The sequence below is a fragment of the Aedes aegypti genome, chromosome 3 (assembly GCF_002204515.2).
Source record: "Aedes aegypti strain LVP_AGWG chromosome 3, AaegL5.0 Primary Assembly, whole genome shotgun sequence".
Classification (NCBI taxonomy): domain Eukaryota; kingdom Metazoa; phylum Arthropoda; class Insecta; order Diptera; family Culicidae; genus Aedes; species Aedes aegypti.
In genome coordinates, this window is record NC_035109.1 from 260,861,395 (window position 1) to 261,105,187 (window position 243,793).

A 243,793-nucleotide genomic window follows, 5' to 3' on the forward strand; every position below is an offset into this window, starting at 1 on the left:
CGAAATTAGTCATTGGTGATCTGGTTTTGAAAATATTCCAATGTTCCTTGGGGAACCGACATTCTCCATACAAAATTTATTTGACGGCCATTTTGTTTTTGGTCAATTTATCAAAAAAATAAAATGTGGGCTATACATTTGCGGGTAAAAAGGAGCTACTCTGAAAAAATCATGCAAATCGGTTCAGTATTCTTGGAGAAATCTAAAAATTTTGATATGAGGTTTTTTGAAGTTTTCAAGATCTTTATTTGGCCAGTATGGTACCTGTAACATAAATGCTCATTACTCAAAGACGGCTGCACCAAATTGCTTCATTTTTTCACAAGATACTCGAATTAATGTGTTGTTCCGAAGAGTGAATATCCGAGTACGATAAAAATGGTGTAGCCTGAGATATATACATGGGTTATGGTTACACGTCGGTCCCCCAAGGAATTTCGGAATATCTCTGGATTCAGACTACCAATGATCAATGTTGACACAGATTCTTAAACTAGATGAGTTTAAGTAGATGAAAAAACCGAATTTAGTACTATACCATTTAATTCCACTAGAGTTTGTATCCTTTGACAGATACGCGTATTTCGACCTCAACTGTAAGGCCGTCTTCAGTGTCGTGTACTAGACTCGAGTCTAGTACACGACACTGAAGACGGCCTTACAGTTGAGGTCGAAATACGCGTATCTGTCAAAGGATACAAACTCTAGTGGAATTAAATGGTATAGTACTAAATTCGGATTTTTCATCTACTTATAGGTATTCTACTAAACAGCTCGAAGATTTATTATCATAGAAGAGTTTTTTGAGAACTTGTGAAAAAATGGTGCAAAAATACCAAGAAACAAAAAAGTTATAGTGATTTGAATTCTGTTATTGCGGTAAAAAAATGAAGCTGCCGGTAGAGGGGTTAAGAAGTTGGCAAAATGCGTTGCGTTGATATTCAATGCACGGAATCCTCAACTAGATTTGTTTGATGTTTCAGCGATGCTGTATTAAGAAAGAATAAACACATCTTAATGAGGAAAGACTTGTGATTTTTTTCACTATCGTTCTTTCTTGACCCAATCTCACCCCCATTTTTGATGTTTTAGACGCCGTACCGAAAAAAAATGCAATTTTTGTGGATAAATCAAATATATTCCGGAAAATACATGTGATGTGTATTGAAAAGATTTTGAACCTTCTACCAATACAATCTTAGCGGTTAAAGTACATGCGTGATAAGTTTCACTGGAGAAATTTAATGTTGTAAATTTTGTTTAGTTTCAACATATAAGTTTATTGATATATTAAACAAAAACTTCTATTTCTAAAAATGTATATTGTGATTAATTGTGTCTAATATGTTCCCTTACTTATGAATTATTAACTTTAGTAATATCAGCGTTATCAGCTGGAATATTTCATAAATCATATTTTTCCGTTCTGACCCAATCTCATCCCCTAGACCCATTGTCACCCTCATCAACGGTAGTTCACAAAATATGCGTTGCTACTTTATAGTAAATTTGAAGCGTCCTGGGACCCAAAAATGGTCATTTGTAGGATCAATGAAATCCACGAAACATGGTTATCCATTCAATCGTTTCTTAAAAGGTACACAGTGATGAGTATATATAAAATTTAAAAATTTTGGACCACCTTCAAATCACCACCTAGAAAGCTGAAAATTTAACAGAACACTATTTTTCTGGTAAGGATGGTAAGGAAGATATGGGAGATGTATTTACAATTTTTTTTTAAATTATGAAACGCCCTAGTGGCCACTTATAGCCGATTGCGGAAACTAACTGTGTCTAGAAATTTACCTTCCTGCAGAAGCACATAAGAACAGTACCCTTTTCACCCGACCTGACCAATTGACCCATCGGAAAAACTCCGGTCACGAGCAAATTCCCGAGTTCTCTGGCCACTTTTAAAAACTAGATATTAAATATTGAATGAGCGGTGTGAGTTTTAGTTTTGTTTTCTTCCACTCAGGCCTATACGAGTTAATATGTTTATTTTAATTATCTCAAGCGTGCTTCTTGTTTTATTTGATAGGAATTTGTTACAATAATGGCAAATATAAAAGAACGATTCTTTGCCTTTGATGAAAATGGAAAGGTTTTCAAATGCAAAGTTGATGGTTGTAAGGGAAAACTCAAGGACTGTATGAGCAGTTTGCGACGGCATGTGGCGCAAGTGCATCCCGAAATCGCATCCCAATTGGGCATTACAACATATAAACGAAAATCAGATCAGCCATGTGCTCAAAACGTTCCGGCCAAGCGATTGAAAGCTGTTACTGTGTACGTCGATCCCGTAGAGTTCCACTCTGCGCTTTTGGAAATGCCTGCAATAAAATCAATTCCCTTCAACTTCTTTAATTCAAAACCTTGTCGCTCGACGATCGGAATTTTAGCCAAAGCGCTTAATATTCCTTCATACGGCCAAGCAATCGCTTCTGATGTAGCAAAAATTGCCAAAATAATCCGAAACTTGGTTTCTGCTGAACTGCAAAACTTTTTCTGTTTGGAGTTTGACGGGGCCCAGCGACACAACAGAAAAATTTTTGGCATTAACGCTAGAATTTTGGTGAACGGGAAATTCAGGACACGAACTCTTTCTATGATGGAAATATCAACTCGGCAGACTGGTGAAAATTTGAAGACACGCATTGAAGAAGTGTTGGAACTTCACAACACTAATGTACTGCACGTTTACTCGTGTACAACCGACAACGGTAAAAACATGCTGAAATGCGTGTCTGAGCTAGATAAGTCTCAGCAGTTGGCACTTGAAACAGAGCTCACCAGTCGCGAGAGCGAACAGTCAGCGGAAACTGCACCAGAAGATTTTGATGATGACCCAGAGGAATGTAAGGAGGACGACGTTGCTAAGCTTGATAAGGAAGTGGATGAAATGTTGGAGGCAGTGGAGAACATTTTCCTCGAGGGGAATGAGTCGTGTATCGCAATGCTGAAATGTGCGGCACACACCATCAACCTGGTGGTAAAAGATGTTGTCAGCACGGAAGATGACATTCTAAAGAAAATCCGAAAAGTCGTCAAGGCATGTCGAAAAACAGAGTTTGCCCCATTTTTCGATCTGGCGAAGGCGCCACTTCCAAAAACAGATGTTGAAACTCGTTGGGGCTCCCTTTTCGACATGATCAACAGTTTTTTCAAACGTGAAGATTTTTACAAGGATTTGGGAGAAAAGTTTTCGGAGATACATCTCACAAATGAAGAATGGATCTACATTAAGGAGTTCGTGATGTCATTTGAGCCGTTAAACATTCTCACAAAAAATGTTCAAGCAGACAATCTTGTCTTGGGAGATGTTTACAAATTTTTGAAGATCTGCCAGTTGAAGCTAAAGCAAATTCCTCCAGAAAACCGATTTGCTAAAGCAATTGAAGAAGCTCTCAACACAAGGTCGAAACGCATGATGGACAACGATGCTTTTCGATCAGCTCTTCTGTTTGATCAACGCTGGTGCTTCATGGACTCACCCTATGTGACACCGGATGATAAACTGGCTGCTATTGTGAGTATATTTTCTGTATTTTTAGTTACCTGTGCAATTTCCAGTCCAAATAGAGTAACATTTATATTTTTGAGATTCTGCTTAGTTTCTTCAACATTGGATTTTATTTTTCTTCATTCAAAATTTATTTTTATATTATTAACTCACCCCAATATTTTTTTTTAAATATTTACTTAATCTTCTGAATTTGTTTTGTATTAATAAAGGAGCACATGCTGAAAGCTAGCAACATATCAAAATCGTTCAAACCGGCTCCCCTCGAAGAAATGAATCCCGATGCGACCCGCTTCAATCCATCTGTCTCCGCCGAAGACGATTTAGAGGCATTGCTGGAAGAAGAATGCAAATAAGCTTCGTCTTCCAAACTTGGACCAACGCAAGTGGACCTCAAGGTAAAGCTCCTTGAGCTTGCAAATGCAAAAAACCGTCTACCTGTGAACACGGATATTCTGAGATACTGGGAATCCCGCAGATTCGATGAGCCGCAGCTGTATGAGCTGGCCATGATAGCATTATCACCATCGGGATCCCAGGTCTCAGTAGAGAGATGTTTTTCTGGAATTAAGTTGTTATTGGATCAGCATCGGTTGCGAATGTCCGCAGATACATTGAATGATTTAATGACACTCCGCTTCAATCAAGATCTCATTCCAGCTGCCATGGAAAGTTTGCATCGAACCCTCAAGCCTGAACCATGAAATCTACATCCAATTTGTTGTTCATTTGTATTACTCTACTCTACATGCATATCGTTTTTAATTATTGAATTTGAATTGAAAGATTTAAAATAATGAAACATTTATTGAGGCATAGAGCAGACGAGAATCAAGTTCTCTAGCATTTATAAATAAAATCTGATTGCTGAAACTCAACTAAGCTTGTGTCTCTTATTGTCATCTTATCGAAAAATCAGCCTAGCATTGCTAAGGGAAGGTAATTCGGTCAAAACGAAAAAAAAAATGATTTATGAAATATTCAAGCGAAATTTAACTATTTTCGATGGTTTAAAATAATCACTGTTTCAGTACACCTTTGGGAAAACTGAATATTCTTTATGGCAATGAGGATAAGACTTTGAAGACAGTTTGGAGGAAAAAAGAAGAAAATTTATGTAAACTTGACAATAATTTACATACTTTTGGAACAAAAGTCTCGAATTTTCTGGTATAATCGTACTTTCAAGTGGGTTTATCATACTTCTGAAACATCTTAGATGTCTTTTCGTCTTGTTTGCATCGTATTTCATCAATATTTTTCAGCTGTCAATTCGCAATCATATTCTCAAAAATATGTTGTTTCATATGCATTGACCCAATGTCACTCCAACATCGGTCGCATTGTATAATCAGTACACGCGGCACGGATAATGTTCGCTGTAAATACACAGCACGAGTGTGGTGCTGCTGACGAAGGCTAAAAGTGCGCTGCTAAACCATCATCGTTTTCATCCTAATCCGCCACCATCTGTTTTGACTGCAGTGTGCACACACGAAAGCGAATGAGAAGCCATAGACAAGGTACAAAACGAAGTTTTGCGCTCAGGCTCAAGCCTGAGCTGTGAGCTTCAGCTGTGAGCTTGAGCCGCGCGCCGCGCGCGCTCGGGCTGCGCGCTTGAGCTGCCAGCCTGAGTTCATTCGCACCTCGTTCATGCTGTGTCTCCAAGTTTAGCTCTCTCGTCGAACATGGACATGAGAGACAGCTCGTGTTTAGGTTGAGCGCGCACTTCCCAAAATCGCACTCAAGCGCAGCGCCGCTCATGTTTTTGTGAAGACTGGCTGGAGGGAACGCTTTAAGGCTCACCCAAATCAAGGCGATATTTTACGGCGACAGCGACCAACAATCGCCGCGATTTCGCTATTGTATCGCTCCATGCACAGTTTTATGAGCGTGCCCAAACTACGGAGGCGTGATTATGCTGCTATTTTCGTCGCGTTGATCTAGATAGGTAGTATCATATAAGAGTGCTTGCAGCTGCACAACGACAGAATCACAGCGAATTGTCGTCGCTGTCGCTGAAAAAAAAATCACGTTGATTTGGGGGAGCCTTAATGATTGATGCCACCATGTTGAAGCCAATTACAGTAGCGTTTCGGTTTTATTACGCTTTGTTCGAAACATTTATCCGGATGTGTGGACATAGCATCTACGGGTGAACCAAATATCTTTTCATGTAGTTATAAGTCTTTGGCTTCGGCTCGCAGTATCGTAACTACAGAATCGATAGTGTTGCTCCTTCCAAATCTCCAGGAGCAGATAGAATTTATCCTGTTCTGCTCCAGAAGGGATTTGAGTTTATCAAACATATTTTGGAAAAGCTACTGAGCGGTTCCACAGAAAATGACGACTTTTTTTTCCCAATTTCATATTTATATTTTTTGATTTGGATGAAATTTTGCACATGCTTTCTTTATGCCCAAAAATTCCTTTTTGCATCATCGGCTCGCCATTTTGACTCTAGCCTTACTTTTGAGAAGCGCCTAAGAAAAAAATCCTTAATAATTTTCAAAAAATTATTACTTAGAAACGGTTTGTCCGATCAGTTTGGTGCCTTCCGCAAAGTTTTAAGTTATTGTTGGGACTATCTAGAAAAAAATATACACTGTAAAAAAAAAATGTTGTAATTTTTTTGTATATCGAAAATAAAGCTTAAAACTCAATTTTCTCAAAAATCGTATTTTTGATTTTTTTATTTTTTTATATGTTAAAGTAGACAAAACATGAAGTCTTTTGCACAGTAGGTCAAGATGGAGAAATCATGGACAAAAAAGTTATGATTTTTTGAAAAAAGGTGAATTTTTGAAAATGGTCATAATAAACTTTTTAAATATTTTAAAACTCAATTTTATGAAAGTACGCAAAATTACAACAAAAAAGGTATACGGAAAAATCAGGCCAAATTTTTTTTGTTATAAAGATACAGCGATTTTAATACAAAATTATGATATAATTTTCAATTTTCGGTCATTATAATATAACTTAGAAACGGTTTGTCCGATCAGTTTGGAGTCTTCCGCAAAGTTTTAGGTTATTGTTGGGACTATCTGGAAAAAAATATACACTGTAAAAAAATGTGTTGTAATTTTTTATATATCGAAAATGAAGCTTAAAAATCAATTTTCTCAAAAATCGTATTTTTGATTTATTTTTATTTTTTTTATGTTAAAATAGACAAAAAATGAAGTCTTTTGTACAGTAGGTCAAGATGGAGAAATCATGGACAAAAAAGACCTCGCAGGAGGTCTCAAATTTAGGGAAAACACATATAATTTGATCTTGAATCGAAAGAGGAAAGAAATTGTTTGGACCACCTTAATAAGCACCCTATTCGACCTGATGCAAAGTGCTCTTCAGATAGTCGACAGTTGGTGTCGCCAATATGGACTTTCGGTTAACCCGAATAAAACATATATTGTTCTTTTTATGGTAAGACGAAACCGTGATGGAATTCGACCTTTACGTCTTTTTGGCTCTGATATTAATGTGACTGATCAAGTAAAGTACCGTAAAATGGGGGGAAGTTGATCACTTTTGAGCGATTCTGCTCTGTAACTCTTAGTAGAATGCGTGTATTGTCATCCAAATATTTTTAAAACCTGTACTGGTTGGATGTTTATCGAATTATACATACAAAATTTTAACGAAATGTTCTCGTAATAACAAACAAATATTTAGAAATCAAAAATCGGAGTTTTTGATTCCGGGGTGAAGTTGATCAATAATTGTGATAGGTTTCCTTGAATATCGAAATATGCTTTTTACTAAATTTTGAGTCACTGAATATGAATCAAGTCTCAAAAATCTTCAAAAATCTTACGACTTGTTGATATATCGGTCAGTTTTAGATTAAAATGTTAAGAATTCCAGAATACACCACATTAAACGCCTAAAGGTATGCAATTTTCATTGAAATTAGTAACCCGCTCACAAAATATACAATTTTTTCTCGAAAAAAGATTATTTATTCACAATGCTAATTCAAAACTGGGTTCACAGAACATATCTGGAATGTAATAGATAGTTTATTTTAATGGTGTCTCCATATAGCCTTGACAATAATCGATTGTGTGGAGAAGAACCCTTCAACAGTTCATCAAACATTTCCTTAAAAATCAGTTTTTCCGTGGTATAATTATCTTCAATGTCAAATCGAATTTAGGAACATCAAGAGCAGCTGTCAGGTTATGCGATATCACAGAAAATGTGCTAATTGAAATCCAATTAAAGCTCTATTGATAGTTTATACATGTAGGTATGTGAATGATCAACTTCTCCCCACTGATCAACTACACCCCGAATTACGGTATATCGAAGTTCATTCTGAATTCCAAACTTTCATGGATACCTCACATTGATTGCAGAGTCTAAAAGTCTTCGGTCAATGCTGACGAAACTTTTTTTTTTTCAAACATACACCTACACGTTAATGCTTCCAGTGGACGATTTGCCCTTTGAAGGAAGCACCACACTAGACAACGGACTAGCATGCAACGCCCAGTGGCACAGTCGGATAACATTCCTCGCCGAAAGTTTTCCGGCCTGAAGCGGGAATCGAACCCACACTCCTTGACTCGATGCAGCTAAATGCTTGGTAACACTAACCGCACGGCCACGAAGCCCATAACCTTTGGTAAAACCTGGGGCTGCAAACCCAAGTATATCATTCTCTACGACACCCACGGCAGCGCTCGAGGCTCTTTTCGACGTTGTGCCACTACAGATACATCTTAAACAAGAAGCACTTTCTTGCTCTTACCGTTTATGGGTTCTGGATCTACTGGAGAAAAATCCGGTGAATCGTAGATCTACAAACACTTCGTTATTTCCACTTTTGGTGCATTGGGACAAAATTGTCCTTGCTCCAAGCGATCTTACAATTGCTTGTCACTTCTCGGGTAGAGGAGAATTGCAAAAGAATAACAAAACTTACCACTAAAATAGAATGTTTGAATAGCAAAATTTGTTCTTCGTTTGTTTGAAATAAGAGATAAAATAACAAAAACAATAACTAAGTTTATATGGCATACAAACTAAATAATATCATATTTGGCCACTGTAATAACAAAAAATAGCAAAAATATAGGCAACCGTAAATAACAGAATATGTTATTATTTAGATATTGATAACAAAATAATAACTAAATAAGATATTCACGAGTAGATCAAAATAATGGTAATTTTAGTTCTTTGACTTTAATATCTAAATTTAGTATGATTGAAAAATTAACTCTTTGCTGTCCTGCAAAAAACATTTGCTTTTAAATCTTCAATGAATATCATACGAATTTTAAAATGAGCTATTATGGCAAAATATGATGTTGATTTGTTCTCATGAATTATTTAAATAAAGTTTTCAAATATCAAAATAATGACATATGTTACTGTGATGGAGATGTTTGTTATTCTTTAGATATTTAATGTTTTTTAGTATTTTTGCACAAATAACCAATTTTACCATGATAGTATATTTTGTTATTGATTAGTTATTACATGACTTTCAAGTATAACATACCAATGACAAATTTTACTATGATTGTATGTTTTGCTATTGATGAGATATTTATGTCATATATTAATAACATAATAATGGTTAAACTAGATATGATTGCAAAATTTGTTCTTATTTTACCTGTACCCAATAAATTGCAACATTTTTGGCTCCGCGTAACTGTCGCATCGAGTCGGAATGTATTCCTATCAAGGAAGTGTACTCTTGGTTGCTTCCACCTATCAAGTTGTAGCCATATGCATGTGTACAGCGTAGTAAAGTGCGCCTCTAACATGTGACCAATAGTCGAGCGTCACTATCGTTCGATTCCGATCGCGATCACCCCAGACATACGGACGCTATATTGAGCTTCGACAGAGCCGAACCAAAACTTAACGGACACTGCCCGGCACTACGCTTGGTATCCTTCCTTCTTCTTTCTGGCGTTACGTCCCCACTGGGACAAAGCCTGCTTCTCAGCTTAGTGTTCTTATGAGCATTTCCACAGTTATTCACTGAGAGCTTACTATGCCAATGACCATTTTTGCATGCGTATATCGTGTGGCAGGTACGAAGATACTCTATGCCCTGGGAAGTCGAGAAAATTTCCAACCCGAAAAGATCCTCGACCGGTGGGATTCGAACCCACGACCCTCAGCTTGGTCATGCTGAATAGCTGCGCGTTTACCGCTACGGCTATCTGGTCCCCCGCTTGGTATCCCTTAGCATAAAATCACACGATGTAACACCGACCCTGACAGAAATTCCAACCTCAATTCAAAGGAAACCGACTGATTAAGTCAATCAACCGATGGGATCTTCGGGCATCGCAAGATGATACAACCACACACGTGCGTCTGCGTGTGTGATCTTGAATTGAACTATATTGTTCCAATTTGTCACTGCTGTTAATTGATATCGAGCTTCGTTCAATCGATTTCCCAGAATTACCTATTTGCATTTCATAACTTTTGCTGAACAGCACTCAGCTACGGGATGTCTTTTGAAGGAGAAATTCATTACAGCGCAATTTCATTTATCTACGGAGACAAATCTGTTAGATTAAATACGGTTTACATCCTAACCATCGAATTCAATTTAAATTTGAAAACTTGCTCAAACCAGCTTTTGATTTATAGAATCTGGATGGTCTCCATTAAACGGTACGAACTGGACATGTGGGGATTGGACCGGTATTTATTCTGGTGCAGTCCTATGCGGTATAATTTGGAAATGGCTATGCTGCATCGCGTTGGCTTATACTTAGTGGACCATTGGAACAAAATCATTCCCTTTTACGAATTCGAAATCATATTACGTGTTTGAAATCATTATCTATGCAACGAATGGCAAAATGATAATTATTATAGCATGAATTGGACATTTTTTCAATAAGCTTGCCGAGTTGGCGTAATAGGCATGACGAATGCTTACGTATTCAACAAATTATGCAGTGCAATGAATGAGATTTTTGGTTGTAAAATTATGGACACGTCACGGGGTAAAGAATTTACGCAAATTCTGACAAAAGCATCCTGTAGCGTTATGAATGATTAAACCTAGCGGACTTTGGGGCAAGTGTACCACCCCTACTATCTATAAAAACGCAAAATATATTTTCTTTTTTATTTTAACAATATGTTACCTTACTGTTCTCAATGCAATGATCAAAATATGAAGAAAATTGCTCTATTTTTTTCACGTTTTTTCATCGATTTTTGTTTAAACAATCAAATTTCAGTGGATTTTTATAAGATTTCGTTACCGTAAAACTAAGCATTACAAATACTTTGCAATGGGATTAAACGGACAAATTTATATGAAATTTGCGAAAAAGTTACACCTTTTCTCGGTGAGAATCGAACTCACGACTCTCTGTTCACTAGATAGGGCGCGTCACCTCTACACCACGAGCTGACTCATGGGCGCAGAAGTTATCCTGAGTTCGATTTCAACTCAATAATCACGGATTGATTTCTGAGTATCTGTACTTAAATTAACAGCTTCAGAACAACTTGAAAACTGCTATATTTAGCTATGATTATCATTTTTTTTTTTTATATTTGTAGACGTGCAGAATTAGAGTCCAAGTGATACTTTTGATTTTTTATCTGAAGTTTTCTCATAGATATGTAAAATTTATTCTAAGAATATAAACCAAAATTTTGTGCCATGCAATGAGAGTTTGAGCGAAAATCGTAATTTTCTCGTTTTAAAAACAACAAATAGCCATAACTTTTCCAAATTTCAATTGATTTCCTTGATATTTGTAGTTGGAGTCCCTTACTTGAATAGCTTTCGTACCACCATGGCATTTATAACATGCTTACGGGTTTCCTAAAATATTTAAGTCACAATTAATTAAAAAAAATATTGCCAAGAAGAATTATTTAAGGAAATTTTCAATAAATTTGAAAATAATAAAAAAATATGTAAAGAATTTACAATTAACGAATATTTTAACATTTTGTGGGATGCTTCCAATATATTTTGTTTGAATCAGTTCAGAAACTGTTGCAACCAGAGCCGTAGCGTTGCCTAATGGCGCCCTTGGCGAACCTTCATTTGAGCGCCCTCTAGTGAAAGTCAAAGCCAAAATATTTTTTTTTTTTTGTTCGTTGAAACAAATTTACGTCCATTCTTGAAAATTCCAAAAGGTTTCTTTTTGAAAATCGACAGCGGCTTCTATATGAACTCGTCACCAGAAACACTAAAGAAGTATTATGCTAAAGCTTAAGTGTTCACTTATATTAAAAACATACATTTAACTGTTGATTAGACTTAAACAAAAATTGACTGAGAGTCGTGTATAATAAGTTTGTTGATGAGATTACATGAAACTGGCATAAAACAAAATTGCAGAAACATCCGGTAGTTTTACATTAGGCTAACATTTTGGATTTGAATATTAGTGAAATGCGTTGAGCAAAAATAAAGAGTCCGTTGGAGGCTCAGCCAATTTTTTAGGTTTACTTACTTATACAGATTCTTTTCGGTATTGTAGAATTATTATTTTTATTTTTTTTTTTTGAAAATTCTTGATACATTTTTTAGCAGAAATCAACAGTTGATCTCTTTAATGGAATTCTCAGCAGCTTTAAACATTTCATTATATGTTCATAACAAATCTCAATATTATTAAATCTAATTTTTTGGATGGATTTTTCTTAGTTTGTCAAAATATTGGTGTAAATATTCTGTTTAGCATTCTGAAGATAAACCTGTAAGGACCCTGTAAGAGTTTTCCATAGGATTCCGTCAGGAGATTCTATGAAATTGTGCCCAGTACAATATGATTGTTGCAGTCAGGATTTTCACACAATTATACTCAGAAATTAGCTGAAAGTATTCTGGCTAGTATTCTTTCAAAATGACAACAACTGTTATGTTAAAATTCAGAGATATGTCCACAATTTTATATGATAAAAGGGATGGATAGTATTTTTAACAGCTTCATTCTTTTCGTAATGAGCGGTTTTTAAAACTGTCTGAGCTCGAAATTCGTATACAATTTCCTCGCATAAAAGTATGTCGGCTAAATGGCAGAATGTTTCACCTCCATGAACCTTCCATTACTAAGAGTAAAAATCTGCAGAAAATATACAGGTTCTCCTAGTTATCCTTTATAAGAGAGATTCGCGGAAGCTGACATTTCTGTCAAAGCGTGAGCCAAACGAACATGCGTTATGTTCATTTTGAACTTTGCTTGAGAAGTAATGTAATCCGCTTGAAATTATTTCGGTAAAAGTTGTTTTGCATACAGCAAAAAATCGGAAATATTTTCCTTTGGAAATTTAGCTCAATGATCTATAACGAATCAAAATACACTTTTAAGCAATGAGGAAGTCATGTCCGTGTTACAATATTATTCTCGACGCCGAGCAAACTCAGCACTGCTGGTCTGTTACCAAATCATTCTGTTTACTTCCGCTTATCTCTCATATGAAGGATCACTAGGTTCTCCTAAGACCCTAATCATGTTTGAATCCTGTCTTTAATTCTGTGATATCCTGCAGAGCGTCTTATAACGATCCTTGCCAATGTTTGCTTAAGATTGAATAACAACAATACCCTATTTAAAAATATTTTATCGCAGAGTTTTCTTCCAGAATTTTAATAGTTGTGTTTGACGAACTTTGCTGAAGAGCAGCAGTTTATTATAAATATAGTTTTTCCTGTTAAACGGCTTAAAAGGCGTGTGAGAGAAAGATGTGATGCTAATATTTTTCTTATTTATAGAAAAAAAATCTGGTTTGTTCTCATTTAGAATCCCAAACCGAATCGCAATTTAAATAAATGCATAAAATTATAAAATACCGTAAAATGGGGTGTTAAGGGATGTTCTACCTAAATTTCTAGCAACTTCTAGTATGTCAATAATTCAACAAAATACAGTCCTACCATTCTCCCGGCGTGTATATTAAAAGCCAATTACAATGAAGAAGATCCTATGCCAGATTTCTGAGATAATCATAAAAATGTGTGATATTTGACGAAAATGCAAAATGGGGTGTTAAGGAATTCGAGCTTTGTAAATAAAACTATATTTTGCCAACAGCAAAAAAACAAAATATTTTGGTCAATATCGATAATGTATTCCATCTAAAGATGATATTACTTCAACATAATTCAAGTTGGAACTCCTACAAACGTTAACCGTTTTATTTTACCTGCTAAATCTCTCATACATAATGATTCTATTTTCAACCAAGCTATTATAGCTTATAATAAGTGCATCGTACAATTGTCTTGAAAGGATACAAACTTATATGCAGTATTCGTATCCTAGAATAGTGCAGAGCAACCTTGTCATGACTTGTCAAAAGAAGGATAATTTCAACAAGCTTTCAGTTTGAATAGAGTAAGTGTCCGATTTGCCTTTTAAATAAAGCACCACACCAAATAACGAATTTGCATGTAACACCCAATGGCGTAATCGGAAAAAAAATCCTAACGAAAAGTTTCCAATATAAAGCGGAAATCGCACACACTATACTACAATGTACTCAATACTCGACAACACTTAACACATGACCACGAAGCCTTAAAAGTTTTCCAAAAAAAGATCGGAAATAACCTTATATTATTTTTGTTTATCTAGGACGTAGGTAGTGCTTAAAAGAATCAATAGCTCCAAAACCATCTCATATAAGATAACCATTCCTATTTCCAAATTTTTCACCAATGCGATGGAACAGTTTTTGAAAATACTATCATAAAAACCCCATATTCACATTAATCAGTTTTTATCTTTTAGGTTATGGCCTTCAGTCTTTTATGCTCAAAACGGATTTTAAGTTTTCATCCGACGTTTCGGACGTGAAAACTTAAAATTTGTTTTTAAACATAATAGACTGAAAGCCCTAACCTAGAACATATTCATCACAGTCGTATTCCCAATTCAGTTTTAATCTACATTTTCCTAACAATTTTATCAAATTTTGAGATAAGTCTGTTCTGGTGATATTCAGTGACTTACGAAATAGATCCCCTAACTTTCCATGCAGGTTAACTTCACGGAACCACCCAAAGCTATATTGAAATACATAACGGCATAAATCAAATGAGTTTAGTAACTTAGAAAAGTTAGAATAGATAATCCTTTAACACCCCACTTATTTTCAAAACGAGACTTTTTTCATAAAAGTTTCTAAAAATCGAAACCCAGATATAATTTTAAGAAGTTTTTGTCTGCACTATGATCTCAATTAAATTTACTTTTCTTCTACGTTACTCGCGAATTTTTCTAAAATATATTTCATGGTTTTGTAGATGAATGTATTTAGCCCAAAAAATTCGAACAAAAATGTTTTGAAAAGTTTTCAATATCTAGCAACCACAGTACTTCATATTAATAGATAGCTCCTATTACATAATGTAGCTCACAATCCTCCGAACAAATCGAGCATTTCAGATGACTTATATATCGACTATCCACGTTTCTGTGATTTGTCGAACTTGGTTGAGAAGTTCAATCCCTTAAAACCCCACGAGTCCTTAACACCATTTTACGGTAGTTTATTATAACAGAAAAAAAGTAGTTACATTCTGGCTGTAAAACATACTCGTATGCTAAATTTAAAAGAATAGAAAATAAATTTCAAAAAACATCGAGGAAATTTCAGAACAAATTCAAGGAATTTATATTGATAATTTCATGAACTTCTCTAAAGAATTTTTAAGTTATGAACACTTAAATCTTTTGAGATGCTTTCAACACATATTGTTAAAATATCGGGAATGTCATCAATTTTCCACCTTGAATTTGGTACTCATTGGATATGTCTTTTCCAAAATTTTGGCATTTTGGCGCCCCTTGAGAGCTGGCGCCCTTGGCGGGTGCCAACCTGGCCAATAGCACGCTACGGCACTGGTTATTTATTTATTTATTTATTTATTTATTTTTACTAAAATTTTGAAAGAGGGAAAAACCCCTTTGAGTGATTTTCATTGAAAATCTTTCTCAAAGAGGCACAAAACCTCTTTATCTTTTCAGTAAACATTATAAATCAAACTTAAAACTAAAGGCTCACACGGTAGTAAACCATAACAGAGCCATAATCTTGAAGAATAACAATCAGCATTAAGTTAGGAGTGTCATCGAAAGCCAGTGAGGGAGAGAATCAAAATGGAATCCAACGTGACATCAGTGAGGGAAAGAACCAGAATCGAATGCAATATGACATCTGAAAATAAAAGTAAAAAAAAACACAAAGAGTATCAAACCAAATATGAGATCTCATTTATAAACTGAAACAAAAGTTTCATTATAGGATACCATTTTGTACCAAGTATATCACGTACAGATACAGGAATAGGTTGACCCAAATTTACTATATTGTTGAAAAATTTATTTCTTTGAGAAATGAATTTGTGACACTGAAATACAATATGATCGATGTCTTCATAAAAATCCCCACAATCACATAAATTGGAATCTTTTATGTTGATGCGATACAAATGACTATTACAAATATAATGATTTGACATTAATCTCGAAAAAGAACAAATAAAATTTCTACTTGCTGGCATATTTTTGAACCACGGAAAATAATTGACTTTAGGACAAATAGAATGACACCATCGTCCTTTATCGCTTGAATTCCAACACGTTTGCCAATCCAAAAGAGATTTTGCTTTCAATTTTGGATAAAATTCAGATGGAAATATGTTACGATTATAAATAATTCCATGATGAACACCAAATTTAGCTAACGTATCTGCCTGTTCATTCCCATAAATTTTACAATGAGCAGGAATCCAAACAAATTTAATGATAAATCCTCGAGATTTAAGTGCAAATAATAATCTTTTCATCATTAATATAATATGATGAGTTTTAAAATTGAAATTAATTGTACTCAAAGCCTTGAGACAACTCAAACTATCAGAACAAACAATATAAATATTTGGAGTACAATCTTTAATCAAGTTACACGCAAAATAAAGAGCAATCAATTCTGCTGAGAAAACAGAACAAGGAGATTGCAATTTAAAAAAATGACCAGAATAAAAATTGTGAACGCCAAAACCTGCAATATCTTCAATCAAAGAACCATCAGTATAATAAAATTGTGCGGGAGTAATTCCATTGAATTTACGCTCGAATAAAATATTAGCAAAGTGAGAATGGTGATATTTTGGAATTTGTTTTAATTCATAAAATAGAGACAAGTCAATTAATGGTTCGTATGAATGAGTGGAAATTTTTGAATTATAAAAAGCATTCGTAGGAATTGGTTCAATATTTTCTGTAGAGCAATGAACAAAGGAATCTAACATTCGGCTCGTAGGATTTATATCAAATAAAGATTTCAAAATATCAATGAGAGGATGATTGTTTGAAAAACAATTCATCACAAATTTGCAATTTAATTCTTGAAAACGAATCTTCAGTGGTATTATACCAGCAAGAACTTCTATTGATTGAGTATGTGTTGAATTCATAAGTTTCAAACAAATTCTCAAGCAACGAAACTGTATTTTTTCAAGTTTGACAAAATATGTATGTGCAGCGCTCCCAAATGTAAAACAACCATATTCCATTACTGAACGAATAGTAGTTTTGTAAAGTGTAATTAAATCAGACGGATTTGCGCCCCACCAAGTACCTGTAATTGTACGAAGAAAGTTTATTCTTTTTGAACAAATTTTTTGAATATATTTAATATGAGCATTCCATTTCAGTTTAAAATCAAACCAAATACCAAGATATTTATATTCATCAACTTGTTCAATTTCAATATCATTTAGATATAAATGAATTATAGAAGTCGTATATTTTCTCGAAAATATTATATATTTTGTTTTTTGAACAGAAAAAGAAAAACCGTTTTCTTGAGCCCACATATCAATATTGTTTAGGGCACATTGCATGAAATGTCTAATAATCTCTCTATTTTTACCACTGATAAAAATTACATTATCATCAGCAAATTGTAATAAATAACATCCATTAGGAATAATCGAAGCAATGTCACTTGTGAATAAATTATACAAGAAAGGACTTAAACAAGATCCCTGTGGTAGACCGAAATAACTATAACGAGTTATTTTGGATTTTCCATTATGATAAAAATTCATGATTTTGAAAGAAAATAAATTACATATAAAATTAGATATTAAATTTGGAACTTTCAAATTATGCATTTTATTGTATAATAAATCAATTAAAACAGAATCATAAGCTCCAGAAACATCCAGGAATGTTGACATAACATCCTGCTTTTTATTGAATGAAAGCTGGATTTGTGAAGCCAAAAGTGCAATACAATCACGAGTACTTCGACCTTTTCTAAATCCAAATTGAGAAGATGAAAAAATTTCATTGTCCTCAGCCCATAATTCAAGGCGATTTAAAATCATACGTTCTAATAATTTTCGCATACATGACAATAAACTGATAGGTCTTCTACTATCAGCGAATGCAGGATTTCTACCAGGTTTGACAATATTAATAACTTTAATGAATCGCCATTCAAAAGGAATAATATTTTGACTGAAGAATGCATTATATATCGAAAGTAAATGAAGTTTTCCTTCATATGGTAAATTATTAAGTACAATAAATTTAATGTTGTCAATACCTGGAGCAGTATTTTTGGTTATTGATAAAGCCATGTCAAATTCAGCTAATGAAAATGGACTACAAAGGTCAGGAAAGTAATTGATTGAATTAGTTTTGTAATTAATGAACGGAGGAACAAAATCAGGACAAATTTTTGAAGAAAAATCATCCATCCATTGTTCTGAATATTCTAAAATAGTAGGTGGAGAAGCATTATAATTTCTTAAATTACGAGCTACAGACCATAAAGTTGACAACGAAGTCTCTTTGTTCAAATTTTCGACAAAATTTTTCCAATAATTTCTCTTTTTAAATTTAGTAAGTCTGGTAAACTGTGCTTCAGCTTTGCAATATAAAAAGTAATCGTTTCTGGAGCCTGATCTGCGAAATAGTTTGAAGGCTTTCGATTTGTTTCTTAAAGAAATGGAACACTCATTATCCCACCAAAACGAAGGACGATTTTTTTAAAAGTATTTAAAGAAAGTTTATTATATTGTGATTTTTGCAAACAATCAATTAACAATTTTGAAAAATTATTGTAATTATCAATTGGAGTATCTAAATTGACAATATTAATTAATGAAATGGAAACAAGATCAGAAAATTTAATCCAATTAATATTTTTACAAAGATCGGGAGTGAAAGCTTCATAAAATATATCAGTGTCATCAGAAGTTTGCATTTTAATTAAAATTGGTAAATGATCACTACCGTTTGGATCATCAATAGTTTTCCAAGATGATTGCAATGATAAATTGTTTGAACACAAAGACAAATCAACACAGGAATGATTATTAGGCGGCACAGCAATCCTAGTAATCGATCCATCATTAAGAATGTTCAAATTTAAGTCATCAATCAACTCCATGATTAATGAACCTCTACCATCAGTTTTTTCACTACCCCAGGCAAAATTGTGCGCATTAAAATCTCCTAATATATAAAATGGAGGTGGAATTTCATTCAAGATACCTTTAATTTCTGACAAACTGAAACTTGCATTTGGAGGGATATAAAAACATATAATGGAAAAATCATGTTTTTCCTTTCTAATCGTAACAGCAACATATTCTATTTGCGTTTGAAAGGATACATTTAAACATTTAAATTGAATATTGTCGCGAACTCCAATTAAAACTCCGCCAAATGATGTATCTCTATCTTTTCGAATAATATTATAATTAGGGATACGAAAAAATCTAGCTGAACTTAGCCACGTTTCATTTAAACAAAACACATCTACATCGAAATTAGTCAGTAAAACTTTTAATCTATCAATTTTAGGAACAACACTTCGACAATTCCATTGTAAAATATGCAATTTCTTGGAATTGTCTGAAGCCATTAAGACGTGAATAGAGAGGAAAAGAGGGGTACAAACGAATTTAATTTATCTAAAAGGGTAGCCAAAAATGGTAAAACAAATTGAATGATTTTTTTCCAAAAATCACTTAATCCCAAAAAATCCACAATTTCCTCCAAAATTTTCAAAATAGAATTATGAGAGCTTTCAGTTTTTTTCTCACTAGAAAAATTGTTCGATTTTTGATCATTTCTGTTGAATGTATGTTCAGAGTCAATTCTTTGAAAGCCGGGAATATTATTAGAAGGAACTGATGCACTGAGGGGAGGGAAATTCGTATTATAAGATGTTGATGGTTGAGGTTCATTATTATGGGCATTGAAAGATTTATTTGAAATTCGTTTTCTTTTGTTAGGAGGTTTATAAGCATAATTATTCAAGTTTTCTGATGATTCAATATCATCATCATTTGGTAAAATCTCAAATGTATTGGAAGTTGAAAAATTATCAGAGGTTTTCATTATTTCAGCATAGGATAAATGATTTTTATGTTTAATTTTTTGATTAAATTTTGATTGATGATCAATATAAACAGTACATTCTTTCAATGAATTGTGCTTTTGTTTACAATAAACACACAAATCTGAATTTTTGTTGCAATCAGAAGATAAATGAGCTTCCCCACATTTTGAACACTTCTGTTTGTTCGAGCAAAAACTAGAAGTGTGTCCAAAAAGAAGACATTTGTCACAATGCATGAGCTTTGGATAATAAAGTCTCACGCGAAATTTTACATTATCAACCATTACGTAATCTGGAAGCACGGAACCAGAGAACGTAATTTTGATACAGTTTGAATGAACATATTTTGAGTCATTCCCAACAAATAATAACTTTGATAAGCGAACACAATCCAAAACCTTAACAGGGGAAATGGACTTGTTCTTAAAAATTCCTGAACCATGTGTTCTGATATCTTCGCAGTCTAAAGATTCGTCGTAAATGATTCCATTGATTTCGCATGCATCATAAGGAGCATAAACGCGATAGGAATTGAAAAACAATTTGGATTCCAGAAGAGCGTTAGCCTCTTCTCTTGATCCAAAAATGATTCTTAACTTATCTAGTGAAATTTTTTTGATTTCTTTCACTGATTTGTATAATTTATAAATCTCAGATGAGATCAAAAGAACATTTATGGGTTTTTCTTTTTTGCGGAAAAATACCACAAATGGTCCAGGAAAACTTGACGGATAAACCTTTACTCGAAAAGGTTTGGTCAATGAAGAGGATTCATGATTCTGAACATTTTCTTTGGATCCCCCCTCTCCCTCATCAGTTTCCATAATGGAAACTCAAAAATGGAAAAAGGTCAATACTCTTATTTGGAATAAGATTGAGATAAAAAGAAATAAATAAAAATGATACTTAACAATCTTCAAATTAACGGAACCGCAACGCAAATAACAGCGAACTTGAATGAACGATGAAACTCTATGGAATATTGAACGAACCACAATTCTTGAATGAAACAATCCTAGTGAACAGCAACTCTTGAAACAAGCAATCCAAGTAAACAGCAACTCTTGAATTGAATCTCCAACGAAAATCCAACAATCAAAGCCTCGGTTGTAATTAGAATCTGAAAAAGACGAAAAAAATTGACAAGCGAAGAAAAAACCGTTTCACCTGGTCAAGGCCTACTTACCGAGTATGAACGGCACTGGTTGCAACTGGCCATTTTTTTGTCAAATGTTGTTTTTCGTATGATCTATGAATAAATCGTACGTTAAATGTAAATGTTATTCTTATGGCACTAAGTTCGAAATTAGCCTTCCTTAGTCCTCAACAAAAAGTTACAAATTGTGACTAAGGCAGCGTCCATTTATAACGTAACGCTAAATTGGAAATTTTTGTAACGCTTTTTGTATGAAAATTTTTAAATTTTTGTATGAGTTTTAACGCTTGAGCCTACTACCCCCTCCACTTACAGCGTTGCGTAATTTGTGGATGGCGCCTTAGGTTAGTTTTCGACTCGAAAATTCAAACTGCTCTCAAAAATCAGTGTTTTGACCGAATTCAGTTCTGTTGGGCTTAAATGAGCTTAAACTCGCAACTCGCTTTGTAACTAAACAAGTAATTTGAAGTAGTCCTCAAATTATTGAATAGGTATTGACGTGGACTGTGAATAGAGATTCTCAAATCATTTAGTTATTCGTACCCGGTTTCGGAAACCCGGAACATCCGAAAAGTAAGTTTCCATCCCAGTTTTGTATATATAATTAACATCGGTACTATTCGGTTGATGGATATTTTGGCATGAAATTTCTCTGTAATAAGGAACCAATCACTGGCGCACATCCCCTGATGTCCAGTATGGTCCATGTGGAACCGGTTCCTGGAGTCCCGGAAGGTGGCCAATCTGGACAATTCGATAAAATGACTCGAATTTATGCCACAAAACCAAATGAATGGTGTCCAATTCTTAACGATTTTTTTATGTTTGGATGTATTTTGCCAAAAGGATGAATGGTTGGATATTCTGGTCCTTTTGGAGCACTGGAATGGCCACCGGGAAACCCGTAATATGGAACTGCTAAGTTTTAGCATCAAAACTCGGCTCAATCTTCATGATTTTGAATCCATGTGACTTTTATAGTTCAACTGTAGATGAATGACCACTTTGATTCTTCTGGACTATCGAAATAATCCAGGAATGGCCACCGGAGATACCCGTATTGTGCGATATTTAAGTTTTTGTACCAAAACTAGGCATGCGACGGCTCATTCTTAATGATTTTGAATACCTGTGATTCTTCTAGTTCAATTATAGATGAAAGACCATTTTGGTTCTTCTGGACCATCGAAATAACCCAGGAACGACCACCGGAGATATTCGTATTGAGCGATATTTGAGCTCTTGTATCAACGCTAGGCATATTCTTCTTTTTATTGGCATTACGTCCTCACTGGAACAGAGCCTGCTTATAAGCTTAGTGTTCAATGAGCACTTCTACAGTTATTAACTGAGAGCTTTTTTTTTGCCAAAGTTGCCATTTTTTGCATTCGTATATTGTGTGTCAGGTACGATGATACTCTATGCCCAGGGAAGTCAACGAAATTTCCATTACGAAAAGATCCAGGATCGACCGGGAATCAAACCAAGACACCTTCAACATGGCTGTGCTTTGTAGCCGCGGACTCTAACCACTCGGCTAAGGAAGGCCCCCTTAATAACCAAAACTTGGCATGCGACGACTCAATCTTCATGATTTTAAATCCCTGTTACTTTTCTAGTTCAATTGTAGATGAATGACTACTTTGGTTTTTCTGGACCATCGAAATAGCCCAGGAATGACCAGCGGAGATACCCGTATAGTGCGATATTTACGTTTTTATACCAAAACTTGGCATGCGACCAATCATTTTTCATGATTTTGAATACCTGTGACTCTTTTAACTCAATTATAGATGAATGACCACTCTGGCTCATTTTAACCACCGATATAACCCAGAAATTACCACCAGGGAAAACTATATTGTGGGACATTTCAGTTTCTGTACCAAAACTAGATAGGTAACGGCTTAATTTATACTGGTTTTCTGATCACGTGACTCACCTCCCACAATAATGAATGGATGGCCAGTCTGGTCTTTTGCTGTCACTGAAATAACCCTGGAATGGCCACCAAATAAACTGGTATCGGGGAAAATTATATGTTGTACCTAATCTAGGCATTCGACGGATCAATCTTCCTGATTTCTTGAGAATGTGACCCATGCTACATAGTAATTGAACGATCACTCTGGTTCATATTAGAGTTACCGTGGTGAATCAAAATCCGGACGGTACCGATATCCGGACACTCTAATTAAATTGATTAATTAGAATTGAAATTAAGTTGTTATATGTTTGGTTTTTATTGTATCCCTTTATTTTTGACTATGCTGATAATTTTACATTCATTTTTAATCTAGTAGCCACTGTAAAATAATTAATAAAAATAAAAACAAATAATTCGTTCATGCTGGACGTCATTTCGTCGCGGTCCAACCCAAACTCAAGTTCAACGATCGATGAACGCGCGAACAATTTTTGGTTGAAGAAAAAGTTTGTGAACTATTTTCCTCTTGAAAGTTTTATCCATAAGTGTTTAGGAAGATATATTTGAAGGTTCCGTAACTCCAATGTTGTTTTATATGTTTGAAATGTGATTTCATTGGTGCGTAAAGAGGCTGTCCGGGATTACGAGCCAGTGTTTTAAGATCCGGACATCGTTGAAAAGATCCACGTTTGACTAGTGTAAAAAAGCTTCGAGGAGGAAAAAACATGAGAAAACTTAAAAATAAAAATGTAAAGTGTAGTGAATTATCAGAATTCAAAAGAGTGTTAAATAAATTGAGTATACCTTCCGTAATGACAGATCGAGCCGCATCAACTGCAATTCAAATCACATGAACTTCAGCTCAGGTAATCAAATCACTTATATTGCAAACCTGCTATTATTTTTGATATTGTATGGTGAACCCAGACATCATATTTATTAAAGAGTGATATTTAATTGTGTGTTGATATGATTTTCATTAAAATTAAACAAAAAAATACATGCTTTTGAACAGTTGTCCGGATTGCGATCCAAAAGTGTCCGGATTTAAAGACATCACTTGCATCAGGTGTCCGGATTTATAGGCAAGACATGCTTTAATATTTGAATGATTTTCTAGTTAAAATCATGGTTTTTACCAAAAATTTCATCACTCTCGAAAAGATCTGGGTTCAAACAATGTTCAAAACACTATAACGTTAAGGATTTTCTGAAACAACACATTCGTATTGGAATTGGAACATTTGTGTCGACTTAAGCGTCCGGGTATTGATGCACCACGGTACATATTTCTCAGGAGCACATAAATGTACTGACGAGCCTCCAACCAAACCATCTCTCAGCTCATCGGAATCGTAGGGTGCTGCGCTAGCCGGAGGGTCACGAAAATTCTAAAAGCGCGGCTCACCAACGGTACCCAAGTTGTGAAACAACTGCTTAGTAACGAAAAGCCTCTACAACTATTTTCGCCTCATTATGCAGGTGTGATATGGCCGAAGACTCGCGACCCGAGAGTTACAATTTCGATTCTCGTTGAAAAAAATTGTCATCATTTCAATTATTGCGCTGAATTTTAAACAGCACATGTAACGGAGCGCATGAGACCGCATTGAGAAATCCGTATCTCCGGGAGGGTTTCTGAAACTAGACATATGTGCCTTTCATTTATGCCTAACACATCTGAATTCGGTCAACACACTGATTTTTGCAAGCTATTTAAATTTTCGGGTCGAAAACGACCCTAAGTCTCAATTTGTAACTTTTTTTTATGGAAGCTCCCCTAGGGGTCATTCAAAACTTTTGTCAGAAAATTTCAAATTGCTAGGTTATTCCAATCAAAGCTTACATTGATTTGAATTTTGAAATGGGTCGATAAAGACCCAAGTCCTTATTAAGGTTAATATTAGTAGGGGAAGTGGTGGTAAAATGAACAGGGGTGGTAAAATGAACACCGTGCCTTTTACCGAGAAAAAACACATTTCTATGATTTTTTATCACGCACGGACGAATTAGACCATAAATCGGAGTGTTCGGTTTGATACGGAGGTCAATTTAAATGAAAATATTAACGAAAACTAAGATTTTTGAAAATTAGAACTGACGTAACTTTTCGTTCGGAGGTCTTGAGGTTTTTCAGTGAGGTGAATGTCTTTATGATATGATGTCAAATCTGATACCTTTAAATTTCTTTTTGAATGGGTTACAATCCTTAATGGATATATTTTTCGGAAATGCAATGACAATTTTCAAAAATATTTGTTTTGCTCACGTTTTTCGCATGATATTCAGTTTACCACCAACAGCTGTTCATTTTACCAACATAGTGCAGGTAAAATGAACATTTGCATCGTTTTTTGCTAGCGATAAAAATATATGAAAATTTAGCTACTTTAGTCTGAATTCGTGTCGCAGCTTTATATAACATCCCTACTTTTGATGTTGTGCGATAGAACTATTGAAATTCCTCGGTATTCTATTGGAAACAAGATGATATCCTTAAGGTGTTCATTTTTCCACCCCTTCCCCTACTTTATATGTATTCTTGAAAAGCGATGACTTTCAAGATGACTTTAATACTGATTCGTTCCTTCACACAAAATCCTTTGCGAAATTATTGCCATTGCTTCTTTTTTTTTTGCCTCAAATAAACATTTCGTCATCACGGGGCTTTTCAGAACACCCGGAAAGACATTGCTTATTTCCATTAGTCAAAACATCAATAGCCGCTATGCTCAGCAAAACAAAATATAGCTAGCCAAACCACAATTCGAAATGAGCAATTATGCGTAATAAATTAAACAACTAGCAATGCAAGTGTCGTCTGGTGCTCCTCGGTAATGGGTTGCTCATCACCGGAGTTTATCGCCGCAGACCGAACGTGAGCATAAAAATCTATTGCATCAGTAAAAACGGTCTTTCGCTGAACCACGTGCGGTGGGCTTGCACTTCTGTAAAACGACTTTTGCACCAAATTACTGCTGTTTTTATGAGCAGACGATGAAAAGAGCCGCTTTGGAAAATAACTCTTTGGAAGTTGAGCTGAACTGGTGTAAATTTGCATTTTTGAAGAACATTTCTCAGTATTGCCACATAAAAAAATCATGTTGTCGTAAGGCATCATCATTCTATTCATGGTTTCCAGCTATGTTTATTACAATCGCAAATAATCACTCGAAAAAAAAAATCATGTTGATATGGGTAATATAAATCAGCGAACAAAAGTCACTTTCACACGGTATGTATCGAACGGTGGTGGGCGACAATAAACATTCCGATGATATAATTCAATTTAGCGCATTGAGCACCGTCCACAGATTCTTAGAATTTCACTAACCGTTCCAACATTTATGTCAAGTTCTCTCCAACTGCTTGTGTCATAATAATTCAGAACCGTAATTGTTGATTTCTGAGTAGCCTCAACCTGAATTACCTTGAAGTGAAGATATCAAATGCATGTTTACAACACTGATTTTATTTATGCTTTTGGAACTACAGTACCCGTTTCATTCCTATGGTATCATATTTACCATGACCCCACAGTTATGGATCAAATAGTGTGGAGTCCAACCTATAAAATTCAATAAAACGATATGGGAAACGTAAAATTGTAATTTAAAAGCACGAATTGAATCTAATTGAATCGAGCTACGAAAAACTGTAGCTTTTCCATCGCAAAACAACCCAATTCTGATTTTTCCGATCCTATTTTGAACCATATGTTTTCATCAAATAGATAAGATCCTTTATTACAGCAAATAATGCAAATATTTTGTTATTCCAAATGCTTGGGGTACGTTTCGTGGAATAATAAAAACATGCATGGTTTTTCTTTGACCAAATATCAATAAGAGTCAAGAAATATTCCGAATAAACTTTTTCCTCTGATAAAATCATGGTTTTGAAATATAGTCAATTCTCATTTGCAAAATCAAATGAACGAATTTCTGCTCTTTAAGCAATTCAACTTTCACCAAATAAGAAGGATTTTATAGCGACTATCATAAATATTTCATGATGGAGGTATCGACTTATAGAGAACATGATGTATGGTCTTCTTCTTTTTCTTCTTGGCATAACGTCCTCACTGAGACAGAGCCTGCACAGCTAAAAATATGTTGTAAAATTATGTTTATTTTCATGCACATATTTGGAGCATCAAAATAAACCTAAATTTCAACAACCAATCCATTATTTTTCAACCGAATTCACTTTAAATTTACACGATCATGTAATATTCAAGCATTTTTAGTTGAAAATCGAATGTATACTAATTTAAGTTTACATGATGCTGTAACAACACACGAATTTGAATTATTTTTACAGTAAACTTCAGTTTACACTACATTGAAGTTAAAATATTTTTTTCTGTGTGCTTCTCAGCTTAGTGTTCAATGAGCACTTCCTTAGTTATTAACTAAGGCGGCATCCACAAATTACGTAACGCTCTAGGGGGAGGGGGGAAGTAGGCTCAAGCGTTACGGCTCACACAAAAATTTGAAAATTTTCATACAAAAAGCGTTACTGAGAGGGGGGGAGGGGGTCAAAGATTTCCAATTTTAGCGTTACGTAATAAATTGACGCTGCCTAAGAGCTTTCTTTGCCAAAGTTGCCATTTTCGCATTCGTATATCGTGTGGCAGGTACGGTGATACTCAGCATGGCTTTGCTTTGTAGCCGCGGACTCTTACCACTCGGTTAAGGAAGGTCCCTAAACATGATATTGATAAAGGAATTAAAAACTTTTTCGCTTATAAGCAGGTGAAATCAACTCACCTGTAAAAAATCTGAACTGCTACGGCAAATGAAATGTAATATGTTGTTAACAAAATGTTAATAAAATCCTAAATTTATTTTATCAAATTAGGATGATAGTGTTGTCTAATAACACAGAACACCTAGATATAAGAAATGAATGTAATGTTTGGAATGATACTAATAAAGAAATTAAAAAAAGGAAGTAAAAACAAAATGAAAAAAATGCTTGTGTTTTCGACGGTACCGTAAAACGAGGTAACTTTGATAGTTTTTTCGAAGAAAACTTGTATATTTATGCATGTTGTTTGAAAGAATTATAATTTGTATTTTTAAAACAAGTACTGGCATCCTAACTATCGATTGCAGTTGACAGATTTCCAAAAGATTTTGAATGAATATATAATGTTTCATATAATCGAAAGTCGGCTTTCCGTGTTGGGGTTACTTTAATAGTGGACCATAAATCGAACAAAATTTAATGAATTACGTAACATTTATAGGCCATTGCATAGCGGTATAGGCGTTTAACGTAATATGAAAATTTCTGACTTAGATTACAAAAAAGGTCCCAGCTTGTGAAAATGTTTTTCGCTAAGCGATTTGAGACCATTTTCAAGTATTGTGATAACAAGGCTGTCAATGATAGTGATTGTAGAACAGATTGTTTGTAAGCGTTTCGGAAATGCTAAAATCGTTTCAATTTCTAAATTTACTATATAAAGCCTCAAATGTTCTCGATTCAAATGAAAACAGCTCTTACATGAAGTGTCGTACTAATATATTTTTTTTATTTGTATTCGTTTTGCTCAACCGATTAACAGAAATTATGATATTTCGTTCAGTATGTGCTAGGTAACGCACTATCAAAGTTACCCGCATTATCAAAGATACCCCGTTTTACGGTACCGTTGTTTATGAAAGATTATATGCAAAACAAGATAGGAGATCTACCAAGGGACCGTTTTTATTAATTGAATATGTTAATCATGTATCTTATGAATTTCATGTAGCAGATACAGTTTCAATGTACACGATTGTCCTCTTTCTTAAGTATTGGTAGTATTTGAGATTTGTTTCAATTATAAACAAATTCTCACACAATTCCGGCGTATATCCAAGCTACGTGAGTGAACTTCCTTCAAATTCATCTGGGACAATTGGTGGCTCAGACGCCGCTGGAGAAAAGCAATCTTCTGGCTCAACACTTCAAAAGCGTATTCAACGATTACTTTGCAACTCAGGCTCATGCTGAGGAGGCTACAAGAGCAACTCCCACTGATGCATTCAACTTTACAGTCTTTGACGTTTCTCCTGCTCTTGTTGTATCTGCTATCAAAAAGCTGAAAAGTTCTAATGCTTCTGGTCCTGACGGTGTTCCATCCTGTATAGTGAAAAAGTGTTCAACAGAGTTAGCCGAACCTTTATCGATGTTGTTCAACCTCTCCCTACGGCATGGCGAATTTCCGCGACAATGGAAGACATCCTTCATGTTCCCAGTATACAAAAAAGGCGATAAGCAAAACGTAGAAAATTACCGAGGCATCACATCACTTAGCGCCTGCTCAAAAGTGTTTGAAATCATCGTTAACGATGCTCTCTTTGCTAGTTGCAAGAATAACATATCCAGTGATCAACATGGATTTTTCCCAAAACGCTCGGTATCTACGAATCTTGCTCCGTTTATTTCGTTATGTGTGAGGAGTATGGACGCTGGAACTCAAGTTGATGTTGTTTATACAGATCTTAAGGCGGCGTTTGACCGCGTTGATCATGTGATACTGCTGGCAAAGTTAGAAAAACTAGGCGTGTCCTCACAGTTGGTTCGATGGTTCAAATCATACCTAACTGATCGTGTTCTCTGTGTGAAACTTGGTTCTGCTCAGTCGGACACATTTACTAATCAGTCAGGGGTGCCTCAGGGCAGTAACCTAGGACCATTGCTGTTTAGCATTTTTATTAACGAAGTCGGAATTATTCTTCCACGAGGGTGTCGCTCTTTCTATGCTGACGATGTCAAACTATATTTAGTAGTTCGATGCGCCGAAGACTGCCTTCGGTTGCAAAATATGATAAACTGCTTTGAGCAATGGTGCTCTTGTAACTTCGTTACATTGAGTACATCAAAATGCAATGTTATCACCTTTCATCGCAAGCTGAAGCCGATTCTACATGAATACAAGATTGGCAGTCAACTATTACAACGAGTTGATAACGTTCGTGATTTAGGACTCCATCTCGATACAGCTTTGACTTTCAACATTCACTACTCGGACATCATCGCTAAAGCAAATAGGCAGCTGGGATTCATCTTCAAAATTGCTAGCGAATTTCGTGATCCATTGTGTTTGAAAGCTCTATATTGCTCCCTCGTCCGGTCGATATTAGAATTTAGTGATGTAGTTTGGTGTCCATATCAAATAACCTGGATTACTCGAATTGAGGCTATCCAGAGAAGATTCATTCGCTATGCTCTACGATCGCTACCCTGGGACGATCCTGTTAATTTGCCACCTTATGAAGACCGATGTCAGCTTTTGGGCCTTGAAACTTTACAGAAGAGAAGAGCTGTCAACCAAGCAGTATTTGCAGCTAAATCCTTGTTAGGAGAATTAGATGCTCCCGCATTATTGGACGAATTCGAGATATACGCTCCAACCAGGAATCTCCGCTCCAGAGCCTTTCTTAACCTTGGACACCGATCCGCCAACTATAGCTTGCACGATCCAATACGGTTTATGTCAGCCAGATTCAACGAGTACAACGAGCATTTTGACTTCAACCGATCAGCTCTCGCCTTTCGACATAGCTTACAACGTAATACGGTACCGTAGGGCATGATCTCTTGATACAGTTGTTTGGCGATTGGCATTATGTTTAATTGATTTTAATATGTTTTTTTTGTGTGCTTAATTGTTATTGTTAGATATAAGTTGTAATTCTTGTGTAATGTTTTGTGAAGAAAAGATATGGGGTTTTTATGCTTTTTTGAGTAAGGTTTATATGTCAACCAACTCAAGGGGGCTTTTCCTCATCATATATTTCATTAAGACTGAGAGTCAGATGAAATTAAATAAATAAATAAATAAATAAATAAATAAATAAATAAATAAATAAATAAATAAATAAATAAACTTTCTTCAACATACTATTTTGAATTGAAGTGCTATCAGAGAGTATTTTGCCCCTCTTCAGCAACGCATGCATTGCATATGCTTAACGCACATTTAGCAAATCATTTACAAAGCGAGGGCAAAATAAAGTCTAGTACCGAACACACTCAATTTTATGTCTAAAATATGTACTGATAGAAGACATTAAAAATTGTGCTGGGAATTTAATGATTTTTTGCATAAAAATGTAATTTAATCCGTTGTATTTATGTGCAATGCATAAATTGTGCATCTGAATGATGTAAACGTTTTATGAAGTGCCCTGGATCAGCTTTACTTTTTTGGACATGCATGACTTTCTGTCGATCTAATACGATATCGGATGATGATGACAAGTTTCGCCTATTGTCCAAAGTACAATTTTAACATTTTATGGCTCGCACGTGTTATGTATACCTAGAAATATTTTTCGCAGATCTCTCAACATAAAATCAATCTGTGTGAGCGAGGCACTTCTGTGACCTTTGAGTCATACGCTGTTTACGATTCATGCCGCCCGTTCGTTGATACGGGGAGCAATCTGAACTCAATTTGTCCCAAAGAAATATTCCCATATGTTCATGTGTAGCGTCACACCCAAAGATGCGCAATAAAATAAATTATCAATAAATAGTTTGTTATCAGCCAGGAGGCGCGGAGCTGTGTTCTTCCGATGGCAAGAAAAATAATTGACCAATTGGACACAAGCTTTTGCGTATCAGTCTGAAAACCGTTTACCTACTGAGTATAGTACAAATTGAGTTTACACGAGCTGTTTTCATAGACATCCTTGTTCAATTATTGTTCCATAATGTCAATGAGCTTGTCCTTCCTTTTGAAATAATCTTCATAGAATGATAGAAATACAATATAGTCGTAAATTTACGACTGTGTCAACGGTCATGTGACTCGACATTGGGTTTAAGAATCCCATTGATATTTTACTAAATGTATGTTGACGCATTTGCTGGGAGGCTGTAAGTGTTATTCATCAACAGCAGAAACGATCAAAAAACAAATCAAACAACGCATAAAGAAAATCGCAGCTTGTTTGCGCCTTCCTACACAATACGAGCCCTCAGGGGTAAAAACGCAAACGAGGTGACGTTAACTATAATTGGTTGTCGTTGGACGAGCCCCCAGCTCAGGAACCGGTTCGGATGGGTAAACAGCTTCTACTATGTGCCCATTATTTTACAACGGTTATCATGAATGGTTGTTTACAATCGGTGCATATGAGCGACGGAATCGAGGTGCAGATTGTGACATTGAACGAAGACGCAGTATTTCATTAATTTCGAAACATTTTATTGTAGAATTCCTAATCTTATTAATACCAACACTAATCACGTAAGTTTTGATAGCTTTAATAGAATGCTTAGCCCGAGTACATGCAAAGAGCTGAACAAGATCATAATTTGTTGTCCTTAAGATCATAACCAGCTATTGCCTCATTAATCTCTCAAATTTGGACTTTTTTTATTCTTTATTAGTATTATTCAAAAGATAACATTCATATCTTATATCTAGGTGTTCTGTGTTAAGCAACACTATCAAAGTCTTTCATACCTGGAGTTCTGAAAATTAACCTTAAGTGTACGAATTGACAAATAACTGAATTATTCTAACAATGTTTGTTGGAAATCTTTTTTTTACGGTCAAGCCTTCATGCCAAACACTGTCGAATGCCTTTTCTATGTCTAGAAAAGCAGGACCAGTAGAAAAGCCTTCGGAATTTTTGGAACGGATCAAATTTATTACACGTAAAAGTTGATGAGTGGTCGAATGTCCATGGCGGAATCCGAACTGTTCATTAGCAAAAATTGAATTTTCGTCGATGTGAACCATTATTCTGTTCAAAATGACCTTTTCAAAAAGTTTACAGATGGAAGAAAGCAAACTGATTGGACGATAGCTAGAAGCTTCTGCAGGATTTTTGTCTAGTTTTTAAATCGGTACAACTTTAGCATTTTTTCATTTGTCAGGAAAATAGGTCAACTGAAAACATTCGTTAAATATATCAACTAAGAATGATAAGCTACTTTCTGGAAGTTTCTTGATGAGGATGTAGACAATTCCATCATGGCCAGAGGCTTTCATATTTTTGAATTTTTAAATAAAAGTTTTACTCTTCCCAATCAGTCACTTGATTGAGAAGGTTTTCGAAGTCCTGAGTAACTTGATTTACTATTGAACTAGTAAGTCCTTAATTAAAATTGTGCGCGCTTTCAAACTGCATGGCAAGTTTTAGAGCTATTTCGCAATTAGTTAGTAATAATTTGTTTTCCTCTTTCAATGTCGGTATTGGCTTCTGAGGTTTTTTTTTTCAAAATTTTAGATAATTTCCAAAAGGGCTTAGAGCCAGGGTCCAATTGATAAAAAAAATGTTTTTTCAATTGTGAAACTCGTTATTTGATTTCTTTCTGCAAATCCTGCCATATAATTTTCAAAGCAGGATCACGAGTGCGTTGAAACTGCCTTCTCCTCACGTTTTTAAGACGGATCAAAAGTTTAAGATTATCGTCTATAATCACGGATTCAAATTTTGCTTTACATTTAGGTATTACAATGCCCCTTGCTTCAACAATGGAATTTGTTAAAGTTTCAAGAGCATTGTCAATATCAAGTTTTGTTTGCAAAGAAATGTAAAAATCAAGATTACTATCGATATATGTGTCAAATGTTTTCCAGTCGGCTCGAAAATAATTGAAAGTGGAGCTGATAGGATTGAGAATCGTTTCATGGGGCATTTAAAATGTAACAGGGACATGATCAGAATAAAAATCAGCATGAGTAACCAGTTGGCTACAAAGGTGACTAGAGTCGGTTAAGACCAAATCAATCGTAGGAGGGGTTTCTAGAAGAGGAAAAAGAAGTAGGGCTATCAGGGTATTGAATTGAGAAATATACTGAAGAGCACTCAGAATGGGTACTCATAGTCTGAATAGGGGAGGAGTTCAAATTACCTGCTACGATATCGGTTTTTCCTTGGGTAGATACATTCGCAATTAAAAGATTCGAACGGCTACCCGACGGATTAAAATTAGTTCATGAATGAGCATGATTATGATTTTACTGATGGGTATGATTCCTAATCAAGCAATCGTTAACTGAAAAATGAGCGTTGTTCGAAACTATACCAGGGAAATTTCGGAAACGACCGTTATCGTAACGGATAGAATCTTTCATCTGCCTGGCACGAGCCTCGACGACTCGCCTACGCGAAGGGCAAGCCCAAAAATTTGACTTATTATTGCCTCCGCATTTGGCGCATATGAACTTATCGGTATCTTCATTCACTGAACATACATCCTTAGTAGACTGGCCCACCTCAGTATGGAAGAAAAATAAAGTTGTATAATTCCACGGGGCACCCCTCAGGGTTATTCTTTAGGGCTAGAGGAAGACTTGGCTGGCGCAATTGAATTGAAGTTAATATGGGATATTCAGCTCAAACATATGGGAAACAGTACATCATATCCAGTTTGGGTCAGAAAAATTGTTGATCGCTTTCAATTGAACCCGGAATGTCAAAAACACTACTTGATACCATAGCGAACAATATTGTAGAAGGTTGTATCATGATTAAAATTGATAAAGTTTGTGTTTTACCTATCTAAAGTAGATCTGCAATACTGCTCTGTGTTTTTTCAACATAGCATTATGGTTACCACTAGGCGCATCATAGCCACCTATGACGCTAGGCGAGCTGCTGCACAAAACGCATGCATATATGCGATTGTACGGGAGTGCTGATCTAAGCCTAACTTTCAACAACTGAAAGGGTAATGAAAATGAGCTTAAAACCAGATACAACCTTCTGCAACTATGTTCATTAGGGTATCAACTAATGAATTTGTCATTCTGAGTTTAATTGAACGCGATTAACTAGTGTACGGAACGAAACAGTGACATAGGGTCAATTTTCAATATATTTGAAACGAATATCCCATACAAACTTCAACTTGAATGCGCCAGCTGGGGGAGCAACCAAATGAGTTGAAATTTTGAGAGAGCTTTTTTCTTACACTAAGGCATATATATAGGGGGTGCCCCGTTGAGTTTTCCAACTTTTTTGTTTAAGGGCCAGTCTAATCCTTAGCGTGAGAACAACCTCCGCAATCTTGCATTTAGCATCCATGCGGCATATTTTTTGTATAATGACCCCACTGTTGGCACCGATGGCACTAAGTGGGGCTCTGGTAATTTCATCCAGGTTTCTGGAAATGTTTCCATGTCACACGGACATAATATAATTTCATTTCTGATCTCTTCAGTTCAAAATCTGCTGCCTAAATCACCTAAATTCGGAACAACTGACCACTACAGGCGGCACTCTTTGCTTGCTCACATGAATCAAAGAGCCTGGGCTAGAGACTGCTTCGATTTGGTGTGCGGAAAATTTGTCTAGAGCATCGAACTGATTGCTCATATCGATGCAATTATCAACATTAACCATGGTAATAAATCTTCGAGCTGTGTAGTACCAAATTCGGTTTTTCATTTACTTAGCATTAACCATTTTACCTTTGGAAGACAGCGCGTCCTTTCTTCCATTCCTGCCACGTTTTGGTACAGTTTTAAATCCCTCTTTTTTGGAAGGAAGTTGTGAATTCAGAGATTCACCCTTCCTTTTGTTTATAGTTGCAACCATGTTTAGTGAATAAACGAAAGAAGAAGTGACCTTCTAAGAGTTTTTTTTTTCCCAAGACGGTGTCTAAGAAGGATTACCACCGCTAGCTTTAACACGGGTCCAACGAAAAATCGAAGGCACGGGTCCAAACAAGGATCGTAAAGAGATCAATAGTAGACAAAATAGTACTGAAAAGTTACTGTTTTCGTCTAAAGTACCACTGAAAAGTAGCGGTTTTTATTTTAGCACTGAAAATTACTGTTTTTGTAGCACTGAGAAGTACTGTTTTATTGCTTTAGGTAGTTTTTAAAAAACTTCCAAGAGCAGGGAGAATCCGTGTACGCACAGCAGGAAGGTACGATGCGCACTGGGCCAGGGCTGTTGAATATCATGATCGACTTGCAACGCTGATGAATCGAGTCTTCTCACTGTCACTAGACGGAGCAATATTTCTTGTGCTCACTTCGTCATGTTGCAGTGACGGAGCTTTTCTTTGCTATCTCATGTTGTAGAATTTTGGAAAGTAAATGTGTTTGAAAACTTAATAAGCGATAGTTATTTATATCATTATCGTATCAGGTAATGATCTAAAATTTATCATGTTTAGTTTAGCGACAGGCTCCAATTCTGTAATTTACCTAAATACTGGTGAAAACCATAGTCTAAAAACTCAATAAAATTGTACCGTCATCGTTAATCTAAATTAGCTGTGAAGTTTGTTTAAAAATAAAATAAACGTAACGATACCACGATAAAAATATGCATTATAATAAGCATGAAACGAGCTCACCAGTTAACCATCTTCGACTAAACAGTCAAAACATGGACATAGACAAGGCTGGAACGCAGTACAACTTCGATGCCGTTCCGAAAAACAATCCCGGTAGCTTGGGCCTATGATATATCATATAATTGTGTTATTCCGTTTTGTAAGTTGTACGCCCGGCATTTTCAAAGATACGCCGTTTTACGGTATATACAATATTTCAAATTGTATTTACAGCATTACAGGTCATTGATATATAATACGAAAAGATTTGAGTTGCCCCCGGCTAATAGATAAACAGTTATTTTGGATGATTGCTCAAAAATGTAAGAACAAGACATGGATATGTTATGATATGAAGTTATGATGTAATTTTACCCCATATCACCACACACTAATCACTAATCAGAGGTTGGTCGCGTACGGTTGTGTTTCTTCCACGCTCCGAAGTCCAATCAAGTTTTTGATTAATTTCGGTCGAGTTCGGTCGTGAAAAGTGCGTGAATTGTGAAAGTGCGTGCGGAAATACCGCAATTAATTGCCGGGTGGTTCGGAATCGCGGATTTGAGCCGGAAAAAGTGAATGTGAAAGTCACCCATTGTTTGCGATTCCCGCAGTGAGTGAAAAAAGCAGGAGGAAAAAAGATTGCCGGGGAGTGTATCCGGGACGTGGCCGGGGCCACCCCGGACCTTGCCTTTCCTTGCCTGAGGGTGGGGAAGGCCAAAAGTGCCCCACGGGGCCAGTGAAAACGGCGGAAAAGTGAAAAAGAGTGAAAGAAAACTAAGGGCAGTGTAAACCTACAAAAGTGCGGTTAGCGTGGGTACTCCGCAAGTGGGCCCACGAAGAAGAAAAATCTTCCGGACGATTCCGGAAGATTGTTTAGTGCTGTGGAAAGGGGCCCAAGCCCACAGATTATTTACCCTTTGGAGAGATTAGTGTGCGGCCAGTGAAGAGGCCATCCTCGGGGCCCTGTAAAGTGACCCTACCCGGGAGCCTCAGCTCTCACCCCCCCCTCCCCCCACAAACACCAACCCACCACCCCTTCCACCCCCTCACCCCCTCACCACCCCTCAACCCCCACATTACATCCAGGTAAAATCGTTCTTTATTATTATTTATTCACCTATTACCATTTGAAACTAAATACGTGCCAGGGTCGAAAATTCAATTTTCGATTCGGGAAGTGTAAAAACATTTCATATATCCATTTGATATCTGGGTGTTTTTATGCGGGGCTTACTGTATATGAAAATGACCTCAGAATGTGTGTGTATTTACTGCCATTCTTGAAATGGGTCGTTGGAATTTCAGTAGAGCTATCACCTTTCATCTCCCGGGCTAAAATTGTCTGCAGATATAAAGATATCGAAGGGTATCAAAAATACATGCATACAATTTTCTTCCATAAAAGCACTGCCGGTCAGTGGGAGGTGGATTGTATACACACACACACACACACACATATTACCACACACTAATCTTCCCTTTGTCAGAAAACCAGGTGAACATCTAAATCAATATTAAAATACCTTTCTTCAACTCACTGCGATGCGGGAGAGACTCAGTAGTTTTTCACCCCAGACATGCATTTCGTCACACTGCGCGTTGCAGTTCTAACGGTCACATGTTCCTAGAAAAGAGAGCAAAAATCTGATGTAATGCCAGGTAAGATTTGAATCATCGCCGCCTTGCCCATGAAAATCTAAGCCAGAAATAACTTCCTCGGTATATCGGGATTTTTCATGTTAAATCGTGTTCCTCTCTCAATTTTCGTCGACTTCTTCGAAGTCTGTGAATGAATTTGGCAGTTACAAATCGTTTTGTTTCTATTCATGTCTTCCCGCTCTTTTCACGGTGAAAGGTGGAGTATAATGTAAAAAATGAACTGTTCAATCACCAATTCTAGAATGACATCGGTTCGTTGCAGGATGTTCATGCATTGCGCCAAATTTTTGTCAGGTCAATGAAATTAGTGCTTGTTTGTTATCAGGAAAATTTCCCATTTTGATGAAAGAACATTACCTCTTTTGTTCTTCGAGTTTCTCTTCATATAACAAATATGTATGTACTTAACACATAATTACATGAGAAAGAGTTGATTGTCTTTCCAAATAAGTATAACTATCGTAATTGTGATGCACATTTTAGTGTCGCAACTCAGTCCCATTCTGATGACTGAAAAATAAATAGCAATTGCGCCTATGTATGTAGGTATGTAGGGGGTATGTAGGTGATATTTTGCATGCTCAGTATAAACATGTATCGGTCAGAGGAATTTGTAGAATTAAAAATAAAGTAGCGTGTCTGCGATCGCCGCCAAAACATTCAAAAATACGCGATCTCGTGCTTTAATTCGTCACCCAGCTAGCTCTATTCTTACGTTTTACTACATGTCCGATTCATTGTGTGGGGTAGCCATTACCTGAACACGCTGCCATCATGCCCATTGATTTGTTCGACTTTGGCGCGCATTCCGATGCACCCTAATTCCAAGTAAAAGATGTTCCCTATCTGTTCCACAAGTACCTAGAACACGTGGAGCGATTTCAAAGAACATGGAAAGAATGCACAGAGCAGTGAGAAGGTTATGCTTTCCAATCATCATTAAATTCATCTTTCCACTTTAGGTCCCCTTTGCTCATCGGGCTGGGCTTTTCCGTCAGCCATCGGCAAAAGAAGTTTTTAATGGTTTTTAGTTCCAAATGTACATTTGTGTTGTGTCCAATGTGCCGGTCATAATATTTTTTAGTACCCGGGATCTTTGAAAAAGCCGCACTGCACATTTTTTTCCGAGTATTATATTCATTCATCATTCTTTGGTGCAAAAATGCATGAAAGTTATGGTTAACAAGTAAAACACCGACTAATTTCCAAGAATTTTGATGTCTCCAGTTTGGTTTGTGACAGAGAACTTATGGAAGGCCACACGCAAGCGGATGTAGGTATGTGATAATTTGGGATACATAACCTTAAAGCATTAGGAGAAATCTTTCATTTGTGCAAGAATGGAGACAAACATCCAAACCTTCTTGCAATCTTGCTACACAAACAAAAAATGTAAGGTAAGGTAAACTAGTTGTGAAAAAAAAATTTTACAATATTGGTCCCATTTGCTTCCTTGTGGAACATCAGTTCTGGCAGGAAAGCTGCCAGACTTGGAGTTTTGGTAAATTACCTGAAGTGTACGATTTGCCAGATAACTTTCAATCATTCTAACAAAATATTCTGGAACCATAGTTTTTTTACTATTGAACACTTGTACTTAAGAATTGTACTTCAATGTACATAAGAAGTTTGTTGTTAATAATCAAACACGTAAAATATGAATGATTGAATGTCCATGTCAAAATCCGAACTGTTCATTGGCAAACAAATTTTCGTAGATGTGAACTATCAACATATAGGGTAGGTGAACCAATTATGGATGCAATAGGTCAACAGTATGGATACAAATCAGATTTTAGCCGCGTTTCTAAAACGTAAGCATGACTCGTTGATGTTAGTTACTAGTTTGAAGCTTTGCAAAACAGTTGAATTAAACAGTTTTAGTAATCTAAAAATTTTATTTAAAAAGCGTTGTCTTTGTGCCAATTATGGCAATACTGTTCCTAGCATTCGACATAAAAGTACCAATTATGGACTATCGAATATTTGCACGAATTGGACTCAAATTCCATCCAGAGTGAATGATAACGCTAATAAGTAATGAAGTGATTGCTCATAAAATGATACAGTAGTTTTGTGTTACATAGACATTTAATCAATTTATCGCAATTAAGGTTTAGTTATCATCAAAAACACATAGGTTTATCATTCTTGGATCTTGGCCGTTACATTATAGTGAAACAATAATAAAATCTCCTTTTGTTTCCACTATTGCCATAATTGGTACTATAGACATAATGAGTACCCTAAGTAAGATTTTAATCGACCACTATATTTATTTTCAAGCAAAAACCAACGCACAATTTACGGTTCACATCACTTCGATGTTGATTTGTCGTTTTTCGTAATCTAATAGTTGTTTGGTCTTTTTGGCGATATACTTTTCTGAAACAGATTATATGCTGTACAAAACAAAGGATTTTATGATGGATCTTTTCCATGAATTGAGTAGGCTTTCATGGATGTAACCATCACCATTTTCAACACAAGACTCTATTTGATTTTTATTCTAGTGCTCCCAAGGCTTTTCTCAATGTGGTATATATTATTTGAACTTCGTACGATTTGCCAAGAATAAGTTTCAGATGGACTCCACATAACTTTCTATGCTTCAATAGCGTTCAAAATTACGCCAACAGATTTTTTTTGGGAAACGTGAATAAATTACTCACAAAAAGTGAAATAATCATACAAACTTACTGATATAACATAAATAAGCATGGAACACAAATAGTTTAAAAAAGACAATTCCATGAAATTTGCTTTGTTTTTACTTTTATTTTTAATTTTCCGGGATCCCGGATTTTACCGGGAAATGGCAATTTTATTTCCCGTTTCCCGGGAGAATTAAAAACTCTAGTGATTAGGTAACATTTTTGGCGTTCGATTGAGGTAAGCTTTTGCTACACCATTTAGCAAATATACTTAACACGTTTAGATGGGTTTCCTTCAATTCATACTACCTATTTGTTGCCGATATGTTAAATATGATTCAATCCAGTTGAGGAGTTTCATTGCAATTCCCATTTCATTATGCTGAAAATCAGCAAAATCTGTCAAATGTCTTACTAAAGTCGGTGTACTGTGTTTTGGCGTGGTTACCTTTGTCCATTACATATGAAGTATAATTTAAAAATGACAAAAGATTTGCTGTGCTAGAACGACCTTTGAAGAAACGATGTTGTACATTCCTTATTCTATATTGAATTTGTCTAAACACATTTTTATTTATGATCGATTCGGATAGTTTTTGAACGGATGAAATAACAGTAATACTACGATAATTTCAAAATTCAGATTTTTTACCAGACTAGTAAATTGATACAAGAAATGATCTTTTTCCATTCTTTGGAAATATACTCTTTTCAAGAGACATGTGGAATTACCAAAATAATGGAGCTTTTAAGTTTTCCCTTAAAACAAGTTGGATTGCATCCGGCCCTAATACTTTGCTGTAAACTAAAGTTATCAGTCCTGTTAAAATGTTCTGTACCAGTATTTGAGTAACATTGACATCGCTTGCAAAATCAGGAAACTTAAAAAATGTTCAATATATTGATTACTATCCAAAACATTTGTAAGTCTGATACCATCTGGTTATTCTGCTGCTGAATTATCGTATGTCATGTTAGTGGAAAATTGTTAGACTTCATTCAACTTTTGGCATAATTGAAGAAATTTCTAGGGCAAGATTATAAGTCATTTTCTATTTTTGTGTAATACTCTACAAATGCAGAAGATATGAATAGATCAAGTTGGTTGACAACATACAAATAATTTCCTGAACTTTCTTGAGTTTTGTGTAGCTTGTAAAGCTTATAAGCCTTTCGTTTATGATTATTATTCCAAACAGGGGTTTTTGACCTATTTCTACGACGTCTCCGCAAGAGAGAACTTCCATCAAATGATTACCGACAATATTTAATAAAATGCTTCACTGCACATTCAACAATTCAATTTTTAAAACGGATTGCCGAACTTTTCTATTAAATTTTTGTTTGATTCCTTTGAAAAAATACTTAAAGTCATTATGTCAGAATTGTGATTCTTATAAACAAAAATTGAGAACATAATAGCTGTGTGAAATACTTCATTTTTCCATAGTGGAGAAATTCATTCACTCAGAAATCTCTCAAGTAACTCCAAGCATCATTACGTTGCACGTAGGGGAAGTGGTGGTAAAATGAACAGTGGTGGTAAAATGAACACCGTGCCTTTTACCGGGAAAAAACAAATTTCGATGAATATTCATCACGCACGAACGATTTATAGGATAAATTGGAGTGTTCAAGTTGATACGTAAGTCAATTAAAGTGAAAACATCAACGAAAACTAATATTTTAGAAAACCACGTGAGAAAATTAGAACTGACGTAACTTTTAGCTCGGACGACTTGATGTTTTTCAGTGAAGTGAATATCGTTGTCATATGATGTCAAATCTGATACTTTTAGAAATCTTTTTGAATGGGTTACAATCGTTAATGGATATATTTTCGGTAAGGCAATACAAATTTTCAGAAATATTTATTTTGCTCACGATTTTTGCATGATGTTCATTTTACCACCAACAGCTGTTCATTTTACCCACATAGTGCAGGTAAAATGAACATTTACATCGTTTTTTGCTAGCGCCAAAAATAAGTGAAAATTCAGCTATTTTACTCTGAATTCATGTCGCTGCTATAGATAACATCACTATTTTGGATGTTGTGGGATAGAACTATACAAATTCCTCGTTTCTCTATTGGAAACACGATGATTTCCTTAAGGTGTTCATTTTACCACCTCTTCCCCTTTTCTACTGCATATCAACAATACTGATACGACATTGCTTTTATTCGACAAATTACAAGAGCTGTCAAGCAGAAGAGCAGTAACGCTACATTACACATATATCAATGGACTAATATTACTTTATGAATTGCTTGGTTGCTTTATAAAAATTCTTGCATTAGTTCGACTATATCAGGGCCTTTTTCCACTTATAAACTACTTTATTTATTGGCAGGCTTACGACAATGTAGCTGCTTTGTTTAAGCAATGGTATAATGCTCCATGGTTACTTGGGCTTCCATTGTGTTTGAGTATAGAAATTCAAATAAAACCGCTATAGATATGCACTTTGAATTATGGAGATAACTGTGACACATTTTTTGAGCAGTTTGAAACAAAATTTCATATGATACTATGTCTGATACTACGCTTAAGAGGCTTTTTCAAAACATTAGATAATGGCTTGAAGCCAGAGTCCAATTGTCAGATTTAAATTTAAAATTTTCATTTCTCAATCAAGAACTGTTGTTCAAGTGTTTTTTCTTATATTTTTGCAGACTTACCAATTACCTATCATAGCAGGAACGTGAGTACGTTGACATTATCCTCTCCTTCCTTTTCTCTAAAACGGATCATTAAAACAAATAACAAGCAAAGCATTTTATATTGATGATGTTTAACTATGGCATAATCTCTTAACCTTTAATGTATGGATATTCTTGGTCCTCCAAGGACTTCATGGAATATTGTCGAAATGTACCCTATGATAATTTTCAAATATTCACAGTTCGTTAATCATTTATGTAAGTAATCGGAGTATTGTATTGCTTTGTAAGATGTTCTTGACCTTCCAAGGGCTCTATGATATATAGGCCGTATGATCTACGAGCATCAGCAATTGTATATTGATGGTTGTAGAAATACCCTTCATATATTTAAACGGAGGGTCGTTCCCAAGCTGAGGGTCGTAGGTTCGAATCCCAACGGTCGAGGATCTTTTCGGGTTGAAAATTTTCTCGACATCCCTGGGCATAGAGTATCTTCGTACCTGCCACACGATATACAGATGCAAAAATGGTCAATTGGTATAGAAAGCTCTCAGTTAACAACTGTGGAAGTGCTCATAAGAAAACTGAGAAGCAGGCTTTGTCCCAGTTGGGATGTAACGCCAGAATGAAGAAGATATTTAAACCAAGTATTGTACTGATTTGTATTGATCTTCTCAATCGAATATAACCTCTTCAAACGTAACCAATAGTGTACCGATAGTTTTAAATTATTGAAAAGCTCCCTAACCTTTCAGATAAGTAAACGGAGCATGGTAAAGATTATCTACCGATGTTCTTAGTTCTCCAACGATTTAATGAAATATACTTCCTTGCTATGAGCATGTATTGAATCATTTAAAATGTCACTTATTACACACGTAGATCGAAAGACCTATATTCAAAAAGGGGAATACTTGAGTTGACTGGCTGACGCTGCCGAAAGCATTGTCGGATACGTGAAACGTAGTTCAAGAAACGATTGGTTCCATGAGGAGTGCCACGAGGTTTCGAAGGAGAAGAATGTAGCGCGCACTGCAATAATGCAGTATGGTACGCGGCAAAAAGTGGAACGATACAGATTGAAGCGGAAAAAGCAAACCTGCCTATTCCAGGATAAAAAGCATCGCCTGGAAGAAGTGGAATGCCAAGAGATGGAGTTGCTGTACCGTTCTCTAGAAACGCGAAAATTCTATCTGTGGTAGGCGGAACCGGACTGCTAAACGCATCCCGCAAAGGCTTCGAGCAGCGAGCAGAAATGTGCAGGGATAAGGATATGAGCATCATGACGAGAGGACGCCAGGTGATCGAAAGGTGGCAGCAGCACTACGATGAACACATGAATGGCGCAGGCATTGAAGGCCAGGACAGCGAAAGTGATGGCTACGTCAGCACAGTGGACAGATGAAACCGCGATGTGGGAAGTTAAGTCAACAGCTCAAGAACAACAGGACCGCTGTCAAGGATGGTATAGGAGCCGAACTCATCAAGACGGGCTCGGAAAGGTTGACCGCTTGTCTGCATCAGCTGATAAACAAAGTCTGGGGTGTGTGAGCAAGGCGTTATATACCCCATCTACAAAATGGGCTACAAACTGGAGTGTGAAGATTATGGCGCAATTGCTATTCTAAACACCGCCTACAGAGTGCTATCCCAGATTATCTTCCTTTGTCTATCACAAGCAAACGAGTTCGTGGGAAATTATCAAGCAGGTTTCATCGACGGCCACTCTACAACGCACCAGATCTTTTCCATGTGGCAAATCCTCCAGAAATGCAGGTCCCTACGCACCACCTGTTCGTCGAATTCAAAGCGGCATACGACAGTATTGACATGGGCGGGAACAGCTTTCCCGGGAAACTCATAAGATTGGTTAAAGCAACAATGAACGGTATGCAAAACTGCGTGAAGATTCGGGCGAACACTCCAGTTCGTTCGATTCCCGCCGGGGACAACGACAAGGTAATTCAATTTCGTGCCTGTTCTTCCACATTACTCTTGAAAATGTCTTGCGGAGAGCCGGACTTAACATTCAAGGCACGATTTTCATGAGAACCGGACAATTTGTCTACTTCGCGGACAACATGGATATTATTTGGAGAAAAATTGAAACGGTGAATGTTCACCTGCTTGAAAAGCGAAACAACAACAGACTGATGGTGAATGCATCGAAAACAAAGTACATGCTGATAGACGAATCTGAGCGCGACAGGGCCCACCTAGGAAGCAGTGTCACGAAAGAATCCGAGATGGTTGACGACTTTGTCTATCTCGGATCCTTGCTGACGGTCGAAAACAATGTTAGTCGTGGAATATGAAAGTGCATCATCTGTGGAAGTCGTGCCTACTATGGGCTCTAGAAGAAACTGGGGTCAAGAAAGATTCGCCCCTGCACCAATTGCACGATGTAGTCCTCTACGGGCATGAAACGTGGACTATGCTCGAGAAGGATTTGCAAGCTATTTGGGTTTTCGTTCGCCGGGTGCTAAGGACGATCTTCGGCGGCGGGCAGGAGAATGGTGTGTAGCGGCGGAGAATTAACCATGATTTCGTTGTAAACATATTTTCAAACGAAAAATTCATTATTGGGCTACTGGGTGTTCCGTGTTGTCCGTTTCCTAATGTCAGTGATCGTTCTGTCTACGCAGACCTTAGCTCAAGACGATGTAAAATGATTTATTTTAATTCTTCAATAGCTATGCTATGCTCATAGATTTTGAGGCATATATCTCAGGGTGACCTCACGAACATTTGTTTCGATAAAATTATATTTAAATTACATAAAGTTCATTCCATTGAGTTACTATAAATATGCAGCAATCTACCAATACATCGCTTATACGTGTGTAGATCTAAATAACTATATTCCAGGAAGTTCTTGGATGCCTCAGAATATCTTCTAAGTATGTCACAGTAATACAAAAAACAAAATGTCGCCCTGTTATACTTCACATGTGCTACAATTTTCTAAGGTTTAGAGATCATCCGTGTAGAACTCAGTACTATATCCCAGAGTATTATGGAACTCAGGGAAGCTGTGACTAAGAATACATGTTACTATTTTATAGGTTAAACTTGTCTGATATAAGGAATAAGTTGAAACAATAGGGTCCTAAAGCCCTGTCCCAATTTTAGTGCCAAACGCTGAAGTTTTGGTCGAAAATACATGTTTACTAAATTTTCTAATGTTTTCCATTGGTTTAAGTCCAAAAAACATTTTAGAAGCAGGCTCTGTCCCAGTGGGGACGTAACGCCAGAAAGAAGAAGGCTATTATACGACTAATACAGGTCATGTCAGCTGTATTATACTAGCATGGAGGTGAAATTGAAGTGCTGTTTGATTGGCTGGGTCTATTATACTACCACATTCTTAAGTAAACATTGATTGCCTTCTTTTTTTTTTTGAGTGACCCTCCGCTCTCCCCCACACCAAAAGGCTCAAGATTGAGCCCCCTGGTAGTGGACACTCAATTCTCAGCAATGGCAACACAACAATCAAATTGAACACATTAATTTAGTAATAATTGCTGAGAATAATATAAATTAACTTTAATCAAATGTGAGATTGAAACTACAAAGAAAACAAAAAGGTGCTTCTAGTGGATGGAGTATCCTTTTAAAGAAGCACAATTAATCATTGAATACCAAATATATTTTACGTAATATTAAGAAATATTATTTAATAATTTAGTACATAATTTAAGTAGTTTGTTGGCGGTTAGCATACATATTGAATAATAAAAAGCAAAATACAATTAAATAAGTAATTCAGAAATTTGAGATTTAAGGAAACGTTTAATGCAAAATTTAAATGATAATCGATTGGTTATTGATTGGATATCTCTTGGTAGATTATTGAATTTGGTTGGACCTATGAAAGTGAACCTTTTCTGCCCAAAGTTTGTATTTACACGAGATCGCGAGAGATTATGCCTTTGCCTTGTGTTGTGCAGCCGTGGTGGAACATAAATATTTAAGTTATTCATACTGGATGGGTTGTGCAGAACATTATGAATTAAAAGTAGAGTTTGTTCATCACACATTCCTTGTATTGGCAATATCCTGTGTGGGAAATGAGTGTACAGCTGAAGTGATGAAAACCGAAATGGAAGATTATAAATTATTTTTAAGCATCTATTTTGTATTGTTTGCAATTTTTTAAGCTTTGATTTGCAAGCTCTACCCCAAGCTACAATTAAATAATTTAAGTGGGAATGAATGTGAGCAAAGTAAAACATGAGCAGAACTTTTCGAGGGAGAAACTGGCTAACTCGTTTTAAGATTCCACACATAGATGAAACTTTTCCAAATGAATGTATCCAAAAAATGAAGGAACATTTCTCAAACGAAAAGCTATTAGATTCGGTGCAAACGTCATTTCCACACCATTCTTATTTCGTTCAGTTATGTTCTTCCTTGGCCAAGTGGTTAGAGTCCGCAGCTACAAAGCTAAGCCATGCTGAAGGTGTCCGGGTTCGATTCCCGCTCGGTCCAGGATCTATCCAGGTTGGAAATTTCCTTGACTTCGCTGGGCTGGGTACCTGCCACACAATATGCGAATGCGAATATGGCAGCTTCGACAAAGAAAGCTCTCAGTTAATAACTGTGGAAGTGCTCATTGAACACCAAGCTGAGAAGCAGGCTCTATCCCAGTGAGGACGTAATGCCAAGAAGAAGATGTTCTGGAGGCAGGTTTTTATGCGATCTTGGCTTAAATATTTCCTCACTGACTATAGTTTATCTTCGTGACAAAAAAAAAGTTTGTGTTTGGGCCAATGAAGAGAGGAAAATTTTATTTAATGAGCAGGATGATTGGAAGGTATAGAAATTATTTTTAAAGCGCCAGTCTTCCACACACCAAAAAATACGTTACAAATAGCACGTACTCATCGATATGGGTTTACGAATCTCGCCTGTAAATAAAACAATATACAGAATTTATTGGTTTCGGTTTCGATCGTTTAAAGGAAAGATTAGCAAGCTTTTTTTAATGTAGGTACAAAATGATGCTTGTGAGAACTGAATTGAATATTCCGGAATCGCCGGAAACTTCTACTCTGGCACAAGATTGATTTGGATGAAAATATAAATACGCATCGTAGCTTACGTGCAATTTGTAACGTATTTGGTGAGTTGGAAGCTAACCTAATGCTCGTGAAACTAAAGAAGCATGAACTGCTTGTATATGGCATATGCACTGTAATGCATCAAATAAATTTGTTTCGTCAAAATTAATAAATAAATATTGATTTTGCTGTTTAAAATTCTTCAATTCAGGTTTGCCTAGTTCATTTAGTGAACTAGTAGCAATCATAAAAAATTATGCTTCTAATTCCAATTTATTAAGGGATAAAAAATCATTCATCTTTAAGGTGAGTATATAACGAAGCCAAACTTGGAATTTTCAAGTGCACAAGACTGGAGAATCTGACAACAGTTCGCCAACCAATGGGATAAATTTTCAACCCGGAGCGCTGCTTGGTTCTCAAGTCTAGTGCTCTTGAAAATTTGAGGTGTGGCTTTGTTCTATAATCACCTTAAAGAATTTTTCATTAGTCCTCACTGGGACAGAGCATGCTTCTCAGCTCAGTGTTCTTATGAGCACTTCCACAGTTATTAACTGAGAGCTTTTTTTTGCCAAAGTTGCCATTTTCGCATTCGTATATCGTGTGACAGGTACGACGATACTCTATACACAGGGAAGTCGAAGAAATTTCCATTACGAAAAGATCCTGAACCAATCGGGAATCGGCTTTCAGGGCGAGATTATAAGTTATGCAAACAAATTTCAATGTTTAAGTCCCTTGCATCTAAAAGTTGGGAAAATATAAATTCTTATCTTTGAAATCGTCACTATTTGTTTTCATGATCGGAATTCCAGACAAAAAGCTAATTATTGATGGAACTATTAAATTAATAAACTGAAATAAATATATACTAAATTAATAACTTATAGAACAAATATGTCTACATCACTAATAATATATTAATAACATTTACGAAAGCTCCTTAGCTCCTTGGTTCTTTGAGGGACATCCGTTACGTTAGACAATTTTGACGTAACATATTGACTATTACTAACGTTTGTCCTACCCCCGGTTTTGGATATGGTCGTGCATCTGCATTACCGTAACAGGTCAAAATATTAATAACATACAATTCTTATCATCATGATTTAACAATGTTGCGCAATAACATTTAAATACTACAGATCGTTGTTCTAACGGTCACGAAATGAAATAAATCACTATCAAAAATACTAGGATTCATTATTTTTATGGCCTATGTTTCCCTCTCTTGTTCTAGTTCTCTCTATTTAAATATAAGTGGAAACAATTCTCTCGTCGAAACACGTGCTTTCTAGCACGTGATATTTCATGAGTCCTTTCACTGTATAAACCCAACGAAATGCCATTTTCAACGTTACGCAGTTGCTTGTGTTGAGACCGGCCGGCATTCCAAGCTATACAATATCGAATATACGGATATTGCTCACAGTAATTTTCTCCATAACTTCAAAGGGGATAGTCAAACGGCAAAGCGTCATTTATTTAGCTGAGCTGCTCTAGCCAAATGTGTACAAGAGAGTCATCCCCACTACATGGACGAAATCGAAACAGTGAACTCAAATGTAATATTCCGTTTCTCTGGGATTCTCTCTGTTCTCCCAGGGTTGTGGGTTGCTCATATAATGTACGGCATCGAAAACAAGAAATTCATTCACAAGTTACCCGCGGTGCTGATCAGAGGTCGACATTCTACGCATAGATTATTCCTAGGAGAAGATTTGTGAAACTGTTGTGGTGGCAATCTGTTATCGAGTGCCAGTCTTCAGCTAGTGCTTGCCGAGACTTAGTGTCTACGAAGATTATCGTGCAATTACACTTTTAGGTGTAGAACCATTATTTGAGATAGGACAATAGACAACAATACGGAATAGCTGAAATAAGCCAAGTGTATAGAAAACTTAACTAAAATGGTTCGTGTAATACAATTGTGCAGTATTGCCTTGTTTGCTCTTTTACTGCTAAGTAGCAGTCAGGTGTCGGAACAGGCAGCTACGTTTATACAGGTATGGACTAATTAATTTAATTAGTGTGAAGTGATTTACATCGTCCAATATGGAGTTTGATTTCTGTGAAACCATCTGTTGTATAGATCCCATCAGTGACAAAAGGGAACATTTTCTTTTGACTCAATCTACTCGCGAGATAGCTGATTGTGATAGTAGTGCGTGGCGGTACACACGAGTCCATAACATAAAACGCTCAGTAAATTAGAGCAATCGACTCTCTGCACCGATGAAAACAAAAACATCTCCCTGACCTTCAAAACGTCCTAAAATGCGGACGATATAAAAAAGGTCCAGTCAAAACAAATCCACCAAGAACATATTAAAATAATACATTTGGAAACAATTATCAATTTAGGCTTAACCGAGTGGTGATCAGAATAGTTCGTTTCCTGCACGCGCGAGGTTTCCTAACACAATCATGCTAAGGAGAACAGCGTGCCTGAAATTGTTCAGTTATGACCATTTTGGCAATAAACACACTCCAAACTTGTAGGCCATATATATTATTGTTGTGAGTGCAATGATGCAACTCCTGCTGAACATTGCAATCTACGATTTCTATGAAACAAAGGTGGCAGCCATTTCGGTGATAACTCTGACATTGATTGGAAAGTTGTTCACTTGGATCGACGTTTCCCATATCTCGGTGCACTTTTGTTGTTTTCATATTGAAATTGTTGAGATCAATAGAAATAGATTCTATTGTGTCACATAAGTGGAGTTCTATTTATTGTAGGTGCACTTTGTTTCCCTGAGACAAAGGTTCTGAAATCCAGCCTTTAAATGGTCGGCGTTAAATCAGAATGGACCAAGTAGCTTTTTTTTTTAGAAATGTGGGCTTAAATTCTAATACTTTACCATTTTTAAACTTGTTAAAATGTTGGCTCAATTTTTCTACACATGTTTATATTACTTTCGAACAATATAATGTGATTTTTTGTTGCACTTTTAGTCCACTCAGACTGAACCAAAGAACAGTGATTTGGTTTACGCTGACTGATCTATTTCTTGGAAAATAACAATCTAATAATGTTTGCATGGAAATATCTCTGATAAACAGATTACCAACAACCTTCGACATCAGTTTCGTAAATTTTTCAGGAATCCATATTTTAATTCCAAAATCAGCTTGTTGGGTCAGAGCATTGAAATCCAGAAATATTCATATATGTGTTCAATCAGAGTGGACAAAGTGAAAATCACGAGTACCGATCAAATATACTGGTTCAAAGGTTCTAGGATATTCCATACAGACACCATATAACTACCAAAAACTTCTATCGGACTCAGGAATCGACTTAAGATGAGACGTTGAATGAAGTAGTATATTTAAATACAAAAAGTAGTCAACAGTAATCAGATATCAAACTGGAAAAATAACACTAAATAAAATAAACATAATCAACTTATGGAAAACCAGATGATTCAAACTATTCAATTTTTAGAACTATTTTGGTAAATCTTTTGTATAGTTAAAATGCGAATAATCAGACTAAAAAAATCAATCCAAAGATTACTATGGGTACTTTCTTTTGAAATTCATCATTTTTTACCATACACAAAATTTATATCGCCATAACCTTCTTGTTTTAAGATATTTTTGCTCCATTTTCCCACAACTTTTCAAGTCATCTGGTTAAGATAACATTCCAAAATTTCTTAGGGACCGACGCGTAGCCATAACCTACGTTAATATCGCTAGCAAAAATATCGCGATTCTAATATGAAAAAATGCTGCCGATAGATTGGTTAATGAACAAATAACAAAACTATAATTCAATGTTCCATGTCGTCATTGCGTAAAATTGGGCCCAAACAACCATAGTCGTAAATTTTCAGCTATTCGACAAAACAATCCTGAAGATAGTGATTAAAATCCCGTTAGTTCAAAATATTTGTGGATTGGCATTTTTGAGTATTTTTGGAAATGCCACATGATGCTTAAAAGCGAAAATGGGTCAACTAGTATAAAAAGCTTTACCCGGTTGTCAGAAAGAAAAAACAAAATCGCGTAAAACTAAATATAGATATGGTAAACCATCTACGAGGCGATATTTTATTTCATGATAACGACTCATTCTGCCGTACTGTGATGATCCCCTCAAACAGGTTTCCGAAGGAGGTCTATTCCATCATTCATAGGTTCCCAATATTTTCGGATGCGCGATCCACTCCAAGAAGTTAGATTTTTCTTGTGACCCAGCTGAGAAAAACAGTGAGATAGAATATTTTAGAAGAACAAGGTAATTGTTCAATACTTAACCATCACTTCTCATACTTTATCAACTGTTCTTCGATGTATCGTTTTGAGATTATTTTATTATGTCTTGAAATACATTTGCAATTGAGTTGCAATTTTAAAATCGCTGGAATTTTTTAATTTTTTTTGGTTTACCGTTAGTTCTGGACACTTTAAAAAAAATATTGGCCTCCAAAAAAATAATATTATTTTTTAAAATATTTTTCATCGCTGAATACAAATTGCCAAATAATTCAGCCAACTAAAACTCGATGATTTTTCAAGTTTTTTGTTTTTTTTTTTTAACTATTTGGATAACATTTCCATTTTTTACATGATTCAAATGACTTTAAAAGTCTTCAAGTAACAGGAATTGCAGAAAACTTGAGATTGGTTGAAAATCTATTAGTAAAATAAAATGCTTGAAATCCATTGAAACTTATATCAATTGATTTGATTTTACCGTAGAATATTTCAATCCACTATGAATTCGTTGTTAATCATCGAGTATTGTTTCGTATATCAGTGAAAACTAATGGCTTGCTCGTCTTCAGAGAAGCTACAGTTTCCCATCCGTACCATCGAGATTCAAATAACTGAGTTTGTAATACTCAATGCAAGAATATTCTTAAAAAAGATTATGATTGGATTTTTAGGGTTCACAATGTAATGAATCAGTATTTCACAATGTAATAAATCAGTATTTTCTTATCGCAAAGGTCGTTTACAAGCCTTGATCTCTTGAAGCTGGAAGCTTTTGAGCGTGTGACGCACGTTTTTCCGGTTTCAAAGTTCGTCCTCTGTATTTGCGTAATTTCTTTTCAACTTGGAATTATACATTAGGATTCTCAGTTCTATACATCAAATGAGAATGAGGAAGTATTTTGTTTTGGCTTGAATATCTTACGCAAACCAAACTGCCGTGAATCGCAAGTCAGTCTCATCTGTAAAAAGTAGGCATTGAGAAAATGCGCTGTGAAGTTTTCACACTCGTTTTTCATACGACTATTCAAAAAATTCAGGGGATTGTAACATGTTCCAATCTTAATGAAACTTTCCCAACTTGCTTTTCACAACGATATCTTTCCGAGAAAATTATAAAGATGATCAAAACAAGTTACATTGTTGTGTTTCACGGTGCGAAAGTCTGTAGTGGGACTGATCTGCGGTTACTTTTAATTATGGGACATTTTGACTTCCTGTTTTTTTCCTAATTTTTCCAAACAAATCATATTATTTCATTAGTGCAGCTGATAGAGCATTGGAAGAGATGTTGAAAACTGAACTCAACTCAATTTAGACAAAAATGCAGATGGGACTGATCTGCGGTTCACGGCAGCAAAGGTCTCGCTTAGATCATTCGTTAAAAGCATAGCTGTTGAATAAGTAGGTCGGTACAAAATTTAAAAAAGTTTGAAAATCATACTTATCATCCTTATGATGAAACATGATGTATTGAGAAATCAGAGGTAATTTTAAGGTGGCCCAAGGACGATGTAGGATTGTTTGGATTTACTGTGAAGAAATTTGAAAAATGGTTCTAAACACTCAAGTGTTACAAGTTTAGTACAAACTTATCATCTCGAAGTAAAAACTCATTAAAACCATAATAAAGGAAGTTGCTGAAGAGAGCAATTCAATCCGACGGATGGGAGTAGGGATATTCATGAACATAATTGCTATTATTATGATAAATGTGAGATTGTAGTCTGGTAAATTTCTGCAAAAAACACAAACAAAATTAACTCAAAATGGAATTAAAAATCTTCAGCAATTTTTTTTTATCATAAAAGAGTTTTCACTATGAGATGATAAATTTGCCCTCACATTACAATACTAACATGTGTGGAACATTTTTCCATTTTTTTCCAACGTAATTTCCATATAAATCTACAACACCGTTGGATCACTGGTGATGATTTGCACCAAAGAAGCGGACAATTTCACAGCAATCTATATTTATCGTAAAGATGGTAAAGAGGATATGGAAGAACCGCTCAAGCGAGCAGTACCCAAGTAACGAAATAACACTTTAGTTCGCCCTGTGTGCTAATATAGCGCTATTATACAGCTGACTTGCTCTTTATTAGCTGTATGGTCATTAACATATAAGCCCAAAAAGGCAAATTAGCGGGCTAGTGGTTACTTGGGTACGAAGTATAACAGCTTTTCATAGATATCTATATAGTTGCTCATCAAATTCTACTTAGTTCGAAAAACATCCGATATGTATGCGAGTTTAGGTGCCTGCAAAATAAGCGTTTATGGGTATTATTTCAAGACAATTTAGCGACCATATTAAATTTTTAAAAAGGGAAAATAAACTGATTGTTTCTATAAAAAGGTAATTGTAACTTAAAAATTGTGTCGGATCGGAAGTTTTTTTTTTTTTTGAAGTTTTGTTGTATTTTTACGCAACCCGTCATCAGTTGTATACAGTAATTAAAATTACTTGAAAATAAAAAGGGTGGTCAACCGACAAATTTTATGGCTGCAGAATGTAATTTGAATAAAAGCGACTGTTTTTTCAAGCAAGGATTGTGGTACTTATTAAACCCTTATTTCCTTATTAAAGCGAAGGCACATGACCTTAAATTGAAAGATTAAAAAAAAAAACAAAGTGTTTTGTCCAAATCTCTGGGATTACACGCCTAATTGAAACTCTCTATGATTCATTTGAAAAACAATCAGTTAATCTTATGGTATTTCAACAAAGAGAAATAAATATCAATTTCTCTTGACTAATACTTGAAGTTGTTAAATTTTTCGAACATCCAGCTTAAACACTAAAATTCTGTAAAAACTTATACCAAATATATAGGGTGAGATGATCCAGTACCGACACCTAATTCGCTAAATTCATAAATAAAAAAATATTGGTTTCATGTGATTCTGTTACCCATTTATAATAAATATTATCATTTTTGTAGCGTACAAAAATAAGTTTGAAAATATAAATATGAATTTTGACATTACATTTTGATGATGAATTCTAGTACCGAATTGGCCAATCATAAAAGGTGGCTCCCAATACCGGACACAATATGAAAATGGCTTGATTTCTGGAAAGAAGCCAATGCCCCGGGCTCCCAAGGAACCAACATTAAGCGCAAAAACATTTAGAAATATTTTCAATATTTTCTCACTAAAGTCAACATTCGAATATTTAAGTAGATTTTTTACTTCTCCAAATATCTGAATCTCACATCAATCTATGGCCAATTGTTCGCCTGCAATACATTAAAAAACGTCATGAATATTAAGAAACAAATTTCAAAATTTTTCTTGTTTTTTTAATAATTTATGATTTATGAATTTATGATTTTCTTGTTAGAACTCTAAAACTTAAACATATTAGCAGTGCTATCACAAATCGTTAGTGTAAGGAATATTATTTTGTTATGCGATAGTTAGTAGTTTTAACTCTTTTTTTTTGTATGCCGTAGTTGATGAAGTTTTGTTTAAATCCTTAGAATATAATTACTCATGTTTTTATCTAAATAATGCGGCATCCTGAGAAAAACTGGAAACTTGTACTTAGTATAGACAATTGATTATAAAAACATCATTCTTTGATTTATCATTGGATTCATATAACGAGCCAATATTGCAGGGAAAGAATTAAAACTAAAAGAAATGTGAACTTTGCTTAATCGGACCTAAAACATTGATGCTAATAATGCCGAGGGCGAAATAACTTGATAGTACTCTCTAGAAATAAAAATAAACATAATGGATAATCGGTTCGTTGATTGTCGTGATAGTAAAGAATGCTAAAAACTTTCCTTAATTTGAGGTATCCGGTGAAGGAAAGGTCGTGTTTTTGAAAGGGCAATCAGGGAAAAGCAGTATTACCCTGTCTGAGGCAAATTTGTTGAATTCTTCATACAACTTGATTTGAAATTTCTATGAAAATAACATAATTTTACAATTAAAAAAAACTGTTCGTTCCTTATGTATTAATGCCTTTGTTGTTTTTTTGCCGAATGGAAACCAAATAGAAGAGTGAAAGGCTGTAATTTTCTATATGAGGGGGAAAAGCTATTTTGGAGAATACGCCTTCGAAGTTTTTCAGCAATTTTTGACTTCTTAACAATTTATATAGAAACCATAAAAACGATCCATTCTTAACGAAATATGATATTTTTCCCATTGGACGAAAAAATACTTAAAATACAAATGAAAAGCTTGAAAACGGTCGAATTTTTCAATGTATGTGAATTATGTACATTTAAAAATGCGACCGTTTTCAAGTTTTTCAATTACATTTAAGATCCTTTACACCCCTGTGATTTTGGGCCCCTTGCATCTTTGGACTGAACATCTCATTCAAAAATCAAATTCCTTTTGTCAATTTGTGGAATCCTAAAACGTCCTGAATTATATATTAAGGGGCCCCTTTAGGAGATCTGATTCGGGCCATCCGAAGCTCAAATCCGTACTGCGAGTGAGGAAGCAAAGAATGTCGCTTATCGTGATCAGTTGTTCCGAATTTGGGGGATTTAGGCAAAAGATCTTGAACTCCATTAGGGGTCATGCACAAATTTTGTCACGCTCCGAGGGGGGGAGGGGGTCGAGCCAAACGTGACAAGCCTTACAAAATTTTCGAAGGACTCGTATAAAAAATGTGACAAAGAGAGGGGGAGGGGGTCGAAAAAAAATGAAATTTCGCGTGACATAATTGGTGTACCATCCCTTAGGGGAATCAAGGTTTCTTTCCAAATCGCAAAGAAAGCAGACTATCGCGTTTTGCCGGAAACTCTTAAAGATCGCGAACTTCTGCTCAAACATCTTGAAGAGAAGAAGCACAATTTTATTTACTTATCAAGATAACACTGAACTTTTTTTTCAAATTCATCTTGAAATGTCTCTCAATTAACCTGAAGATTAAAAAGTAGAATAAATGATTTACTCGGATTTTCTCCAGTCCAAGCAATCATTATGAATAGAGAACCCAATCTGGTATTCTTTGGAATGGGCTTTCTCAAGAATATTATTTAGTTCATTTCAACAAAAGAGATCTAAATAATAGTAAAGTTTTAGAAAAAGCTAAACTTACGTTCAATGTCCGTGTGACATGGGAACATTTCCAGAAACCTGGAGGAAACCAGAACCCTACTCAGTGCCATCGGTGCCAGAAGTAGGGTCATAACAAAAAATGGATGCAAAATACATGATTTGCGGAGATTCTTCCCACGCTAATGACGTCCGTTCTGTAAAGGAAGATACCAAAAAGTTTGCATGCGCAAATTGTGAAGACTCAACTAAGTTTGGGATTGCCCTTCGCGTTAGCGAATTGTCAAGGCCCGTGCCAGGCAAATGAATGGTAACATTTTACGTTCCTCATTTTTCAGTTAACGATCGATTGCTTAAGAATTATACCCATCATTATAATCATGCTAATCTTCTTCCGTCCGGTAGCCGTTTGAATCTTCTAATTCCGAATGGGTTTACCCAAAAAAAACTTGTATGCCGATATGGTAGGCAGTCTCAACTTCTTCCCTACAAATTGTCTTCCTACGAATAACCGTTCTAATTGTTTCAAATCATATAGAAAAAAAAAACCTGCCGTTGCCTGCAAATCCTATTGTTTATTAACGGATAATCCCAACAAAAAAAAATTCCTTCATTCTTCATCATCATCTTCATACTTCTTGTGAAATGTCAGCTTCTGATTTTAAATTTTTTAACTAAACAATTGAATCAAATGATTGACGTAATGTTCAAAATCACAACAATGGCAGAAGCAGTCCAAGTTGGTGTAAAATTAATAATAAAATTGTTATCGCATTACAGCATTAAAGTATATTTCGGATTTGAGTATATTTTTACGCAATAAACACTACGCGAAAAAATGACATGATGTTACAATTCATATTTGCTGTGTAACTCTAGAAATACATGGTGGTTCTTTTTATTTTGCTTAGTGCAGGTCGTCAGAAAGAGCTGAATTTTGCGTAACTTTATCTGGAGAGTTATGAATTTTTCGAAAGTTTTGAAAGTCTTACATAATACATGGAAATGTGATTTGCAATTTTCGTTCATATTGATTTTATGGGCTCATTCCGAAGATGATAACATTTTAGCAACCATTGCAATTTTTTTTACACATGAAGGGCAGGAGCTGTTTATCCGAGTATTATTGATTAACATATAGTTTTGATAAAAATATAGAAGAATCTATTTTTCATTAAACATAAAACAATATTTTTTTAAACAAAATAAAGGAATGATTTTGAACGTTTTAACACCAATAGAATGCTTTTGATCCGTTTTTAAAGGAAAAATATAAAAGTTGAGTGCTACCATAGGCATATGTGTTCGTACAGTGTCACAAGCGATATTTAATGCAAAAATGTTTTTTTTCTCGTGGTTTTCGTATTTTTTCCACAAACCAAGATAAAAAGCTTTTTTACATCATAAATAATGTCGCTGACTTTATTTTTCGATCTTATACAATAGGGTGACTGATCCAGTATTAGTGTGTGTACCAATAACAGTGGTAGTGCGGTATCAAACGTGCTGTAGGCAATTTTTATTTTTATATGTATTTTTCTAACATGCACATTGTTAAAATGATATGAATGTGTAAAGAAAATCTGGGAAATTAGTAAGGAAACAGTAGAAAACAATTAAAAACCTTAAATTTGTTGCTCCTTTGCATCAGTAATAGTGGGACGTTCCTATAATAGTGAGTCTCAATGGAAAATCAATGTAAACCACTATTATAGGAACATAAGTTAGTAAATACCACTATCACTGGAACATGTTCCAGTAAGGGAGAAAATGCTCTTTTTGGAAGATTCAATGATTTTATCATTCTAAGATTATTTTTACCTAAAATAAAAAAGAGAAGCATTCGAATCACGTATTCAGATATAAAATTTCCGTTATTTTTTGGCAATTTTTTATGCCTCAACCCGTTACTATTGCCTCTATCAGTGGTACAGACGCCCTATTTTTTCATAGCTGTACGGCTATTGGTACACCGACCCTACTATTATTGGTTTATTAAACACAAAATACTATCGATTCAAATTTTATAAGACCAACTTTGAGTTTTGTAGGTAAAAAAAAAAATAAAAAAAAATTACAATGCTTATTTATGCATTATCATTAAACTTCGAAAACTTTATCCTGCGGTGGGTCATGTGAACATTTTTTCAACGTAACACAGTGATATTGTTGATGAACGATCTAGACTTAGCTCCACATCTCCCTCTATTTCTATGTAATCACACTTTATTGTGGCGGGAAAATTTTGTGTACGTGATTTTCTGTAAGCTGCCAATGAGTGACAATATTTGAATGCACCTAAATCAAATTTCTTCTAGTTCAACATCCTAAAACAACAGAAGACATTTTCATGGTGTTTGCTATTGGCTGAAACGCTTTACGATCACACAAGGTACGCATTCCAATTAGATGCGAGCGATCAAAACAACTCCACTAGTTTGAAAGGTTTGATTCACCCGGATGCTTCCCGGTCAAGCAATCAGATTATAGTTGCCGTGCCTGCCAACGAAGCACACTCACGCATGAGGAATCTTCGATGGAAAATTCTACTCAAGCTTATGAATGAACGCGAAGCATGAATGGGCGTAGGCGCTCACTCCCTTCAGCGTACGAGTAGTAAAAATTATCTTTCCCGCTTCACAATCTCGCAGTTATTATTGTTGATTTGTTTTGAACCACTTCTTTGGTTTGTTTGCTGTCTTTAAGAGACGTGACTAACTTCCGATAAGGCTGCTAGCACGTTCACCAGGGTCAGTTTCAAACACCTTGCACAGTGGTTCAACTGGGAAACTCAAGAAAACAACAACGAAGACTGCTGATTAGCTACTAAACCCATTTTCAAGCCAGGGTTTTTAGTAAATAAGTTCTAATTGAACAATCCAATATACTACTCCATGACTTGCTGAAAAGCAAAACATAAATCAATATATAAAAAGCAAACACTCGAATTCAGAAAAACAAAAAAGGAATGTGTGATGATAAGACCACAATAACATCTACATTTTTTATCAGTTCGGTATACAATACAAAGAGAATGTTGAAATTAATCACTTTCGAATGACGTCAGAATTAGATTCTGGAATATGGATTAAAGCTTATTCGGTATTGGTTAAAGCTTAGTAGAAAAAACAATTCCAACGAAAAAATTAAACGCTTTGTAGGGAATATTCAGTTTTTGTTTTTATTAAATCATCAAACATAAAAGCATAATATTTGAATTACTCGAAACATTTAACACAACATTTTAATAACTCGAAGTTATTCCCAAATCATAGGTTATAAATCTTTTATGCTTCTTTGCCCCTGATGATTTCGTTAATTTCTTCCTGCATATAGCTACTTAAAATATTATTTTTATTTTATTTTCCGGTTGTTTCATATTTCCTTCTATTTTTCTTCTTTCCAGCCGTTGGTTCGACTTACACGCGCAGTGGACGCTGAACAAGAGGAAAAGTGTACGGACAATACTGCTTGCGGATGGGCAGTATATAAACCATTCACTCGATCTATTGAAAACTACATGAGAAACACGTAAGTACCGCCAGTAAGTTTATCATCAACTCAATTTTAAACGGCAAATTTTATCACAGGTGTTCCTGCCCAGAACCAACAAAATGCATTCGTACCGATGATGATCTGTCCATTAGTGCGTTTGTGTATCGATGCCGGAAAACGGATAGCGAAACCACATCCTAATTCAGAATGACTGGCGGTTCTTCGTCTGAAATCTAGTTTTATCATGACACATTAGCTATTCGCTACCCAGTAACCAGATCTTTATTTAAATTTTCCTCCTCAATTATTTAATTTATATCTTATTGACATCTTACTTTCTCTATTTTCCATCATCCAGCAATTATTTAAAATCAGTTGACTTTAATTTCATACATGATAGTTCTATCAATCTGTAGATTTATACTTTCTGAAAGACATGTTTGATTTTCATGTCCCAAATAAAAAAACGAGCATCAGCTTGGAAAGAGAACAACAGATAATCTATTATATATAAGTAAGATGCGTCATACAGTTCCTTTATTATGTGGATTAGCACTCAATGTTAATTAGCATTTTTACAACATACTCACAAAAGGTCCAAATAGGACATTAAAATTTCTTTTAAAAAGAGGTAATTTGGCAACATAGTCAAAACACAATCGCAGAGAACAAAAAAACATTTGCCTTCCGTGGCACAAAAAAGACAGGAACGTAGCGTTTACAAGTCACCGTGGCGTATCCCATCGATTAATCTTTTTATTCTTATCTAATAATTAGATCCAATTCGAACTGATATCATCTGGCGACTGTTTTGAATGATACTTAAGAACTATGCTACAACACAGTCTAAGACTATTTTCATCGGGTTAGTACAAACAATGACTAGTTTTCACAAATAAACCATTAGGTTTCCACTCTGACAAATTGGAAGCAACGACGTTTCAGAACATGAACGCCTGAACCAGTGAATGCTGGAATGGGCGGTAAGAATAAAACCGATATTATAATGTTAGAAACGTACTTAAAATTGGATCCATGAGCTTTTATCGTTGCCTTTCACACATCACCTAAAGTGCGCCAATTAACATTGATGCTAATGAAAATTTCCCGGGTAATGTTATTTCTGGTGTAGAGCAGTATTCAACGCAAACATTTTTTTTTCTTCATTCAGAATATCGAACATTGCAAAATTGTAACACAGCCACACTCCCACCCCAATAGCCGTATGATATATCACTTACCGAACCGAGAACAAACACTCACGAAACAAAAATCAGTATTTAATACGAAGGCAAGGAATAAAACGCACAACATGCTACTAAAGTAAAGAGAAATAGTTTTGATGAAAACGTAAGGCCTAGGAATAAGTTTGATATCTGTATGGAATTACAATATCGATTTTTTTTATTAAGGTGAATAAATTTTAAAATATAAACGAATTTTTTTATGCTTAGTGTATTATTTAACAAAATATCACAGGTTTCCTAACTCCCTAAGTTGTCTATTAGTCTATTATCTTAACTCATGAAGGGGTACCATTTAAGATTGAAATTGTATTTGATTACTCTAAAACTGTCAATTTTTTTGTTGAGGTACACCAGGGCAAGCTGAAACGGTTGGGCTAAGATAAAATTACAGATCAGAGTAAAATTGTAAGCTGAGGAGTAACTGTGAAAACATTAAGTTAATAAATAATGGAAACTTTTAGGGGACAAAAAACTGCTAACATTTAATAACATGTTAATACTATTGCATTGCAACTTGCCCAGGTGTACTTTACATCACACATATATGGATATGTGAACACTGAATCAAAATTTTCACGCTACAATAGGTACCTACTCGTTTCATGGCTGCATCTCTCCATCCTTGATGGTGCCTTGGTATCAGCATCCTAGATGATCCTTGTCGTGTTCGGTTCTGCCTACCAGCTGTTCTTTGCCTTCAACACATTTACCACCAATCTGTTAATTAAATGTTATGCGATTTTTGGTTGTCTCGGGTGCCAGCCAGTGCTGGATTTGGGCCTCGGGGGGGCCGGGTCATATATCTTGACGGGGGCCATTGGTGCAAAATGAGCTGGAAATGCTAAGCATACACGCAAACAAATTTTGTTGTATAATCTACCAAATTCATGGTAGAATTAAGAACTGCACCAACGATTTTCAACCGACTACAAAAATCTGTTAAGTTTACTATAATCTGGTGAAAACCACTGAGCGGTGCAGTAAATTTGACTATGTCCATAGTAGCATCACTACAAAGCATTGTATTTCAATCCGTGACACCCACTGTACAACACAGTTTGGTCGAAAGTATGATGCTAAACTTCTCAAATCAAGAATGTTTCTAGTCAAAAATACTACAACTCTGGTTAAATCAACAGAAGAAATTTTCTTGTGTAGTGATGTTGACTATGTTTTGGTAGAGTTAACAGATATATTAATCGGTTGAAAATCGTTGGTGCAGTTCTTAATTTTACCCTGGATTCAGTAGTTTCTACAATACAATTCATTTCAGTGTAGGAACGTTTAGTGTTAGGTATAAAATACAATATCCGAAAACTAAGGAAATAAATAATACTACTCGAATTTGACTAAACTCACATAATTTGGCGAATACTGCGTAAAATATACCATCTGGATAAAATACATGAAAAGTCGTTCATAATAGCTGATGTGATTGAATTTTGACTGAATCGATCTAAACAAGTCCAAAATTAAAAATGTTCCAGATGAACTCAAGACTACATCATGATACTCTATGCCCAGGAAAGCCAAGGACATTTCCATTACGAAAAGATCCTGGACCGACCGGGAGTCGGTTCAACCTTCAGCATGGTATCAGGATCAGCATGGTTCAGCATTTGCTTTGTAGCCGCGGACTCTAACCACTCGGCTAAGGAAGGCCCCCAAAGTCTGCAGATATTTTTATTTAATGAACTTGAACGACACTCGATATTGAAGAAATAAGCAAATTGATTAACTATTGTTATTATTGTGAAGAAATTTTCCCTTATTATTAGAAAACATGATAAGGAGCAATTGCTTTCAGAAAAGCACATAAGTATCACTCTCGATCAACAACCTCCAGAATTAGATATGTATATAAGCCTTCCCTTAGGCAGCATCCATTTATTAAGTAACGCTAGAATTGGAAATTTTTGACCAAACCTCCCCCCCCCCCCTTCGTAACGCTTTTTGTATGAAAAAATTCAAATTTTTGTATGAGCCGTAACGCTTGAGCCTACTCCTCCCCTCCCCCTAGAGCGTTACGTAATTTATGGATGCCGCCTTTGACTCATGTCTTAGTCCCTTGTTTATATTCTTAATGTTCTAGATATTGACAACAGTCTGGAAAAACCATGCGCGCTTAGATAACTTTCAGATGATGTTATTCTTCTCTCTGGCATTACGTCCCCACTGAAACAGAACCTGCTTCTCAGCTTAGTGTTCTTGTGAGCACTTCCACAGTTACTAACTACTATTACTATTCGCATGTGTATATTGTATGGCACTCTATGCCCTAGGAAGTCGAGGAAATTCCCAGTGGAATTCGAACCCACGACCCTAAGCTTTGTCTTGCTGAATAGCTGCGCGTTTACCGCTATGGCTATCTGGGCCCCGTGCAATGATGGCAAATGATGCTATAGTCTCTGTAAAATGCCCTCGAATGGAATCTTGCAAAGACCATAGCAAAATTACCTTGGCAATCTATCCATTTGGCCTAGTAATTTAGGGATCGGGAAAAATAAAATTGAATTTAAATTCTATAGATTTGGGTCAATATTATGATAAATTCTTAGCTCTTAATAAACATTACGATAATTATGTGCATAAGGGTAAAAATTATAGTAAATTCCAAGTTATTTGTAACAATTGCATATTGCGACATTATAAAAAAATCATGAAAATTTTAACACAAAATGATGTAAATCCTACAAAAGTGGAAAAGAGTTCAGTAGAATATGAAAATATAGATTTTCCGGTAGATTTTCATATTTTCAGTATCCTGATTCCGTAACGTGCGGTTGACCAGGTTGGCACTCACCAAGGGCGCCGATTATCAAAAGGGTGTCAAAACGCCTGCTGCACTAGATATTTTTGTTTTAAACTGGCATATTTCACAAGAGCACCACAAAAGTTACTGTTTCGAATAACATAATAATGAAAACTGAATACCTGAGTGGCGTATAACAAATTATACTGAAAAGTTTTCAAGAGATGTTAAGGGCCAATTAAATTTCAAAGAAAAAGTTAAGCATCAAAGTTAGAGTTAAGCAGTAAAATTAAAAACATTTTCCTTGGTTTCAATGATCGTTGAAACTGTTTTTATTTGAGATTCCTGATTTCATTGAACTAAGATATTAATTTTCTAAATAATTTGAATGATTTTTTTTGTAAACCGCTGATTAAAATCGAACACGCACAAGAATCATTCTTGTAAAATCTTACCCAGGATTTTAAAATAAGGTTAATCACGGCTCATGCAATTTTTAAGAATGGCTACAAAGCATGAATAAAAAGGAAGAATTATTTCTAATGTTACTGATATTTTTATACTGATTGACAATCGCTTGATTTTACACAATTATTGCAGTTCATATGAATGATTGTGCAAACCCACCAGCAAGTTTCGGTCCACTCTTGAATAATGTTTCTAAGAATTGAACCGCGATTTGAAAAGGTTGTAGTTTTCTTGTGATTTGAAATCCGAATTTCCAAGAATTACCTGTTCAGACCAGGTAGAGGTCGGCGGCTTCGGGGAAGACCACGAATACGCTGGCTGTACGCAGTGGAAGAGGACCTGGCGACCCTAAACGTTCGGGGCAACTGGAGAAGTTTCGCCCAAGACCGACGAAGATGGAGCTCTACAATACTCCCGGCAATGGCGTGATGCTACGCTGTAGTCATCAAGGTATCAAGGCAGGTACCTGATCAGATACATTTCATACGAAGGTTGTATAATAAGATACCGGCCCGTTAGTTCCTTCCCTTGGAAGGAAGCACCACACTAGGCAACGGACTAGTACGTAATATGAACCAAAATGAAATCTTCTTAAATTTGTCTTATAATATTGATACAAATATTTAGCCCAATAATATTGAAAAACATTCGTTTCTTCTTTTTTCTCCATTTTACATCACGTTGATGGGGCTGCCATCTTAGGTGTAGCTGACGTGATACAGCATTTTATACTCAGCCGCTGGATGCCAGAACAGACGCTGTTTGAGCCGCACCTCTTGGTGTCCAGACGCTCGGAACGTACCTCCTCAATCTAGCTGATGTCAGAAGGACATCAGTGCCCAGTCTGCACTACCAGCTAAATACGCAATTGCCATCAGTAGGCCCGTGGAAGCGTGAGGTAGGAAGACCAGAGCTGTTGGTCGCTCTTTACGCACGGTGCCCCGATAGACCGTTATTATGAAAGAAAATTGTCCATCAAATCTGAGGGCTCGTTTTTTGAGGTCATTCTGCACCTCTGGGAGGAATCTTGAGAAATCTCGATTTGATTTTTTTTTTACCTAAAAATTCAATATAATCCTGGCACCTGACGGCGTCGTATGAATCACGAATTGTACCAAGTGTATAAAGAGGTGGATTGTCAAGCGCATAAAACACGGTAGGCTGCGTTGGGCGGGTTACGTTGCCCGTATGCCGAAAGAACGACAAGCAAAAATAATATTCAACAGAGAACCCGGACAAGGCCGCAGACTTCGAGGTAGGCCACACTCACGATGGCTTTTTGTAGGTGATGTTGTAAGGTGATTATAGAACGAAGCCACACCTCAAATTTTCAAGAGCACAAGACAAGAGAACCAAACAGCGCTCCGCGTTGAAAATTTATCCCATTAGTCACCACCAGCAAGCAAGTGATTTGATTGATTTTCAACGCGAACTGTTGTCAAATTCTCCAGTCTTGTGCACTTGAAAATTCAAAGTTTGGCTTCGTTTTATAATCACCTTAACGTTCAGGGCGACTGGAAGCGATTGGCCCAAAACCGAGCCCAGTGGAGAAGACTCAGTAAGCATTAAAAAAAAAACATCCGAAAACCAACAAATTACCCTACCTTGTATTTCTAGAACTCATCAGTACGCAGGTTTCTTTTTAAAGGTTTTTCTTAACGCTAGAAAGGATCTCCTAACAAACGCTTTATTTTTTTAAATATAGCATTTAAAAACACTATTGCTATCAAATTTTCGGGGATACCATACCATACCAATACCTACCACAATGGTAAATTAGTGTGTAAAATGGGGTTTGTCTCTTTGGGGCTCTCGTTCGCTGCTTTTATTTATCAAGTTTGTTACAACTTGCGAAATATTGTCAGTCACAGATTGATACAGATGTGATGTTTTTCTTCACTTGCTTTGATCGAAATCAAATGAGAAGGAATTCTGAAAAGCTTGATAGTTAATAGATTCTAAGTTTAAAGGAAACATAGACCTTCATTACGACTGAATAACTACTGATGAACTCGTCAACTACAGGTGATAAACGATGAAATATCATCTGGGGTAATACTTTGCGGCAATTAGAATGGTGATCAGTCGGAAGTTCCAACACTCAATCTTATCATCTTTCATTTCTGGCATATGCTCCCTACCACTAAGTTCTCCAGTAGCTGTTCTGTTTCCATGGTTCTAACTATTAACGAGAGATTACAAATGGCCAGCTTGCCCAAGCACATCTTGATGAATTCAGCTCCGTTACCATCATTACCAGTTTTATTGTTATTGAGCTCTTGAATGGTATTGTCCTGGGAGGGAGGCACAGATACTACACACAAAATTTGAAACATTTTTTTCCAAACTGCAAGATAACTCCAGTTTGCCAACGACAATCAAGGCAGGCTTGGGGAAAATCGCTAGTGACAGCAAAATCACAGTGACAGTTCGTGACAGCAAAATCACGGCTCAATGTGACGTAGAGAAGTTTTGTATTGGTTTCTCCCTCCCAGGTATTGTCTAGTTGTTTTTCAGCGTCATCAACAGCTGCCGTTATCATGGCTTTCAGTGTCTGTGCTTACAACGCAATTCAGATTTCAGATGTTCAGCAAATTGCTACATCTACCTTTCTATCACCTCATGTGCGTTCATCAGGTTAGAGTAAAGTGGGGCAAAAGTTCGAGTGGGGCAAGAGTTTCTTTTTAAGATTTCTAGCTCATATCAAATCAAAACTTAGATATGTCATGGTAGTTCGAATGCTATTCAAGTAAGAGACTTTCACTCCAAATATCATAAAAATCGATTGAGATTTGGAAAAGTTATGGCTATTTGTTGTTTTTCGACGTAAATATTGTAATATTTGGTCAAACTTTCGATGCATGGAACCAAATGAAGATAAAATATTTTTTGCAATTTCTCATCGTAATAGGCTGATTTTCATCACGCCAATCTGTCATGAAACGGCCTACTTTCCTGCACTGAAGTATTCAGTGTGGGAATATCATTACCTAACTGAAACCAGTGCTGTAATGATTCATTACGCAACGCTTTTTTCATTACGCAACTATTTTGAGTTGCGTAATGAATCATAACACAACCATTTTTCAGAAATCGTAAAATAATGGTGAATGCATTCCTTTATAATTTCTGATACCTTCAAGTGGTCTTCTACGAAATTGCAAAAAATGTTGTACGTAACTCGTTGCAGAACTCGATTTTTACAGCACTCGTCGTACTTATCCTACTCGGCAAGCCTCGTACGATAATTTTACGACTCGTGCTGTAAAAATCATCATTCTGCAACTTGTTCCGTAAACTACTATTTCAATATTTTATGTAAGGGCGTTTCTAGGTCTATCATAAGGTTGCTTTGACGTGTAGAGTAAAGTGGGGCAAAAGTTCGAGTGGGGTAAGGGTTTCTTTTTAAGATTTCTAGTTCAATTCAAAACAAATCTTATAAATGTCATGGTGGTTCGAATGCTATTCAAGTAAGAGACTTTCAATCCAAATATCATAAAAATCGATTGAGATTTGGAAAAGTTATAGCTATTTGTTGTTTTTCGACTTGAATATTGTAATTTTTGGTCAAACTTTCGTTGCATGGAACCAATTGAAGATAAAATCTTTTTCAATATTTTATGTAAGGGCGTTTCTAGGCCTATCATAAGGTTGCTTTGAGGTGTATTAGTTTTTGCATAAATGCTTGAAAACAATTTTTGGCCCATAGTGGGGCAAAAGTTTGAATCAGCGGGGCAAAAGTTCGACCCATGTATAAAATCACGGAAAAATTTGCAAATTGCCTAAAATCCACATATTATCTTCAAATTTAGTTATATTTGTCTGATCGTGTGAAAACTGTCACTAAAATTTTACATTTCCACTTAGTTTTGCGAAAAACTGCTATTTTTGGGTATATTACAAATAACCCAGTTTTGGGCAATTTTTTGATGAAAATTTAGTGTGTATTTTTCGGCAAACATAAGTTTACGGCTGGTATAAAGTATGCCTGGCATAAAAGTATTGATATTTTATGTTTTAGCCAACGAACTTTTGCCCCACACTAGATTCGAACTTTTGCCCCACCGGTGGGGCAAAAGTTCGTTTAAGACAATCAATTTTGAAACTGTTATAACTAAAAATAGGTAAATATTTTGACACAAGTTTGTTCAGCAAAGTTATAGCCAATATGTTGAAGGTTCGCTGTATGGTATTTGTATTGTTTCATCTGCTATTATTTTCATGGAAACTTTGATTATACCACTAAGGTCGAACTTTTGCCCCACCTTACTCTACTCCTATTCTTATTTCTACACATCATGGTTCGCGGCGTGAAACGATTGCGGCATACGTTGAGCTAGGGACGTTCCGATATAGTAAAGTATCGATATTTGATTCTAAACGATTATCGAATCAAAATATCGATACCACCGATATATTGATTCAAAATATCGATATATCGGAATATCATATGATATATTTAAATGGAGAAAAATTCAAGATTATTGCTTTTTTGGTCGACATTAAAATAAATGTCTTCTGTTTAGATACTTTTTAGTAAAATTTGAACGGAAAATGCTTCTTTAAATACAAAACTAATAAATATAGAGAGATAACCGTACAATTGTTTTCCACTTATGAGATGATGTAACAAGGGGCGATCCATTAATTTCGTAAGACAATTTTCGGGGTTTTTCAACCCCCCCCACCCCCCATTGTAAGATTTTTTGTATGAAAATTAAAAATAAATTGTATGGCGCGTAAGAAAACTCTAACCAGTGCTGTAAAACGGTGAACAGAGTCTGTTCATGCACACCAGAAAAATGCTACCGCATCGGTGGTTCATTTTGTGCGATTGCGTTCTTGCTTTCTTTGCTCATGATCGCTCGAACACATATACTGTAAAGGGCATCGCATCGTTTTATTATGACATGCAATCACGCGTCCGATTCCCTGTGATATTTCTACAATAACACAACATATCGGTCAATTTTCTCAATACAGTCGTACATTAGTTTGTAATCTATCTATTATAATCGTAATCCATCCAATTATTCACAAAATTAGCTATTAACGGAAAAAAGAACGGCTGTGAGCAGACTCTGCTCATCCAGCAATCACGCTCTTTTTTACATTTGTTTTGTTCTGGTTCTCCGATGCAAGAATCTGTGACCAAATCGGTCGATGTTGGTTCGTGAGCGTGTGAGCGTGGATCCTGCTTAATATTAGTTCATTTTGCGTAAACGGCATGATTATTTCCACCACTGACTCTAACCCCCCCTCCCCCCATAAACCCTTACATAATTATTGGACCGCCCCCAATCAGGCGATTTGTTGGTAGGTGTAAATAAGTGTTCAGTCAATTATTATTTCCTATCCCTTAGCTTTCGCAAGGCTGTGGGCACGACAATTTTCGACTGCCAGAAGATGCGTCAATTTCGTCTAAGAGGCAGATTTGTCCCAAATCTTTGTCTATGGTAACGGACGGGAACCCTCATACAGCTGTCTAGGACTGTACCACAATTGTTTTCCATATAAACTTAGTGACATAAATTAGTAATCAAATACTATTTTTCCATAGCAAAGTTTGGAGATCTGTATCTCAGCTTTTGGTAGTCCGAATTGGATAAAATTTGGATGACGAACTGCAAATAACATCAAATTTTGTACATACTGAGATCATTCAATTTCAGACTTTTTCCAAAGAGTTTCAGAGGGTTGTTCAAACATAAAAGTAACCAAGAGATTTTTCGATTTTATCGAAAAGCGTTAAGTTGTAATTGGTTGGTGTAGTATTGTGTAAGTTTATGTAACTTTTGAAACTAAACAACTTTGCCGAACAATCTAACCAACTTACCATTTTTGAATTAAATCGAGAAATCTCTTGGATACTTACTTTTTACTTTGAACAACCCTCTGAAACTCTTTGGGAAATGTCTAAAATTTAATAAGATCAATATACTCAAAACTTGAGGTTATTTGTAGTTCGCCATCCAAATTTTACCCAATTTGGACTACCAGAAGCTGAGATACAGATACAGATAACCAAACTTGGGCATTTTGTATGGAAAATCAGCCTTCAGTTACTAACTTTTGTCACTGACTGTACTAATGTACGATATATTGGAAGGAAATATCGATATTACCGATATATCGAATAGAAAATATCGATACCAAAATATCGAATATCGAAAGCAAAATATCGATATTCCGATATATCGGAAGTATCGGAAAGTTCCTACGTTGAGCTGCTGATATTTTATGCTGTTGAAGGTGATTCTATGGGCTTTATTAGAGGGAGACAGGGGAAGATATTTTTCGGAAAACCTTCTTTGAGGTACAGTGGGGGACCGAAATCCGTACAGGCTCAAAATCCGCACACTTCATACAAATAGTAGTTGTACGGATTTTGATCCCGCACGGCAGGTACTTTCACGAGTTTCCTAAGGATTCCAGTCTTTAAAAATAGTTTTAGGAAATATTTATCCAATGATACTCCCTAGTATTGTTTTTTTTTTCGAAGACCCTCAATAAAGTCTTGTTAGAGTGCATCCATTAATTTCATCAAAAAAATTAATAGGAATATTTCTAAAGTCTCCCAAAAAAATCAACTAAACTATTTGAAAGATTTTTAAACACACAAGGAATGTTTTCATGAATAGTTCTAGATTTTAAAAATAAACATCGCATTTTTTCTCAAGATATCAGAAGTTGCTCTCAACAATCTTGTTACCGAAGTCAAGATTCAGATGTTGCTCTTGTGGTATATTATATAGTTCTGATATCTATTCCAATCAGGTCGTATGCTGATTTATGAGGTTAATTAATCACATAAATAAGTTTTTATGTGCTAAATAATACAAATCGACGATGTAATGCTTTTTACCTACCTTTTTAATCTTTCGATTATTGTATCCGGTTAATCACGTAGATTTTTTAATGGGCAACTTCATACTCAGAAGTTTGGATGAATCGATATTGAATCGTACAATTTAAATCATTTTTTTAACAAAAGTTTAAGCTCTATTTTCCATGCTCTGTGGCTCGCATTACCAAAAAGATTAATAAATCGTAGTAATTTACATAATTATTATAGCGTTTTACTCCTTCTCTAGCTATTCATATCAAACCACATTAAATGTCATTTATACATCAATAAAACCAATATTTTATACTATGTTGACGATCTGTAGCAAAAAATTGTGCCTACCACCAATAAATTTACGCAGACGCAGTATGGAATTTTTTGAAAAACTCTTTGAGATTTGTAAAAAAAAAACAATCTTGAGCTATTTTTAGAACAAATTTTGAATAAATTTACGCTAGAAAATGTTTGGAGGAACAAATCAACGCTAAAAATGCTGCATTTCGTCAAGTGGGTACCAGATGGTGGTAGGGGAAAAGCACTAACCCACAAGAGTCCTCTAGTGTGCAAACATCAAATGCGAATAAAAACGTTGCGAGAGCTGTGAATGCCCGAATTTCACCGTTGTAAAGATGAAAGCCGGAAAAATTTGGTTTTGCAAATTAGCAGTTAGCAATATTTCTATGTACTCAATGTTGAATTTAAAGATTCGACATCGATGGATATTAAAGCTTAAAGACTAAATTGATAAGGAATAGTTATTTATGCAAAAAATTGCAAAATGAAGATTGTTTTAGTACGAGTCGTACATTTAAATAAAATACTATAAATAAATACAGTCAAAATTGGTTTTCATGGCTACCTCGATGGTTCCTTGGATCTCATTTGCACTAGTTTTGTGTTTTGTAACTCGAAACCTCCCCAACTCGATGGTCCCTTCAATATCGAGTTATGGAGAGTTGTCTGTACGACGAATGTTGAGAAGTCGAGATTTACAATGAGTTGCATATACATTTTTTTGCTATTGCGAAAATTGTTATTATAGTTGGATTATTTCTAGGAGCATCCATTCTATTGTAACTCAGAATCTCTTATTTAAATCGTATTCCGATCGTCAAATAGAATCAGAAGCAAGTTGATTAAATCATTGTGAAATCTAGAGTAATTCGATCGAGGAACTCAAATATAAGTTTACTAACTCCCAAACCATTATGAGAAGTAGCATATCGAATTACTTTTAATAAAAAAAATAACAATATAACAGGACTACTTTTAGCAGTACCACTTTTCCGTACTTTTTTATTGGTGTGAATTGGTATTTGTAACTCGATGTATCATTTTTAACTTTGTATATTAGCAGCGAACTGGGCTCAATACGGAGATCATCAGATTGATCACCAATTTTGAAATAAAACAGCAAAATGGACTATATACTGCCATAGTCTGACGTAAATGCGTAATAAATTAATGTTGCCTAAGGAACAAGTTTTCATTGAAGTACAAAGAAAGGCATTTTTGACATTCTTCCGTTGAATATTTGTGACAAACATACCAATTCGAATCAATCAAAGCCCCGAAAGCAAATATTATAAGGTAATATTCGAGCGTCACAAAGCCCTCAAAAAAATCGAAAGCATCGGGTTCCGCCTAGTTTGAAACCAAATAAATACTTTTGAAATTTCAATCACGTGAGATTGGTTTGGATGCCATGATGTGCACTGACTGTTTGATTAATCTATCTTCATGTAGTATGACGCATTTGGGTCGCACTATTTCCAAGCCGCTGATAACGAAAAACTACAACACGCCACAGCCATAAAGCGGGATTTACGTCTTCATTGATCATAAATTTAAGGCGTGGTTTGTCTTCGAATCTGTGTAAGTTTACATACGTTCCGCCCAGGCTGTGCTTCCTGATAAATTGTTATAAAGCCAAAGTTCAAATCGTAGCGTCCATCGCGAACGGAACAAACGTTCTTCGATCGAGATTAATAACTTCAGCAATGCTAAAAAATATTCATTCATATTGGACGTTCAATGGCTTTCTATCAAAGCCAGTTTTTGCTCACGTCAGTTAATTCTGCCACCGTAAATAAACGTTTTGTTGTTTGCGCCTCGGAAAAGTACAAACACCTCATTAAAAACAAACACGATCAGGTCAGTGGCTGATAATTTGGCTACGACACGGGAACTTTTACAATGGTATGACTATCGCACTGGCTTAGGGGATGTTTCGATTCCATGAAATGATCCGAGATGCAGAGCAGGATGTTTTGATACATATATGTAATAATATGTCAAGGGAATAAAATCTGGAAGTCATCATAGCATGCAAATTAAGATGTTTATGGTACATGCGTATTTGGAGTAATCTTGAGAAACAGCTTTGATGGAACGCAAATTTTGTATCGTAGTAGCTTTTATCATCAAAGGTTTTTTATGGAGTTGCTCAAATCAAATCATATCTGGGATCGTCTATAAACCTCGCGGTCTTTTTTTTTTTGTTTAATTTTCGAACCCGCACCCCTTCCCCCTTGAAAGAGAAAACAATATATTGCGCTTCTTGAGAGATATGTTAGTTTCTCACTTTTCTGTGACTGTCAATCAGTTATGCGCCAGGGTAAATAGCGCGCTTATTTTCCCTGATAATAGCAAATCTGCCGTTAACGGTAGCATACAGTCTACACAACACTGGGCGCAACTAATCGTACTACAGAAACATTAAGAACAGAGACGAACCAGCTCAGGGCTGAAAATCTCTATAATAAAGAAAAAAAACATTAAGAAAAGTTATTGTAACACAGTCAATTAATATTTAAACGGACCAAAATTGGTTCCCGTACCTCGCATCATGCAGAAACGGCAAAAACAATTCACAATGGTTAGCTGGTAGACCAGTTTTGACAATAGGGTCCTTAAGCCCTGTCCCAATTTTAGTGTCAAACGCTTAAGTTTAGGCCACAAACACATGTTTACTCAATTTTTTAATGTTTTCTGTCTGTTTAAATCCACAAAACATTTTTTATATTTTTTATTAGATTTTGTCACACCCCTTGGCTTAAACTCAAATGCTGGGTGTATTTTGTTTTCCGTGTCCCTTCCAAAATGTCATATAGGAACAACCCCAGTGAAAAAACTATAACCCCTGTGATGTTTTTATCGACTAAGCGAACGTCAAACATGATCAAAAGTGTCAAGGTTCATTTATGGACCCAATTTTTAAATTAAAGTTTAAATATGATATAGCCGTTATTTGAGCGGGAAAACTTGTTAAAGTAGTTACAGTAACATGCCCTTTCGTGTTATTAAATAAAAACAAGATTTTATTCAACATTTTAGGACCCTATTGTCCTCGTTTTCATTGACCACACACTAGGAAACCGGGCTGCGCGAAAATCCTGGCACGTAACTGAGTGGCGCACAACTAGCTCAACGAAAGTAAAATTTTAGGACAGATTCGCAATCACTTCAAATGCAAAGCTCATCAAAAAAATTTAGCGTTTTATGCAATGAATTTGTTGTGGAACTAGAAATCGGTTGAAAATCGTCAACTGTGGATTAAAACTAATATGAAGGTAGCATTAAAAGCGTAAGTACGAAAAACGTCGTCAATTTGCCTAAATTTTTTTGTGACCTTTCACTGCGATTTCCTGAGAGTGTACTCTATTTTTCGAGGTCCTGCGAAAAATAGCGGTACAATTTTCGTATAACGTCAAAGTGAAGATGAATCGAAGCCAAATTTCAAATTTTCAAGAGCACAAATCTGGAGAACCGAACATTTGTTTTAACTGAAAATTTGATCGATTGATCACCAATAGTGAGTGATCAAATAAATGCCCGGTTCAAAATAAGCAAACGCCTTAGGATGTACTTTATGTTGAGACAAAATTCAGATTCTCGCTTCAGTACACTTTTTGGATTGAATTTAGTTGCCATAATTTTCGGCTCGATCGGTGAAACTATATTTTGATGCCAGCAATTCAAATTTTGTATGGGATTCACTATGAGAAAACTTACTTTTGCAAAGAAAAATCGGCAGAGGTCGCCTATTGACATCTATAAAAATGCTGAAAACAGACCTTAGTAATTTAAAGCAAAAATTTATATTTTTCATATAACCGTGTCCCAGCCTAGTATCCATAATGTCCCGTGTCCCCCTAATGTAAAGTGACCAGATGTATTTTGGTCCAAAGCGGGACAAAATTTCACATTTTCGAATGCCACAAGAAATGCCAATATTTTCTATAAAGATACGAGCTCACAGTCAACCTTATAATTGGGGTCGAAACAAGCAAGCTCATGGATCTATTATTACAAAAATTTGGTTTTCCTTTATACGTGCGAAAAAAGTTTCATGTGTTTCCTCTTTTCGTATCTGTTATCAGCATAGCAATCCGCAGTAGGTGTAGCGGTCCTGCCGACCGAAGGAAGCATTCCCCTCCCCGTATTGAATAATTCGAAAGAAGATTTGATAGAATATGAAATTTAATTTGTTTTTGGCTGACAGAGATGGTTCAATTGTGTTCATTTGCTTTGGATTTTTGGTTTGTCACATAATTTGCCGAAGGCATAAGGCTAATCAAGAGTGTCCATTGATATTTGAGATATTTAACTAATATTGCATATGTTAAATCTATTAAGAAAAAAGGCAAAAAAAAACATTTTCGAAAAAAAAACAAATATTCGATAAAAAAAAATAAGAAATGTTCGAAAACAAAACATTCGAAAAAAAAGTATTTCGAAAATAAAAATAAGAAATGTTCGAAAAAAAACATTCGAAAAACAAGTAATTAAACGCCATTTTCAAAAATAAAAATAAAAAAATGTAGTTTGTATTTAATCCATATTTTTACTCTTAGGAAAAAAAACTATACTTTATAAAGGAAAAAAAAACATTTATTTTACTATTTATTTGACTAATTAACTTAATTGATATAGGAGACGGAATTTGAATTTTTCGTAGGGACAGAATAGGGTCAGGAGGATCATGAAGCGGTAGTCTGTGATGCTAGTCATGCCGACAAGGACGAACCGTTGGGGGTTGCCCGATCAAGACGAACAAGGTTTACACGTTTGAAGGTGTTGGTTTGGCGCCGATGGAGAAATGCTAGGCTGTTGCTGCTTAAATTGCCATGTTAGACCGCAGTCCTAGTCTTTGTTTTCGGTAGTGAGATATGCATTAGGAATGGGAAGAATATTCTGAGCTGTGCCAAGAGAGTAGTCATTAGGCATCTGGAATGCCTCGCAAGAGTACTAGGGTAGTGATGTCAAGGAGCTGATGAATACCTACGATGTCCACATTGAGCTGTCTCATTAGGATCAGAAGCTGGACATCATCAAGGCCACTGGTGCCAGAGCGAACATCGAAGAAGCAAAGATTGCAATTGCCAAGAGAATCGAAGAGCTCGAGGCTGATCGCAAGAGTACTATATGACATGTGCCAGCTGAATCCGACAAACTTCACGAAGTTGAACGGTGACATGGAAGAGGGACACTCGACGAATCTCTGAGAGTGGTTCGATGGAATCGGAATGGTGATTGGTGGCTAAGGTTACTCAACACATGGAAACGACTTTGTTCAGATAGAAGGTTACGTGCAATGGAAGGATGTTAGTTACTATTTGGAAGATACTCCGGTTTTTGGTCTTGCCGGTTGATTGGGAGATTTCGTTCAATGGACAACCCTACAAATAACTCGATCGGGGCTCGAAATCCAGTTTCGTTCGAGGGAATTTCTATTGGAACACAAACACGAAGCGGCATTCTGACAGACTCAAGCGGCAAGGAGGTAGGTGAATCATCTTAGAGCAGGGAAAGAAGTAAGGAATAGATTAGTACGCATTTGCAAAGGAAAAAAAATCTTAATTATATTTTTGTCTTAGAATGTAGAATAGTCCTAGGGATACTCTTTACGCTAGCTAAATGCCTACTGCAAGTTTTTCTTTGCTTCACAAATAAAAACTTAATTTAAGGGGGGGCGGATGTAGCGGTCCTGCCGACCGAAGGAAGCATTCCCCTCCCCGTATTGAATAATTCGAAAGATCAATGATCACCATTGATCTAAGAAAGAACCCTTTTATTTTTCGATGATGTTCCACGCAAGTTAGTGGATTTCATCAGATGTGGGTTTTCAATAGGTTAACTAGAAACAAGCGATGTGAGCAGAAGACAAGAACCTTACTGCTTGTTGCTCGTTAACGTGCTCCAATGCCGGAGAATATTTTTGTTTTAATTTTGTTTGTGTGTCACCCGACAGCGCTGACTGAACGCCCCAACAAGGTCTCGGTCACATGGCTGCACTAACCGAGCCAGAGCGACGCTCATTTTGGCTTTTCTCTTTTCTCTCTTTATTTTCAGATTGGGCGATTGAGTTCCCCGCGGGAGCGCGATAAAACGCCCCGATCGCTGGCGGTGAGGCCCCCAGTTCTGACGGCCCGTTCCAGGAGGTGTGGCGTTCGGGTTAAACCTACTTTTCGTTTTCGACATTTTCGTTCAAAGTTCAGTGGGCATTTTCTGCCAAATTGACGAGCAGGTCATTCCGAGTCGAGAGTGTTTGATAGTGATATAAGGTAGATAAAGTATATTTCGGGAAATTGGTGGAACCACCCACATACGCGATCAGAATCGAGGGAATAGTGAAAGTGTCTCCATCGATTCCTTAAGAACGATTCTAAGGGCGGAAAGCTAGTGAATTGTGACGACTTTTAGTGTGAACATTTATAAAACTTTCCTCATTAACGACCCCCCCCCCCCAACGGTGGAGCTTAGCCTAATAATAAATAAAATTGTGCAGGAGAAGAAATTGATTGTTCAATGATCCGAAAAACCAGTGCCGCGAGTGCCTCGGACCGCTACATAGGTACTGCTTTTTCCAATTTAAAGTAAAAAATTCAGTTTGATGACTTTAAACTGTTGTTATGATTAAATTGCTTTCGTACAGAATTCGAAGAAGGCCTCATAAATCAATCACAATATAGCTCAGACTTTCAATATTTTTAAACAACAAGATTCTGATGGAATCCCAGGTCTAATCTCACAGAATCTTAAGCAAAATTATCACAGACTATTATAAAAGATACATGTAATATAAGAAATTTAATCGTTCAAATTTTTCTAGAAGGTTTTATTTTTCTCTGATTAAAAACCATTTGATATTTTTGGTTTTAGTTGTTTCAAGAATGGCACAAAAATCCTGAATCACCCGACAAAATTTCACAGTTTTCGTCAATAATACTGTTGTTAAATAAGTACCGTAAAACGGGGTAACTTTGATAGTGCGAGACCCACGACATACTTAACAAAATGACAAAGTTTCTGTTAATCAGTTGAGCAAAACGAATGCAAAAGTTAAGAGTCATAGTATAACACTTCTTTCAAAGCTATTTTCGTTGGAATCAAGTACATTTGAGGATTTATATGCAATTATTAATTTTTATTAAGATTTTAGCATTTTTTAAACGCTCACAGACAATCTGTTGTACGATTACTAATTGATGGAATCATAATGAGTTCGTCGCTTATCCTTGACAGCCTAGTTATAGTAGAACATAAATATGGTCTCAAATCTCTGAGCGAAGACCATTTTTACAAACTGGGACCACTTTTGTAATCTGAGTCAGAAATTTCCATATGGCGTTAAACGCCTAGAGGTATAAATGTTCCGTAACTGAATCAATTTTGTTCGATTTATACTCCATTATCAAAGTTATCCCGAAACAGAAAACCGACTTTCGATTATATGAAAAATTATATATCCATTCAGAATAAATCTTTTGGCAATCTATCAACTGCAACCGATAGTTAGGATACCAGTACTTGTTTTAAAAATATAAATTATAATTCTTTGAAACTGCATGCCTAAATATTCAAATTTTCTTCGAAAAAACTATCAAAGTTACCCCGTTTTACGGTACGTATTTTTGTGTAGTCAAAAAAAGCTTGCGACATATTAAAAAATCTTTCATCGGCAAAAATTTGAACACACTTAGATCAAATTACCGAATTCGGTAATCTCATTACTGAAATCTCAACAGCTGAATGATCGGTAATCAAGTCGGTAAACGAATAGATTACTGACCAATCGGTAATTTGCGCTCAAGACCTCAGCTGTCAAAACTACCGAGTGTTCGGTAACCGTTCACCGAAGATCTGTAGTTTCGGTGCACTGGATTTTTCCTCCGAAATAACATATTTTTGTTAGGAAAAAAAACAATGTTAATCTATATTTCACAATGGTTCACTTTTATTTTGTCTTGGATTACTATAAAAAGGATTACAAGCTAGGATCTAGCAGCATAAATCAAACCATGGGGAAATGTTACGGAAACTCGTGCGGTGAAGTAGTGGTCGTTGCATTCCTGTCGCAAATAATTATGTTAGTTCATATATGAATGATTTGTTGAGCTATCTTTCTCTCACCTCTATCGTTTTTCAATGTCGAGTAAATCCTTAGATTCTTAAAACACATGTTCTATCGAAATAACTGCATGCACTCCACCAACAAACTACGACGACAGAGAAAAAAACATAAATAATTTGACGCTGTCACTCAAGCAAATTACTGATTACGGTAATTCGACCTGTAGTTTACCGAAGCTTCAGTTATTTTTTTTTACCGTTTTCGGCAATGCTGTAAATTCACAGAAGGTACGGTGATTTTTTTGACAGCTCAATAAGAAATCACCGGAGACCGGTAATTTCATTTCTGGTGTGCTGTCAAAAACTCATAGACTACCGAAACTTCGGTAATTCTGTGAATTACAGATCTGTTTCGGTAAATTTATTTACCGAACTCTCACAATCTGTTTGAGTGTGCTTTTTCTAACTTTAAGTGGACAAAACCTTTAAACATTTTTGCTTCATTACATTATTTAAGACAGTAAGAAAAATACGACAAAAATTGTTCTAAATAGCGAAGATATGTCAGCATATACAACAGTAATCAGAATTTACATTCACTCACAAAAACAATGAAAATAACGCTTGTGGTTGCTAAATTCACGTTCAAACAATTTTCGCATTTTTTTATGGGCCATACTGTAGTAAATCTGAAATGAATTATTTTTATTTATATTAGAAATTACTGAAAAGTAATAATATCGTGATGATCGTAAAAACTTGCGTTTTTTTAATTCTTTTATTTTGTCCAATGTTTTCTAGCAAAACCAATCAAATTTTCAACAAAAATAATTGTGAAACATCTTAGATACAATGTATTAGAGGCCTTCCTTAGCCAAGTGGTTAGAATCCGTGACAACAAAGCACATACTGAAGTTTCTGGGTCCAATTCCCGGTCGGTCCAGCATTTTTACGTAATGGAAATTTCCTTGACTTCCCTGGGCATAGATTATACTCTGCCACACGATACGATGAGAAGCAGGCATTGTCCCAGTGAGAACGTAATATCAAGAAGAAAAAGACAATGTACTTGAACTCACCACATTGACGGATTTTGATAAAAACATTCATTACAAGTTAATTACCAACACTACACAAAAGTAAGCTCTGTGCTGGCTAGAAAAGAATTGATCATTTCAAATCAAAAATTTTATTGTAAAAGGTTATTTTATCAAACTAAATTTTCAAAGGCAGCATTTAAAATGCCCCAAAAAAATACAAAAATATAAAAACATTTGATTTTTTGAAAAAAAAAATTGGATTGTTTGAAAAAATATTCAAATGTTGTCAAAGTCGTGTCCATACTTTCTGGAACACCTTATAGACAATAGCGCTATGCGTTACCGTGTGATAAGTAGCATATCCGGCTTTGTATCTTATTAATTTTACAAACTTAGATTGATCCAATTGTATTCAGAGAATAAATATGTTACAGGCCAGCATATCGTTGAAAATAAAGCAAATGCAAAAATTTTTGAGGAAAGAAAACATTCATCGTTCTAAAGTTAAGGGTCAATCCTTGGTATGATGTAAGCACAGACAAACAGACATAACACTGACGAAATTTCCAAAGATCACTCATTTCAAATTTGTTATGTTACAATCTTCACAACAGAGGCGCGCGTATCGTATTTCTCCGTGTTTGACGATACTTGGACTTCGAGGAAAACCGAGGAAGCCGAAGACACTGATTGGATTTGATGCAATCGCGCACCTTTATTAGCACTTCCGCACTTGTAAAAACTTCTGCGATAATCCAGTGGTGAAAAAAATGCGCAATGTACATAAAAATATAAATTTATATTTTACGTATACGTTTCAACTAACATTTAGAATTAGAATTAGAAAAAAATAAAATTAGAAAAAAAAACAATATTCTAAACGAAAGTGTACCTTAATATATTTTTCCTATTGGAACGTGCGCCCAGTTTGATGTATTTTTCAACACCACTTCAGTTAGACTCTTCGGACGCAGCCAAACGTGGCGAACCAGGCGAACCAGGCAAAAGGAATAATTTGAAGCTGTCATCTTTTTTCTTCTTTGTGCTCTCTGTGTTGTGATATAGTCGTCATCGCTTCGAATAAAATTTGAAAATCTAATGTAACTTTTGATAACCCGTGATAAAAATCGACTTTTTCAACAAATTTCGTTGAAATTAGGTTTAGAAAGCATTTTGGGGTATAGTACTGTATCTGCTGATTAAGCATGGGTAATACAGATACGAAGCTGAATTTTCGCAAGGCAATCGTGCAGCTTACTAGCAAAAGCCAGGTCGGTATTAGATTTCAGTGAGAAAAAAAATAAAATATATTTTTGTTCTAATAGTTACAATTAGGAAAAATTCATATAATTATTGTTGCAAGACTTAAAACTAAACGATATCAACAATTTCCAAACAGTTTTGGTATAGTTTTCGACATATGTGGCATGCATTCACCATATGTTTATCTACTCTCGTTGTAGCCGATCGATGCAGGTGATGACGTATTTTGGGAGCAGTTTTGGATCGAACATAGTACTTCAGTGCAGGATGTTTTTGCATTGATTCCCTCGAATGAGATACGTAAAGTCAGAGATGTAATGCCAGCTAATTTAGCAACCCTATGCTATAAAGCCACTGAGAGGCTAGTTCGAGCCGTGGATAATAGCTGCCGAACTCAGGGCGAACAGCAAACCGTACTGAACTGTGTACGCCTTCTGAATCGAATATTGCCGTACATTTTTGAAGATCCTCAGTGGAAAGATTTTTTCTGGTCATCTCTCCCATCTGGAAATGAAAAAGAAGATAATGCAACTCCATTGGCGCAAAGTTTACTGAATGCTATCTGTGATCTGCTATTTTGTCCGGATTTTACCGTCGTTGGTTTGAGGAAGTCGGGACCGGAGAAAGCGGAGGAGTTAAACTCGATTGATAGTTGCGAATACATATGGGAAGCTGGAGTGGGTTTTGCACAATCTCCTCCTCGAAATGGCAACATGGACTCTCGTCGAACGGAGCTTCTTAAACTTTTGTTGACCTGTTTCAGTGAAACTATGTATCGCGTTCCAACGATGAGCGACGAACCCAACAAGTGGATAGTTCACTTTACTAGCGCTGAAAATCGACATGCATTGCCATTGTTCACGTCACTTCTCAACACAGTTTGCGCTTATGATCCAGTGGGAATGGGAGTCCCATACAATCATCTACTGTTCACAGATACCTTAGAACCACTGGTCGAAGTTTGTTTGCAGATTTTAATCGTTACGCTGGACCATGATATAACAAGCAACTCGCCGACACAATCGGCTTCATATTCCCACGATGACACAACTATTGCTGACAACCTTTTTATCAACTACTTATCGCGCATTCACAGAGATGATGACTTTCAGTTCATTTTGAAAGGCGTAACCCGTTTGCTGAATAATCCTTTGGTACAAAGCTATCTACCCAACTCGACAAAGAGACTGCACTGTCACCAAGAATTGTTGGTGTTCTTTTGGAAGATTTGCGACTATAATAAGGTCAGTATTTAGAATTTTCTGCTATAGTAATATGTAAAAGTAGAGACAATGGAAATTTGGTCTCCTACGCGTAATAGTTCCGTGAAATGCCATGAAATTAGTCAAATTTGGAGAATTTATATAGGGTAAGTGTACCAGTTATGGACATAGTGGTTCCCTATTTCGCCATACGTGATAACTTCAATGTCTTAAAATTTTGAAAACTTTTGTGTGTTGTAGTAAATAGATTTAAGATATATCTTGATGGATTGTACCCCGTTTGGCATAAAGCCGTTTGGCATAAAGTCGTTTGGCATAATGGTCATTTGGCATAATGGCCGTTTGGCATAATGGCCATTTGGCATAATGGCCGTTTGGCATAATTATTGACTTAAAATAAATATCGGTATTTTTGAAGGTTTTACCGAGATCAACACAACCGAGCTCAAAGCAAAAAATTTTGGTTGGTTCTAAACAAGCGTGGTGTTTGTTCAGAGATTATCCATGCTAAGAATTTAAAAAATTGTTGAATTTTTGTTTTTGCAAAATATCAAAAGCTCAAATCCAAAGATCTATCAATTCGACTCAATGCTAACTAGCCTATATACGAGAGCAGAATATTTTTCGTTTAAAATGTTTAAGGCTCTAACGCAAAAAAATCTTTTCTCAGTATAGGTCAGAAAATATTTGTGGCAAAACTTTTCATCGGTTCAATATAAAATCTAATTTTGGAAGTGTTAATCAAAAACACCGTCTATTATCGAAAGAAGGGGAAAATTGTGAATGAAATATTATTTTTTCCAGCATATCTCGGAAGGAGATCACGCGTTTCCCCCAAACATGTATATGTTGAATATTGGCAGGTTCTAAAATAATTATCATTCTAACAACACATCTGGCAAAAATTGATAAAACAGCAAAATATAAAAATGGCTCAGCTTTACTGAATAATAAAATTTTCAAACAGTGTAAATATAAAGAACAGCCTTTTTTCAAAAGAAGGCAAAATTAACAATTAAACCAATAGAAGAAGGAAGCCAAAAATTATTGCGGCAATTACTGGTTCCCCCGAAAAGTAATGACGAGAAAGAACGATAAACAGTCAAAAGAAGGAAGTATTCTGTCATTCTCGGCTATACACATGTTGGCAAAAATGCTGAGGACGGTAAAACTCGAAAGAACCGCCAATTTAATAAAGAAGGGTGCATATTAGATGGTCAGTTCGTTCACGACTCTGAAAAGTATGAAGTTACGACAATTATGAGTGCTAAAAACTTTTCGGGGAAGTGGGCTAGTCGGGAAACGGGATATTCGGGGAACTGGCGTTCGGAGAAATGACATTCGGGGACCGACATTCCGAGAAAAGTTGCACAACCCACCGAAGTAATTGCAGTAATAGATTTATCTCTTCGCTGATGTTTTGAGCAGATCAATGTTATCGATTGTCAGTTGGACCCAAACAAAAAATACTTTAAAAATATAGCTCCAAAGAACAGCCTATGCATAAAAGAAGGAAGAATTTTTTGAAATTTTAAATCAACGGTTTCCATACCTCTAATTATGGTTGCATCATATTGAGAAAAAAAAGAACAATGAAAAGAACGGTAAATTTGAGCCAAATATATAAAAATCTACTGTGCAAAAATTTGTTCCAATAGTGAAACTCAAAAGAAGAACTAATATTTGAAAGAAGGGTAGTTTATGGATAAATAATAAAATACTATTGGCAATAACTTTCCTAATATGCTTAAATTTATTCAAGAGCTAATGATTGTTGAATAGTGTGAAATTTTGTATAATTGAATCCAAATCAAGCCTGGTGTCATCAGAAAGATTTAATAGAAACGTAAAAACGAAAAATTGAGAAATTCTTGATTTCAGACTCATTATGCCAAACGACTTTTATGCCAAACGACCATTATGCCAAACGACCATTATGCCAAACGACCATTATGCCAAACGACTTTATGTCAAATGACCATTATGCCAAACGACTTTATGCCAAACGGCTTTATGCCAAACGACTTTATGCCAAATGACCTACCACCATCTTGATGTTAAAACATTTAAAATATTTAAAATGTTATAGTTATCAAAATTTTACATATGGCCAAATAGGTAACCACTATGGCCATAACTGGTACACTTTCCCTAGATACGAATTTCAGATTTCTTTTTATGAAAATAGTTTTTTTTTTTCATTTTTGAGTCGAGGTTCCATAAAATATATGTATAATCATTCAGTTTCAAGATTGACATCTTTCTTTTCTTGTTTTGATTTGAATTTCTGGCTTTCTTGTTTTCATTTAAATTTTTTGTTTAAAGCCCAGTATATTAGAAATTAAATATACTTATACAAAGGGACAATGGAAATTCGCGGTAAAATTCTTGAAATTTCGCTTGGGCGTATTTCTTTATATGTTTAAATTTACGGAATTTCATTCATTTTTTTTATTTTACAAATTGATATCCAGGTTTTTAAAAGCGATAATGGCTGCCGCAAACAGGCTCGTTTTTTGGTAGGGACATGTCGAATTGACGTTTGGCTTGGGTCATTTTCTATTGAACGGACCCAAGCTAAACGTCAAATCGGAATGTCCTTACCAGAAAGCGAGCCTGTTTGCGGCAGCCATTAGCGCTCTTAAAAAGCTGGATACTGACCCGATTTTTCCCTTTTTGCTAAGAACTATTTATTGTAATGATTCCAAATTCAAATTCCCTAAAAATTGTTTACAATCTTGTAGAAGTTGCTATGAAAATGCATAACAGAGAGTTAAGGTGAAGATAAATCGAAGCCAAACTTCAAATTTTCAAGAGCACAAATCTGGAGAACCGAACACCCGTTTGAGCTGAAAACTTAATCGATTGGTCACCACCAGCGAGTGACCAATCGATAAAGTTTTCAGCTCAAACGGGTGTTCGGTTCTCCAGATTTGTGCTCTTGAAAATTTGAGGTTTGGCTTCGATTCATCTTCACCTTAAAAGCTTCATAAATTATCAAAATTTTGAAGGGATGCTGAAACATATTTTGACTCTCTTGTTATGCATTTTCATAGCAACTTCTACAAGATTGTAAACAATTTTTAGAGAATTTGAATTTGGAATCATTACAATAAATAGTTCTTAGCAAAAAGGGAAAAATCGGGTCAGTATATCAATTTGTAAAATAAAAAAAATGAATGAAATTCCGTAAATTTAAACATATGAAGAAATACGCCCAAGCGAAATTTCAAGAATTTTACCGCGAATTCCCATTATCCCTTTGTATAAGTATATTTAATCTCTATTATACTAGGCTTTAAACAAAAATAGGTTCTAAAACTTAACGGAACACCTCTTGATCTGTACCTCAGAGCAAAAAAATACCATCTTGGTGCATTTGCCAGATAGTTTGTGTAAGATACTCGATACTGTGTAATATATTGGAGACCAGCCTATATTTTGACATTGCAAAAATAATCAAAAATGTTTATAAACCGTTTTGTTTAACGCTGATGGTTGATCAATAGATAAGATATAATATAGGACCGAACAACGCAAATATTTTATAATCATTAATAATTAAGATTTGCCTAACACTAATCATAATACAAACACTTGGTTTAACTTAACTTTACTTAATACAAATTGAAAAAAGTTGAAACAGGATCACAGATTTTATTTGAAAGCAAGGCGTAGCATCACTTCCGAATAATGGCCATATCCACTTGGATCTCGTACAACACCTAACCCAGTAGGTGGTTATGATGCATATATTTTTCTCACTCATTTATTTTCTCCAAAGATTTTATCATAGAATTTCCCCAGCATTTCATCCAGCAGTTACTCTAGTAAACTTTTCCAACGATTTCTCGCTCATTTTCTCAGATAAATTTTTCATGGAAAGTTCATTTTGACTTTCCGTCAAGAAGTCCTACAGCAATTATTCTAATGATTCGTATGATCATTTCTAAGCACATTTCTTCAGGAGCTCCAACTGTAAGGATTCAAGGATTTCTCTCGATTTTTCCAATAATTATTCTGTCAATACATTAAAAGAACCCTCCATGGCATCATCAAGGTTTTAAAAGTTCCTCCTGAGCTCCTTGTAGGAGCTAATTAGGTATTCCTGAACGAGTTTTAACCATGATGTTTTTCTTTAGAAATACCTTCTAAATTGTACTTTATTTAGGTCATTCCAGAAGACCTAAATAAAGTACAATTTGGAAGGTTTTTCTAAAGAATATTTTTATGCAATATTTTTCAAAACAGGAGTATAAGAATTCTTGAATAATTTGTTACAGGATTTTTTTTTGGAAACAGTTTTAAGAATCTCCTATTGAAATTTAGAAGGAAGCTCAGGAAGAATCTCTTAAGTAATTCCTGTGAATATCCGCAAATCCTGAATAAAAATATTTGAGGATTTTTTTAGGGCAATATAAGTTATTTAATGAATTCCTGAACAATGATGTTGAAGGAAATCCTATAGGATAGAGTAATTAATAAAAAAAATACAAGTGAATCAATCACTAACTTAAGAAATTTGTTGATGAATATTTAAAGTAATTTTCGAGGTGTCTTTAGAAAAAAATATTGGTTGAATTCTTGAAGGTGTCCTGAACGAAAATCTAAGATAAGTTGTTAAGAGAACACGCGAAGGAATCGCTGGATGAATTCCTGTAACAAACTTAGAAGTAATGTATTGAAAAAGCTTCAGACAAACGATTTTTTTTCTGATAAAATTCTTGAAGAAATTAAAAAAAAAAATCTAACGTGATCTTATGAGGATTCACCAAAGAAGCTATTAAAAGTGTTTTCATAGAAATGTCTAGTCGGAGTTATTCTTGACTTGTGTTGGAATTGACATATAGAGTTATGCTCAAAGTTTCGCTAACTCTTACTGAAATGCCTCCTTAAATACCCAAAATAAATCACTCACCAATAGTTTCCTAAAATATTTTATGGATTAGTTAATTAAAGTTCACAAGATAATGTCAAACTAACAATTTCAGTGCTCTTTGATCTTAGATGTTGTTTATTGAGGTTTTAAATCCAAACAAATTTAATAAAGCATTGGAAAGAGCTAAACGGTCTTTTCAGTAAAAAAAGACTTTCAAATGTTTTGTAGATATCTACAGTATACTTCCAAAATATTAAAACAAGCACAGTGAGAAGGAGATAAAGTGGGTCGCCATTTGATTAGGACCGTACGTAGAACACCCACTTATTTGCCGGTCAAATTTGTTGATAATAAATTGTATTTTTAAAGAGTTGTGTAGTGTATATTAAAGCATACACTCAAAACCTCATCTTGCTTGTCTTACAAAGACAACGATAAAACTTCTAAGACTGCACAAATTCCAGTTAAAGTGTTCTTAAATCTTAACTATCTGATGCATGTTATTGGAATGCAGTCTGCATGTGCTTACCAATATGATTATGTCGATAATGATAATCATGTGGAGAATAATAAGTTAATCAGAACACGAAAATACAAATGGGAAATATTCCACTCGTAGAATTATCCGACTACAGCGTGTACCATATTGTTCTTATGCCATCCCAAAAAGTACCAGCAAGATTTAACTGGATGGAATCCATTTTTATTGTCACCGTTTCGGGTTACAATATGTGTGGAAAATTGCAATTTATGATTGAGAGTAGCCTGAAATCATTTTGAAAATGGAATGGAAAAAAATATTAGATAGGCAATTATGATGTTGTAGTGGTGTCTGGTTGTAAATCGAAAAAAATGTGTCATTCTACCAGTAAATTTGCTTTGGCATAAATTTCACGTAATTGTAAGCGAATTTACTTCTACGCCAAAAATGTTTTGATTTAATATTAACAGTTGGACAGTATCATAGTTTCAATATTATAAAACCTGGCTTAATCCACCGATGGTAAGACTGAACCCTTTTTACATTTCCATACAGGTTTGAGATCATTATTATTATTCATCATTCATTTGGAACCTTGTACCAGTATGACTAAACTTCAGAATGTTGTGACCAGGGATTGAATCCTGAGAAAATTGAGAGAATCTCTCACGTATCGCTCTCTGTAACTATCATAACATGCTGCACATTATGAGAGACTGTTTATCGTATACTGCTGTTCAAATGTTTCAAAGGTATTCCTTCAAAGTTCTTCTGTCAGAGTTTATGGAAATTTAATGTGTAAGCAAAATTTGAACATTTACTCTCTTTCAATAATAAATGTATATAATAAATATATAATTTAGTATACACAGATAAACATATTTAAATTTCAATGTAGCATAAACATAAGAGTAAAGTAAAAGTAAATAAAATTCATCTATTATTACAGCATCACGTTTATCTTTCAGCTAAAGATGCTTGAATGTTGCATGATCATGTAAATTTAAAGTTCATTCAATTGAAAAATAAGCGATTTGTCATTGAAATTTAAGTTTATTTTGATGCTCCAATAAAGTGCATGAAAATAAACTGAAATTTACAACATATTTTTAGCTGTGTACAATAGAACTTTACTATAACGACATTTTTATAGCGACAAAATTTCTGTACAGTAACGTGTATTAGTTCCTTGAAATACATTACTTTTTAACATAAATTAAAAAAAAAACATATATGTTTTTAATCCAGACTTAGGCACCGAACGGCAACACCTTACTGATGTTTGCCTGAATCAGAAGTGATGCTTTGGAAACATTGGAAACTTTATAAGCAATTCTGAAAAAAGGCCATAAGACGCATTTACCCCGTTTTGCGGGGTAAGTAGGGTGAATCCAATTTGATAATCCTCCTCTAAATATCGTTAGTGTTTAACAAATTATCAATCATAGAATATCAATTCTAAATTACGTAACGCTTTAAGAAAAAAAAAAGTTCATTGGATGCAATGCCGCATCGTACTTAATGTTAGCTGAAAATTCTTAACGAAAAGCGTTATGAGAAGTATGAGATGATCAAAACTTCTATCTTAAAATCGGGGTGGGACATTTCGCATAAGGACAATCTCTAGTGATATTGCTTTGACACTTTTCGACTCTTAAATGAATATCGTGATCTTGAGTAGCTGTTTAAAACTCATGATGATGATACTTAACTTGTTTAATTCAATTATCTTGAAAATTTTATTATTTTTTTTTAATTATAGAAATTCTTGTACTTCGTACTGAAAAGCAGCGATGTGTTGGATATTCTAGTACCTATATTATACCATCTAAACGACTCTCGAGCTGATCAGTGTAAGTAATTCTGTTTAAATATTCTATCCATAATCAACGATAAAAATTATCCAACTCGAAATTTTCTCTACAGCACGTGTCGGTTTGATGCACATTGGTGTATTCATACTGTTACTCTTGTCCGGGGAACGCAATTTTGGAGTTCGGCTCAACAAACCGTACACTGCAACGGTTCCAATGGATATTCCCGTCTTCACGGGAACGCACGCAGATTTGCTGATCACGGTGTTTCACAAAATCATTGCTACCGGTCATCAACGGTTGCAGCCATTGTTCGATTGTCTACTTACGATATTGGTGAACGTTTCGCCATACTTGAAGACCCTCTCGATGGTAGCCAGCATCAAATTGCTCCATTTGTTGGAAGCTTTCAGTACTCCTTGGTTTTTGTACTCGGCGCCGTCCAATCACCATTTGGTGTTCTTCTTGCTTGAAATATTCAATAATATTATCCAATATCAATTTGATGGGAATTCTAATTTGGTATACACCATCATACGAAAGCGGCAAGTATTCCACGCATTGGCAAACCTGCCAACGGATGCCGCAGGCATAGCAAGATGCATGAGTAACAGAAAAGGTGGAAAACTTAACAATTCTAGTCATGGATCCCGTGATGGAGTCCGAAATCCACATAATAATGAGGTTCTGCCATCTACGGCTAACGCGGGCAATGAAAGCGAAGAAGAAATTACTGTTAGAACCAGTCAATTAGCTCTGGATGACAGACACCCATCGGATGAGGAAGACAGTCGCAGTGAGATTGTTGAAGAGTCCATGGAAGGTTCACATCCTGCTCAACCTGCAGAACCAGGAACATTGAAAGCAACGCTGCTTGATACTCCAGATATCACACAAATGACTGAGCGTGAATCAGCTCACCCATCTGGAGAAGCCACCACTCCATCTCCTGTTGAACCTAATGCAAAGACTCCGGTTGGCGATACCGATCGGGCTCCGAAAGGTTCCCCTAGTAAGGAACCATCATCCCCTATGAAAAGATCTGTTGCTCAGGTAAATTCAACTTCAAAACTGTCTGATCTACATTTCTAAAACTGTTATTTATCTTACAGCGCGGAAGCATTCGTGTTACACCGGGAACTGGTCAACGTTCCCAGGCTAAAGTATGGCAACCATCTCCCGAATGGGTCCAGTCATGGCGGTCAAAGCTACCGCTCCAAACTATCATGAGATTGTTGCAGGTGCTTGTACCGCAAGTCGAAAAAATTTGCATCGATAAGGGGCTGACCGATGAGTCCGAAATACTGAAATTTCTTCAGCATGGCACACTGGTTGGTCTGCTCCCGGTGCCGCATCCGATCTTGATACGCAAGTATCAGGCTAACAGTGGCACCACCGCTTGGTTCCGTACTTACATGTGGGGCGTTATTTATCTAAGGTAAAACAATGATTACTTAGAAAACTCGCAATTTTTTAACAATGTTTTTCATTCACAGAAATGTTGATCCAGCGATTTGGTATGACACTGAAGTAAAACTATTTGAAATTCAACGTGTTTAAGTAATAGTTCATACACAATCAAACAATAGTAACATTTTTATGATCATATAGCTTTGTACACCCATATCCAAGTGATAAACATTGACAAAACCAGATAAATATTCATATGATACATTCCTTCAGAACTTCACAGATATTGAAAAGAAAACTATTTAATCTTTCCTTCTCTCGATTTAAACATATACATTCCTTTCCCAATTTTCAACACTGCTATCACGGCCATAATCTGCCTTCGAAAAGGATAATAAATGCTACACAAAACCTCCGTATTCATATTTTTTACTACTTCTAGTTTCCTCACAGTGCAATTCTTATGTAAATTTACCCAACAAAATCAAACATAGTATAGTTGTGCAAAACCTACAAGTATACATTACCGTGCTAATTGTGCTTAAGGATGTTCGTAAAATATAATGCAAAATAAAATATGACATGATAAAATACAGATTATTTATTCACAAGTTTCGAGTTTTATTTATGTTTGACTCGTTTGACAGCTCAGCATTGTCAAATCCAAGTTATAAATACGTGGATTTAAGAATCTTGTTAAGATGGGGTGAATTCACGTTCTCTTCAATATCGAACGAAAAATCAATGCTTAATTCTGTTTTCTGAAAATCTCTACCTAGTAAATACTTATGGAAAATGATCGACGAGATGTTGGAAATTGATGTCCACTGATTTCAAATTACTTTCAGAAACTGGAAGTTATATATACGTCTAAAATAACGTTGGATCTGTTTGCTTTATTTGTTTGTTCATTTTATAAATACCAATAGTTTAAATTAAACCCTTTAAATTTCATTCATGGGACTTCAAAACGACGTAGGACATCGATGACTGTATATTGACATCCCGGACAAAATAATTTTTCTTGGAACTGATGGCTACTCGAGCAGAAGAAAATTGCTACAGAATACCAAATCAAGGTGTTCCACACTTTTCAATTTATGCCACATGAATAAGGTATGAAAGAGCCCTGTATAAGTAATAATAATAAAAGAATAGCTCATGCATATTTTATATACAACAAACTATTAAATTGATCTGGTATGGCGAATACTTTAAAACATGATGAATTTTTATCATGAAGCGAAATTTGTCATTAGTTGTTCAATACCTTCGATACCTCATCAACACCTCAGTGAGGTATTTTTGATTATTTTAAACAATATTCTCAATACCGCAATAATACAAAATTGAGGTGTGAACAATACCTGAACGATTTAGTAATACCTAATTAAGGTATAAAACCAGAAACTATCATCATGTAAACTTCCATGCAAAAGTTTGGGATCACCCCCTAAAACATATACAAGTGTTTAGTCAATATATCTGCGAACACACTATGATTCATTCGAAAAGCAATAAGTTAATTTTACCTAATTGTATTTTAACAAAAAAAAAAAGAATTATGGTGATTATTTTTTTACTTAAAGTGAACATAAATCGAAGTTAAACTTCAAATTTTCAAGAGCACGAATCTAGAGAACCAAACATCCGTTTTTGCTGAAAACTTAATCGATCGGTCACTACCTGGTGGTGACCAATCGATTAAGTTTTCAGCTCAAACGGATGTTCGGTTCTCCAGATTTGTACTCTTGAAAATTTGATGCTTGGCTTGGCAAACCAATCTGAAAAATATTTAAAATCAATGAACTAGTGTTTCAAGACATTGTGCAAAAGTTTGAGTTCATCCTTTAGTACGGTGTACATATCGTGCAAAAGTTTGGGCTCTCATGCGAAGCATGAAAATTATGTTTGCCAATAACTCATTTTCGACCAATATCTATAGTGTACAACATATATGAACATAAATTATGGTGCGTACATAATTGTATTGTTTATTTTTATTTATTTGGTGTTACATCCATACATTTGATAAAACCTCGTTAACGATGCAATGCCAAATTACTCGATCCATCATTATGTCCCTCCAACTTCGATTTTGGTACACGCTCTCCAGATCCTGTTGCACCTGGTCAATCCACCTTGCTCGCTGTGCTCCACGTCTTCTTATACCAACCGGATTCAACGCGAACATCATCTTTGCAGGGTTATTGTCCGGTAGTCTTGCAACATGCCCTGCCCAACGCACCCTTCAGGTTTTCGCCACCTTCTGGAAACAGTATTCGCCGTAGAGCCTAGAGAGCTCGTGGTTAATTTTCCTGCACATCGCCAAAGATAGTCCTAAGCACCCGTCTTTCTAACATTCCAAGTGCTTGCAGGTTCTCTTTTAGCATGGTTCATGCTTCATGTCCTTAGAGGACCACCGGTCTTATTAGCGTTTTGTACATGGTACATTTAGTGCGGGGGTGAATCTTTCTCGATCGCAGCTTCTTCTGGAGCCCATAGTAGGCGTGACTTCCACAGATGATGCGTCTCCGTATTTCACGACTAACGTTGTTATCAGTAATTAACAAGGATCCGAGGTAGACGAATTCATCAACCACCTCGAATGTATCCACATCTATCGTAACACTGCTTCTTATGCGGGCTCTGTCGCGCTCGTTTCCGCCTATCTGCACATACTTTGTTTTTGATTCATTCAACACCAAGCCGACTTTTGTCGCTTCACGTTTCAAGCGGGTTTTCAGGTCTGCCACCGTCCCAAATGTTCTGCCGACAATATCCATATCATCTGCGAAGCAAACCAATTGGCTGAATCTTGCGAAAATCGTACCTCGGGTGTTAAAACCTGCTCTCCGCATGACAACTTCTAGCGCGATGTTGAACAGCAGGCACGAAAGTCCATCACCCTGTCGAAGTCTGCGGTGGGATTCGAACGAACTAGTATGTTCGCCCGAAACTTCACGCTATTCTGCACACCGTCCATCGTTGCTCTTATTAGTTTTATGAGCTTCCCGGTAAAGCTCTACTCATTCATGAGCCGCTTTGAAATCGATGAACAGTTGATGCGTAGGAAATTGGTAATCACGATATTTCTAAGGATTTACCGTACAACGAAGGGTTTGTCCATCGTCGAGCGGCCTTTGAAGAATCCAGCTTGATAACTTCCCACAAACTCATTTGTTATTAGTGATAGACGACGGAAGATGATCTAGTATAGCATTTTGTAGGCTGCATTCAGGATAGTGATCGCACGATAGTTTTCACATTCCAATTTGTCACCCTTCTTCTAGATGGGGCATATAACCCCTTGCTTCCACTCCTCCGGTAGCTGTTCCGTTTCCCAGATTATGACAATCAACCGGGGCAGACAGGCGGCCAACCACTCCGGGCCCATTTTGATGAGTTTGGTTCCAATACCATCCTTCCTTACCAGCCGCCTTGTTTTAGAGCTGGTTGATGGCATCCTTAACTTTCCTCAATGTGGGAACAGGTCGGTTAACTTCATCCACTGCACTGACATAGAGTAATTCGCCAATTGTTGAACGGCTAAAATGCTCGCTAATTGTTGAACTCGCCATAATAAATACACGGATTGTTTAACAATAGGCGAGGTTTTTAGCCGTTAAACATTAGGCAAATTGCCCTAGTCGTTTCCTTCTTTGTCGTGACCCTCTGCGCTTGTGTTCTTCGTGCCATTCAGGTGTTCATCGTAGTGCTGCTTCCACCTTTAGATCACCTCATGTCTGTCCGTCAAGATACTTCCATCCTTATCCCTATACATTTCGGCTCGCGGCACAACGCATTTTCGGGATGCGTTAAGCTTCTCGTAGAACTTTTGCGATTCTTGTGAACGATGCAGCTGCTCCATTTCCTCACATTCCGCTTCTTCCTAGCGGCGCCTTTTGCCTCGGAATAGGCGGGTTTGCTGCTTTCGTTTTCTTCTATAATGCTCCACGTTTTTTCGCGTTCCTTCCTGCAGCATTGCAGACCGCGCTACAATCTTCTCCACCAACCTGTATGTATTATTTGTCAAATCAATCGTCACATGTCCTCCTTTCCACGTACCCGACGATGCTATTGGCTGCGTTGTTGATGGTTGCTTGTATGGTACTCCAGCAGTCCCCAAGAGGAGGCATCGAAATCTATCAGTCGTAGGCCGTTCTCATTCGTCAGTCAGTGGGCGCTGGGCTTTCCAATCATCGGGCTGAACTCCTCCTCCTGGCCTACCTGAGCGTTTAAATCTCCTGCCGTCGTGGCTTGGGAAGCGTTCGACCTGTGCGTAAAATGCGTCCTTGTCATCATCAGTGCTTCCTGAGTGAGGGCTATGCACTTTTATGATGCTAAAGTTGAATAATCGGCTTTTGATCCTCAACTTGTACATTCTTTCGGCCACCACCCGATTACGTGCCTCTGCATATCACCCATCACTATAAAAGCTGTTCCCAGCTCACGTGTTTTGCCGCAGCTCTGGCATCGATCCTGTCCAGCAAACCTCCTGCAGCGCTACGATGCCGAACCTGCAGAACGTCAGTACATCGGAGTAAATTAATGTGCTCCCAATGAAGTTGAGAGATCTGCAGTTCCACGTCCCGAGTTACCATCGCAAGTCCTTTTACATCACGGTGGTCTTCATTGATTGTTCTGGTCCGTATTTAACCCCTGTACCGGCAGCTTCATTTTTTACCACTTAAAAAATATTCAAATGTCGTTACCTTTTTTGTTTGTCGATATTTTTGCACCATTTTTCCATAATCTCTCAAAAAACTCTTCTAGTTTAAGAATATGTGTCGATATTGATAATTGGTTATCTGGATCCGCAGATATTCCAAAATTCCTTGGGGGACCGACGCGTAGCCATAACCCACGTAAATATCTCAGGCTACAGAATTTTTATCGTATACGGATATTCACTTCTTGAAATGATACATTATTGGGAGTATGTTGTGAAAAAAATGAAGCAATTTGGTGCAGCCATCTTTGAGTAATGGTCATTTATGTTTCTGGTAGCACACTGGACAAATAAAGATATTGAAAACTCTAAAAACCTCATATCATAATTTTCACATTTCTCAAAGCATACTGAACCGACGTGTATGATTTTTTCAGAGTAACACCTTATTACTTGGCATTGTATAGTACACATGGGCTGTCTTGGTAGTGTCATTCTAAAAACACACCAAGCCATTCCCATAGGGGACGTAAGCGACAAGGAAGGACGTTTAAAGTAATACTGTTTCATATGGTATGCCCTCTTCAACATCTAATCCAATTTCTCTCGCCGTTCCCTTACGGTACATATCCATCCAGTATGCATTGCTTTCTTCTCCATGCTCCCTCTTACTTCGAGCAAAATAGACCGATATGCCGGTAAACAAATTAAAAAAAGTACACATTTTATTTTTTTGATAAATTGACCATGAAAAAAAATGGTCGCCAAATACATTTTATATGGAGAATGTCGGTTCCCCAAGGAACATCGGAATATTTTCTAAACTTGATCACCAATGATTAATATCGACTCGGATTCTTAAGCCAGAAGAGTTTTTTGAGGTCTTGTTGAAAAATGGTGCAAAAACATCAAGAAACAATAAAGTTGAATATTTCTTTAGCGGAAAAAAAATGAAGCTGCCGGTAGAGGGGTTAATCGTTGTCGTTCCTGTGCGTTTATTTTTTACGGCTGGCTTGCAAAGACACCAACTCTCTAGATTCCCGGAGGACCATGTTGCACAGTAAAGCTTAGAGTCCTTCTCTGGCTCTCGGGCAATGATCAGCCGCCCCTGACATGAGAAACAGACGCTGTTGTGAGCCGCTCCTAATATGGAGTACAGACGCCTCAGGTTTGCAGAAAGAAACCCCCCTTCTCTGTCAGCATACGACCAAAGTTCCCACCGTGGTTACCTGATCCTTAAATTTGCTCGTTTCCCGGCCAGTACCGCGAGGAAGTAGCGATAGGAGTTGCTGGGCAGGAGGCTAAGGACCTGCAGGTATGCGAGGCCTTCCCCAGCCTTCACTGTGCCGATGGGTGCCAAAACTTGTTTTAAACAAAACTTGCAACATTTACATTTTCAAATGACATTTTTAATTAAAATCCAAAAACTGATCATTGTTACCCCGGATTACGGTACATGGAGTTTAAATATATCAATATCAATGCGGTATTTATTATCAAGAATAAACATTCTGTCCAACCTAAGGACCCTACCAAATCTGTTCTTTTTTTTGTTTAATTAACTACAGTTAATTCTATACATTTTAATTAAAAAAAAACTTTCAATCAAATAAAGAATGTGGTTACATCTTGTAACGGTACATGGAAGCTACAGTATTCGGAGGTTACGCTATATCGTCGCTGGTCTGTAGTTGAGTTAACTATCTTCCTTTAGATATAGATAGATAGAAGATTAATATCGATAGAAATCACTTAATGTCTTTCGATTCCAATCCTTCATCGTGTCATGTTCATTAAGCTAGTTAGCGAACGAAGTCTAATGAGACCAATTTTCAAATTTACACCTCCACATTCCATCGTTTAACAGAAGTCAAACCGTTCGTCGGAGGACAGTTGGTAGATTTTAGTCAGAGATCAATGCAAAACAGTGCGATGGCGGTCCAGAGATAGCCGTGATTGATTGACACTCTTGATTTGCTCGCGCTTTGCTGCGCATGTGCATTTGGTTTTAATTCAACCAATGAATAATCAAGAAGGAAACTTCGTTAAGACAGAAGGGTGGTAGGTACTCTAATGAAGTCTTTTGGATGTTCCAACAACTACAACTTGACTGGTTGAAGATATGCTTTCACGCCACGGTGCATAACAGCACTGCCTATACCATACCTACATGTGATTGAGCTTATTTGCACTTGCTCAACGTGCACCATTCGAACGACGATTCCAGAGTGTCGCCAAGTAAGGGTACCTGGCGTAATATGCACTATCAGGGAAGAACGAACCTTGTCGATTTCACTCCAATTTTATTATCTTGTAAACGAGAATAATCTGAAATTTGTGGTTTTTTTTCGAAAAAAAAGTAACTTTAAAACACGATAGTGAATCTTACTGCATTGTTGTGGTGCACAATGCCCATTTATTTAGATGAGTCTTACCTCAATGTTGTGATCCGTTTCACCCCACATAAATACCTCCAGTGCTTTCTGTCCCACATAAACAATTATGCACAAGTTTAGAAAAATAATTATTTCATAAAAATCCTCTATAATTATGATAAAATCGCACTCAACACCATAGAGTAGACACAAAGTTACAAAATTCGTGTATTGAAACACTACATACACGTTGCTTGGTCTTCGGTACCGTACATATTTCTTAACTGGTGCATTTTATCCCAAGTTCCCCTATGTGAGCATGGCTGACCACTTAGCTTCCCATTTTACACCCAATCAGTGGTTGACAGCGTAATCAAGTATCATACCTCCGGGTGTTTTTATTTTCAGTGTGAACCAACTATCTGTTTGTTTTTTTCTTGTTTGGTAAATCTCACTGAAGAGGTTTGCGTGAAAAAATCAAACAATTTCTGGAATGCGTATACGTAGCACAGCGGCATGATTCGGCAATGCAGTATTTTGACTGCACTTTTGGTTTTGGTTGTTTTGAATTGAACGTGTTAGCTGATATTCAAATTGCTAACTGATGAATTGTTAATTCTAACTGCATGAAATATAAAAAAATGTTCTCACAACTCCGATAAACGTGCAAGTGATAACTATCTTCAAAATCAGTAATAATTTGAAAGTATCCCCTTCCTTGCAATAATGCACAAACACCTGATTTTTACACGTAGGAGATACCAAGCGGCGGAGATATCAAGCATTTGGTTACTAATACCAAAATTTGTTTTGTAGTTTTGTGTTTGGATGGGCATCTAATTCTTCAAAAAGAGGTGGACTTTGGGGCGGTCCATTAATTACGTAAGACAAATTTCGGGGTTTTTCAACCCCCCCTCCCCCCATGGTAAGATTTTTTGTATGAAAATCAAAAATAATTTGTATTGCGCGTAAGAATTCTTATACCCCCCCTCCCCCCATAAACCCTTACGTAATTAATGGACAGCCCCTTTGCGAAAAAGAACCACGTGATTATTGAGCTGAAATCGAATCCAGGTTAACTTCTGCGTCCATGAGTCCTCTCGTGGCGTAGGGGTAACGCGCCCTAACTAGAGATCAGGGAGTCGTGAGTTCGATTCTCACCGAGAAGACGTGTGACTTTTTAGCAAAACTTTACACCAATTTGTCCATTTAATCCAATTCCAAAGTATATGTGGTCGGGGTTCTGCTAGAACGCACCAAGTGCCATTTTTTCCCAAATTGAGTTTTTTACACAGAAGGATTAAAATAATCATAACCTTTCTATCATAAAAATAAACTATAATTTTGTTCAGCCAGAGGGAACCATAAACCAACGCACATCATCAGAGGGAATTCATTTTTCTGATATAAAGCAAGATTTTTTTCAATTTCCTCCTATATCCTTACAAATTATCGATTCCAAGCAACTCATAGAAACAAAGGCCAGTGAAATACGACAGCAATTGACTAATTAAAATTAAATATTGTTTCGGTGGCGTTGATCTATTTTCTTAGAATTTTCATCCAACCACACCGCACTAAGTACTGTTTATCTGAAAATCACATTTGGACATGAAGTAAAGACATTGTCATGCAATAAATACTTACATTAGCATGTTACATAACATGTTAATTAATACACACAGGAGCCGTAATGAAATAACAAATCAATTTAATCAGAAATTGTGTGAATGACTGAGGTGGACTTCATCTGTTCAGAAAAAAAGCGTTATCGCCATCAAACCCCCGATAGACAGAGTGCACATGACTTGTTCCAAGTATACCACCCTTCATTCAAGAAGTGAAGATGATCTAGTGTTTCCATTCTAGATTACCACTCAGGAGGCACGAGTTCGAATCCCGATGGGACTTTTTTTCTGTTGTTCTATCAGAGGGTAATGGAAATCAATCATCTCTTTAAATTCTGTGGTTATTTTTATATTGCAGTAAAACATCAGCCGGTTAAGGTGACACGGGACACTACATATATAGAATTATAGTGATACATTTTCGCATCGATATATGGAGTGGTTCTTGGGATTTGCTTCTTGAAATGGATAGGGTGATTATGATGACGTCCCGTGCGGCCTTAATGTTCAACTGAAATGATAGTCATTCGTGGTGTACAGTTCACGCATTGAACTGTGAGCTTGTTCAGCAAAAGTGCACCAAATGGGAGCAACTTGGTGCGCTTTGGCAGAACAAATTCATGGTTTTCTTCGATCATTACGATTTTTAAACACATCACTACTGTTGTCTCATTAGAATCTATGTATGAACGCGTGAGGACCTCGATTCAATACATATTTATATGTTCTGTAAAAAATAATTCGCTTAATCAAAGATATATTGAAAGCGTAGGTGAGCCGTTGCATTATTGTCCACATAAATCCACAACACAACAACATGTCAGGACCTTTGAATAACAACGATCCCTTCCCAATCACAGTACATAATCATTTGTGACATGGATTCCAATTAGCGTTGGGCAAATTTGCCCAGAACATCGATGTTACTGAATCGATTCACATTTGAACTGCCGAATCGATTCACCGATTTAATCGAATCATTTACATCGATGTTTTTGAATCGATTCGAATCGGATGCAAATTGAAATTTATGAAGTTTGAATTGAGACCAAATGCATTTGCATTGAATTTCAACATCTTTGAATCAAATCAGTTGGAAAATAAATTGAGCAGATTTACTACTTCAAGGCTTATTCAAAATTTGCTTTTTTTTCAACGACTCATTAAGAAATATTTATCAATTTCAACAAAATGAATCGAATTAAAAATCGAATGAAGATAATCGATTCACCTGATTTTGGGTACTTCAAACATCGATTCAAAAAATCGATTAATCGGAATGAAAACATCGATTTTTGGAACATCGATTCAAAATCGCCCAATGCAAATTCCAATATGCGTGGGGATGATAAACTTCATTTGTCTCCAATTTTTCTTGTGTTGTTGAACACTACGAAACACATCCAACCAAACCGAACCAAGAATCACATTTTTCGATTTTTGTGCAGCCAGTGTGAACTGAGTGCTTCAAATTTTTTAATATAATCCATTTACATCGATAATTTATGATGTTTTTTTTGTATATTTAATCTCGGATTAGTTAGTGGACACTGTTAATCGTCCGCGATCAACTAGTACAAGATAAGACTTCAAAGTCAAATAACTAGAAATAAAGTTTTTGGCACTTGGTACGGTTTAGCAGATTCCCGACCATGTAATGTTTAGTTTTTCGGTAGTTATCAAACTTCCACTCAGCTGGTTAGCGGTAAACCACGTATCATAATTAATTAAAAACAAGTAATACCAGTTAAGTAAGCAATATTATGAACATGAGCATTAGCCTGAAACACAATGATATGAAGAATATACATTCTCGCTCCAGTTCACTTTTTGGATGCCATTTGGGTCCCATAACAACTGTGTAAACTGTATGACCTCGGTGAAACTATAAATTCGCGCCAGCCGTTTAAAGTTTGTATGGGATTCACTGAGGGAATACTCACTTTTGCAAAAAAAAAATCGATTGAGATCGATGAAGAACATACGACGCTTGTGAAAACAGTTTTTAACCCGAATCTGCCCACCAAATGTAAAAAAAAGTTCTAATTGATGCCATTTGGGCAATTCTTTACGGGTTGTCCTCGTTTTAGTTCGAATGGAATCGCCTGGATGTCTTGTTTTTCAATCATTATTTGATTTTTTTTAAAGTGTCCACCGGTTTGGTGTTATTACGGTGGGTCACTGGGTCAAATCGGGTAAAAATTACTCCTACTTCTTTTTCAATCAACTTTTACCCAACTTATTAGTATAAATCTGATTCTAAATCAACTTGTTTTTCAGTGTCGACTATGGACGTCATGTAAAAACTAAATTAGTCACTGAGACCAGTTTTGGCCTTGGGTATTTTTTCGTATGGGCTGAAAATAAAACCGGCTGAAGATAGGTTAATTTTGTTTTTCTTCTTAATCGTTGAAATTTTGGTGTTAAACTTCTCATTTCCAAAGGCTAACTCAGACATAGTCGTGGGAAACCATTTGGACGTTTCAAAAATGCTTTTAACAATTCTGTCGATGGCGGATTGAGCAGCGCACAAATGTAAACAGACAAACACGTAATTTGTCAGCTGACGTCCGAGAATATTGCAAAAGAAGCGCGGCAAGTGGGAAAAAAAGGTAACAAACCGACGAAGAATTCTGTATTTTCTGAACGCAACAAGTAATCAACAAGTATATTATGTAAAAATGGGGCCCAGATAGCCGTAGCGGTAAACGCGCAGCTATTCAGCAAGACCAAGCTGTGAGGGTCCTGGGTTCGAATCCCACCGGTCGAGGATCTTTTCGGGTTGGAAATTTTCTCGACTTCCCAGGGCATAAAGTATCATCGTACCTGCCACACGATATACACATGCAAAAATGGTCAATTGGCATAGAAAGCTCTCAGTTAATAACTGTGGAAGTGCTCATAAGAACACTAAGCTGAGAAGCAGGCTTTGTCCCAGTTGGGACGTAACGCCAGAAAGAAGAAGAAGATTATGTAAAAATGTCTGAGAAATTGAATGAAAGTTGTTCTGATGGCTGCATGGATCGTTATAATGCCCGTTTTATCCAAATTCCCCATTTCTATTAGGTTTTTATTAGAATTTCTCACATTATATGCAGAGAAACTGTGTATGGCCTAATAAAAACGAATTTTAGGCGATAGGAATATGAAAATGTGAGTACAGGAGCTGTACCTGACCGCACGGATCGTTATCATGCCCTTTTTACTTAAATTCTCCATTTTATCAGCTTTTTCATATGATTTATCATGTTATACGCAGATAAACCGTTTATTAGCTATTGATATAAAGTTTTCTAACCGCTAATAGCCTAGAGAAGAGAGTGCAGGAATTAAAACTGACCACACGGATCGGTGCCAAGCTCATTTTATCCGAATTCCCCTATTTATCAGGTTTTCAATAGGATTTCTCATATGATAAGTAGAGAAACTTTTTATGAGCTATTGAAATAATATTTAATAATAACAGTCTGAGTATATAAGAGCAGGTGTTGAAACTGACCGCAAGAATCGTTACCGTGCCCATTTCACCCTAATTCACCATTTTTATAAGGTTTTTCATAAGATTTATCATATTAAATGCAAGGAAACCGTTTATTAGCTCTTGGCATAACGTTTACTTAGCGCTAATAGTCTAGAGAAGGCAGTGCACGAAATTAAACTGATTGCTCGGGTAGGTATTAGGGTATTTTTTTTTTTCATAGGATCTCTCATATTATATGCATGGAAACTGTTTATGAGCTGTTCAAATTACGTTTGTTAGACGATAGGAATATAAAGATGTGAGTACAGGACCTGACCGCACGAATAATTATCATGTCCATTTCATACAACTTCATCATTATATCAGGTTTTATTATATTATATGCAAGAAAATGTTAATTAGCATATAATGTTTTTCAAGCGATTACAGTCTAGAGGAAGGAGTGCATGAATCTAAACTGACCACACGGATCGGTAGCATGCTCATTTTACCCAAATTCCCTAAATGATCAGACTTTCATTACGATTTCTGATATTATATGCATGGCAACTGTATATGAACTATTGGAAAAACGATTACTGAGCTATAAAAGTCAGTGGAAGGGAATGCAATACTAACAATTGATCAAAAGTATCGTTATTATCTAGTTTTATCCAAAATCCACATTTGATAGTCTCATGGCTTCTCATGTTATGTTAAGGAAAACTGATAATGGACTTTGCAATAACGTTTTCTAAACGATAGCAGTCTAAAGAAGTGAATTTAGGAAATAAAGCTAATCGCACCTATTGGTATCACGCTCTATTTATTTAAATTCCACATTTTATCATGTTCTGGTAAGATTTCGAATATTGTGGTAAGATTTCGCATATAATTTATTGTGAACGTTATATAGGCAATTATAGTCGAAGAAAACGAGTGCTGGAATTTAAAGTTATCACAAGCGTTGTGATCATGCTCATTTCACCCAAATTCTCCAAAGTCATCTGATAATTGATTGAACATCTTTTAATAGATGTAAAAAAATCTCTAATGGCTTATTTAGGTAACGTTATCTAAGCATCAACAATAAAAAAATGAGTGCATTAATTTAAACTGAGCGAACGGATTGCTGAATTATAACCAATCACTTACTTGCTTAGACTATTGTCGCCTAGATAACTTGATTTCAAAAGCTCAAATTACAACAGCAATGTCTTATTTTATGTCAATGGATAATAAACCAATCAATTTTACTTCTAGCAGTCATTTCCTTAAACTTAGAAAATGTCATTTAAACTATTTATAAAGATTAACTGTTTATATAAGAGTGAACTTTAGCAATCCTGGCTCCTTACAGAAGCCTGAGCATATGGGAAATTTGGGTAAAATGAGCATGATAACCATCCGTGCGGTCAGTTTAACTTCCTGCACTCACTTTCTTAGACTGTTGTCACGTAGAAAACGTTATTTCATTAGCTTATTTTCAGCTTTCCTACATGTAATAACAGAACTCCTTAAAATAAGGGAATTTGGGTAAAATGAGTATGGCAACGATCCGTGCGGTCAGTTCTAAAACCAGCACTCATTTGCTTAGGCTTAGGCTGTTATCACATAGGAATCAGTATTTCAATAGCTCATAATAAGTTTTCTCCGACATAGCACGAGAAACACTTTACAATTGTGATTAAAATATAAAATTTGGGTAAAACGAGCATTTCAACAACCCGTTTGCGCATTTTATTTGCATATAATAAAAGAAGTCCAATTAAGGATCAGATAAATAAGGAGAATTTGGGTGGAATGAGCATGATCACAACCCCAACTTCGGAATTGGTGTATTCGATTCGCTTCCGCAAGCGATACTTACCTTCCCATACTTCCGAAGTATGGTATCTTGCATGGATACCGAGAAATATCCATTTTCGACGAGCTGCATTTTCTAACGATTGACGGAACATACAATAATTCCGGCACTCATTTCCTTCGACTATAATTGCCTATTAAACGTTCTTAATATTTTTTTTGCTCATGATATGAGAAATCTTACCAAAGCCTGATAGAATGGGGAATTTGGATATAAAGAGCATGATATCAATCCGTGAAATCAGTTTTAATTCCTAAATTCACTTCTTTGGACTGTTATCGTTTAGAAAACGTTATTGCATGGTTCATTATCAGCTTCAAGTCAAGAGACTGACAAATGGGGATGTGGTAAAAATAAGAATGATAACAATCTGTTTGATCAATTTTTATTATCGCATTCCCTTCCGCTGAATATTTTCATAGTTCATGAACAATTGCCATGCATATAATATCAGAAGTCCTAACGAGAGTCTCATCATTCAGGGACTTTGGGTAAAATGAGCATTAGAGTGATGCAAATTTCGAAATTTTTGCTCCCCTATGCTTAAACCATTTAACTTATGGTAAAAAACATCCTCCCAAAATTTGAAATGATTTGGAAGAAATTTGACTGTGCACACGCCATTTGAAGTTTATATGGAGATTACTATGGAAAACGCCAACCTTTTGTGTTCAGCCCTATATCTCTTCGTCATAATATTTTATGGAAAAGTGAACACATTCTTCTCATGTGAATTTTTTCCAGCAACAACTTTGCCGAAGACCACATTTTGATTGGACGTTAGGAAAAATTGTTATTCAGCTTAGCTTAGCTTAGCTTAGACTGACTACACATATCAATGGTTGCTATTCCGTGATTGACCGAAGTCAGTGAAAATGCACAAAGAATCAACTAGAAGTTCAGCTGGGATTGGCCATAATCTTCTTCAGTGTGCATAATTCAGTGCCTCTATTTATACAAGGTCAATAACGGCGCCGGCCACGTCCTTGCAGTCAGGTGGGATTGAGGGAAGGAATGTTAGTGTGTAACCTTTGCTATTTGGAGACCGTGTTTGCCTCTGCATCTCCACAAAGGTTACTGGGAGGGATGTTTGTTAATGGGGAGGATCGTTGGGTCAAAGGATTCACTTTGATAAGCGATTAGACCATGATAAGCAATGATTTGTGAGATATATACATGCTTATTAGAGTGGTTCAAAAAATCGTTTTTGCTCCACACCGCTCATTCGATTCTAGATCAAATTCTGAATGTCCTCCCAAAATTTGAGCTCATTTGGATGAAAACTGAGACTGCACAAGCCCTTTGAAGTTTATATGGGAATTACTATGGGAAAAGCAAGCAATTCGTTCAATCGGCCATAGTGTTTGCCCATGTGCTCTTGGGGATTGGAACTATGTTGATACTGTGAGATACAATAATCAGTTACAACTTTGCCGAAGACCGTTTTTAAATCGGACGCCCCAGTAATTAGTTATTGATTTTCGAATGAGTTGTAAAACTATGACTATAATTATTGGGCTGTTCTGCAGGCATCACTGGGTATATGCAGTAAAACATAGTAGCCATGATTTGTGCGTGCTATCTTTCGCGCCAGGTGCAGCAATGTTGCCTGTTCAGAAGTTAAATGAGCACTGCTGAAGAATTTGTGACTGGATATAAATCAATAACTAATTACTGAGGCGTTCGATTTGAAAACGGTCTTCGGCAAAGTTGTAGCTGATAAATGTATCTCACAGTATCAACGTAGCTCTAATCCCCAAGATCTCATGGGCAAACACTATGACCGATTGAATGAATTGGTTGCTTTTCCCATAGTAATTCCCATATAAACTTCAAAGGGCTTGTGCAGTCTCAGTTTTCATCCGAATGAGCTCAAATTTTGGGAGGACACTCAGAATTTGATCTAGAATCGAATGAGCGGTGTGGAGCAAAAACGATTTTTTGAACCACTCTAATGCTTATACGTAAATATAATATTTTCATTTGATATGAACAACATCTATGTAGAGAAAAAATATGCCGACACTTGATGTGACGAACGTTTCAAAGTTTGTTGAATAAAGTGAACCTTTTGGAAGTCTACACTTGAAGTGTCGAACCATTCAAAGTTTTTTTAATTACAAAAATAAAAGTAAAAAGAAGAAAGTGTTTTGAATAACAAAAATTTAGACATAAATAATTTATGAATCAGAGTTTATGTCGACACTCACAGTAACGAACCATTCATATTTTTTTGAAAAATCATATTTACGTCTCACCGTTGTAACGATTAAGGGTGCAATCATACATATTTTATAGATTAGAAACAGTAGCATAAAACGAGCTCACCAATTGATCCGTCATCCTTGAGCAGCAACAATCCTCTTTGAACTTCACTCGTTTAATAGGCTATATAAAAGCACTCAGAGAAAATAGGCGTGCAACCCGTGAGGGAAAACAACTTACGACTGCTCGGGCTTTCTTGACGCACTGCCCAGGAGCAAGCGTCAACGTCGGAAGATCAAAAAGAACTAATCGAAAGCGGCACTTTTTCACTTTACTCGATCGACGCGCGACATGTTTGATCCTGCCCTCATCGCCGGCCCCCGCAGGAGCAAGCGTCAAGGTCGGAAGATCAAACACAACTCCATGCCATGATCGTTAGGAAAAATTGTTATTCATCATCATAAAGTGGGTTTGCCTTCAGCAAGCTTTACCAACTATTCGGCAGGCAACAGTGGTACTCCTGGCGGGAAGAATAGATCAAAGCAATCCAGGCTACTATGTTCTACAGCAAAAAAGCAGTGTTGCTCTGAAAGTAATTGAATGATCATTTCAGCATGGTTTAGACTTTGGAATCAAGAATAACAAATTATCCTTTCGTCCCAACAAAATATGGTCTTCGGCAAAGTTGTAGCTGGGAAGATTTTACATGGGAAGAGTGTGCTCGCTTTTTCATATATTATTATGACGAACGGATAGAGGACTGAACACAAAAGCTTTTGCTTTTCCATAGTAATTTCTATATAAACTTCAAATGGCGTGTGCACAATCAAATTTCTTCCAAATCATTTCAAATTTTGGGAGAATGATTTTCATCATAATTGACATCGTTTAAGCATAGGGGAGCAAAAACTTCATAATTTGCTTCAGTCTAATGAGCATGCTACCGATCCGTGTGGTTAGATTTAATTCATGCACTTCCTCCTCTAGACTGTTATCGCTTAGAAAACATTATATCAATAGATAATAAATAGTTTTCCTGTATATAATATGATCGAACATATTAAAAACCTGATATAATGGGGAATTTGGGTGAAATGGGTATGATAATTACTCGTGCGGTCAGGTCCAACTCCTATACTCACATCTTTATATTCCTATCGTCCAACAAACGTAATTTGAACAGCTCATAAACAGTTTTCATGCATATAATATGAGAAATCCTATTAAAAACCTGATAAATTGGAGAATTTGAGTAAAACAAGCTTAATACCTACTTGAGCGATCAGTTTAATTTTGTGCACTCCCTTCGTTATGCCAAGAGTTAATAAACGGTTTCCCTGCATATAATATGATAAATCTTATGGAAAACCTTATAAAAATGGGGAATTTGGGTGAAATGGGCATGTTAACGAACCGTGCGGTCAGTTTCAACACATGCTCTTATATACTCAGACTAATATCGCTTAGAAAATATTATTTCAATAGCTCATAAACAGTCTCTCTGCTTATAATATAGAAAATCCTATCAAAAACCTGATAAATTGGTGAATTCGGGTAAAATGAGCTTGATACTGATCCGTGCGGTCAGTTTTAATTCATGCTCTCGCTTCTCTAGGCTATTATCGTTTAGAAAACGTTATGCCAAGAGCTAAGAAATGGTTTTTCTGCGTATAATATGATAAATCACATGGAAAAATCTGATAAAATGGGGAATTTGGGTGGAATGAGCATGATAACGATCCATGCGGTCAGTTTAAACTCATGCGCTCATCCACTTAGATTGTTATTGCTTAAAAAATTTCATTTTAATAGCTCATAAACAGTTTTCCTGCATATAATATGAGAAATCCTTTTGAAAATGTGATAAATAGGGGAATTCGGGTAAAATGAGCTTGACACCGATCCGTGCGGTCAGATTTAATTCCTGCACTCTCTTCTCTAGGATATTAGCGGTTAGAAAACTTTATATCAATAGCTAATAAACGGTTAACCTGCGTATAATATGATAAATCATATGAAAAAGCTGATAAAAATTGGGAATTTGGGTGAAATGGGCATGATATTTATCCGTACGGTCAGGTACTGCTCCTGCACTCACATTTTCATGTTTATATAATCTAAAAATCATTTTTTTAATAGCTCATACACAGTTTCCCTGCATATAATGTGAGAAATCCTATCAAAAACCTAATAGAAATGGGGAATTTGGATAAAACGAGCATTATAACGATCCATGCTGCCATCAGAACCACTTTCATTCAATTCCTTAGACATTTTTACATAAGATACAGGTATTCTAAGGGATTACTCGTTGCGTTCAGAAAATATAGAATTTTTCGTCGGATTGTTATCTTTTTTCCCACTGTGCAACGGATGAAAGAAGATATATTCATGTATTTTCTGGCTATTATTATGCTCCGCATGGGATTATAGCCCTGCAAACTTGTGTAAAATCCCAAAGAAAATTAGCTCAAGAAGGAAGTGATTCTTAGCAACTTCCTTAATTAAGGTTTGAAGAATAAGTTTTTACTAGGAGATTATAAGTTTGCACTTACATTACAGCACTAACGTGATTGGAACATATTTCAAAATTTCTCCATTAAAATTTTCAAACAAACATACATTGTTTTTGTTCCACCTTTAAATCATCTCCGAATAAGATAAAAATTTCACAGAACACTATTTTTATCATAAGGATGGAAAGGAAAGTATGGGGAATGGAATTTTCAAAACTTTTATAGAATTTTGAATCGCTCTACGCCCTATCCCTTCTTTGATAACACAGCGTTACAAAAATAACATTTTTTCGTGTCTCAATCATCACAATATGTCTCTAGTAATTTTGGAGATGATTAATCTGATGCCGCTTTCAGAAATGTTCCAATACAAATCAGGTTTTTTTATGTGGAAATTGCAGGCTTGTTAAAAAAAACTATTTGTTCGAAATTTGATCGTGCTATTTTAACCACACTATATCTCCACTAGAGTTCATGTTCTGATCTGTATGCTTGCTGGATTTGATCAGTGAAAAGTTTTACAATTCATAATACAAGTTTCATGTGAATATTTTATACAGCTTTTGTGACCTGTAGCTTGTAGCGTAGATAGTTTTTTGATCTCTATTGATAAGTATATTCTTTTACACATAAAGTTTGAATTCTGTGATAAATTAGGCAAATAAATCTCCATACATGCTAATGAACTTGCATGGAAGTTGACTAGATTTGTTAAATAGAGCATTTTCAGCAACAAATATCTCGAAAACTAGACGTGTATGATAACAACCTTATATTAGGTAAATTGCGGTATTTTGGTGCTTGAGACCAAAACATGTTTCACAATATAAACAGCTCTCGACTGTTGGGGAATGCACCAATCTTAAACCTATACCACCTACGAATCTGAGTAAGTTGCTCAATTATGACCCAACTAAAAAACTAGCATCTTTCCAAACATTACATTAATTTCTTATATTTAAATATTCTTTGCTAAGCAACACTATCATCCTAATTAAGTAATACTTAATTAAGCTTTATTGTTTTGTTAGTAGCACATAACATTTCATTTGCCGTAGCAATTCAAAATGTTTGAGGTGAATCGAATCGAAGTTTTTCATCATATAATTTTAAAATACACCGACATACTGAAATACAAATAATAGTTTATTTTTGCAAATTTGACTACAATTTTTATATTTAAATATTATGTTATAATAATCTTCGATAAATGAACTGCTTGGAAATTTGTTTTTTATTTTTAACAAAAACTGTACGACAATCTCAACTAATTTGCAAACTAATTGGCTATGACAGTGTTTGTTCCGTTTTTATCCTCTATTTTTCGAAAATGTAATTGAAGCGAAAAAAGTAGAAATCATATGTAGGTGCGGCAATAATTTAAATCGCACCCTAAATTCTAAAAAAATGTCTATACTCAACTGAAGCATTTGCGCCTGCATGCAGAAATGAACATAAACTGTAACCAACGATTACTATGTTGCTGTGACATCTTCTTATTGGCAGTCAATCACTAAGTACCTTCGGTCACACTGCATCATCTTGTCAACGGGTCGTAATATTTTCCCACCGACAAGCGCGCAAGCCGCAAGGATGAAACAAGATAAAGTATAAACCATGGAAAATTAAATTCGGACTGTTTGACTGGGAATCGGCACATACTCGGTCCGGCCGAAAAACCGTACCGTGCTGCAGATGCGCCCGAGGTGGTACCGACTCCAATATCTCAAGATGTGTCTTTTATTCGCTCTTCGGATGCGCTACGGTACGGACGGTTTGTCGGAAAAGCTGTGGATGGTGCGCACGTTTGGACTATCGGTTGTTCCTACGCGGTGTTCAACATACAGCGTTAAATCTGTATTTTGGCGGTTTTAATTGGATAACAATTTTCAGATCCGCAATAAATTAGTGAAAGTTCGGTGAAAAATATTTTTTTGGAACGCGAGTATATATGAAAATGAAAATTCAGTGGAGAAGAACACTGTGAAATGATAAGATTTGAATGAAACTAGTGAAGATGAAATTTATCAAATTGTGGATTTTTTTATAAAATACAAAAGAAAAAATATTAAAAATAAATCGTATGTGAAAGTGACACAAAGAAACAATTGGATACCAAATAAAATAGAAAAAGGTAAAAAATATGTAGTGTCAAGTCAAATACGTACATTATAAAATAGAGCAGAAAAAAATCTTATTCGTTTTATTTTTCAACTCAAGTTTTGATATATATTCAGATATAAAGCAAATTTCAGGATGCCATGCATATTTCTGGCACAAGAGATTACAAATGATATGCATTTAAAGCAGTTATAGTTTTCATTTTCATGTTCATATATAAGTATCATATCAAACATTTCACTCGTATCTTATATCTAGATGTTCTATGTTAGGTAACACTATCATCCTTATTTGGTAAAACAAAATCATGCTTTTATTAACATTTTGTTAACAACATATTTTATTTCATTGGCCGTAGCAGTTTTGATTGTTTTACATGTAAATTGAATTCTACTAGTTATAAAATAAAAAAAAACGCACTTCAATAGAATTAACCTAACGTCGCCTAAATACATACAGCGATTATCGTGACATTAGAAGATTACAACAATTGTTCTCAAGATTGATTAATAATTTTATTCGACATTGTTCCAATGTTTCAATCATGTGTGCTCTATGTAACACATTACTATAACAGGATGGGGCTTTCAGAATAGTTTCCAATATTTCATTTTAAATCCTCTACAGAGCTTTCTTCCTGGTATTGCAACAGCTAGTCCATATTGGTAAACATACAACATTTCTTTGGAGATCAAAAACGTGTTCTTAAGATTAAGTTTCGATTTCCTATAAATAAGTGAATAAAGACATTTCACATATTTGTTACATTTGGCTTGAATGTCCTCATTGTGTTTTTTGGAAGTCAATTTCTCAACTAGCATGAGTCCCGAATACTTAATTTCATCTGACCGATTTTTCAGAACTCCTCTCATTATAACAACATGTCTATTTGGTGGTTTCAAATAAAGGGCTTTTGGTTTATGTGAGAATATTAAAACTTGAGTTTTTGAAGCATTGGAGGGAATTTCTATGTTTGCAAGAAAAATATATCCATACTGTTTTGCATTCCAGCTTTCAAAGGGGTCGTCCATAAATGACGTAGCATTTTGGGGGGAGGGGGGTCTTCACGAATTTGTGACGATGAGTGACGGTGAGGAGGGAGGGGTTCCAACTTGTGGACGTAGCATTTTGAATAATTCAAGTAAAACGAATAGCGCTGAAAAAAATGACAAACAGTATTTTTTTTAACAAACTTCTTTGTCTGAATTATTGAACTTCAGTTATAAAAGTATGATCCAGCTGCAAATTATTAATATGACAGAATTTATAATTTTCTATTTTTTCTGACAATCAAGCAGATTTTATGAAGCTTTAAATAGTTATGTGAATATAATATTGCCTTAGTTTCCAAACTATTTTATTTATAAATAAACAAATCAAAAGTTTAATAAGATAAGGAAATATCTATGCTCTATCGACTTGTAAAGTTTTGCTTTTTCATTTGTTAACAAGACAAAGAATCAACCGATTTTGTTTAATTCATATTTTCTGTTGGAGCTTTGTTCCGCAAAAGAATATAATATTCTCATTTAGGCAAATATTAACGTTAGTATAATAAAACAAGATATTTATTCAGTGCGTTTAATGTTGCAGGAGATCTCCATTCAGCCAACTCAACGATTTGTTTTGATATATCAATGCTCTTGATGGAACAGCCTGTATAATAATCATGACAACAAATTCGAGTGTTATCCGTAATTTGTTAATTGTCCTATCATTAAGTTGTCTAAATCACTCGATAATTCAGAAAAAGAGCATTTTTATTAAATCATTGTTTCATTATGAGTTGTGTAAGAATATTTCAGTATGGGTGGCGATAACAAAATTTAGTTGAAATATTGAAATTGAAAATCGCTGATTTTTGAAACATTCCTAATAATACAATGATAAATCTAGAGAATAATGACTGTAGATCCTTTCTAAATAAAGGTATTTTGTTGATCATATTCACTGAAACCTGTTTCTTAACCACGAATAATTTATAAATTCCTCTAATATAACAAAAATTTTGATTAATATATTATAAAATATTCTGAACCCTTACTCATAGCTGTTAGTTTTATTATTCCGAATCTATTTTTTTTCTTACATTTTCAGCTGTAAACTTGTTTTAGGTTGTATCAAAAGCGAAAGTACTACAAATAAAATGTAACCTAAATTTAACCAAATTAAAAAAAACTGAGAACCACAATTATGTAACTTAAACAGGAAATAAGTTAGCTTAAACTGTTTTTCTATTGATTCTATCGAACTATCATTCGTCAGACTTTGTTTTGAATTTCAGGATTCTAATGTTTCGTTTAAGCTGAGGAAAATAAATAAAAAAAACAATGGGGGGCTTTATATGCTACGTATTTTCCAAGGGGGGTATCAGCATTTGTGACTAAATGCTACGAGGGGGAGGGGGGTGTAAAAAATCAGCGAAAAAATGCTACGTCATTTATGGACGGCCCCAAAGAAGCATAAAAAGTCAAAAGTCAGACATGAAGAAAATTTTATGATTTATTTATTTTTTGTTATATTAACATGCCCGATTGAAAACACATGAACATATCGTGGGTCGAAGCCCACAAAAACGATTCCATTATTTTTCATAATTTTGTATCTAAATAAGCCCAAAATGGCTCTTGTGTCTATGAACTTTATGTGTGTCTATTTATCAATCGGCGGGTAAGCCGTCATAATTGTCATTTCACCCATGATTGTGTACATGAAATAAGTATTTTTTACAGACTTCTTCATTTTACACTTCATTGAAATTTAGCTTTTTTTCTGTGCAGTACAACTTGTGATACAAAACATACTTATTTGTTTGTTAGTTATGATACTTGTAAATACGTTTGTACTTATCTAATCATGTTTACCTTTTCAAAAAACACAGTATCTTTTTACTAAAACATTCGGATATCTTATATTCGCTTGAAAATTTAATTCGATGATTCAAAATCATCTTACAGCTTCAAATTTTGGACAAATTTTGTTCTACGAAAAGGGTATTTGAAAATTTTGACCCTTCAGCCATACTACCTGCTATAATGGGTGAACCCAAACCTTTACACGATGACATGAATGCCTATTTAATGTCAAATAATTTTCAGATTTAACCGTCAAAAGTTCGCTAATGCTTTTATGAAATATGAGACTACGGTTCTAATGACGCATTAATTTAAAATTTTGGTCGATCCAATGCTGAGAAAATAAGCCATGTTTAGCTGTGTATGTTTTGAAAAAATGTCACAACTTTGAGTAAAAATTTAGTAAACAAAATTCAAAAAATGTTTTTGTTATAATACATAAGAAGTAACATTAACTCATTGCCTTTTGGATGCGCCAAGGAGAAAGGACGTTTCTCCGGAATGCGCGTTTTTTCCAAGTGTGAAATGGATAATGTTGAAAATTGCATCGAAATGAGCAATCAGTTCGAGGCATTAGACAAATTTTCCGGACACCAAATCGAAGCAGTCTCTAGCACAGGCTCTTTGATTCAAATGAGGAAACAAAAAGTACCGCCAAGTACTCTCAAATCCACGACTATTATATGGTAGACGAGTGCTTTACCAACTAAGCTATCAAGTCACTTAATAGTTGATAGTTATAGCGAATATTATTAGGCGTGTAGAGTAGTGATCCGTACTTCAGTGGGCTGGTCACTTAAGGTGATTATAAAACGAAGCCAAACTTTGAATTTTCAAATGCACAAGACGAGAGTATCTCACAACAGTTCGCGTTGAAAACCAATCAACTTGCTTGTTTGCTGGTGGTGACCAATGGGATAGATTTTTAATGCGGAGGGCTGTTTGGTTCTCAAGTCTTGTGCACTTGAAAATTTGAGGTGTGGCTTCGTTCTATAAACACCTTAATGCAAACGTCGGAAGAAAATATTGCGAAAATAATATTCAGCAGGGAACCAAGTGGAGGTCAGCGATTTGATTTCCTGGAACATCAAGAATACGCTTGACTGTACGCAGTAGACCTGGTGACCTTAAACGTTCGGGGCAACTGGAGAAATATCTCCCAAGACCGACGAAGATGGAGATCTTCGCCTGGCAACGACGTGACGCTACGCTGTACATCGATAACATCAAGTTTATTTTCAATAAAGCATTTATTTAGTAAATTAGGACATTCTAAGAATATCCCTAAAACATAACATGAAATTTGATTTTGTCTATGAAGCCACTCACTGTGAGTCGGGGTTTCCTTCCCCCATCACGGTTGGGTATGTGTGAATGAGTGGAGCCCCCAGAAAAGTGGTTTGTCGATGGCCAGATTGACTTGCTTGTGCTGTCTCCCTTCTTTCTGGACCACATCATTATTTTTTGTTGAGGAGACAAACAAGCATCCAGCTCTGGCAACATCTTGTAGAAGCAGAAGCAAGCAGCAGAAAAAAAACCACTCACCTGGGGGTGATAAGTGTATGTACCGCTCTATGGATGTGTGTAAGCGAGTGTGGTTTGCGGTAAAAATGGAAAATAAAACATCAAGAGCCTTGGCAGACTCAAGGTTGACACAATTTAATCAGTTGCAGTGGTCCTACGAACAACGACAACAACTTACGACAGCATGACATTCCGATCAGGAACCACACCTTTGCCAAGAAACGTTGCGCTGCTGCTTTGATGGGGTTTCGTGCAGTTGAGATACCTACTGTTGTGACATTGATTGGCTTGAGATCTATTTACCTGCAGATTGAATCGAACACAAATTGATACAGCTGGCTAGAGGAGCCATCCATAAACCACGCTATCTCCGGGCCCGGTAGTAGGTACGGTGAAAACTATCATTTTTTATTGATTGACTACAGGGTATGAAAATTATACGTAAATAATTAAAAAAAAACAGTAAAATTTTGTTGCCCCTGAACGTCACTTTAGGAATATTTGTTCTTATTATTCATAATGCTTTAACATATCATTCTGATATGGTATGGCACACAAATTGCGTATCGTTAAAAATGTATAACGTTTCACCGAACACCCTACCCTCTTATAACGTAACGCTCATTCAAGACATCCACCTCCCATTTACCACCCTATTTCAAGATATTATTAGAAAAAGCAAACTGCACTTCGACAATGTTTTTCTTTGTTTTTTTGTCTCAAATGAAAAAACCTCTTTTCTTCGTCTAGGACACGCACTTTGTATACCGGGACGTTTGATTTTTGCAATCGCAAAAAAAAAAATGTTTCGTAACGGTTTTCAGTACCCTCAATTGTAACAATAAGCTTAAACTCAATCCCCCATTTCATGCGCTACGTACGTAATTTGTACGATGCCTATTGGAACTTAACAGCATGCCCGAACAACACACCTTTGCAAAATAAATCAAGATTTGTTTGAAGTACCACCAATTTGAAAGCATTTGACTTTAAAACAGATTGACCTATACCGGCGATAGATTTTCTCTTATAGTACTTATTTGGGGCTTAGTTCATAAGTTGATTCTTCTTGCTAAAACCCTTTGATTGGAAATACATGCTTAAGATTGGAAGAGAAATATAAAGTAACAACCTTTTACAGTTCATTTGATTCAATGTTGCCACACTAATTGATCTATTGCCTCCATGACCTCAATATTGTTTTCAGAATCGTCCCCTAATACACCTAGCAAAATCAAAATAGCACCACCTTAAAACAATTAACTATATAAATGAACACACTTTAATTTAAAATATACTAGAGCATTATTCGATTGATTTTTCGACTAAACATTTCAGCATAGATTCCAGAAACTTCAATTTCAGTTTAAATTATGTTATATAACTTTAGCTGAGCATTATTTTTGTTTACTTTAATAATATATTCAGGCTAAGACTTTGAAAACATATTTAGGCTAAATGAAAATGTGTTTTTTTATTAACATTTCATCTTGTGCCAATGAAATCATATTTTAGGTGATTTGGCCCCTCCGGAATCATCCAGCGGACCCCCCCCCCCAGAATTTTTGATAGTAAAAATAAATACAGTTAACTCTCCCTTACTCGATATTCCGTATCTCGATATCGAGTTAGAGAACCATAGTAAAAGTTGGTTTTCATGGCTACCTCGATGGTCCCTTGGATCGCAGTTTCACTGGTTTTGTGTTCTGCAACTCGATACCTCCCTAACTCGATGGTCCTTTCAATATCGAGGAAGGGAGAGTTAACTGTATAAAAAAACTACTGTGTAGCATGAAGCAAAATCTTCTGCATCAATGTAGATGACTCTTGTTATTGACAAAAATCTTTTCAGTAGTCGCATTATTTAATGCTCCCTAAAATGTTCGATAAATAATTCAAAGATTAGACAAAATTACTAAACAAATTTCTCAGACAATAAATATCGGGTATTTTTGTCGAAAATAAGGTTTACCTTTCAAAGAATTTCGGCATGGCCAAGTTTGAGTGAAAAAATGTTACAAAATCGACCATAGTGTTTTATTCCAGTAATAAATTCTCTCTTTGATTTTGACTATGCAAGTATGATCAAATTCCTCAAATAATATTGAAGGGTGGTTTTAAAACTTTTGCCTTCTTCTTCTTCCTGGCATTACGTCCCTACTGGGACAGAGCCTGCTTCTCAGCTTAGTGTTCTTATGAGCACTTCCACAGTTATTAACTGAGAGCTTACTGTGCCAATGACCATTTTTGCATGCGTATATCGTGTGGCAGGAACGAAGATACTCTATGCCCTGGGAAGTCGAGAAAATTTCCAACCCGAAAAGATCCTCGACCGGTGGGATTCGAACCCACGACCCTCAGCTTGGTCTTGCTGAATAGCTGCGCGTTTACTGCTACGGCTATCTGGGCCTTTTGCCTATCATTTGGAAATTAGTCAAATAATATCGTGAGACTCGTTCATGATTTCCAAGCGAAATTCTCCTGGTGGATATTCATTCCTAGTCTACTTTTAACTGGCAAATTGATTCCGGAGAATGTTCCTGGATTTATCTAAAAAATGTTACTTAATCTTTCAAAAGTTCAGTTTTCCCTCGCAATTTCCTAAAAAAAATGACATTTAGGGCTTTTTGCAGCACAAAACTTCAATATCTTTTGAACTAAAATAAATATCATCAATATTTTTGCATGAATTTTAGTTTTTTAAGTTCTAAAGATCATTCATAGACGACTTTGACGAGAAATCTAAAATAAAAAGATAGTGCTGTAAAACTGTTTCGAAGATTTTCATCGTATGATTTTTTTAATTATTTTGCATTTTGAGCATGAAAATGAAACTTTAGACAAAAATGATCTTGTACAAAATTGTTTATAAAAATTTAAGCTTTCCTACTGTGTTCTTTAAAACTAGGGTGGTCCACAATATCACATAAATAATATAATCAACTTTTTTATTTGCAAAAACATGGTATATACTCTTGCGCAAAGTAATAGAACTTCAATTTTGATCAACTTTGCCAAAACAAGATTTTCAGTAGCTCAAAATTTGACCAATCTAGAGTATTTTTCCCCAATTAATGTAGGGTGGTCCGACAAAAATAACTTTTTCAGCTCTAGTGTTTTTAATATTAACTTCTCGTCAAAGCCGTCAATGAACGATTTTTAGAAATCAACAGAACGCAAATTTACATGCAAAAAGATTGATGATATCTATTTTAGTTCAAAAGTTTTTGGAGTTTTTGTAATAAAAATCATTTGTTTTTCTGAAGAACTTTTTCAAGGCATTTTATAAAAGTTACAAAAATAACACATCTGTAATTTTTGATATAATTTACAGTTCTATTTTGTCTTTTGAATGCCGTCAAAAGATATTTTTTCCTTCTTATACGGGGGAACTTGGACTAACAGTCATGTAGTGCTTTAGGAAAAACTTCAAAAGCAAAGCAAAAGCACTGTTGGCGAACTTGCAGAAGAATTCGTGGAATGAATCTTTGCTTGGTGATCTTGAAGGCAATTTTGGTGAGACTCCTAGAATTTTTTGTACTATTTTTCTGGAGAAATCCTCAGTAATTCCTGAACAGTTGGAATTTAAATGTAATAAATACGTAGAGGCCCTTTCAGGAGAAATGATTGAAATAGTTTCCAATGCATTCTCTGGCGGAATTCTTCAAGAGATATTCAAGCAATTCAATAAAGAGTCTTCGAGAAATTTTCTGGTGAGATCAGAAAATCTGGGAATGATTTTTCATGAGAATACTGGTAATGGAGTTCTTAAAGAAAGAACTGAAAAGTACAAAAATAATTCATGAGAAAATTCCCCTAGGAATTCACAGAAGAATCTCTTCAAAACACATGGCTGAATACCTTAAAAGTTTCTGGAAGAATAACAATTGTTTGTTTTTTTGCTAGAATTCTTGAAGGATTATTACCTGGATTACACAAAAATAATGAATGTTTTTCGTAGCGACAAAATTACAAATAATTAAAATCAATACAAAATTGTCAAAACTGTGAAATTTGTGAAATTCGTGATTATTGCGACCGATATTACATTTGTAAAACAAGTATTTGCTAGGCCCGCCTTAAACCCCCTCCAGAAAAAAAAATCCTGGCTACGCCAATGTAAAACTATGTAAAAAAACACAGTAAACAATCAAACATATAGTGTTTTACCGATTTCGGAAATAAGGCGTGAATTTTATGTTGCCAAATCTGGAATGTTGCCAAATATGGGATTGTCTGGGAGGCTTTTTCGGTTCAACTTCAAACCTGAGAGCAAGTACATCATGTAATTCAAACACCAACTTAAAAGCACACTTTTTGTGTACAATACAAGCGTGGCATTACTTTCAGAAACCATTTTTGAATGTACAGCACGCTGCTTCAAATCAAGTGTTTCTTCGAAGTATGTATGCAGTTAGGGATCGTTTGGGGTGGGAAAATTTTCCAACTGTTCTGAACGCAGAATACAATTTTGGTTATCATTATCACATTATGGAAAAAATAAGGATGGAAGGTCTTAATTGAAAAAGTGTTTACATAAATAACTATGCCTAAATCAGCTTTAACAAAAGTGATGTAAATAATATTAAAGCTTTACAAAGAGCAAGACTTATGTTCGATGTCACACAAACATTGGAGCATATCCAGAAACCTGGAGGAATTTTTCAGTGCCCCACTCAGTGCCGTCGGTGCCAAAAGTGAGGTCTTGGTACAAGATTTTATCACATGGATGCTAAATGTATGATTTGCGGAGGTTCTTCTCACGCTAAGAACGTCTGTCCTGTGAAGGAAGATACCAAAAAGTGTGTATGCGCTAATCGCGAATAGAAATATCAAAGATAGTTCTTATGCCAATGTTTTCGCAGATAATTTCAGTTCCTAACCTCCAAATATAAAAAATAGCACTTCCAAAACGCTTAAATACAATCGATTCTATGAGCACTATTATGTGAAGTCTCAAAGACTGTCACTTATTCTTGATAGCCTAGTTATGGTAGAACTGGGGCCATTTTTGTAATTAAAGCCATTAATTTCCACATAACGTTTAACGCCTAGACATGTGGAACGCCCTATATACTTCGAATCGATAAGTATCTATTCTGAAGTATAATTTTTAAAAAAATCTTATACACTTTTATTGTTTTGTAGGTATTTTTTTCTAATAATATTGTGCTTTCAATGCATTAAATCCACATTCTCCATTATCATTCTGCAATCCAGTTCCAACTGCAATGATGTCAAACAGTATTTTATTTGTTGATTTCCATGTGTTTACAAATCCACTATCAAAGTCATTTCTAAACCGAATATCGTCTTTTGATTGTATGAGAAATTTTGAGTTTCTCTCAAAATGCAATCAAGAACAAAGATACAACTACTTGCTTTAAACATTTAAAATAAAAATTTATAAAACAAAATGCAGAAATATTACGATTTTCTTCCAAAAACTATCAAAGCTATCCTGTTTTACAATAATCGAAAGTCTTTTTAAAATTTCATCAAATAATGATCATAGAACAGATTGCTACAATCTCATCGATTTTTAATAATCGAAAATAAAGCTTCAATTGTTATCGCTTTCAACGAAAATAGTTCTGACCTGACATGAAGTGTCATACAAATACTCTTAACTTTTCCATTCGTTTCGCTTAAGTGATTATCAGAAATTTTGTTACAGGTATGATCCGTTTTATCACGTTCCGATTTTGTCAACAACATTCCGTTTGTATCAATTTTTTTTAACTTCTTAGAATATAAACTTAAAACTTATTTTGAAGCAATTGAAATGTTTTTCAATATCCTCACAGTTAATTTTTCGACATTATGTTAGTATTGAGCGATACATGGTAGGTGTCATGTCTGATTCGATTCAATAAGGTTTGACTCCTTCCTATCCGCTTATCAATGATGTACCTTTTATAATGCATCTATATGTTAACACAAAAAACAACATTAAAAAATTTCGAAATGATTGCTTGTTACTGAGATAGGCGAATTTAAATTTTTCGGAGACGTTTTTCCCGAGGGCCGCTAGTTATACTGGAAATGTGTTATCCCTAAAACCTAAAAGAGATGAATCCAAATGTCTTATTATTGTTTGAAGTAATCTACAGGTTAGTGACTTCAAGTTAGACTGAAAATAGAAAATTGTATGGTTCAAATCCAGTGAGTTCTATGGACATTTCGCTTCCGTCATAAAGCTCGAAAAACAGCTCCCTTTAAGATACCTCAATACATTTGGTTTGTTTTTGCAATTATTTGAAGTCGGAAATGTGTCATACTTATTTCTTAAGAATAGAATAAGCCAATGTTTAAAACCATGCAAGAATATTTAATTTATTATGCTTGATTGTATAGAGCCATGGCTTCAAAGTTTGTACGGATAATTTGCGAACACCCTGTAGAAATCTCAATATAAATGTAATAGACATATATATTTAGCTCTTTGGTATAAGGGATGCACCTGGGAATAAATTCAAGAATGTTTGGGAAGCGGCAAGGTACATGATCAAGTTTATTTTATTTTTATTAAGATGACGGGGTCTACCGTCATATTTTGGACATAATCTTTCACCTCTCATACTCGATAGCATTGTACAGATTATAGCAAACAACCATTGATTAGGTCCTGATCCAAGGGGTAGGAGAAGAGGCCCAGTAAAATTTAGCAATATACTAAAAAAAGATTGGAATCTTCATACAATAAGTTTGCATTGGAGAAGAGGGAAGAAGGCTGAAATAGCTGTCAATTTGAAAAATTGTTGATACTGAACGTTCCCATCCCAAATTTGCAGGAATCTTGATCTTTGGGCCGACACGCACCCCTTCCCACATTCAGACCAAAAGGTTAATTAGGCGGCATCCACAACTTACGTAACGCTCTAGGGGGAGGGGGGGGAGTAGGCTCAAGCGTTACGGCTCATACAAAAATTTGAAATTTTTCATACAAAAAGCGTTACGGAGGGGGGAGAGGGGGTCAAAAATGTCCAATTTTAGCGTTACATAATAAATGGACGCTGCCTTAAGAGTTGTATACCAACTGCAATACGCTTATTCATTAAACTTAACAAACAAGTTTCTAATCAAAAGGTTCCAATTTATTAATGCTTTTCTTGGAGTTTGTACCCATTTGTGATTTTGATAAATTTATTTGGAATTACTAAACAAAACACTAGAACTTAAGTTTAGCTTAGTGTCAGTCTATTCGTGATCTAAAGCAAAGCTAAATGGTGAACACGGCGCTGTTCTAGAATGGTGATTAGTGAAATCCCAGTCGATGTTGGTATTGATAACTTTAGAAGCAAACCACACAATTATTTTACTCATAAGATTTTGGCAATTCGATGCACAGTAAATATTAATTTGAGTTTGCAAAACTTTCGCAACATAACCCCACATTCAATCGCCAATTGGGTTTGGCCAAAAATGCAAAAAATACCTTGGCAAAAAAGCTCCCAGTTATCTTTGAAAATGTTTATATGAACAAGCAGAGAAGAAGGCTCTTTCTAAGATGGAATGTATAGCCTTAAAAAAGCAGAAGAATGAGGATAAAGAGAAAAAAGTTGTATCTTGTTAAATTTTTCTTGAAAAAAAAAACAATAATCAGCTTGACCCACTACCATGCAGTTATTTTTACAAATACCACCCATCTCATGTTGCAAAGCACATTTAGCATAATTCTCTTCATAATGAATTTATGAAAGCTTTGTAAAGTACCAAATTTGTCTTATATCAAAACTAGCGTTAGTTAAAGGTAGTTTTCTCCAAAATTTTCCTCCTTTTACGTAAAAAAAATACTGTGTATACCACAAATTTTATTATGAAATTCGTTTGACTTAGTTGTTGACAAACCAAACACATAATGTTTTAATGGAAAAAAATCTTAGAATTATTTTTGCTTTTGCCGGGAATTATATGTTTACTCTTTTAGATGCTTTACTGAAGTTTTATAGAGCATCTTGTTATAACTACGAGTTAAGAAATACAAATATTTTTTTAAAAAATTCAAAAACATTTTCTTTTAAAATTTATGGAAAATAACTTCTAAAACTTTTTTGAAGGTAAAACAAATGAGAAAAACCAGTTTCAGCTTAAGTTTTAACGTTTAACTGATACGAATTTGAAAAATATGATATTTTATATTAAAAATTCATGTTTTTTGTACAGTTTTTTTTTTTTTGAAAAAAAAACTAAATTAAAACTATTTTTTAAATTATTTTGTTGCTCCCACAATTAAAAAAATAGTAAATTTGCTTCAAAAACATTTGAAAAGATTTGAAATCGATGAAGTATTCAAGAACGTTATGGTCAAACAAAAATGTTTTTTTTTTAGTAAAAAGTGGAAAAATTTGGAGAATACTACTTAATATATTATATCAACTAAGACTAGTTTTGATTCTAGACATATTTGAAATTCCACAACCTTTTCATAAATTAGATTAAGCCTAAAAATTGGTTGGAAAATAACAAAGCCATATTTCATAACTTGAAAATTACCCTTCAAGTCGCTTGCGCCTCCTTAAAATCTTAATATTTTTGGATTTTTGGAAAATCTGAGGTTTCCCATTTTATGAGATTTGAATTCAGAAGAGTACTCGAATTTTTGGTTTTGAGAACTTTCGAAAAATAAGCGGCACCCTCGACTAGTGCGTTCTGAATTAAAGTTATGCGCGCTTTCAAACTGCATAGCAAGTTTTTGAATTTTTCACCATCAGTAATCATTTGTTTTCCTCTTTCAATTCCGGAATTGGTTGCCAAGTTTTTTTTTCGAAATTTAAGATAATATCTTAAAGCCAGGGTTCATTTGAGAAATTTTATCATCAAAATTTTTATTTCCTCATTGAGTGAAACGTTGTTTAATTTTTTTTCTACAGATCCTGACATATAATTTTCATAGCAGAATCGCGAGTGCGGTGAAATTGCCTTGTCCTCACGTTTTCAAGATGGATCAAGAGTTTAAGATCATCGTCTATAATCATGGATTCGAATTAGTTAATGTTTCGAGAGCATTGTCAATATCAAGTTGCGTTCGCAAAGAAATGTGAATATCAAGATAACTATCGATGTATGTCCATATGTATTCCAGTTCGCTCGTCAATAATTGAAAGTGGAGCTGATAGAATTGAGAATCGCTTCATTGGATATTTGAAATGTAACAAGAACATGATCAGAATCAAAATCAGCCCGAGTGACCAGATGGCTACAAAGATGACTGGAGTCGGTTAAGACCAAAACAATCGTGGAAAGGTTTGCAGAAGTGGAAAAACAAGTAGGGCTATCAGGGTATTGCATTGAGAAATATCTTGAAGAGCACTCGTCAAATAAAATTCTGCCATTGGAATTGCTTTGCAAAGTATTCCATGAGCGATGTTTTGCATTAAAGTCTCCAATGACAATTTTTTTTTTTTGACTTATTGCGAGTCAATTTCCGCAAGTCAGTTTGAAGCAAATTAACTTGCTGTCCAATGCATTGATAAGGCTTGATGTTTTATACGCTACTCCACCGCATGCTCCAACCAGTCGATAATTACGATAAACAAAAAAGTTTGGATCTCTTTTGAGTTTGAATCCAGATTTTAAATAAGTTTCAGTAGTAACTGCTGTATGTGTGTAATTAGCTGATATAATATTAAACCGCTCTTTACCAATAAGTTATAACATTTAATGAATGATTATCGTAATCCTCCGCCAAACTGGAGATCCACAGACGACTGAAGAAAATGAAACACTTTGTGAATTTCACATATTTAAGCACACATTCATAAACGTCTTCAAACTCGCAAAACAAACATTGGATTAATCTATAGTAATTACCATTTAAACTTACATCGTCTTCGGGCCACCATCTTCTTCTTCTTTGCAATACATCCTCACTGGGACATAGCCTGCTTCTCAGCCTTGGTGTTCAAAGAACACTTCCACATTTATTAACTGAAAGCTGTCTTTGCCAAAGTTGCTATTTTCGCATTCGTATATCGTGTGGTAAAAACGATGATACTATATGCCCAGAGAATTAAAGGATATTTCCATTACGAAAAGATCTTACACTGATCGGGATTCGAACCCAGACACCTTCAGCATGGCTTTGCTTTGTAGCCGCGGACTCTAACCACTTGGCTAAGGAATACCGTAAGAAAGATATGGGATTTTAAAACTTTTCTATAATTTGAATCGAATTGAAAAACGCAAAATCATGACGATTGTTTTTTGACGTAGAAGTACGTCTCTCTTCTCTATACAGGAGTGAAATTTCAAAACCAAGAGCGTTACGTTGGCATGAAATATTTTAAACGTTTATAACTTTTCGCTGGCTTAACGAAATTTCTTGATTAGCATCTCAATCGAAAGATAAGACATCAAAGCTTCATGTCGTTTACTTACTGAATCCCATATACTTGTCCAAATAGTTTAATAACTGTTTTAAAAGAGAACGTTGATTTCAAGCAAATCTATAAATAGGAGTGGCAAGAGAAAATTTGACGTCATTTGCTTTTCACTCTCCGATTGGCTCGCATCTCAGCAGGCGACAGATCGGCTTGTTCTGACAAGGCGTGCTTCTCAGGCACAGACATCGACAGCGAAGGACGCCCCCGTTTGTCTTGCTTCGCTCAAATCAAACTGTCGAGCGAGCGAGAGAAGATGCCGTCCGAAGCTAAAGCCATCACCGCTGCCGCCGCCTAGAAGAAGAAGAGGAAGCAGTCCACAGGAGAAATTGCGGTCGAACTGTGAACACGGTCGGGCGAGTTATTCTTGCTTTGTGGTTCACCGCTTGTTTGCGTTCACCCAGCCATCGTCATCGCCGCCGCAAATTTCATCGGCCGAGGAACTGTTGACCCGCGCTTAAAAATTTCGACTCGTGATGAAATCATCATTGGTGGTCAAGAAGCAATCCCGTTAGAGCAAATACCAGAAGCCCCCTGAGTTTTGCTGGTCCGAGCAGTGTTATTTATCCGTAACAACATCCAAGCTAACAAAGCCATCGGTTCTTTTCAGAGCCATACAATTTGTGGAAAAGAGTTAAAAGAGAAATATTTCCGACTTTATTTATAACTTCTAGTATTCTTAAATCAATTTCACGGGCTCATACAAAATTTCATTTGTCGTGAATAATTTATGACTCAACCATTTGAGATTGTACTCGCGGACGCTGCTGCAGTGCCGTCGGGGTGAGTGCTCAACATTTCACAACGATTGCAAAATGGAGTGGCTTTTCCAACAGCGCCTTTTATGTTCCATATTTTATGGGAACACTTTGATTAGGAAAATTATCCCATGTGACAAAATTGCGACATATTTAGAATGCTTTTGAAAAGACATTCTCATTGAACAATTGTAATAATTTTGGCACCCATGGATCAGAAATTTACCGTCATAATAAAGAAAACTATTGATTATCAATAGCTCGTATTGAATATTTAGGGAATGCCAATCATTCCAACAATTCATGTTCGACCAATTTCTCACGTATTAGTATTCTCCGCAATTTTCAAGTAATTCCAAGCAAAACACATTATTGGCACATACCCATTTCCCAGAATGGTCGATCAGAGAGCGAAGAGCACAAAAGGGAGGAGCATCATCTGCTATTCCAAGGTTATAAAACATGCTGCCTTCGTTGGTTCAGTTTCATTCTAATTCCGCTTTCGAGCTGGTTAGAGCTCCTCCGAACTTGCTTAGCGAGAAGTACCTCGCTGCTAGAAGCCTGCTGAGCTGTTAATCCAGAATCTGGTTTGTGAAATCGCTCAAGATTTCAAGATTGAGCTACGTTTCCAGATTTCAACTAAATCCCTGTGTACGCTACTCTGTTGCTGTTGTGTACCCATGAAATATTAAGCTTGTTTGTCGAATAAACAGAGAACTTAGTCACATCTTCTTCTTTTTCTTCTTCTTGGCATTAACGTCCTCACTAGGACAGAGCCTGCTTCTCAGCTTAGTGTTCTTATGACACTTCCACAGTTATTAACTGAGAGCTTTCTTTGCCAAAGTTTCCATTTTTGCATTCGTATATCGTGTGGCAGGTACGATTATACTCTATGCCCAGGGAAGTCAAGAAAATTTCCATTACGAAAAGATCCTGGACCAACCGGGAATCGAACCCAGACACCTTCAGTATGGCTTTGCTTTGTAGCCGCGGACTCTAACCACTCGGCTAAGGAAGGCCCCAACTTATTCGCATGCATTTGCAACTTTTTCGATTTTCCATACAAAATGACCAACTTTAGTAAGTTAGATCTCAGTTATTTATGGAAATATTTTCGAATGAAACTTTCACAGAACATCAGATGTAACTTGAATTTTAACAAATATTTTGGAATAATTTTTCAAATCACAAGTTTATAAGTAATAAAGGTTTGGCTAAACTGTAATTTTCGACGAAAAATTCAAAACTTTTTATCTTAAAATTTGATAGCCTTACACAAAAACTGTCTTCAGCAAACTTATTCATCTCGTCAAAATCTACAACTTTTCTGAAGATACCATGAAGCTATTCCTTCAATATGTTTAGTTATGTCAATCATAAAAAATCGTCAAAAAATTCACTTTAGTCAAACCGTTACTGCTTTTCAACGTGTGATTGGAAATATCACTCAAAAATATATGTTGAAATTTAAGTTATGTCTGATATTCTGTGAAAATTTCATTCAAATCGGTCCATAAATAACTGAGATATAGTTTATCAAAGTTGGTCATTTTGCATGAAAAATCAAAAGAGTTGCAGTTTTTTTTCTCAGCGAAGAATCACACCATCAACGAAAATAGCGCGAAAGCAATAACCAATCGCGTGCGAGTAGCGAACGGAGTGACGAAACGACCAAGCGAGAACCCCACCACTCGCCATCGGTGAACGGAGCTCGAGCAAATAAAACCACTGGTTGTTCTGCTCCCAGCTCATTCACAATTCGAACGGCATAACGAACGGATCAAGCAGCGGAGCAGTAAAGAAGAGCGCGTGAAAGCCACAGCAGTGTGCGAGTAGCGAACGGAACCAGAGAGCGAAAGCAACAACTTAAAATCATTCAGTGGACGGATTAGTAGTCAGCGCCAACCGGCGACCTGTTGGAAAGTAACGCCAGCAAATATACACCATCTGCCTCTCCTTACCATTCATATTCTTGTACTTGATGAATTCAATGAAATGGTTTGGTTTGGCGATGGAGCAAAGAGTTACTAAGGATGATTTTACTTAAGAAAGAGTTGTTGATAAATATTCCAATCAATAAGAGTTGTTTTGAAAAAGTTCACTTTTTTCAGAAATTTCCTCGGAAAATTTCTGCTTTACCAAAGAGTTGTTAATGAAATTCCTGCAGCAAAGGGTCGAGTTTCTCCCCACGAATATTTCCAGCCAAGACCAGTCATGGAGGACAATCCATCCCGAGCATCACGGCCCCCGCTTCCAAAATTCTCGAGTACGGAAATTGGAAAATTAACACATAATGCTCATCTTGTACATCCCTTGCCAAGACATCAATTCCATATAGCCTATTTCTCAGATTAACGCAATAGACTAACAAGTAGAAAAATTTCAGATCAATAGTTGCTTATTACAATAGGTTAGGAAACAGTTTATTGAACAGTATTTAAAATTTGTTGCAATTTTAATACATTTTCCAATTTCCATACTCGAGAATTTAGGAAGTGTTCCCCCATTATATGATAAATCAACGATTCTGTTAGAAATACCATACAATGCTGAGTAGCATGATGTTATTATGGTCCGACGACGCTGCAGTGGGAAGGGCCGATTGAGCTTGGATGCTGTGACCACGAGTTTACCACAAGGCGAAATCTAGAAGCGCGGATCGGTCAACTTAGAAATCTTGAGCGATTTTACAGACCAGATGCTGGATTGGCAGCTTGAAGATTAACAGCTCAGCAGATTTCTAGCAGCGAGGTACTTCTCGCTGAGCAAGTTCGGAGGAGCTCTTAGCAGCTCGAAAGCGGAATTAGAATGAAACTGAATCCGACGAAGGAAGCATGTTTTATAACCTCAGAATAGCAGATGAGGCTCCTCCCTTTTGTGCTCTTCGCTTTCTGATCGACTAATCTGGGAAATGGGTATGTGCCAATAATGTGTTGGGCTTAGAATTACTTGAAAATTGCGGAGAATGCTAATGCGTGAGAAATTGGTCGAACATGAATTGCTGAAAGGGTTGACATTAACTAAATATTCAATACGAGATATTGATAATCAATAGTTTTCTTTATTATGACGGTAAATTTCTGATTCATGGGTGCCAAAATTATTACAATTGTTCAATGAGAATGTCTTTTCAAAAGCATTCTAAATATGTCGCAATTTTGTTACATGTGATAATTTTGCTAATCAAAGTGTTCCCACAAAATATGGAACATCAAAGACGCTGTTGGAAATGCCACTCTATTTTACAATTGTTGTGTTGTGGAAGGTTGAGGTCGTGTACGACTATGACAAAAGCCAGGATTAACAATTGGTATATGTTGGTTTGTCGCGGGTTACTTCACTGTAAGGACTATTTTTGACAAACTCTACCAATTCTTCCCAGTTTCATCACGCCAAAGGCAGCAATTCCAAGGGTTGACTTGAGGAATGAGCTGCAGCGCTTAAGCAATCATCGATTAGTGACGCTTTGAGACGTGAAATGCTGGATCATAGCGGCCCAGCCTGCATATTGATGAGTATCAATGTACAGAGCCTAAATGCTCATGCAATGGATATTGCTACAGACCAAAGCACTGGACCGATTCAATCGATTATCACGATCGAAGCACCCGAGCTATCAAACATCTAATTTACTGGAGGAGTTTGGCGAACTACAGCTGGAGCCAGAAACCGATCACCCAACCAAGCAACACAAGGAAGCAACGACCAAACAAACAAATTCAATCATCTGGCATTATTTCTGGAACACCATACACTGGTTCTCGAAACCACAGAACGACAAATGGTTCTTTTCAGGACTACCAAAATAAGTCCAAAAAGAGTTAACTTCTGAAAACTTCATCCGATCAATAACAACACAAAACTAGTACACTTACAAATTCATACACATGACAAATAAAATTATTAATCATCGTAGTTCTACGTCAACCCCGCGGTAATGTAATAGACATTACCCACCCCAATTTTTTTTTTTCCTAGTTCTCCTTAAAGTATTTCACATTTTTACGTGTGAAAAGAAGCTAAGGGCATTCAGTGTTTTGAACAATTTACAGCAGATAAATTCAGTTAAATCTCACATCATATGTTATCCGAGAATACAAATTAAGTTAAGGTGAAGATGAATCGAAGCCAATATTCAAATTTTCAAGAGCACGGATCTGGAGAACCAAACATCCGTTTAAGCTAAAAACTTAATCGATTGGTTACTAGCTGGTGGTGACCAATCGATTAGGTTTTCAGCTCATACAGATGTTTGGTTCTCCAGATCCGTGCTCTTGAAAATTTGAACTTTGGCTTCGATTCACATTCACCTTAAATAACCTAAAGATAAACTCATGAACGTGGATATATTAATAGCCTCTTATTTGCTTTGAATATATGGCATAAAAAATAATACCAATAAAATATAATAAATTTTTATAATTACATCGCCTACGACACGGCCAATTTCAAATAAGCTCTCTGCAGAGAAATTAAATAAAGATTATATTAATGTGTTTTTATCGTGGTGTTGTTTCATAAACCGATACGGTGCAAATACATCTCAATTAGAAGTCCACACGAGCATACAAATCTTGAATGCCAATCTGCCTACTACAGCCAACAGTACAACCTGAGAAAATGGACACACCCCCTTCGGTTACACTCCAACCATTAAGTAGCTATTAATAGCTATTTCTCTACAGCGTACAATCCAAACCGTGAGTCCACTTGAGCACATACAACTATTACTGTTACCGCGCAAGGCCGAATCGTACGATACTGAATGCTCGCGAAACAAACATATCTGACGATGATTGAATAGATAGGCTGGACGGTCGTCATTCATTGATCAAAACAAGTGGTGATCCCCAAGCGCTACAGGTACGGGAAATTTCCCAATTCCAAGCCGATGAATAATCACTGCGGATGTAAACAACGCCACCTTCGTTCATCAGGGTAGTAGGTGTACGCTCATGAGGCGATACGAATGACGAAGTTTTATTTCTCTAGAATAAGTTCAACCCACCCATTCGCACTTATTCATGTGATCAGACGAATTTGGCGCAAACAGCCTTCAGGTACAGGTGTTGCTGTGCTTGGCTCGTCATCGTCATGATCATCCGATATTTGTGCAATGTGAGATCCTTGGTTATTGAACACCACCCCAAAGCCCGGAGGTCGCCTACACGTTGGCGAAAATATGAGCAATGCACAGCACTTTTTTTTCTCGCAGCGAGAAATATTCATTTGACAGCTCCAGTCATAGCTATACATAGGCGTGCGTTGATTTCGGGGGAGTTTTGGGGCAAGTAATTCACTTCAGTATTTGAGAAATTCATTTTCCGATTTTTAATATGGTGTTTTTAGCTTAGCTTAGCTTAGCTTAGACTGACTGCACATATCAATGGTTGCTATTCCGTGATTGACCGAAGTCAGTGAAAATGCACAAAGAATCAACTAGAAGTTCGGCTGGGATTGGCCATAATCTTCTTCAGTGTGCATAATTCAGTGCCTCTATTTATACATGGTCAATAACGGCGCCGGCCACGTCCTTACAGTCAGGTGGGATTGGGAGAAGGACTGTTAGTGTGTAATCTTTGCAATTTGGAGACCGTGTTTGCCTGTGCATCTCCATAAAGGCTACTGGGAGGGATGTTTGTTAATGGGAAGGATCGTTGGGTCACAGGATTCACTTTGATAAGCGATTAGACCATGATAAATAATTATTTGTGAGATATAAACATGCTTATATGTAAATATAATATTTTCATTTGATATGAACAATATCTATGTAGAGAAAAAATATGCCGACACTTGAGGTGACGAACCTTTCAAAGTTTGTTGAATAAAGTAAACCTTTTGGAAGTCTACACTTGAAGTGTCGAACCATTCAAAGTTTTTTTTTTTCAATTACAAAAATAAAAGTAAAAAGAAGAAGGTGTTTTTAATAAAAAAAAATTTGGGCCGAAATAATTTGTGATTCAGAGTTTATGTCGACACTCACAGTGACGAACCATTCATATTTTTTGAAAAATCATATTTACGTCTCACCGTTTTAACGATTAAAGGTGCAGTCATACATATTTTATAGATTAGAAACAATAGCATGAAACGAGCTCACCAATTGATCCGTCATCCTTGAGCAGCAACAATCCTCTTTCAGCTTCACTCGTTTGCTCAGCTATATAAAAGCACTCAGAGAAAATTGGCGCGCAACCCGTGAGGGAAAACAACTGACGACTGCTGGGGCTTTCTTGACGCACTCCCCAGGAGCAAGCGTCAACGTCGGAAGATCAAAAAGAACTAATCGAAAGCGGCACTTTTTCACTTTACTCGATCGACGCGCGACATGTTTGATCCTGTCCTCATCGCCGGCCACGGCAGGAGCAAGCGTCAAGGTCGAAGGATGAAACACAACTAACGAATCACGCCACTTTTTCACTCTCACTCGACTGACGCGCGATCCTGCCCTCATCGCCGGCCCCCGCAGGAGCAAGCGTCAAGGTCGGAAGATCAAAAACAACTCTTCATTTTCCGATTTTTAATATGGTGTTTTTGTTCCATAAACTAAATCTATGAACACCGGAAAAAACACCAGCTCTCTAATTCACTAGTTTTGATCTATAAGGCTTTTATACGGGGTTGGTGAAGGATGGGTATGGCGCACCATTGGTACAATGCTTACCTGAAAGAATGAAATAGACCCCTTTGTGTGGTCATTAGCCACACCATTGCCCAGCAACTCCTATTCCTACCCTACCATCTCGTGGTACTGACCGGGGTACGAGCAATTTAAGGGAAGATCGGGTAACCAACCTCGGTGGGAACTTTGGTCAAGTGCTGACAGGGAAGGGATTTGTTCCCGCAAACCTGAAGCGTTTGTTAAGATGTTAGGAGCGGCTCACAACAGGGTCTGTTCCGCATGTCAGAGGCGGCTAAACATCGTCCGAGTGCCAGAGAAGGATTCTATGATAAACTGTGCACTATGGCCCTTCAAACATTTAGGGAGAATGGTCCTTCGCAAATCTGGATGGTTGATGTCAGGCCCTGCAAGCCAGCCGTTAAAAAAACAAGCAACAAACAATCAATGAGAGAATACGAACCGAGACAATCGGCCAAGACCACTGCGAAGTAGGTAATGGAACTGGCGATTGGAAGCTCGGTACGTGAAATTGTACATCTCTTAACTCCATCGGATGAACACGTATACTCGCCAAAGTGCTGAAGGACCGCACAGCCTTCCATACCGATACATCTGAAGTTCACCGAAGCATCTACCACGTTCTGATAGATGGACGGCACTTAATCGACTCTGACCACTATCTAGTGATGTATGGACTGTCCCCAAAACTCTCCGTCGTTAACAACGACGACCACCCCGATATTACCTAGAGCTGCTAGGGCAACCGGATGTGGCGGCTGCATAAGCGCAGCACCTCGAGGCTACATTACCGGAAGAGTGTGAGCTGGATGAAGCCCCTCTTGAGGGCTGCTGGAGTACAGTGGAGCACAACAAAAACATCGCTTGGGGTGCAAGGAGATGGAACAGCTCTGCCGGTCTCAAGAAACGCGGAAGTTTTATTACAAGCTCAATGTATCCAGCAATGGCTTCGTGCCGCGAGCCAAGATGTACAGGGTATGATTATCTTGAAAGACGAACGTGAGGTGATCGAAAGGTGGAAGCACTTCGACGAACACTGGAATGGCGCTGAGAGGGCATGCAATGGAGTCGAGATCTGTAGTGAACAAGTTCGCGGGAAGTTGTCAAGCCGGCTTCATTGACGGCCGATCGACAACGGACCAGATCTTTACTGTATGGCAAAGCCTCTAAAAATGTCGTGAATACCAGATCCCAACACATCACCTTTTCATTAAAAAATCATGGACGAGATCAAAACTAATAAGAGCAACGATGTGTGAAGCAAAATTGTCTAAAGTTTTCAGGCCAATTTTGTTTCACAAAATTAAAGCCATTTTAAGCCGTTTTAAGCTATATTAAACCATTTTAAGCTGTTTTAATCCATTTTAAGCCGTTTCAAGCCGTTTTAAGCATTTTTAAAGCCGTTGGGAGCAATTTTAAGCTATTCTTAGCCGTTTGAAGCCGTTTAAAGCCACTTTAATCCGTTCAAGCCGTTTTGAGCCTTAAGAAGAAACACCGACACGTTAATGCTTCCAGTGGGCGATTTGCCCTTTGAAGGAAGCACCACACTAGACAACGGACTAGCATGCAACGCCCAGTAGCAGAGTTGGAAAACATTCCTGACGAAAAATTTTCCAGGCTAAAGCGGGAACCCACACTCCTTGGATCGATGCGGCTAAATGCTTGGTAACACTAACAGCACGGCCACGAAGCCCACCTGCTCCAATCACCAGCCTTTAAAGCCATTTTTAGTTATCTCAAGTCGTTTAAGCCATTTTTAACCGTTTTAAGCCATTTTAAGCCGTTTTGAGTCGCCTAAGCCCTAAGTCTTTATAAGCTATTTCAAGCCATTTTAAGCTGGTTCAAGATGTTTTTAGCTTTTTTAGCCATGTTAAACCATTTTATCCTTTTTCTTATTTGTTTTAATCCGTCTATTAAACTGTTTAAGTCGTTTTAAGCTTTTTAAAGCCGTTTAAGGCCTTTTAAATTTCAAGCCGTTTCAACCATTTTAAACCATTTTTAGTAATTTCAAGCCATTTTAAGCCATTTTAGGACATTTTTACCCGTTTTAAGCCATTTTAAGCCGTTGTATCAGTCTTAAGCCTTTTTTATGCCGTTTTATTCCGTTTTCAGTCAGTTCGTTTGAATCCAGTCGGGGACAACGACAAGATGATGGGCTCTCATGCTTATTGTTCAATATCGCGTTAGAACATAGTTTCCCAAACTGTGGGTCGCGATACCGAGGGAGGTCGTGAGCAGATCTTTAATAGGTCGAGAAACAAAATCTTAGTTTGCATTTATTTTCCACGTTTGGCTACTGACAATAAACTGTTCTGATACACAATTTTAAAGAATCAGTCATCAAGGATTGGGCCACTTTTGGTTTTAATGTTTATTATTCAGGAGTTGATTATTTAAAAATTGCTTGAGATTAAAAGCGGAAACATCTTAATAACAATTTTCAGAAATAATTCCCATAAAAATAATCAACAATGGAACAAAGTCATTTATCCGACACAAACTTCATTTATTCAAATATGGAGAACTGAGTGCTTCGAGGAAGCCCGAGCTGTCGTGTTTGTTTTTTTCTGGTGTTTTCGGCGGTGCGGTTCCCAGTTCCCCTGTTTGCGCGCGATTTGCTGGGCAGTACTTCGGGGAAGCCCAAGCATTCGTGTTTGTTGCAGTAGGGTAGTGTGTATCTCTTTCACGTTGTGCGAGTGCGAAAAGATATTCGCGTTCAGTCGAGGATGGATTCCAAAATCGTGAGCTCGTTTCATGTTTATGATTGCACATTTGTATCAAGTTAACGTAACATTTAAGTTTTTTTTTTCAAACAAACTATGGCTGGTTCGTTACACTGACTCAGTGTCAAGTGTCTGTATAAACCCTCATTCTAAAAAAAAAGACATATACCTATTTAACTTATTCATTACTAAAAATAACCTTTAAATAGTTCGACATTATGAATATCGACATTATACAGCATTTCGTTTTCTTAGGGATAATTTAAAGGTTAATTTTTGTTGAATGTTCAAACTTCTGAACATGCAAATACAAATATAAAAACATCTATAATTATCATTTTTGTATTTTCAAACAAACAATGGATAGTTCGTCACTTCAAGTGTCAGCATAAACCCTTATTATTATTGAATATAATTTCATTATAGATAGCATTCTTGCCATTACTTAACATAGCTTTTGAATGGTTCGATATTTTGAATGTCGACGTATTTTCTAAATCTTCTATATTAAAATATCTTTTCCTCGCGAGACAAATTCCAAAAATAGTTTTCAGTAAAAATCGTATTTTCCTCCTTATCGATGGATCGCATCACCGACCAAAGGTGACTCCCAGATCCGTTTCCCTCCTCATTAATAAACACCCTTCTCGTGGTGATTGTGGAGATGCAGAGGTATTCGCGGCCTCTAGAAGCAACAATCATTACACCCTAACAATCCTTCCCCATCCCAACTGACTGTAAGGACTTGGCCAGCGCCGTTATTGATCAATAATATGAGATCTGCTAAAATTGCACTTCGAGAGTAAGCGGAAACTCTGATCCTTATTCATTTGAATCTAAGTGCAATTCTTGCCAGTTCCGATCAATCACGGAGTAGCAACCATTGACATGTACAGTCAGTCTATGCAATGCTATGCTAATCTTTGCGCAAATATGGTGAATAGGGCGGTTCAAAATTTAAAAATGTCTGAGAATCCAATCTTCCATATGTTACTTACCATCCTTACCATAAAAATTGTGTTCTGTGAAATTTTCAGCTTTCTAGGTGGTGATTTAAAGGTGGCCCAAAGGCAATGTAAGTTTATATTGAAATTACTATGGAGAAATTTTGAGATTTGTTCCAAACACGCTAGTACTGTAATGTAAGTACAAACTTGTTATCCCAAAGTAAAAACTCATTCATCAAACCATGATAAAGAAATTTGCTGAAGAGAGAAATTTAATCCGACGGATAGCAGAAGAGATATTCACGAATTAGTTTACTATTATTTAGCTTAATATGGGATTATAGCCCTGCAAACATCCACAAATATCCAAAACAAAATTAGCTCAAAAGGGATTTGTTTCTTCAGCAACATCCTTCATTAAGGTTTGAAGAATGAGTTTTCAATATGGGATGATAAGTTTCTACTTACATTACAGTACTAACGTGTTTGGAACATTTCTCCAAATTTCTCCATAGTAATTTCCATATAAACCTACATTGTCTTTGGGCCATCTTTAAATCACCACCTAGAAAGCTGAAAATTTCACAAAACACTATTTTTATGGTAAGGATGGTAAGAAGCATATGGGAGATTGGATTTTCAAACATTTTTAAAATTTGAATCGCCCTAATGGTGAACTATTGCATATGAACATAACTAAACGTGTATTTTTTATTTGTGAAAACATGCACCCTAAATTTTTGTGACAAATTTAAGGAAAGACGTGAAATAACAAAAAAAAATACCTTAACATTGCTGATAACAACAGAAGTTTAGCGTGTTTAGTTCTTACAAAAGTGGGGACCAACGCAACAGTTTTTATTTTTCAGTCTAGAAAACTATATATTTTAATCATTACGGTAACTTGAGTTCAAAGCTAGGAAGCTTGCTAAATTCAATCGCGAAAATGCTCTGCAAAGAGTCTATTTAGCTTAATAGATTTAATTATCTTGGTAAGTCTGTCTTGATTTTAGGTGGGGCTTATACCCCATTAGTTACGCTAATTTTTTCGTAATGTATGATTATTAGCTCCAAAACTAAACTCGTGATGTTTCTTCAAGATTCATTCATCCTCAATGAGGATCCCTTATTTCAAAAATGTCTCTTTCTTATGGTCTATGATCAACTTTCTCGTTATTAACGTTGCATTGTATGAAAATGTTAGACTTTTGAATCGCCTCAAAATTTCCATATGCATCACATTACTTTACTGTTTTTCTTTGATGGGTCGCAAAGAATCTGCCTGCTTATGGTTTTATACCTATCAAAACATACATTTTTCTGTCTATTGCACCAAATATGAAGTTTTATTAGAATTTTTATATGGGGAAAGTGTACCAGTTATGGCCATAGTGGTTCCATATTTGGCCATAAGAGAAATTTCAAAAATATTCACATTTAGAATATTTTTGAATGGTTTAACGTGAAGACATAATTGATATCTTACTACTAAAATACATAAAATAATCAAAAATTTGAGCACTTTAAAATTAACACGTATGGCGAAATAGGGAACCATTATGTCCATAACTGGTACACTTACCCTATGTAATTGATAAAAAAAACTGGTCATAACCATATATGCTTCTGTCTATTGCACGGAATATCATGTTTCGTTAGATTATTCATATAATTGAAAAAAAAGCTCGTAGTTTAATCCCGACCAACCAGTCTTCATAATTCTTTATAGATCTTTGACCAACGATGGCGATCGCTAACGGTTCAAAACGAATCTATATCGATCGCTATCGAAAATCACTGACTGGTTGACCGGGATGAGTTACCCCGTATATTACAAGTATTATAATGTTGATGCTTTGTATTAACATTATAACTGGACTTGATATGTTTTTGGCATACTATTGCCTCCACAAGAAGCTGAGTTAAAAAATATTAACCGCCGCACCAAATGTACCATGTTCAAGACGCTTATAAGACCGGTAGTCCTCTACGGGCATTACCGTGGACGATACTCGAGTCACCCAATCTACGTCGAACCCAGTATCTAAAAGATGGCCAACGCTGGCAGGATACGATGGGTTTGGGTATGTTGCAAGAATGCCGGGCAGCAAACCTGCAAAGATGGTGTTAGCTTCGAATCCGGTTGGTACCTAGGACAGGACGGAGCAGTTCAACCAAGACTGCCCCATTGTTTTTCAGTCGATAACCTTGACGATACCAAAGCCAGTGCTTTTTTAAGCAAATCTTGTGAACAAATTCAAACATCAAAGCTCATAATGTGGTTGTTTCTTGTAGGCTTCATTCATTTAGTGCAATAAAGCTGGCTAGCTTTTGAAAATCAGGTTAATACTCAAAACCGACGATATTTTTAGAGACACAATTTCCATTATAGTGCTCTTAATAAAGTTTTCTTTTTAACATTATAAGAGCACATGCGGCTACCTAACATCGAATATAGATTGGTTTGTGACAAAAAGATTTCATAAAAAACTTTCCAAACTTTTGATAAAAACTCTAATTTATGAACTAGTAACACGGCCGGGCGCCGTCCACAAATTACGAAACGCTCTAGGGGGATGGCGGAGTAGGCTAAAGCGTTACGGCTCATACAAAAATTAAAAAAATCATACAAGAACCGTTACGGACGAAGGAGGGGGTCAAACATTTTCCAATTTTAGCATTACGTAATAAATGGACGCTGCCCTAGCAACAAGTACCTGTTGCAATTCAACGCAACGATGCCTTTGTCAAAACGACCAATGCGAAGTGGTCTTTTTTGACAGGCAATTGGTTTCGTTTTTGTACTTCGACCTGACACGTCTTGTCTTGGGGCAGAACCGAGGATGGAGTGCTGAGGACACGTACCGAGTATTGAAATTGTTGATTCAGTGGATCCAACGAATGGTACATGAGATAGTTTAACCATTCTCAATGTGTAGAGATCGAAAGCTAAAAACTTAGAAGGCAATAACTGTGCCGGCCACGTCCTTACAGGCATCGGAGAGGGTAGGAATGTTAGTGTCTATCTTTGTTACTAAAAACCTGCATCTCTTAAAGATAAGGATAGAATCTGGGTGCCACCTTTAATTGATGATGCGATCCATGATACATTCACGTCTGATCTGATACGCGATATTCCTCGATCAACTCATTGCTCGCCGCACAGGTGGTATCTTAATTCCATCGCTCGAGTATCTAGGTGTTTCGAAAATCTGATTTTTCTTTTGGGTTCCCCGTTAGATATATACTTGTGACCGACTTGTGTCAAAATTTTCTCAATACTCTCAATAGTAAATTCAAAGAAAGATCCCTCTCTTTCTTCAAGCACGCCTATGTTTGAGCGGTCAGCGAGTAGGTATGAATGAAAAGTGCAAATAGTCTGGTGGATACCACGGGCCTCGCTGACCATCGTCGTCGCCAACGGTCAACCACGTCATCGTTTTACATCACCCATCGTATGATCGACCGCGTAGCGCAGTCGCCGGTCGAAGAGAACGGAGGAAAACAGAGAAGTTTTGTTGATGAACAACTCGATCATTATCCGCACCAGCAGCGGCGAAAACAGCACAAGACTCTGTGAGAGGAAAACACCCAGGTGAGCGTCGTCTACGCAAACAAGCCCTCAAGGTAAATACCACTAATTGGTGGGTCTACCGATGAAGTACCAGCGCAGATCTTGTGACATGCAACAAACGCTGACTTGACTTACTCTGACTGGGGAGGTTTTCCGAAGTAGGTGTTAATTGGGAGTTAGGATTCGTTTCCAAATCGGTTGATGTTTGTTCCTCGGGTGGTAATTGTCATTGGAAGAGGGATTTTTTTAGGCGTGAAGAGGGAAACCTTGCAGTGTCATGCGACACCCTGTGACAATCGCCGTCATAACGTGGATGATTAGTCGCAGGTAAACAAGCTCATGAAATTATCTTTGCGGTGACGATAAGAGTCAGGTTCTTGCGAAAATCAAGCGCCACGTAATTATATCAGTCTAGTTCTAGCCGATATGAGCAGGTGAAACATATAATTACCCCATGATACCTCTCTGATAGGAGTATCGTACGATTTCCACTACAGGTCCATTACACTCACACAACGATCACCGGTGGTTCCGATTGGACACGTTGGACGATCAGTTGGTGATGCGACGCCCGAAAGGGGGATGTACCCTATTCCCGACACTTCTGAATCACTTCGGCAGAGGGGTTTTTATGAAAGTTACTGATCTCGGAGTTGGCCACAATATGCAGAATGCATAAGTGCAGCTCATTGCCTAGTATCATAGAAGTTGGCCGATAAAAACAACCCAAATCAAAGTGAGAATTGGGGAGGTGTCCAAGTAGTTCTTCACCCTACATACCTTGGGGCACCTCGTGAGAGCGAGCGATCGCACGTCATCAGTCTTTTATACTCAAAATGTATCCTATCAGCAAGCCTGAACTCAAGTGAGGTGAGCATCAGAGCGAAGGCCCGATCGCTGCCATTCGCGAATTTCCTTTCGTTGCGTTCGCTACAGAAAATCTATATAAAACTGTTGCGCTGCGTGCGGGAAAGAGTTATACGTAGTTTTGCCGCACGCCGAACAAGTAGGGCAGCCGTTGGACGTTTTTCGTAGCGAATCATCCTCGTAAACGGAAGGAAGTGCGCGAGTTTTTCGGTTGCATTTTTGGAGCGAACTGCATTTATATATTTGCTGTAGCGTTCCTACGTTATCGTTAAACCAGCTTTCGAAGTAAACACAAACACGTTAAGAACGTTTTCCAATTAGATTTGTAACGGTTTTTTATTTTCTCTGTGTGATTTTTGCAGATAAGCGTGGAAAACAAGTGCAATTTGCCAGGTGTAACAAAAAAAAAAACGGAGAGAGTGTTCATATCAATGATTGTGCTGAAAGTGAGAGTTAAGAATATGCTAAACATGAAGATTGAAATCAGAAATCTGTTTCTGCTAACGATTGTGACGGCCCTGCTGAATTTGGCCGCGGCAACGAGTTCGGCGTCGTCCAATAACTTCATTAGCCTGGATGAGTTTAATAGTTCTCCTACGCGTCACAACCATCGGCACCACCCGTCAACTCATCAGCAGCAACAGCAGCCCCAGAAGGACAACTTCATCCTGATAGACTATCTGAGCGATGGTGAACGGGAACGACGCATAAGTTGGAATGGGATAACTGGCAAAGAAACCAGCATCGGTGATGTGAGGTGAGTCGAGTGTGTTTTCATCGAACTACATTCGTTTCCTGCGTGTGGATAAATGTACCGGGCGACATTGAAATTGGAAAATCGTTGGGGTTTTAGAGTGGTCAATAGCCGGCCCAATGCTGTTGGAATGCACACGTCAGGATGTAGGAGGGCGGGTCAGGCTTAATTGTTCAATGACGTTCTGCTCTAATGGGCGAGATGAAATTTGAATTCTTTACCGGTGGGAAAAGACGATAAGTGCTTTCTAGTATTGTCTCCCCGGGTGATGCTAATCGTTGAAAGTTGGGCAATGATGCCCCGATAAGTGCTTGTGTTTGGACATGAGGCGAGGACTTTTAATAATGACGATAAATTTGCTTTGAGATGCTTAATTGTTGTTCCGGTTTAGAGAAAATCATTTCCGAGTGAGTTTTCCGAACTGAACTTGTCGGCCTGGAAGATGCGAAAAGAGTGCTGTGGAAAGTTTGTTAAGCCTATGCACCATTTGCTAATTGCTGGCGGTCTACATAAGAAGTGGAGAAAGCCAAGGTTGACCCATGAGTTGACCCAAAATTGTGTGGTTGAAGATCTTTCGTGTAGTTAGCGCGTACATGGTAATTCGAACAGTAGCGCATTCGTTTAAAATCAAGTCGAGCGGTGCGGTGTAGAACATGCTAGATGCTACCCACGAAGTTGCGCAACAAGAAATTCAATGCTCCGTTGGTGTGTCAATCAATGCAACGGAAAGTATCAATTTACAATTTAAATGTTCGTTATAGTATATCATTTGCCGTTGATTGAAAACTTTTATCCGCTTCGTTTTGAATACTCTTTCACGTTTCCGATTTAATAAATCTTTGACAGTTCAAGGGCGTTATTTACAGAACGGCTTGTTGGATTGTCTTCAGAAATGTCTTTCAAGCATTCAACACATTGAACCACATTCAAAAGCATAATATTTAGTGTAACTCCTGCATATGAATTGCTCGAGAAACTGCAGGTATCGTGCGCTAAAATATTTGAACTTTTTCTATTTTTGGCGAATGGACAAGCTAGTACATTGTTGATGTGCTAAACAACATTTAGTCGAAACATTGCAAAGCAAATATTTTTAACAAACTGATTCAACAACCAGACTCGAGCATCGCCTTAGTGTTCGTGATCGTCCGATAAAATGTTGATCTTGCGCATTTATTCCCAAACAAATAAACAGACGCCCAGCACGAATCAATTGACCGTCGGATGATAGTCGATCAAATTCCAAATTGATCGCCTCAGACGAAAACGGTGATCCTCTGTGGTGATGAATGAAATCGCTCGCGACTAGAAGCAGTGTGTGCTAGTTGGCGAGGTTTGAAACTGCCATAAAATAAGTGTTCAATCATGCAAGTGCAGTTGCAATGTAGAGCTTGAGGCCCATAATCATTTGAGACGGCAATTACCGTCGTGGAAGTTATGCAACCACCGTTTAGTCGACCGTTGACCGCAGGAAGGAGTCAAATTTTTGAAACCGGAGCGCTTATTTCCTTTCGTCATTCATCGAAAAGGCGCTGCACTTATGCCTAATCAGCACACACGCTCACATTAGAAACAGAAAAGCCAAAACAAACAGTGGATTTTGGTGACGAATATTTGCGTATTTCATTTCGTAGCGCCGCTTAAGCGCTAAGTTTGAAGGTTAGCTTTGCGACGACTTGAAGCGTTGCGACGTGTATTATGTGCTTTTACAATGAAATGCGGTGTCGGTCCTACTTGAACGAAATGACACGACGAAAATAGAATCACGCTACTGCTGAGTTAAAAATAAGGCACCAGTTCGGAGTTTTATTCTATATACACTCTGCACTCGCGGCGACTCGGATATTTCGCGAAAGTGACATAACGCTAATGAGATATCACGCCATACGGATTATACACTGCGCGATATCTACTTGCAGTTCTCGGATTGCCGGCTGCCCCATATATCTCAGATGATTGGCCCTACCCTTGAAAACAAGCCCGGCCGATCGTACGATACTACAGGTGATGTTTTATTATGACGAACGCAAACATGAGCCGTAGTCATACGATATGGCGACATTTGTCGGGCGGCTTCATTGCCGTCGTTGAGGACGGGAAATACCTTACCCCTACCCCACGATTGCAGCGATAAGATGTTACACGCTTCGGCAATCAATTGAATTGCATCACTTGCTAGATTGATGTGCAACACGCGTCGTTGCTGCAACCAATTGAATAGGACAGTATATGTTCGATCACCTGTTTGTCTATCAATTTTACCGGGCCGACTGGTAGAGGTGCCAAGATGTGTTTGTTATCTCGACGAAAATTTACGAATTCGACAAATTTGGTCTATTTATTAACACCTACGAAGGGTGCCCTTAAAGTTTGGAAACATATTTTCACATTGTGTCAGGTGCCACGCAACACTCAAACTACTCAAGGGATTTTCAAGTATCGGACCTATTTGTATGGTCATAGCGAAGAAACATATATTCCCACTTCAAAAAGTTGCAAGTAATAGCTTCAGCCCCCGGGGAAAATCACACCTTAACGACAAACCGCAAAGCAACCGTAGCGTGACGGTGCGATACCAATGATATTTGCATAACAAATCTAAGCATATTCAGCACCCCAAACGATGCGCTTATTACACTCACATATCACCGGTGTTATTGAAACAAGTAATCAGAGATTCGATATCCTTCAGTGCTCACTCGTGCAAGCATGCGAACAATTTGGAACAATTCGGTCATCTGGTGGACATGATAACGCGACACTTCAAGAGATTGCCCGTATCTTATTCGTGCATTGTATTTCGCACATATCGGCCATAAAGTGCTCGTGGGACTTTGTTTTCCTGAAGTACCTGGTGCTTTAGATTTGTGGTTTCATTGATTGATTTTTGCTCAATTTCAGGGTTAATGATAACAGTTATTGTGGTGCATGTACTTCTATGAGAATTACAGTCTACAATGTATAATTTGATTCAATGGTTGCAATCAAAGCTGTCAATGTTGATTTTAAGCTTAAAAATAAGAGAATATGGTATGCATAAATGTCAAACTATCACTAAAAGAAAAGCTAAATTTGGAATCAGCTAGATATACTACATTGTTTAAATTTGTTTCAAATATAAGTCTGACAATTTCTTCGACACATTAACAAAAAAAAAGTCAAATAATGTGAAAAACGTTGGATAGGCTTGGACTGACTCATCGATTATTGACCATGTGTGCAATTCTAATTTTTGATTCTGAATCGTTCAGATTTAGTCGTATCAGTTTCATCAGCTTGGCTCGTATCAGGCAGATGAACGGCAACGCTTTGGTAGCCGGAATTCCCCAGGCAGAATGTACAACAATTTTCATTTTTTCAGTTAATGATCGCTTGCTTAACAATCATATCCATCAGGTAAATTATAATCATGCTCATTCACAAACTTATTTTCTTCCGTCGGGTAACCGTTTGAATATTTTCAATTTGAAGGGAAATACCCGTGATACCCGTGACTCCTATGCAAATTTTGTAGCAGGTATCCTCAGTGCCTTCCCTTTTCTTCCTACGGATAACCGTTCGAATTGTTTCAAATCGAATTGAAATACCCCTGATTATGCCGCCTCAGGTAACTTTTGTTCTGAATCTTCATCAAACGAAAAACCCAACGGAAAATCATCAGAAAATGTACAAAATTCTAGTAATACGTCTTCTTCTGATTTTGATTTTCTAACTGAACAAATGAATCAAATGATTGATGTAATATTCAAAACCACCACTATGGCTGAAGCAGTCCAAGTTGGTGTAAATGTTACTAATAAAATTGTTAATGGATTACGTTTCTCTAATAAATTCAAATATTTTTTGAATGTTTTGAATTGCAATACTCGTTCTATGAATGGGAAAGAAGACAAGTTGTAGAATATTCTAACAGCTAATAACATACATATATCGATTATTATTGAAACTTATTTCAAACCTGTATCCAAACTTCAAGAGATCCAAACTATTTTGTAATGATTCATAGGCGTATAAAATTTCAACTTGTTTCGTCATTTGAAACCAAAAGTTTTGAAATGTTGGGTGTTTCTGTTGAAACACAGCTTGGTAAATATACTTTCATAGCTGCCTATTTGCTTTTTCAATGCACTGGGCATCAAGTTAAATTTCTTCAAACTGACTTATGGAAAATGACTCGCAATAACTCGATTTTAATGCAGAACATCGCTCATGGAATAATTTGCAAAGCAATTCCAATGGCAGAATTGTTTTTTATGAGTGCTCTTCATGATATTTCTCAATTCACTACCTTTATAGCCCTACTTATTTTTCATCTTCTAGAAATCCTTCTACGATTAATTAGGTCTTAATCGACTCTAGCCACCTCTGTAGCCAACTGGTTACTCATGCTGATTTTGATTCTGATCATGTCCCTGTTACATTTCAAATATCCCATGAAGCGATTCCCAATCCATTGGCACGGAAAGTGGGTAGAACAGGTAGGCCATGTACTACGCACGAAAACACCTTGGTAGGAGAGTCAAAGGATTGTCCTACTAGGGCGATTCAAATTTTACATACCTTACAGTGTTTGGAACATTTTTCAAAATTTCTCCATAGTAATTTCCATATAAACCTACATCGTCTTTGGGCCGTCTTCAAATCACCACCTAGAAAGCTGAACATTTCACAGAACACTATTTTTATGTTAGGATAGTAAGAAAGATATGGAAGATTGGATTTTCAAACATTTTGAATTTTTAAACAACCCTATATTCAACAAATCAAAAATATTGGATTAGCAGAAACTCGATCCAAACACAAACCAGTCTTTCAAGAATTATGATATTTTTTAGTTGAGCGGTAAAGTTGCCTGAAAATATGTTGGAACGCTTGGAAATAGTAGAATTTCCTCAACTCAACTCAAAACGACCAAAATGGCCCTTTCACCGCTTGTTATTTGAGCCCCTCAAATATAGTAAGTTTCAATTTCTAAGCCAGGGTAAAATTTTTCTTAGCTTCACTGTGCACATGTTAGTCCTACCCATGGTTTCGAACGCGGGCGCACCACTCTTTCCACTTTCAATTATTTTCGAGCCGACTGGAATACAAATAAAACATATATCGATAGTAATCTAGATGTTAACATTTCTTTGCAAACAAAACTTGATATTGACAATTCGAATCCGCGATTATAGACGATGATCTTAAACTTTTGATCCGTCTTAAAAAACGTGAGAAGAAGACAATTTCAACGCACTAGCGATCCTACTATGGAAATAATATGTCAGGATTTGCAACAAAAAAATAAAAAGCTGTTTTTTTAATTAAGAAACAAAAATATTGGAAATAAAATTTCTCAATTTGACCCTGGCTCTAACCCCTTTTGGAAATTATCTAAAATTCTGAAATAAACATTAGAAGCCAATTTCGGCGTTGAAAAACATTGTACAGACACCCACGATTGGTACAGTCGTTAATGCTATACTATGCAAAATTTCCAGAAAACAATCCCGGAATTGAAAACGGAAAAAAAAAACAAATTATAACAAACTAATTACGAAAAAGTTGCTATGCAGTTTGAAAGCGCGCATAATTTTGATTGAGGACTCACGAGTCCATTTGAAAATCTATTTTTTGAAAGTATTCTGAATCAAGAGAACGTTTTCGAAAATTCCTGGGAGACTTTTTAAAGATGTAAGAATCGTTATAAAAAAAAAAACAATCTAAAATATGAAAGCCCCTGGCGATGATTGAATGTTTTAGATCCTCATTAAGAAACTTCTAGAGAGTAGCTTAACATTTCTATTTGAAATATTTAACAAATGTTTTCAGCTGACATATTTTCCTGACAAATGGAATAATTCCAAAGTTGTACCAATCTTCAAACCAGACAAAAATCCTACAGAAGCTATCGTCCATTCAGTTTGCTTTCCTCCATCAGTAAACTTTTTGAAAACGTCATTTTGAACAGACAGATGGTCCACATAAACGAAAATTCAATTTTTGCCAATGAACAGTTCGAATTCCACCACTCACCAACTTTTACATGTAACAAATTGGATTTGTCCCAACAAATCTCAAGTCTATTCTACTGGTTTTGCTCTTCTAGTCATATAAAAAGCATTCGACAGTGTTTGGCATGAAGGCTTGATCATTAAATTAAAAAACTTTAATTTTCCAACATACATTGTTAGAATAATCCAAAGTTATCGGTCAAAACAACAGAACTCCTAGATAAATGGAAAATTAACATTGGAATGATGGTAATGATGCTAATGAAGGAATGAAAATCCGTGGATATTCTTAAGATGCTTGGATATCGATTAGATTCTCCTTGTACTCCTGGCCATATCCGATTTTGGAAGTTTTCCAAAAAATTCAACCAGTTTTCAACTCGATCAATATATTTTTTTACAAAATATTGTATCTTGTTAAAAAAAAACTTATTGTGACCCGCAAGTTTTTTTTTTGTACATTCAAACCTCCTGATGTAGCATGTAAAAAAAGATACAACGGAGATACTAGTTTGTTATCGCACAGTATATATGTTTTATCTTTAAAAGCGCTAGGCCTCGGAAATTGCGCCAATGCATCCTGTACCGTCAAGTGAACAAATTGATTCATTTGCCACTCCATGACGAGTCAATTAATTCCTATCAGGCATCATCAGTTTGTTTGTTTACGTACTACCGGTTTCGACTATCTATCGGAAGACGGTTTATTGAACGTTCGCGTACTTGCACAAACCCATTGAAAGTTGCGTGTGCTTCTTATCTAGGTTTGCAGATGTCGCGAAACAGCACGTTGCGTCTACTCCATCAATCGTCATCACGCGTTTTTAGATACTGTCGGCACTCATAAAAGCATAACTGTCCCATGTAGATTTTCGGAAGTGTACTTCTAAAACCTTTAGGAAGAACTATGTTTGCTGCAAATACTTTAAAAATTTCAATATAAATATCAGAACCAAGTACAAATCATTACTTCGCATCTAATTTTTTATCTAAATTAACTGGCTATCAACACTCATTTCTAATGGGAGTGGCCAAATTGATAGCGCTCTTGAAAATTACTTTTGAATAAATTTTGAGAATTTAAGGAATAAAGCTCTATCATGTGAATGTGCACTCGGAAAAAATGTGACACACAAAAATGATCACCAAAAACTCATTTTAAACAGGATGCTTCTCAAATTTTCAGTGATTAAATAACTATATATTAGCTATGTTTTGCTATTGCTATATTTATTTATTGAATTTCCTCTACCAAATTGAATGCTCGTACATTTCTCTTAACACTACTCATGAGATCTTTGGCAAGGCTTTGTCCATCTTTCTTACACAATTTCTCCCTTTTTTTCTTCAAAGCTTCATCGGTTTTGAATGTTTTCCGCTTTTCTTCAACTTCTTCATTATCGCCCAAAACTTTTCGATCGGACGAAGGTATATTTGGCGGGTTCGCCTCCCTCGGCAGCACATTAACGCCCTTCGCTTCGTACCAATCCATTACAGGCTTGGCGTAATGGCACGAAACGAGATCCAGCCCGAACAGCATGGGACCACTGTGACACGCTTCTGAAAGTATTCCTCTCGAAAAATCTGGCCGTAAATGGTGCCAGTTGTAACGAACGGCTTGCTGTACCATCCGTACTCGCAGATCACCTGCCACAACAGGAACTTCTTCGTAAATTTGTTCATCTCTCTCCTCCGGAACTTTTCCGGAACCTTCATGCGGGACGTACCGACATAAAACTCGAGACTGGAGATTTGTTTGGTGTCCGCCATAATGTATGTCTCGACGTCCATGATGAGGCAGCCTGGCTTGATCAGCCACTCACGGTACAGCTTCCGCGCACGCAATTTGGCAAACCAATTTCGACGAATTGACCTTTTTGACTACGTCTCGGGTGGAAAGGTACGGGTTATACTTAAAGTACTGTCTCATCTTCCGCACCTTTTCTGGGTATTCCGTTTTCGGTTTTCGGCCACTTCCAGTGAGCTTCTGGAATACCTTCACAAAGCGGGACACGTTGGAATAGTGGATTTCAAGCCTTTTGCTGATCCATCTGTGTGACTGACCAGGATTATCGACCACCACGTTCAAGATTTGCTGGCGTAGCTCTTCTTGTTTCAAATGCATCTTGAAAACTACTTGACAGATCGCAATTTGCACGCATAAACATAACACTCTAAACTAGTATAACCCAAAATATTGTTAATTTTAACCCACACGAAAAAATTACACCCAAAACAAAGTGACGCATTTTTCCCGAGTCCAATCTTTTTTTAAGTTTCTTCCCTAAATACTATTCTCTTACGGTCACAATTGAAACTATGGGCAAAACCACTGATCCAGAACGCAAATAAAAAATGATTATTTTGTTTGAAAATTTGTAGAGAAGAGAAGGAAAGCCGCGCTATCCCTCATTGAAAAACTAAGCTGAAGCTTAAATATCAAAACTTAATATACATAGCTGAAGCTGTCAAATCAGCCGTTCAAATTTGTTTTTATATTGATAAATGTACCAAACATTTAATGAACCATGAAGATAGTTCAGATAAACATACGAACTGATTCGAAATTATTCGAAATCAAAAGACATAATCATTCGCACTTAAGCATCCGAACGTACAACAATCAGCAAACAGCACATATTATTCGCTCGCTTTAAAGTGACAACCCCATATTCGCAGCGGGGGCAAGAACGGTGTGAGGGTGGACGGGAAAGTCAAAAACGTCACCAGCTTCTTTTCGCTTTTGTGTTGACAAGAACATCAAGTGGAAAGGCAAACTCTTTTCAACATTTATGACCCACCCGTTTCGTGTCCACATGGTGTCGTTCTCTCGGCGTCGCTTCTTCTGATTTTTTACCCGATGATGATGCTGGTTGGTCTTTGGTACATGTACGGTGGTGTTTAACAAGTGGCAGAGAATTCTGTATTGCGTACCTAGGTAGGTAGAAGTACTTGGAAGTGGATTCCTATTTCCTCTTTCGTCACATCTTCATCAGTGCTAAAAAAGAGCTGGGGGAATTGTTTGGCTCAGGTGACAGATACAAGTGGACCTGGTACTTGAACTTGAAATTTATGAACTCAGGTGATGCCCGGAGAGGCTAATAAGGTTGTTTATTGTGTGCTTGGTGAGCAATGCTGTTTTGAATTGGTTTGTGTTTGTTCTGACTACAGGAATGTGAATTTTCAAGTGACACAAAACACTTGGCTAGAAAAATATCGTACTAAAAATTGTTGCTTTGAATTATATCCAGGATCCTGTAATCCTGTATTAAAAATTATTTTGTTTAGGATGTGTAGCACAATTTACTTGGTTGGTTTATGTATTTGATAACAAGAAAGATTCAAATAAAACCAAGCACTAATCGCTAGTTTTCAAATGGTTACAAATATGAGCCTACGACGAAATACGGAGCAATTACCCTACCTACAGTATTTCCTCCGTATAGACAGCTGATTCTCAAAAAAAAATAGTTCTATCATAAGATTTAAAGATATGGAATTTTTTGCTGGCTGCTTGGGCACGTCAGGAGTTAATCATCAATATTAACCTCCTTTTCCCGAGCAGCCTAGATAGCCGCGTAGTGTCGGTAGCGGTTGTTTCAACTGGCTAAGAATTAACACTACGGACTGCCTGTTCCGGTGGTAAAAGTCCACCTCACAGGTGACCCCTAATTCATGGTGTGATGCGTACCGTGCCTAGGAATGAATGGTTAGGGGGGTCTAAATAAAACCTAACCGCTAACGGAGCCTGTGGGGTACCAGGGCGCCCTCCACAGAATTGAGTCCTTCCTGTGCTACCCGGAGCAATGGTGCAGGTGACCTTGTGTTTCTCCGAGATAATCGGCTGCCCTTCTTCAGTCTCTATCCTGAGGCTTAATAAGGGTGGGATTATGAATATGTTGACATTTAATTTAAATTATCACCTATATGGATTCGCATTATGCGTTTTACACAGTGTATTTTGTGCTCTTTCGTCTTTGGCGACTTTAAATAGATACCGATCTGGTTTTTTCGTTGCTGGTCTTTTTCGTGCTGAGATTGCAAAAAGCTTAATCCTGCCTAGTTTGGGTAGTGGCTACGGTTAGGTTAGCTCAGATCAATCTTCAGCATAAAAGAACAGCAACGATCAATCTTTGCAGACTCATGCAAAATGGTGCAGCCCAAGTGGCGCTAGTTCAAGAACCCTACTTTCGTAGAGGGAACTTCTATCTAGGTAACCTTGTGGACCCAGTTTTTGCTACTTTTAGCAAGCTTGAAATGGCAAACTCGCGCTCCATGCCCCGCGCATGCGTGCTCGTAAATAAAGCAATCGTTGCTACACTCATTTCTGAGTTGACGACCAGAGATGTATGTGCTGTCACAATTGATGTTTCTGTTGGTGACCTCAACAGGAAATACGTCTATTGTTCGGTATATTTACCACATGATGAACCATCCCCAACGGATGACTTCAAACGAGTTGTCGTACACTGCGTAACAAAAAGCCTTCCGCTGATTGTGGGCAGTGATGCCAATGCTCATCACATCATCTGGGGCAGCTCGGATATCAATTTGAGAGGCTCCAGTCTGATGGAATACTTAAGTAGTACAGACCTTGGATTACTTAACATAGGCAATCGCCCAACCTTCATGGTTTCTAATAGAGAAGAAGTGTTAGACATAACGCTCTGCTCGAATAGAATCAGTCACGAGTTGACGAATTGGCATGTATCAGATGAGGAATCATTATCTGATCATCGCTACATCTTCTTTGAACATTCAAATGGAACTGCGCAGACTTTGCGTTTTAGGAATCCCCGGTCAACAAACTGGGAACTCTACATTGAATTGGTTGCGACCAAATTTCATGGATATTCTCCGTCCATTGAAAATCCAAGTGATCTGGATGATGCCGTTGATACTACAACATCCTACATTATGGAAGCTTTTGAAGAAGCATGTCCTCTGCGGTCTGTAAAGACTACAAAAGGCATCCCATGGTGGAATTCCGATCTGACTAGACTCAGGAAACAATGTAGAAGGAGTTGGAACAGACGCCGTTCAGCTGGATCAGAGTCGTTCAAGTCAGCTCGCAAGGCTTACAAGAAGGCTCTTCGTTCTGCTGAACGATCCGGCTGGAAAAACCTTTGTACAAATGTTTCCAGTTTGAGTGAAGTCAGTCGGTTGAACAAAATTCTTGCAAAATCTAAGGATTTCCAAGTGAACGAAATTCGCTTACCTAATGGTGACTTTACTTCTTCCGATGAAGAAGTTTTAGAATGTTTATTCAATACACACTTCCCCGGATGTGTGGACATAGCATCTACGGATGAACCAAATGTCTTTTCATGTAGTTATGAGTCTCTGGCCTCGGCTCGCAGTATCGTAACTACTGAATCAATTCAATGGGCACTTAATAGTTTTGCTCCTTTCAAATCTCCAGGAGCGGATGGGATTTATCCTGTTCTGCTCCAAAAGGGATTTGAGTCTATCAAACATGTTTTGAAAAAGCTACTTGTAAGCAGTTTTGCTACCGGGTACATTCCCAAATCCTGGCGTGATATTACTGTAAAGTTTATCCCAAAAGGAGGACGTGCGTCGTATGAGGAAGCGAAGAGTTTTAGACCAATCAGTCTGACCTCTTTTCTTCTAAAATGTCTGGAACGCATTATCGATCATCACATCCGTGATGTTTATTTGGCAAACATGCCTCTTCATGTGAATCAACATGCTTACCAATCTGGAAAGTCCACTGTGACTCTTTTACACAAAGTTGTATACGATATCGAGAAAGCATTCGCTCAGAAGCAATCGTGCTTGGGTGTTTTCTTGGATATTGAGGGTGCCTTTGATAACGTATCTTTCGATGCCATATTGGAAGCCGCACGAAACCATGGGCTACCTACAATGATTACCAATTGGATTCATCAAATGCTCAAAAACCGACATCTCTTCTCGACATTGCGTCAAGCAGCGATTCGAAAATTGAGTGTTTGCGGATGCCCCCAAGGGGGAGTCTTATCACCACTTTTGTGGAATCTCGTAGCAGATACGCTGAGGCAACTCAATAATAGCGGTTTTCCAACTTATGGATTTGCCGATGACTATCTAGCTCTGATAGTTGGTATGTGCATAAGCACCCTATTCGACCTGATGCAAAGTGCTCTTCAGGTAGTCGAGAGTTGGTGTCGCCAATATGGCCTTTCGGTTAACCCGAATAAAACATCTATTGTTCTTTTTACGGAAAGACGAAACCGCGATGGAATTCGACCTCTACGTTTTTTTGGCACTGAGATTAATGTGACTGATCAAGTAAAGTATGTCGGAGTCATTCTAGATTCCAAACTTTTATGGACACCTCACATTGATTTCAGTGTCAAAAAAGCTTGTATGGCCTTCGGTCAATGCCGGCGAACCTTTGGTAAAACTTGGGGCCTCAAACCCAAATATATCAAATGGATTTACACAACAGTTGTTCGTCCAATATTGGCATATGGATGTCTTGTGTGGTGGCAAAAGGGCGAAGTGAGAACAATCCAATCAAAATTGGGCCATCTCCAAAGGATGTGCTTGATGGCGATGTCTGGTGCGTTCTCTACAACTCCCACAGCAGCGCTCGAGGCCCTTTTCGACGTTGCGCCACTACACATATATCTTAAACAAGAAGCACTTTCTTGCTCTTACCGTTTATGGGTACTGGATCTACTGGAGAAAAATCCAGTGAATCGTAGATCTACACACACTTCGTTGTTTCCACTTTTGGTGAATTGGGACAAAATTGTCCTTGCTCCAAGTGATCTCACAATTGCTTGTAACTTTCCTTACAGGACATTTACCACACAATTCCCTTCACGGGAAGAGTGGACGTCTGGATATTTGGAAAGAAGTATATCAAACAATATAGTATGTTACACTGATGGCTCCCTTCTTGAAGGTAGAGCTGGTGCAGGAGTATATTCTCGTGAGCTAAGGCTGAATCAGTTTTACTCACTTGGTAGAAACTGCACCGTTTTTCAGGCGGAAATATTTGCTCTTATGTGTGGAGTGCAATCAGCACTTCAACAGCGCGTAATGGGTAAAGTCATATACTTCTGTTCAGATAGTCAGGCTGCTATAAAAGCTCTCGCTTCGGCCAACTCAAGGTCGAAGCTTGTTATCGCATGTCGAACTCAAATTGAGGAACTGAATTCAGTCAACTCTGTAAACCTTGTATGGGTACCTGGCCATTCTTCCATCGCTGGAAATGAATTGGCTGATGAGCTAGCTCGCGATGGAGCATCGTATGACTTCATTGGCCCTGAGCCGGCTATTCCAATTTCGAAGTGCTGTGTGAAGCTTCAGATAAACTCTTGGGCGGCAACTCAGCACAAGCAATATTGGAATAGTTTGGAGTCGTGTCGTCAAACAAAATTGTATATTACTGAGCCATCTCCAAAGGTGGCGAAGTATTTAACAAATCTGTCAAAGCAGAGTTGCAGTCTCTTGGTCAGAGCGTTGACAGGCCACTGCCGACTCAACTATCACATGGCAAATATTCAGCGTACTGACTCATTTGTGTGTGATAGTTGCGACTCCGATTATGGAACTTCGTATCACCTGATATGTAACTGTCCAGTTTTTGCGCAAATGCGATTCCAATTACTTGGTAAACACTTATTAAGTGAAACTGAATACAGAAGCCTGAATCTTCAGGACATCCTGTTATTCTTAACCCGCTGTGGTAATGAGCTATAGGCTCTCTTTACGCTCATGCGTTTTGCAGTGCCCTTTTTAGGGCGCTGTTCGAACCCATTGTGGTATGGAGCTACATGCTCTCATTTCGCTTATGCGATCTTCCCTCTTCAAGGGACCCCACTCCTATTTCCTCCCATCTTTCCCTTCCCTTTCCTCTCCCATCGGGTAGATGATGAAATAGGCTCAAATATGGCGATGGCACAAATCTCCCAACTGGTGGGGAACGTGCCTTTGAAGCCGGCCTTCTGATACCTGATACCTGGTTGGTTTATGTATTTGATAACAAGAAAGATTCAAATAAAACCAAGCACTAATCGCTAGTTTTCAAATGGTTACAAATATGAGCCTACGACGAAATACGGAGCAATTACCCTACCTACAGTATTTCCTCCGTATAGACAGCTGATTCTCAAAAAAAATAGTTCTATCATAAGATTTAAAGATATGGAATTTTAGCAATGCATTAGAATACAGTATTTTATGACATCAGCTTCTAAACATTTTCGTATGGTTGCTCCATAAGGTTCAACAATATGAAAACAATGGAGACACATTGTTCCTCGTAACATTACGAACCAATCAGTTCAAATCAGAAGACATAATCATCTGAAGATTAACTGATCGTCATATTCATCTTAATCATTGTCCATAAACACAAATTTGGGGAAGTATTGCAATGCATCAAATACAAAACAAAGGTCTCGACGTCGAATCCCTCGTCCGAATGTTATTATTATTATTATCTTTATTAACGAGACTTTCAGCCTGAGGCTGGTTCATCTCGGAATGCTCGTCCGAATGTCTATGACGGTGGTGGTCGCGTTTCAGCTCATTTTCGAAAACAGTATAGAGCTACAATTGTTGTTCCCTTGCAGTACACGCCGAGGTACTTGAAAAGCGGGGCAAAAATCACTTCTGACAAACGTACCGGAATGGGAACATTAGAAGCATAATAATAATTTGTTGAAAGCGATTCCTACACCCACCGCCCGCTCGCAGCCACCACCATGCTTCTGTTCGAAGCAGGAGCGGAATATTTATGTCGTGTCTATGATAGCAATTTTCATCTGGCGACTTTGTATGTCTACATTTTGCCTGATTTCGGATGAGGGTGAAATAACTTCCCTTCGCAGTTTTGCACTCGGTTCAGAATCTTCTCCAGAGCTCTTTTGTTTGCAATTTGATATGTGATATGGCTAGGAATCGCTTCACCATAAAAGTGCCCCATCTCGCATTTGCTTGCCAGCACAAGGCGCAGATTAGACCTATTTACACTTTATTTGATTTGAAATAATTAAACTGACATGATGGGAACGCACGGAATAGCAGATGAGGGAATTCGCCTGATCGCTTGCATTATTCCGGAGGGTGCAGAATGTTTTCTGACCTAGGACAAATGTTGTAACGACTGCATCTGTAAAAACTTGCTTTGATGTGATCAATTGAATCACGATTAGCCACTTGGATGTTTATTTGTGGAGAGTGGTACGCAGTTTTATGGCGTGCTTGAATCAATAACAAGTGATCATCCTATATCTGGGACTATGCGCTATTCGAATGCATTCTCAAGTCCAATAAACAAACACATACCATAATCCGAGAAACTCGTGCGGCAACCAAAGGGCCATTTGTAGAACGTGGAGAATCGTTAGAGAATCTTGTTTATTATTTCATCAACTTAATCGGAACTTCGCCAGAGAAGCAGAGGGAAAGCAAAACAATTGGTGGTGTCGTTTGCCTACAACTTACCCAAGAGGATCGGTGCTCGCCAGATGACGCAGCTTGTCTTAGTCAATTAATTAAATCATCGATCGAATGGGAATGAGAGAGGGGAGATGCACCCAAAAGAGTGCGAGCATTTCTGAAGAATGAAGTTGTTTGAATAACTGCCGACAGCCTCGGCTCAGCTCTACTCCAACCACCAGACGAAAAGATCAAAAGTAGATCGAGCACGTTGCTTGTGAATTTGAAGAAAAGTAAGAAATTTCTGGCTGCGATCTTCCCCTACCGAGATACGGCTTCCCAATTGGAGATCATTATGTAAATGAAGTGATGCTTTCTGGTGCAGCTTGAGAGCACGTACTTTTCCCAAACATCGATAAATTATCTGGTCTCAGAAGTGCGGATAGGGGCCCAGATAGCCGTAGCGGTAAACGCGTAGCTATTCAGCAAGACCGAGCTGAGGGTCGTGGGTTCGAATCCCACCGGTCGAGGATCTTTTCGGGTTGGAAATTTTCTCGAATTCCCATGGCATAGAGTATCTTCGTAACTGCCACACGATATACGCATGCAAAAATGGTCATTGGCATAGTAAGCTCTCAGTTAATAACTGTGGAAGTGCTCTTAAGAACACTAAGCTGAGAAGCAGGCTCTGTCCCAGTGGGGACGTAACGCCAGAAAGAAGAAGAAGTGCGGACTAGTGGATCGAATCTAAATTGCGAAATTTTCCGTGAACTAAAGGTATCCAACAATTATGGTTGAAGTGTAATTACGTACCTGAATCATGAGATTGAAAGGAACAAAATTAGCTTAATCTCATAATTTTTATCACCCATAATCATCTGAAATTTATTGAATTAAAAAAGTTCCGTCAATTTGTTACCGCTGTGAATCGGCCCTTTATGCTACCATAAACGAAAGATTAAGAAATTTCAGAGTTCATTATCAATCACCGTTTACGCCCACTTCATCCTCTGTCGATCAACGTTAGAAAAGATTAGTTCTTCTGATGGAGAAAAGAGTGCAGTTATCCAATAAAAGCGATCGTTATCTTCGACGGAAGAATGCGCAGCCTTCCAGATCGGATCGTTTTAATCTGCTTCTTTTGACGATTTATTATCGATAAGAAACCACCATCACAATGTCCACGTCGGGTCAGCTCGTCTTCAGAGTTTGTTGATGAAATACTGGCCTGGAGTATGATAAATTGACGATAAACGGGGAGCTGACCCAGCTTTCCGTTAGGATGCACTTGCTCAAGCTCACCGCGATCGGTGCTCGTAAATCTACCCAAAAGCAGATGATCTTCTTCCAGTTTCCGATCGATGCCTCTCCCAACTCGTTGCATAGTTGTGTCAACCATTTAATTGTCGCTTCGTGTTGCCCTTTTTGTCCGTGGGACCCTATAAACTAGCGTAATTTATGACTCCACGAAAGCCGCAACATGGCTAAACTTTTGGATATTCAAATCCACCCGTCAAACGGTGCAGTGGTGTGCACACTGCAGTGGTTGACGGACGCTGGTGGGTTGCAAACCAACAAGTTAGATATAGACAGTACAAGAACTGTGAAGGGATGTTTGTTTTTTAGGAAATAGTATCGTTTAGTTTGCAAACAATGTTTTTCAAAAAATCCTGAAAGAATTCCTCCGCCTATTCATGTAGATTCCTTCAAGAAATCATCCACGCTTCCTTCCAGAAATTCAAAATTCCTTAAAGGGTTCTTCGGACAAATTCTCGCGAAACATTACTAAAGGACCTATGTACAAATGAGAGATTCTCTCCTCTCTCGCTCTCTTTCGATTATAACAATGCCACCGTTCAAATTATTCATTATGAAAAACGAAGGAAAGAAAACTTCAGTTTTTCTGTGAGACATGTCGGCAAGGATTTCGTGGAGAAGCTCCAGAACGGTGAAATATTTAGTTTTCCGACAGAAACTTTTTTTTATCAATATTAGCTGAAATTCTCAGCCAAACCATCCAACAAATTTCCCTTGAAGTTCTTCTAAAACTTTCTTTTTTATATGTTGCTTTAGAAATCTATCATCAATTTGAAATTCTTTGACAAATATAGGCAGTGATTAGTAGATTAATCTGTAAAAAGTCCTTAAGGTATCTTTCGAGTTGTTACTGGAGAAATTTTTGAAACCAAAAATGGAGACTGGGTGGATTTCCAGGAGTTATTTATGGAAAACTCGGAAGTTACCAATCGGAAAAATTCATAGAGTAATAAGTAGATCCTGAAAAATATCTGATTCCTGGAGATGGTTTTGGATTAGCTTTAAAATTACTTATAAAGTACTGTTGTAAATCTGTTGAAAAGTTTCTTTAAAAAAACTCTTAAAATAATCACTATTACTATTAAAAACAACTTTAAAGTACTTAGAGGAATCACCAATGGATTTTACTGAAAAATACTGGAAGACATCTAAGGAGAAACAATATTATATTGTTTTGAACATATATTTGAACAAATTTCTAGGAAAGTTTTTGAGTACTTTCGTGGAAGTTAAAGAAAGAATTGTCAAACTTATTTTACTAGAAATTTTGTAGAATATTTTAAGATGGATTTTTTTCGAAAAAGCTTTGGAGCGATGCGAGAGAGTCACAGAGAAATCTAAACACTTGAAGAATTCTTTGTGAAAAAATGTAGATTGCTTTGCGGAGAAATCGCTTAGATTCTAAGCCTTAGAACATTATCCCAATTGAATCATGTGTAGTTGCTTATAATAAATCTTGTGAAATATAAGTAATCTGTTAATTCCTACCGGAGCGAATCATTTAACGATTTTTGCATAAAATCCTGGAATATATTTGCTAAAATTGTTTAAGCTTTCTTCAAACAAATTCTGTTAGATTTTTCTGAAATACTTGTTGAAGAATTCTTTTAGAGACTTTATAAAGAACCCTATAGACAGCATTGATTTTTATGTGAACTTTTCGATCATGGAGACAATTATTTTGCAACTCAATGAATATCTTGTACTGTTTATTGGAAAAATTAAAAAATTCTATACAAATTATTAGAGAAAGGACTGGTTGATAATTTAAGATTAAAATTGAAATTTGTATGCAATGAGTACCTACGTAGAGGATTTTGCTGGAGAAATTTAAAAAAAATCCAAGGCATTCTCTGGTAGAATCCTTTAAGGGATTTTATCTGATAGAAATTGTTTGCGAAATTTTCTGTTAAGATCAGAAAGCCTTACAAAACTCAATAAAAAATCTGTTGAAATGAAAATTTGTCTAAAGCATCTAAAAGATTGCTCGTTTCGATGCAATTAGGTATCAACATTAACCATTTCACCCTTGGAAGAAAGCGCGCATTCCGCAGAAACGTCCTTTCTACCTTTCTTACCACGTTTAGTGACAGTTTTAAAAATCACATTATGAAAAGAAGTTGTGAATTCAAAGATTCACCCCTTCTTTTGTTCGTAGTTGCAACCATGTTTAGTGAATGAACGAAGAATAAGTGACTTTCTAAGAGGTTTTTTTCCAAGATGGTGTCCAAGAAAGATTACCATCGCTAGCTTTTGCTAACGGCTCCAACGAAAACTTGGAGGCACGAGTCCAAACAAGGATCGAAAAGGGATCAATATTAGAATATAATAGTACTCAAAAGTACTGTTTTATAGCACTGAAAAGTATCGTTTTTAGCACGAGGTTATAATGCGCACTGATTTTCATAGTTTTTTAGAGGATAATGTGAACAGCATTTTATAAAACTTCAATCAGTATCAGTCAATGAATCCGGCGTTGCAATAAGTGACCCGTGGACCACAAAAATTGTCAACCCCCGTCCTAGAAAACTCGTCGCATTTGTCGTTCGGCAATTTACGGGTGACTGTGGTGGAACATATTTACGACCCTTTCCCGCTGGACATCGATTTTCCACGGCTCGTTCAATTGATTGATCTCGTGCAGTTGTAATTTGGTACTGGCTGCGGTCCATAAAGCTGTAAGTTGACGACTTCCACAATGGTGCAATGCGAAAGGCTCCACGCTGGCAAACTCGTGACCACGAGAAGACGACGACTTTGAATTGTCGGTTATGCAGCATAAACGAAACAAAAAAAAACGGAGGAAAAAGCATAGCGATTTTCGATCAGTTTCGCCAACGTAGGCAGATTCTGTTCGTTTGAAGTTGGGAGCTGGTGGAACGACGAAGAAAATCAATCGTCTTAAATTTTTGCGCTATTCGCAGCCGAAAATTGGATCAACCTTTCGAACGAATCTGCTGACCATGGATCAAAAACCATGCGATGCTTCACATGTTGCAGTGTTTGCGATGGTTAGATGAACTTTCACCTGCGGACTGCCACAACGTGGATCCCTCCTATTGAATCTGTTGCTCGCTTAAAAGCATTTGATTGCTTCCGCTCGCTTCGCAAAATAGGGGAGGGCAACAAGGATCGAATATTAGCAAGCTTATAGGCCACAGGGTATGGGGTGCTGAGAATACACATTCGTCGCTACAAGGACGAACAAGGAATACATATGGAGAGGAGAAGAAGTGTTTTTTACCACGACCCGACACGAGACTCTCTGCATATTAGGTGTTGAAATGTTTATTCGTGGGACTAAAACCGCAGCCAGAGTAGTGCGGAATAGGAACCAACTTAGAATAAATCCGATTAGGTTGTCCCTTTTTACATTTTAAATTTTTCGGCCAGCTTGGCTTCGTTCTTCTCGCATACCTACGAGCTACGTTGTTCTTTTGCGTTTCTAGTATGAAAGATGCCGTTGCTGCAGGATTTTTTGGAGTTAGGGAGTTAGCATCAATTCCCATATTTTTAGCAAAATATATTGAAAACAAATACATGCGTTTGTTAATATTTGATAAAGAAATGAATAACACACTTAAACGGTTTCGCCGAGAACCCAACAGCTGATATCTCGGTAATAATTTGACGATTCTCGGTAAAACTTTTACCGAGATCTCGGTAAACGTTTACCGAATCTCGGGTTCTCGGCGAAAAATTTTACTGAGGTTGGTGAAATAATTTAAGTGTGAATGACGAATGTTCGAATTTATTAAGAAACAACTGGTAGGGAGCCGGATCCTATTCTTGGCACTTTTGATTCACTTCGGCAGTGGGTTTTTTTGAAAGCTAATGAGCTTTATTTGGCTACAATATGCGTCGTATTAAAGTGCTTCTTTTTGCCTAGTTTCAGACAATTCGACTGAGAAAAACCCCCCATACCAAAGGGAATCATGGAAGTGCTCAAGTAGCTCTGCACCCTATAACCGATAGAAAGATTGATTACAAACCTTGTTTTTTTCCGTCGTACCATTTCCAACAGTCAGTAAGATCGGTAACTAACTCCACGTAGCAAAAAGTACCAGAAATAGTTATTTTAGTCACAAGAATTGAGAAAATAGTTACTGGTTTCATAAAAGTGACTGTCGTCAAAACCATGAAAAACCTATCGAATATGCCTTAAATTCATCGAGTAGATATACCTTGAACTGTTTTCTTCGTTCGGTTATCCGCCGCATCTGATATGTATCGCATTTGTCGTCAAAATAAGAAGAAAATATCGAAGCGAGCTTTGACTTTTGCATCTACCGCCCCGAAGTGCACGGTAACATCTAGAAGAAGAGTAGTAGGCCAAGCCAGACAGCCGACTGCCTAATTGATGCGAGTGCGGAGTGCACTGCGGAGCAGAGCCAACTCAGAGCGCCAAAAAGAATGTCGAATGTATAAAAATACCGAAATAATAAAAAGAGCATTCCAACATCGTACGATCATACGAGGGACTTTTCTTAGCCTAGTGGCGTAGTCCGCAGCTACAAAGCAAAATTAAGATGAAGGTGTCTGGGTTCGATTTCCGCTTGGTCCAGGGTTTTATCGTAATAGAAATTTCCTAAGCTTTCCTGGTCATAGAGTAACATCGTGCCTGCAACACGATATACGAATGCCGAAATGGCATTTTTGGCAAAGAAGGCTCTCAACTGTGCAAGTACTTATTGAACACTAAACTGAGAAACAGGCTTTACCCAAGTGAGAACGTAATGCCAAGAAGACGAACGATCGCGAGGAGCATCGCGAATGATGGCATGGTAACCAACCACTGGCTGCCTTCGTTCAACTTCAGTCAACGACGCTACGGTAGCAAAACAAACTCTCCACGATCAGTCAGACGGCACTTGGTGAGAGAGTAGAGAGCGAGGAAATCCGCCACGCCATCTATGACGTCATGAACTATCGTACGATACGCCGAAAACCAGCGCAAAGGAGAATATCGAATCGAAAAGTAACTTAACCATGACGGCTGCTCCTCCTCTTCAGGGCCCCCTCTACATGTCCACGCCACATCCACATGACGCATCGATGAGCATTTATGGGCAACTACGGTGAGGTTTCGATTTCGATTCTGACTAAGCGATTGCCGTGAGAATCTCACGAAGGATGTTGAAAGTCGGAGCAGAACATAAACACTTCGATGTGCCCTTCATAAACAGAAGCTCAGTGAAATGGCCAATCTTGAACCGACCTATTTTACAATGGGACCCAAATTATGCGAAACATCAACTAGATTACAGTGCGATGTTTGTCTAGAATTGTTAATTAAGTTTTTAAATAAGCTGAATCTCGAAAAATCTCGATGATTTTTTGAAATGGTCTTATTGGATCCTTTCTTTGGTAACTCTTTTTTATTGAAAACATAGCCACATTCACGACTTTCATTGTAATATGGTAGTTTCAAGTGTATAGAACATATAATTGCACTGAAAGAGAGCAAATAATGATCACTCATTGTTAAGACCTTTTCTTAAGTGCAGCAAGAACTATTACATATAATCCCTCGTTGTGGCGGACCATGGCAATTCGACACCTTACTAACTAGACATAGTCAGCAAAGACAAGCTGACTGTGCAAAGTTAGCAGTTTTTTTTTTGCCATCAGACCCTAACTGCCGATGTATTCAACATGTATCTGCTTAAAATCTAGCTACTACTGTCGAATACAGATAAAATAAGGAGCGTGAATCGTACCATGTCTGCTTCGCTGTCTAAAAATAGCAGTCTTGAATTTTTGCAAACCACCGTATAAAGTAAAAGACTACCGTTATACAAATTAGTACAAATTGCTCAAGCAGAGTTGGGCATAGTATTTTTGTCGTATTAAGAGCAAGTTAGTTCAGATTGTTTTATGCTCTTGTTGATAATATTGCACATAATATATAGTGTTGTAAAACGTACGAATGTAAAATGTCATTAATGTCCAATAAGATTAGAAAATCTCCCGTGCATCTTTCTACACCACTCATAAAATAACCAGCAATCATAGTTTACGATTTTTAAATGCGACATACACAGAAAGTCGGATATTTTGCGTACCGACCTGCTGCCAATAAATCACAAATAGCAACAGGTCTTCGCGTATCCACTAAAAAAAATACGCACCAACGCACTCGTTCATTCGAGACCCATAAAGCGCGAGTCACGTGCCAACGGCATAAATACTTTCCAGAATGGTTACCATTTTACAAATTTATGCCGTCATCATCGAAACCGGCCAGCTATTACAGATAGACAGTCCGTCGTCGTCGACTGCTTCAGACCGTGCGTAGACACGGAATTGCGGGAACCCGTTGTTGCACTGATTTATGGCAACTTGTCAGACCCGGTGACATTGTGCGTTCGAAGATTTTCATCAGATCTCAGATGTCGGACCTAATCTCGTCAAGTGGTGTGATGAGGTTTTTAGTGTAGCATGTAAGATTTTTTTTATGTGGTTGAGCCGATGGCGGAATCTGTTTACCATTCAGCCGCGTTGTAAAACGAAACTTGATTTTAATTTGCAAATTTATGACAGTCGAATGAGTGGTTGGTGTTCCGTTCATATAGCATGTGAAATGCAACACATCAAAGTGAATGATTTGGCTTAACTTTAAGAATGACTTGAATGGTATTCATATTTCAGTTTAGCGTAGATTTGCCACAGGATGTGAGCGTTTCCTGATTGATTCGTAATTTAAGTATGAAAAAAACTTGATTGGTGCTATTTATAGAATTATTGGGTGACATGAATGAATAGCAATAACATTATTTCTTGTAGCTTCTATTAGAAAACAAAATCTACAGAGCTTATTACACTGTCTAATTTTCAAATCAATTTATCCTATTTGTCCCATTGCAATGTTGAATTTCCACGCATAACACTTCCGCCACTGTATTTATACGCATACAACCCGAAGCAATTATCTCGAACAAAATATTAAGTACGCAGTTTTTAACTGTTTGTGACTTTGGAAAATCATATTGAAGTTCTTCTTCTCGCGTTGGTTTTACATTCCATTTAGAAAACAACCTGTTTTACGTTTTTGTATTCATATTAACACTTTTACGTGTCTATAGACGGATAAAAATCTGATCCCCACACCATGATTTACAAATCATGAAATTCATAAATTGGTTAGGTCATAATATCAGGATCACAAATCACGGTTCCTGGAGTCATAATCATGATTCCTTATAAGCGTAACATCCAGTGTGAAAACACTAAGCGGCGCCCTTTGCTTCATCTCATTCGTATCGATCACTCGTAATTCAAGATGACGAAGCGGTTGAGTGGTACAGTACGTGGCTAACAATCGGAAGGTTCTTGGCTCGAATCTCAATATATGCTATTTTTATTTATTTTTTTATTTTATCGATCATAAACAGAAGCGCGACTCAGCATTTTTGGCATTTGAATCATGATTCCGAGCAATCAGCTACAAAAACCTAACGTGTGTGTTGCGTTACGGCAATCTGACTCATAATATCATGAGTCCAAATCATGGTGTATTTTCATAAAACGAAAACACGCTGGAATCATAATATCATGAGCCATAATCTTGTTTTTGGATTCTGATTTCTACCCGTGTAGGGTCAAATTTGATTGAAGTTTTCAATTTCAAAATTTCATTTCAACTCTTTCAACGAAGTTTCGTAAAATTTTATGGTCGATCGCTTAATTCCTCTAGCTTTTGGAACCGTGATCACCGATTCGAAAATTACGATAGTTCCGGTTTTATCGAGTAGAGTACTGGGGTAACCCTACTTGATTCAGCAATCACTTTAAATCGAAGTAAGTCGTTATTAAAGCTTATCATCTGGGGTCTCTGAAACCTAGCTTTCGACTAGGGTTACGGATATATTTTTAATACTGAAATACCGGTACAGAGTTGATCCCAGTACTGATTTTTTTGCAGTATTCTAAAACTATTGCACTTCGATCCAAATTAATAAGCGATGGGAAGGGTGATTATTTGTGAGGGAGGAAAAGATCTGAGAGTCACCTTTTGCGATCCATGGACAAGGAGGAAAAATAAGTCTATCGACAAAACTAGTTTTGCATTTTTATTTTCTTGAGGTGAGAAGTTTTTGGTAGACAATTAAAAACATACGTCAACATCCAGAATGTTGAACCATTCAAAAAATGTTTTTAGGAGTGGTGAAAAGAGAAAAAAAAAGTGTAATAAAATGATATCAAACAGGACTAATGCCGACACTTGTAATGACGAACCATACAAAGTTTGTCTGAAAATTATAAATAAGCAGCGCTGTCATGGAAAAATGTGTTATCATGAGCATGAAACGAGCTCACCAGTTGGTAACTCATCCTCGAATGAACACGAATATCTTTTCGCACTCGCACTACCCGAGCCGCGAAACTTATCGGCGTCCCAAATACGAATCCCCTTGCTAGGGCTTTCTGAAGCACTGCCCAGCAAAACGCACGATACGAGAAAAAAAACCAAACTCTCGGCGTCCCATAAACGAAACCTCTTGCATTTCCCTTTAAGTAGAAAAACTTCCGAGAAATTCCTCAAGATTAAACAAAATGCATAACATGTATTTCATAGATTCCCACAGGAACTCCGTTTTTATCAGAATTCTAAAACTACCACAAGAATCCCAGAATATCTATCGGCAACCCAGAGTTCTTACAGAAATTCAAAAATGCATCTCAAACGCAGAACGCTCCAAGGATCTCTGAATTCCAAAGGAAATCCCATACCTACTTCCGAATTGCAGGAATTTCCTTGAAAAAATCACAATTTCTATAAAAATCAAAGAATTCCTAGCATATTATTCCTACGAAAATCACGAAAATATTATAGTTTTGCCATAAATTTCACAAAAATTTCAAATTCTGTACCGGAATGCCAGATTTCTCTTCGGATTCTCAGAATTCTTGAAGAAAACTCGAAATACCTTTCTGAATCTCAGAATTCACATCGTTTTTCTATGATTTTCATCCAAACCTATTTTTTTACATTCAATTGCACAATCTTCAGTACTTCGAAAGCTAACTACCAGTATTTTGTAGTAAGTGATATCGTTATTTGTACAACTTGCTCTTTGTAGTCTCATGTAGCATTTATTATCGAAAATGTTGTAAACTAAATTTTACAGTTTTTTATTCATTGGTAAATCTATTGCCGTTTTTGAAAATATCAAAGCACGTCTAATTTTTAAGATATTGATTGTAGAAAATGTAAAATTAGACGATTTCAACCAACTTGCATGCAAGTTTGTCAGTTTGTATGGCATTCATTCGCTTAGTTTGCCACAGAATTCCAACTTCATGTGTATAACAAAACTTATGAACAAAGTTCACAATACTTTCGATGCTCAAAAGTTATGTTTTGATGGTTTCGAAAAGTATTGTTTTTTTGTATGGAGCTTGCAGTCATGTTCGAACAATAAATTTATTCTAAATTTAGTCGAGCAACTTCAACCAAATTATATCTGAAATGAAAGTTAATATATTATATATTATATATTGTCTCGTTGGTGGATTGAGACACGCAAAATGTAATTTTTGTCACGATGTGTTATTGACCATCATCATACATTGATGGATGATAACGACAAGATAGAATCATACTAATCAAGCCATATTTTATCCGACTTCTTGCAGCAAATCTCTCAGTCTATGGCAACTATCAGACGGCAAAAGCTTCATCCAAATGATCTACACCAGCGACGGTCAGCTCATGGATTGCGAATACATACGGCAGAAGAAGCTTGTCTTTTCATTTCTGAATCGCTTCTACGATGAGATTGACCAGGCTCGTTCCCGAAACTTCACATCGCCGCTGACGGTACCAAAGAAGCACCACTCGCTGGTCTCGGATCACGATTTCCGGGAGTTCATCGATAATGGCATCGTTACATCCGAAATGGAAGATCTCCAGTACAGCGTACAGGAATTCGCTAACGGACAGTCCTCCGCTGCGGACGCTCCGGATGCCTTCGGCCTCCGAAATCTCACCTACATTCAGCTCACGAGCGAAGATGAACTGCCGAAGGATCTCCACAAACAGCTAAACTACCGAAGACTGAAGCATCAGTGCGATCAGAGGCACGCTCAGATGCGAAATCTCGCCCATGGATTGCAGAGTAGTGATCCACAGGAGCAGCAGACTGCCGGCGAAACCTTGCAAAGGTAATTTGAATCCTTCCCTCTTGTTGCACCGGTTGTCTAACATGTTTGCCTTCCTCATCCTGATACTAACATTCCGTGTTATGTCATAAACTAAGCTATAGTCGGCATGATTGCACTCCGATCACATTCGCACATTACCATCTCTCTCGGCATACGCACGCACTCTTCGACCGCACACCTGTCTTGTTTGAATCTTACGCGAACAACGTGAAACTCGAATTTCATCGAGTTTCTCGTCTGCACTGTCCTAGCAGTCACTGTGGTCTGGTCATGCTGTTGAACTCTAACCTCTCTGCCAAAGGGACAGACGACCAGAGAGGCGATATGAGCAAAGCGGTGTTGTTGGGTGGCTCCATGCGTTCTATCTGCTGTACATGGAGGCAGCGAATAGGGAAGTTGTAAATATGTATCACTTCTGCCCGCGGTTGTCATGCGCACTAACGCAACACGACTGCGACGCTACAGCTGTGAGTATCGTGCGACATGACATGTAGAAGTAAGGTTGCATGATTTTCGCTAGGCTTGGTTTGCGCTTGTTCGCATATTTTGACTTTTTTTTGTGGTGGCTTAACGTTTTGAGATTCAATGAGAAGGGGGTGTCTGATAATCCTTATCATATTAGTTTCCATAAAGATAGCATTAATAGCGAATCATTCATTAGCTATGCGGCAATGGGTTGCACATTCTTTCACTACTGACCAGCATTACCTTCGGGCTATTCATTTGACTGATTGCGTATGATTTTTCTTCCTCTATCCCCCTCTGGTTATTTTGTTTTGTATGTAATTAATTTCCCCCCGTTGAGTTCGATTTCCGTTATCATTTATCGTTTCGTTTTCTGTTCTTTTCATTTTTTTGTTTTCTCTCTTTATATCCATTGATTCCACGGTAAAGGCATAAGCGCGCTATCGCCGATTGGTTCCTATCGCCAAACACCAAGTGGTGCGGCAAGGGACACTCAGCCGAACGTTACCATCAGCTGGGAGGCGCGTCCCGGGCGGACATGTGCTGCCGGCAGCATGACTACTGTAAATTGAATATTCCGGGTATGGCCACCAAGTGGGACCTGTTCAATTACCGTCCTTATACGATTAGCCACTGTAGCTGTGATCAAAGGTTAGTTTCACATCGGGAGGTGGGATTGGTAGATTTTAGTCTTGGGGGGATAATTCGAGAACCAAACAGATACAAGAGTTGGTACCAGTTTTTCTAGACAATACTATATACTTTTTCACAATTTCCTAATTAAGGCGATATTTTACACCGAACTTGGTCGAAACTAATTCGTGACACTTTCAAATTTCGAAAAAAAAATGTGAAATTCTGAGGTTCAATTCAATGATAACTTTTTGGGTATTTACAGTTGATGTAGCTAGTTCATCTACATCCCCATTGATTTGACTGAGACCTGATAAGAGGTTCAACATCTGCTTGAAACTAGAATTTTTCTAGCGTTAAGCAAATGTTTGTCATTCAGCCTTGTGATAGCCACATTAGGTACCGTGTACTCTAAACATAACTGTTCCATGGGGCATTTCACGCTTTAATATATAAGCTGTTTAAAAACAGCAATTATTGCACCAGATAATTCCGTTACAGATCTAGAGGTTCCAAGCATATTGACACCTTAAACAGTTCCCAAATGAAAGACACAAAAAATTGCGCTTCAATTCCTAATCATGTTTGATCAGAATCAATTTGGATGATGATCATCTGTCGATTAAAAACAGACGTTTATAATTCAATTTTAATTAAGTTTGAAAGAAATTTCTCATTTCATTCCAAATATGTATGTACAAGCAAAGTTTATCGTTATAAACGTTGAATTAAACGTTGACTGGAAGACTTATGTTCCTTCCTGAAACGTATAATAGATTATTCAATTGTCGCATTAAGAGTATTTATAGCTATGATAGTGATCAGTTCTGGAGAATCCACACGCAAATTTCAATTACTGATCAATGATTCACTACGCTTATTCAAATCAGAAATGTTATGAAAGTTTTGAAAGAACGATTTTTTTTTTTTCAGAAACATAGTTCATGTGTTTAGTAGCAGAAAAACAAACAATCACTTCACTGCTTTTGGAGAGCAAGCATATTGAAGTGGAAGATAATGTACCGAACGAACGAGACAACTTATCGATATTTTTTTTTCTTAGCTGAATTCAATGAGCGGCAATTTGGGCACAAAAAAATCATGCATGATATAAACTGTTGGAGTGATCAATTGATTTGATGTGAACTTAATTGAATTGAACATATGAAAAGACGAGCTTTGAACTTTTAACTCGAATTCAATTCCCTATGTATGGGTAATTTCAGTTGTCCCTATTATGTATATAATATATGTATAAAGCCATGCTGAAGATGTCTGGGTTCGATTCCCGGTCGGTCCAGCAGTTGTAGTTGAGACTTTAATTCCACGTAGTTTAGGAAATTTCTAAATAATTTCAAATTACAATCAAAGGTACCTTTCGCAGAACAGTAATGTTCACTATCAATTATGTTTCTTTTCGACGAAAGTTGTTTCTTAATATATCGTTGTCCCGAACGCCACTTACTCGAAAGTCCAGTTTCTTCAATAGGATCCTAAAATATTTAATGAAATCTTGTTTGTGTTTAGTAATACAGAAAAGCATGTTCTTGCTACTACTTTAGCAATTTTTCCGCTCAAATAGTCTATATCATACAGTCGCCTCTCCACATCTCGATATCGAAGGGACCATCGAGATAGGGAGAGATCGAGACAAAGAACATTAATAAAATGAACACTAGATTGAAAATCACTCCGTTACTAGGAAAATAATAAACAAACAAACTTCATTTCGAGTTTCCAAATTGTTCTGAATCACTTAAATCTGGTCTAGTTAACTTTGATAATGTTCATATCGACAAATGGAGAGAAAATTGGGAACTAAATATCAACAGGAACACCTCGAGATATGGATATATCGAAATAAGGAGGATATCGAGATATGGAGAGAGAAATGAAGGGACCGAAGCAATCATCGACATAGGGAGAGATATCGAGATGTAGAACATCGAGATGTGAAGAGTCGACTGTATATAAACTTTCATTTTAAAAATAATTCCAAATATACACCTTGACACCTTTGATCTTGTTTAAAACGCCAACAGGATTTTAGTTTTAACGCGGTGGTTGTTCCTATCTGACATTTCGAAAGAGACACGAAAAAACAAAATACACCTAAAATTTTAGTTTAAACTAAGGGGTGTGATAAAATCTCAAAACAGAAAAAAAAATGTTTTCAGGCTTAAACCAACGAATAACATTTAATAATCGAGTAAACATGTGTTTCTGGCCTAAGCGTTTGGCACCAAAATTGAAAAAGGGTTTTATGATACTCTTGTCCATTTTCCCTAAATGTTTTATGGCACTCATATGGATCATTAAAATAACCGAAACGGCCGCCATGAAATGCATAGATAGCGTCACCGTAGTCTTGTTTGTTTGACAGAACAGCAATGCTGTCACAATGTTAAATCCCATATACAGTGGTGCCGCTGTTTTGATGCGGTGAGTGCCGAATGAGTGACCATCAATGATCCATTATCGTGACGTGATTCAAATTACTGGACTCATTCAATCGAACCGGTAATCTGATATGCTCACTTATTTATTTACTAGGTATATACTGTCGTCGTTTTTTGCCTTCAAGTATTTAGTAAACAACTACTATGTTCCTTTTCTTTTAATTTCGCTACCATTAGTGCATGTTTTGAACTACAATTTTTGTTTCTGGAAAATTTGGGGAAGAATAGAACCCCATGACTTCAATTTTATCACAAACCCCTTTTTTCATCATTACCGCACCACTCGTTCTGAATTCCGAGGTTGCCATCAGGAAACTGAAAAAAAACTGAGTAAGATAAGTAACAATGAATAGGTGAACAATAGTATTTAGCCTATGAAATGAACAATTTTCTAAATCATACAAAAAATACAAACATTGTTTTTTACAACTAAGTACAGTCAACTTTTTCATACTCGATATTGAAGGGACCATCGAGTAAGAGAGATATCGAGATACAGAACACACATTTTTCAATTTTTAAACTTATCATTATATTTACGAAACACATTCAAAATAGTAATTTGAACGTAAAAACTAGTATGTGACGATTTCTGAACTGTCTGCAAAATTGAAATTTTGATCACCCTAAAATGTGTTGTAAATTTTCGTCTTACTGTCAGTATAGTTGAAATATTCAAATTTTAGAAATTTATAAATATTTGAAACTTTTCGTGAAAATATCGTGTCTGATAGGTAAACTTGCATAGGAAACCGAAACAGATATCATCGAGTTATAACTTCAACTATTTCAACTATATTGATAGTAAAACTAAAGTTGACAACACATTTAGTTTAAAACACATCTCTATGGAGAGTTATCCACTTACAGAATTGAAGTGACCATTCCATCGAGTTGGGGAAAATATCGAGATATAGAATATCGAGTAAGGGCGAGTTGACTGTAACAAGTTTTCGAAGAAGTATCATTTCGAGTGATAAAATCTGGCGGCCGTCTTGGATTTTGCCGCCATTTTGATTTCAAGCAGTTGAATGAGTTATCATTCATCAAGTCTAATTTATGTAAGTCATGACTACGTTTCGGTCTCATATCACAATCGAGTGAGATCCTATAAGTCATCAGATAACAAACAAGTTTTTAGAAGCCTTTTATGGCTTAAAAACGTTGTGGTAACGTTAGAGCCCGATGCAAAAATGAAGGGTCAAAATAAAGTCCAGTAATCAAAATCCAACCGACGTTCAATATTTGAAGCATAAAAATACAGGGTGCTCTATCTTTTACGTCGGTGTTTGAAAATTGAATAACTTGGTAGGAATTTAATCAATGTCTATATTTTAGATATTTTTATTTAATCTGACCCTTTGTAGTATAGGGGGATTAGGGGCATAATGAACACACAGGGCGAAATGGAGACCCCCTAGTTCTTTGAGAATATGCATATTTAATTAAAAATTCGCTGTACACTGTATGAAATCTGTATTATAAATGAATTATTTGACGATATTAAAGTTTATATTCTGCTTAAATTATCCTTTGAAATTAGGATTTAAGTTTTTTCCAGTTCCAAACTGGAATATATGCAAGAACCTATTTCTTGAGCAAAGTAACGAACTAAAAGAAGTTTTCCCTTCCTGTTGGGTTTGAGGAGGAGACCTTTTACATATAAAAATGGTTGGCACTCATTAATAAAATTGTATTTACTAAATTCCATGCAAGTGTTCATTTTGTCCCAATACCTTTTACTAGCATTGTAGTGACTCAATTTTCTATCTCGGTTTTTATGACATTCGATGAGATTTTTGTCAGCATGAATGAATGCAGCACATCGTACTAACCAAGGATAACTGGATGATACATATTGTCGTTTAATGGTCAAAAAACTAAGTATTTGCTTGATTTGTCCATTATTATTATCCATTCCTAACCCCCTATCCGGACTATTTCATGAGAACAATATCAATCAGTGGCGGCCTTTATTGGCCACAGCAAATTGAGCCCCTTTTGATGATTTTTTCATTACTTTTTCGAGCTTCTAGAAGGGTTTTGCGATGGTTTCTGCACAAGAGTTTCTTGACCTTATCAATGGTTCAAGACAAAGAGAGGAGACAACTCATTGACAGTTGGCATGTTTTCTAGTCTTTTTGACTTTTTTCCTCTATTCTTTTGTGTGAGCACAACGGTCAGATGAACTTATTTTGGTCAAAATCATATTCACTTCTTGTTGTTTACCAAGAAAAAGGATATAATTTAAAAAATAATCAATAACAATTGCCAACACACAACTATATTTAGGTATTCAACTTTTTAAAAAGTGTAACCATCGAAAAACTCCTAGAATTCAAAGGGCCCTATTTTAAAAGTCGAGTCGATCAAAATGACTCGACTGGAGTCACCGTCGACCAAACAATTCGCTCGACACGACTCTGCCACTCGAGTTTTTCGACAGTTGTCACTCTATGTGACTCTATAGAGTGACAACTGTCGGATAATTCGAGTAACAGAGTCGCGTCGAGCGAAATTTTTGGTCGACAGTGACTCCAGTCGTTGATTTGCACGGCGAGTCACTTCACTCGAGTCGAGAATTGTCACCTCGCTAGGGCTGGTTCATATATTTCATAACGCTTAAATTGGCCATTTTGGACACCCACCGTACCCCTAGTGACGCTTTTTGTATGGATACTCTACAATTTTTGTATGAGCCATAACAACGTTAGGACACCCACCCACCCCCTAAAGCGTTATAATATTTGTGAATGGGCCCCTATACGACACCGACAATTGTCACCTCACGCCACTATTAGAATTAACCCATTCATATACGAATCATTTTTTCGTAGAACTGGTCGGTGTTCAGAGAGACTGGACCAAGTGTTTTTATGGTTTGCAGAAAACGTATCCCAGGTATTCGAAATTTCAAGATTTTTGCATTATTCGCTGTAATAATAGAACTTACCTATTTCATGATACATGTATATCAAAATAGCATCGAAAAAAAAAGAATGATAGAGTTCTTAACGTATCTTTAGAGCTCCAAAAAATCATTTAGTCCGGTCTGTCTGAACACCGAACAACTGCTTTAGAAAAATTGGGGATAATTCTTAGACACTATTCTGCAATATCCTCAAAGAAGCTTTTGAGACATTAAGTTATAAGCAGTTTCAAAACTTCTTGAATTACAGTTAGTGACAAAAGTCAGTAACCAAATGCTATTTTTCTACACAGCTTCTGGTAGTCCAAGTTATCTGAAATTTGAACTACAAGTAACCTAGAGATTTGTGTACACGGAGCTTATTGAATTTTAGCCGATTTCCAAAGAGTTCTAGAGGGTTGTTCAAGACAAAAGTACTTTTGTCTGCAGAGACTAACCAACTCAGGGCTGAAAGTGTCTATAATAAAGCAAAAAAAAAACTTTTGTCTTTAAACAACCCTCTGCAACTTTTTGGAAAGAAACTATAATTTAATGAGCTCAATACACACAGAATTTCAGGTGATTCGTAGTTCATCATCCAAATTTCAGCTAATTCAGACTACTGGATGTTGAGATACAGAAACTTGGACATTTTGTATGGAAAAACAGCATATGGTTACTAACATTTGTCGCTGACTGTATAGTTATACTATCGCATTAATATCTGGGAAGAAGCCATCAGGATGCTAATTTATTTGCGGTCCAATACGGTCCAAGATTTTTATGGACTTGAAATTCTCTTGACTTCCCACAAAAGCATTGCAAAACTGATCTTTGAACACTAAGCAGAGTAGTAGAAGTAGAAAATGTATACTTCAAGAGGTTCGCTTAACAATAATTGATTGATAATTACATATTGTTTCGGTTTCCACTAATCGAGGATGTTCCATCGTCACCCACTCAGCTACGCATAAGGTAAGCTATCCACGTTGTGGTGTGCGGAGTGTGTTGCGGCGAGCGGCTGGAGAGAAAGGGATGGCATTGAATTTATAATCGGAACCAGAAAAGATTTATGTAAACGCCGATAGCCTTAGGTTTTGTTAGAACACGGCTTCTTTTTTCTTTTGTTCGTTTTACCTGTTCTTGTCGTTGTCCTTCCCGGTAGTGTGTTGTAAATCCTTCGCTTTATCCTCTAACGCTAACCCGAGAGTGGAAAATGCATCACCAAAAAAACAAATGCTTTCCGTTTTGTGCCTACCTTACGCCTGAACCTGACCAGGCACCGCCGGGATCTGTCCAACATGCTCCGGGTTCCCGGGACCAAGTGGTGCGGGAAAGGTTGGAGCGCGCGGAACTACGTCGAGATGGGCGGACTATCGAAGGCGGACCGCTGCTGCCGACAGCACGACCTGTCCTGCCCGTTTTGGATCCTGGGCTTCGAAACGAAGTACGGCGTGTTCAACTGGCGGGTGAACACGCTGATGCACTGCAGCTGCGACGAGAGGTAACAACACGTTTTGATTGATTTTTACAGGTTTTTTGATCCCTTTAGGGCTGAATGCAGCAAAGGGCGCGTGTTCAGCAACCGGGGCAGATTTTTGAGCGCCATCAATCAAATCATTCGCAGCTTCTGATTCGAATGAAGGGTCATTAGGAATCAATTATTTGATCGATATCGATCCTAAGGAGGTTTGCTCCGACACTATCTCTGGTCTGGTCATAAATTGTAACATTGAGTGGCAGATCTCTTTTGTAAGTCGTGTTGAGCGATCGACCAATGTTGAATATTTCGATTAGGCTTAGCTCAACTTACAAATTAAACCTTTTAAGCCGTGGATGAAACTTCCTTCAAATTATGTATTAGAGCACGTTACATAATTATATGCTTTTGAAACAATTACTTACCATCTTCTACGTGATCCCTAATCTTGGCCCAGTTTAGCATTTATCAATAAATCATAGGATTGCATATTCAAATGACAAGCCAATTCTACGCTCAACGTTCAGAGAAACTGACTTTTATTCAAACATTTGTGAGCAGACGATCACGCTATAATGGACAGCACTCGAAAAAAGGCGCCACACAACAGAAGGGAGGTTAATTCTAGGATAACACAGAATCAAAAGCATTGATTTCGATCTTTTGACTGCTTCCTGTAGTAAAGCCCGGTCGTAACGTACAGACGGCAATAGGAATCAATGTTGGTCAAGAGAAGCACCTCCTAAATAAATAACGTTCATCAACAGAAAGGAAAACGAAATGCCTCTGTAGCTATGCGTGAGCATGGGCGCTTCCAGTACTTCGGTACAGGGGGACCGATAAGATGATTCATATACGCATTTCTACAGATCTTTGAATAGTACTCGATATTGGGCACAAAACATCGGAATGCGAAAATGACGAAAATGTTTTATTAATTATATCGAGGAAATTAGGCACGGCCCCATTGGCCTTTTCTCAGATCCATCAGTGCTCAAATCATAAGAAGCTAGCTTTGCATAGTGGCCGCACTTCATGTAAATGGTGGTCAATATTACAAATTTCACTCAAATCGTTCAACAATATTAATTAATTGACAAATCATGATTTTCAAGGCAATTTTATTATTCATTCATTTTTTATTTTATTTTTTATTTTGGCGAGCTTTGAGCCACTGTCCGTCGGGATTCCGACGGTGGTCATCGGTTTATGCTATACCCGGTATCGAAATCGATTGTTCCGAGAGCATTGCCACCATACGCCGAAAAGGCGACGAAGCATGAGAAATCAAAGAAGCTCACACAAAGGACGTGTAGCTGCTACAAGGATCCATTTAACACACTCGTACGTGGACCCTCTCGAAGCCCAAGCCGGCTCAGAGGTGATAATTTACGTTATTATATTTACACGTTCTCCTCTGTTCGGGTTTTTGGAGGTAGGCTTCCTGGAATCGGCATCTTTCAGTTGTTAGCTCTTATGCTTGCCAGCCATACCACAGAAGCGGATTAGTGACGCTATCCTGCATGCCTCTTGAATTCTGGCAGCAGCTCGTTGCAGCTTTTCCCCTCCAAGTCGTTATTTTTCCGGCAAAAGGCGGTCTGGTCTCGCAAAGATGTTCGTCACATCCTTTTGATGCTCATTAATTGGCGCTCGCCTTCTGATGTGCGTACTTCACTCCAATAACCTGTAACTAATTGACCACAATCCGACATTAATTGTCCCGAGAGAGGCATATGCACGCGTTCATTCGTGCTCGGTGGAATGAGTTGCAAATGCGTGGCAATCCCACGCTATTTAGCACACATCCGAAAAAAAAAAATACGTTACAATAACGAAAACCAATCAAAACCGACCATCATTGCGATTATGATTCTTTCAAGTTGGAATCTCTCACCATGGCCTTTCGACTGGAATAACGAGATAACCGACGACGACGACAACGAAACAGGTTGAAAATTATCCCTCACCTCGCATTGCCCCGAGATATTAAACGTAAAACAACAGGGAAACTCATCGCTTTCGTCTGATTACCGGCCATAAATAATCGTAAAAGAGCGTGCTCGTAAAGCTGCGTGTGATATACCTTGTCCGAGTTCAGGACAGAGATTTCGAGCTCCGTCATATTTGATGGTCCTCGCTTTTTTCGGAGATTATTACAAATGAAAAGCGACAACGAATGACGAAAGAACAAGAATCACGTAAAAGAATGCAACGTCATCAATTGCTTTTTTCAACCCAAGTCAAGCGTGTAACCACATGGTAGCAATTACACGGTTACGCTTCAGAACCAGTGTGGATTGAACTCGAACCAGACGTATCAAATTGTTGTGCAATTGATCTGATCACCACACGCTATTACCAAAAGAGGTTATTATGCAACTTTCATGAACCACAGATTTTCTTTACAGGAAATTGCTATTGATCATCAGTAAAAAGCTAGTGAAAACCACAATTTATTCAACCAAAGATTTTATGTAGAATCGGCTTTTGAAGAGAATAGAGAATATTTCATCTGTTTTGTAGTTTTGGATTCTAATGCAAAAATGTGAACGTTAATGATGATGATGATAATGACGATAATCATACTGATACTGATACTCTTCTTCAGTGATTGGTGCATCCCAATCGAAATTACTGATGATGACTTTAGAAGAAAATCATCACAATCGTTTTACTGATAAGCATTCATTTGAATTTTCAAAGCTTTGGCAACATAATCTCACATTTGATCGCCAACAGGTTTAGGGATGATTGTTGTGTAATAAGTCTTTGATGAAACATACAGCGATAATCAACATTTTTTGTCAGTTACAAAATTGTGTATGCAGTAGACTGATGCAAGTTTGCCTCCCCTATGCGTAAACGATGCTAATATTGGCCAATAACATCCTCCCAACGTTTTAAAATATTTGGAAGAAATTTCGTTGTGCACACGCTATTTGAAGATTGTATGGAAATTACTATGGAAAAGGCCAACATTGTTTGCTCGCCTCTAACTCTGCGTCATAGTATTCTGTGGAAAAGTTCACTAACTCTCCCGAAGTGAAATCATCCTAGCTACAACTTTGACAAAGACCACATTATGATTGGACGTCAGGATAAATTGTTATTCACTATTATAAAGTGGGTTCACATGTAGTATGCTTCATCAACTGTTCGGCAGGCAACAATGGACCTCCTAGCGGGAAGAATAGATAAAAGTAATGCAGGCTACTGTGTTCTACTTCAAGCAGTGTTGCTCTGAAAGTAATTGAATGATCAGCATGATATAGACTTTGGAATCAATAATAACAAACTATACGGACATCCAATCAAAATGTTGTCTTTGGTAAAGTTGTAGCAGAGAAGATTTCACTTGAGAAGAGTTTGTTCACTTTTCCCTAAAATATTCTGACGAGGACTCAGAGTACTGAACACAGAAAATTTGCCTTTTCCATAGTAATTTCCACAAAAATTTGATCCAATCACTTCAAACTTTGGGAGAATGATTTTCATCATAATTGACTTCCTTTAAGCATAAGGGACCAAAAACTATAGAAATTGCTTCACTCTAGATAGGGAATGGAAAAGAATATCATCGTTTCCATTTGAGACATTTTTGAATTTCTGCTTTAAATACAGTTGAAAAGAAAATTAGTAGTATCAGTAAAAATATTTCGCCATCTTAAAAGGTGCGCAATTGTCATACATATGGATAGTGTAAATTTGTCCTTCGCTGCAAAATTTAGGGAATCCCGCTAAATCAAGGAAATTTATCATACTAGCCATACACTAGAGTTTTCCATTTCTTGAAATTATTCCAGGATTCCAAGTTTGATCAAAAGTTTTCATATGCAATAAGGCCGGAACAAATTTGAAATTTTACTTTTGTCTCCCACCCCCCTCCAAAATTTCCAAAAAGTCAGAAGGGGGAAATAAATTAAATATCTTATTTTCAGTGTAGATTTTCATTATTTTTCGTGTTTTTTAGCTAGCTTTGTAATTCGTCTTTACTGTATTATATGAGATAACAGGTGTTAATGGATTACAAGTCCTCAATCTGTTCGTTTTTGGTAACAGTGTGGTCTATAAAAATAGATTTTTTTATGATTTACATGAATTCTTCTTCTTCTGGGCATTACGTGCCCACCGGGACAGAGCCTGCTTCTCAGCTTAGTGTCCTTATGAACACTTTCACAATTATTAACTGGGAGCTTTCTTTGCCTAAGTTGCCATTTTCGCATTCGTATATCATGTGGCAGGTACGATGACACTTAATGCCCAGGGAAGTTAAGAAAATAGCGAAAAGATCCTGGACCGACCGGGAGTGTTACATTAGGGCTGTTCAAAATAAAAAAAAAATGAAAATTCAATCTCCCATATCTTTCTTACAATCCTTACCATAAAAATAGAGTTCGGTGAAATTTTCAGCTTTCTAGGTAGTGATTTGAAGGTGGCCCAAAGACGACGTTGGTTATATGGAAATTACTATGGAGAAATGTTGAAAAATGTTCCAAGCACTTTAGTACTGGAATGTATGTACAAATTTATCATTCCATAGTAAAAACTCATTCTTCGAACCATAACAAAGAAGTTTGCTGAAGAGAGCAATTCAATCCGACCGATAGGAGAAAAGATATTCATGAGTTTGTTAGCTATTATTTAGCTTCACATCTACAAAATCCAAAACAAAATTTGCTCAAAACGGATTTGTTTCTTCAGCAACTTCCTTCATTAAGACTTGAAGAATAAGTTTTCTCTATGGGATGATATGTTTGTACTTACAGTACTAACGTAATTGGAACATTTTTTAGAATTTCTGAATATTAATTTTCATATAAACCTACATCGTCTTTGGGCCACCTTTACCTTACCTTATTAGAAACATTCCTGTAGTGAACAAAAGCTTACATTTCTTATTTTGTGAGATTTGTGCCTTAAATGTTTAGTACAGCATTGAACTTGGATTACAATATGATCCAAAGTATTCCCTTTATGAGTTTCAAAAGAGCGTATACAGAATACTTTCAGCATTTGATTTTTCCCACATCTCTGATAATGTAATGTTCCATATACAGCGAAAAATGTTCAAATGAGAATGGAGAATTTTCTGATAATATAAATAACAGTTTTCTCCAGAATGAACAACAAATCTAGATGAACATTTTGCCCGTTTCTTCATTTAGTGAATCACAATGTGTTGCCCATTCTAAAGAAAATGCAAAATAACCCTATTTGGACATAGCGTGCAGCACAGACGAGGAACCACTGGCAGCGTCAGTCGGTCAGTACTCTTTGAATGGTCACCTGATGGTTATCAACGTGAGACGCCTCCCAGTAGAAAAGAATAACAAATAGAATTAATTACGAGACGAAAGGGTCATCAGTCAACGGGCGAGAAAGTTCTGTGTCTCGATTACCAGGACCGCCAACCAACGACACGGACGAATGGGACGGCATTCCTGGTGAAATGGGATGCTGCTCGTTGGAACAATGTAGGAAACGCTTTCAGCTTAGGCGAAATAGATTGATCCTGATTTTATCGCTTCTCCGGCAGACAATTGCTGCAACTGTGTCTCAATTTGCCACGCTACTCGTGCGTTTGATGGCCGTAAAATATGAGCCTAGTTTTGATCCGAGGACTTGCATTAGTGCAAACTGAGCATAAGAGTTTTTGCAGCCACTTTTCGCTTAGCAATTGACAATGGGATGAAATGCGAGACATCTGCCTGCTGGTGGAAGCTTCAATGGACAATTTCAATGGTGCAGTTTTGAAAAAAAGTTTCCCTGAGCGAGGAGATTAATTTGATTGATAATGTTGAAAGTAAGCGCCGTTATGCTCGAATGGATTATTGTGGTGGTGATAATTGAATTATTTCGCTACAATGAATGCAATGAAAAACTGACGCCAGGTCGGTAGATGAGGGTTTCCATTTCATCAAATTTCAACATTTTGAGATCAAGTAAATTTCTTTTCTGTGTCATTTACTTTTCAACTGATTTACAATCGAGTATGAGCGTATTTTACATTGAATACCATATTGTATAAAACATAGTTTTAAAAACTCAAAAGTTTCCGTCAATGGAACTTGACTAGACTTTCAACCAGTTACGGCAAAACTCAAAATTGAGTTATGTCATAGGTCATTTGTGATTATTCTTCAACTGCAATTGATAACTGATATCTCTGTATTTGAATCGCAAGTATAAATGAAGAGCTTTGCAAATACTGATTTTTTTTTAGGAAAAACTATCAAAATTTCCTACCATAGGGCTAGGCAGAAGATTGTTTTTCAGCTGTTGCTCATTTGGGTTTGCACAGATTATAAGTAGCAAGATAGCATCGAATTTTCCAAATGCAACGTCTCAATTGCATTGATCCCATTCGAAATCCATCGCAAAACCATAATGCGATTATAAACTCAATCGGCATCAGAAGCACCAAACCGCATCATTCAATTGCCCATACACCCTCCCTTTGTTAGAATTTTATCATCGGTTGATTTTTTTCTCGTGACAAAACTTTTGGGAACTACGCTCTATACGGCAATAGGTGGTTCTCCAACTTTGCCCCATCATTCTTCCGAACGCCACGGCTCGTAGTGATGCGAGTGACAGTTTTACGACACCGTCTGAGCTGCATCAGCCACATACAGATTGGTGAGTCGTTGTCGTAGTCTTCCCCTAACTTCCCCCACTCTGAACTTTGCAGTGCCATCCATATATGGGGGAAGAATCGTCGAATCTTGAAGACAAATTCTGCTTCTTGTATTTCGAAAGGGTCAGGCGGCAGGGTCAAGTCAATGAGCAAACAGAATTGAAATATCCGCAACGACATGAGGGAGTGAAGTAACTGCGAAAAGCATTGACGTAACTGGAAGAGGCTCTTATATGGCTCAATCCCCCTTACAAAAAATCTAAATTTCAATGCCCGAGCGCTTGAATGTTTATTTGACTAAAATAAGTAGGTAGAAGATTTGGGTTTAGCATCTACTTAAAAAAAATGTTTGTGAGCCAAGTGACCTAAAGTAATCACGCATTACTGATCTTTGATAAATGATTACAACAATTTACAATTCTGTATACTGTTTTGGTTCATTCATTATCAATTTCAACTTTTAATTAAACACAATATTGCAAATGTCTGACAGCTTTTTAATTCTTCCCACAGATTCCGCACCTGCCTCAAAATGTCCGATTCCAGTGATGCCAACATGGTTGGCAAACTCTTCTTCAACATCGTACAATCGAAGTGTTTCGTACTGAAGCCGGAAACCGTGTGCACCAAAACGTCATGGTGGGGCAAATGCGAGAAGAAAATACGGAAAAAGCGGGCGCTGATTCGTGATAATAGGAAGTACTAAAATTTATCGCGCCAACCCTGCTGCCAGCCCGTGGGTAGCTTCGTTCACCGTACTGCGTGGTATATCTCTCACTTGGCATCAGTGGCGTCAGCAGCGTGTTTGAGAAACACTGAACGTTACACCGGGAGGTGTGAAAATCGTCAGCACTCTGCTCACGGGTTCATACAGTAGCTCTTGCGAAAACACTTGAGCACTAACGCGAATCAGAGACAGGATGCGCCGCTATTTGGCGCCCAACACGCCATCAGAACTGTTTTACTTTCTGGCAACCTACTTACCAAATCAAAAAGAAAAATTAATATTGCTAGCAGCAATTAGGACTGGAAATCCCAAGGAGCAGTATAATGATGTTATTTATTGTGTAGACCGCTAAGTTTATTTATTAGTAGCACAAGCTGGTGCCCGTGGCATCTCAATAATTGACTCCTTAACACAACGATGATTCCTATTAATTATAAGAACAGTTGTAGGCGACAAATGTTTCTCTTTTGTGTCTTATAAAATCAAAAAGAAAATCGGATGCCAACGCGAGTAGAAAGCATTGCCATTCTCAAGGAAATCTAACATCCATCATAACTAACGAGCAACCGGTCGAGAATCTATCAAAACCGTACAAACTCCATGACAATTTATGCATCGGAAGCGATTGCATTGTTAGTATACTATTGTTCTCATCATTTCATTTCCATCTATTTATTTTCGAAGCATCGTGGCATTCTAGGGCTTAAATCATTTAAACTATAAGAAAGAACTGTTGAGCCATTTTGAAAATTTTTAGACATAGAGCTTAACCATATAGACGTTTAAATAAAAGAACCGGGAATTTCCACGTGTATATATGTAAATTATTGAATTAAAAAAAAACAGGTATTTGTAGGTTTAAAGCGAGTTACGATAGGAATTAACAAAACAATATCTCGAAAAAGTGATACAACGTGGATGAATGTTTGTTCGTAAATGAGTATGAGCATGAGTTTGAGATACGCAGCTGAAAATTATTGATTATAAGTAGGTGTACTTAGGAAACTTTTTTTAAATATTAAAGAGAATTAAAATAAGGCACTTAGAAAATATCAATAAATTCAACACTGTAAATAAAACTTACTGATTCTATAAAACATTGTTTATTTTTTTGTATTTTTTTCCATGTCACTTCCCTTGATAATACGGATTCAATAAAAAGTGGTCAGTGGATCACATAAAAATAACAAACGCGTAATCGACCATCACGGATTTTAACCTTATATGATCAATTTTGACAACCCTGTTGATTAACGTGACCCATTTTCATATATCCAGTATTGTTATTCCCTTTTCTATTGATTTGATAATCTTGAAATCAATAATGAAATTTATCAATTATTGCGCCAGCTATGGTCAAAAATGTAATTAGCACCTTTTTTCATATATCTAGATAAACATTTGAAAGGGCTCAAGAGGTCTTGGGCCTTTTTTTGGAAGCGTTGCTGCTAAGTCCAGTTGAATCCTGAGAAAATTAAGAGAATCTCTCACTTATCGCTAAGTCCAGTTGAATCCTGAGAAAATTAAGAGAATCTCTCACTTATCGCTCTCTGTAACAATCATAATTTGCAGCACATGGTGAGAGCCTGTTTATCGTATACTGATAAGCTACAGCTCTGATTAGATCGGGGGGATATCAGTGCACGATAAAACCCCTCTAAACAAGCTCTACATTTGGGGGACACTATTGCTATCGGGTGTTCGAGGATTGTTTATCATGCCAGGAAAATAAAACACCTACCCCAAGCAAGCGAGAAAAATAAATTTGATCATCGCTCTCTCTTCGGGTTCCTCGTTCGCTGCTCCTATTTATCAGACTTGTTACAACTTGCAATACATTGCCGATCATGGACCGCCACAGCTGGGATGTTTATCTTCGCTTGCTTTGATCGTACTTCAAAATCAATTGAGAACGAATTCTGCAATGCCTGGTTGAGCCCATTTTAGCCAGTCCACGCAAACTAACTCCACTATCAATCAGATGAGCCTTTGTTCTTCCTGATAGTGATATTGAACAGCGATTGGCAAAGTCATTGTTTACCAATTTCGATGTGCCCTTTTCTATTTTTTGTCTGAGTATAGAGTAGATTTACAAACTTCAAGCACGCCTCAACCCCGTTAGAAAAGGCGGATTCCGCTCAACTTTTAACAGTAGCTTCCGGGGTCCGACGCTTCAATCACCTTTTCAAATGTTCGGCCGACAATGTTCATATCATCCGCAAAGCAAATAAATTAATTGGATCTCGTGAAAATCGTACCTCGGTTATTGAACCCGGTTCTCCGCATAATGCCTTCTAGCGCAATATTGAACAACAGGAAAGAAAGTCCATCACTTTGCCGTAGTCTCCGGTGGGATTCAAAAGAACTGGAATGTTCGCCTGAGATCTTCACACAATTTTGCATACTTTCCATCGTTGCTCTTATAAGTCTTGTGAGTTCCGGGAAAGTTGTTCTTACCCATGATTTTGCATAGTTCTACGCCCGTGGTGGCCAAAGTACGGCCCGCGGGCCGCACGTGTCCTCTGCATCTCCTGAACGTGACAAACTTCGCACAATTTTTCGCCAGGAGGCTGTACTACCCCTAAAGTTATCATGAATAGCACACTGATCTATTCGGAAAACTATCTGCGTTCAGAAATACAGGCGATTGAAAAATGAGCCTGAGCATCACAGGTCTACGCGGTCGATACTATCGTTTGCCACCTTGGAATCGACGAAAAGGTGATGCGTTGGGACCTGGAATTCACGACATTTTTGGAGGATTTTCCGTACAGTAGAGATCTTATCCGTTGTTGATCGGCCGTCAACGAAGACGGCTTGATAAGTTCTCATACCGAGTATGACCGAAATCCGTACACTTGATTGAATTGCCATTATATTAATATTAAAATGAATAAAAATACAGCTTTTAGATTATACATCTATTATAAATTTCGCACCTTATCGAACGCGACGATTTGTAATCGTCGCCGGCGGATCCGTCGCCAGCCAACCAGCCGCTTCGAATTTGACGTTTCATCAGTCTTACAAACATAACGGAAAATCACCTCCTTTGATTTGTTTGCTAGCGACGATTTTGTCGGTCTGTTTGAAAGTTCGCGGCGCGTTTTGTTGTCCATGAAACAGACAATAATTGCAACCTGAGACGAGACTCGCGAAGTCGGTCTTCTTTTTCTGTGATTGCTGAGTTTTTTTCTTATTCCACTTTGTGTTTATACCAATGGGCCAATGCACGAGTTCACTCATTTGACGTTTGAGCGGTGCCGAATTCACTAGTTGCCATGGTCACGTAAATAACACGGCACCGCTTAAACGTCAAATAGTGAACTCGTGCATCGGTCCATTATGCACATGCTGTTCAATTCCTCACATGAACCTCTCAGCAAAAAATGTTTGAGTTTGCATCACATCGAATCATAAATAGCCGTTTGAGTGAAATTGCATGCCAGCAAACGTAACAGACATTAGAAATAATTAATCTTCTGCTTAGATTTATCAGCAACTTTGGAAAAAAAACTGTTTCGCCGACTGAGGTTTTTAATAACAGTTTACTTTGAACACAATACTTTTCACTTTTTCAGCCATAAAAACGGTGGGCTGCATTTGACTTTTCGTGAGAGGGGAATCTGGGCTGCATATGACGTTGATATTTTTCCTCTTCGCGAGTCTCTCTCAGATTGCAACAAGTTATAAGTTGTTATTTATGCTAATTAATATAAATAAGCCATGATTTGAAAATTGTAAAAATCAAAATCTTATTATCTTAGCGACGTATCCGCCGCTTATCATTGCGACGATCGCTTTGTGTGCCTTCTTAGTGATTTGCTAAAAAGAATGAACATAGTTTGCAACAATTTAATAGTGAAATTTGGACCTTTTGAAATCAATTGCTGATTTTGTATTTGTAATTTAGGAGTAAATGCAATTTTTGTGCAGTACAATAAATATTTGAGAGGATTGTTGTGCTGTACGGATTTTATTTCACAATTCCAATTTGAATCTAAATCCGTCACGGCAACACTAACATATTTAATACTTTTTCAGTCAAAACATATGGTAATATGAAGCTCAAATATAACGCTGATGTTTTATAAAAAAAAGGCGTTGAACTAGTGCACAATGCTGCGAATGCTTTTGGTATTTCGGAAATCATCGTCAGAGATGTGTTATAAATCAGTACGCCCAGGAGCTCCAATAATTTCCACAACGAATTAAAAAACCGTGAACTACAATTTTGAAATGACCGCAGTAGGATTGTTATTTGGTGGAAAGCAAGTGTTTTAATTTTATTAATTCTGGTGACATCTGCTTATATGAGCATTAATATACAGGTAATTTCTTACTTTGGAAGCCTGGCAAAAATGCATCAAAATGGATCTATTTTCAAAAAAGGAATTCCATCTCGTGGACCTTTTTGAAACGCCACCTAAAGTTGACAAGGAGAAGAACTAAGAGTGATACGCGAGGATGGCGAGAAAAGGAAATAAGCGGAACGAGAATTTAAACAAAGTGATGGGTGAAGCAGAAGAGCTGAAGAAACTAGCAGAACTTGAAAAGAAACAACTGGGGCGTAAGAGTTAAAGAAATTAGCACAACAAGAAAATAAAAATAAAGGGTAGCACAGCCAGTCTGAAAAGAAAAAAACAGTGCGTGAACAAGAAGATTATATGAGAATAACCTAACGGGAAGATAAAAATGTGATGCGTAGCGTGAGGAAGAAAAGCAAAGGAAATCAGCGGATCGTACGAAGGGAAAGGTGCAACAGAAATAGGAAGACCCTAATCCAGCAGTTGGGAAAGACGAAAAAACTCATATCCTTGAATTGAAATGAGAAATGAGAAAAAAATATTTGATTTGTACCGTAATCCGAGGTAGCATTGATCAGTTTTTGGGATACTTCTTATTTTTTTTTTTCATTTGATGTTTTATATTTTTAAAGCAAGTGCTGGTACCCACCGCTCGTGACTATATATACTGTATATTGGTATTAAAATTGGTATTTTTGTTTTAAATAATTGTTTTAAGTGATTTTTTGATTTAGCTGATACGGGGTAACATTTATCACTCATGTAAAGAACGTTCGGTAATATTAAAAATATCGTTACTTACTTAAATCATGGCCCCTGAAGCCGTAGTTGAAGACCACACTCTTTCAAGTCATTTACTTATTGAGTTATAACAAAATAAATACACTTTGAACAGCAGAATACGCCTAAAGGTAGGCAATTTCCTAAGGAATTTTCGCATTCTCAATAGTAAATTGTAAAAGTTGCTTAAATAAATAAACTTTTGAAAAATTTGACAACGAAATTGTTTTCGGCGATGCCATTTTTAATAACAACCACATTTTCCTTGCTCATACCATTTGCACAACTCATGCGAAACATGAATCTTCGGTGGTGTCAAATCATTGATACAAAAACTTGATAAATTTACGCATGAACTAAACGCAATTTTCGCAAACATTTCAATTTTTATTAGCTTTTGAATGCAAGAAAGAGAAGCACCATTCATGCTTTGAAAATGTTTCACCAATAAATGATGATTCGAACACTTTACGAGCAGGGTCATACCTATCAATGTTACCCCGCTGATCAATGTTACCCCGGATTACGGTACCACTTAAGATTTTCTTTAGAACTTGAATTATATTGATGCTTGAATTAGTGTTCTCTAATTTTAAATTATTATTATTATTATTATTTATTAAGAAGGTTTCAACTACAAAGTCATTCGCCTCCAGTCTAATTTTTAATGAAACTGAAATTAAAAAAAATAGTGCTGTACGTATGTTGTTTTTATTTTAATACCAATAAAAATCATGCAGAACCCATTATGCTCAAAACGGACCAATAAACCGTATGATGCGTCAGTATAATGTACATTGCGAATTCATTGGCATTACTATGTCCAAAGAGCAGCTTAAAACACAACTAAAAAACAATAGAAGTAATCCATAGCATGTAAGAAAGTATTGTAATTATTGTAAGTAGTCTACCTATGCTTGACGAAATAAATAAATAAATAAATAAATAAATAAATAAATTAGTAATCATTAAGTGAACAGATTCTACCCCATTACCTCGAATGCCAGTACCCCGAATGCCATATCCCAGAACGACCCATTACCCCGAATTATAATATCACGGAGAAATATCAATTAAGGTAATTGTACAGTCGGAGTTATGGAATTCGGAGTAGTGGCATTCGAGGTGATGGCATTCGGGGTAATGGAGTAGAATCGTATATTTATAGGGTTATTTGTATTTTAAACGCATGGCTACAGTAACAGATTGATTTATTAAATTACAGCGTAACAAAAATGACATTTTTGCGTGTCTCAAGAACCAAATTATGTGTCTCTAGTTGATTTGGGGATGCTGAACCTGATGCCATTTTCAAAAATGTCCCAGCACGTCACAGTTTTAGCTACAGGTCACCAAAGGTGCATATAATACTGGTTTCTTTGATGTTTACGTAAAACTTAAGGTATGATTTATCAAACTTTTTAGAGACCGAATCCACCAAGCATATTTAACTTTCACTTCAAATATAATTTGGTTGAATTTGCACGATTAAATTTGAATAAAATCGATTTTTTCGACATGCTTACAGTCTCCATACAAAATTTATCATTTCTCTTATATGGGAAAATACAATACTTTTCTAAATCATTAAAAAATATCTTTTGAGCATCGAAAATATTATGAACTTTGTTGATAGGTATTGCTTTACACAAGAAGTTTGAATTCTGTGGCAAATTAAGCAAATAAATTGCCATACAAGCTGACAAACTTGCATGCAAGTTGTCTAAAACAGTCAAATTTTGCATTTTCAACAGCCAATATCTCAAAAACTAGACGTGCTATGATATTTTTGAAAACGGATCCAATCCTTAATTTAGTAAATAGCGGTATTTTGGTGCTTGAGACAGAATCGTGTTCCGCAGTGTAATGAAAGAAAATTAAATTATTGTTCAAATTGCTTTGTGGACCCAATAATAAAATCGATAAATGGAAATCGGTCACTTGAATAAAATGAAACCTGACAATTTAAACATTCTCTATATTACAAACACGGAAAGCATTAGACACGTCAGGAACAAAAAGAAGAAGATAAAAATGCCTAAAGTTGGCAAGTTATGAATTTTGAGTAACTGTACGGATTTCGAATTATAGGTGTACGAATTTAGATTCAACCTTATTAGAGTGTATGGATTTCGATCCAATTCAAGTGATTTTTATTTCTATTTTGTTTAAGTTTCTACTCAACTTTAAGCTCATTTTGTGATTTATTATGTCTAAAAAGACGTAAAAAATATGGAAAAAAGACTGATCTGATTGCCTATTACAAATCCAAATATGTTTAACAGAGGTTTTTATATGGCTTAGGTGTACGGATTTCGGTCCCATACGGTACAATAGGTGGCAGACAACGAAAGATGATCTGGGATAACACTTTGTAGGCCACGTGAACGCTCGGAAATTCTAACAATCTAACTTTTTGCCTTTCTTGTAGATGGGGCATATTACACCTTCGTTCCACTCCTTCGGTAGCTGTTCTGTTTATCAGATGGTGCCTATCAGCCGGGGCTGACAAATGGCCAGCCTCTCCAGGCACATCTTTATGAGTTCAGTTCCGATATCATTCTTACCAGCAGCTTCATTGATTTTGAGCTGGTGAATGGCATCCTTAACCTCTTTCAAAGTGACGGCCGGTTAGTTTCCATAGTCCGCAAGACTGATAAAGGCATTTCCTCCGTTCTCTCGACCTTCATTGTCTGTGTTCTCAGTGTCATTCAGGTGTTCGTCGAAGTGCTTCTTTCACATTTCGTTCACCTCACGTTCGGCAGTCAAGATGCTCCTATCATTATCCCTGCACATCTCGGCTCGTGTAACGAAACCGTTGCGGGATGCTTTGAGCTTCTGATAGAACTTCCGTGTTGCTTGAGACCGGTACAACTGTTCCATCTCCTCGCTTCCGTCTCCCCCAGGCGAAGTTTTTTCTCGCGAAGGAGGCGGGTTTGCTGTTGCCGTTTCCGGCCATAGCGTTCCACATTCTTTCCGGTACCTTGCTGCAGCATGACCGCCCACGCTGCATTCTTCTCCTCCAGAATCTGCCTCGTCGAACTAATCGTTCGGTCGACTCTCTCCAACGTACACGACGTTGCTCTCAGTTGCATCGTTGATGGCTGCTCTCACTGTAGTCCAGCAGTCCTCAAGAGGGGCTTCATCCAGCTCACCCTCTTTCGGCAATGCAGTCTCGACGTGCTGCGCAAATGCGGCTGCTTAAGCCGCTTTTGGTCATACTGAGGCGGCCGTCGGTACCATACGTTATTAACGACGGAAAGTCTTGGGCGCAGTTTAACCATCACCAGATAGTGGTCAGAGTCGATGTTAGCGCCAGGATAGGTCCTGACGTTGATAATGTCGGAGAAGTGCCGTCCATCAATCAGAACGTGGTCGATTTGTGATTCTATCTGCTGTGGTGACCTCCAGGTGTATCGGTATGGAAGGCTCGACTACAAGTAGGTGCTACGAATGGTTATATTCTTGGAGGCGAAGAAATCAATTAGTCGTATGCCGTTTTCGTTCGTTAGCCGATGAGCGCTGAACTTCCCAATCGTCGGTCTGAACTCCTCCTCCTTTCCAAACTGAGCATTTAGATCTCCTATGATGATTTTGACGTCGTGAATCAGGCAGCTGTCGTGCTCGCGAGTAAAAAGCGTCTTTATAATCATCAGTGCTTTCGGAGTGAGGGCTGTGCACATTTATTAGGCTGAAGTTGAAGAACGGGCCTTTGTTCCTTAAATTGCACATTCTCTCATTGATCGGCCACCACACGCTAGCCCGTTTGTCGGTAGACATAGCGTGTACCGACAAACGGGGTGACTTGCAACGGCGGGGTGACTTGCAACACATTGCAATTTACAACAGAATTTCACTATAAAACTCAAATATCCAAAGAATATTTGTTATAAATCGGTGCTACTATACGTGTGACTTACAATTCAAGTAGAGGCCACAGTTAAAGCAGTTATTAGAAACAGTTTTACAAATTAAACAATATTGTTTTAAATGTCTTGAAAACTGATTATTGATGGAAGGTCCAAATCGTGACCTGAAAAATGAGGTAGATTTAATTTACAAAACTAATAAGGTACCGTGGGGCAAGTGGGTAATGGAATTCGCATAGTTGAGATTCTTACAATTCTAGAGACATTAAATTGAAACAAATGAGGATGTGTATATTTTTTTAGCTTGACTCCCACCATATATAAGCAGCATGCTGAAATTGATTTTTATGAAAAATCAAAGAAAAAAATACAGAAAAGTTTTTGAAAAATGTCTCCTTACTTTTCACTTGCCCCAAAAGTGGGGCAAGTGAAAAGTTTACCGTTTTGAACAATAAATTCAAAAACAAACAGTTATATTCACGATATCTATTAGCTTTAACACTTGTTTAGGCTTCCCAATGAACAATAACATAAGTAATAAGTAAACAAAGAAAATGTTATTCTTTTAACTTCAATTTACTTCTGTTCAGTTATGTTAGTTGAAATGATTCGACAACATTATAACTGCAACATTTCCAATGTTAGTTCTTACATTATAGGACAGCAATTGCATTTCTGCTCTGTAGAATTTCCACCGCTCGTTATTTGTTTTTGAGAAAGTCGGATATGACGTCGGATAACTCTTCGGGATAAATCAAACGGAATCCTTCAATAACGTATTTAGGGTCTTTTTTATGTGGATAGACCTATACCCCATTTTTATGTTTTGAACTAGATTTACATAGACATTCCATGAGATTTCTGTGTGTTCTCTAATATTGCAACTTTTCAGTCAACGTCTTCCTTTTAATTGGCTGCCCGAAGTAGACATATTGATATTGTAATGTTTGGCAACATCTTTCAGAGAATTTCCATGATTTCTAATAGCTTTTAACGCTTGAGTATAGTGTTTCTTGAATTATCAGCACGTTATGTTTTTCTATGATAATTCCGAACCATGTTTATTTATGGCTACTTAAAGAGAAAACACAAATTCAATCTCTAATGATAAACTTTTCACTTGCCCCACCTGATAAGAAAATTGACGGTGTTTAAATTTAGTTATTTTTAGGTCTACGTCGAATTAATTCTAAAACTTTTTTTATTGCAGTTTGAAACTGTCACAGAGCACAACTAAGAAGTGGTATAGGAAATTATTTTCCGCAACTTTTTTCCACTGAATATATTAAAATAAGATTGTACGCCGCCAACTTGTTACGGAGTAACAGTTGACAGGTTAACAATGTTTCACTCTATTATGCAATAATGGCTGAAAAATCTCAGAAATCTCTTACCTATCGTAATGTTCTCAATGACCTCAAAGGTCTACGCATGAGTTTAAAACGTTAATTCACATATTCAGTAAAATATATCTATTGTTTTCACTTACCCCATTTACCCACTTGCCCCGCGGTACCTTACTCTACATGGTATTTCTATAACTAATAAGTGATAATACGACGCATTTTATTTTACGAAATTGTAGCAACAACTTTAGAATAAAAATCCTTTTTATAAGAATATACAGTATTGGACAAAACATTTGCAAAATTTTTGGATTTTCCATACAAAATGACCAATTTCGGAAAGCTAGATCTCAGTTATTTATGGACCGATTCGAATGAAACTTTCACAGAACATCAGATATAACTTGAATTTTAACATATATTTTTGAATAATTTTTCCAATCACGAGTTTATAAGTAATAACGGTTTGACTAAAGTGTTATTTTCGACGAAAAATTCAAAACTTTTTATCTCAAAATCTGATAGCCCTACACAAAAACTGTCTTTAGTAAACTTATTCATCTCGTCAAAATCTACAACTTTGCTGAAGATACCATGAAGCTATTCCTTCAATATGTTTAGTTATGTCAATTATAAAAAATCGTCAAAAAATTCACTTTAGTCAAACCGTTACTGCTTTTCAACTTGTGATTGGAAAAATCACTCAAAAATATATGTTAAAATTCAAGTTATGTCTGATATTCTGTGAAAATTTCATTCAAATCGGTCCATAAATAACTGAGATATAGTTTATCAAAGTTGGTCATTTTGTATGGAAAATCGAAAAAGTGGCAAATGTTTTGTCCAATACTGTACCTATGCGGGGTGACTTGCAACACTTAATTTTCAAACAATTTTGAGTTTTATAGAAGTGGAAAAGTTTTGTGTTAGGGTCGATGTACCAATAGCCGCATAGCTAAGAACAAATCTCGCATACTCTGAGATAACGCCCTAAAAGCCATTGGTAACCATGTGTGTAGCTCGTTGTTTCTGAGCAAGTGAAGGAATAAACATCCAAACCAACATCACTGGTAGGTAGATAATGATCCTTTCATCAGCATAGAGTTGTTAACCTACGTGTAAATGCATTCAAATGCTCAGAAACAATGAGCTACACACATGGTTACCAATGGCTTTAAGGGCGAGATCATAAGTTATGCGAGAAATATTTGTATAAAATCGAAAAATAACGCTAGCGTCATTATTTTTACATCATCTGAAAGCTTTTTATCTTGGTTTTTTGGGAAAAATATGAAAACTGCGAAAATTTATATGTTTGCATTTATTATCGCTTGTGCCACTATAGGAATACATGTGCCTATAGTAGCACTATTTCTAATTTCTGTTCCTATAGAAGCACTAGCATCACGGCGTTGGCAAAATACTAATCAAAACCGTATTTTTACAAAGCTTTTATATTTTTCCTTCAAAGTGTGGATCAAAAGCTTTCGTTTGATGTAAAAAAGTACTTAATTCATTAATTATTTCGCATAATAAAAAATAGTTTCTCTCAGTAGTGCTACTATAGGAACAATAGGTTAACTATAGGCGCAAGGGAGCTCAAATTTTAAGCAAAACTAATTATTTCGATCATTTTTTGAACAAAATCAAGCAGTGTATCAATGGTACTTAGATAAATAGCTCCTGATCTTCATGTCAAAAAATATTTTGAAAAGATTCATAGCAAAACGGCCGTAAAAAGCCACTAGTGCGACTATAGGGGACTGTCCACTAAGGGAACACTGACCCTAGGTCTACTTTATAATCAAAAGAGTAATATTTCATCAATCAACTACAAACATTCGTTAAAAATATTGTTTGCTTCAGATATTGGACCTTGATGATTTAACACCTCATTTTCCCATACAAAAATATTCCAATCATTTTTTTACAAATAGGCTCTTGTACTGATTCGAATGTTTTAAATACATGAATAACAATAGTTAATAAGTGCGACTGATAAAAAATATCAGCATTTTGTTACCAAAATCTAAATTAGCATTGAGTGTTGCAAGTCACCCCGCACGAGGACATTCAAAAAAATTCATCTTTTTTATTATTTTTGATATGATAAAATAACTCGATTCAATCTTCCGTCATCTCATTCTGTAGGCGGGCCCGGCCATTAAAAGTTCAAAAAGGAATTTAGATTTTTAAATGATGTTTAGATCATGGTTTTGGCTGATTGAAGTTAAAAAGTGTTGCAAGTCACCCCGTTTGACGGTACCACCCGATCACGCGTCTCTGCACACCACCCATCACTATGAAAACTGTTCCCAGCTCGTGTGTGTTACTGCAGCTCTGGTAGATGGTATGATTACCTCTAGACGTTCACACCATTGATCCTTTCGAACACACTCTCTGCAACGCTACGATGCCGAATCTGAGGTCTATCAGTGCATCAGCGAGTATGCGTGTGCACCCGATGAAGTTTAGAAATTTACATATAGTTTCACGTACTGAACTTCCAAACGCTAGTCCCTTCACGTCGCTGTGGTCTATGCCGATTGTCCCGGTTGACACCGATCCACTAAACTTTCGGAAGACCATACTTCTAAATGTTCGGAGGGCCATAGTGCACAGTTTAGAGTCCTTCTCGGGCACTCGGAAGATGATCAGTCTCCCCTGAAAATACGCAGTTGTGAGCCACTCCTAACATGGAATACAGACGCTCCAGGTTTGAAGAAGCAAACCTCCCCTTCCTCGAATCGGGTATTGCAACCATATTATGACTCTACAGAGTATTAACGGACTAAAACGGTTTTAGTAAAACCCATCATGACAAAGATAATAAGATTGTAGAAAATGCACAAATTAGCTCACTATAAATATATGTATACTTTCATATAATTTCCGCATAAATTCTGTTGATGTCCATGTTTTGTTTGCGTAAAAGCTGTACTGCACTCATGATTTAATCACATCTGAACCAATAAACAAAATCGTTGGCAAATTCTTTCGAAGTAATACTACAAGAAATATTTTATTTTTCAGTAATGCGATACATTTGATATTTTTCGGTCAAATTTTAAGATAGGGTAATGATTTATTTTTTACAATACTAGTTAAAATAATCGACCAGCTACTAACAGCTCGCGTTAAAGCAATGCATAAATATGATACCTCGGACATTTTGGTACGAAAACTCAAATTCTTTCCATTTGCATCAGGATATAAGCCCTGGTCTCGCCAAGATATTCGTGCAACAACTAAAGCAGGGCCCGATTGTTTTATCGAAAGTTTTTAAGGAAAATTTTGAAACATCATACCTCGTAATCACAGTCTACCATTTTTTTCCGCTTATTTTATGATCAAACGAGACATGCATAGCACAAATCGATCACTATTCCCTTACGAAAGGAACATCTTTCATCACTATCGAGTCCTTGATTGGATCCGGATCGTCTCCAACGCAGTACGTGAGAATACAGGTCAGGTCTACGGGTTGCGCGGAGGGATTTGCCAGCAGAAGGACCTGTGTGATGCCATCAGCCGGTGGTCGGAACGGTTTCGTACCGGGCAGGCTTGTACTGGATGCAGGCAGCAGTCGCAGTTTGCAAGGCTTCCGAACACTGGCATCGAAGTGAAAACTGGGAATTTCTTCTCGGCCTTGATTGATTGTGGAAATTACTATCACGGTTACGTCCGGTCTCGGGTGGTCGCTGGCAAAGTTGAGCGTTATCTGAAGGCCATCCTTTTCGTTAAGTACCGTCCGGGAGGGCTCCCGACTGGGTTGAATATTGTCTAGGTCAATAACTATTTCGGCTAGTGATTTGAATTCTGGTTTAGATTTGGGAGCATCCACTGACACAGGTTCTGCAGGCGCTGATGGAATCGGAACAGGAACTTCTACGATAGGTGTGACTGGATTTAATACTTTATCATCGTCATCACTTGAAGGGATTTCATTGGGCTGTAAAACTTCATCTGATGACGATTTTACACTAGATTGCGAGAGAAGAGTTGACTTCATTCCACTGACCAAAAAGTCTAGATCAGGTAGCGTTTTAATCCCACTCGTGGTTTCCAGCTTGGTGCTGTTGGTGTTAGAACTGGAAGGCTTCTGGTTTGTCTCAATATTTGAGGGTACCGATCTGAAAGATGATGAACAATTTTAGATTTGGATTTTCGCCAATGTTTCTATAACTCACTTGATATTGACAATCGCATGGCCATTTGAGCTGGTCTGCATGCCACTATACTTGTTGAAACCGTTTGTAACGGTTGGTCCCAGAAAATCAAACTGGGTGTTAGACCCATTGCTCATCACGACAGGGGTTAGTATGGTATCACTATTGACAACTGATGCCGACGAGGTAGAAGAATTCACTTTCGAATTCGCACCATCAGTGCTAATAGAAGCGGAGAAAATTTCGCTGAGATCATCCATTGCATTGCGTGCTGGTTCGCTACTTGAGGGAATGGTAGAAATATCGAATAGACTATCAAGTGGATCCGGTTCGGAAATGTTCGGTGAGTATGCAACCGAATCGGAGATTTTGAAATGGGATGCAGATGAAGTAGCTGCCAAACTAGTTGGTTTGGGTTCAGAAGCCGGTGCCTTTAATATCAGATGCCGATATTTGTCCAGGACTTGGGTTAGATTATCATTGACCTCGAATATTTTCTCTGCAAATATTTAAAACAAAGCTGTAAGCTTACACTTATCAAAACAGTAACCGAAATAACTGAAATATGAACGATATAATAAAACTAGTTATCAGTTCACTCCAAACTATCAAATCAAACAAACATATTAACATGCCAATCAAGAAGAACGCAAAGCAAACTAGAATGAATGAAAGAGTCTAGAGAAAGCAAAAAAGGAACAATAAAAAAGACACTACTAACCAAATTCACTGGCTAGGCTCCAAAATTTCGCTAGATTCTGTACTCCATTTTGATGGGATAGATCTGAGTTAGCATGGGTGAACAGTAATTAGGAGAATTAGTGGATTTTGTTTTCTAAATTCCGAGATAAATGCGAGCGATGGTATACTACAGAGGGACTTAAAACATGTGCATTATTTACAAATCGTTGAAAACCAGAGGGATATAAAGTATCATTGAATATACTACCCATCACAAGTACGAAGTCGCTTGAAAATTATTGTAACACTTAGGTGAATATTGCGTCATCCCCCATAAAAAGCTTAGCATCTAGAGTTACCACATTTGCTCTAATCGGAAAGAATACATTTTTTTCAACTTTGTTGAAGAGTACGCTGAGCTAATTCGCAAAAATCTAGAATTCAGTTTGCGTATAGGGTTTGTTTCTTATGTTTACCATACTCAATTTTTTTCAAATTTTGAAGTCGTTGAAATGTTCCTATTGACTACCATAATATAGGTTATGCGTCGGAAAATTTGAAAATTAATTATAAGCGCGGAGCTTCTTTTTTTATCTTTATTAACGAGATTTTTAGCCCTGGGCTAGTTCATCTCGGGACCAACGGCTTTACTTCCCTTCCGAAGGAAGTCGTCACTGAAATTTTTAGTTTCTATCTCGGGGATAGGATTCGATCCCAGGTCCTCGGCGTGAGAGGCGTGTGTTCTAACCACTACACCAGGTCCGTCCCCTACACGGAGCTTCTTACTTTACTCAATAAAACAGTTCTGTATTAATATTTCTATAGATCTATCGAATTGTTAAGAACAAAATTGTTTTCTCAGTTTGTACAATTTCTCGTCAAGCTCTTGACGTTCTATTTAACATTGGAAGAGCCTCTCTTGGTGGCGCAATTATATCTTCCGATGCGCGCTTTATACAAAACGGTACCTAAGGATATTGTATTACGATTTTACTTTTCCAGTAAGGTCTAAAAGTGTAGTTATTGCAGCACTACACCGCAAAACCGAAAACGACATAAAGATGCATTAAGTTTTAAAAGCTTCAGAACGGAAAGCTGTTTGAAGCTACAAATAATTTGTGTGTGCTCGAAATATATCTAATCATAAGTTTATTTTATAAGTTTGTCAGGTTTTATAAGTTTATCAGGTTTATTCAATAAATATCGGATTTGATCCTCAATCTTGAATGATGTTTAAAGAAGAGTTGCTTTGATCCCATTTAGCAATAAAAGAATACTTAGTACGCAATTTTTACCAAAGTGTACGTTTGTTAACCCTAGAGGAACATTAATGAAGCTATATCTTAAGGTGCAGATGAAACGAAGCCAAACTTCAAATTTTCAAGAGCACAGATCTGGAGAACCAAACATCCGTTTGAACTGAAAACCTAATCGATTGGTTACCGCCAGCTGGTGACAGATCCGTACTCTTGAAAATTTGAAGTTTGGCTTCGATTCACCTTCACCTTAAGATCCTGATTATCTATAATGATGCAAAGTTGTTCAGCAGGGTGCATCGAACAGGTGGGCAGTTTGTAACGCAGTTCTGCCGCTAGGTGGCGCTAGTAAGCGTACAAAACAAAGCATTTTGAAATTGTTCTATCTCTTGATTCAAAAAAAAAAAGCTGAAAGTTTGAGTCTTTGGCAAAGTTGTTGTACTTCTATGTATGTATGTAAGGGTAAGCACTCATTGTTGCATGGTACAGCCGTTAGACTTTAGACTGTCCGCTTTATATGATGTAATCCAGTTGATTGTTTCAGTTCATTGCTATTATTGTATTATTGTTTACCTGAGGCATTCCAAAAATCATAACCCAGGTACTGGTCACCGATACATTATTTGGTTTTACATCAATTATCTTGATAAAGCCTCGCCAACAATATTTCGCCAATTCACTCGGCTCATGGCCGCTTCTCTCCATCCTCGACTGTGACCCACGCTCTCCAGGTCCTGGTGCACCTGGTCAATCCACCTAGCTCGCTGCGCCCCACACCTTCTTGTTCCGAACGGATTCGTAGGGTACACCATCTTTACAGGGTTGTTATCCGGCATTCTTGAAACATGCCCTGCCCAGCGTATCCTTCCAGCTTTGGCCACCTTCACGATACTGGGTTCGCCGTAGAGTTGAGCGAGCTCGTGGTTCATCATTCGCCGCCACACGCTGTTCTCCTGCACGCCGCCAAGATCGTCCTTAGCACTCGGCGTTCGAAAACCCCAAGAATTTGCAAGTCCTCTTCGAGCATAGTCCACGTCTCATGCCCATAGAGGACTACCGGTCTTATGAGCGTTTTGTACATCGTGCATTTTGTGCGGGGGTGAATCTTTCTTGACCGCAGTTTCTTCTGGAGCCCATAGTAGGCACGACTTCCGCTGATGATGCGCCTTCGTATTTCCCGACTAACATTGTTGTCAGTCGTCAACAAGGATCCGAGGTAGACGAACTCGTCCACCACCCCCCGTCTTTCGTAACACTGCTGCCTAGGCGCATGTACTTTGTTTTCAACGCATTCACCATTAGCCTGACTCTTGTTGCTTCGCGTTTAAGGCGGATGAACAAATCTGCCACCGTTTCAAATTTTCTCCCAATAATACCCATGTCATCCGCGAAGCAAACAAATATTCCGGATCTCGTGGAAATCGTGCCTCGACTGTTAAGTCCGGAACTCCGCACGACACCTTCAAGCGCAATATTGAACAACAGGCACGAAAGTCCGTCACCCTGTCGTAGTCCCCGCCGAGACTCGAACGAACTGGAGTGTTCGCCCGAGATCTTCACGCAGTTTTGCACATCGTCCATCGTTGCTCTGATCAATCTTGTGAACTTCCCGGGAAAGCTGTTCTCGTCCATGATTTTCCATAGCTCTAATCGGTCGATACTATCGTATGCCGCCTTGAAATCGATGAACAAATGGTGCGTAAGGACATGGTACTCACGGCATTTCTGAAGGATTTGTCGCACGGAAAAGATCTGGTCCGTTGTCGAGAGGCCGTCGTTGAAACTTGATAACTTCCCACGAACTTGTTTGCTATTGGTGATAGACGACGGAAAAAGATCTGGGATAGCACTTTGTAGGCGCGTTTAGGATGATGATTGCACATAATTTTCGCACTCCAATTAGTCGCCCTTTTTGCAGATAGGGCATATAACGCCTTGCTTCCACTCCTCCGGTAGCTGTTCCGTTTCCCGGATTCTGACTATCAGTCGATGCAGACAAGCGGCAAACCTGTCCGGACCCATCTTGATGAGTTCGGCTCCGATACCATCCTTGTCAGCGGCTTTGTTGTTCTTGAGCTGTTGAATGGCATCCTTAACTTCCCCCATCGTGGGAGCTGGTTGGAAACCAACTGTCCGCTGTGCTGAAGTAGCTGTCCTGATCTTCTGTGCCTGTGTTCTCTGCGCCATTCAGATATTCATCGTAGTGCTGCTTCCACCTTTCTATCACCTCGCGTCCGTCCGTTAAGATGCTCCCATCCTTATCCCGGCACATTTCAGCTCGCGTCACGAAGCCTTTGCGGGATGTGTTGAGCTTAGAATAAAACTTCCGCGTTTCTTGAGAACGGTACAACAACTCCATCTCTTGGCATTCCATCTCTTCCAGGCGGCGCTTTTTGTCCCGGAATAGGCGGGTTTGCTGTTTCCGCTTCAGTCTGTATCGTTCCACGTTTTGTCGCGTACCATGCTGCAACATTGCAGCCCCGCTGCATTCTTCTCCTGTAAAACCTCCTGGCACTCTTTGTCGAACCAATCGTTTCTTGAGCTCCGTTCCACATATCCGACCATGCTTTCGGCAGCGTCGTTAATGGCTGCTTTGACTGTCCTCCAGCAGTCCTCAAGAGGGGCTCTATCTAGCTTGCCCTCGTCCGGCAACGCTGCCTCAAGATGCTGCACGTACGCATTGTGGACATCCGGTTGTTTCAGTCGCGCTAGATTGTACCGAGGCGGGCGTCGGTACCTTACATCGTTGATGACAGATAGTTTAGGGCGCAGTTTCACCATTACCAGGTAGTGGTCGGAGTCATTGTTAGCGCCACGATAGGCTCTGATGTCGGTTATGTCGGAGAAGTGCCGTCCATCGATCAAAAAGTGATCGATTTGCGATTCTGTCTGCTGAGGTGATCTCCAGGTGTACCGATACGGGAGGCTGTGCTGGAAATAGGTGCTACGAATGGCCATATTCTTGGAAGCGGCAAAATCTATCAGTCGTAGGCCGTTGTCGTTCTTCAGCCGGTGGGCGCTGAACTTTTCAATCGTCGGTCTGAACTCCTCCTCCTGGCCAACCTGAGCGTTCAAAACTCCTATGATGATCTTGACGTCATAGCTTGGGCAGCGGTCGTACTCGCGTTCGAGCTGCGCGTAAAATACGTCCTTGTCATCATCAGTGCTTCCGGAGTGTGGGCTATGCACGTTGATTATGCTGAAGTTAAAGAATCGACCTTTGATTCTTAACTTGCACATTCGTTCATTGATACCGCGCCTTTGCATATCACCCATCACTATGAAAGCTGTGTGTAGTGCCACAGCTCAGGTAGATGGTTTTTTTTCGTCTTAGCAATGGGGGGATAATCTGCTCAACAGACCCTGGACCAAGGTCCGGGAGTGTGGGGTTGGGACCATTTACTACATGCAAGCAGTAAACAGGACAACACCCCCGACCCAATAAACCATTCCCATTGCCACCAAACCCCAAGCAACCAATAGTTCGGTTAAAAGGGCATGTTTTGGCTTAATCAGCTCCCTTTTTAAGTAGTTAACCGAACTTTACAGTTTACATAAAGTTCGTTTAAGTTTTATTGTTACCTTCAAGTACAAAAGAAGTTCAGTTCAAACTTATTCTGAACTTTCAAGTTGTTGATGAGTTCATAAGTTACTTCTCTGAGAATGAAGTTCATTTAATATCCATGGCGTTCTCTTAATCAGCGAAAAAGTTTCACTGAAACTAGATTTGTACCAAAAGTGAACTCTGGAGTTCACTGCTTAAGTACAATCCGAACTATTGGTTGCTTGGGACCCTTCGTCTCTCCGGGACCACCAAGAAGGCATTGCTTTGGAGAGGGGCTATTGCACACCGCAACCTCAAGGTTAGCTGCGTAGCCATGCAGCAACGAACATCGATGACACGCTTAGGGGGGTCCACCAAGGTAGCATGCTGGCGCTTTACCAGCTTCCCAGGTGGTCCTTACCTCCCATTGTCCGCTGAAGGCGGACAAGGTCAACCACAACGCCCGCGCCCAGCTGTACCGCAAGTATCAAGAACTGATACTGCGGGCTCCGCAATTTGACCTACTGATGGCTCAAAACCTATCAGCTAGCACCAGCTGGGATTGCTGACGAAGGGGCCTCCACCTGCCCCGAACAACCAGAGGCTCGTATCCAACCCAGTAGGCCGGCACCACGACAGCAACGTTACCAGGATGTTCTCCGCGCGGCTACTTAATCGCTGTAAGGGTCGATTTCGACCGTAGTGCACCGGTATGACCTACGTAGCCGACTGCGAATCCTTGGACCACCTGTTGCTTAGCGTCTGCACTATAGCCACTCCTCGAGTCCACACGCCATCTCCTTTGGAGTTCCGAGACGATGTGGGTGATAGCCGATGAAACGGCATTCCAGCCAAGCTCGTCTCCACACATCCTCTGAACCAGATTGTCCAGAGTCGTGTCCCCACCGCATGTGGCAAACATGCGGTCACGCATTGTGCGGAAACGCGGGCACACGAACAAAACGTGTTCCGCCGTTTCCTCTAAACCTGCTCAAACTGGACATTCGGGAGAACCCGCATGACCGAAACGGTGTAGATACTGTCTAAAGCAACCATGGCCCGAAAGGACCTGTGTCAGGTGGAATGTTAGTTCCCCATGGCGCCTATTGACCCAGATATCTACCCTCAGAATCAACCTGTGATTCCACACTTCCTTGGTGGAACTGTCCCACGCACGCTGCCATTTGACCATAGAGGCCAGTCTGGCAGTCCTGCGCATGCCTCTTGTGCCGCGCCTTTCGAAGCACTCTATGTCTTCCATGATAAGGATACCAATAGGCACCATACCGGTGATGACGCAGAGTGCATCGTGTGACACGGTACGGTACGCGCTCGCAACCCTCAGGCACATTAGCCTATAAGTACTCTCTAGCTTGCTACGAGTCCAGTTTCCAGTTTCCTGGAGCTCATCCACTCCTCCACAATTGCGATCGAGTGGGTTGCAGTCAATTCCACTTCTTTGATCGATTCACCGTAGACCGTAGACCTCCAGCGTGACCACACCCGCCGGGAATTTTAATCTCAACACCTTGTCGTACATGACATTCCATAACACCGGACCCGGATGGAACCTTGAGGGATTCTTGAGGTTATGTGAAAGCACTTCCGACCCACCTCTGTGTCATAGACTAATACCCGATTCTGGAAGTAACTCCCGAGAATCTTGTACAGGTACTCGGGTATCCCCAGACGCAGGAGCGCATCAGCAATAGCCGCCCAACTAGCACTATTGAATGCTTTCCTTACATCCAGAGTCACTACTGCACAGTAGCGAATCCCCTTCCTCTTACGCTGGAGTGCTATCTCAGCGGTTTTTTGAACCGTCAGAATAGCGTCTACGGTGGAACTCCCTTTCCGGAAGCCGAACTGGTTGCTTGAGAGACCATTTACACCCTCGGTGTACCACGACAGTCTGTTGAGGATGATCTTCTCGAGCACCTTCCCTGCCGTGTCGATCAAGCATATTGGTCTATACGCCGACGGGTCACCGGGTGGTTTTCCCGCCTTTGGCAATAGTACCAGGCTCTGCCTCTTCCACACATCTGGATATACTCGCTCGTCCAGGCATATCTGCATAGCAGATCTGAACATCCCGGGAGCCTCCAAGATTGTAGCTTTGAGGGCCAGGTTTGGAACTTTGAGGGCCAGGTTTTTGCAATCCCTACAAGATCCTCATCGGTTACCCTCTCCTCATCGCCAGCCCTAATCCCCGGCTGCCCTACGAAAGGAGGCCAAGGGCTAGGGTTGTGGCGCGGAAAGATCCCCTCCAGCATCTCTGGAGATTGCTCTGTAGTAGCCATTGCACCTCTTGTCTTTGCCATAACGATCCTGTAGGATTCGCGTTGGCACTCTGACAGAGTCCCTCAAAGCAGGCCTTTTTGTTTGCCCTTATCTCGGACTTCAGCGCGACTTTGGCAGCGGTGAACACAACCCGTCGTTCTTCACGCTCCCCCTCAGTACGTGCTCGCGTCTTCGGCAGAGTTGTTCAGTAGCTCAAATTCTTTCTTTGTTGCATCGTTAAAGTTCAAGATTTTGTAAAATAATGATAGTCCCTGAGCTTCTGGACAACTTTGCCGAAAGTGCCTAAAAAAGTCAAGATCCTGCAGTATCCACAAAACAAAAATTTCATGCTCACTAGCGCCGCCTGGTGGCAAAATATCCTATTCCTTGGCTCAAATAATGATAGCTCTTGAGCTACTGAACTACTTTACCGAAGACACTATCTTTCTAAATCTTTCTAAGTGGTCAGGCTCCTGAGATATTTGCAAACAAAAATTTCATGCTCACTAGCGCCGCCTAGTGGCAAAATTTTGAATCAACTAGCTCGAACAATGACTTAACAATCCTTACCTTACTAAACAACTTTACCGGAGACGCCATCCTTCTAAATGGTACACGCAGAGAATTAACAGTTATTTAAAACAGCAAACATTTTTGTTGCGTACTATCAACTTTTACAATTTGTTGTAAATTAAAAAAATGCGTTTAAGCGGCAATCATTTTAGTCAAAACAAAACAAACATATTGTTGAATTAACTAAGAACAATTTTTACTACACATTTTTTGAAACAACAATAAAAACGTTTTTTCAAATGAAAGCTTTATTTCTTTCTAATTATTATGCGTATCGACCCGCCATTTTGTTTCTTATTATAACCTGTGAAAAAAAAGTCTGACGCGAAGAAAATTTTCGTTTGGGAAGTGCAGATAGTCGATTGTTCAAAACAGTTTTGATATATTCGAGACCACAATAGAAGCTATTTTTGGATAGTTGTATCTTGCTTTCTAGACTTTTTATTCCATTCAAATATTTTCCATTGTCGTAGCCTTTCATTCGTCAGAAGGAAATCGAGCTGATGGTATCGAGCCGTCGTTTCGTCGCGGAACGGACAAATTTCATGCTCCGATTTAACGTCGGGAGATGGCACAGGCACTTATTATCAATTTTTTAATTTACATTACAACGCTATTATTGTTGATCAATTTAAAAAAAAGAAAAAAATGAATGGGAAAAGGAGCAACAAATAGTGTTGTTGTTTCAAATAAAAATATTACTAGATCGAAAACAGTGTAATTTTGTTTTGACAATAAAACGTTTTATTCTAATGTAAAAATATTGTTGTTTCAAAAGAAAAAAATATTAAGATTAAAATTAATTTTGTTGAACTGAGTCGAACCCAGCTGTCAAATTCAACAATAAATATTTTTGAATCAAATTAAGAGTAGTTATTAAAACAATGAAAGGCTATTATAAGCCGGCAAATAATACAGATATATTGTTGTAATAATACAGAATATAATTGACATTACAATTATTTACTCTTCGTATAAGGATCCTGAAATATCTGCAAAACATAAGTAAAACTTCCATGCCCACTAGTGCTACCTAGCGGTCAAATTCCGAATTGATTGAGGTACCATCAGATAGCGCTTCACCTCCAGAACAACTTTAGTAAAGATCCCAAGTTTCTTTATTATCTTGATTTTGAGAAGGCGGCATCCAATAAATTACGTAACGCTTTAGGGGGAGGGAAGAGTAGGCTCAAGCGTTACAGCTCATACAAAAAATCGAAATTTTTCATACAAAAAGCGTAACGTAATTTTTGCGTTACGTAATAAATAGACGCTGCCATATACCGATTTCAAACTTTGGTTTACTCGAACCGTATATACTGCCCATAAATGCATGTCAGTCCCATGTTTGCTGGGTTTCCTATGCACATGGGACAATTATGCGTTTATGGGCAGTATAGTGCGTTCATTATTATGCGATATTTGTTGATTTTACCGTATTATAAAGGGCCTCACTGGAACAGAGCCTGCTTCTCAACTTAGGGTTCAATGAGCACTTCCACCAGAGGCGTCGCGTCCACATGTGCAACATGTGCACTGCACAGGTGAGAGCTCGTTCATCCTAGCCACCTACAATATGTACTACTTTTAAAGTACAGTTCGATAATTTTCTTAATAAAATTAAATTTATTTATTTTCAATTATCTCTCATTCATAGCTTGCAACGAAATTTTCATCTAGCAAAATATCTGTTGTTAAATTTTTGCTATGCAAAAAGCTGTTTTGTGCGACGCACGATCTGGGACCTAATTTTTTCTTCGCGCTCATTGCGATGCATGCTACGCAACACTTTGTTCCACGCTACACTTCGTTGCTGTGACGTCGAAAACCAACGCGTGCACTCTCATCGGGAAACGCGCTGCCTTGTATCGTACACGCAGTTCTGTCTATGTGGTAGAAAGCATTTTGAACTGCAAATGCAAGTGTGTAAGTAGCCAAAGCGTAAACTCTGGCCGGTGCACAGTCTTGCTACATCAACCAACTCGATCAGTGCAAGCGTGCGGATGAGAGAGATAAGAGAAAAATCAATCTACGGGAGAGATATATTTCGCTTGCTCTTTTTTTACCCTAGCGCCTTCAGCAACACCACGCTTGGGGTATGAAAGCAGGTCCGGTGCGATTTTTCCGATTTTTCAGGCGGCTGTCGGTAGGAAGTTTTTTCAAGCTTAGCACTCAGTCACATAACATATGTGGAACTCGTGCTCAAAAAGTTGTACCCAGAAGGCAATTGAAGAATGGTTGAGAGGACATTGAAATGTCACAATCATTATACAAGTTTTCTTCAGACATTTGAAAACATCCTAATTGGGAAAAAGGCGCTTGCAGCAAACAAAAGTGTGCCCAACGGCTCCATTTGTTTTTGCTAGGTAACAATTTTAAATGGAAAACATATTACGTAACTTTTCCCATCAAAATCAAATGGGTCCATTGGGCACACAAATCAAATTGCGCATTAGATATATTTTTTTAGTGGATAATCTTGGTGTGCTTTGTTTTGTTCCGTCTCCTTTCCCGGAGCGTCCAATAATCACTTCAAACAAAAATCGATCCTATTCAATCGCTCCCGGAAGGTGGAGTGCTCCTGTGCCACTTTTTGTTTAGCACCTCAATATATTAAGTATGCATCACGCATCTCTTTCCATTCTCCCTTATTTGTGTAATGTGTTTAAAAATACTCTCACGTGCTCACGTTTGTTCTAATATTTACTGAATTGTTTCCAGGCCAACATCAAAGTTCCAGAAATTGATATTTATTTTAACATTTTTACATGAGTGTCAACACTTCTGTACCATTTATTGTTTTGGACATTTTCGAATGTATGACAAAAGCGCTTGTCGCCCCCCGTAAGATTATTGCCGCACCATTGTTGTCGATGTCGTTTTCGATTTTCATCCTTGTCGGCAGGATAAACAAACCAACGTCAGGGAGATTTTTGTTCGGTCGAACCTAAATTGGGTTGGGACTGAAGCTAATATTCAGGACGGGTTCCGTTAGCTCCAACTTAGGTTCAAAGACGAATTCGGCGGTAGAATATGAAACTGGTATAGAACAGCATTGTCAGCTTAATCCGATCAGAGCGATTACGCGAGTGCGTACAAGTTTTTTTTTTTTGAAAATGCCGTCAAGGAAGTGCTGTTTTCTCGATTGCTGCAGCAATTACAAAACGAGTGGTGTGTCACTTTACGCGTTAGATAAGCGGTACTAAAACTATGTGGAACTTAACATCTACACTTAAATTAACAACGTATTTATTTTCATTCGCTAAACAGAACACCAGAGGTGCAAAAGCGTTGGATCCTCAATTCAAGTTTGAATCTGAATGTCAAACACATCAGGAAAAAGCCGCAATACGTGTGCTCAGACCACTTTGAGGCCTCCGACTTTCTGAATCCCCATGATAAATCCAGAGGGTAAGTTTTGTGTAAAAATAACAGTTGATGAGTCTAAGTAAAACGTCTGTCAGCGAATATTATTAAGAGTATAGCCGGGTAGAAAATTAATTTATTTGCAGCAGACTTTGAACAGAAACTTTTAATGAGCATTCCATTATTATTGTGGCACAAAATTTACTTAACGTTGACTTTACTAACAATTGAGAAAATTGATTCAACGTTACCCCAAAATCACTCAGTACACGCTAACTCGGAAATACCCATTAATGGGTACTTTCGTACCCATTTCCAACTAAAGTGGCTTAACTCATTAAAAGAGTAAAGTCGATTTACTCATTAAAGGGTATTCCCTTTAAACTTAATATAAAGGGTATTTTTCACTCTTGGTGCCATGCAGGAAAATGGGTAATTAAACCCCATTATTTTATGAGCGATGCTGCAGATTGAGGTTAACGATAAAAATACATCACAAAATATAAAATTCAGAAATAAAAGACATTATTTGCAACGTATAGCATTGATTTCTTATATATCGTGCAATTTATTCGATCGATAATTTTGTTACGCCGACGTCTCGACCGAAGCTCTAGATGATCGGCGAAATCTGCGATGTCAATGGTGAAATTTTTGACTCTGCTGAAATTTCGAATGTACATTACACTGCGAGCTGGATTCTGTCAGGCATCGATCATGAGCCATGTCAAAACAAACTGCAGGCGGATGCAAGAGTGCCTTCTTTCGTAAGCGTATTGACCACGTTGAAGAAAGATGCGCGAAGGGAAAGGGCAGGGGCAAAATTAACATCCTTTTTAACATCTGTCGTTCAGTATTTCAAAGAAAATTTCTTCACTTTTCTGGAGTCAAGTGCCAACGGTGTCAAAGATAGATTGCTGAAGAATATTTTGTCAATGGATATGGTACAAGAACTATTATGTAAAGATTGTGCAGAGAAGATTATTGGAAAGTATTTAAATATGCTGATAAAAGCAAAGTTAAATGAACTAAATCAAACTTTTACAGATGTATCAAGATCCAAGAATGACAGCGTTGCGCAAAAGGCGCAAAAATTAAACATTACTAAATAAAAACCAATCAACACATCGTTAGATCATTTTCTAGAAAGTCAAATCCCAAAAACGAATTCCTCAGTATGATCTTCCCCATCAACATATTTGATAATATGCCTTCCATTTTTGTTGTATTTTGTTGATTTTTAATGGAATTTTGCGAACTTCATAAGTCTTGTCGTTCACAAGGGCCAATTTGTGACATTTTTGAGATACCTGTTTTAGTTCTAAATTGTAAAAGAAATATATTTTAATGTCCTATTTGGTGATGATCTTCAGATACTTGGCTTCAAAATACACTAGGAATAGAAAATTTTACGGTTCAAATTCAGCATGTTCGAAAGACTTTTCTCTTGTATCGTCAAACTCAAAAATGACGTTCGCTGAGACCTCTTATTACGTTTTTCTTGGTTTTTCAAATATCTTCTTTGCATTACGTCCTCACTGAGACAGAGCCTGCTTCTCAGCTTTTGTTCGATGAGCACTTCCACAGTTATAAATTGAGAGCTTACTTTGCCAAAGTTGCCGTTTTCACATTTATATATCGTGTGGCAGGTATGATGATACTCTATGCCCAGGGAAGTTGAGGAAATATCCATCACGAAAAGATAATGGACCAACCGGGAATTGAACCCAGACACCTTCTGCATAGCTTTGCTTTGTAGCCGCGGACACTAACCACTCGGCTAACGAAGTTTTACAAATATATGAAATCTGAATGGTATAAAACTTCTTACGCATAGTTCAAGATATTAACCCCTCTACCGGCAGCTTCATTTTTTACCGCAAGAAAAAAAATCAAATCGCGATAACTTTTTTGTTTCTCGGTATTTTTGCCCCATTTTTTCACAAGTTCTCAAAAAACTCTTCTTGTTTAGGAATCTGTGTCGGTATTGATGATTGGTAATCTGGTTTTAAAAATCCAATATTCCTTAGGGGACCGACATTTTCCATATAAAATGTCTCAGCCGGCCATTTTGTTTTACGTCAACGTATCGATGTGTACTATACAATGCCATGTGATAAGGAGCTACTCTGAAAAAATCATACAAATTGGTTAAGTATTCTTAGAGATATCTAAAAATTACGAAATGAGGTTTTTTGTAGTTTTCAAGCCAGCATGGTACCAGCAACATAAATGCTCATTACTCAAAGACGGCTGGACCAAATTGCTTCATTTTTTCACAACATGCTCTCATTAATGTATTGTTCCGAAGAGTGGATATCCGAATACGATAAAAATAATCTAACTTGTAATATATACGTGGGTTATGTTTACGCGTCGGTCCCCCAAGGAATTTCGGAATATCTCTGGATTCAGATGACCAATGATCAATGTTAATACAGATTCTTAAACTAGGAGAGTTTTTTGAGAACTTGTGAAAAACGGTGCAAAAATGCCAGGAAACAAAAAAGTTATAGCGATTTGATTTTTTTTTCTTGCGGTAAAAAATGAAGCTGCTGGTAGAGGGGTTAAACCACGTAGGAGTGCTCAAATAGTTCAACGTAATTACAATGATGCGTACCTTCAAAGTTTGTACGGATAATATGCGGACACCATGTAGCCCACACCGGTAAACGAACAACATTCAATCCCGAGTATTGCCCCAAATAACGTAATTTTGCTAACTTTAGTTTTTCAAGGGCAAGCCAGTAATTACAAGCTCAAGAATGGTTTCCATTCAAAAAGTAAACTATTATGTTATTTCAAAAAAGTCTACGTATTATTTGCAGTTTTTTAACCTTATTACAGGAAAATAAATAAAAATTTCAGTTATTCAGTTGTTTGTTTCTGCTAAAGATCATCTGAATTATATTTGTGTACGATCTAGCGGTCCGTTGGTTTCCAGTGAGCAAGACGTGGGAAAGTGAATCTGGATGAAGAGTAAGATTCCATGTCCGATCAAGAATTTTTAAGATAGGATATCTTCTTTCAACTGGGCACAGGTGTTTTATCACGTAAGATATCAAACAACTGCAATTATACCGGTGATTTTTACCAAATACTATAAGAAATTACCGTACTCCGTTAATTTATTTTACCAAACTGTTCGACTTTTGAGATTTTACAGGAATCCATAACATAATTTAAGTGCATTCCAACTGGAGAATTTATTTAGAATCTTTGCCAACACAATTAGATTTCCGGATTTTTTAAGCTTTACTGTTATTATACCAGCTGAAAATGACGTGCTTCAAAGATCTGTCAAAACGATTTGTTTTTACAATTTTCATTGACAGAACGATGTCCTTTATACCAGTTATACCTCTCTCCTTTACAAGAAAAAGGGGTCAACTTTTTGATGCGCTTTCGCTTAGCAGTTCCACTTATGTTATGTGACTCAGTACTCGCGCTGCTATTTTCTGTACAATACTGGTTAAAAACCTCGTTTTTAACATACAGTATTAGCGCGGTAGTACTTGCAAGCGATAGTCAATCAGATGACAACCTGAAAATTAACTGAAGAGCGGTTGTACCTACCCCTATCATCGCCAGCATCTTGGCGCTTGTGGTGTGTTTTAAAAGCGAGCATGTTTCATGATGCGTGCACTCAGTACACGATGCTACCGATCTTTTAATTCTATGCAAAGATATGTAAGCTATGATTACAGCAATATTGCGCATTTCTTTCACCACTGGACTATCGCAGATGTTTTTACAAGTGCGGAAACGCTAATAAAAGTGCGCAATTGCATCTAATCGGGTAGGTGTCTTCGGGGGACTTATTCTTCGCACATCAAAGACATGATTTGATGCTATCCTGCACTTTTATTCACACTTTCGCACTTATGAGACCGCACTTCGCAATCCAGTGGTGAAAGAAATACCCATTATTAGCTAGAATCCAGTGCATTATAAATCGTCACTGATGACCCACACTGCCGTGAATCGCAAGTCAGTCCCATCTGTGAGAAGTAGGCATTGAGAAAATGGGCTGTGAAGTTTTCAAACTTGTGTTCCATACGAATATTCAAAAAATTCCAGAGGATTGGAACATATTCAAATCTTAATGAAACTTTCATAACTTGCTTAGCACTACGATATATTTACGAGAAAAATATAAAGATGATCAAAACACGGGTCATCTTTGTCTTAGAATTATTTTCATACTCAATTTAACAATTTTACCATAATGATGACTAATCGTTAAAATTGAAAAAAATGTTGGTTGAGTTGATAAATGAAACTAAACAACTCTATTAGTTTTAAATATTTTGAATCAACTGAAAGATCAGAAGAAAAATGTATTTGGAAACGACGGTCAGTAACCACTGGTTTATTAACTTAATAAAAATGGTTTGAACCCAAGGTACCTAATAATGACAAACAAACTAAATTATAAGTGCACAGGTTGACAATTAGACCACGCGACGCCTCTGACTTCCACAGTTATTAACTGAAAGCTGTATTTGCCATTTTCGCATTAGTATATCGTGTGGCAGATACGATAATACTCTATCCACAGGGAAGTCAAGGAAATTTTCTTTACGAAAAGATCCTGGACCGACCGGGAATAGAACCCAGACATCTGCAGTATGGCTTTGCTTTGTAGTCGAGGACTCTAACCACTCGGCTAAGGAAGGCCCCTTCTTAAAAATCAATCAACCTCTAATCAACACTTCAAAACATCAAATATCTAAAACAATGGTTCAAGTAGTTCCCTGGAAAATACGGGTCTACCCCGTTTGGCATAATGCCAATTGGCATAATGCCGTTTGGCATACAGTCGTTTGGCATAATAGTCGTTTGGCATAATAGTCGTTTGGCATAATAGTCGTTTGGCATAATAGTCGTTTGGCATAATGGTCGTTTGGCATAATTTGAAAAAGGAAGATACTGCAGTGGTACAGTCATATGCCGTACCATAAGAAGCGTCATAAAATTCCATGTTCCTTTATTTTTTCAAATGACATCGAATAACTTAGGCGTTGGATATATTTTTGTTAAAGATGCGCCATAATATCCTGGACTTAATGACCCCGGAAGTCATGTATGATGCAATTCCAAAAGAGCTTTATTGGATATTGGTTTCCTTCACTGAAGAAACTGAAGTTATATTATTCATAATACCTTTCGTATGAAACAGTATTTTCCTAGCTGAAAAACATTTCATACGACGCGTATGATTTTCATAACTCGGTTATGAAGAACATACGAAATAGATTCAAGATTCATACGCGGTTCTATAACATTTCATACGAGGTGCTTATGAAATCCAAACCAAGCCTTGTTTGAAAAATATCATACGTTTTTCTTATGAACCGAGCATCAAAACGAACAAAATGGCGTTTGAACAAATGAAGCTCGCGAGTTTTAAAGTTCTGGTGAAAACGATGGCTATGTTTAAAGGTAAATAGTAAAAGAATAATATTCAAATTCATTTGTTAATATCGATAATTCTATGTAGAGTGGAGCAAATATGGCGGCTCTGGCTAAACTTTGTTTCGGGTAATGGCAACAGAATGGAAATGCAAAGTTTTTTGAGCATGGCATCGAAAACGTGAGTTTGTTTATTAGGTTTAATATTATGTTTTAGTAATTGATAATCGACTATCTTCTTCAGAATCTGTCCAACTTATCAATAGTGAAGAAGAAGCTGCCGGCGAGCGGTGCCAAGCTTTTTCCAGTTCTTACAACGGCAATATTCGATTGGATGACAATTTCAACTGAAAAAAACTATTGATTTGTTATGAAACAATGACAAAATGTATACTTTCTGATGAATGGTTATTTTCTCTTTAAAATTTGGTTGTATAAATTTAAGAAAACTACAAGAACACCTCTTGTTATAATTAAAATATTACAAAAGGAATAATAATATGAAAAAATTTACATATATTTTCATATAAAGAACATACTTGAACATACTGAGCTACATATAAGTACACTTTGATGTTCATAACAAACATCCTTAGATTTCATACGACACTTTTATGAAATCTATACTACTGTACTATAAAACTCATACCATACCACAAGCCAATTCGTTCATAGCGCCATCGTATGAAATTTATAATATTTTCTTATGGTAAAATTTCATAGTCGTTTCGTATGGAAATCGAAATATTTTTTTCCTCAGTGTTGAAAAATGATAATTAGAAGTATGTCCTATCACTAACTGACAACGGAATGTACGATCGTGAGCAGTTTATACACACCCCTTTGCTTAATGGAAGGAATCAAATGATCAAATTCAATGTTTTTCACAATTATGCCAAACGGCTATTATGCCAAATGGCGATTATGCCAAACGACCGTTATGCCAAATGGCATTATGCCAAACAGCTATTATGCCAAACGACTGTATGCCAAACGGCATTATGCCATACGGGGTAGACCCGGAAAATACAATCCCAAGCTCATCGATGAAGGATTTTTGGGATAAATTGATGAAGGAATCTAATGTTTAAAGTATTCCTGATGAAGTCTCTGGAAAAAAACTCGAAATTTCCTGAAGCACGTAGAACAGCATTCACTGCCTGCACAAAGAGGAAAAACTTACTTTAGGGAGACCTTCTTGGTTGAAATGAGAGACTATAAAGAGCATACATTGAAAATGAAACTTCTTAGAGCCTTACATAAAAATAGTCACAAAGTCTCTAAAAAGAGACCTGCTACCAGCCTTGAACACTTCGTCTTAGCAGATACATAATTAGAATTTCGACCTTTTTCGATATATAACGATGCAAATTTAGCTCTTTTGAGGTGATGCTGAGCTTTTTGAGGGGTGATGCAATATTCAACTGAGTGTTGCAAAACTTTTCCAACCGAGTCCTTACTTATGACGGGTAGTGTATGTATCTAAACTCTGGAAGTCAACATAATGCCCCAATGATCGATTTTTACAACGGATCCAGAAGAGGTAAACTGAACGCAATTTCGAATGATTTTTATACAGCTTGGAGCGAAAATATTCCATTGAGCGATTAGCACAACCACTTACCTAACATTCCTTCACTATGCTGCGTTTCTTCCGCCAGGCGAATAATCGTGGGATGCATCCCTTCGCATGATTCGAAAATTTCCCGAATAATTGCCAGCTCATCGTCGGACGTCTCTCCGGGTCGATACTGCGCAAGCATCTCATCCAGAAGTTTCGTGTTCTCGGCTACCTTTTGTAGCTCTGCGAATCGTCTGTTTTTCATATGGGTTCGTCGTTCGTCGTCCCGATAGAAATTCTGTATAAGCAGATTAGCCTTATCTCTATCTTCCTGTTTACTGCTGTTGATCAGCTGCCGAAGTTTGGCAAACTCCTTTTCGTCCAAGCTGCTTCGTGATTCGTTCTTAGGTGTGCTCTTCACTACAACATTTTGCTGAGGATGGTGTTCAATTCCTTGGGTTTTTAATAAATTGTAGGCTTCCTGGATTTTCCCACAATTTTCGTATTTGTTGGTCCAAGTCAAAAGAACATTCAGTATCTATAATTAAAAAAAAGTTTACAAAATCCATATTTAAGGTTTTAAGAAAAAAAATCATATTTAAGGTTAAAAAATGAGTGACAGAATAATACGACCAATACATCAAAAACTTAGCCCTAACAAGGTTTAAGATTTTTCCTGTTTATTTTATATTTTCCTGTGTATAAAAAAGGGTGGTCATATCATTATGATAAGCAGTACCTATATAATTACCTTTTCCGAAACCTCCTTGGGTGTCTTATCGCCATCGAACTTCTTCGACACCAGTTTGATCAGCTCATTCAAAAAGCGAAACTTGTTGATCTCTGACCGGAACTCCTTCCCACACGTCTCCATACATTCCTCTAGGGCCTAAAATCGGAACAACGTAAAATACCTTCGTATTCAACTGTATGTAAACATATCATTCCTACATCAAGTGCCAGCAGTGCTTCCTTGCTGTTTCCCGATTGAATCCGGCCGGCCAACAGTGAAGGGGCCACTGTTATCAGCGATGGATCCTTTTTCAACGTAAGGCAAAACTGATCGATTGCAGAAATGTCGAGATCGGCATTTTTCGGATTGACTGCTTTCCCTGTGAAAAGGCAGAGGAAAATTTCGCCGTTTCTGTTCGACCAAGTAAACCAGCCTTATTCGACGCTACTTACGTAAGTACCCATCTAGGATTGTAACCGAGTCCATAATTTACCAGGAAAACTCAATAAAAATGGGAATAAACACCAATTTCACTGCTAAAATGTTGGAATAAAATTGCACTGTTGTTTTCGTCCTCCGCTGCAGAATAATAATCCGATTTTTTGCTGCTCTCCTTTTGCTCGCTGTCACTGGTTCTCGGAGATGTGAGACGTTTCTCTTTGGCTTAGCGAATAATGGGGTCAAATGAGCATGTCCATATTTTTGTATTAAGTTTTAGAGATTCTTGAAAAGTCATGTCCCAAAGTGCAATTCATTTTAATTAAATATTGTTCATAATTTTATATAAGCAGTAGTATACAAGTGGAGTAATTTGCACATTATTTCGGTAGTCCCCGATTGCTGTAAAAGAATTAAAATTTTAAGTAATTTCTCCATTCACTGCTTAATTGTATCTGGTTTAATTCTGTCATTTAAACACGTTTTTCTTTTCAGTTATATCACGCCACGATAATTATATGACTTTCATACATTTTACATTATTTGATAAATTTTATAGGGTGCTTTTCATTCGATTCATTCATTTTCTGCTATGTTTTAGTTAGATTTGATTGATAATTGAATGACAAGAAAATACTGCTTCATTATGTCACGCCTCAGTATATTACACCAAAATGTTTGGGATTCGTGGTCGAGAGTTTATTGTAATTAAAAAATCGTGAACTGCTATAATTGTTAATCAGAGTACTGACGATAAGCAAAGATCGATCCGATAATTTACTTACGCTGATCCAACTTTATCGGCTCTAATCGTATCGCGATAATTATCATAAGGTAAGTAACACAAATAGGCCAGGAGAAGTGGATGAACTTGTCATTCATTTTCCAGTCAATTTTCAAACAAAATCTACTTTTTCTCTGCTATTCACTATAGGTGAACCACTTCCCTGGCCTATGGACCAATGCACGAGTTCACTAATTTGACGTTTGAGCGGTGCCGAATTCACTGGTTGCTATGGTCCCATAAATAACACAGCACCGCTAAAACGTCAAATAGTGAACCCGTGCATAGGTCTATTGTTGCCACCGACGGGACGTGAACCCATGTCCATTGTGCTGTCTTTAGTTTACTACAATGGGCCGTATGAATAAAATGTAGTAAAGTTGAGTTTACTACATTCTCGGTAGTAAACGCTATATGTGGAACACGAGTGGAAAATGTTTGTGTCATTTTCCTTTCTACACCTTTCGAACATACTACAAACAACGCATTGCTATGAATAAAGGTATCATTTACTACAAAGCTACTGGTAGTTAGCCTCAGAGGTTGCTACACATGCTTTGAGATTGCCGAATTGAATGGAATAATTTACTTTTGAGTAAAAATCTTGGGAAAACGATATGAGTTTTGATATTTTGGAAGGTATTTTGAGTATTTCTTAGGAATTCGGAGGTTACGAAAACATTCATCCCGCCAATTCTGAGATTCCGGTAAGATTACCGGCAGTAGCAATTTGTAATATCCATGAGAATTCTGGCATTACGATAATTATGTTATTTTCTAGGATGTCGGTAGGAATTCAGATATTTATAATGTAATTCTGAATTTTACGTGTAAATTCTGACATCTCAGATTCTCAGATTTCCTTTGGAATTCCGGAATTCCTGTAGAAACTTTGGGATTCCGATAGGGATGTCGGATTTTTTATGATAGTTCTGGAAATTTGAATGCCATTCTAGGAATATTGCGGAAATATTAGAAATCTGGTAAATACTCTAGAATTGGGGTGGGAATGGGATTTCGGACATTAATCTCTTGGAATTCTGTGGGTATCTTTGAGACGGTATTTCTGTAAGAATCTCTGAGATTGCGGTGGGATTCCTGCGAATTATTGTGTGAACATTTGTAATTCTGGAAACCAATCTTTGTAATTATTGTAAAAACCTTTAAGATCCAGTTGATCTCCAGTTCCGTTGGAATTTCAAAGCAAAGCTTTAATATGAACCTTTTGAATGTCGGTATATATTTATAGATCTCAATGGGATTTTTTGTGAAACCGATAAGAATTAAGAATTCATTGAATTCTAACGACTACCATTGGAATCACTACAATTCCCATAAAAATCTCTACATTCTAAATTCTAGAAATTCCAAGGATACTATCAGAAACCCCACCAAAATAAAGAGAATATCACAGAAACACTTAGAACTTCCGGAATTAAACATGCTGTTAAGAAAAAAAAACACGGGGAGCATTAAAATTCTACCGCAAATTCACCAGAATCTCAGTACTGGTGCTAGAAAATATCTGGTTCCTAATTTGATGCCTGTAATCTCAAGATCTCTTCATAGATGTTAAGCTAATATTAAAAAAAATCATCAATCACTGGCGTGGCGAAGACCGAAAACCACTAAGAAAATTCTTTGAGGTACCATCATCATAATATCATAAACATAAAGAGAATTCCAGACTAATCGCAAAATTACACTACAAATCTTGTCAAATTACAGCACCATCATGATTTTGTGCAAATTGTCGCGTAATCGAATAGATTCTTTCCCAAGTAACCACTAAGCCGTATAAAACGGCTCCAAGTTGGTTCTATAGTCGACTTAAAGGCTTGGCTATCAGAGCTTATTGGAACTATATCGCAATTAAGAGCTGCTATAGAGCCACTTTTGGCGAATTATTCGGCTGATAAACGGCCTACTCGTTCCAAGTCTCTGAAGTGAGGAGTGTCAAAATTTTATAGCACATGGATTGAAGAAAAAGGAAAAAAATGTTTGTTTATTTTCCGTCCTTTTCTACCTTTTTATGTTCCTAATCAGAGTTGTTTTTTTTGTTACGTGATCCAGGTTCGAACTTATGTTTCCGAGGCTCCTATTACATGATTTTCCCTAGATTTTCCAACTGCTCCACCTATGCATTGATGGTTTAGTTCGCCCAGGATACTATTTAAAGCATAAGATATTACCCAGATATCCAGTTAGCCCCGGTAAGGATGCTAGCAAACTCATGGAAGAGGCCACGGACTACATTGCAGTATATAATGGTGGAAGTGAAATCCCTTAACAACTAATCCTTCTTTTCAATGAGATGATCTCGCGGAATAACGCCAAAAACTATTTCATGATTCATTTTTTTTATTTTCTCTCGCTGTTCTTGCTATGGTTTGGAATGAGAAAGTTCTTTATGAGGAATGTTGCAAATCGGAAGCATTTAAATCCTTATTGTTTCCACTACTCATGAATTTCTGGACATCTTCTGCAATCATTCTGCTGTTCAGAATGCATTTTAACCAAATTTGATCATCGAATCTAAATTTGTTTTGATTGAAATCTGTTTCGGCTTTGTTGTCATAACTGTCATGTCACCAAGCCGTTTATAAGCATTCACAGCCCTTGTGTACTGCTAATAGGCACAGCCCAGGTAACCAGTAAGCACTGTTATAAGCGGTAAATGGGCTGTTCAACGGCATTTCAGTGCCAACTGGCAGCATATAACATTTTTAAATGCTTTTAGGCATTGTAATCCACAAGCCCTGAAATTAGCTGTATACGGGTGTTGCGTACACCCTACGCGAGAACTCACACAGTCCAACAACTCGTTAACCGCAGACCCGTAATCGATTACTTTGCCCGAAGATGTAAAGGTTGCTGCGATCGTTGACAGCTGAGTGGGAGCCTGTCATATCGATACGAGACAAGAGGAGTGTAGATGTCATAGCAATAGCATGCGTGATGTGCTCTGGATTGAATTTATTGAAATCGCTAATAATTGTGAATTAATAGTAAATTTGAACTCGCTATCCATCAGTTAATCCCAGTAAATTTGTAGAAACTAGAATAACGGATAGGTGAGATATTCCAATTCGTATAAACCTTAAACACGAGTCACTATTGTCTGATTTTAGGTTAGCCTTGATCGTAGATTTGTACGGCCAATACGTGTATCTAATAGTGCTGATAACGCTTAAAACGGTACTGAGTTTATTAATCTATTACTTGAATACTTATAACCTAATATCGACTATTTACTGTAGCCATTGAATTGAAATTGGAAGCACATAAATTGAAATAGATCCAAACCCGTAGATAGCTACAGGAATCTTACAAACGTAAGTAACATAAAATTTGTACAACTAAGCAATACTTATAATTGAATTAATTACAGGAGAATTTTAATCTCCGAAGAATAAATACGGGATTAAAATCACGGAATCGAGTTTCCTTACACAGCTCAAGCAACACTTTAAAATTCTCGTTTGCGGGTGAACTGGATCCACAATGCAGCGATCATCTCAAGGACACGATGAGAGCAGCTTGGAGCAGAGCTGCCTGATGTGTGGGCAACCAGACACCAGCCAAATGGTTAGCTGTGACGAGTGCCATAGGTGGTACCATTTTGCTTGTGTAGGCGTTACTGAAGCTATTGCGGATTACGACTGGAGCTGCCAAAGATGCCATGACGCCAGAATCTCTCGTCCAGTCGGAACCACGCCCTTAGCCCCGCCAACAAGCCATGTTACACCACCAACCGTCACTGGAATGCTGCCAGCAGTAACGTCAGTGACCCAAAACACATCAGGAGAATCAAGTGTACACTACTCGGCACCGATCAGTGCTCTAACAATGCATCAACCTCTTTTGCAGCCGTCGTCTTCAAATAGTGTATACGATTCAACGCGTACTTATACAAGCTATATATCGATACCGTTGACGGACCCGGTAATCACAACTGCCCCGTCGACAATACCTGCATATGCTACATCAATTCCCTATGCCCAACCAGTACACCCTACATCTTCTACTTCGGTATCAGCAGAAGCCGCTCGCCAGAGTCTTGTATCGCAGCTACCCGCCGAACTGCGCCTTCGCTTCCTAGAAGAAGAGCAAGCACTCGAAATGAAGCATCTTGTGGAACGGTATCAGTTACTAATGGATCGTAATCCCGTTTCGGCAACAAACAATATTTCGTCAGTTCCTTATCATGAGAACACGACGAATTCGGCAGCGCAGTGTCATTTATTTTCGGCTCATCAACCACGGATGACAACTGTAGGCGTACCACCCACTTCAATACTTCCGAACCCGCAGTACCACTCTTCTCCGGTGCAGAATCCTGGATGCTCGCATAGACCATTGCGCGGCGACATTTGTTTCGCTACCCAGCCTTCACCGGTACACAACCGCCCGAACCAAGATTTCCCACACGCTATTCCATTGCAAGCGTCAGGAGTCGGAAATGAGTCTGTGGTGCTCAACAGGAGTCAAATCGCTGCTCGTCAAGCCGTGTCTAAGGACCTGCCAGAGTATAACGGCGACCCGGAACAATGGCCACTATTTTTTGGTACCTTTGAGAGTTCAACTCGTATATGTGGGTACACTCCGGAAGAAAACATGATGCGGTTGCAGAAATGCTTGAAAGGGAAGGCTCTCGAAGCAGTACGTTGTCAGCTCCTGCATCCAGCAAACCTCGAAAGCGTAATGGCCACCCTCAAAATGCTCTTTGGTCGACCGGAAATCATTGTTCATTCTCTCATTCAGAAAATTCATGCTCTACCCGCACCAAAATCCGACAGATTGAGCACATTGATTGATTTTGCTATAGCCGTGAGGAATATGGTAGCGACTGTTCAAAACTGCAATCTGGATGAACATTTGTGCAATATCTCTCTTCTACAAAGCCTTGTAGATCGCCTTCCTCCTATGATCCGGTTGAATTGGGCGACTCATCGTCAGGGATTGTTCCGCGTTACTCTAACGGAGTTCAGCACGTGGCTTTACACGCTCGCTGAAGCAGCCAGCACGGTTACCATACCACAAATTCAAGTGGAACCTGAGAAATCACGACGAGTACGGAAGGATGACGCATTCTTAAACGCGCATAGTGAGACCGTAATAAAACCAAGCAACTACGAAGCAAATACGATCGCCAGTTCGAGTAAATGCATCATCTGTCAAGGAGCATGCGAAAACGTTGAAGAATGTAAGCATTTCCTGATACTGGATCATCCTTCCCGATGGAATTTACTCAGAGAGTACAAACTGTGTCGTTGCTGTCTCGCAAAACACCAGGGACCATGTAGAGTTACTAAGGTGTGTGGTAAACATGGATGCACTTTCAAGCATCACAGACTGCTGCATAATGACTCTAAAGATAAACGACCAGCAACGACTAGTGCAATCTCGGCCGTGAGTAGTCCTGAAGCTAGCAACACTATAGGCAACCAGAATGATGCTAGACATACTTGCAATACACATCGCGGTGACAACAAAACCGTACTGTTTCAGTACATCCCAGTCACACTCCGTAATCAAGATGTAAAGATTCGAACTTACGCTTTCTTAGATCTCGGATCATCGGTAACGCTGCTGGAAGAGAGTCTTGCTTCGAAATTGCAACTAAAAGGACAAAGCCATCCATTATGCCTTCGATGGACTGGCGACGCTTGTCGCTATGAAGATTCTGCAACAATAGTTGCTTTGGATATTTCCGGGTCATTCGACGAAGAGAGGACACACCGGCTCAGTGAAGTTTATACAGTTAAAGAGCTGAAGCTACCCAGTCAGACGTTATCGTTTGAAGAGCTGTCGAAGAAACATGATCATCTACGAGGATTGCCAATAGATTCGTACTCAAACGTTCAACCACGAATTTTGATTGGTATGAACAACGCTCGAATTGTAAATCCCATGGAAAGTCGAGAAGGAGAGGAACACGATCCCATAGCAGCCAGGACGAGATTAGGATGGATGGTATTTGGAACGTGTTCCGCAGGTGGCCAAGCAACATCCACAACTATTCCGCATAGCTTTCACGTGTGTCATCACATCACAGAAGCGGATGTGGAACTCAATTCCGTAGTTAAAGATTATTTCGCGCTAGAAGGCCTTGGCGTATCTAAGCCTGAAAGGCTGCTACTATCAAAAGAAGACGAATATGCTGCTGAGAAAATGCGTTCAGTGACAAAATTCGAAAATGGTAGATACTGTACCGGATTGCTATGGAAGTATGACAACATCAGACTTCCCGACAACAAGTCTATGGCACTACGACGCCACAACTGCTTGATGAAAAGAATGCAACGGGATCCTAAACTGAGTGAAACGTTGAAAGCAAAGATGGAGGAATACGTGTTGAAAGGCTACGTTCGAAAACTTTCCCCGGAAGAATTAAGGAAACCTATGGACCGCATTTGGTATTTACCAATGTTTCCCGTGTATAATCCCAATAAACCGAACAAAATCAGAATTGTTTGGGATGCGGCTGCGACCATAAGGGAAACCTCTCTTAACTCTGTTTTAATGAAGGGCCCAGATCAGTTAACACCGTTGCCCTTCGTGTTATACAGATTTCGTGAAAAACGAATAGCTATATCAGGGGATATCGCGGAGATGTTTCTTCGCGTTCAAATGAATGAAGATGATCAACAGTGCCAGCGAATTCTGTGGTGTGAGGCAGATGGAACGGTCGGAGAGTATGTTGTGACGGTCATGACCTTTGGCGCCAAATGCTCACCGAGCTGCGCTCAATTTATCGTTAGAGAAAACGCCGCAAGGTTCAGAACAGAATATCCAGAAGCAGTAGAGGTTATTGAGAAAGGCCATTATGTTGACGACATGCTAGCGAGCGTGGACACTGAAGAGGAGGCTATACAACTCGCCAAGAATGTTCACCACATACACCAGCAAGGGGGATTTACAATGAGAAATTGGATCTCAAACTCAAGGCTCGTCATTCAGGCACTAGGCAGTACGGAAATGACGGAGAAAAGCATTGATGGAAACAACGATACTGTATTAGAAAAGGTTTTGGGTTTGTGGTGGGACACCGAGACGGACACGTTTCGCTACAAACTATCGACGGAGCGAAATCAGCAACTGCTTACTGGCCAGAAGCATCCTACGAAACGTGACATTTTGCGTGTGATGATGTCAGTGTATGACCCTCTTGGACTGTTATCGAACTATATGGTACTGTTGAAGCTACTCTTTCAAGAAATCTGGCGGGAAGGCGTTTCGTGGGACGATGAAATCGGCGAGAGACAGGTGGAAAAATGGAACAACTGGCTGCTGCTACTTCCTGAGGCCGAGTCTATTCGAATTCCTCGATGTTATCACTTGTCGGCTTCGAAAGGGACACAACGAACTGTGGAACTACATACGTTTGCAGATGCCAGCGAATTAGGATATGCCGCGGTTTGCTATTTTCGATTCACTGAAGGTGAACAAATCTCTTGCTCGCTAGTAGGTGCAAAAAGTCGAGTGGCACCCCTCAAATTTGTGTCAATTCCCCGACTTGAGCTCCAGGCAGCGGTAATTGGTTCAAGACTAGCGAAAAGCATCGAACTTGGTCACTCCATTAAGATCTCGCGGCGATACTTTTGGACTGATGCCCGTGACGTTATGTGCTGGCTAAAGTCAGACCACCGAAAGTATTCGCAGTTCGTCGCATTTCGAGTTGGCGAAATATTGGATGAAACAGACCTGTCTGAATGGCAGTGGTTGTCTGGGAAATTCAACGTTGCCGATGAAGCAACAAAATGGAACGATCAAATTAGATTCGATGCGAGTTCACGATGGTTTTCCGGACCTCCGTTCTTGTCGAAGCCAAAAGAAGACTGGCCAATTACGTCATTTAATCAAGAAACCGTGGAAGAGATAAGAACGCATTTATTGCATCATAGCATTCAAGAAGGTGGTGATATCCTGAGAGCCGAGGACTATTCCAGTTGGATCCATCTCCGTAGAATCTCAGCTTTGGTTCTACGATTCTCCGCAAATATCAAGCACAAAAGGAACGCTGAACCAGCTCTGCTAGGACCACTAACCACCGAAGAATTACAAGCGGCTGAGACATACCTCTACAAACGCACTCAAAAGGAATGTTATGGCCACGAAATAGCAGTATTATCAGAAGATCAGAAGAAACCAGCTTTGCCGAAAACAAGCGCGTTGTATAAATTAAGTCCATCTCTTGACACCGTTGGGGTAATGCGTATACACAGTCGGATTGATGTGTCTGATTTCGCCGGTGAGAATACGCAATTTCCCATCGTATTGCCTCGTAGTCATCCTCTAACTAAGTTAGTACTGCAAGATATACATGAAAAATATCATCATCAATGCAATGAGACATTCGTCAATGAAGCTCGAAAGAAGTTTTACATACCAAAACTACGCGTTGAATGCAATAGAGTTCGTCGAGAGTGTCAGCGTTGTAAGATCCGTCTAGCCAAGCCATGCCCTCCTATGATGGCAAATTTACCAAAGGAACGATTGGCGGCGTACGTTCGACCCTTCTCGTACTCAGGCGTGGACTATTTCGGACCGTATCAAGTGGTTGTTGGCAGACGGTTGGAGAAACGCTGGGGAGTGCTGGTGACCTGTTTAACTACCAGGGCAATCATCATTGAAATTGCTCACAGTCTATCCACGGATTCATGTATTATGGCTCTCCAAAACTGTTTTGCCAGACGAGGAACTCCGATACAAATAATCAGCGATCGAGGTACGAATTTCGTTGGCGCATCGAAGGAGCTCAAAGATGCCTTGGCTCTTGTCGATAGTTCAAAATTAATCTCAGAGTTCACAACGCCTTCCACATCGTGGAAATTTAATCCGCCTGTGTGTCCTCATATGGGAGGAGCCTGGGAGCGCATGATACAAATCATTAAAAAGATATTGATGGAGATTAAACCAAAACGTTCACCGACTGACGAAGTATTAAGAAACATGATGATTAAAGTAGAAAACATTGTGAACAGTAGACCTCTGACACATGTTCCTGTCGACGATGAGTCGTCTTCAGCATTAACGCCTAATCACTTTCTGGTCGGCTCTTCTAATGGCTCGAAGCCACTCGTACCGTATCAAGACTGCGCGACGGTGATGAGACAGTCCTGGAAAACATCCGAAATACTTGCCAACTACTTCTGGAAGCGATGGGTACACGACTATACTCCAGAAATTGCTCGTCGTTCGAAGTGGTACAGCCCAAGTAAGCCAATTGCTGTTGGAGACATTGTTGTAATTGTGGATTCTACTTTTCCGAGAAATTGTTGGCCAAAAGGACGAGTAATATCCGTGAAAACCTCATTAGATGGACAAGTTCGGTCGGCCGTAATTCAGACCGCAGGTGGAGTTTATGAGAGGCCTGCGACCAAACTAGCAGTGTTGGACATACGTACAAACATGAGTAGCATGGACCAACGCCCAAGTACTGGGGGGGAGTGTTGCGTACACCCTACGCGAGAACTCACACAGTCCAACAACTCGTTAACCGCAGACCCGTAATCGATTACTTTGCCCGAAGATGTAAAGGTTGCTGCGATCGTTGACAGCTGAGTGGGAGCCTGTCATATCGATACGAGACAAGAGGAGTGTAGATGTCATAGCAATAGCATGCGTGATGTGCTCTGGATTGAATTTATTGAAATCGCTAATAATTGTGAATTAATAGTAAATTTGAACTCGCTATCCATCAGTTAATCCCAGTAAATTTGTAGAAACTAGAATAACGGATAGGTGAGATATTCCAATTCGTATAAACCTTAAACACGAGTCACTATTGTCTGATTTTAGGTTAGCCTTGATCGTAGATTTGTACGGCCAATACGTGTATCTAATAGTGCTGATAACGCTTAAAACGGTACTGAGTTTATTAATCTATTACTTGAATACTTATAACCTAATATCGACTATTTACTGTAGCCATTGAATTGAAATTGGAAGCACATAAATTGAAATAGATCCAAACCCGTAGATAGCTACAGGAATCTTACAAACGTAAGTAACATAAAATTTGTACAACTAAGCAATACTTATAATTGAATTAATTACAGGAGAATTTTAATCTCCGAAGAATAAATACGGGATTAAAATCACGGAATCGAGTTTCCTTACACAGCTCAAGCAACAACGGGTATATAACGCTATGTTACAGGGCTTGTAAACCCTGTGCCTATTAGCAGTACACAAGGTCTGTGAATGTTTATAAACGGCTTGGTGACATGACAGTTATGACAACAAAGCCGAAACAGATTTCAATCAAAACAAATTTAGATTCGATGATCAAATTTGGTAAAATGCATTCTGAACAGCAGAATGATTGCAGAAGATGTCCAGAAATTCATGAGTAGTGGAAACAATAAGGATTTAAATGCTTCCGATTTGCAACATTCCTGATAAAGAACTTTCTCATTCCAAACCATAGCAAGAACAGCGAGAGAAAATAAAAAAATGAATCATGAAATATTTTTTGGCGTTATTCCGCGAGATCATCTCATTGAAAAGAAGGATTAGTTGTTAAGGGATTTCACTTCCACCATTATATACTGCAATGTAGTCCGTGGCCTCTTCCATGAGTTTGCTAGCATCCTTACCGGGGCTAACTGGATATCTGGGTAATATCTTATGCTTTAAATACTATCCTGGGCGAACTAAACCATCAATGCATAGGTGGAGCAGTTGGAAAATCTAGGGAAAATCATGTAATAGAAGCCTCGGAAACATAAGTTCGAACCTGGATCACGTAACAAAAAAAACAACTCTGATTAGGAACATAAAAAGGTAGAAAAGGACGGAAAATAAACAAACATTTTTTTCCTTTTTCTTCAATCCATGTGCTATAAAATTTTGACACTCCTCACTTCAGAGACTTGGAACGAGTAGGCCGTTTATCAGCCGAATAATTCGCCAAAAGTGGCTCTATAGCAGCTCTTAATTGCGATATAGTTCCAATAAGCTCTGATAGCCAAGCCTTTAAGTCGACTATAGAACCAACTTGGAGCCGTTTTATACGGCTTAGTGGTTACTTAGGAGGGTTTACAAGCCCTGTAACATAGCGTTATATACCCGTATACAGCTAATTTCAGGGCTTGTGGATTACAATGCCTAAAAGCATTTAAAAATGTTATATGCTGCCAGTTGGCACTGAAATGCCGTTGAACAGCGCATTTGCCGCTTATAACAGTGCTTACTGGTTACCTGGGTTCATATGCATGATTGTATTAATTTTAAGCGTCACTCTAAATATATTGTTCTTTACGTGCAGAATCACTCTGCACTCTGAATGGAAATTTCTTAACGTGCAACTTCAGTCACTGCTCATGTTCGAAAGTAGTGAGTACTAGAGTGCCTGTAAACAAGAGTGACGTCATGTTCCAGTTTTGACAGGTCTCCTGCTCGATTGGAACGCGGATTTGTATGGAAATGACAGTTCGCCGCTGTTCCAATTTTGACATTGACGCCACTCTTATCTAGATCCACTCTGGTGAGTACTACATGTTCGAAAAGTTTTTTATTCATACCAAAAGTGTCGTAAACTTTGTGGATTTGGTTTTTGAGTAGATGCTACATGTAGTAAAGTTCAACGTTTTTTATTCATATCACCCAATAAGTTGCCCGGAGACATACTGTTGTGCGTCCATCGTGCAAGCCGTCCGATGAGGGAAAGAGGCAGATTCATGGCCTACTGCTCGTTGGTTGACGACGGCCACCACGAATGAAGTGAGCATCACACGACCGATGAATGCGAGTTCATTCGCGTATCATCAAGCGGAGGTGTCATGTTATAACATAAACACACTAGATGAATGTTTCTCATTGTGTAACATATACCACACATCCATGGACAAAAATGTTTTCAGAGCACGCGCATCATAACTACACGAAAAAGCAATTTGGTATATAAAAGCAGCATGCGGAAGCGAAGGGCATGTTGGGATCAGGCTTGGGAACTGTGACCATTATTTACCACAGTTCATCGATTCTGCCAGTCAACCAAAACACAAAGCAACAGCAGCATCAATACCATCAGGCGTTGTGCTGCCGACGGTTCACACACTGCTTGAATGTTTTTGTCTCTCCACTATGATCGTTTTCGGGCAGCCATCTCGAGGTGAATGATTGAAAAAAAGGTTAAATCATTCAATCATTAATATTTCGCTTTTGTTTTCAACTAATTACCCAAGTAACCATGGAGCATTATATCATTGCATATATAATGCAGCTGCATTGCCGTAAGCCTACCATTAAAGTAGTTTAAAAGTGGAAAAGGGCACTTTTACAGTTAAATTAATGCAAGAAGGACGATGAAGCAATGAAGCAACTTATAAAGTAATATTAATGCACCAGTACAATTTATAAAGTGATGTTAGTGCATTGATACATTTGTAATGTAGGGTAAATGCTTTATTGCTTGACAGCTCTTGCCATTTGTTGAATAAAAGCAATGTTGCATCAATGTTGTTGATATGCAGTAGAATACGTGCAATGTTATAATGCTTGTGGTTACTTGGGTAAAATCTATTAGCTCTAATTCGCGATGACGGAGGCAATTACCACAGTTGACCCTATGCGTGAAGCTTCGATTTCTTTACATGGCAGCATAAGAAGCAGGGTGTCTACTACCTGGAAAAACCTGGAAAACCTGGAATTATCAGGGAATTTTATTCAACCTGGAAAAAACCTGGAATTCTCAGGGAATTTCGATCACAATCATGGAAATTATGTTAAGGCAATAATTCATGAGAATATTTTCACGACAAAGTATTTTTGCGTCATAACTCAGAGCCAGAAAACTCTTCATTCGAAAAAAATTCGGCTGCGCCGCGCTCAAAATACTATATGAGCTGTTCAGTGAGGATTCATTCGAGTATGAAATTTCATCAGCTTATCAAAACATGGTCTAAATTTATTCGGTAAAGTATTAACATATCTGAGGCTGGTAGCAGGATTCTTTTTAGATACCATTTTTATGCAAGTCTCTAAAAAGTTTCTATTTTTGATAGTATTTCTCGAGAACAGCTTCTGGAAATATCCATGCGGTTTCTCCAGAGATTTTATCGAGAATTCTTCAAGAAATTCCTTTAGCATTTTTAAATAGGATGCTTACAGGAGTTCCTCTATAATTTGCTTCAGGAAATCCTTGAACATGTCAACGTTACAACCTCTAGTAATTTTCTCAGGGAGTACTTTGAACAAAGACTATCCTGGGACTTCCTCCAGATATTTTTCACTAGCTATTCAACCGAGTTTCCCACAGAATTTCTCCCAAGAAAACCCGACAAGAATTTCAACGCCATTTCATCTATGGTTATTCCAAAGAATAAATCCAAAAGCTCCTCGAGTGAATATATTAAGAAAATTTCAAATAATTCCCTCAATTTGACCTGTGTTTCATTATTAAGTTTCTTTAGATTTTTTTGCTAGGAATTTCTACAGCATATCATCCAAGGATTACTGGAGTTCATCCAAACATTTTTCAATGAAATCCTCAAAAAATCCCCATGGAATATTGAAAAGTTCATTTAAGGGTTCCGCACAATTTAATACCACGACGATTTTTTTCTATGAAATCCTTCGATTGTAGGAATGATTGTTCCTACACAATTTTCTAGTAATTTCGTCCTGTGTTCCAGGAGATCCTTTGTAATATCCTGCGAGATATTTTGATTTTTTTTACTATCTTAGTAAAAATCTTGGAAATCTTCTAAAAGTTCTTCAAGAGTTAGTCTTCCTGAAAATCCTCTTTCTTCAATGGTGACCTAAGAAATGACATAAGTAACTGTAACAAAAGATGCACGAAAATTTGCTTTAGGAATGCGTCACGAATTTTCTGAACAATTTGTTAGCTTTCTTTGAAATTCCATTTAAATTTCCATGGATAAAACTCCTAAAAATGTTTGTACTTTACTGGCATATACCAGATGTGCTTGTATGTTGTCGTAATGTCACAAAAAAAATTGGAAAAAATAGTTTTAACAATATTTTCAGAGAAATGTCTGGTCTGATCAAACTATTTAGTTCTGGTTCTTGTTTCGTTTTTTGATTACTGTTTTGTCTCTTTTCGGTCTCTTTTTGATTACTTTTTAATCTATTTTTTTTCTGGGAAGAGGTTTCTAAATTATATATATTCAAGAAACTTAGGCGGCATCCACAAATTACGTAACGCTCTAGGGGGAGGGGGGGGGGGTAGACTCAAGCGTTACGGCTCATACAAAAATTTTAAAATTTTCATACAAAAAGCGTTACGGAGGGGGGGGGGTCATAAATTTCCAATTTTCGCGTTACGTAATAAATGGACGCTGCCTTATTTACCATGCACAATTTTTAAAATTATTGGAAAATATTTAGTTTCAGAAAATACAATTTTCGAGAAGTAAACTGGAATTTAAACAACTTCAAATTCAAAATTTCGAACAATCATGATTAATTTAGAACTTTTTCGAATGAAATGCAAAAATTTATCATTTATTTATATTCCCACAGTTCTCGCATAACTTATGATCTAGCCCTAAAAGCCATTGGTAACCATGTGTGTAGCTCGTTGTTTCTAAGCATTTGGAGTTTCACGTTATTTAACAACGATATTTTGAAGAAAGGATCATTCCATACCTGCCAGTAGTGTTGGTTTGGATGCTTAATAATTCGTTTGCTCAGAAACAACGAGCTACACATGTGGTCACCAATGCGGCTTCTAGGGCGTTATCCCAGATCATGCGAGAGTTAAATGTTATACAGTCGAATGTGACTACCCAGGGGCTTAATAATCCGTGTTTCTATTAAAAAAATGGGTCCATGATTTAAAAGTTTTACGAATTATTTGTGTTAATTTATATGGATATATATTAGAGTGGTTCAAAAAAACGTTTTTGTTCCACACCGCTCATTCGATTCAAGATCAAATTCTGAGTGCCTCCCAAAATTTGAGCTCATTCGGATGAAAACTGAGACTGCACAAGCCATTCAAAGTTTATAAGGTACTGCGGGGCAAGTGGGTAAATGGGGTAAGTGAAAATAATTGGTATATTTTACTGAATATGTGAATTACGGTTTTAAACTCATGCGTAATCTTTGAGGCCATTGAGAATATTACGATAGGTAAGAGATTTCTGAGATTTTTCAGCCTTTATTGCATAATAGAGCGAAATATTGTTAACCTGTCAACTATCACTCCGTAACAAATTGGCGGCGTGCAATCTTATTTAAATATTTTCAGTGGAAAAAAGTTGCGGAAAATAATTTTCTGTACCACTTTTAAGTAGTCCCCTCTGATAGTTTTAAACTGCAATAAAAAAAATTTTAGAATTAATTCGACATACACCTAGAAATAACTAAATTGAAATACTGTCAATTTTCTAATCACGTGGGGCAAGTGAAAAGTTTCTCATTAGAGATTGAAATTGTGTTTTCTCTTTAGGCAGCTATAAGTATAAAAGGTTCACAATTATTATAGAACATCAGAACGTGCTGATAATCCAAGAAACACTATACTCAAAGCGTTAAATGCTATTATCATGGCCAAATCATGAAACTTCTCTAAAAATAAGGTTGCCAAATATTACGATATTAATATGTTTACTTCGGACAGACAATTAAAAGGAATACGTTGATTGAAAGGTCCATATCTAAGAGAACGCACGGAAATCTTGTGGAATGTCTATGTAAAGCAAGTTTAAAACATAAAAAATGGGGTATAGGTGTATCGACATAAAAAAGTTTCTAAATACTTTATTGAACGATTCCGTTTGATTTCTCTTGAAGAGTTATCCGACATCATATCCGATTTTCTTAAAAACAAATAACGAGCGGTGGAAATTCTACAGAGCAGAAATGCAATTGCTGTCCCATGATGTAAGAACTAACATTGGAAATGTTTCAGTTATAATGTTGTCGAATCATTTCAACAAACATAACTGAGCAGAAGAAAATTCAAGTAACAAGAATAACATTTTCTTTGTTCACATGTAACTTATGTTATTGTTCATTGGGACGCCTTAATAGAAGTTAAAGGTAATAGAAATCATGAATGTGACTGTTAGTTTTTGAATTTTTTGTTCAAAACGATAAACTTTTCACTTGCCCCACCTGTAGGGTAAGTGAAAATAAAGAGACGTTTTTCAAAAACTTTTTCTGTGCTTTTTTCTTAAATTTTACATAAAAATCGATTTCAGTATACTGCTTATATTTGGTTTGAGTCAAGCTAAAAAATATACACGACCCCTTTTGTTTTAATTTAAGGTCTCTAGAATTTGAGGAATCCCAACTATGCGAAATCCATTACCCACTTGCCCCACGGTACCTTATATGAATTACTATGGGAAAAGCAAGCAATTCATTCAATCGGTCATAGTGTTTGCCCATGTGCTCTCAGTAATTAGAGCTACGTTGATACTGTGAGATACGGTAATCAGCTACAATTTTGTCGAAGACCGTTTTTATATCGGACTACTGAGTAATTAGTTATTGATTTTTGTATGAGTTGTATAACTTTGATCATAATAATTGGGCTGTTCTGCAGGCACAATTGGATATATGCAGTTTACATAGTAGCCATGATTTGTGCATGCTATCTTTCGCGCCAGATGCAGCAATGTTGCCTGTTCATAAGTTGAATGAGCACTGTTGAAGAATTAGTGACTGGCTATAAATCAATAACTAATTACTGAGACGCTGATTGAATGAATTGCTTGCTTTTCCCATAGTAATTCCCATATAAACTTTGAAGGGCTTATGCAGCTTCAGTTTTCTTCAAAATGAGCTCAAATTTTGGGAGGACACTCAGAATTTGATCTTGAATCAAATGAGCAGTGTGGAGCAAAAACGATTTTTTGAACCACTCTTATGTTCATATTTAGGCCTAATTTTCATCAGAAACAAATATTTTCATCATTCCTGCGAATATTATTCGCTATATTCTAGTGAAACAATAACATAAATCACTTTTTCTCTCTACCATTGCTATAATTGATACTATAGCGATAATAGGAACTTCTACCCTATTTACTTATACACGGGAAAAAATTCTGTGGTAAAAATAACTATTTTAGCTGACTACGCCCATTCTTAAAACTACCATGGAAATTCAGGCCAATTTACTATGTTTACGGTATACCCCACCGCATTACTGGTACATTTGACAGAAATAATTTACAACAATCTGATTCCGACTACAGACATGGTAAAATCAAGCGCATTTCTGGTCTGCTGAAAATTGCCGGTGCGAGCGCTTAAGTTAACCCCCTAAAATGGTAGTTTTTACCGCACAATTTTTTTGCGTGTACTATATATTGCGCATTTCTTCCATAACTGGACTATCGCAGAAGTTTTTACAAGTGCGGAAACGCTAATAAAAGTGCGCAATTGCATCAAAACGGGTAGAAGTCCTCGGGGGACTTATTCTTCGTAAATCAAAGAATAAGTGCTCTGAAGACACCAACAGCATTCAATGTAACCCAGCACTTTTATTTACACTTTCGCACTCATGAGACCGCACTTGGCAGTCCAGTGGTGAAAATAATACACAATATCTACTTAACACGATCGATTCAATTTGAGATATTTTAAAGAATTTGGCTTTTTTACTGTATTATAACTTGCTAATACATCGGTAAATTTATTATTTATTGTAAAATATTGCCACATATCCAAATAAAGTTTAATTTTGCGCCCATGAAGCTGTCTTAGTTATCCAAACGACCGATGGAAATGAATGGTACATAATTTGTACTAAAAAAAAACAAGAAGACACATACTGATGCACTTGAAAGTTCCGTTCAGTCCACAGAGCTCCTACAAACGGAATAAAAGGCATCATCATTGGCCAATACGATTCAATTGAATAAAACTTAGCTTTGATATTGATATCATCTTCATATTGGAATAGTTTCAGCATGCTCTACATAATGTTGAGAAGTGTATAAATAGCTATTAAATCGAAAACACTCTAAAATTTGTCGTTAATTTCATTTTAGATATATAAAATTAGGGTATTTCTTGAACCTGGAATTATTTTTATAAAACCTGGAAAAACCTGGAAATATCAGGGAATTCCATTTCGGTGAATGAGTAGACACCCTGAGAAGTCAATTTTTAAATGCTTCTAAAAAATTCAAAACTAAATTTAATTAAATTATGTTAAGTGTACGGGGTTAGATTTGTGATAAGCTATAGAATCCGCAGAATATTGAGGAAAAAATATATAAATCAAAATAATGTGTCTATAATGTAGCCCATTAATTGTCTATCAACATGTTTGAAAAGAATTTAAATAGCTATTGTAATTAATTTTATATAAGAATTTGAAATTTCACTTCCTATACCTTGCCGGGTTAAATTTTCGACGCTTCACGCATAGAGTAAACTTTTTCCAGATCGCAGCATCGTACACTGAAATGAATTTTATTGTAGAAACTACTGAATCCATGGTACTGCACCAACGATTTTCAACCGACTACTTTGGACTTTGGATTACAACATGTGTTACCTCACATAATAGAACTCGTTTTTTTAACAAAAAAGAATGCCTTGCCGATAATTCATTAATCATTCAGGTGAATTTTTGTAGACATTTCCAACGAAAAATGTAAAAAAATCTGACGGAAGTTTTGGAGAAGATTCTAGCATAACTTGAGAAGCGACTTTGAGCTTAATTTTGAGACCAATATATAATGAATTTTGGTGGAAACCAGGACCAATATCTGACAGACTTGCCGAATATTTGCTGCAGTAATCTGCGGCTATAGAAGGAATATAGCTTCTCAAAAAACCTCATCAAAACTCCTCTGGAAGTTAGGATGAAAAATGGGAAAAATGTTATGTGGCAGAGCGTTACGCGTATATAATTTAGACATTTATGGCTGCCCCACAAACATTTTTGCTTAATAAGAGTTGAAAAAAAAACACTCTTAAGCTTACTTAAGATTAATAAACTATTGTTCAGCTACCAATGTTACTTGGGTGGTACGCTGATCATACTGTGCAAAAGGATAGGACAAGAAACGGTCAACGAATGATTTCCGTACGGAAAAATGTGCCGCTCAATTGGCTTGTTTAGGGGTATCCTGTTTTTTACATATTCTGATACTACGCTTAAAACTGAGCCAGAATCCACAGTTTCATAAATTTCCGTGCCCTGGAACTATTTTTAAAACACGTTTGAATTTAGTATAGAAACCGCGTTGAATCACCCCCCGTAAATTTTACTTTGGGACGAGCTGTCATTATGTAAATTGAAATGTCATTGAGTCGACAGAATGAAATCTTATTTGATCATTTACTATATCAAAATTAGGATATTAAATCGCAATAAAATCGTGTTACACTTAGAAAAATGTGCTCTTTTGATCAAGCTACAAAAACCTGGGAATTTTTCATCACTAAACAACCCAATTATGTCGCTAGTGCAGAGCTGCCAGATGATTTGATAGAAAATCTGTATCTACCATGTTAGAAAATCTGTGTTCCATATAAAAAAATCTGTGTCAGAATAAAAAAAAAAATCTGTGTAATACATGCGGCATATGCGGCAGCCCTGAGTAAAAGTGACATTTCGGTAAAAAAAAAGTGGATCGGCTGTCAAAATTACTTGGGTGGTAAAGATAAATTTTAATTGAGCGCTTTGCGTTCCAGGTGCATACCACGCATTACGGCAAAATCAAATGGAAATATCTATAAAAACAACAAAATCTGTATTATTGCTTAGGTTTCGGAAAAAATGTATATTCAGTTTTTTCGTCATTCTCCCTCACAGTGGAGTAATTTGATCCGATACTGCCCAAAATTAATCAACTGTTTTTGTGAAGCATTTTGAGGATGTTGTGCTTAGTAAAAGTGTAGATGGCGCTTGGGGTTACCAAAGAAATTTGACTTAAATCGTTGCAATAATATTTAGATGTTTCGTGGATTTTTTGAGAATGTTTCCATACTGTCGGATGGCAGAGCAAATAATCTTGAACTTCGACGCATGGTAGACTGATTGAATTTGATTGTAAAATGAAATTATATAAACCTTTCAACGATGTAGTTTGAAAAGTATGCTTTTGGCGAAGTCGACACGCAGACGCTCATGTTTGTCAGAACTAGTCAAAATTCAATAACACAGTGGAGTTAATTGATCTGATAATTGGGAAAAATCTTTAAAACGTTTCAAAAAAGTATTTTACGAATATTGTTTCAGAAATTTGTAGAAGGCCTTTTACATTAGTTTCCGAATGGTGGACCAAAAATCTGTGAAGCTGTTATTCAGTGGGATAATTGCAACTAGTTTTTGGGTTAAATTTGTTAACCCTCCCTTTGTATTGCTGTGTGCGTTTGAGGTGCAAATATTCAATAAATGTCCTTCAAATTCGGTAAGACAAAACAATCAAAGGACACCTAGCAACGATTACACACATCACCGGATTGCCTGTAGAAAATCTTACCGCGTTTGGTGTTCCCGCATTTGATAACGCACACAGCAATACTTTTTGGAGGTTAATGTGCTCGACTACATTTTAGAGGAGGTTTATGATCTGCGTTTGGGGTGTAGGTGTTAAGGATTTACTAATGGTGGTCTGAAGGATACGGAATTTTGCCGCACAGGGGTGTAATTGAACCTTATATTAGGCCAATAATATTTCCACAGACAAACAGACGTAAAACTTAGAACAAATTTCTCGCATAACTTATGATCTCGCCCTAAAAGCCATTGGTAACCATGTGTGTAGCTTATAGTTTCTGAGCATTTGAATGGATTTACACGTTGTTTAACAACTTTATGGTGAAGAAAGGATCATTCTCTACACGGCAGTGGTGTTGGTTTGGGTGCTTATTCATTCATTTGCCCAGAAACAACGAGCTACACACATGGTTACCAATGGCTTTTAGGGCGTTATCTCAGATTATGTGAGATTTCTTCCAAATCCATCGCCCAGTTTACACCATCATCATCTGGTGAGCATGTTGCACGAAAAGGTGTTTCGTGCGACAAGACCGGCAGATGGCGGTAGTGTAAAACGTCAAACGCGAAGAAAAACGATGCGCGCGCCTCTGGTTGTCAGATTTGTAACATAGAGAATTTGAAATGATCGTTAAATGTGTGGTCGATGGAAATTTCGTCAGTGTTACGTGGATCAAAAATGTTGAGGACGTTTATGATCTCAAAATAGTGAACTGACTATCATGAAATTCCGTTGCATAGTAAAGTTATTAGATCAGATTATTAGGCGAAACTGTGAATACCCGTAAAATGTCAAGATGAATCTACAATTTTCAAAACGCTCGTTCCTAGCAATTCTCCAACCAATAAAAGCTAAAATTTTATTGAAGGGAAATAGTACCAGTTTAAAGTGTTGGCGCCATTCCTCTGAAACCCTCCGAGTTTCTTCTGAGATTTTCTTTATTTTTACTCAAAGCTGATAAAATCGCACAGGTTTTGGTCTGGTTTTTAGAAGTGACCCAAATCTTTTCAGAAAAGTGCCGGTCAGCTTAAAAATCCGCGCCTAACTTTCTTTAAAAAAATACAAACTTTTTTACTCATTTTTTTGATAATTTTTATTACATTTTTTGAATGAATTTTAGATAAAATGCAGTTTTAAATTGCAAGCTTTTAAAAAGTTTCATACATTCAAAACAAGAATTTTCTCTGAAATTTCTTCAAAAATAATTTTAAATATTGCTCACAAAATTTCTATAAGAAAAAAAATGAATTTTTGTTTAAGAGTTTCAGAGTTTAATCAACAATTCAATGCATTCTAAATGTTTATAAAT

The 243,793-nt window shown here is 37.2% G+C and overlaps 5 protein-coding genes and 3 long non-coding RNA genes across 12 annotated transcripts; 7 read left to right on the forward strand and 1 right to left on the reverse strand.

The window, feature by feature from the left end:
* Window positions 1-2,614: 2,614 nt before the first annotated feature.
* Window positions 2,615-3,882, forward strand: LOC110678163. The gene is made up of 2 exons (XM_021850785.1): window positions 2,615-3,532; window positions 3,739-3,882. The coding sequence occupies exons 1-2, from the start codon at window positions 2,615-2,617 to the stop codon at window positions 3,880-3,882; spliced, it is 1,062 nt and encodes a 353-aa protein (XP_021706477.1).
* Window positions 3,883-49,989: 46,107 nt separating this feature from the next.
* LOC5571097 lies at window positions 49,990-62,542 on the forward strand. Its single transcript, XM_001659492.2, has 3 exons — window positions 49,990-50,350; window positions 61,015-61,139; window positions 61,199-62,542. Exons 1-3 carry the CDS (start codon window positions 50,255-50,257, stop codon window positions 61,302-61,304), a joined length of 327 nt encoding a protein of 108 aa, XP_001659542.1. The 5' UTR covers window positions 49,990-50,254; the 3' UTR covers window positions 61,305-62,542.
* Window positions 62,543-82,841: 20,299 nt separating this feature from the next.
* Window positions 82,842-93,473, forward strand: LOC5571104 (protein HID1). The gene is made up of 6 exons (XM_001659493.2): window positions 82,842-83,083; window positions 83,276-84,319; window positions 91,421-91,511; window positions 91,585-92,525; window positions 92,585-92,910; window positions 92,969-93,473. The coding sequence occupies exons 1-6, from the start codon at window positions 83,018-83,020 to the stop codon at window positions 93,030-93,032; spliced, it is 2,532 nt and encodes an 843-aa protein (XP_001659543.2). The 5' UTR covers window positions 82,842-83,017; the 3' UTR covers window positions 93,033-93,473.
* Window positions 93,474-113,720: 20,247 nt separating this feature from the next.
* On the forward strand, window positions 113,721-188,017 carry LOC5571127. 4 transcript variants are annotated; one of them, XM_021853302.1, is made up of 6 exons: window positions 113,721-113,739; window positions 144,362-144,756; window positions 171,102-171,629; window positions 172,524-172,745; window positions 179,374-179,598; window positions 186,725-188,017. In XM_021853302.1, exons 2-6 carry the CDS (start codon window positions 144,431-144,433, stop codon window positions 186,915-186,917), a joined length of 1,494 nt encoding a protein of 497 aa, XP_021708994.1. In that variant the 5' UTR covers window positions 113,721-113,739; window positions 144,362-144,430; the 3' UTR covers window positions 186,918-188,017. The 4 variants fall into 4 exon arrangements, with proteins under 4 accessions (XP_021708994.1, XP_021708993.1, XP_021708995.1 ...); XM_021853301.1 differs by lacking the exon at window positions 113,721-113,739 and adding an exon at window positions 144,024-144,284; XM_021853303.1 differs by lacking the exons at window positions 113,721-113,739; window positions 172,524-172,745 and adding an exon at window positions 144,024-144,284.
* A 12,243-nt stretch (window positions 188,018-200,260) lies between these two features.
* Window positions 200,261-221,635, reverse strand: LOC5571106 (ADP-ribosylation factor-binding protein GGA2). Of its 2 annotated transcripts, XM_021855768.1 has the most exons (7): window positions 221,271-221,635; window positions 221,037-221,197; window positions 220,837-220,974; window positions 220,149-220,623; window positions 202,131-202,193; window positions 201,431-201,908; window positions 200,261-201,373 (listed from the first exon to the last, which is right to left on the reverse strand). In XM_021855768.1, exons 1-7 carry the CDS (start codon window positions 221,302-221,304, stop codon window positions 200,623-200,625), a joined length of 2,100 nt encoding a protein of 699 aa, XP_021711460.1. In that variant the 5' UTR covers window positions 221,305-221,635; the 3' UTR covers window positions 200,261-200,622. The 2 variants fall into 2 exon arrangements, with proteins under 2 accessions (XP_021711460.1, XP_021711461.1); XM_021855769.1 differs by lacking the exon at window positions 202,131-202,193 and having other exon boundaries at window positions 221,271-221,626.
* LOC110679855 lies at window positions 211,215-214,122 on the forward strand. The gene is made up of 2 exons (XR_002502756.1): window positions 211,215-212,942; window positions 213,014-214,122. It is a non-coding gene; the product is annotated as an uncharacterized LOC110679855 (long non-coding RNA).
* Window positions 221,636-224,821: 3,186 nt separating the features above from the next.
* LOC110679856 lies at window positions 224,822-225,442 on the forward strand. Its single transcript, XR_002502757.1, has 2 exons — window positions 224,822-225,238; window positions 225,301-225,442. It is a non-coding gene; the product is annotated as an uncharacterized LOC110679856 (long non-coding RNA).
* Window positions 225,443-231,437: 5,995 nt separating this feature from the next.
* Window positions 231,438-232,115, forward strand: LOC110679857. Its single transcript, XR_002502758.1, has 2 exons — window positions 231,438-231,911; window positions 231,974-232,115. It is a non-coding gene; the product is annotated as an uncharacterized LOC110679857 (long non-coding RNA).
* Window positions 232,116-243,793: the final 11,678 nt, after the last annotated feature.

Coding starts and splice junctions, on each gene's coding strand:
- LOC5571127 (XM_021853302.1), top strand. CDS start 144,431: ATGATTGTGCTGAAAGTGAGAGTTAAGAATATGCTAAACATGAAGATT. Junction 144,757..171,101: donor ACCAGCATCGGTGATGTGAG/GTGAGTCGAGTG, acceptor GACTTCTTGCAG/CAAATCTCTCAGTCTATGGC. Junction 172,746..179,373: donor CACTGTAGCTGTGATCAAAG/GTTAGTTTCACA, acceptor GAACCTGACCAG/GCACCGCCGGGATCTGTCCA.
- LOC5571097 (XM_001659492.2), top strand. CDS start 50,255: ATGGTTCGTGTAATACAATTGTGCAGTATTGCCTTGTTTGCTCTTTTA. Junction 50,351..61,014: donor AGGCAGCTACGTTTATACAG/GTATGGACTAAT, acceptor TCTTCTTTCCAG/CCGTTGGTTCGACTTACACG. Junction 61,140..61,198: donor GAAAACTACATGAGAAACAC/GTAAGTACCGCC, acceptor ATTTTATCACAG/GTGTTCCTGCCCAGAACCAA.
- LOC5571106 (XM_021855768.1), bottom strand. CDS start 221,304: ATGGACTCGGTTACAATCCTAGATGGGTACTTAC. Junction 221,198..221,270: donor AATCCTAGATGGGTACTTAC/GTAAGTAGCGTC, acceptor GCCTTTTCACAG/GGAAAGCAGTCAATCCGAAA. Junction 202,194..220,148: donor GCATAGTGAAGGAATGTTAG/GTAAGTGGTTGT, acceptor ATGCTAACTCAG/ATCTATCCCATCAAAATGGA.
- LOC5571104 (XM_001659493.2), top strand. CDS start 83,018: ATGGGTAATACAGATACGAAGCTGAATTTTCGCAAGGCAATCGTGCAG. Junction 84,320..91,420: donor AGATTTGCGACTATAATAAG/GTCAGTATTTAG, acceptor TTTTAATTATAG/AAATTCTTGTACTTCGTACT. Junction 92,911..92,968: donor TGGGGCGTTATTTATCTAAG/GTAAAACAATGA, acceptor TTTCATTCACAG/AAATGTTGATCCAGCGATTT.
- LOC110678163 (XM_021850785.1), top strand. CDS start 2,615: ATGGAAATATCAACTCGGCAGACTGGTGAAAATTTGAAGACACGCATT. Junction 3,533..3,738: donor ATGATAAACTGGCTGCTATT/GTGAGTATATTT, acceptor GTATTAATAAAG/GAGCACATGCTGAAAGCTAG.